General features: G+C 42.2%; 3 protein-coding genes and 1 long non-coding RNA gene across 5 annotated transcripts; 1 reads left to right on the top strand and 3 right to left on the bottom strand.

Annotated features, from left to right (window-relative positions):
• Positions 1–22,392: 22,392 nt before the first annotated feature.
• LOC140119423 (uncharacterized) lies at positions 22,393–53,474 on the bottom strand. Its single transcript, XR_011853371.1, has 6 exons — positions 53,233–53,474; positions 52,937–53,075; positions 51,944–52,027; positions 32,467–32,661; positions 26,557–26,741; positions 22,393–23,026 (listed from the first exon to the last, which is right to left on the bottom strand). It is a non-coding gene; the product is annotated as an uncharacterized lncRNA (long non-coding RNA).
• On the top strand, positions 53,384–183,101 carry LOC140119422 (LHFPL tetraspan subfamily member 7 protein-like). The gene is made up of 3 exons (XM_072138431.1): positions 53,384–53,949; positions 106,834–106,972; positions 179,066–183,101. Exons 1-3 carry the CDS (start codon positions 53,626–53,628, stop codon positions 179,290–179,292), a joined length of 690 nt encoding a protein of 229 aa, XP_071994532.1. The 5' UTR covers positions 53,384–53,625; the 3' UTR covers positions 179,293–183,101.
• A 1,759-nt stretch (positions 183,102–184,860) lies between these two features.
• Positions 184,861–197,960, bottom strand: SPATA22 (spermatogenesis associated 22). Of its 2 annotated transcripts, none has more exons than XM_072138430.1 (7): positions 197,835–197,960; positions 195,266–195,403; positions 193,569–193,629; positions 190,286–190,613; positions 188,292–188,421; positions 187,510–187,607; positions 184,861–185,712 (listed from the first exon to the last, which is right to left on the bottom strand). In XM_072138430.1, the coding sequence occupies exons 1-7, from the start codon at positions 197,851–197,853 to the stop codon at positions 185,518–185,520; spliced, it is 969 nt and encodes a 322-aa protein (XP_071994531.1). In that variant the 5' UTR covers positions 197,854–197,960; the 3' UTR covers positions 184,861–185,517. The 2 variants fall into 2 exon arrangements, with proteins under 2 accessions (XP_071994531.1, XP_071994530.1); XM_072138429.1 differs by lacking the exon at positions 197,835–197,960 and adding an exon at positions 196,141–196,192.
• Positions 197,961–205,723: 7,763 nt separating this feature from the next.
• On the bottom strand, positions 205,724–242,015 carry LOC140117098 (transient receptor potential cation channel subfamily V member 3-like). Its single transcript, XM_072133531.1, has 17 exons — positions 241,670–242,015; positions 231,974–232,048; positions 230,584–230,688; positions 229,598–229,746; positions 225,913–226,089; positions 224,439–224,579; positions 223,314–223,594; positions 222,683–222,859; positions 222,216–222,374; positions 220,950–221,069; positions 220,520–220,593; positions 219,279–219,444; positions 216,820–216,886; positions 214,157–214,428; positions 206,860–206,972; positions 206,693–206,772; positions 205,724–205,987 (listed from the first exon to the last, which is right to left on the bottom strand). Exons 1-17 carry the CDS (start codon positions 241,777–241,779, stop codon positions 205,869–205,871), a joined length of 2,385 nt encoding a protein of 794 aa, XP_071989632.1. The 5' UTR covers positions 241,780–242,015; the 3' UTR covers positions 205,724–205,868.
• Between the last annotated feature and the right edge of the window lie 2,071 nt (positions 242,016–244,086).

Here is a 244,086-nt window from a genome sequence, read left to right as displayed (position 1 = left end):
TGACAGGATCAACTTTTCTTTTAGCTTCTTATGCCCTGGTTTAAAAAAAAAAAAGCTTTTAAAATTATGCAAATGAGCCTGAGAGGCTACAGGCTCCATAGGAGTTAATGGATCCTGGAGCCCCTCGGGCTCATTTGCATAATTTTGAAAGCCCCTTTTTCTTAAAAATAATGGTAAAAGAAGAGCAGATCCTGCGAGAGGGTGGCACACCAGTATGTTGGTGCGCTTGGTTTACAATCCTTGATATGGTGATAGATGTCCTTTAATAACTTACCATGCCTACTTCCCCTAAAAGACAACCCTTCAAACATTGGGGAACCTCCCAACTTTTAGGGTGCGGTCACACGTAGCACTTGGGGGTGTGCCTCGGACCAAGCACATATGCGTGAAATTGGGCCGGGGGTGCTAGCGTTGCTCTAGCGATATGTGTAACCAGACCCTTAGTTTGTTAAAAGAAGAACAAAAATTGCTAATTTTTTTTTTTTATTACTTTTAACGCCATTTGCCTGCCCCTATTGAGCCCAAATAGTGGTCTTTCACTTATAAACCCCCAACCTTTATATTGTCTCCCACAGTGACCCATGCAAAGTATCATAGCTTTCATTTAACCCACTTATCCCCCCTCCCCCCACCTATAATTTTTGAAACCTTCCCCAAGTTTGGGGAATAAAGAACGCTGTTTTTTCACTGATTAGATGGAGTGCTGCACCTTTTCTTCTCTGCAAATAAATGGTTGGTTCCTGGATACATTGATTAACAACTGAGGGTATCCACTAATGTAAGCTGGTACTGTTTGGCTATATTGAGTGATGTCCCACCTCTGCAGGACCAAAATGTGGCATCTATCCATAAATCATCCATAAAAATGAGACTTTACGGCCTCTAAATGAAGGAAATATATTATGGCTTTTCCTCAACAAAATAAGCCCCTTTTTCAGCACTTTTTTGTTTTTTTCACAGAGTGTGCTGTTCTCCTTAGTTACCGCATATACCGTATATAGTATAAGCCGACCCGAGTATAAGCCGAAACCCCTAATTTTAATACAAAAACCTGGAAAAACCTATTGACTCGAGTATAAGGGTGGGAAATGCATTGGTCACAACCACCCCAATTTATAGCCTGCCAACCCCCCGAAGTATATAGCCTGCCTGCCCCCCCCCCAGTATATAGCCTGCCTGCCCCTTGTAGTATGTAGCCTGCCAGCCTCCTGTAGTACATATACAGTTATCTCTGCACTAACCTTGCCCCGCAGACTCAGCTGAAGATGCTCAAGCAGATTCCTCAAAGACAGACCGGAACTCATTAAAGATGTGAATTCAGCTGTAACTTCTACCCCAGAGGGAAGTAGCCCATTCCAGGGCTTTCCCGGAGAGAAGGCTGATCACGAACCCCACAGCCCTTCTGTGGCAAATTGTGAAGGCATCAGCTCGATATGCAGGGAGCACTGAGTAACGAAGCCCCTCCTCCACGACTTGGCCTCACCGTCATATTTGGAGGACATGGATAGACGCAGCCTGGGCTCAGCAGTAGATGATGCAGCCCTATAAACAGGGAGCTTTTTCTAAGGCTGTGAGGCACAAAGATCCGACAGGGGACACAGGATGGGGCTGAAAATTTAAGCAATGTTGCTGGCCGGCCAGCGGCAATTATCGGCGCTCTGGCCCTTTGAATTTCTTGAAGCTGCCGTGCGCGCGCACTAGGTGGCCGAGACGTGAGCGCCGTGCTGCCGGAGTCATCACTGGATCGTGGTGAGGTGAGCAGAATGGCGGGAACCCGGAGCAGCGGAGAGGCTCCATACTATATACTACAGGGGGTTGGCAGGCTATATACTACAGGGGGTTGGCAGGCTATATACTGGGGGGGCTGGCAGGCTATATACTACAGGGGGTTGGCAGGCTATATACTACAGGGGGTTGGCAGGCTATATACTGGGGGGGGCTGGCAGGCTATATACTACAGGGGGCTGGCAGGCTATATACTGGGGGGTAGGCAGGCTATATACTACAGGGGGCTGGCAGGCTATATACTACAGGGGGCTGGCAGGCTATATACTGGGGGGCTGGCTGGCTATATTCTACAGGGATTGAAATTAAAACACCTAGCACCAACTCACACTGTACACCAGATATTAAAAAAAAGGTTTATTGGATCTAAAACTGGAGCATATGAGAAGTATACAATTCTATTTTCAAAATGGGAAAACGAATAGGACCAGCGACATAAAAAGAAATATATACCTAAATCTTTACTTAAATTCTATGATGTGTGCTATGCGAACTAAGTAAACTATGTAAACTAATTAAGTAAGTAAGTGCCCACCTCTACAAAATGTGTGAAACGGATTGAATATGGTGAAAAATATAAAAATAGCATAAATGATAAAATATGGATTGTAAAATCATAAAAACATATATTTTCGTGGCCTTGCTTGCAACTTTTAAGAAGGGACTGTCGGTTCAGATCAAAGACACCCTGTCTGCAAGGGATCTTCCATCTAAACTGAGTGATTTAATCTCTCTGGCCACTCAGATAGATATCCAGTTTACTGAGCGCTCTGAGGAGCAACGTCTGGAACTACCGCAAGTCAGGTCTGCCCTTTCAAAGACCGCTTCAACCACCCGCCATAACAGTTTCAGAGGAACCAATGCAAGTGGACAGAGTGGACAGAACCCCTATGCCTACAAGTAGGGGTCTTGCACAAAGAGAGACTTTCCTTTTACGTTCTAATCCGATGCACCTCTTCAGTTCTTCTGGGCCTTCCATGGTTGCAGCGCCACACACCTGTGCTTGACTGGAAAACAGGTGAAGTTCTCCGCTGGGGACCAGAATGCCAGTCACATTGTCTGGAACTGCCTTGTCCTTGTTCTGCTGTCTCGCTTTCGAAGTCCTCCAATCCTCTGGTGGGTCTCCCCGCTCCGTATGTGGACTTTGCTGATGTCTTTTCAGAGAAGCAAGCTAAGACTCTGCCACCACACTGACCCTATGACTGTCCAATAGACTTGATGCCGAGAGCATCTCCTCCTCGGGGTCAAGTGTATCCCCTATCTGTTCCCGAAACCACGGCCATGACGGCCTATGTGAAGGAGAACCTTCAGAAGGGCTTTATATGCAAGTCCTCATGCCCTGCCAGTGCGGGATTCTTCTTTGTGGCCTAGAAAGATGGTTCTCTCCATTTGTGCATTGATTACCGCGGTCTCAGTAAGGTCACGGTGAAAAAACGCTACCCACTACCCCTGATCACGGAACTGTTTTATCGTCTTCGTGGTGCCATGGTTTTCACCAAGTTGGACCTGGGAGGGGCATATTAACTCATCCTCATAGCAGAAAGTGATGAATGGAAGACCACCTTCAATACTCCAGATGGCCACTTCGAGTACCTTGTTATGTCCTTTGGACTCTGTAATGCACAAGAGGTGTTTCAGAAGTTTGTCAACAACATATTCAAGGACTTGCTTTATACCTGTGTTGTGGTCTATCTAGACAATATCCTGGTGTTCTCCGCAGACATTGGGGCTCATTTACTAAGGGGCCGAATCACGCATTTTTGTCGGGTTTCCCGGTTTCTAATCACCGGTACATTGTCTCGGACCATGGGGTCCAGTCTGTTTCCCCTTTCTGGCAATCCCTGTGCTGTCAGCTACAAGTGAAGCTTCAATGGCAGCTTCAAGAAATTTAAATGGCCAGCACGCTGATAATTGGCACTGGTCAGCCAGCCATATTGCTTAAATTTCCAGCCCCTTCCTGTGTCCCCTGCCGGATCTTTGTGCAATACAGCCTTAGAAAAAGCTCCCTAGCGATTATCCTGCGTTCCTGTGTCTCCTGCGTTCCTGTGTCTCCAGCATTCCTGTGTGTTCCTGAGTATCCTGCATTCATTCCTGCTCCCATGTGTTCCTTCTCCTGAGTTCCCATGTTCCTGTGTTCCCGTTCCCACCTCCCGTTGCTGACCCCAGATTGAACTTGACATTGCATCTCTGCTGCCTGACCTGACCTTGTGCCTAGACCTGACCCTCAGACTGTCTCCTGCTAAGGTACTTTGGCTGCCACCACGGGCTAGTCGCACCTGTGGAACGACCTGGTGGTATCCTGCCACAGCAAGCCCAACCCGCTTTGCGGCGGGCTCTGGTGAAGACCTGGTGCCATTTAGACTCAGGTCCCAGGTGTCGGCTAGTATATAGAGGGAGATTAATCAGCACCTCTAAGGCAGTTTTTTCAGTGCGCAAGAAATTGCAATTATATTTGTGACTACGCCACATGGGTGTGGAGGGGTGCCGCCACCGGCGGAGTGGGCAGGCATTGAGCTAGTACTTTCTGAAAAACTGCCATATTTTTACTGGGTGGCATGCCCTCCCGACAGGCTTACGCCTCTAAATGTATCTGTCGGGACTGGGGTGTGTGTTGCCTCTATCTAAGCACTAAATCTCCCCCATAGTACTTACCCCCCTGCCTCCATAGAGTATTTAATACCATTGCTTGTATACAGTATATGAGGGACTTAGCTGTAGAAAACTAGCATAGAAGCTCTGAAAAAACAGTAATTGTGGTTATTTTCCCATACGTGCCATCTCCACACCAAGTGGGTATAGAGGGAGTGTAAAAAGGGGTGCAGCCAGAGGCAGAACACACCATCCACCCTGAGTATGGTGTCATTGAAATTAATGGCCAGAAGATGGCAACATTTCACTGGAACTGAACATGATTCTGAGTTCACGTTCAGGTTGCTCATGCCTCAGTGCGGAAATATTTACTTCTTGTCTTGTGTCTTCTTGTGTGCCATTACCTTGTACTGTTATTGCAGGCCAAGTATCACTTTAATCATTGACTACCATATGCAGCATTTATCTCTGCCAATTTTTTTCAAATAATTTAATAGCATACTATATGGGATCATGTACCTGTCTCTCTGGTTCTACAGGTGGTCCCCTACTTAAGCACACCCGACTTACAGACGGCCCCTAGTAACAAATGGACCATTGGATGTTAGTAATTTATTGTATTTTAGCCTTAGGGTGAAGACACACATGGCGTTTTTAGGCCGTTTTTGGGCCGTTTTTAGTTAGTGCGTTTTCAGATCGTTAAAAACGCATGCGTTTTTGACCAGTTTGAATTAAGATAATTGCTCAAACCTGTCAAAAACGCATGCGTTTTCAAAAAACGCATGCGTTTTTTAACGCATGCGTTTTTAACGATGTGAAAACGCACGGCCTAAAAACGCCATGTGTGTCTTCACCCTTAGGCTGCAATTAAGAGCTATAACAGTTATCAGTGATGTCTGTAATTAAGCTTTAATGTTAATCCCGGTTCTTACGACAACCGAAAACAATTTTTAAATCCAATTGACACATAGACCAAAAAAATTTTGTCTTAAGCTACAATTATAAAATATACAGTTCCGACTTACATACAAATTCAACTTAAGAACAAACCTACAGAATCTATATTGTACGTAACTCGGAGACTGTCTGTACTTCATTCACATAATTGATTCTATTTATATGTTTTGCTTTGCAGTTCTGGCCATATTTTTATCTCTACATTATCTGATACATGATCACTTCCATTCATCTCTATGTATATAAATGTACATGTGCACTGGTTATACATATGTACTATATACTGTACCCTGCACCAGTTTTCTGTCAGAATTTGCACTTTCTTTTATGTGAAAACTGTTTGTATTTAAGAAGTGTCTGCACCACATTTGTGTCGCATGCGACAACACGCCACACAACTTTCTGCACTAAAATGGGCGTTCCTGGCTCGGTCCAACCAAGCCCGACATTTATCACGAAAAGTCCGACAGAAATGCGTCGCACACCCCATGTTAAAGGTGCACTAAATATTATTGGTGCACTCTGACGGAGCAGTATAGGGGGCACCAGATTCATGAAGATAGGGCGCCACAAATCATGAATCTGGCGCCCCCTGCACACTACACTGGCAAACTGCACATAGTACAGACCGCACTATTTTAGTAAATGTGGACCATTGTGTATCACTACGTTGTATGTACATTATTGTGTGAATCGTGGCAGAGCTGAATCCTCGCACCACGGGATCGCGACAGGACCGGGTAAGTAAATCTGCCCCACATTTCTAGCAATGATCATGGGTATTAATAACAGGTATCTTTTACATTTTGAAGGGGTTTTAACGGTTTCCAATTTATTCATGAAGGCACTGATACATTTGTAGGAGGAATATCAGAGATATGTAACATTGTTATGCTATTTTTTGAAGAATCATATGTCATGTAGTAAGGTTATAAGGCTGCACTGCCTCCAGGGGGTAGACTTGTACTGCTTATGACTTGTATACTGAGACTACATGTAAAAAGGAGAGCAACTACATAATCTTACTTTTTGTGAAAGTTATCGAGCAATCAGACACTTATCTTCTACGCTCATTTATAGAAGATACATGCTTTTTAGTTGAAGAAAGCACTTTTAAATGAAAGCATTACACTATATAAATACAAATATTTTGAGGTTCAAATGTCAACCAATAGTTATATGAATATACACATTGGGGTTTGGGACCAGATAAGTAACTAAACTTTTGAAACAAATTACATAAATCAACATTGAAAATTTTTAAAAAGCAAACTTTGTAATAAACTTTATTAAAGAAAATAGTTTCTCTGTCCTGTTTTTTTGCCTTCTCTTTCTTTCTGCTGTAAGCAGTATATATACAGCTGCTTTCCCTCCCGTATTCACATTGACAACTAAAGCCAGTAGTGGATTATAATATACACTCACCGGCCACTTTATTAGGTACACCATGCTAGTAACGGGTTGGACCCCCTTTTGCCTTCAGAACTGCCTCAATTCTTCGTGGCATAGATACAACAAGGTGCTGGAAGCTCCTCAAAGATTTTGGTCCATATTGACATGATGGCATCACACAGTTGCCGCAGATTTGTCGGCTGCACATCCATGATGCGAATCTCCCGTTCCACCACATCCCAAAGATGCTCTATTGGATTGCGATCTAGTGACTGTGGAGGCCATTTGAGTACAGTGAACTCATTGTCATGTTCAAGAAACCAGTCTGAGATGATTCCAGCTTTATGACATGGTGCATTATCCTGCTGAAAGTAGCCATCAGATGTTGGGTACATTGTGGTCATAAAGTGATGGACATGGTCAGCAACAATACTCAGGTAGGCTGTGGCGTTGCAACGATGCTCAATTGGTACCAAGGGGCCCAAAGAGTGCCAAGAAAATATTCCCCACACCATGACACCACCACCACCAGCCTGAACCGTTGATACAAGGCAGGATGGATCCATGCTTTCATGTTGTTGACGCCAAATTCTGACCCTAGCATCCGAATGTCGCAGCAGAAATCGAGACTCATCAGACCAGGCAACGTTTTTTCCAATCTTCTACTGCCCAATTTCCATGAGCTTGTGCAAATTGTAGCCTCCGTTTCCTGTTCTTAGCTGAAAGGAGTGGCACCCGGTGTGGTCTTCTGCTGCTGTAGCCCATCTGCCTCAAAGTTAGACGTACTGTGCGTTCAGAGATGCTCTTCTGCCTACCTTGGTTGTAACGGGTGGCGATTTGAGTCACTGTTGCCTTTCTATCAGCTCGAACCAGTCTGCCCATTCTCCTCTGACCTCTGGCATCAACAAGGCATTTCCGCCCACAGAACTGGCGCTCACTGGATGTTTTTTTCTTTTTCGGACCATTCTCTGTAAACCCTAGAGATGGTTGTGCGTGAAAATCCCAGTAGATCAGCAGTTTCTGAAATACTCAGACCAGCCCTTCTGGCATCAACAACCATGCCACGTTCAAAGGCACTCAAATCACCTTTCTTACCCATACTGATGCTCGGTTTGAACTGCAGGAGATTGTCTTGACCACGTCTACATGCCTAAATGCACTGAGTTGCCGCCATGTGATTGGCTGATTAGAAATTAAGTGTTCACAAACAGTTGGACAGGTGTACCTAATAAAGTGGGCGGTGAGTGTAGGTGGGTTGGGTGGTAGCCCATTGCCCAAGCTTTCCGATTTGGACTGAGCGCGGGATTTAACTTGTAAATTGTGTCGCAAGCCAAGCACTTACATGCACCACTAAAAAGAAGGTGAACTCCGGCAGACCTGAGCGGGGAGGCGACACATGCAGGAAATCAGGCTCACGATCTTAGTGAATTGCGGCACAATGCATTATCGTCGGACAATGCACTTTCTGTGAACTCCTGCAGGAATGTAAGTAAATGAGCCCCATTATGTCAGTGCAATAATGTATTGGGGGCCTAGAGAAATACAATATAGTGGGGGTCATTTACTAAGGACCCGAATCGCGTTTTTCCGGTTTACCCAAATTTTCTCGCTTTGCACCAATTTTCCCTGAATTGTACCCTGGTTTTGGCGCACGCGATCGGATTGTGGCGCATCGGTGCCGGCGTGCACGCGACGGAAATCGGGGGGTGTGGCCATGCGAAAACCGGACGGATTCGGAAAAACCGCCGCATTTAAAAAAAAAAGTGTCGCTTGACACGCAATTACCTGCACCCGGCCTGGCTTGGTGAACTTCAGTGCATTCCGATGTAATTCAGCGCAGCAGTGACACCTAGTGGACATCGGGGGAACTACCTTAGTGAATCGCCGGAAGGCCCGAATCCTCCACTGAGAGCGCGCCGCTAGATCGCGACAGGACCGGGTAAGTAAATCTGCCCCATTGCATTACTATTGGAAATCTACAGAAATAGTATTGTGAATTGGGCACACTGTGGGGCTGTCAATAGTAATAGGTTACACTATTTGCTTGCTACTAGGGGTACTATGAGACACATTTACTAAGGTGTTCGCGCCAGTTTTTTGTCAGATTTTGCATGTTCTTTTCCATGCAAACTGCTTGGAAATGTATTGCAACACAAATTTCTGCAATGAAATAGGCGTTACTGTGCTCAGTCGGACTGTGCGCCAAATTTAACATGCAAAGACTGACAGAATTGTGTTGCACACCCCATAGTACAGGGGCACCAAAAAAATGGTGCCCTCTGTAAGAGCAGTGCAGGGGGGCGCCAGATTCATGAAGAATGGGCACCACAAATCAGGAATTTGGCGCACTCTGCACACTACACATCTTAGTAAATGTACCCCTATGTGTTAAACAAGGGTGCACTAAATGTGTGGCATTAGTATTTTCAGAGGGCTATCTTTATAGCACTGTTATAGTATTTGGGGACATAGTATACAAAGGACCAGAGGACCAAGACTGAGGGGAGGATGGAAAAGTGGCAATTTTTACAACAAAGACTTCTGTCTGGAAGAAGACAGACTGATCTAGTCATGCAAAAAATGAAACATTCCGGATCTGGTCTTCGTAGATAGATTTTCGAAGTTACAGAATTGAGGTCCTGGGTAGAGGGATGACCTTCCCGCAGTCTTCCTTCCTCCTAAGTGACCTACTCCTCTGTGCCTCTGCATCCTTTTGCCATGAATGTTTATGCCTGATTTTCTTTTTCTTGTCCAGTTTTCCTCCCTTACAAATCCTGGTGTTACTCCCTCAATGTATACTTTACCACACTTGTTGTATTCCCTTGTCTGTCAGTTTTGAGGGGTTTTTTTTCTATCTTCTATCCCCTCTTGTTGGGCTTTAACGTGTTTTGTTCTTACTACATCTTTTTAATCTTTTCTGATGCGAGTCATGCTATATACTATGGCCCAGATTTATTATAGCGTTTGCACCAGTTTTCTGTCTTAAAAGAAAGTGCAAACTGCTTGCACATGTATGGTATTTATAAAGTGTCTGCGCCAGTTATGTGTCGTGGCGGTGCTCTGCATGACAAGACAGAAAAATGTGCACCTAAAGGGGCTGTTACTGCTTAGTTAGACCGTGCACCACAATTCTGTAGCATGAACAAAGTGCACCAAACAAAAATAGGTGTACAATTTCCGAGCCTTGCAGGGGGCTCCCGATTCATGAAGACCGTGCACCACAATTCACGAATCTGGTGCACTCTGCACACCCCACAGGCACTCCACATAATACAGACTGCAGTGTTTTTGATATATGTGGGCTTATGTCTGTACTTCCATTGTACTTTCTGAATGACCTTGATCCAGTTGTCACAATTATGCTGCTATTCAATTTGCTGTTGATATTGATATTTTTTTCTCCAATAAAGCTTATTGAACATAGAAATAGACATCTTATACAGCTCTGTACAAGCATATAAAAGTTGTGGAGAATCCCAAAATGTTGTCCCACAGAAAACAAGCACTCAAAACAAAGTTTTTGTCTTGTACAAATTCTGTTTCTGTTTAGGCCACACCATCAAAAACTCCATGGATATGCAGCAGAATTATTCTTCCTGACAATATCGAGCATTATACAGCCATTCCCAAACAAGTACAGCCAAATCCGCAAAATTGATTTCTAAACTTACATTCACACGACGTGTGACCGCCGTACCATGGCACGACAGGCATATGTCAGCGCCGGGGAGAGGAGGAGGCGCTGCTCACCCCGCCCCTCAACATAGCGATGTATGGCGCACAACGGCGTATTCCGGAGAAACATAGGACATGTATTGGGCCGTGCGCCCATTGCAGTCTATGGGGGGCGTATATACGGGGTATATACATCGGCCATATATACGTCCTCCATATGGTAGTGTGAATATAGCCTAAGCGTTGAAAACAATAGCAGAGTGATGTAGGTGCATAAAACATAACTTTTATTTCAATCACATAAAAGAGCACAAAAATTGTATGTGATGATACGTTTTAAAGTTTGCAGGCATATACTGTTGATGAGTAAAGTGCAATATGGACATAGTACAGTTAAGATTACCAAAGATCCATCATCACAGAAAGACACCATCCACAGAAAGCCTGGAACATTGTCCAAATATATCTCTTACCGTGATTCAGACGTGTGATGGATTTAATAGGAGGACACCAGGGGTTTCCGGGCAATTCTCTATCCCTAATGCACCCCAACAGCTCCCGATCTTACAAGGGCAGTCCCATAATTTATCCTACAAGCAAGAAATTGCCCCCATGCATACACCAATATTTCTGACGCGTTTTCTCTTCAATCTGATTCATCAGAGGGATTTATGTGTTGAGGCTACATAAACAAGTAGAAGGCGGTTCAATGAAATTAGGTAATGAAACGCTAGGTGGAGCTTGCTGAAGGCTTAAGCCCCATTCCCAAACAAAGTTCAAAGATATTCACAAGTTGAAAACATTCAAGACAGTTCCAATCTACAAATTGGAGAACATCACAGGGAATTCCGCCCCAAGCACTAGAAACTGCAAAAAATAGAGCAAGATCTCAGACTGTACAGACTTCAGTTGGCATGTAAAATATTCATGATAGGTGGCATCCTCTATTGTGCATTCACACTACCGTATGGGGGACGAATGTACACCCGCAAGCTTGCGTCAGTGTGAATGCGGCGTTAAACAGAAGGTCCAACAGTAGTAGAGGTAAAGGCTCCACAGTAAAGAATTAAATTTTTGGATACACAAGGACATTCTAACCTGTGCCTCCAGAATCCCCAAATGTTATCCGTTTTCATTGTTTTTTATTGGAGATAATAATTGACCCTTGGTTTTACTGTTTCACTTGTGGGTGGTCTATGACACGTATCATAAAACATTGGCAGTCTACTGATTATATACTTACTTGGGGAATGTAATAGTGTGTGGTATAAAGTGCATATGACCAGAATCACCAGGATCAAGGTCTTACCACGAGGTCAGTGGTCTACCAGCATCAACAATCAGTGCAGACGCCCCCGTGTGTTCTGCTGTGTGGTCCAAAGTTCATGTTTATGGAGGGCTAACAGATTTCTGCTAGAATTTCCCTGAGTACCAGGGAGAACTGCCCAAAGCTAACACTGTAATTACAGGTCTAAAACATAACCCAGACACCATAATACCCGCGTCATGATTACTTTCTTGAACAACATTTACTCTAAATTAAAACAAGGAAAACAGTCTCCAGTAAAGACGATTGCTCTATGGCCAAATTCTCTACATTATATTAGATAAATCTGCTTTCCATGTATATAAACTACAAATTACGTTTCGTAATGCAATTACGGAATATTTCACCTAACATTGATAACATTCACTGCAGTATCATCCCTAATATTATTACTTCATCATTATGACTAATATTAAAGTGACTTTCCAGGATAAAAATAAAGGTAAGCTACAAACATTATCTCCCGCACCATAATAAATTGAAAATTCTTAATTTCAGTCCATTAAATGCAGAATAACAAAGTCAAACTGACGCGTTTCAGGCTACACCACAGTGCCCTTAGTCATCAAGCTATAGTACATGCTACTAAACTGCTCAGAGTGCTTTGTATTTTAGCACATACAGTATAACACTTATGAGTGTATTCTAGTGTTGTTCTACACATGATATAATTTTTTAGGAATACAATAAAAGTTAAGTTTTACTGCACCCTCAACTTCTCTCCATTCTTACTCCTTTTCATTTTTTGGTTTATACTTCACATAAACATGCAGTATATACACACGCATATCTTGGCCTGATCCCACAGAGTGCACAACATGTAAAGAAGAGTCCTTGCATTATACTGGAATGTGATGCAAGGACTTATTGCCCAGCGGCGGATTTAGACTACAGTGGGTCCTGGGCTGTATGAGTATTATAGCTCCTACAAGTCCGGAATTCACTTCCTACATATGATACTAGAATCCAGCTTCTAGGGTAATGGAGGATTTGTCCTTTCTGCGGTTTCAGGACCTTGGGAGGACCTTCAAATGAAATGACTCTCGTGTACATGTGTATTGAGAGCATGAACAGATGTCTGAGGATTTCATAGGTTAAGGTCCTTCTCAGTATAAGATTTGGTGGATCATCGAAATGGCCATGAGCCCCCTATACGGCTTTGGCCCGGGCTACCACCCAAACCACCTATATTATAATCCACTGATGTGAACATGAATTACGTGAATGAGACCTTACTTGACAAGGCACAAAGTGCAATGTGAGGCTAGATAATCCTATAATGCACCAAATTTAAAGGAAATCTATCATCAAAATTTAGCATGATAAACCAGGGACACTTACTCATAGATTCAGGCTTATTTGGGGCGTATTCAGACAGGAGCTGAAGGAGATAGATGAGTGTGGCATGGGGCATGCTCGACTGGCTGCTTCGGTCATCTCAGCTGCAACGGGCGATATAACAGACCCCTGTTATCGCGATCCAGGGGGTTCCCATCACTGAGACCACCACCAATCAGCAAATTAGACCCTATCCAGACAACCCCTTTACAGCTCCATGGATACAAGATCTGTATTAAGTTCTTAAATGACAAAGAATCTGTTGATCACTTTTAGGGGCCAAGTTCATAGTGTGACTCAAAACTTTGCACCCCTATAGTTCCCAACTACAGCTGGAAAGATAGCACAATGTACATGTACAGTATAGTTGAATTTTTGCCATGGTCTTGCTTTTGGCTTATGCAGGAATCAAACAACGTAATTTCTCATTTCAACACATTTATCCTTTTGTAATAGAACTGTTTTCAGTTTTGTTTCTGTATTTTTTTTAATATAACATACAAAAAATGGCACTGAATAGCCCCTCCAACTCATCCAAAGGGAGAGAGAAAAGCTTAAAATCAGAAAAGAAAAGTCACAATAGAAATAGAGAGAAATAGCAGCAATTAGGCGATGTGCGATGGCAGTGACAGCACAGTATACAGTATAATAGTCACACAAAAGCAGAAACAAAGTAGGAACCACTATACTGAAGTAGAGCCTGAAAATGGATACAAAAAAAAAATCAAATGAAAGTTCAGTCTCAATACATATCACATACGATATTTACAACCACAGTATACAATTAGACCCACTGGCCCGTATTATTCATGGCCTCCCTTTAAAGGGAACCTGTCAGTAGTAACCACTACCAGTATGCTGTGAAGCAGCTGAACACCTTCCAGATCATGTTTCTTTCATGACCCAGTGTGGTGGCATTAGTCAGAAAATCAACTTTGAAGTCAGATGTAAATTGGCTGTATAAAGTCAAGGAGGCAGAAATTTCAATACTGAAGTCCAGCTCTCTTTTCCTCAAAAGCCCCTTCTCTGTAATTCATAGTCCAGTATCCAGAGACATCAATAACCAGATCTCCTGAAGTCTGATGCATGATGTCACAGAGGAGGAGGCGTTCAGAGCTCCCCATCTTGACGTCGGTGTTGAACTCTCCTCCTCCTTGACTTTATACAACCAATTTATAACTCACTTCAAAGTATATTTTCTGGATGATGCCACCACACTGAGTCAAAAAAGAAACAAAAACTAGAAGGTGTTACTCTGCTTCACGATATTCGGGTAGTGGTTTATTAGGCCAATTGCTGATGACAGGTTCCCTTTAAGTTTGCTCCATTATGGAGATCTTTCCCTTTGAAAATCATATCTAATCCACAGACAGCATGTTATAGAGCAAGCAAGAGAAGGTGGATTTCAAGCAGCTTTAGACTATCTGAGTTCAGTCTGTGAAACAGGGACTGTACTGGGTCCTGCTTCATGGACCGAACCCATTCCTGTGGACAGGACTCTCAGCACCAAGTTGATATGTAATGTACAGTTCCTGCTTCCCCAATATTCAGCAGAGCGGCACCAAACATTTCAGTATTGGCACCTCTATTTAGCAGGGAAGCAGGACGTCTGTGCATCATATATTAATACCCTCCCCAGTCCATGGTGCATGTACCAAACTCTGCAGGAGTGAAGCTGCCCAAATAGTTTTGCATTGGAAAAGTCATTCTAAGGCTCAGTTCATCCTACCGTTCAAATCTACAGAATGGAGGTTTAACTTATCAGTTAAAAATCCCATTGACATCAATGTAAATTTGATGTAATGCGTTATGGTGAGTTAGGCAGGGATCCACCACAAAAAACGTCTTATATTGACAGTAGTGATGTAATGATGGGTCAGTGCAATTGATATAGAGGTCAGAGTACAGGGAGGGGAGGAGATAAGCTGTGACATCATCTATTGTCAGTAGTGATGTAATGATGGGTCAGTGTTATCTATATAGAGGTCATTGTATAGGAGGAGGAGGAGATAAGCTGTGACATTATCTATTGTCAGTAGTGATGTAATGATGGGTCAGTGTTATCTATATAGAGGTCATTGTACAGGAGGAGGAGGAGATAAGCTGTGACATTATCTATTGTCAGTAGTGATGTAATGATGGGTCAGTGTTATCTATATGGAGGTCATTGTACAGGGAGGAGGAGGAGATAAGCTGTGACATCATCTGTTGTCAGTAGTGATGTAATGATGGGTCAGTGTTATCTATATAGAGGTCATTGTACAGGGAGGGGGAGGAGATAAGCTGTGACATCATCTATAGTCAGTAGTGATGTAATGATGGGTCAGTGTTATCTATATAGAGGTCATTGTACAGGGAGGAGGAGGAGATAAGCTGTGACATCATCTGTTGTCAGTAGTGATGTAATAATCGGTCAGTGTTATCTATACAGAGGTCATTGTACAGAGAGGAGGAGGAGATAAGCTGTGACATCATCTATTGTCAGTAGTGATGTAATAATCGGTCAGTGTTATCTATACAGAGGTCATTGTACAGAGAGGAGGAGGAGATAAGCTGTGACATCATCTATTGTCAGTAGTGATGTAATGATGGGTCATTGTTATCTATATAGAGGGCATTGTACAATGAGGGGAGGAGATAAGCTGTGACATCATCTATTGGCAGTAGTGATGTAATGATAGGTCAGTGTTATCTATACAGAGGTCATTGTACAGAGAGGAGGAGGAGATAAGCTGTGACATCATCTATTGTCAGTAGTGATGTAATGATGGGTCAGGGTTATTTATATAGAGGTTACTGTACAGGGAGGGGGAGGAGATAAGCTGTGACATCATCTATTGTCAGTAGTGATGTAATGATGGGTCAGTGTTATCTATATAGAGGTCATTGTACAGGGAGGGGGAGGAGATAAGCTGTGACATCATCTATTGTCAGTAGTGATGTAATGATGGGTCAGTGTTATCTATATAGAGGTCATTGTACAGGGAGGGGGAGGAGATAAGCTGTGACATCATCTATTGTCAGTAGTGATGTAATGATGGGTCAGTGTTATCTATATAGAGGTCATTGTACAGGGAGGAGGAGATAAGTTGTGACATCATCTATTGTCAGTAGTGATGTAATGATGGATCAGTGTTATCTATATAGAGGTCATTGTACAGGGAGGGGGAGGAGATAAGCTGTGACATCATCTAGGGAGGAGGAGGAGATAAGCTGTGACATCATCTATTGTCAGTGGTGATGTAATGATGGGTCAGTGTTATCTATATAGAGGTCATTGTACAGAGAGGAGGAGGAGATAAGCTGTGACATCATCTATTGTGAATAGTGATGTAATGATGGGTCAGTGTTTTCTATATAGAGGTCATTGTACAGGGAGGAGGAGATAAGCTGTGACATCCTCTATTGTCAGTAGTGATGTAATGATGGGTCAGTGTTATCTATATAGAGGTCATTGTACAGGGAGGAGGAGGAGATAAGCTGTGACATCATCTATTGTCAGTAGTGATGTAATGATGGGTCAGTGTTATCTATATAGAGGTCATTGTACAGGAAGGGGGAGTAGATAAGCTGTGACATAATCTATTGTCAGTAGTGATGTAATGATGGGTCAGTGTTATCTATATAGAGGTCATTGTACAGGGAGGGGGAGGAGATGAGCTGTGACATCATCTATTGTCAGTAGTGATGTAATGATGGGTCATTGTTATCTATATAGAGGTCATTGTACAGGGAGAGGGAGGAGATAAGCTGTGACATAATCTATTGTCAGTAGTGATGTAATGATGGGTCAGTGTTATCTATATAGAGGTCATTGTACAGGGAGAGGGAGGAGATAAGCTGTGACATCATCTATTGTCAGTAGTGATGTAATGATGGGTCAGTATTATCTATATAGAGGTCATTGTACAGGGTGGAGGATGAGATAAGCTGTGACATCATCTGTTGTCAGTAGTGATGTAATGATGGGTCAGTGTTATCTATATAGAGGTCATTGTACAGAGCGGGAGGAGATAAGCTGTGACATCATCTATTGTCAGTAGTGATGTAATAATCGGTCAGTGTTATCTATACAGAGGTCATTGTACAGAGAGGAGGAGGAGATAAGCTGTGACATCATCTATTGTCAGTAGTGATGTAATGATGGGTCAGTGTTATCTATATAGAGGTCATTGTACAGGAGGAGGAGGAGATAAGCTGTGACATTATCTATTGTCAGTAGTGATGTAATGATGGGTCAGTGTTATCTATATGGAGGTCATTGTACAGGGAGGAGGAGGAGATAAGCTGTGACATCATCTATTGTCAGTAGTGATGTAATGATGGGTCAGTGTTATCTATATAGAGGTCATTGTACAGGAGGAGGAGGAGATAAGCTGTGACATTATCTATTGTCAGTAGTGATGTAATGATGGGTCAGTGTTATCTATATAGAGGTCATTATACAGGAGGAGGAGGAGATAAGCTGTGACATTATCTATTGTCAGTAGTGATGTAATGATGGGTCAGTGTTATCTATATAGAGGTCATTGTACAGGGAGGAGGAGATAAGCTGTGACATCATCTGTTGTCAGTAGTGATGTAATGATGGGTCAGTGTTATCTATATAGAGGTCATTGTACAGGGAGGGGGAGGAGATAAGCTGTGACATCATCTATAGTCAGTAGTGATGTAATGATGGGTCAGTGTTATCTGTATAGAGGTCATTGTACAGGGAGGGGGAGGAGATAAGCTGTGACATCATCTATAGTCAGTAGTGATGTAATGATGGGTCAGTGTTATCTATATAGAGGTCATTGTACAGGGAGGGGGAGGAGATAAGCTGTGACATCATCTATAGTCAGTAGTGATGTAATGATGGGTCAGTGTTATCTATATAGAGGTCATTGTACAGAGCGGGAGGAGATACGCTATGACATCATCTATTGTCAGTAGTGATGTAATGAAGGGTCAGTGTTATCTATATAGAGGTCATCGTACAGGGAGGGGGAGGAGATAAGCTGTGACATCATCTATTGTCAGTAGTGATGTAATGATGGGTCAGTGTTATCTATATAGAGGTCATTGTACAGGAGGAGGAGGAGATAAGCTGTGACATTATCTATTGTCAGTAGTGATGTAATGATGGGTCAGTGTTATCTATATGGAGGTCATTGTACAGGGAGGAGGAGGAGATAAGCTGTGACATCATCTATTGTCAGTAGTGATGTAATGATGGGTCAGTGTTATCTATATAGAGGTCATTGTACAGGAGGAGGAGGAGATAAGCTGTGACATTATCTATTGTCAGTAGTGATGTAATGATGGGTCAGTGTTATCTATATAGAGGTCATTATACAGGAGGAGGAGGAGATAAGCTGTGACATTATCTATTGTCAGTAGTGATGTAATGATGGGTCAGTGTTATCTATATGGAGGTCATTGTACAGGGAGGAGGAGATAAGCTGTGACATCATCTGTTGTCAGTAGTGATGTAATGATGGGTCAGTGTTATCTATATAGAGGTCATTGTACAGGGAGGGGGAGGAGATAAGCTGTGACATCATCTATAGTCAGTAGTGATGTAATGATGGGTCAGTGTTATCTATATAGAGGTCATTGTACAGGGAGGGGGAGGAAATAAGCTGTGACATCATCTATAGTCAGTAGTGATGTAATGATGGGTCAGTGTTATCTATATAGAGGTCATTGTACAGAGCGGGAGAAGATACGCTATGACATCATCTATTGTCAGTAGTGATGTAATGAAGGGTCAGTGTTATCTATATAGAGGTCATTGTACATGGAGGGGGAGGAGATAAGCTGTGACATTATCTATTGTCAGTAGTGATGTAATGATGGGTCAGTGTTATCTATATGGAGGTCATTGTACAGGGAGGAGGAGATAAGCTGTGACATCATCTGTTGTCAGTAGTGATGTAATGATGGGTCAGTGTTATCTATATAGAGGTCATTGTACAGGGAGGGGGAGGAGATAAGCTGTGACATCATCTATAGTCAGTAGTGATGTAATGATGGGTCAGTGTTATCTATATAGAGGTCATTGTACAGGGAGGGGGAGGAGATAAGCTGTGACATCATCTATAGTCAGTAGTGATGTAATGATGGGTCAGTGTTATCTATATAGAGGTCATTGTACAGAGCGGGAGGAGATACGCTATGACATCATCTATTGTCAGTAGTGATGTAATGAAGGGTCAGTGTTATCTATATAGAGGTCATTGTACAGGGAGGGGGAGGAGATAAGCTGTGACATCATCTATTGTCAGTAGTGATGTAATGATGGGTCAATGTTATCTATATAGAGGTCTTTATACATAAAACTGCACTATTACCTGCGCCCGTTCAAGCTGGAACAAGCACAGGCCATAGTGAGTACGCAAGCTTGGAGAAATAATTGCAATTCCTGGCAGTTCGCAAAGTAATTGCAATCATTTCAGGGCTTGTGCATCAGAAAACTTGCATATAAGTCCTGATGTCCCCCATTGAGGAAGGAAGTTATGATATGGCCCCCTGATCTCAACATCAATAGGTTTGAGCCTACATGGTTAGGTCTGCAAGGTGCCTGGAATACACCTGCCTAAAACTTTTGCACAGTACCATAGATATAAAGGACTAAAATATAAGACCTGGCAGTTAGAGAGTTAACTCGCTGTTGGCCTCTGGTGTCACCTTAGTGTCTGTATTTGTGCTGCACTTCGCCATTGATTTGTTTGCTATCACTGCCATTGTTTTTAATCTTTGCATCTTTACTTTTTGTTATTAAGGTTAATGGAGAGAATGTTTTATATGAGGCCGAGTGACTGTAGTCCTGGAGACTGGTCACACTGACATTCAACAAAGCCGTGTGGGGTATAAGTGTTGTCAGAGGGTGACCCTATTTAACTTATATGACGTAGAAGAAATAGTCAACAAGTACTGGATAGTAATGAAGGGTTATGAGGGCAAACCATTTATTATGATATATCTTTCACTTACATATTTATACAGTATATAAGGAGTCTTATCTTTTTTTCATATAGTGCCATCATATTCCTCAGATCATACGGGACATATACACACAAAATGAGACATTACAGAGCAATAAAATGGCCAGATAATACAATAGGGATGAGAGGCCTACTCACAAGAGCTTACAATCTAAACTGCAAAGTTTAAGTTTGTAACTAACTTTGCAGCTTCGGCTCGACCAAGAACTTCATTACAAGGTTGGGTCCATGTTCGGCTCAACCTAACTACGTAATTCCCAGGCCGGAATTCAGTTGTGTCCTGCGCCAGTTTTCTGATGCAGGTTAAAGTAAATGGGGCACATTTACTTACCCGGTCCCTGCGCGATCCCCGAGGTGTGTTGTTTGACGAGGATGAAATCTGCCGCGATTCACTAAGATCGTGCACCCGATATCCTGCATGTGTCGCTTCCCCGCTCAGGTCCACCGGAGTTCACCTTCGTCTTCCCGCTGTATGTGAGCGTATTGTCTTGCGACACAATTTGAATTTTAAATCCTGTGCTTAGTCCGAATCAGTGGGGTTGTCCGCCGACCCACCCCCGATTTGTGTTGCATGAAAGTCAGCACGATTGCAGCAAAATTCGATCGCGTGCACCAAAAATCCCTTTAAATGCGGAGCAAAATGTTAATTGTCGGGAAACCTGATGGAAATGCGTTCCGTGGACCCTTAGTAAACGTGCCTCAATGTGTCTGGTAATGGATTTGGAAATTAATTTGCTGCCCGAATTTTGATGTGTTTAGATTAAAAATAGGTGTTCAAGGTTGGGCCTTCAAGCACAAGAAAAAGTTTCCTTGAGGGAAATCAACACAAAAAATCAAAACACAAAAAAACCCTAACCTAGAAATACTCACCTCTGCTCGTTTTTACCTTGATCCCACCGCTAGTCTGGACACCACGGGATAACCTATGTCGGTGCGGGGACAATATGTCAAGCACGCAGGGCTGCTAATTATGCACAAGACCGTATATCACATAATATTCCCCCAGCAATATTTATTAAAGCATTAACTCTGTTCCTTTTTCAGATTTGCTTATGCCCCTGCACCAGTTTTCTGTCAGACTTTGCACATTCTGTGCAAACTGTTGGCAAGTGTATTTAAAGGGAACCTACCACCATGATTCTACCTGTAAAGGTAGAACAGGTGATAGGTGGATGTTTGGGATGTGAGGATAGCCCTTTTTAGAGCTAATCCTCACGTCTCCGCTATCTTTTTGAAATCTTTATTGCCCTAATAAGTAAATTTTGTAAAGTGGCTACTGGGGCGTGGAGTAGCCAGACATGAGGCTACTCATCGCGGATACTACACGCCTCAGTAGCCTCTTTGCTCCTCCTACCCTGACATCTTCGGCACGTAGCTCCTGGTAGCTCGTAGCCGGCTTCTTGGACGAGGGCGCGCAGCTACGAGGAGCTGTGCGCCTTAGATCTCAGGGTAGGAGGTTTAAAGAGGCTACTGGGGCGTGGAGTAGCCGCGACATGTAGCCTCATGTCTGGCTACTCCACGCCTCAGTAGTCGCTGACCACACGTCCCATACAACCACCTATCACCCGTTTTACCTTTATAGGTAGAATCGTGGTGGTAGGTTCCCTTTAAGAAGTGTCCGAGACACATTTGTGTCACACGTAACACAACTGTGGTGAACGGGACACTATACCCAACGCGACACAAAATTCTACACTGAAATGGGCGCTCCGATGCTCAGTCAAACTGTGTGCCACATTTAACATGCAAAGTCCAACAGTAGTGTATCACACGCGCAATATTAAAGGTGCACAAAAAAAATGGTGCACTGTGGTTGGAGCAGTGCAGGAAGCGCCGGATTCATGAAGAACATGTACCACAAGAATCCTGAATCTGGTGGCCCCTGCACACTACACAGGCAAACTGCACCTAGTACATACAGTTTACAGTTTTTAGTAAATGTGGGTCAATAAAACTAATTAAATTTAGTATCTCCATAGATGTACTGACCCAAAAAATAAAGAATATATGTCATTTGGAAAGTGCAAGGAAAGCTGTAAAAATCATTTTAGAAAATGATTGTCAAAAGAGAATGTCAGTTGCACCACCTTTGACATTTTTTTTCCCAGCTTCTCAGTACAATGTACAGAATCCTAAATGGTACCACTTGAAAGTACAATTTGTTCAGCAGAAAGCAAGCCCTCATACATATCCGTAAAAGGAAAAACAAAAAAAGTTATAGCTTTGGGAATGTGGGAAGTCAAAAACAGACATGAAAAATGGAGCACAGTCCTGAACTCTACTGCTTCTTATTTGGGTTTTAATTTTTTTCTTGAAGGTTACGCATCTGGAACAGAATTACTTTTCAATCTGAGGTGTTACATTTTGAGGTTTTACCTACTTTCTCTTATAAATCTTATGTTTTTGTAAACCCATTCTTTTTCAGATAATTTCCCTTAGAGTGAGTCACACATGCGGGCATTGTCTTCAAGGTCATATGGATGGATTATACGGTAGGCACAGTTAGTGTATCTTTTGCGCAGTCGTCTTCCCTTTTATCACTCCTCTGTAGCTTTGTTATGGGGTAGAGGATGGCTATTATTCCCGATGCAGGTAACAAACGGCACGGTTTTATTTCTCTTTTCAAAGATTGAATGTATCTGCGCGTGTATCCGGGGAGCCCTCTGTCACACAATATAAAGACAAAGGTTGTTGTGTACCGCGGATGAATGTTTACTAAAATTGAGGTTTAGGGTGAAAAAAAAAACCAAGATGTCATGAAATGCGGCTCTGCAGTTTCATCTGGTATGATGTGTGCTTTAAGGCGCTGAGTGAGAATGTCTTACTGTGGCGGGATGAATGAATCAAAACTGTAACAAGACGGCTGTGATTACTTTGTTCTCTCTTGTGAGACTGGTGCTATGAAAAGCCCTCCGCTGCCGCTCGCTGCTTCTATTCAGGAGACTACGTGACATCCTTCTCAGTCGATGTTCACCTTCATTCAGATATAAAAGATAAAAAAAGACATATAAAAGTTGAACAAAAAAAAAGCAATATGTTATCTCTTACCAGTCCTGCTTGTCCTTATTGTAGGTGGTCAGGATACAAGGCAGTTTAGTCTCTTAAAGGGAGCCTGTCAGCAGATATTGATCTAATAAACCACTACCAGTATGTTGTGTAGTAGATAAGTACCTTACAGCTCATGTTTCTTGTGGTGGCATTATCTAGAAAATTAACTTCAAAGTGAGATGTAAAATAGTTGTATAATGTCATGGAGGCGGAGAGTTAGGCACAAGTCAAGCTCTCCCCTCCTCAGAATGCCCCCTCTGCTGTGAGTGACATCATGAAATAGTTTCAGGAGAGGTGGAACTATCCGATACAGCAAAGAAAGGGTTATAAGGCAAGGTGAGCTTAACTTTAGCGCTAAATTTTCCACCTCCCTCACTTTATACAACTATTTTACATTTCACTTAAAAGAAGATTTTGTGGATGATGCCGCTACACTGGGTCATGAAAGAAACATGATCTGTAATGTGTTTATCTGCTTGACAACACATTGGCAGTAGTTTATCAGATCATGTTCTGCTGACAAGTTCCCTTTAAATACAGTACTATTTGTAACCTTTAAGGAGATCTATCACCAGATCAAGGATTGTAAACCCAGCACACTGACATAATGGTGTGTGCTCCCTCTGGCATGGACTACTCTTTTTTTAGCCTCTTATGCCCTGGGTTTTGCAAAAAAAGGCTTTAAAAATTCTGCATATTAACCTCAGGGGCTCCAGGCTCCATTGGTGTTAATGGAGCCTTGAGTCCCTCAGACTAATTAGCATAAATGTAAAGTCTTTTTTTCTGAAAAAAAGGGAATATGAAGCTAAAATAATAGTGGATCCTGCAAGAGGGGGCATAAAACTGCATGTCTGTGTGTTTGGTTTACAATCCATGACCTGGTGGTAGTTGTCCTTTAACTAGTTCAGACCCTTCTCACTATATTTCTTTAACATGTATCTATGGGTTAGATTACCCCTGAGCATTTTCCTGTGATGTGCAGACTGAGATACTAACTGTATACAACTATAATACAAAGGGGCAGTCCTTTCTCATATGCCCTATTCAGTCGTTCCCTTGTAGACCTCTGTAAGACCAGGTGAAGTTATCCAGGGTAGAATTCACTGGGTGTTAGAGAGGGATGGAAGAAGGGGACTCCTGGAATTCTGTGCACTAAAACTGAAATTTTTGGCTTCAACTGGTTTCAAAATAGAGTTTCAATACATCTATGTCACAGATGAAGTCATTCTGGCACTACAAATAACCTGTTACTTCTGGCCATGTTATAATACTGCCACCCACCTGATGCCACACACCTGTGGCCATCTGTTACTACCTTCATCTGCCAGACTGCTACCAATTGGTCTTGTTACTGCTGCTGGTGCATCCCATTGCACCATGGCCACTGTGACGGGGCCACTTCTGTCACTCTGCCTGAAGTCACCACCGTCAACACTCCAGTCTGTTATCATCCGCACTAGACCTGCCCTTAAATAGCTCTTTACTGAGCCCTAGATCCAAACCCCTTAAATTCTTTTCCAACACTCACTGCTTTTTTGTTGCTCAATTTGGGGTCAGCTCTTCAAATCTGACACTTTTCCCGCAATTCTATTTTCGCAACACTTTTTTGGCACAAAATTAGACCAACAAAAAGCAAGTCTAACAACTTCTAAACCCCTTTATAATTGTGTTTTAACATTTCTGACGCTTAATTGTCCTTCTTATATTGTGCCAAATATATTAAAGTACAACTGTAGTATAGTATAAAAACATTTGCCTAACTCTGCACTAAGCAAAAATAGGCAATTCTCTAATTTACTCTAATTAGCTATCTACAGGTGTTTAGCAGCTAGCAGAGGTTCAACCTCTACCCCCAGGCTAATCTCTATTTGCCACGCTTTCTGGTTGTGATAGGAAACTGTATAGTAAAGCTAGAGAAGACAGGAGGCTTGTTGAGAAGGGTTGTAGGACCTGTAGTAATGTCACAAGCATGTGACTTATCACATGCTTTAGGGCGTCCAATTACAAACATGATGTTCTGCATGATTTGAAAGTCCTTAGTTTTCTGGCAAAAGACATTCAGTGATGTCACAAGACTCATCACATGCTTCACATTGACCAACTACAAGCATGCTTTCCTGTTCTGGCTTCATTGCCCTGAGCCGATGTCACAACTTGGAAGTGCCAACCCACATCAGGAATAGCTGAATATGAATCTAATGTGAAATACCGTATATACTCAAGTATAAGCTGAGTTTTTCAGCTCCAAATATGTGCTGAAAAACTCACACTCGACTTATACTCGAGTAAAAATAAAATACAAAGTTACAACTCACCTTTCAGGCGCCCCCCGCAGGACTTCTGTTTGATCCGTCTGTGCGGCGGCGGCAGGTCTGTGCGATGTCAAAGGCTCTGATGTCAGCTGCAATAGTATTGTGGGGTCTGCTGGCTGCTATATACTATGTGGGCTTCTATATACTGTGGGGGCTGGCTGCATTTTCCACCCTCGGCTTATACTCGAGTCAATAGGTTTTCCTAGTTTTTAGTGGTAACATTGGGGGCCTCGGCTTATATTCGTGTCGGCTTATATTCGAGTATATACGGATATATACTCGAGTATATATCTGATATATCTCAGGCTAGGAAGAAGTCAACGGATGTGCTAAAACTATTTTTTGTCAGTAACTTTACAGTCACGCTACAATATACAATCAAAGTGCAAATCTCTGCTAAAATCGGACGCCTAAAAAAACAACACCTAGCGCCAAACATAATGAATGCCCCCCCTTTGTTTTCATACCTTTCTGCCAATATAAGTCCTTGGATTCAGAAGATTGAGAGGACTTTGTGACTGTGTGACTTTGAGAGGTCCTTACTGTAGTTTTTTTTTTTACTATTACTGATAATGAGATCTTTAGAGCTCTACTAAAACAACCAAAGCTTTATTTCTTCGTTTTGTTCTGCTATTCTTGCATAGAATAATAAAAGAAAATCTGGATCTGCCATTGGATCTCTTTATTTTTGTATAATACTAGTTATGATATTACATTTATAATAATTTTCTTTATACTTCCCGGATGAATCTGTTAATAAGTCATCGCTCTCCGAGTAGGGCGTTACATTCCAGAGGACACATGACATACCAACTTTATTAAAATTGTTTGAATTAGATAAACAAAGTCCAAAACAAATATTATTTGACGCATTTACCTAATGCATTGTTCCCAAACTTTCATGGATCGATTCTACTACATGTGATAAATCATACAGTAAATTATACAAACAGTACAGGAAGGACAATGCTCATACTGGAAGCCAACACTGGACCAGTCATGTTCTTAATGGACTGACCTGTTCCCAACCTGCCAGGGGCTAAATAATCAGTGCATTAGTCATGTAAATAGCCCAGGCCGTGACTGCAGCTATGCACAAACAAGACAAAACAACTACACACATTCAGACACTCTCATTTTTTACCATAAATTTTATGCACTTGGATTGCTTTGTCCTTGAGCGAACATTCATTTCCCAGCCTTTTTATTCACTGATTAACTTTTTTTCCCTCTTACGCTGACTTCTTCTGGGATAATTCATTACAAGATTACAGGCATCCATCACTGCGCCGGATTTGATAGGTGGAAGGCGACTGATAACGTTACATTCTGCAAAACAAAATATCTGCTGTGTGAGGGCAACATGGCGCTTAGTTTTATACTTTTCATAAAGTATTTATATTATTAAGCTGGAAAATATATAAACACAGTGATGTCACAGTACAGGGATAATACACACAGTGATGTCACAGTACAGAGATAATACACACAGTGATGTCACAGTACAGGGATAATACACACAGTGATGTCACAGTACAGAGATAATACACACAGTGATGTCACAGTACAGGGATAATACACACAGTGATGTCACAGTACAGGGATAATACACACAGTGATGTCACAGTACAGGGATAATACACACTGTGATGTCACAGTACAGGGATAATACACACAGTGATGTCACAGTACAGAGATAATACACACAGTGATGTCACAGTACAGGGATACTACACACAGTGATGTCACAGTACAGAGATAATACACACAGTGATGTCACAGTACAGAGATAATGCACACAGTGATGTCACAGTACAGGGATATTACACACAGTGATGTCACAGTACAGAGATAAAACACACAGTGATGTCACAGTACAGGGACAATTTATGTAATGGTCCCATGCTATATGCAGAAATGCTGTACCAAGTTCCCAGTTTGTCTTTAAACAGTATTTATGTCGGTCAGGGCTGGCTCCAGGTTGCAGTGGACCCTTGGGCGACAGAGCCTCAGTGGGCCCCTTTGCAGTCAACTCGCGTAACGGCATGGATTCATTATATACAGCCCAGCCCCCTCCTCGCCCCTAATACATTATATGCAGCCCCCTCCTCGCCCCCAATACATTATATGCAGCCCCCTCCTCGCCCCCAATACATTATATGCAGCTCCCAATTCTTTATAGGTAGCCCCCTCCTGACCCCCAATACATTATATGCAGCCTTATCCTGACCCCCAATATATTATATGCAGCCCCCTCCTGACCCCCAATACATTATATGCAGCCCCCTCCTGACCCCCAATACATTATGTGCAGCCCCCTCCTGACCCCCAATACATTATATGCAGCCCCCTCCTGACCCCCAATACATTATATGCAGCCCCCTCATCAGATTTCACATTATAATCAAGCCCCCTTCCCCACATGGATTACACACATAACCCTCCTCATGTCCCATTCATTACTAACAGCCCCTATACTAGTAAATATGACCATTCAAAATAAAAGAATAATACTTACCTCAGCTTTCTGCTCAGGTCCGGAGCTTCCCCCTCTCCGTCTTCCATCTCCTTCCGGCAGCCTCACAGCGCTTCAGCCCGCGGTCACAGGTTCTGCTAGTGTCGCGTTCATAACCTGACGCTAGCGCACAGGGGGCGGTCCTCAGCCCGATCGCATATGCGATCGGGCCGAGGGCCGCCCCCCTGTGCGCTAGTGTCGCGTTATGAACGCGACACTAGCAGAGTCTGTGACCGCGGCCATGCAGAGACGCAGCGTCCTGCAGCACTCAGAACGCCGCTTTACGGCGCCAGCACCCGGCACAGCCAGGCTACTTGGGACGGGGCTTTGGCCACGAGTGGGCCCTCCCAGCAGCTGGGGGCCCCGGCACTTGCCCGGGTTTTCCGGGTGCTGGCGCCGGCCCTGATGTCGGTGCCCCAAAAATATTAGAAACATTGGTGCCCCAAAGGCACTGCTTCCCCCATTAATAATATCGGCAGTGAGTGCTCCTCAATAAATAATAGAGGCAGTGCCCGGCCTTCTCCAATTAATATGAGACAGTGCTCCCCAATAGAAAGTATTGTAAATACTTGTCTTAAGACTCAGTACATTCTGGCACTGACCCCGACAGACTCCTCCATCCTTTAGGGAAGGGGGCACATATATAAATATGCATATAAAATATAAAGGAAGATCTTTCCTCATAGGGGCCACATTTTTTATCAAAAAAATGTGTGATTTATGTATGAGAGATAACACTCCCCTCCTCCATATTATCTGAATTGAGTGACTATTTTAACTTGCCACATGAAAAGGTTAACTAATATCACTTGGTAACATTAACCTTAAAAAAAAATGGCCTCACGAGCAGATGATTTCCATCAGCCTCATCTTTGTGACAGATTATAGACTTGACCGAAGGCAGATGAACTTATGCATGACAATCAGATCTGAGCGAATGCTGTAAATTATACGGAGACGTCACCTTCCCGTGACTTGTGATTATCATATTGTATATTAGATTTCAGCCACAATGATATCCCTATCCAAGAGTGTGTTCACACAATGCAGTTAACAATGCTGCATCATAAAGAACTGGATTCAGTTTAGATGCTGCCTTTAGTGCCATATTTTTCGCTCATCAAATTAAATAACTTCACCAAAAGGCACATAAAAATGAATGTAGTTCCTGACAACGGAGCTTATTTACTAAGGGTCCGCGGACGCACTTTCTCCGGACTTCCTGACATTTTTGGTATTTGCGCCACTGTGACAGGTATTTAACTGGGGATTTTGGCGCACATGCTTGGAATTTGGCACAGCTGCGCAGCGTTCATGCAACAGAAATCGGGATGGGGGGGGCATGCCTGCTGCAGGCGAATCGACGGATTCGGACTGAGCGCCGGATTTAACTTTCAAATTGTGTCGCAAGACAATGCACTTACATGCACCAGGAAGAAGAAGGTGATCTCTGTCGGACCTGAGCGGGGAAGCGACACATGCAGGATATCGGGCGCACGATCTTAGTGAATCGCGGCACAGTGCATTAACGTTGGACAATACACTTTTTGTGAACTCCTCCGGACGGGTAAGTTAATGTGCCCCAATGTGTGAATGCACCCAAAGGTTGCTTTCATTCCAGTGATCTCAGACTCTTGTCTAAGGTAAGGATTGTGACCAGTTTCGGACTAGACTAGCACAATAAACAAAGCCACAAAACTGATGTAAGATACCTGGATGGTAATGGTGCCCCACCGTTTCTTTACCAACATGATATTATAGGATTTAGTTTTCCCCTGAAAATAAGACCTAGTAAAAATTTTTTCAAGCTTAGAAATATAAGGCCTCCCCTGAAAATAAGACCTGGTGGCGGCCATTGGTCGAGCTCCCCCCATGCTGTACATTGACATTAGTAGAACATATAGATACTGCAAGGGGTTGTGACATGGGGGGAGAGTTCATGATAAAATCACTGACAGTTACATTGCAAATGCTATGATCAGCTGCCCGGACATGAAGGGCTCATCTAAGGAAACATGAACAATCCATGAAGACCGTATCAGCCGTGTGTTGATGCTATGTGATTAAATGTACAAGGAAAGACATCACAGGACACATAAACATGACATTCATTTCTTTAAATCTTTAAATTAAATCATCTTTTTTTCAATCCTTTACACCACTGTTCTCCAACCACCGACTGACCAACAAAGACCAGTCCGTTGAGCACCTGATCCCAGGCCACGGACGAAGTCTGTGAAAAAAAAATCCAATGCTCACCTTCCCTCTTCCCCTGCAGCTGCTTTCTCTTCTCTCACTTCTCTTCTGCCTTAATACAAAGCTTCATTGCCGGCAAGCATGATGATGTCATCACATCGTGATTCATGACAATAGAGCCGGGCATTAACGTGGAAGAGAAGTCAAACTAGAGAAAGCAGCTGCAGGAGAAGGGGGAAGGTAAGTATTGCAATTTTTTTTTAAATTGGCTGGCAAAGTGCACATTGAGGGAGGGGGCATGCTGCAGGAAAAGGGCATTGAGTGAGGGGGCACGTTGCAGGAAAGGGGACATTGAGTAAGGGAGCATTGAGTGAGGCGGCATGCTGCAGAAAAGGCGACATTGAGTAAGGGGGCATGCTGCAGAAAAGGGGACATTGAGGGAGGGTGCATGCTGTAAGAAAGGGGACATTGGAGGAGGGGGCAGCTATAGGAAAGGGGATATTGAAGGAAGCGGGCTTGCTGCAGGAAAGAAGACACTGGTCACAGAGGGAGGGGACAGCTACGGAAAGGGGATATGAGAGGGGGGCATACTATGGGAAAGGGGACATGGGAGGGGGGCATGTTACGGGAAAGGGGACATGAGAGGGGGCATGCTACGGGAAAGGGGACATGGGAGGGGGGCATGTTACGTGAAAGGGGACAATGGAAGTAAGGGAGGCATCAAAAAGAAAAGGGGACAATATAAACTAGGCGCACAGGGAGTTACGATGGGGTGTGCAAACATACATTTTTGACTACACAGTAGACCCCACCCCCCACCCATCGGCCCCGCAAAAAATTTATTCTCACAACCGGTCCCCGGGGAAAAAAAGGTTGGGGACCCCTTCTTCAATTCAGTATAAAAACATATAAAGAAGAGTTTCCATTTGTGCAATTATGCATAACACATCCCCCAAACAAATATATATACAAAGTCTTTGTAATAATACATAGAACATTTCCATTAAATAGACATACAAAATCAATATATAGGCACATATCTTCTTTTAACCAGAAGCATCAGCTGAGTGGATATCAAATATCTGTATAAAGTTTAGAAATTAAAAAACTAAGGATTGGATTTTTATCCTCATTGTGCACTCCCTCCCCCTCACTCTCCTCCCTAGAGGTCCAAAGAGTGGTGAGAAATGGAAGAAGAATAGCGCTCACAGGGTAGTTTCGTCTTTTGAAGGTGGAAAATTTATAGAATAAATAAATCTTGCTCACTTTTTTGGGTTGTGCAAATTCAGCTTTTTGGGGATAGTTGGGGTGCTTCCTACCTCCTCTTGAATCGGAACGTGGTTGCCTCAATGCTTCGGATCAGGGAATTTATGGGATATGAGTGTGGGAGGAAATGAGGGCGCACACCTCAGATGGTATTTCTTACAAAGGGATAGACTTTATTCAACTGTCCCTGAAAATGGATACAATGCGTTTCAGGACTCCAGGGTCCCTTTCTCAAGTAAAAATAGAGACGTAATTAAGCGCGATCTACCTCAGGACTCTAGAATTAAAGGGGTCGTCCACTTTCAGCAAATATTTAATATGCTTTGTGTAAGTAAAAGTCATACAATTTTCCAATATACTTTCTTTATCAATTCCTCACACTTATCTAGATCTCTGCTTGCTGTCATTCTATAGGAAGCTTTTTTGTTTACTTCCAGTGCATAAAAATCTGTCCATGTGATGTGATGGACAGGCAGGTGCACAAACCGTTATCACCACAGAAAGTAATGGGAGCTGTGTAATAATAATGGCTCATTAACCTGCACCTCCATCACATCACATGGACAGAATTCCATCCACTGGAAGTAAAAATAGAAGGACAGCAAGCAGAGATCTAGAAAACCGTGAGGAATTGATACAGAAAGTATACTTGAAAATTGTAAAACTTTTTCTTGCGCAAATCATATCACATATTTGCTGAAAGTGGACAACCCCTTTAAGTCTCTATTTTTACTTGAAAAAGGGACACTGGAGTCCCGAAACGCGTTGTATCCATTTCCAGGGACAATTGAAGTCTATCCCTTCCATCTGAGGAGTGGGTCCTCATTTCCTCCCACACTCTTATCCTCCCTAGAGAAACATTGGCGACCATAAAACATAGTGGTTAAGAATGGAACCTAATACATAGATCTTTTCTCTTTTTTGTCTCTCTTCATATTTTATATAAACTCATATAATATTTCCGTTCATATATAGAAATAGAACAGAGAAGGGGGGCAGGGAATTGAATGAAAACATACTGATCAATATAAGTTACAAAAAGAAAATTAGACTTTTTTTCAGTTTTTTAGCTTTCACCTGGAACTTCACTTTGTAGAATAATATAATACAATGTAGTTATGAGAATGGAGCCTAATATTTCAATGAGGTCTCAGGTCCCATGAGAAGCCGCCCTTCTTTCCTCGAGCTGACATGTTCAAGTTTCATTATTGTCTTCTATTCCTCATTATCCCTCCTTGTCATCTGCAGATTGATCGCTGCTGCCATGATCCACTGATGAAGAAGTGACATTGGATGAAATGATTATACTGCCAATTACTTCACTGCTCATAACATGTGTTGAATGAGTAAAATCGTAAAAAATGAAAAAAGTATCATATAAATATAGTTGAACATCAGTCCTGTGTACATTATGTAGTGTATTCTTATATTCATAGTTTAAAGCAGATCTACTACCAGGATGAAAGATTGTAAACCAAGCACACTGACATACTGGTGTGTGCCCCCTCTGGCAGGATCTGCTCTTTTTTTAGCTTCTTATGCTTTAAAAATTATGCAAATTAGAATATGCAAAGGGTCTTGTGGCCCATGTTTCCATGTTCTTGTGATGTCACACAGGTGCACAGCTAGTTAGTATTACAAAGAGTAATTGGAGCTGCGTGGTATAACAAGCTGTGCACCTGTGGGACATCACATGCCCACGCTTTCTATAGCAGGACAGCAAGCAGAGATCTAGTAAACTGTGATGAATTGATACAGAAACTATATCTGAAAATTGTATAACATTTCATTCCACAAACCATATCAATTATTTGATGAAAGTGGACAACCCCATTAACTTTACCATGGATACATATATAAGAAGATTACCACAGTGTCTGGATCTATGAGTAAGTGTCCCTGGTTTGTCATGATGGATTTTGATGGTAGATTCTCTAACCCTAACCTTCTGTATTTATTGGGGGATATCATGCAGTGCCCATAGCACCCATTAAAGCAGCAGAAACCTTGCCAATGTGCTGGGTAAATCTGGTTTTGATGAATGGCCATGGTTCTGGAAAGAGATGTCCAATGTAGGTGTCCACATACATATAATATATATACTGTATATACTCGAGTATAAGCCGACCCAAGTATAAGCCGAGGCCCCTAATTTTACCACAAAAACCTGGTAAAACCTATATTTTGTTTACTCGAGTATAAGCCGAGTTTGAGGTTTCAGCACATATTTTTGTGCTGAAAAACTAGGCTTATACTTGAGTATATATATATATATATATATATATATATATATATATATTTAAAGCGTTTGAAAAAATGTCATTAATATGTTATCAGTGGAGGTTAAACATCTTGGACTCGGCGATTGCATGATAGCATACAGCTTGATTTATGAAGTATTGGGCTGTGCCTCAGTTGTTCAGTGACCTGGTGTCTAACCCTACCTTCACACGTGGCGTTTAACACATGCGTTTCAAAACACAGTGGATCAGCTGAAGAGAGATTTGCCTAGATAAATGGCGTTGAACATTTGCATTTACAAAACCCAACCATAAACGTATGTGTTAACAAATGCTACTTAACTTAAAGGGGACCTGTCAGCAGAAATAAACCACTACCAGTATGTTGTCAAGCAGCACCTTTTAGATCAGGTTTCTTTCATGGGCCAGTGTTGTGGCATCATCCAGAAAATCTACTTTGAAGTGAGTATAAATTGGTTGTCTATAGTCAAGGAGGCAGAGATTTTAACACTGAAGTCAAGCTCTCTCTTTCTTAGAACGCCGCCTGCATTGTAATTGATGGTCCCGCACAGGGCCGGCTCCCCTTGGCGATAGAGCCTCAGTGGGCCCCTTCATGGGCCGCGGTCCAGTAGCCACACTGCCCCCACCCCTGTGGACACACTGTATCACCCCCTCCAGCTACACTGCCCCTCACCCCTGTTGACACACTGTATCACCCCCTACAGCTACACTGCCCCACCACCCCTGTAGACACACTGTATCACCCCCTACAGCTACACTGCCCCCATCCCTGTAGACACACTGTATCACCCCCTACAGCTACACTGCCCCCCCACCCCTGTGGACACACTGTATCACCCCCTCCAGCTACACTGCCCCTCACCCCTGTTGACACACTGTATCACCCCCTACAGCTACACTGCCCCACCACCCCTGTAGACACACTGTATCACCCCCTACAGCTACACTGCCCCCATCCCTGTAGACACACTGTATCACCCCCTACAGCTACACTGCCCCCCCCACCCCTGTAGACACACTGTATCACCCCCTACAGCTACACTGCCCCCCCACCCTTGTAGACACACTGTATCCCCCCCTCCAACTACACTGCCCCCACCCCTGTAGACACACTGTATCCCCCCCCCTCCAGCTACACTGCCCCCACCCCTGTAGACACACTGTACCCCCCCCCTCCAGCTACACTGCCCCCACCCCTGTAGACACACTGTATCCCCCCTCCAGCTACACTGCCCCCACCCCTGTAGACACACTGTATCCCCCCTCCAGCTACACTGCCCCCACCCCTGTAGACACACTGTATCCCCCCCTCCAGCTACACTGCCCCCACCCCTGTAGACACACTGTATCCCCCCCCCTCCAGCTACACTTCCCCCTCCCCCTGTAGACACACTTTATACCCTGGACTGCCTCGGACTGCCCCCCCCCCCCTCATGAATACATCGGACCGCTTTGCGAGCGGTCCGATGATTACATTGTACCCCGCCGCAGTGGTTTCCGGTAACGCTATCAATTTAACACTGCGTTGTTTGTTCAAGCACTAGCAGCTCCTAGTGCCGCAAATTTGGGTGACAGGTCCTCTTTAAAGCGACACTGGTACAATTGATCCGGGGGCCCGAGTGGGCCCCTCCAGCTCCCCAGGGCCCCGGCACTTGCCTGGGTAAGCCGGGTGCTGGCGCTGGGCCTGTTCCCGCATCCAGAGAAATCACTATCCAGATCTCCATAAGTCCTGTGCATGATGTCAGACATAGAAGGCGTTCCGAGGCAGGGAGAGCTTGACTTCTGCATTAAACCTGATATTAGCTCAGTAGCTGTGATATATTCAGTATGGTTGTACCTACAGAACCAGTTTTGGATATTTAGGAACCATTAGGATTTTAGTGGCCTGCAGGTTCTTAGAAAGCTGTTAATATATATTTTTTGTGGTTGTAGACTTTTCCAGCGACCTATACAGTCAGTGCATTCAGCACATGTTGTTTTCTCTCTACAAAGCAAGAACAGATTAACCACACAGATGTATGTGCAGTTATTGAGGTTGTAAGATAAAAGCGAGATATGGAATCAATAAAAGCTGCGCTCTGATATCTTCATGCCGTTCTCATTGTGTTAATGTTGAGCAGCTTCATTTTCCTTTACACGTCTCGGGTTAGGGATTGGTTTGATGCTAGAACTTTATAGTACAAAGATGTAACGATCCGGCTCGTGTAAAGACGTCTGTTTATTCCAGGAAGATTTATAGAATCTAATGGAAACCATTTCCGGAGCTGAAAAAAATATATATCAGGTCCATATGATTTCAAAGTGAGCCGGACTTCACAGATGGGGAACACAGTATGCTTCTAAAGGGGAATCTTCTGGGTTAACTTTTTAGCTGACCCAAATCCAGTTGGGCCCATTTCCCACTTATGTTGCAGATCACGTCAGAGTCTGATCAGGGTGCGATCAGGGTTTGGTCAATGAAAAACTGACAATTTTCATCAGGGTTCAATCAGTTTTCAGTCAGAGTTTGTTCAGTGTCTATGCGTTTTCAATGCAATTTCAATGCGTTTTTCACGCCTAGAAAACGCGCGTAAGAAAAGGACTCAGGACTGAGCTCTATCTTTTCTATGGCAACTGATGCATCTCCATAGACTTGTATGGTGCGTTTTTCACGTGCGTGACTTGCAAAAGTAGAGCATGCTGAGATTTAATCTCACGTTAAAAAAAACAGGCGTGTGTGCGAGAAGAAAAATGCAAGTCTGAAAAAAACTATTCATTACAATGGGTAAGAATGCAATACAAGTTATGCTCGTCAAAAAGTATGCGTAGAACATGCGCTTGAAAAACACAAGTGTGAAAGGTGCGTTAGGCCGGTGACACACGTCACGTTTTTGTCGCTTTTCTGCTGTGTTTTCGAACGCATTGAAAACGCATACTTTTGCATTTTTAAAAAACGCAATGCTTGGTGTGGGGTATTTACAGGCAGCTGTGTCTCTTGGAATTTGTAAAAACGCTGTGATCTTGTGCTCCCTGCTGTTTGTGCATGTAATCACATGCGTTTCAAAACGCAGACCCTTTGAAATGCACCTCAAACACAGATTAAAAAAAAGGCAAGTAAAGGTTTGTCTTGCGTGTTCTGTGGGCATCAATGCCTTCATCCAGGTCAGGTAAATGGGATAAAGTTCAGTCCCTGCATTGCAACAGATTCACAACGGCACTGAGTAGGAATACTTTAGAAGATGCATTAGACATTTTAACAATTGCAGAGTTGCAAAGGGGTCTTTTGATAGTTCTTCATTGGTGCTTTATAATGTTCTAGAAACAGAAAGATGTCAATAGTTAGAAATTCAGCATTTGTAATGTCTAGAAAAAGTTCAACATTAAACTTCTTAAAGAGCATCTGTCACCGCGCCTGACATGTCCACTATAGCAGCACAGACAATGTCAGATTAAATAAGGAACCCAGACCTGAACTCATATTCATAATACAGAAATATCTGAGAAACAGCACAGTCATTTAATGAATCTTTGATATAGCAGTCAGTCCAGAAATATCAAGAGTGCCCCTAGTGGTGATACTTCAGATGGAACCACACTTCAGAATAGAGCTGCAGATAGCTGGAGAAAATCAAAAACAGGATTTGTTTTTGTCTTTTTTTAAACAAAAGTCAGGTACTGTATATACTGTATATGCTGGGTGAAATCTGACTACACATATATGAATAGCGGCTCAGTTTAGGGACCTCACAAAAATTCTAATAACAGGTGGCAAAGGTGGTTCTACCCTTGTAGTATCCTCAATCTGTTTACTTTGCTGTACACAGGTGCAACACCCTCGCCGATGCAATGGCGAGGGAGGGTTTGCGAATACGTCCCACCTGCATGTAATCCCATTACACAACATGGTTCTAATAGGACATAGGGATATTGCAGTGGTGAATCCTGCCTGGCAAGGCAGAGGTTAAGTATTTTGTATAATGCAAGATGCTGTTATCCAATCATATGTGTTACATCCTGTCCTTTGTAAGCTGAGATGTGATTGGAGGAGCAGCCACCACCTGACCAAAGGAAGGTAATAAAACTCCCTGGCCAGGAATGTTCTGGGTCTTTCCAGAGATCTTTTCAGAGAGATTCTGTTGTAGGAGAATCAGTGAGTGAGTGAGTAATCTCTGTCTAGCCCATACCAGAGCAGGAAGAGCCTAGCCCCTGCCTCTGAAGAGTGGAGCATTAGACTAGAGTTAGTGTAGTGAGGAAAAGGGGTATCATCTTACCTTTGAAGGTGATACCTGAAGCCCTACAGGACAAGCTGAAGCTTCCTACCAGGACACAGCTGCCTCCCAGCCTGCCCTCTACTTCCAGGCTGGTGAACGATCTCCTGAGGCTCCCTCCAACTCACATCTCGGCACCCTACCTACCTGTTAAAGGCACGTTTGCTGCGGTTCCTGCGGTTCAAATAAAGAACTGTAAGTTGTTTTCTTCAACTTCTGTCTCCGTCTGGTCCCTGCTAATACGGCTGCCTTCATCACCGGCACCCTGCCCATCACCCAGAGACTCACACTCGGGACACTAAGGGGTTGCCCCAGGGAGATCCGCTATAGCAGCCTCTCCCTCATCATTTCTTGCCAACACCACCCTGCTGGAGACCTGCCAGGCTGTAGGACAGCCCTCCGGTTCCCCCGTACCAAGCACCGTGACAATAGCGTGCTTAGGCCGCAACCGCCAGCCACTCCGGTACCGCGGGCCCCGGCTGTCTCCAGGCCTCACCTCAAGGGCTAGGCCCCGGTGGGGGATGTTGCAAGTGGCGTCACGAACAGGATATAGACTTCTGTGCCTTATTACGGCATTAAAGACTTTCCTTTATTAAAAAGACTGTGCTGCCTAACCTTGCTGCCATCCGGGTTTAGGCCCAAGGACTTGTGTGTTTCTGGAATGAACTGTGTTATACTGCTGCCACGTGCTGTTGAGCGCCGCTCCCGCACTCCAGAGGTTAATCCTGGCAAGAACTGTACCAGCTCTGCTACATCCGGCGCTGCCGCGCCTGAAGATTTTTACCTCAGAAACTGTGGCGCAGCAAAAAATTCAAGCCCGCCAAAACCTTCACTGGCGGGAAACCCAGATGACGCATCAAGCTCCACCCACGCGCGAAGGGCGCGAACCCCGCCTCTTGTGGCGCAGGAAAAATTAGAGCCCGCCACAGCTCTTGGCGGGAAGGACTTGGACTCCTCCCACTGGCTAGAGGCGGACTTCCTGCTCTGCCTCAGAGAAGCGCCAGAACTTGAGTGGACTTTGGACAGTGAGGACAACACCATGTGGGGCCTGCTAGCCCCGTGGTGGTGGTTCCTGATCCTCCGGTGGTTCCTGCTCCTGTTCCGGCACCTACCTGTCGCCCAAGGAGATCCGAGCCTGAACCGGAGCCACGAGCCCCAGCACCGAAACCTCCGCAGCCTCAAGGCCGAGGTGAGGCCGCCCGCCGGCGACTCCGAGACGCTGTCTCGGACCAGCGACGCCGAGAGAAGGAGGCCCAGCGGTATATGGCCGGCCGATCTACAGCTGGAGCTTGGGTCGAGAAGAACCGTACCACCGGCATGGTCCGGTTCTTCGACAAGCGGAAGGGCTATGGCTTCGCCACCCAGGACTACACCGGACGGGAAGTATTTATACCCCGCCGGTCCGTCAAGAGGCCTGATCTGCCAGAGAGCCTGCACAACCTGAAGCCGGGAGAGTGTATCGAGTTCTCCCTGCAGGAAGGACCTCGAGGACCCTGGGCGGCTGGCGTGATCCGGATCCCCGACTCCGATGAGGACCGCTACTTCCCGCACGATGACTGGTACGAGGACGACGAGTGGCCGGAATCTCCGAACACCTCTTCTTCCTCGGCTGCGAGTCCCCGGGCGGTGACCCACGTGAATGCCCCATCCACAGTAATTGTGAGTACGGGTCCCATTGCCATCCATGGGCCGGGCATGATACAGGGCGCCACCCCCACCGGCTCCCCTGCCGGGAGCATTGCCAGGTCCCGCGGCTCTTCGGTGGGAGAAGACGTCCCGGCTAGCGAACCTTGTCCGGAGGTTCCATCTAGGCCCCCATCTCCCCTGGCTGGTTACCAATGGGGTGACAACCCGGCCCCGGAAGAACCGGAGCTGGAAGGAGCCGCGGCTCGGCCGCTGGGCTCTGTTTATTTCTTCTTGGACCCCTCCGTGGTCCCTGGCTCAGTTGAGCCCCCGGCTGGAACAGCCGACACCCCGGGCGACAGCGCTCCTCCCCCTGAAGGTCCGGAGGATGTTGCTGCACCTGCAGTACCCACTGCTGCCACCGGGTGTCCCCAGCCGGCACCTATTCCCGCTGAGGATGCACAGGATTCCCTGCAGGAGCTGGACCCTGTCTTTGCTGAACCCAACGATACTGACTAATCCTTGAAGGGCTGTAGCCCTCTCCAGGTACTATGTCCTTTGTACATATTGTGTGTATTTATCCCTATATCCCTATAGAGCCAGATACGTTCCTGAGACTCTTACCCTTATTTATCTCAGTCAAGAGATTATACATTGTCTTGTGCTATGATAGCACCCCTTCCTCTGCCACAGCAGAGATTTCTTCAAAGGACTCTGTCCCTCTACACATAGAGGAGACCCTTTGCATCTCAGTGCACTTTTCCCCCACCTCAAGGGCTGTACCCAGAAGATGGACTTTGTCATTAGAGACCTTCTGAGAGACTTTTGGCCAATTCCAAGGAAAAGTTGCTGTGTCTATTGACTATTATTTTGCACTTAATGCCTTTCCTTTTTAGGTACGGACATTCTGCTTGCACTCTTTATGCCTTTTCTTTGCAGGAAAAGAGACATTTGCTACCGTGCTACCCTGAGTAGCCTATCTACTTCTGTAACGTTATAATGTTATAAGATGTGTACCCATTGGGCTCCTAAGCCAATGTGATCTTAACCTGTTTGCACACTGTCATATATGCCAGTAGTCTGCATTAACCCTTTCATAGGCTTTTCAGGTTGTAGTGTGGCTGTGTCGGACCGTCTTTATGTAAAACACTGACCGCTACCTGATCCCTCAAACTGAGGTTTGCACGTGGGGGTAGTCCGTAAACTGCGGGTCTTTAGGGGACCGGGGGTGTTACACAGTTAGCACCTGGATGCCACCCATACATGGGTAAGGATGCCAGTCAGGAGGTACTCGTGTCGCATATGCTAACGCAATGCATATATACACTATATAATTGCCGCCAGGGAAGAAGTGTTGATAAAACAAATATACAGGCCTTGGTGCAAGGAGTGGATTACAGGACATGACACCACACCTTTCCTACTGTACAGTTCGGTTTAATGGCGTCAGCGACCAACTGTCATACAGCTACATGTTTTTGTCTTAGTCCGACACCAACCCAGGTGCCTGTCTCCAGGACCATGGGCGGTTTGTCCCTACACCTCACATAGCCTGCACTTCCCAGAAGTGCCCTTAGCCCCCTCTGTGCCCCAAACCATCTGTAGTCGAGCCGAGGGCGGCTCTTTCAATTGCCCCCGGGGTATGCAACACCCTCGCCGATGCAATGGCGAGGGAGGGTTTGCGAATACGTCCCACCTGCATGTAATCCCATTACACAACATGGTTCTAATAGGACATAGGGATATTGCAGTGGTGAATCCTGCCTGGCAAGGCAGAGGTTAAGTATTTTGTATAATGCAAGATGCTGTTATCCAATCATATGTGTTACATCCTGTCCTTTGTAAGCTGAGATGTGATTGGAGGAGCAGCCACCACCTGACCAAAGGAAGGTAATAAAACTCCCTGGCCAGGAATGTTCTGGGTCTTTCCAGAGATCTTTTCAGAGAGATTCTGTTGTAGGAGAATCAGTGAGTGAGTGAGTAATCTCTGTCTAGCCCATACCAGAGCAGGAAGAGCCTAGCCCCTGCCTCTGAAGAGTGGAGCATTAGACTAGAGTTAGTGTAGTGAGGAAAAGGGGTATCATCTTACCTTTGAAGGTGATACCTGAAGCCCTACAGGACAAGCTGAAGCTTCCTACCAGGACACAGCTGCCTCCCAGCCTGCCCTCTACTTCCAGGCTGGTGAACGATCTCCTGAGGCTCCCTCCAACTCACATCTCGGCACCCTACCTACCTGTTAAAGGCACGTTTGCTGCGGTTCCTGCGGTTCAAATAAAGAACTGTAAGTTGTTTTCTTCAACTTCTGTCTCCGTCTGGTCCCTGCTAATACGGCTGCCTTCATCACCGGCACCCTGCCCATCACCCAGAGACTCACACTCGGGACACTAAGGGGTTGCCCCAGGGAGATCCGCTATAGCAGCCTCTCCCTCATCATTTCTTGCCAACACCACCCTGCTGGAGACCTGCCAGGCTGTAGGACAGCCCTCCGGTTCCCCCGTACCAAGCACCGTGACAATAGCGTGCTTAGGCCGCAACCGCCAGCCACTCCGGTACCGCGGGCCCCGGCTGTCTCCAGGCCTCACCTCAAGGGCTAGGCCCCGGTGGGGGATGTTGCACAGGCATATATACTACAAAACTTTGGTTGTAGCAAGTCTCTGGTACTGAACACCCTGGTAAGTTACATCTGGCATCCATTGGCAGCAGGGCCGGTTCTAGACAAAGTGGGGCCCTGGGCAAAACTAAAAGTGGGGCCCCAAAATAAAACTATTTTATGACCAGTCACAATCAGCAAGAGGCTTCCTTTAGTATGATAAAACATACTGTAATTTTGGAGAATTTTACAGGAGATAGATCATAGGAAGATTGATGGGCAGCATGGTGGCTCAGTGGTTAGCACTACAGCTTTGCAGCGCTGGTCAACATCTGCAAAGATTTTGTATGTTCTCTCTGTGTCTGCGTGGGTTTACTCCGGGTCCTCCGGTTACTCCAAAAAATGACTGGTAGGTTGATTAAAATGTGAGGCCCGTTGGGGAGAGGGACCGATATTTTCTGAAAGCAGACACTTGCCCCATTTTCAAAATTGCATCAAAGAGTTTATAGACATAGGCGCAATTTTGATTCAAACTGAAACATTTTATAAAAAAATACTTAAAATTTGACTGATGGCAAAAAATTTGATCCAAACATAAAATATTTACCTTCACATCTCCTAAATGTAATAGGTGGACATGTGTAGAGTTCACAAATGTCCCATATTGATCTGTTCACATAAATAAATCCACATAATATCATTAACACTGTAATAACTAAATATCTGCTTTTCAGCTAGAAATTTTTAGACAGTCACAACCTGCAAAATATAGCAATAAAACAGAATAAAAAGTAAAGGCGCCATAAAACCTATAGAATTTTGAAAGCAGACAACCAGGCGATGCATTTGGCAATTAACATTCAAAATTTCCTCTAAAATATGTACAAATCCAGATACTTATAAAAAGAAAATATACTTTCCTAAAACAGTAAGGCTACATTCACACGAACGTATGGGGGACGTATATACGGCCGACGTATATACGGCCGATATACGTCCCCCATACACTCCTATGGGCGCACGGCACCCTACGGGAGCGGTACGGTGCAGCACACGTGCGGCACCGTACCGTTCCGTACCCGGGAAAAAGATAGGACCTGTCCTATCTTTTCCCGTAATACGGGGTCGTGCGCCATAGGTTGCTATGGAGAGGGGCGGGGGGGAGCTGCGCTCACCTCCTCCTCCTCTCCCCGTACACTGCCGTTGCCCGCTACGGTACGGTACGGGCGGGCAACGGCAGTGTGAATATAGCCTAAGATGTGAGGAGATCAGACAGACCCCACATGTGGATATTCACCAAAATATGCAGCAAAGGGAACTGCAGAAAATTCACACAGATGTATTATTGTATGTTCCTTACACAATGGTGACCCAAATAAATAACTATATATCAATAAACCGAGCTAATGAGATAATAAAGTCACATTTAGATGTCGCCATTATATTAGCCGCACAATAACAGAACCCTCCGCGCTTCATAAGAATGAGAGTGAGAACATCATAACATCGGTGTAAATAATGGAGGATGATGGGAAATAAAAACTTTATTCCAGAACATGTGTGTGTGTTTGGTGTTACATATAACTTTATGGACATGTTCTGGGTCGCGGTGTTAATGTGTAGCGACATTAGACAAAGAGGATCAAATGTTCATCGTATCAGTCAATTTTCCCAACAAAAAAAAAACTATCACAAAATAAAAGGGAATAAGAGAGAAAGTGTGTTCTTAGATAGTTCTGCACAGAGAAGGGTTAATAACATGAATATTAGTTAATATTATTCCTTCTCAGAATGAAGTAACATACCGTGTTTCCCCGATTATAAGACACCCCCGAAAGTAGGACGTAGCGGGGGTGTCACGGGGGTCGTCTAATGTAAGACGTACCACGAATGTTAGACGTACCTGCAGGGAAGATTGCCGTCTGCAGTACGATGTCAGCCGGCGGGGGCAGGAGCCATACGAAGGTACCGGGAGCGGAGTGGAGATTGCCGGCTGCAGCAAGCTGTCGGCCAGCGGAGCAGCAGCCATATGAAGGTACCGGGAGGGGAGATTGCCGACTGCAGTAACCTGTCGGCCGGCGGGAGCAGCAGCCATATGAAGGTCCCGGGAGCAGAGGGGAGATTGCCGGCTGCAGTAACCTGTCGGCCGGCTGGGGCAGGATCCCTATACATGCTCAGTGAGCGGAAGGGGGATTGCCGGCTGCTGATGGCAATCATGATGTCGGCCGGCGGGGGCAGGACTACAATACAGGTTATGGGAGCGGAGGGGTGGGAATCCGAGGTACGGTAGGAGGTACAGTATGAGGGGGCGGGTTGGAGCCGGCCAAAGGGTCGGCGGGAACTTGATGCCGGCATGTGCAGCCTCTGATTGGACCAGTGGCTCCATGAGGAAGAAGAAGCCACACCTCTACCCAGCACCGCAGAGGAATTGATCCCATCGCCATTACAGTTGCAGGTACAGTAACCCTATGGGAGATGTGTAGGATACTGTATGGTGCTGTAACCCTGTGGGAAATGTGTGGGATACTGTATGGTGCTGTAACCCTATGGGAAATGTGTGGGATACTGTATGGTGCTGTAACCCTGTGGGAAATGTGTGGGATACTGTATGGTGCTGTAACCCTGTGGGAAATGTGTGGGATACTGTATGGTGCTGTAACCCTGTGGGAAATGTGTGGGATACTGTATGGTGCTGTAACCCTGTGGGAAATGTGTGGGATACTGTATGGTGCTGTAACCCTGTGGGAAATGTGTGGGATACTGTATGGTGCTGTAACCCTGTGGGAAATGTGTAGGATACTGTATGGTGCTGTAACCCTATGGGAGATGTGTGGGATACTGTATGGTGCTGTGATACGGAACCATAAGCAGTATATTTTTGCCCCTAGACATGAGCGCTTCCGGTTCCAGTGGTAAAAGGAAGAGCTACACCGTGGAGTATAAAAAGGCGATTGTCGAAGAATCTTGGGGCAAAAATGTAGTGGAGTTCTGCAAGGAGAAAATGTTGGATCACCGACTGGTCCAAAAATGGCGTGCAGAATACACTAAACTGAGTGAAAAAGTGGACAGCGGAATGGCCAAAAAGCGCAAGATTGGATGTGGTCGGCAACCAATGTTTACAGAGCTGGAAAACCTGGTCTCCGAGTGGGTTGCAGACAGGAGAGCAAAGACATTGGTGGTGACCAGGGCTCAGATTCGTGAATATGCCCTTGCAGTGGCACCACAGTTTGACATTTCCCCTGACCAATTCAAGGCATCACAGCACTGGGTGGATAACTTTCTTGACCGCAACGACCTGTCTTTGAGAAGATCCACAACCCTCTTTAGGCTGGAAGATGCAGAGATTGTGAAACGTGCATTAGCCTACAAGAAGTTTGTGGATGACATTGACTTCTCTAATTACAGTCTATGCAACATGATCGCCATGGATGAAACTGCCGTGTTCATGGGCCAAGCAGCTCAAACCACCATTAATGAACGGGGTGCCTCCTCAGTGTACGTTCCCTCCACCGCTTATGAAAGTGCACGTGTCACCTGCATTTTGGCGATTCGTCTGGATGGCACTAAAGTAACACCGCTCCTCATTGCAAAGGGCAAGAAGGACAAGATTGAGTGGGTTTCTGGCATTTATGTGCTGGAAACTGAAAAAGCCTGGGCCACACAAGCTGTTATAAGGAAGTGGCTTGATTTAATGATGCGCTTGTTTTGCGAGGGAACAAAAGAGGGATGCTGATCTGGGATGCAGCCAGCACACACCGTGCTAAAGACATGAAAAACTTCCTTCGTGAGCGGAGAATCGACCAAATCATGATTCCTGCAGGGATGACGGCTTATCTCCAGACTCTGGATATCGCCATTAACAAGCCTTTCAAGGACCATCTGCGTGCGGAAATCAATGACTACATTGAAAACCGCATGGAGAGAAATGTACGTGGGAACTTTGTGAAGCCCAGACTGCCAGAGATTGTGAACTGGGTGAAGAATACATGGGAGAAGATCACCGACACCTGCATTGCAAGTGCACTGCGAGCTGGCTACCTGGACAAGACCTGCCCATTTCAGGACAGTGCTGTTGCTACCCATGAGAGATATGGGCCAATGATTCAAAAGGAAATGGAGTCCCGGGAGTCCCAAGAAAATCCACAGGAACCTCAGAGTGTGGATGTTTATGATGATGTTCCTGAAGATGATGACATGGTTGTCATGGAATAAATCTGTTCCAGTATAACATTCTTGGCACTTGCTTTTATAAAACTGTTTTGTGGTGAATACCATACTGTTCAGGTTGTTAATAAATGTTAATTTTATGGTTAAAATAAAAATCGACAATTTTTTTTTTCCAATATAAGACATACCCCGAAAGTAAGACATAGTGGGACTTTTGAGGGTAAAAAGAATGTAAGACACTGTCTTACTTTCGGGGAAACACGGTATAAAGTGAATATTTCCATTATCTGTGAGGTGCAGCAGCTCCTGTGTGCAGCAAATTCTCCCTGTAGCCTGATGGCTAAGAATCTGGAGGGGGGGTTCGCTTCAGGGGCTGTATCTCTGGCTCTGTGACACATAGAACCTCACTTCTTTTTTCCTATGAAAGAAGAGAGTCTCCTCTTTTATATAAATCTAAATATGTGTTTCTAAGTTTTAAGAAAACGGAGATATTAACTGTTAAACGGTCGCCGGGAGTGATTTTTATATATAAAATGGCACCTGATATTCTCACTTTAAATCTGAATATCTCTGGATCCATGGCACCTAGAAACAAAATTAAAGATTTATTTGAAAGAAGAGATTCTCCTCTTTCAGGGGGCCCTGGGCAATTGCCACCTTTGCCTACCCATAGCGCCAGCCCTGATTGGCAGCATAAGACTCCTTGTATTATATATTATTATGGTGCTTGGAGTCCTGTCCTCTGTACTGTGGTTGTTCTGTGAAATGAAGGCGCTAGTCCTTGCGCTAACAACACTTCTATCTTTTGACAGGACATCAGGCTAGCTGTTTAAATATCGGGGTAAGAGCTCTACCCAGTGGGACACATTTACTTACCTGTCCCTGCGCGATCCCCGACGAGAATGCACAGCTGCCGTGATTCACTTACATCGTGTGCCCAATATCCTGCATGTGCCGCTTCCCTGCTCAGGTCTGACAGAGTCCACCTTCTTTTTCCTGGGGCATGTAAGTGCTTGGCTTGCGTCACAATTTTAAAGTTAAATCCTGTGGTTTGTCCGAATCCATCGGCTTTTCCGACGGCCCGCCCCATTTGTGTCGCATGAAAGCAATCCCCTTTTAAATCCCTGTCCCGGCAGCGTGATGCCCAAAAAGTTTGAAAACCTGACGGAACTGCGGCCACGGGACCCTTAGTAAATAAGCTCCAGTGTGTACAATTTGCATCCCTTCACTTTTATTTTCCTGCTCAGTTTCTTCTGGAAACTGGATGTATAGATGGGATAATAATATATGATGCAAGGAATCCTGAATGCAAGGAATAATGGACTACTTGTATCATAAATAACTATGAAGCTTGGATTGGTCCATGGATGGTCCATGAATCTGACTATTGCGCGGTCTGTGATTCACAGACCAATCACAGTCACTTATTTACTAAGGGTAACTCACTGTACTTTCATCATATTGTTTTACCGTTTTTGGGATTTGCACAGCTTTGACAGGTATTTAACAGGTGTCTGCTCTGGCATTGTGCCGCACGTGATCGTTTTTGGCGCAGCTGCACTAGCTTTCATGCGACAGAAATTGGTGGGGGGGGGTGCGTTGGATGATCCAACTGATTCGGACTGAGTTTCAAATTGTGTCACAAGATCATGCACTTTCATACACCTGGAAGAAGAAGGTGAACTCTGTCGGACCTGAGCGGGGTAGTGACACATGCAGGATATCGGGCACATGACCTTAGTGAATCGCAGCACAGAGCATTATAGTCATACTCCATGGAACGGGTAAGTAAATGTGCCCCATTGAATACTGGCCTTAAACTAAACTAAAGTGCAAAGTTAGACTAGACAATCTTAAACTATGGCAGATTTATCAAACTCTGATTGATTTGTATAAGACTAAATTCACATTTCACTTTATTCTGCCCATTGAAAGGATAAATCCGTAGGATTTCTGACATAACTTTACAATGTAAGTGTGTATGTGGCACTGTATGCAGTGTGATATGTGTATATATGTGTTTGGGTGTATCCCAAGTGATGTAATTGTCTTAATTTGGATAGTTACATCAACAGGGAAACACTCACAGCATATGCTCAGCAGAGGCAGGGGATGGATGCCATACAGTTGAATCTGTCCGCCTCAGGCTATTATGGTCTCCTCTGAGCGTCTATTGCATTTCCAGAAGGGAGAAGGAAGAAAAAACTGACTGCACTTTTTTCATTCAGTTTTTCCTGTTGGATGCAATGTTTACTGAGCAGAAGAAGGCAAAAAGGATGCCCTCACCTACCATCATAGTCTATAGACACATTTAGTGTGTATGTCGGGAGCTTATCTGGCATATAAGTTGAACGTGAAAAATATGAAACGAAAATTTAACCTAATACTGTTTGCTAAATATGCTAACTGTTCTATGCAAATAATTGCACCCCTGATCTTGTATGGATATGGCCTGGGTTATCCTATATATTAATAATTCTTTTATATAGCTTGCCAAATCAGTCCCCATGGGGCTCACAATCTAATCAACCTACCAGTATGTTTGGAGTGTGAGAGGAAACTGGAGGAAAACCACGCAAACACGGAGAGAACATACAAACTCCTTGCAGATGTTGACCTGGGACTTAAACTCAGGATCCCAGTGCTGCAAGGCTGTAGTGCTAACCACTAAGCCACCATGCTGCCCCTATATAACATAAGGGCGGTTTATCACGGCCTGTATGACTCAAAACAGGCATACAAACTATTACTCGCAATTCCTGGGAAATAGCCGGGAATTGCAACTTCTCCATCCTCTTTGCCAGTTGGCCTGAGAGAGGGCAGTGCCAGGGCATGCAGTAGTTCATTGGCAGGCTATAGAGCAGTTCTATACCAGGCTGATACAGGATTGCGCAAAAGGGGAGGGAGAGCCAACAGAGTGCGCTTGTAACCGGAAACACAATCAAATCTCCAAATATGATGGAATTCACACTATTTATTGACATAACATAAAAGTCCAGTGGTTACGCGTTTCGGGGAGACCCCTTCGTCAGACCAATAGTGTGGACGCTGAGTTCCTGCTGAAACCGGTGAGCGTGTGTCCTTCGTACACAGAGAATCATGGGGCCAGCAACAGTTCCTCCAAAGATAATTCGGCCCTGTCCACTCATTCTCCCTCTTCCTACAGTCCCAAGTAGCGAAATAAGTATCAAAATATGACTGAAAGCAGCATCTTTTAAGTTGCTTGGAACTGCAGGAAGATTCTTTGAGTCCTGTCTGTTGTGCTGGGTTGATGGTACGGGTGCCCACAGAAAGAGCTTGGAGTGCCACCTCTGGCACTCGTGCCATAGGTTCCCCACCACTGCTATAGATAGTTCTGGTGGGTGATGGGGTTGGGGGGGGGTTGTTTCATACTTTCCCCATAATGCAATATTACTTGCATTGGTAGCTGACTCTGTATGTAATAAAATCTTCTTCCCATGTGTCAGATAGTAAACTCATTGCAGAGTATACATCAAGCTTCACTATGAAAGAGACACTTCTGAAATTCACTGAATGAGGAAAGAAGAATAAAATGCTATTTTTATATACTTGCTGCTCCGCCACGCTACAAATCTGCAGAACTGTGTGAATATAAGAAGTGTGATCGCAGGTGAGAATAAAAAAAAAACATGAAAACTAGTTTGTATTACGGTACAAGAAGAAGGTCAAATAAGTCCAACCTTATAATGGCTTCATAATGCTCCACATAGGACGTGGTGTCAGCAGCCCATCACAGCCCCATATACGTATAAGAGTTTCCATCCTCCGTGAGGTGTGGTGAGCGCCAGTGCGTGGTGTACATTCAGCCGCTGCCAGCTCCTACAACCACCACTTTGTTTTACTGTGTAGATGGAAACATTTTCATCCTAATAATTTCTGGGACTGAGGTTTCCATGCATGGTTATTAAACTTCAGCTCCTATACACAAGTTACTTTCTAAACTATAGATATTACACATATTCATGATCATCTCCTGAATTTACTTGTTAAGCAGAGTCAAGGATCAAGGACAGAAATCCTCATTTTGTGTGGGGGTCACAGCATCGTTATGTCTGTTTTACCAAAGAGTAATCTTTTACGGGATATCCCTGGTATAGGTCATATTATCAGATCAGTGAAGGTCCAAAAAAATGACACATTATGATCACCTGAAGTCTGGTGGATGAGGTAACAGCTCCGCACAATGTTTAGTGGCCGTGATAAGTTACTGCAGCTCAGTTCCCATTCATTTAAATGGGTCATTTGCTGCAGTAAATGGGAATGACCAATACACAGTGACTGGTGGTGTTTGCTTCTGGCTCTATACATTGGGGCACATTTACTAAGCTCCGTGCGCCAGTTTTCTTTTGGACTTTGCATGTTTTTTTTATGTACAAACTGCTTGTACAGGCATTTAAGAGGGGTACGCACCACCAAGGTATGGCACACGACCCTTTGTGTTGCGGCTGCACTATTCTTCATGCGACACAAGTTTCTTCAGTGAAGGGGGTGTTCCGGTGCTCTGTCGGACCGTGTGCCAGATTTAACATGCAGAGGCCGATGTGTGTCGCATGCCCCATGTTAAAGGTGCAGAAAAAAAACAGTGCAGAAGGTGCCAGATTCATGAAGAACGGGCGGCACAAACCCTGAATGTGGCACCCCCTACACACTACACTGGCATAGTACAGACTGCACTGTTCTTAGTAAATGTGCCCCATTATGTAGTATCTAGTAACAGTCCTGTAACTCCAGGTCACCCAAAAATCCAAAATTGAAGATTTTGTCTCAAGATCCTCATCTTTATCTTGTGCCTGGAAAACACCTTAAAGAAAATACCAGCAGCATGTGTCTCTGGTTTGGCTTAGAGCAGTGGTTCTCAACCTGCGGGTCGTGACACCTTTGGGGGTCGACAGCCTTGCACAGGGGTCGCCTAAGACCATTGTAAAACGCATATTTCCAATGTTCTTAAGAATTGGGACAACGCTCCAGAGTTGCAGTGAGCCAGGAGCAGCTTTCTCGTGCTGTCTCTTATGGTCCTTTTTCTATCTGTAGCACGGCGCAGTACCTCCCCTTACCCTATATCCGCTCCACCTCTAGTGTAAGGGTGCATTCACATGGGCATACGTCAGGCGCACTGGAGAAAAGGAGGGACGAGGGAATGGAGAATGTTTGGTGGCAGCCAGAGCCACACAGAGAAGGTAGGCAAGCTTGATAAAGAGAAGAATTTAGTAGAGAATAGTCAAGAATAGTAGTGGATTATAATATAGGTGGTTTGGGCTGTAACCTGTGGCCACCCAAACCACCCACCAAGTTATATACTGAAAAGGACCTTCGTCCTGCTCTCTGTAAACACTTACACAAGAGCCATTTCAGGACCTTTGAAGGACCTCCAAAACTGAACTGAAGAATGAAAACAAGTACATCCACTTACGGTATCAGAATCAAACTTTTTGGGGAATGGAGGAAGTTAATTACAAACTTGTGGGGGCTATAACATTCATACATCTCAGAGCCCATGGCAGTCCTTCTCCGCATTCACATGATGCTTTGAAACATAATTCAAATTAAGTGGGAAGGATATTTCCTCACAAATGAGTTTATAATTACGATCAGCAAAATTACAATTATGAAGCAGCAACAAAAATACTTTTATGGTCGGGGCTCACCACAACTTGAAGAACTGTATTAAAGGGTCGCAGTATTTGGAAGGTTGAGAACCGCTCACTTAGAGGATCCTGTTGGTAGATTTCCTAAAAAAAAAAGTCCAATTCTTAACTCTAGATTCCAAGTGTCAGTCATCACCTTTTCATAGATTTGGTTGGTTTGTGCCACTGTCAATTCTGCAGTTTGTCTATTATTCTGTGCACATATTATCCTAATGTGATTGGGTTATCCATACTACACGTTACCTATTACCTGTACACAAACAGCCCAGGACTAGATGGCTGTGCCAATGCTGCCATATTTGTATGGGTGCTAGTAGTGATGACATTGTAGGATTTCACTGACCGTATTCCAGACCTCCCTCTAATGTCTGCTAGATATTTATTGAGCTGCACCTGCTCCTTGAAATGCTAATCCAATGCTAAACCAACCTGTGGTTTAGTGTCCCAAATCTCCCCATAACATATCAGTCCATGGGTAATTTAAAAACCTATAGATACCTAGTGACGGGTCAAACTCATCCCTGGTGCCCCTGGTGCCTGCATAATATTTCAGTGAAGCCAGTATATATCCAGGCTTCATGGCTCCTGCACTGGACCTACACCACGTGTACTGACCTGTGTGTGGTTTAGTGTCCCAAATCGCCCTGATGGGTTTCCTTCAACCCTAAAAAAGCCTTTAGCAAGCCCATTATACACTATTATTAAGAAACTGATGCCTATATGTTTGTATGTTCTCTCCATGTTTGCGTGGTTTTCCTCTGGGTACTCCGGTTTCCTCCCACACTCCAAAAAAAACATACTGTTAGGTTGTTGATTGTGATGTGATTGTGACTGTCATGCTTTGTGCATAATCTGTGTAATCTGTGTGCGCTATGTAGATAAAGATTTATTATTATTATTATTCAACACTGACCCCTACACTGCACTCACTTCATATGCTGTATATATACATCCAAATATACTAGTATATTAAAAATGGATTCCAACTTTTACCTCTCATGTCCGCCCCCTCTCTTCTTCCTATCTCATGGCAGAGTGTAAGCTCTTGGGAGCAGGCTCTTACTTCCGCTGTTTGCATTGCTTGTTTGCCACTCTGTGATGTCTGATCTTGTCTGTACATGTTCTTATTGATCTATAAAGGATTGCAGAATAAGAACAAGGCGGCTCTATGCAAATAAAGATTATTACTAATATTATTATCTGTGGTTGGAGTATACAATGTAGTCCTAATAAAATGACTGTAGAATACAATATGTAGTATGACATATGTGTGATACTGTGTCACATACTAGTGTCATAGGTGATGAGGTGACAGCAGAGGTAGGTGACAGTCTGCAGGTCACATGACCAGGCTGTGGGGACACCTGTGAGGGTGGTAGGTTATGGTGCAGCCCCCTCCCCATTCCTTCATCCTGTATACACAGGGAGGAGACAGAGGACCAGCCCTTCTTCCCCCGCTGTCATGTAGAGCAGCATCCTGCATCCTGCCCCGGACTCCTCTCACTCTCTGCCCGGGGAAGTTGTGTGCGCAGTCATTAGTGCACTGGAGTAACTGTGCTCCCCCCGCACTGGGGTAATAGTAGTGCCCCGGGTGCATCCTGATGTGAGGATAGGAGGACCCCATTGCACTGTAGAGGGGGGGAAGGAGGTGGGAGGATTGGGGATTATTTCTTGCCTCCCAGATGCGTTCGCTGCTGGACAGTAAGAAGAAGAGCGGCGCGGGGCTGGATGTCGCCTTGGGGCTGGCTCCCCAGCAGCAGCAGCACCCCAGGATGATGAGCTGTGTGTCCTGCTTCTGGGTGCTGCTCTCCGCCTGCCTGGTGGCGGTCTGCAGCTTCAGCTTCCTCTCCCCGGCTTGGATCGTCAGCTCCGGGGATCAGGAGGGGCAGGAGCCGGTCAGTTTTGGGCTTTTGTGGCACTGCTCTGACAGCCTGGAGCACATGTCCAGCTGCTACACCTTCGGGGGATTAGGCAGATTCAATTACATCCCTTCCAGCTCCTGGCAGGTGAGTGGCAAAGCAATTATTGTCGGGCGATGTGATTGGTGCGAGTGAAGTCTGTGCTAGATGATAAGAAGCAGCAGTATATTGTATTCTCGTGTCCGTGTATTGGGTTGTAAAATATACTTTAAACTATATAACATTTTAAAATATACTATATACTCATGTACATGTACTATGATCAGCTCTATACTGTATACTCCTGTACATGTACTATGATCAGCTCTATACTATATACTCCTGTACATGTACTATGATCAGTATTATACTATATACTCCTGTACATGTACTATGATCAGCTCTGTACTATATACTCCTGTACATGTACTATGATCAGCTCTATACTATATACTCCTGTACATGTACTATGATAAGTATTATACTGTATACTCCTGTACATGTACTATGATCAGCTCTATACTATATACTCCTGTACATGTACTATGATCAGTATTATACTGTATACTCCTGTACATGTACTATGATCAGTATTATACTGTATACTCCTGTACATGTACTATGATCAGCTCTATACTATATACTCCTGTACATGTACTATGATCAGCTCTATACTATATACTCCTGTACATGTACTATGGTCAGTATTATACTGTATACTCCTGTACATGTACTATGATCAGTGTTATATAATATACTACTGTACATGTACTATGGTCAGTATTATACTGTATACTCCTGTACATGTACTATGATCAGTATTATACTGTATACTCCTGTACATGTACTATGGTCAGTATTATACTGTATACTCCTGTACATGTACTATGATCAGTATTATACTGTATACTCCTGTACATGTACTATGATCAGCTCTATACTATATACTCCTGTACATGTACTATGATCAGTATTATACTGTATACTCCTGTACATGTACTATGATCAGCTCTATACTATATACTCATGTACATGTACTATGATCAGCTCTATATTATATACTCCTGTACATGTACTATGATCAGCTCTATACTATATACTCCTGTACATGTACTATGATCAGCTCTATACTATATACTCCTGTACATGTACTATGATCAGTATTATACTATATACTCCTGTACATGTACTATGATCAGCTCTATACTATATACTCCTGTACATGTACTATGATCAGTATTATACTGTATACTCCTGTACATGTACTATGATCAGTATTATACTATATACTCCTGTACATGTACTATGATCAGCTCTATATTATATACTCCTGTACATGTACTATGATCAGCTCTATACTTTATACTCCTGTACATGTACTATGATCAGCACTATACTATATACTCCTGTACATGCACTATGATCAGCTCTATACTATATACTCCTGTACATGTACTATGATGAACTCTTTACTATATACTCCTGTACATGTACTATGATCAGCACTACACTATATACTCCTGTACATGTACTATGATCAGTATTATACTATATACTCCTATACATGTACTATGATCAGCTCTATATTATATACTCCTGTATATGTACTATGATCAGTATTATACTATATACTCCTGTACATGTACTATGATCAGTATTATACTATATACTCCTGTACATGTACTATGATCAGTATTATACTATATACTCCTGTACATGTACTATGATCAGCACTACACTATATACTCCTGTACATGTACTATGATCAGTATTATACTATATACTCCTGTACATGTACTATGATCAGTATTATACTATATACTCCTGTACATGTACTATGATCAGCACTACACTATATACTCCTGTACATGTACTATGATCAGCACTACACTATATACTCCTGTACATGTACTATGATCAGTATTATACTATATACTCCTGTACATGTACTATGATCAGTTCTATACTATATACTCCTGTACATGTACTATGATCAGCTCTATACTATATACTCCTGTACATGTACTATGATCAGTGTTATACTGTATACTCCTGTACATGTACTATGATCAGTTCTATACTATATACTCCTGTACATGTACTATGCTCAGCTCTATACTATATACTCCTGTACATGTACTATGATCAGTATTATACTATATACTCCTGTACATGTACTATGATCAGTATTATACTATATACTCCTGTACATGTACTATGATCAGCACTACACTATATACTCCTGTACATGTACTATGATCAGTATTATACTATATACTCCTGTACATGTACTATGATCAGTATTATACTATATACTCCTGTACATGTACTATGATCAGCACTACACTATATACTCCTGTACATGTACTATGATCAGCACTACACTATATACTCCTGTACATGTACTATGATCAGTATTATACTATATACTCCTGTACATGTACTATGATCAGTTCTATACTATATACTCCTGTACATGTACTATGATCAGCTCTATACTATATACTCCTGTACATGTACTATGATCAGTGTTATACTGTATACTCCTGTACATGTACTATGATCAGTTCTATACTATATACTCCTGTACATGTACTATGCTCAGCTCTATACTATATACTCCTGTACATGTACTATGATCAGCACTACACTATATACTCCTGTACATGTACTATGATCAGTATAATACTATATACTCCTGTACATGTACTATGATCAGCTCTATACTATATACTCCTGTATATGTCCTATGATCAGCTCTATACTATATACTCCTGTATATGTCCTATGATCAGCACTACACTATATACTCCTGTACATGTACTATGATCAGCACTACACTATATACTCCTGTACATGTACTATGATCAGCTCTATACTATATACTCCTGTATATGTCCTATGATCAGCTCTATACTATATACTCCTGTACATGTACTATGATCAGCACTACACTATATACTCCTGTACATGTACTATGATCAGCTCTATACTATAAACTCCTGTACATGTACTATGATCAGCTCTATACTATATACTCCTGTACATGTACTATGATCAGCACTACACTATATACTCCTGTACATGTACTATGATCAGCACTACACTATATACTCCTGTACATGTACTATGATCAGCTCTATACTATATACTCCTGTACATGTACTATGATCAGCTCTATACTATATACTCCTGTATATGTCCTATGACCAGCTCTATACTATATACTCCTGTACATGTACTATGATCAGCATCATTCCATTTACTGACTAGTCATCTTCTGTAGACCTGTAATTGTAGTAGGCAAAGATTTTCCTCCATGAGTTACTGTACGATATAACATTGGCCTCTATGGGTTGTAACTAATCCTATTACGTCTATTCACACTGGCAATTATGGCCAGACATCATTATCACCGCTCATTGTAAATGATTATTGATATCATTATCAAATACAGAAAAACTTGCATGGCTGAACGCTCCTGGTTACCACGAAGAGATGTCATCAGAGGACGATTCTAACTTAGTTTTTTTTGTCATACATGAAGTTATTATTTTTAAGTTTCGCAAATAATTTGTGACGTACCAAAATCAGTCCGTAGATGTACTATCAATAAGGCTCCAATAACCACATATGTCATTCTGACCTATGCATTGTACATAGATGACCCTTTCATGTTATGTATAAGTGGGCTGGACTATGTTATTTTATGCAAATACGTACTAAGATGAACCCTTAGACCCTATCTTGTATGTAACCCGGGGACTGCCTGTATATTTAATTAAATGTTTCCTTTTTCAACATACCTTGTCTACCTTGCACTATGTACCTGCCCAAGTCTACCTAGGTGTCCACGATCGTCCACGAGGTCTTTGGACTACTGTGGGGATTTTTTTGGAACAAATTGAAAACCCTGAGAGTGCAACTTTGGCAGGAGAATGGACATTCCCCAAAATGTATCATTATGTCTAACTTTATAAAAGGGGGAGGACCATTTGAAATCCAAAATAGATTTTGAGGAATTTAGGAGTTGAACCATCTGATGTTAAACTCCATGAAAATGCTTCTCCTATGGTATACAAGAACCCAGAAATGTAAGGTACAAACCACTAACCCACTGGGCTGTCACCAGCCAAAGGAGTCTTCTTATTTGGACGATTAATAGTGTGATCCCAGGAAATAGATATAGGGGTATCTGGACTGGAAGCTGTGATGATGTTGTTTGGATGACATATCACCCCTGTCAGAATCATAAACTGAGGTAGCCAGGACATTGGCCAGGATTGGTAATTTTTTAGCTAAATGTATTATTCTCCTTTGTAAATGGTCAATAACTTTTCAAACCTTTCATAAATAAATAGTAAAAGTGGTCATAAAAACTTGGCTTTTTTCTCCTCTTACTTTGGCTCTTATCATCCTCCCACCTACTCTCCTAATGTGCAACGCATTCTATGCTGAATTTACAGGAACATTAAAGGGAACCTGTCACCACATTTTTCACAAATACAGCTAGTGGCAGGTTCCCATAGAGCCCTAGTATCTGCCACCCTAAGCAAAATATTGGGGCACATTTACTTACCCGGTCCAGTCGCGATCCAGCGGCGGGTTCTCCGATGCTGATTCGGGTTCTGCCGGGATTCACTAAGGTCCGTGTGCCGATATTCACCAGGTGTCGCTGCTGCGCCGAGGTCCGCCGGAGTTCACCTACTTTTTTCTGGTGTATGTGAGTGCTTGATCTTGCGACACAAATGGCTTTTTAAATTCCGCGGTTTTTCCGAATCCTTCGGGTTGTCCGGTGGCCACGCCCCCCGATTTCTGTCGCGTGAAAGTTCGCGCCAAAAATCGATCGCGTGCGCCACAATCCCGTGAAATACAGCGCAAAGCGGAAATATTTGGAAAAAACCCAACGGATTCGCGGCTGCGGACCCTTAGTAAATGTGCCCCAAAGTCTTTCACATCACCATAAAATCAAAGTTATAAACTTACCTGGTATCTCGAGTGAGTTGGGGGCATGGCCTAATGTCATGTGACCAGGGTGACATAATTTACGGTCCTTTAGCCTCCTAACATTAGTATACTGTACACCATGCACATCTGACCACATAAAATAACAGCATGCCTGCATGGATTTCTACTCTTTTCCATGCAGGCTGCTGTGATTTCATGTGCTCAGATATGTGCATGGTGCATGATGGTAATGTAAGGAAGCTAAAGGACCTGCGATGATGTCACCCTGGTCATATGACATCACTGCTGCATTCTAAGAAAAAATGGGGATGAGCTGCTGGATTCAGCCAGAGATGGCCACGCCCCCCTCTACTCACTATAGATATCCCTGGATACCAGGTAAAAATATAAAGATGATTTATGGGGATATGAGGGAAACAATTTTTAGCTAAAATAAGAGTGTCAGTTAGTTAACAGGGCTCTATGAAACCTGCCACTAATAATAATAATTCCTTTATTTATATAGCGCACACAGATTACACAGCGCTACACTAAATGTATATGTGAAAAATGTGTTTACATTAAACACAAGCTCTATGGAGAGGGGAGGGGGGCAGTGAGTCTCAGCAGCTAGGTCTCCAACCAGAAGAATAGAGAGAACTGCAGAGATGAGGATTTCTGCATACTAAATACTACATACAGTCACATAATGACTAAAAACAATGTTACGCCTCATGTAATGGATATGTAGGTGGATCTTGGGAATAACCTCTGTAGGTTTGTTCTTAAGTTGAATTTGTATGTAAGTCAGAACTGTATATTTTATCATTGTAATCCCAGCCAGAACTTTTTTGGCCTCTGTGACAATTGGATTTTAAAAATGTTGGGTTGTCATAAGAATCAGTATAAACACTAAAGCTTCATTACAGACACCTGTGATAACTGTTATAGCTGATTATTGTAGCCTAGGACTAAAGTACAATAAATTACCAATATCCAGAGGTCCGTTTGTAACTAGGGGTCGTCTGTAAGTCAATCAACGTTAGAATCAAGCACATATCATAAAATTATGGCATTTCTAGGTATTTCTAGGTGTGGCATCTCGGATGGATCCAATTGAGAAAAATCGGGAGCACAGATGTGCCCTAAAATTCATCACTATTCCTAACTTTATCAATGGTGGAGGACCATTGTAAATCCAAAATAGATTTGAATATAGGAGTTGATCTTTTCAATATTAGATTACTGGTTTGTTTGATGTTTTATGTGGAGTTTTTGGGACTTTCTCCTCCCTGACACATGATAGGTGTATAGTCAGACATCATGTTGGTTGTTTTTGCATGGAGATTGTCTGTTCTCCCTTTCATACTCCAAAAATCTAGTCCACTAATAATGTAGGTAATTTTTTATTAGATTTTGATCCTTTATAAAACCTATATTTCTGTGTTCACATCTTCATCAGAGGTCTCTGTTAATGATCTGGTCAAAAATCATGGACAAATGTGCACATATGATGGACTCCATAATGGAAACCCAATGGGACCTCATTATAGGGGATGAGTACACCGGAATCACTTTACGTCTTATGGTGAATCCATCTCTGTCAGGTCTTTTGGGTGTAAATCTCGATAATCTTGGCAATCTGTGTACGTTGCTATGGAATATGTTGGTGCTAATCAGTGGCGTAACTTGACGCTGATGGGCCCCAGTGCAAAGTCTGTGCCAGCCCCCCCCCCCCCCGGACTATAATGTATGGTTCATAGTACTAGTCTTCTCATATGGGAAAGTGACACCTTATGGGCCCCCAAAGCCTCATGGGCCCCGTTGCGACCGCATCCACTGAACCACCTTAAGTTACGCCCCTGGTGCTAATCATCTGTTTGTAGCAATGTCCCTGCACGAGTATTGTCATAACGATACCCTAACCCTTTGTGTATGATATGACCTGTGGCACACCAGTGTTCCTCCCCATCGCTCTGCAGCTCCCTCTCTTACTGATCAGTAGGTGGGTGTGACGTGTCCATGGCCACTGACCGCACTATGAGGGCGCAGCACTCAGGACTCGGTAATTATATCATTGCTGGATAGTAGGTAAACAGCTAACAAGCTACAGGCAGAAAGCTGGCATCTCACTCATTAATATTACCCCTGTGTGCCTACATGTCTACGAGCACAGTCATAATGTGTCGCCAATTAGTCTTCTGTAGGAGGATCGGCATCATGTAGGAGTAGATTAAGAGACTTGTCACCGTGCGATGTCTACAGATGGCACTTTAATATGTCACTCAGAAAACCGCTACAGTAGATTGTATGCGTGTGTATTTTATACATACCCATCACTATAGGATCATGTCTGCTCATTAGTCTAAATAGTATTCCCAAAATCAGAAGCCAGTTAACAAATTTTAGTGACAGAGGAGAAACCTCATTGTACCCCTGTGTGATTCAGTTTTATAGCGCTATGCAAATATCACCTATTTTTACTCTTCTGGGAATAGACATTGGATCCAGAAAAAGTGATGTCACAGTACAGGGATAATACACACAGTGATGTCACAGTACAGGGATAATACACACAGTGATGTCACAGTACAGGGATAATACACACAGTGATGTCACAGTACAGGGATAATACACACTGTGATGTCACAGTACAGGGATAATACACACAGTGATGTCACAGTACAGGAATAATACACACAGTGATGTCACAGTACAGGAATTCGTACACACAGTGATGTCACAATACAGGGATAATACACACAGTGATGTCACAGTACAGGGATAATACACACAGTGATGTCACAGTACAGGGATAATACACACAGTGATGTCACAGTACAGGGATAATACACACAGTGATGTCACAGTACAGGCATAATACACACAGTGATGTCACAGTACAGGGATAATACACACAGTGATGTCACAGTACAGAGATAATACACACAGTGATGTCATAGGACAGGGAAAATATGCACAGTGATGTCACAGTACAGGGATAATACACACAGTGATGTCACAGTACTGGGATAATACACACAGTGATGTGATAGTACAGGGAAAATATACACAGTGATGTCACAATACAGAGATAATACACACAGTGATGTCACAGTATAGGGATAATACACACAGTGATGTCACAGTACAGGGATAATACACACAGTGATGTCACAGTACAGAGATAATATACACAGTGATGTCACAGTACAGAGATAATATACACAGTGATGTCACAGTACAGGGATAATATACACAGTGATGTCACAGTACAGGGATAATACACAGTGTTGTCACAGTACAGGGATATTACACACAGTGATGTCACAATGCAGGGATTATATATGTATAGTATCAATGTATAGTGAAAATACATATAGTGGTGTCATAGTACATGGATAATACACACAGTGATGTCACAGTACAGAGGTAATATGCCGTGATGTCACAGTACAGAGAAAATATGGACAGTGATGTAACAGTAACTAGATAATATACAGATTGATGTCCCAGTAAAGGGGTAATACACACAGTGATGCCACAGTACATCAATAATACACACAGTGATGTCACAGTACAGGAATAATACACACAGTGATGCCACAGTACATCAATAATACACACAGTGATGTCACAGTACAGGGTAAATGCACACAGTCATATGACACTAGTGGCATAACAGACACATTGTTGTAATGCAGAAGGTGTAACTACTGTAGGGGATGGAAAAGTAAGTTTATCTCCTCATTTATCGTCATTACCAATTGCACATTATTTCTCAATGGAAATGTTCCTGCTTTGTTTTTGATGGTCAGACATATCATAACTGGAGTGGGTCCTAGTATAGTTGCACCAATACTAGAATTTGGAACTCAATACTCATGCTTAGTGTAATGTCGTGATATGCAATTCCCAAAATGGATGTTTCAAAAGTATCTTCTCCTTAAAGGAAATCTACTACCAGGATTAAGGATTGTAAACGCAGCACACGTACATGCTGGTGTGAGCTCCTTCTGGCAGGACCTGCTCTTCTTTAAGCTTCCTTTACCCTTGTTTTTAAGAAAAAGAGGATTTAAAAATTATGCAAATGATCCTGAGGGCCTCCAGGCTCCATTAACACCTATGGAGCCTGGAGCACCTTAGGCTCAATTGAATAATTTTAAAAGCCTCATTTTGTAAAAACCCATGTGTAAAAAGCTAAAATAACCACAGATCCTGTCAGAGGGGTCACACACCAGTATGTCAGTGTGCTTGGTTTACAATCCTTCATCCTGGTGGTAGATGTCCTTTAAAAACCTTCTTAAGAAACCCTCAGTCTTGAGTTGCTAATATGCCCCAGTGTGGTCTTCTATGGGTCAATCTCCCACCTGTCCTCTGGATACTTGCGGACCAGTGACAGAATTCTATACTTGAGTCTATGGAGATCCATGTACTAATGATTACATACACCAGAGACTCTGTTATGATGGACAGTACTAAACGTTACTAATAATTTATTATCCCCGACACAATTATAATTCAGGAGCTCACATTTTAGCTTCCCTGACTGTGTCGTAATAAAGAATATAGAGGGAGAGTATAACGACAGACATCACTCACATCCAGCAGAGTCTGTTCATACTATGCTGAGGCATCATGGAAGTGTGAGCAAAGCAGAGAGGAAGAGAATGAGGGGGATTTTTAGAAATCCAGATGTAATGTTTTTAAAGCAGGGGAGAGGCTGCACTGTAAATAGATGTAATATGTCCCCGGGTCACAAGGTTTATTCTTAAGTTGAATTTGTATGTAAGTCGGAACAGGTATATTTTGTAAGTCAAAAAATTGTCCCTGTGACAATTCCATCGGTGAGAGCCCAACTGCAGTAGTAGAACTGAGTGAGGGGTCTCATTCTCACTATGTTTGACACTAACATACAATTGAATGGAGAGCAGGACACATGCTCATCCTGCGGCTCCACTCATCAGTGATAACGGGACCCAATTCTCCGAATTGCAGGGGGGCTTATTGTTGTGATCGGTGAAGGTCCTAGTAGCCAGAACATCATTGTTCCCCTTTCTATCCTCTATCCTGTGGAAAGCGAATAACCTTAATAGTTCAAACTTTTACTCCGTGGTAACCGTGGTTAATCCGGCTCACAGTGAGTATTATTGTCTTCACCTGGTGCGCAGGAAAAAACCCGAGGCTGCTACGGGCTACTGCAACATCTTAAAAAGGAGTGAAAATCCAGCACTCAGGATCTTGTAAAAAAATTCATTTCTTTATAAGTTGACATAGCCATCACATATATAGGTACATGGTAATGGAAACGATCGACGCGTTTCATGACTAAGATTATGACTAAGGCTATGTGCCGAAACGCATCAATCGTTTCCATTTCCATTGGATATTCTGTTTGTGTTATGAATCATCTTTTTTGGTAGACCAACCACCAAAAGTAAAATCTTATTTCTAAACCATTGCCCTATGGACTTTGTATGCTAACTATACTACATGTATCCTGTGACATTTTGTGGGGAAGGAGTTTTGTGGCTGAGGATAGTGTACTCATGCTATATGGGTGCATCCACATGCAGAAGATTTTGAACTATTCTGTTCAATGTTTTTTCAACGGCAATACAGACAGTACCCAGGTTATGTACAGGATACGTTATTTAGGTTTCTACTTAAGTAGAATTTGTATGTAAGTCAGAACTGTATATTTTAGAATTTTCTGACAATTGATTTTTCTAAATTTTGTGCTGTCATGGCAACAAGGATTATCAATAAAACTTCATTACAGACACCTTACATCTGATCATTGCAGCCTGGGACTAAAGTAACGTCCAGAGAGCTTCACCAGAGGTCAAAGTGGTCAGAGAGGTCCATTTGTAACTAGGGGTCGTCTTTAAGTCAGGTGTCCTTAAATAGGGGACCGCCTGTAACTACTTTCTAAGATATAGAACTGATATTCAGCTGCAGAATTTTATGGATTAAATCAAGTTTGGGGAAGTCATCTGCTGGTGCACCGAGGACGGTGCAAACTGTTATATACAGTATATAGGGGAGCACTTCACTATATTACCCCCACCACCAGCACTGTGAATGTGTAGCGTGGTGAGTAAATATAGCATATCCCTGGTGTTCTGTCCATGAATCATAGTGTGATGACTTCACACCGCAGTCCTCAGGGATACAACCTTGAAAAGATTGCTATGGAATCATGTTTGTAAAGAAGAATCAAAATCCTATCTGCTTTGTGTGTATCATAAAATATTGTATCCTCTTACAAATTTCTGTTACATTATTTTACACATATTTCGGTCACATCAGTAGTCAGCAATATGTGATTCCAGCTCATGTTTTACTACAACTCTCAGCATGCATGGGATGCCACAGTTTTTAGGAAGCTACCCCTTATTACAAAAAAGAGACCCCTGTGGCATTCAGCTGACTACATAGTTATTGTATATTCAGAAGGAGTTTTTTTGCTATTTAAAGGGATTGTCCAACAAAATTAGTTAAAATAACCCCTTTAAATTGCCCCAAATTTCAGCCCCAGCATTGATATCTTTCCTATTTTCAGTGGTAGCCTGTTACACTGCAGTCATTCATTGGCCTTAGGCTACACATACATGCCCGAAATCGGATCGTCGTTGTCTATTTTTCGCAGCCAATTTGCATCATTCTCCTAAAGTTACTATAGTCTATGAGTGAACCATGAAAATTGAGCTTACTAGGTCATGATCTACTTTTTAACGGATCGTGGGCGCAGATCCATTAAAAAGTATTGAATTTAGTGCAGCTGTGTACAGGTGTTTAAAAAAACCGTATCGCACATGGTCGGTGTCTGCAAATGGCAAGTGATTGCTGTGACTACTGAATCACCTTTAAGGCCTTGATGGATTGTCGGAGGGATATTTTAATTTTGGGTCACAATTTTTTTCTTTATATGATTTTCTGCCTTGAATCATTTTTCATAGGAGCTGGACATCCCCTTTAAATGGTTGGAGATCATTTTTGGATTGAGAATTTTCCTGCAGAGATATCACTATAAGGAGTGCCAAAGGACTTTCTCAGTTTTGCTACATCTGCCCATCCAGTTTTTCTGTGTAGCGTCCTTTCTGCGACGCTGACAACGTGAGCGACGGAATGTGGAGCAGGTGATTGGCACAACTAATTTCAAGTCATTACAGAAAGAAAGGGCAGATAGAAGTCTGGTTGTGGGAAAATGTGATTCTTTCCTTTTGTATTTGGCGATCCATTTCTGGGTGAATTGTGCCCAAATCTAAAGGTTTTTTTTTTTTCTATTGCGCTGAATGATGGACCAGTGCACCTTTTGTGATGCTGATCAGTTGTTTGAAAACAGGAGCATCATTAGGGAGTCCGTGCACGGGGCGGTTACATCACTATGTGCGCTGAACACTGGGACCTGCCAGCTTTATATCCAAGCATTGTCTCGTGGCCGAGCTGTCGGAATAGCTGGCAATAGCATTGTAAGCATCCCATTCCTCTTCTATGCGGATACTGTGAGGGCATGGACCAGAATGGGAGGAGGTCCTCCATACCCCAGTGACCTCTGATTCATGCAGCAGCCAAATATATCACTTCTTACCTTAATATGTGGGAAGTAAACACACACACACACATATATATGCCCCAATCTGGGTTTTGCTCCTTCGGGAGTGGAAGCCATTGTGGTGGAAAGTCTGCCTACAAATTCTGTATTTAGCTCAAGGAGCTTTTAGGTAAACCTTTTCGCTCAGATTATAATATAAGAATCCATAGCATTACATATATTATATATACATACACACAGAGAATTATCATCAAGTTTCTGAGGTAAGACTGTTCTAGTTGCCCATGCTAAACCAATCAGAGCTCAGCTTTAATTTTATAAAGAGCTGTGGGAAAATGAAAGTTAAGCTCTGATTGGTTGCCATGGCCACCTAGAACAGCTCTGCTCTAAGACATTTTTGATAAATCTCCATATAGTAAATAAGACATAAGACTTAATGTACTATATAATGCTATGGATTCCTTTGCTATGCTATGACTATGATGCTATGGATTTCTATATTATAATCTGAACGAAAAGCTTTACCTAAAAGCTCCTTGAGCTAAATACAATATTTGTAGGCAAACCTTCCATTGACCAGTCACACCACAATGGCTTCCACCCCCAGAAGGGCGAAACCAAGGAGGCAAATAACATGGTGCAGTCTCAAATGTTCATTGATGAGATAATAATAACTAATAATTCCTATAATTTATATAGCGGCAACAAATTCCACAGCGCTACACAGAGCTTGCCAATTCAGTCCCCATGGGGCTCACAATCTAATCACCCTACCAGTATGTTTTGAAGGACGCGGAGGAAACCCACGCAAACACGGAGAGAACATACAAACTCTTTGCAGATTTTGACCTAGATGGGACCTGAACACAGGACCCCAGCGCTGCAAGGCTGTAGTGCTAACCTCTGAGTCACCTGCTGCCCTCATTTACCTTTATTAGGGAAATAATACAGACAACTCTGATGCTATCATGCATCTAATCCCTGAATGTTCATTAGGTGATTCAGCAGTCCTGCTACTTACTTTTGCACTGTGTTCAGACCCTCCATGTTTCTTTCCTTACATCTCTTAGCATTTCTGAATAGGTGGAGCTGCATCTGGTGATTATGACTCATCCTGCTCCCTCCCCCTCTCCTCTTCCTGTCTCTGTCAGTGAGAAAGGACTGTGAGAAGAGAGACACAAAGGGTGATGTCACACAGACATCCTTGAGCAGTGAGAGAGAGGAAGTTGTGTATACATGCAGAGGGCAGCATGCTAAGAACAGGGAAAGGCTGCAGCTTTTATAGGAGGCAAAGACACTGGTACATACTGTATTCATGCAGAGACATGTCTAATACAGGATATGTTATCCGCCTTTAAGGCTGATAAGATAATATAAAGGCATTTTTCTGATATTTTACAAAATTTCCTTTATTGACTTTTGTAAATATATTTTATACTTTTGTATACTTTAATAGTCTAAAAGAAAAAACATTGCATATCTTTATAGGCACCCAAGTCACTTAGGATGTTTTACATCTTGTAAAAAATGTGATAATGGTCTCTCAGCAACATTACACATTAAGAACAATTATTCTCCTAGATTACTAATGATCTCCCAGCAATTCCCCCAGAAGCTGATATTTTCTGTGCATCATGTTTGTTGATTACTGTGTATAGCGATTCAATTAATCTAAGTGCTTAAGTGTGGCGGGGGCAGCCGCCAGTGGTTGCGTTCGTACTCAGCTCCTCTAAGATACAAGACGCCGACGGCTGAGCATTCAGTGGCCTTCGTCCAATTTTAAGGATATTGAAGCCAACAACTTCCATCCCCATTTATTACTTTCCACCATCTGAATGTCTGCCCAACTTCAGGGCAGATAATCCATAACAATCATTTCATCTGTGTAATTTCATTAAATCCATTACCCTGATTAGATGCATTGACTGCTAATTGGTCCTCACTCCTGCAGATACAATGCGGGCGTGACACAATCGTTCTGTGCGTCTTCTTTCCGTTACGTCTCAGTGTGTCCTTGAGAGTGGATAATTCAGACGTATTTGATATTGCTAATGCATTGTATTTAGGTGGAATGTATGTTTGTCTCAATATACAGGGCACCCAGGTTGGAATCAGCGATCTCATCTCATGCTTCATCTGTGACAATAGGATGGATAATGGTTTATCACATTGATTTATGGTGTTAAATCCATTGGTAATAGAAACACCAAAATTTCTGATTTTTATGCAGCGAATACAAGACGGGGCTTTTAGGCTGAGCTCACATATCGGAAAGAGCATTGCCATAATATCAATCCAAATCTTTTTTTTCCACGTTATTTCCCCTGTCCTTTCCTTGCGTAAACTTTGGACCATAGGGCTCAGCAAAGTGTAGCCACTACAAAAAAGCTACTACAGAAAACGTCTACTTTAGGATTAACTCATAAGAACTGGAGACATTGGGTGGAATTAATTAAAACCAGCATTTCGAACACCAGTAAACACTAAGAGGCTCTGACTTTTTAGTAAATACAGAGGCACCTCCGCCAGTTTGGACCTGTAGACAAAGTCTGAACTGGCAGAATTTTTTACTATAATCTCCGCTGGAGACTATTGTAAATCCTAAATCCTTGCAGGGTGGATCTTTACACACCTGCATACTCTCCACCCAGCCTACTGCCCACCCGGTCTCCACTGTGGGTGAAAGATGCCCAAAAACTGGCGGGTGGGCTAAATTCGTGTTTAAGGAATAATGAATCTCCCCCATTGTGTAATGACTGACTTGGGATATTTTATATTCTCATATATGTAGAATTATACCTTGATTGGGGTTCAGGGAAAGGAATATTGGCAGTAATTATATTAGCTATGAAGCTAATTTAGAGCATCAGGGAGCCATGGGTTTCTTTGAGTCCTTATTAAAAGTCCCATTGTCCCATGATAAGACCTATCACTTTTAGAAAGCACTTCAGAAGGGTATAGGATGCTTTGGCCAGGAGCCTCATTAGCCTTAGGCCAACACTATAAGTCGTGATATCTTATAGATAGGTGAACTGGTATGGAATTGCATTGGGGACCGGTATCTTTAAAGGACATCAACCTTCAGATTACCTGATGGTAGATGACTATTACATACCTCCCCATCCCGTCCCCGTGTGTCCCAAGCTTCCTTTGTTCTTTCTTTGCATGGTCGCATTTCTGTAAAAAAGGAGTTTATTAGTTATGCAAATTAGCCTTTGGTGCTCTGCAGAGCACCTTCAGGGTCCATTGCAATATAATTTATGCTCAGCCCTGTTCTGAGAGCCGTTGAGATTTGAAAACATTGCCGATGACATCACCGGCTCTCAGAACGTGGCTGGCATTATATTACTGTGAAGTCTGATGGTGCTCTGTAGAGCACCACAAGCTAATTTGCATATCTTAGAAACTTATTTTTTACAGAAATGCAGCCATGGAAAGATATAAGAAATTTAACTTGAGATTTACGGAGATGGGGCGGCGAGGTATATTATAGTCATCTACCATCAGGTAATCTGATGATAGATGTCCTTTAAGCAAAACCTTCAATGAAATGAATTTTAGAATTATAGCTCTAGACAAAAGATTATAAAAGGTGCAGCTGTCCCTACTCATTAAAGATTTCTTAGGAGTAGAAACCTTTTTCAGGGTCTCTCCCTGGGTGCCTATAGCTCCCATGCCCCAGCAGATGTAAGCATTCCATCTGATTCCTTCCATCAGATTATGGGGATCAGACTACAGAACATATGCTTGTCGTCTGTTACCATGGAAATCTGTCAAAACAAAAAAACTAAAGTCAATTGAAAATTGCCGAGTGTAAAATTTTAAATCAGATCCCATAAAAAAACATAAACAGTTCAAAACCGTGCATAAAAAACATTGAACAGATGAGCAATTTATTTTATTTTACCCCTTACTTAAAGGGAACCTGTCACCAGGGACCTCATTTTCACTAAAGTCAGGTTGCAAAAGCCCATTACAGCTGCATTGAAAATATGCCTTTCTAACAGTTGCATTACATTATAACTGTGTTATAACTTATCTTGCATCCTGACAGAATGCTCTGTGTAGTCCCAGGGCTCTGGTTTGCATTTCAAAAAACAACATGTGACTGTTTGTGCTACAGACTGCTCAGCTCTCAGCCCCCACCTTTGTGCTCCTGCGTAGCTCCTCCCTCTCCCTGTGAGCTCTGTGAAGCAGCTGTACTCGGAGCACAAAGGTGGGGGCTGAGAGTTGATCAGACTGCAGCACAGACAAGTCACATGTTGATTTTTGAAATGCCTCCAAACCAAAGCCCAACCCCTAGGACAGTGATGGCGAACCTTTTAGTGGCCAAGTGCCCAAACTGCCAACCAAAAATTAAAGCAGTAACTTATTGCTCCCTGTTCAACAACTTTCAATCATATTGGCCTCCTGAAGACAGCAACACAGTAGAAAGTTGGAAAATTTTCATCATTTTAGCTTCTTTCCAGTGTCCCTCTGTACACAGTGAAAATCGTGGGGCCAGCAGGAGGTCCACCAAAGATAATTCGCCCCCGTTTACTCATTCTCCCTCTTTCTACAGTCCCAAGTAGCGAAGTAAGTTTTAAAATATGACTGATAGCAGCATCTTTTTAGTTGCTTGGAACTACAGGAAGATTCTTTGAGTCCTGTCTGGTGTGCTGGGGTGATGGCCTGGGTGCCCACAGAAAGGGCTCTGAGTGCCGCCTCTGGCATAGGTTCGCCACCACTTCCCTAGGACTATAGGACTATACTGATTTTGTATTGGATTATATTGTAATGCAAATACCTAGAAGAAGAAAGGCAAATTTGCAATGCAACAGTAAGGGGCTTCTGCAACCTGCATTTGGTGAAAATGAGGTCCCTGTTGACAAGTTCCCTTTAATATGTAACAATGTGCAATGTATTATATGAAATGTATTATTCGCATTATTTGGTCAAAGGATTTCTGGTCTATTTATACTGTAGCTACAAATTTAGTATTTCACCAGACGTACTGTCAGACGACTGAAGAGATAAATAACTTTTTGTCGCACTAATGGAGATCAAAGTGTTGCTGGCTATCCTTACACTACAATGAGCTTTACATCGCTGTCTGAAGACGGAATAATCACTCAACCTTCTTGATGTTGCAATTTTTACATGGCTGGAAGGCATTGCTGCAGATAGAGGAGGGGTAGCTGTAGATTTACTTATTCTAGACCCCAGCCATCGCCTAATTGCTTACAACTGCCCCATGTTGTGCTACAGAACAGTATGAAAACACGACAATATGTTTCTTCCTGATTTGTGGGAACAGATGGAAGATGGAAACTTCGCTTCCAGCTGGGGCCGCAAAAGCAAGGATCTTTTGTGTTTGTGCCAGCGAGACGTAAAAATGGCCAGACCTTTCCAAATCGAATGATCTCTGGACTTAGCGCTCCATTGACTTAGCAAGAACGGTCTTAGTCTGGGTGTAGGGTTTTTTTTTTATAGAATATGTATCGGGGATTATTAATAATATAGAAAATCACTGGTACTTTTACAACTATTTTCATCTTTTCATTGCTTTGTGTTCATTTCTTTACTCATAAAGTGCAATGTAGAGAAAACATGGAATTGCCACAGCAGCAGGACATGAGCGTTTTTAGGAGGCAGCGATTTGATGGATGATAAGATAATGGGGCACATTTACTTACCCGGTCCTGTCGCAATCCCCGAGATGCGTTACCCGACGAAGATGAAGTCCTGCCCGATTCACTAAGATCGTGCACCCGATATCCTGCATGTGTCGCTTCCCCGTTCAGGTCCGCCGGAGTTCACCTTCACCTTCCTCGTGAATGTATCATAGTATCATAGTATATAAGGCTGGAAGGAGACGCAAGTCCATCAAGTCCAACCTTTAAGAATTAAATAAATGTTTTATTCCCATAACCCGTGATATTTTTTCTCTCCAGAAAGTCATCCAGGCCTCTCTTGAACATGTACATAGAGTTGGCCATAACAACCTCCTGCGGCAGAGAGTTCCATAGTCTCACTGCTCTTACAGTAAAGAACCTTTGTCTATGGTGATGGTAAAATCGCCTCTCCTCTAGGCGTAGAGGATGCCCCCTTGTCCTGGTCACAGGCCTAGGTATAAAAAGATCTTTGGAGAGATCCTTGTACTGTCCGTTCTGGTATTTGTACATTGTAATGAGGTCTCCCCTCAGTCGTCTTTTTTCTAAACTGAATAATCCCAATTTTTTTAATCTGTCAGTGTATTCTAGTTCCTCCATTCCCCTAATAATCCTGGTTGCTCTCCTCTGCACCCGTTCCAGCTCTACTATATCCTTTTTATACACTGGTGCCCAAAACTCTACACAATATTCCATGTGTGGTCTGACCAGGGATTTGTATAAGGGCAAAACTATGTCTTTATCATGAGAATCTATTCCTCTCTTGATACACCCCATTATTTTATTTGCTTTAGCAGCAGCCGCCTGGCTCTGGTCACTAAAATTAAGTTTACCATCCACCAATACCCCCAAGTCCTTTTCCGCTTCAGTTTTACTAAGTAATTGACCATTTAGAACATAATTATACTTTTTGTTTTCATGGCCCAAGTGCATAACTTTACATTTATCTACATTAAACCTCATCAACCATTTCTCTGCCCATCCCTCAAGCTTCCACAAATCCCTCTGTAATGCTAAACTATCGACCTCAGTATTTATTACTTTACACAGCTTAGTATCATCTGCAAATATTGAAACTTGACTGTGTAAACCCACTACAAGGTCATTAATAAAAATATTAAAAAGAAGTGGCCCCAATACTGACCCCTGTGGCACTCCACTGGTAACATCAACCCAATCTGAGAATGTGCCATTAATGACCACCCTCTGTTTTCTATCACTAAGCCAATTACTTACCCAAATACACAGATTTTCTCCTATTCCCAGCAGTCTCATTTTATATACCAACCTTTTATGTGGCACGGTGTCAAATGCCTTTGAAAAGTCCAGATATACAACATCCACAGCGTCCCCCAGATCCAGTCTTGAACTTACCTCCTCGTAGAAACCAATCAGATTAGTCTGACAGGACCGATCTCTCATAAACCCATGCTGACGCTGGGTTATAAGGTTGTGCACAGTGAGATACTCCAGGATAGCATCTCTAATAAACCCCTCAAATATTTTCCCCACCACAGCAGTTAGACTCACGGGTCTGTAGTTTCCAGGATCGCTATTTGATCCTTTTTTGTATATTGGTACCACATTTGCTATGCGCCATTCCTGTGGAACATAACCAGTCCTCAGTGAATCTTCAAATGTAAGTGCATTGGATGCGACACAATTTAATTGTTAAATCCCACGCTCAGTCCGAATCCATCGGATCATCCGACGGCCCGCCCCCAGATCTGTGTCACGTGAAAGCCAGCCCCGATGCGCATAAATCCGATTCCGTGCGACACAATCCCCTTTTTTAATGCGGCGCAAATTGGTAATCGTCGGAATATCCGACGTTTGTGCGGTCCGCGCACCATTAATAAATGAGCCCCAATGTGGTAGAAGCAGTGCTGTGATGGGAGCAAGAGGAAAGATGAAAGTGGCAGGTCATAAGTAGAAGGATATTGGAAAGACATTAGGGCAGATTTACTTACCCGGCCCATTCGCGATCCAGCGGCGCGTTCTCTGAACAGGATTCGGGTCCGGACGGGATTTATGAAGGTAGTTCCTCCACCGTCCACCAGGTGGCGCTGCTGCGCTGAAAATCATCTGAACGCACCGGAATTCACCGAGCTGAACCAGGTGAAGGTAAGAGCTTCCCAAGCGACACATTTTCGGTTTTTAAATGCAGCGGTTTTTCCGAATACGTCGGGTTTTCGTTCGGCCACACCCCCTGATTTCCGTCGCGTGCATCCCAGCGCCGATGCGCCAAAATTCGATCACGTGTGTCAAAATCCCGGAGCAATTCAGGCACAATCGGCGCAAATCGGAAATATTTGGGTAACACGTCGGGAAAACGCGAATCGGCCCCTTAGTAAATTGTAGTGGTAGTGTGATGTGGGCTTATTATAATAACAATGGAAAAGAAAGAGATAAGTCTTAGAGCAGAACTGTTCTAGTTGCCCATGTCAACCAATCAGAGCTCAGCTTTCATTTTCCCAACATCGGTTTATAAAATTAAAATTGAACTCTGATTGGTTTCCATGGGCAACAGTTTTACCTAAGAAACTTGATGATAAATCTCCTCAAGTTTTTAGTAACACTATATATACCAGTAAATATAAAAGCCAGTTTAGGGAAGAAACTGCCAGGTTGAAGCTACCTTTGGATCTACTTCAGTAAGTAAATTCCAGACGGTAGATTTCCTTTAACAGTATTCACAGTATTCTAAATTCCGATCCTTTTGCAATTTTTATATCTAGTAGTATTAAGACGGTCCCCTACTCAAGGACACCCGACTTACAGACGACCCCTAGTTAAAGACTGACCTCTCTGCCCACTTTGACCTCTGGTGAAGGACTTTGGATGTTCCAAGGCTATAATGACCAGCTGTAAGGTGTCTGTAATGAAGCTTTATTGATAATCCTTGGTCCCATTACAGCAAAAAATTTTGAAAATCCAATTGTCACTGGGACAAAAAAAATTTGGTCTGGAGTTACAATTATGAAATATACAGTTCTGACTTACATACAATTTCAACTTAAGAACAAACCTAAGGAACCTATCTTGTACCCAAGGAACCTATCTGGGACTGTCTATATTGGGTGCGAAAACAGAAGTGATTATTTGGAAATAGCATGAACTTGGAAAACAACTCCACTTGCCCCAGAATTAGAGGAATGACAACTTTTAGGAAATGCAAAGAGTCAGAGTTGGTGAAGATTCTAAAAGATATATCTTTAAATGTCCAGGTGGTAAATATCTCTTTGTTGCATACATGAATATTCCATAGTAAAAGAATCTATAGTACATTTATATAACGTTTTAGTACATCAGTAATTCGGATATTTTCTAATTTTCTGTGGGGAAATGAATATACCGTACTCTTAATGGACCTTGCACTGACACAACCAGTTGAATTTTCCCGTATTCTGTTTATGTGTATGTTGTGGAGGGTGACAGCCCATGAACAAGTTCATCTGAATCCTTCAAGTGATCCTTCAATGCTATTTGTGTTTACGTCCCCCAGGGTCTATGTTAATCATTCTATAAATGAGACAAACATCTCGGGGCTAATTAAGACGCAGTTAACGTCAGGAAGGATCGTACGGTTGCTTAAAATTGCATCTACCGTTTCAGCCTTATTTATAATTGCCCTCGTAAGTCTTGCGTTCCCCTGATTTCGACTAACGTTGCTCTTTGGGAACCAGGAATAATATCTAGAGAATTAGGATAACTGCTGAGTCAACCCGTCGCAGTCCTCATAAATGATAGATTTCAATTTTTGTTTTGTGGATTTACGCCCATAAATGGGGGAGTTTTTTAGGTGTGTCCGAGAGAACAACTGTTCTAGCCGCTTATGGCAACCAATCATAGTTCCCTCTATGGAAAGCGATGTATGTTGCCCAGAATAGTAAATAACTGCTCTTAGCTATATTACAGCACTTAACAAAATAGAATAGGTCAACAAAAATATCTTGCACATGAAAATCACAGACCAAAGATAGAAATCTGCTCTTTTCCTGTATCTGCCCATGTTCACACTACCTTCTTTTGGTCCTGTCACCTTAATTTTTCTCCAGGTGGCTGCACTCTAGCTATTGGGGACATAAGAAAGCAGCCCTGCAGTGGCGTGATGTGTATTCCATCATGTGTCCACACGTTAGCCCCACCACCAAAGTTTCTGTATACATCCCCTTATAGAGGGGTCCCGTCTCTGTATCTGACACCCAAAGCTACTGATAGCTCCCTGTCTAACTGCTCTGCCCTGTGTCACTCATTGTTGTAGTTCTGGTATTCTATTTATAAATTAGCTTGTTATCTTGCATACAGAAATGCAGTCATCTGAGATGATATAGTGGTAGATAGATGACTGCAGCTCTGTATGTGACTGAAGTATCAGAGACGAGATGATGGTAAGGATAAGACTGCAGCTCTGGATGTGGGCGGATTATTAGAGATGATATATAAATTCAGATTGATATTCTGGTCACATACAGAAATGCAGTCATCTGAGATGATATAGTGGTAGATAGATGACTGCAGCTCTGGATGTGACTGGAGTATCAGAGATGATCTAATGCCTCTGCAACAACGTTGGCTAAGTGTATGACAAGAATAAGACTGAAGTTCTGGATGGGACTGGAGTATCTGAGATGATATAATGGCAAGGATAAGACTGCAGCTCTGAATGTGATTGGAGTATAAGAAATGATTACATCCTCTACAACACAAGTGCATGACCATGATGATACGGTAGCTCTGAATGTGAATGGAGTATCATAGTTGATCTAATGGCTCTACAACAACATACCCTAAGCATGGTAATTGAAATCCTCACACATAAGCTGTCTTATACTAAGAATGTCCTTTGTTGGCTAAAGCAACCAATCAGAGCTCATATTAATGACCTGTAGCAAAATAGATGCTACGTTAAGCAGCTAATGAACCCCATAGTTTGGCGTTGGGTTACTAAGCGTATTTTAGAAACCATGGGTTTAAAATTTCCACTCAAAACATAGTCTATGACAGTGGTGGCGAACCTATGGCACTGGTGCCAGAGGCGGCACTCGGAGCCCTTTCTGTGGGCACCCGGGTCATTGCCCCAGCACACCAGACAGAACTCAAAGAATCTTCCTGCAGTTGCAAGCCACTTAAAAGATGCTGCTTTCAGTCATATTTTGATACTTATTTCGCTACTTGGGACTGTAGGAAGAGGGAGAATGAATAGACAGGGCCAAATTATTTATGGAGGACCTCTTGCTGGCCCTACGATTCTCTGTGTACAGAGGGACACTGGAAAGAAGCTAACATTTTCCATCTTTCTACTGTGTTGCTGTCCTCAGGAGGCCAATATGATTGAAAGTTGTTGAAGAAAAGGGAGCAATAAGTTACTGCTTTAATTTTTGGTTGGCACCTCGCTATAAATAAGGGGGGTTTTGGGTTGCTTTTTGGGCACTCGGCTGCTAAAAGGTTTGCCATCACTGGCCTATGACGTTCTCCAAAATTTCCTCACTCACATTCACTGGTTTACTTATAAAAATTATGCAAATTAGGTGAAAAGTTAAGTATTGAGATGAATAACATTTATAGTCTAAAGGGGGAATGTAATAATCTCATCTTACAAATCACACCAGGCTTGTGGTTTTGTGAGCTACAGAACCAAAGGTATGGGCAGATAACTGATAGTTAGGAATGTGAGATGCAGGTAAAAATCCACTTCCTGGCTTTACTTTAATAGCCTTTTCATCCATTTATTTGCTAGTAGACATTCCTACCTTTTATATGAAACCAAAAAAATGTAAAAAGTGATATAGAGCTCAGTGTGACACATCTCAGGATCTCTTTAGATCATTTGCATATTATTTTGGGGGTGATTTTTTTAACATAAAATGGAACGTTAGAATGTTGGATTGTTATCTGGGGTTGCTGGTAGTTAAGTGGGGTAAAAAGTGGTGACAGAATCCCTTTCAGTCTTGGTGCAGTTGTTTTTGCATTTATTTTTTTTTTAGCCACAACAAGATATGGATACAAAAATGAAATGTGCACTAAATAACCCTCTGCTTTGTATCTTGTGATGCCCAGGGAAAGGTTATAGCAGGTCATTACTACTGTGCATGAGGAGTCTGAGCTTGATACTAAACATCCATGTGTCATAAGATATTAACAATGAGAAGCTTCAGACCCAAACCTTGGCTAATGTGTAATAAAATAGAGAAAAGCTTGGGGGAAATTTATCAATTGTGTCTGAGGTAAAACTGTTCTAGTTGCCCATAAACCAATCAGAGCTCACCTTTAAATTCATAAACAGCTGTGGGAAAATGAAAGCTGGCCGCTGATTGGTTGCTATAGCCAACTAGAACAGTTTTACCTCAGACACTTCTAATTAATCTCCCCTAAGGTCTTTTAGGGTTTGTCCACTTATCTTACTTTTTTATGCTAATGTATCATGGTTTGCGCAATTTTGTTCAAGCATCAGTAAAGTTGCTTGTCTCTTTTTCTCATCATAAGTGAGAAACAACATTACTGGAATGATTATCGTAGAATGTTTTATCAATTTGTGAACAAACTTCTATTACATAAAATTCCAAAAATTATTTTATATAATGATACATATTTTTTTTACTTCATCGTTGTCTTCTAAAAATGTATTTTTTGTGTTCTATATTTGTTCTATATGTGTTGCCACAGCTGTGCGAGGGCTTGTTTTCTATGTAATAGGTTGTTTTTATTGGTACCATTTAATGTGCCACATAATTAATGTAAAAAAATGATATATAATGAGTATACCGGTAGTCCCCGAGTTACTGACAGGATAGGTTTTGTAGGTTTGTTCTTAAGTTGAATTTGTATGTAAGTCGGAACTGTATATTTTATAATTGTAACCCCAGCCAGTCCCTCTTTAATAGGAAATCTAAACCCATTTACCAATGAAAAAAACATCCTTCTTATTCATGTGAAAATGAGCAAAGAAGTGATATATTTTGCCTGAGGTGAGTCAAAGTTAGAGGCTGCAAGGGGAGTTTCAATTCAGAAGCCTTCTAATACTTACACTCAAATGTAATATATGAGGTTATTTTTTAGTAAGCGAGTTCTCATACACATGCTGGCATCAGGGCTAAACAGACACTATTTTTAGGTGTCAGGTTCTTCTTTGTAGCAGGTGATTGCGCCTCTGATGCTGCTCCCGTCACCTTGCTCCAGGTGGTGCTACCTGAGGCAAGAGGCTAAACTTGCCTCATGGATGGTGCACCCCTGCTTAGACTATGCATTTGGTGTCATGTTAAAGATAACATTACATCACATATTTCAGATTATATCAGGCTTGTGATTCTATGAGCTCCAGAACTGGAGATACAGACAGTTAAACAGGAAAAGAAGAGAATTGGATATCTATCTACAGTTCAGATTTCCAATTCTATCTTTAGAGGGAACCTGTCAGCAGAAATTGACCTAATAGACCACTACCAGTATGTTGTTAAGCAGCTGAACACCTTCCAGACTATGCTTCTTTCATGACCCACTATGTTGGCATCATCAAGAAAATCAACTTTGAAGTGAGATGTAACTTGGTTGTATAAAGTCAAGGAGGCGGAGACTTTAACACTGAAGTCAAGCTCTCTCTTCCTCAGAAAGCACCATTCATTGCAACTGATGGTCCTACTTCAGTAACGAGATCTGCTGAAGTTCGATGCAGAGGAAGAGGTGTTCCTCACCTTGACATCAGTGTTAAACTCTCCGCCTCCTTGACTTTATACAACCAAGTTACATCTCACTTCACAGTTGATTTTCTGGATGATGCCGCCACCAAGGTCCATATAAGAAACAAAAGCTAGAAGCTACTCTTCTTTTAGCTGCTTATGCCCATGGTTTTAAGAAAAAAAGGCTTTAAAAACTATGCAGATGAGCCTTAGGGGCTCCAGGAAGCATTAACACATATGGAGCCCGGAGGCCCTTAGGTTCATTTGCATAATTTGAAATACCTTTTTTTTGTAAAAACCAGGGCATAAGAAGCTAAAAGAAGAGCAGATCCTGGCAGTGGGGGCAAACACCTGTATATCAGTGTGCTTGGTTTACAATCCTTCATCTTGGTGGTAGATGTCCTTTAAGGACCCTGGAATGTTGGGAATTGGGTCATGGAATTGCAGTGAACACAGGTACTAGGACCTGGGAGCCACCTCCTGCATAACATGTACAGAAGAAACAGAGTAGATCAGAGTAAAACAGTGACATAAATAGACATTAGGAAACGGATGGCCGTCCTCAGGGGACCTGCCATTTTCATACAAACATAACAATCAAAATTCAGCTACACAAGCAACAAATTCATGTGCTGTCTTGGGTATATATCCTCGCTCTTAGTAGATGTTGTTTTACATAATCTCTTAAGACCTGGGAGAATCTTCCATAGAAACCTCAGAGCCGAGGCTCAATCAGAAATGATTTGAAATCTTGCGAGCCTCATTTTTCATGAGCAAATCGCTTAGAATACCAAGTCACTTTTTACATGAGGATTAGAGCCATTGTCTCGTGTGCTCCCTCTGCCGTGAACTTCTTTATCTATTGAGCAGACAACAATGGGGCTAAAGGAAGGATGGGTTGTCGGCGGTAATTGCTTTGTATCGCTATCACATTGTAGTGGTTTTTAGCTGAGATTTACATCCCATGACAGATCAAGAATGAACATGGGTGTAAGATCCTATGCCGTTCCTGTGGGACTTCACAGCCGAGAGGTCCTCAGAAGTAAGGAGATTATGGTGGGGATGAATTAGGAAGAGGAAACTATGCAGGGATAAAATATATTTTGCTATAGGAACTGAAATTTTTTTTCTTATGCCGTTTTGGCCCCATGTTTTTTTATTATACCCTTCAAATTATACATCTTGACCCTTTTTAATTCTCAAAGACCCTTTGATCAGATTATTGTCCTGTTTCCACCAGAATATTCCTCTAGTCAACATGGAAACCAGATAATAAAGACAAGAGGGTTCACAGATCACCAAGAACTTTCTTTCTCATGTACTAGTTTTGTATACTTGCTCAATCCCTCTATACATTGTGAGTAGATGCACTTTGAAGATGACCTATCACATTGCTTGGAGGCAAAATTTGGATGTCCTCAAAATCAAAGAAAAGTTAGCATTGAGCAACTTTTTCACCAAACAGAAGACTATTCTTTGATCTTCGATGCCTTGCTTGTCTTTGATCTGGTGGTACCCAGCCTTGCGCTCTACTAGAGGGGACATAAAAGATGAAAAATAAACTCTTGTAGTTTTCCTGGACAGCTATGTCTATGTATTGTGTAGGATGCGAAAACTTTGCTTTCCTAGACAGGAAGCACTGGTTTAGTAACAATTGGAAAGTCTTATTGTAAGGGTCACAATGAGGCTTAATATATTATGAGGCCAGGAAATCTATTATAAGATGTAAATAGAGTTTAGGGAATTAAAAAGAGAAATGTTAAAAAGAATAATGGAAATTGAAAATTCTAAAAAACCTAATTGCCATTTGTATCAGTGAACCGCCCCCTTGTATTTTACAAAACTTTTGGCCATCAACAATGTGGCTGCCGATAAAACAAACTTTAATATAGCCTATAGCAGTGGTGGCGAACCAATGGCACGGGTGCCAGTGGCGGCACTCCGAGCTCTTTCTGTGGGCACCCGGCAATTGCCCTAGCACACCAGACAGGACTCGAAGAATCTTCCTGCAGTTCCAAGCAACTTAAAAGAAGCTGCTTTCAGTCATATTTTGATACTTTAATTAACTACTTGGGACTGTAGGAAGAGGGAGAATAAATAGACAAGGCCGAATTATCTTTGGAGGACCTCCTGCTGGCCCCTACAGGTCTACAGAGGGACACTGGAAAGAAGCTAAAATGATGCAAATTTTCCATCTTTCCACTGTGTTGCTGTCCTCAGGAGGCCAATATGATTGTTGAAGAACAGGGAGCAGTAAGTTAATTTTTGGTTGGCACCTCGCGGTAAATAAGGGGGGGTTTGCGTGTCTTTTTGGGCACTCGGCCGCTAAAAGGTTCGCCATCACTGGCCTATAGTTTCTTAAAGTTGTCCGGATCTGGACAATTATTCTGTAATCTCTGGGGCTTCCAGGGATTGTGAAGCAAATCAACAGGTACGACGTAAAATACTATCGTAGATTAGCTCACCACAAAGTCCAGACAATCCTCATTTCTTTGGCTCCAAATAGCTCCAACACGGACAACCTTGACCACAGGTGCACACGAAGCAGCAATGCGAGGAGTCAGTAGATCGGTAAAATCATCAAAATTTATTTAATCGATAAAACGGTAAAAAATACAGCACAGCAGGGATTGTGGTCCCGGTAGCCCAGGGAATGGAGCGCTGGCCATGCAAGCGCTGACCATGAGTGCTGGTGCTTCATTCACGGAGCAGATTTATGGGGACTTTCAGTCCTATGTTCTCCTAATTGCTTGGGGTCATGTAAGAACACTAGCCATCGGACACATATTGTTTATACTGTAGAGAACGGATAGAGATCTGTAATGGAACAACCCCTTTAAAGAAATGTAATGAAGTTCCATAATTTATTACTGCAGTGTGTGAGCCTATAAAAGTAATGGCTTATAGAGTTTGGGTTTGGCGTTTGGGTGTGAGACCCGTGATCCGGACATATTGGCGGTTTTGCAGCTGAACAGTCAATACGGCAAATTAACCACCCTTGCCAACTACCTTTGGCTTTGATTGACCTGGGAGACATCTCTAAAGGCTAACCACGCAGAGACATCTGGAGGCAGGGCAACGTGGAGTGGTGCCAGGGGCGTAACCTTAGGGGGTGCAGAGGTTGCGGTCGCACCAGGGCCCAAGAGGTTTAGGGGGCCCTTATGGTGTCACTTTCCCATATGAGAAGACTAATACTATAAACCATACATCATAGTCGGGGGCCTGACACAGACTTTGCACTGGGGCCCATCAGCTTCTAGTTACGCCACTGCGTGGTGCTCTTCACTAACGGAGTCAAGATAGCCACTCCGCCACGGTGAAGGAGAGTTGCCCGTGTTCTGGATATTGACACTGTCTTTCTGCTCTTGCTTCACCAACTGGCAGAATCAGCATCCGGAGGTGGGGAAATTCTCCTTCTGAGAGCATGGAGCGAATGGCGGCCATCTTACCTGCGTTAGTGAAGGCAGTTAGTGAGGCAGTGAACCCAGAGCTCCCACCGGAGCTATTGCGGACTTGCACCCATACAACTTGAAACACTAGAGATTTGCAGAAGGCCAGGCCTAGGTCCTTTCTAGTGACTACATGAGGATAGAGGAGTCATCTCAGGTGTGTGTGCTCCTCACACATTGGGCTAAATTTATCAAATGTGAGGCTAACTGCACTAAGTGAGATAGTGAGAACACATTTTGAGCTCAAATCTGAGATCAAAAGGTTGGCCTTCACTGGCCTATAACATAGTTTTAAATTCAAAATTAAAACTTTTGTCAATAGGGTGTTAATTTTTAAGTGGGTGAGGCTTAACAGGGAGAAAGTAGAGTTTAAATTGGTAATTTTGGGACAGAATAGCCAGTTTAAAAATTTACACTGACTATATGCAGTCGGTTGGCATCCATCATGTTGCCGGATGCATGCAGCACTTACTTGTCTTTGTTCTGTTGTTGGAATCTGCAATGGCAGCTTGAAAGAGATCTTTCTATCCAGATATAAACTTAGCTTAAGTTTGTCCTAGTTCTTTAACTTTTGACAATTAAGCTCTTATGTTGTTAAATTTGTACCTCACACTAATTATTTCACTCATTCACAATCCTATTTCTGTCATTAGCTCAGCTGGAGAAGTGATTATTACACCCTGAAACTGAAAAACATGTAACAAGATAAAAAACCCCTTTGATCGGGGGAATCACATGAAAGTCAAATGTGAAATAGAGCAGTATTTTATTCTCATCTAGGATTGTTAATAATAACATTGTTTATCTGTTACGAATATTTTAATAATGTATGAGTTGATTTAAAGGGGTATTCTCGTCTCGGCACTCACATTCAGTTTTATTAATCTGCCATATAAACATTTCTTCAATTAGATGTTATTTTTAAAAAAATGTTCCTGTGTGAAGATAATTTTCCATAAATATAGTGATATAGTCCCTTAGAAATAAGACTGTTTCCTTGGATACGACCACCTCTGCTGGAGTGATTTCACAAAAATCACATGACATGTTACATGACATGTTCAGGAGTTATTGCATGTCTCACAGCCGCCCTGTGGTAATGAACGCTGAATCCAGGTGGTCAGACAGGACTCTATAGCGCATGTCTGACCACTGCTGCCTAAATGTGAGGTGGTCGTATCCGAGGAAGCTATCTCGTTTCTAAGGGACAACATGGCTGCATTTATGAGAAATTATCTTCACACAGGAACATTTTATTTTTTAACATCCAATTGAAGAAATGTTTACATATGGCAAATGAATTTAATAAAATGTAAATGTCCAGATGGGAATACCCCTTTAATAATGTTTACTGGATTTATATAGAGATCTGATAATAGAGCAGTTTGCTGCAATAGGTGGATCAACAGATTCAACAACTGTTTTAGTTGAGGTTTCACAGGCAGACTCATATAATATTGGGTAATATACACTACACAAATACTTCTTAGATGTAAGAAGTCCAGAATATGCTGACAGATTGCTGTATTATTGGTGGATCTGCAACAGCCCCCACCGGGGCCTAGCCTTTTCTCGGGGCCTGGAGTCAGCCGGGGCCCGCAGTACCTGAGTGGCTGGCGGTTGCGGCCTAGGCACGCTATTGTCACGGTGCTTGGTATGGGGAACCGGAGGGCTGTCCTACAGCCTGGCAGGTCTCCAGCAGGGTGGTGTTGGCAAGAAATGATGAGGGAGAGGCTGCTATAGCGGATCTCCCTGGGGCAACCCTTTGGTGTCTAGAGTATAAGTCTCTGTGTGATGGACAGGGTGCCTGTGATGATGGTAGTTGTAGTAGCAGGGACCAGACTGAGGCAGAGGTTGAACAAAAACAACTTACAGTTCTTTATTGGAACCGACAGGAACCGCAGCAACGTGCCTTTAACAGGGTAGTGGAGTGCTGAGATGCAGTTGGAGGGAGCCACAGGAGGTAGATCAACCAGCCTTGATGCAGAGGGCAGGCTGGGAGGTAGCTGTGTCCTAATAGGAAGCTTCAGCTTGTCCTGGAGTGCTTCAGGTATCACCCTTGAAGGTAGGCTGACACCCCTTTCCTCACTAACTCTTATCTATTAGCTCCACTCTTCAGGCAGGGGCTAGGCTCTTCCTGCTCTGGTCTGGTATGCTAGCTGTATAGAGTTTAGACTGGGGTTATTCCAGTCTGCTTCTGCAGACTCCTAGGTCTGGCTAGAACTGGTCTCTTCTCCCTCCAGGGAGAGACTGCTCTCTTCTGGAAGTTTCCTGACAGGGTCTTGTAACTCCCCTGGTCAGGTGGTGGCTACTCCTCCAATTACATCTCAGCTTACAGAGAATAGAGTGTAATACATGTGATTGGATGACACATCTTATACCACATAAAACAGTTAACTCCTGCCTTGCCAGGCAGGATCTACCACTGCAATGTTCCCTTGTGTCCTATAAGGACTATGTAGTGTGATGTAGTGACATGCTGTGGGACGTATTCACAACCACCCCTCCGCCTTGCATCGGCGAGGGTGTTGCAGATCCTTACTAAATAAACAGTACTGTGACAGGGGGAGGTCCAGCAAGATGGGTGGGAGTACCGTACAGTATCCTGGAGTCTCACAGATCTGAAATTTATGACCTCTCTTAATAAGAGGTCAGTAAGATCAAATAAAAAACCCTTTAATTACATGTGTTATTAAATAATTCATAGTTATAACTATAGAAGAATATATATGTATATGACAATATCCGTAACACATAGCACATAAGCAAGTTCTTCATTGATGCATGGAGCGTCTGGCATCCGAGTCGGGTTAATCAGACTATTTTAGGGTAAAGCGATTATGCAGAAGTGAAATAGTCTAATTGTATCATAAACATTTAGGATGGGGCATATTGCCGGCTGTTTAGATCTCTAATGAGTCTTTAGTTCTCTGTGATGTTTGTCTGCTGTCAGATTGGCCTGGGAAATAAGTCTAATGAGAAACCTGCTTGCATGCACAGGGTGCCTCAGCAGCCTCAGGAGCTAATGTTGTCTTCCTGACGTGGCAAGATTACTAAATTATGCTGTAGAGAGAGGCATGGCATTTTCATGCTCTATTTACCATCGCTGTGTGCGTGCTTCAGTGCGCCGTATCCGAAGATGCCCAAGTGGCACAAACGGGGTCATACAGAAGGTGGCATGCAGACTTCACCATCACTGCCAGCCTGCGCTCTGATTCCCTGATAACCGTACAGACCAGAACCGTCATACAATCAATCATAGACAGACCCTCTTTTCATCGCAACCACAAAGTCCACACTGTCTGCAAGTAACATTGAATAATATAAATCCTTGTGACTACGAAACTGGAGGAGGTTTTCTCCGGGCGAGATCCTCATCGAGCTGCTCGAGTGTTATCTAGAATAAATAAACTATATCTTCAATCTTCATTGGGATCTGTAAGTGATATAATAATTGGTACATTATCAGGAAATGGTATGAGTATGCAGTTGTTGTGAATGTAGTTTTCTGGTAACACTAATAATGAATGATAGTATTTGGCCTAATAAGCACTGGCACAGAGCCCGTATGACATGACATGAAGTCTAAACCTCCTATAGTATATGACACATAGCTACCCCTATGAAAACTCTATCCCAAAATTGTCATAACAGAAGACCTTTAGTTCACCTTCCATTTCTAGTTTCAGTCAGTCCTCATTCACACAACCGTATTGGGCCCTGATCCGTGATCTGGGCACATAATTTGCTGCCAAATCACCGGCTCCATGGAGGTCTATAGAGCACATGTTGTCTCACTGTACAGGGACCGAACCGGGCAGCTGCGTTGCAAAGTATAGACCCTGTTTTATATTTTGCTGAATTTATATTGTTTCCATTCGTCTTTATAAGTAGAGGGGAGGGGTGAGGAGCACTGGGATCATGTCTGGGCGAGAACATGGTTGTGTTTATGAGACCTGATGATCTCCTAAAATAGAGAGCGCAATGGAGTCCCCCATCGCAGATGGAAGCTAAGCCTAAGGACGCTTTCACACGATGCGTTGCGTTGAGTTTTTGATGCGTTTTTGATACATTCCAAAGCCTTCAGCCTTGATCACATGCTAAGGTTACCTTCCGTTTCCACTGCATCTGCTAAAACGCGATGTAACCTTATCATATAATCAAGGCTGAAGCCAGTGAAATGCATCAAAAAACGCATCAAAAAACATGACGCAATGCATAGCGTGTAAGCGCCCTTAGGCTTAGCTTCCACATGCGATGGGGGACTCCATTGCACTCTTTATTTCATGCGATGAAACGTAAGCCACGCCTGGTCCGGAGCATCCGGCCGACTGGTCAGTGTTGCCCCCGATGATTGTAGCTCGTCCACCATACTGTGCATGGTGCTCTTTATTCTGTTGTTGGATTAAGAATATTCTGATCAGCGAGGTTCCTGGAGGGTCCTTGTGCATATTATTGGGTTGATTAAGAAGCAAGAGGTGTAGCAGGGCGCTGTATGTTGGGGTGTAATGTATTGGTACAGATAGGCTCGTCGCTGTTATTTCTCAGACTTCTCCCTTCTTCCAACAGAGAGTAATAGATGGGATTTTTGATTGGCACATAGGGAGAAGCCTCAGTTCAGGTACAATGTAGTAAAACCTTGCGGGAAATACAGCGGTTCCTAATAATAAGCCAACAAGATGGATACAATTACAGAAACTATTTGATGATTAGCCCGGGTAGGTCCCTGGTTATGTACTAATTACCGCCAGACATAAGGCACCTTGCAGCGCTCCTCTGTCCCGATGCCAGCTCACTGTGCCAGGCTGATGTTTTCGAGCTGCGGAAATGAACGCCAGGTGTGGGGATCTCACATTCAAACACGCGACACCTGCTTATATTGGCACGTAACACGACAAAACTTTAGACTCGTATAACAAATCTGTAACCTGGATCCAGATACTTCTGTAACTTCAACCTGCACTACCTGGGAGTTTGCCCAAAAGGGTTCATGTATTTAAGTGGATTAAAAAAAAACCCTGAGAATCCGTGGAGAACATTGTCTACGAGCCCTTGGTGCTAAATCTACAGCGCGCGGCCGTTCTCGGCTCAGTGGGGAGTTACCAGTAATTTGTTTTTAAAAGAGCTAAGAACTCCCAGTGGTAACACTTTGATGGTGGAGGCTAAATTCAGTGTCTGGATTATCGACAGGCTGCTCAGCGGCTGTGACTATTTTTTTTTCTTTCACTAAGAAAGTTGAAGATCTTGAATTTTAATGCAAATGGTTTAGCAGAGGGAGGAAAAACAGTGCAAGGAACTAGACACAGACTAAATCACACAGCTGTCAGACAAGAGGCAGAGGAGAATAACTACTGAATGATAATAAGTCTCCGGAAGAACACTATGAATAAAGGGCTGGGACGCTCCCATATGGGGAATTTGGATATTTTTTTTAGAATAGTGTCAGATAAATTGGAAATGACTATTTAGATTATGATTTTTGCAATAGGTCTATGCGACTCTTTCTTAAAGTGCTTTTCCAGGTTTCATTACTGCAGAATTCTCCAGTCTTGGCTTTTGCAGGACCGTAACTACAGTGGTAGCAGCCATTGCAGCTGCTATTAGGCCCACAGTGTCAGGGGGCGCCGGCATCCGACCTGGCACACTAAAGAATGGAGGATGTGCACTATTATATACATATTATGTTGCCCATTTTACAGCATAATGCGGCATATTTACTTATCCGTTCCTTGGAGTTCACAGAATTCATTGTTCAGAGTGCATTGTCCGACGATAATGCACTCTGCCACGATTCACTCCGGCGAGGAGACTGGTGAAGTTTTGCGATAGCACGAGACTTCAGCGATAGTACGCGCAGCCACCCTGCGAGCCAGCCGTGAGACTTCAGCTGTCTCCTCACTGAAGTCTTGCGATGGGACGAGACTTCTGTAATAGTACGCACAGCCACTCTGCGAGCCGGCGATGCGCATACCCTTATGCCCCTGAGGGCTCGGTGACGTTACCGGCTCTCGGGAGTGAGGGAGGGAGGAAGGATGGTGGGAGACAAGGACGGCATGCTACATGCCTGCCCTATTATGCTAATGCCCAAGCGCTATGACACAGACGGACGGATTATATGCTTAACCAAAATATGTTCCTGCATCATCTCAGCTCCACTTATGTGCAGGTATGTGTGGGTCAGAACGACCATTTCCAAATGGTAGATTTCCTTTAAGAGTCTAAAGGACCTGGGATGATGTCACTCTGGTCACATGACATGTACTGTGACCAGTAAGGAGGCATAAGGCATGGGGAGGATTAGATGGGAGGGGCCAGACCATCAGGACACGCCCCCTCTTATGCCCCATAATATATAAGATAAAAGGTGATTTCTGTGGATGTAAAGTGAAAAAATTTTTAGCTAAATGAAGGTTGTCAGTCAGTTAATAGAGCTCTATAGGAACCTGTCACTGGCTGTACATGTGCAAATGTGGTGACAGGTTCGCTTCAAGACCCACCCTTCCTGAGCAACAGGGCCATTGTTTTCAGCACCCAATATTCTAATTACTCTGTACTGTCAGATGGGTGGTCCCAGAATGTCTGCTGCTGAAGCCCAGGACGGCCCACCTGACAGTAGAGAGCTTAATTAACATATTGAGTGCAAAGAGGTGAAATGTCCTCTTTAAAACGGTTGCCAAATGTTTTTTTTTTCCAAGATGCTCTGAAGAGTCTAAAAAAGTACCATAAGCAATAGTCCCTACCTGTAATTTACTGCAGATTTTCGGAACTTAATTCCATGGGTAAACGTACGCATATAATGGAGCTCTCCATGGAAACAACCCCATCAAAATGGCTGTAAAGGGTTAAAGTGATAGGACTTTTCTACACTACTTACAGTAACCCAGTTTAGTGTTTAAGGTTAAATACGACGCGGCCTCCTGTATTCTCTCAGCAGCGATGATGAGTTGGAGATAATAGAAGACAGACATTACTAATGAAATCTGTGACCTGTTACCCTCATGGTGTCTACAAAAATGGCTTCATAAATCAATGACAGCAACCTTGTGTCACCTAGAAAAGTTACTGGGATGCTGGTCATTGGGAGGATATAATAGATTATATACACCTGCCAGCTGCAACATCTAGAAGAACAGGAAATTTCAGAAAAAAAATTAGGAAGATGTTTGAGTCCCGATAGATCTCCAGTAGTTTTCTCCTTCCCTATTGACATTAATGGACAAACAATACAACACAAGTCCATTGAGCTTTCTTATACAGGCGGTCCCCTACTTAAGAACACCCAACTTACAGACGACCCCTAGTTACAAACGGACCTCTGGATGTTAGTAAGTTACTGTACTTTAGCCCTAGGCTATAATAATTAGTTGTAACAGTTATCACAGGTGTCTTTAATTAAACTTTAGTGTTAATCCTGGTTCTTATGACAACCCAAAATGTTTAAAATCCAATTGTCACAGAGGCCAAAAAAATTCTGGCTGGAGTTATAATTATAAAATATACAGTTTCGACTTACATACAAATTCAACTTAAGAACAAACCTTCAGAACCTACCTAGTACGTAACCCGGGGACTGTCTGTATAGATAATAATGCTGGAGCCATTTTTAACTTTGCCGGAGAAAAGAAGCTGATGTCTTCATGGAAATTATTGTACGGTAACTTTTTTGGATCTTATAGTCATGTTTTTTGGCTTCTCCTATGGATCCCAGCTGTCAACAGATACTAATCCTACCTGCACAGCAACACATGCACGTCGGGACGCAAACAACGGATCCACGTTTTGTTGTTTGCATTCCGTGTCAGCAATGACTGGAGAAAAGACTACCGAGCTACAGACAGGGGCATGACCAAGACCTGCTACATCATTTATAGCTGTGTATGAGCCCATAGAAAAGCATTTATCCTTGTGATAGCCTTTGAATCAACAGCTAGCACACTGGCAGATTCTATGGGGCAAATTTATCAGCGCTTGTACAGCAGTTTTCAATTCTGCAAATCTTGAAATAATCACATTTCTTTTTTTTTTTAAACTTTGGACTGGAAATAATCACATTTCTGTGCTCACAGCCAATAATAGTACCTTTACCCCATAACACTACCTTTACCCAATGTGGGTGTGGGTGGGTGAAAGGGACTGTGCTGGGCATTGGAGTTGGACATTGTTGCCCCGTTCCTGGACACTAGTTATAGCCTGCGCCAGGCTGGAGCATCTGGATATATCTGGCGCAGCAGTCTTACCGCATACTTTGGCGCACAATGTCCCAGTGCATGATAAATTCTCCTATGTTTGTATGTATGTAGCTTAAGCAAATAGACTTTACTCAATATAACTTTAAAGGAGATCTACCATCAATACCCAGCATGATACACCAGGGACACTTACTCAGATCCAGGCACTGTGACTGTGGTAATCTTCTTATATTTGTTATCCATTGTCTCCTTCCTTCTAAAAATCCATATTAAAAATTATACTAATGAACCTGATACTAGCCCCTCTGTGAGCTGGCTTTAAAGGCTGTTACACTGTTCCACCCTTCCCCTTGCTTACTCAGCATTTATGCAGTGAGCAGTAGGTGAGGAACTGAGAAAATAGGTGGAGGGTGAAACATACTCCTACACTGTGTTACAGCCTATGAATCTACTGCAGGGAGCGGTTCTGGTATCGCCCCCCAGAACCCTTGTGGTTCATTAGCATAATATTAAAAGTTGATTTTATAAGTCATGGGTAACAAATGTAAAAAGATTACCCAGTCACAGTGCCGGGATCAATGGAGGGAACTTATCATTACAATTTGTCATTTTGTGCCACATGCCTAAGCGTAGATTTGCACCAAATCTCAAATTATGAATTTTGTTCAGTATTGTGAAAACTAGTCTAAGCAAATAATGCATTATTTTAAAGTGACTTTGCACTTTCCTATGTGCATTTGGCACAATAGGACAGAATTTGTACCACAACATAGACAAAAAAACCCCTGTAAGTAAACCCCCTGTAAGTAAATGTCCCTAGTTTATCATGCTTGACTTTATGCAATTTCCTTATCTTTAATGTAATAATCACTTATAGTTAAAATAAATTAGCATTTTCCAAATAAAAAAAAAGCTTTAAAATTGTAATTTATCTTTTCTTACTTCCCAGGGGTTTACCGCAAACTCCCTTCACTATGATTTTTTAAAGAGATTCAGGAAATTAATTAATTTTACATCTTTTAATGGTCCAACATTCATACTCATCCACTGCTTATAAAAAAAAAATCCTGCGGAAAATGCACTTTCTTTTTTTTTTGTAATGTGAACCCATTATTAAAGGTTACGTGAAATTTGAATATCAATAGAATTACAAATGGAAATCTGTATAATTGCTAACCTACTGTAGCAGTTAACCTCCGCGCCCTGGAGTCGGCATCATCCTTGCATAATAATTGACTTTGTCAGCTTCCGAGAAGTCGGGGTTAACTGGTGTTTTGTGATGGGGGTTTAGCTTGATGGTGCTAATGCTAGAGAAATGGGGCTGTATGATGAGCGATGTGACCCTCCTGCAGTCTATGGCACTTAGGTAGGATGGAATTGAGCGATGGAACAATCAGATATTGTATCTAAAAACCATCAGCCGCAGCTCTTAGCCGCTAGATCCTATGGCTTTATATTTCTGCCTGGTATCACGCACCAAACAATAATGGCCATTAAATATAATGGCTGTCACTTCTGTCTCCGAGTTTGCCAAGCACAAATGTTTTCCCGGGATCCCACTAGACACTTGATGCTGAGCGCTGGATGAGTCTATTTAGTGCCGGCGCTAAGGAGAGCTGTCACATCACAGCAGCCGCGTTGAGGTGTCGCCGTTGCTGTAGTTAGATCCTTGATCCATAGGTTTTTTTTTAGAGCAGTACGGGTAAAATTAAAATTGTTTCGGAAAAATGATGTCGTTCATGAAATGAAGACAGTCATTGGAGAGATCATGGAAATGTAAACTCATCATTAAAAAAGTTTGGTCAATACACAATGACTGTACCTGGTAAAACTCTAAGGAAATCAATTATCAAAATCGAGTATGATAAATCAGGGACACTAAGGTCCTTTGCACAGAAGAGTTTTTTTTTAAGGCCATGTGCTACTTGTACCGTATTGTTTTACTTCGGGTACCACATGGCCACATTCAAATCAATGGGCAATACTGTCATCCCTTTGATTGATGGTAGCGCACACCACACCGTGTGAAAACTGTTTACTATGGAGAAGGGAGGGGTGAGGAGCGCTTTTCCCCTCCCTCTTGCACCCGACTGTTTGTTACTCCCAGAACTGGCCCGGTAGGCCGCATGAAGGAGCCATACTCATAGATCCAGGTACTGTGACTGCGGTGAGCTTCTTACATGTGTTATGCTTCCTTCTAATGATTGGCGGTGTTACTAGAGTCCCTCCGTGCTGCATATCCACAGGCTGTTTCACTGTGCATCAGCATCCCTCCCGCTGTGAGCTGAAACTTCCTTTGCTGCATTGAGATTATATCAGGCAGAGGTAGGGGATGACTGCTGCAGGATCGGCGGGGACTGAGGGAGATGAAACAGTGTAATAGCCTGTGAATCCAGACCATGGAGAGCCAGTGTAAGAGTCCCTTGATTTTGATGGTTTGATCATTTGGTTGATATGACCAATTCTTTTTTTTTACCTGTCAAAATATCATGAATCTGAAACATGAGAATACACCTTTAATATACAATCTATAATGATAAAAAAAAAACATTTTGGAAAACCTGATTGTGACACTCCCGTGCAGCCTCAAAACTCTGAGCAAAAATAGGGGTGACTGAAGTGACACTCCCCCTGCAGCCACAAAACTTGACTCATCTTATGCAAATATGACTCTTCTGTTCATTCTCACTTGGCTTTGGAGGAGGATTTTTCAAATAAAAGAGGGATTCCTAGAATTTCATGCCCTACTTGAGGGGGTAGTAGTATAACGGTACAAAATCTGGGGACAGGTTTCCTTTAAGTACCTTTAAGTAACCTGGCCGGTTCTTGTAGTCCAACTAAAACAAAACAAATGAAAGGATCCATTTGATTGGTTCTCAGAGGTAAGTTGGGGAATCCTTCTGGGTCTCCCCAGGCTCGCAGGTGTATGATGACTGCAGACATTTATAGTGATTCTCTATCATATGAAGTAGACAAAGATGAACTCCAAATATTTGCTTTCTGTAAACGATCCGATAAATCACATTTTGAGCTTTTGAGTGAAAAGTCAACACATTTTTCCGCGAACGCTTGTCACGACCTTTACCGTCTCATTCTCACACAGTCTGCCATCTGCATTGTCATAGAGGGACAAATTTTGGGCAGAATGATTGTGTGGATTCAGCCTATAAGCCGCCTGGAATATGCAGGTGCATCCTCATGCTGTCTGTGTGATAGAAATATGAGCCCCGAGGAGCAATAACTTTATATGTCGCTAATGAAGACAGACGTAGGGATGAGGGAAATATCAGGAAACGCTGTGACAAAGCAAGGAAGAGGCACGGGGGCCGGGAAAGCTAAATTAGACACAGGAAGACAGTCCCCTGCCTCTTCCCACGCCAGCTGGAGACTGGTACAGAAGCTTCTCCTGTATTACCACCTGCATCACCTTATATCAGGTGCACAGTATTTCGTGTAACATCTCACTCCTGTCTATATCTTATTCTCAGGATTGTTTAAAGAGTAACTCTAACCAGGGGAGGCCCTGTCATAGGATCTTCTCCTACAGCACAAGATCACAGTGTGTGGGTGTGGATTTTTACAAAACATATATTAAGTTGTTCAGCTCCTCTTGCTCTGTATCATGCTACCAGATTTTACATTTTTCACCACAGGTGGGGTAGTAAATGTCCTATTTTTAAAAAATTGAATCCAAAGGCATATGCAATTGAGCTGAGAAGAATCACTTTTTGCCTGAGATAAGTCACTTTTCGAAGCTGGAAAAGGGGTATGACTTCAGAACCTTTATTTTGATATGATATTAAAGATAAAAATCCTATCTTTCAAATCATCAGGTCCTGTGTACAGGAAGTTTAGGCAGCTAAAGACATTTGGGTAACAGCTGTGCCAGTTTTGTGGCTCGGCAGCACAGTGTCCGCCATGCCACAAAATTTTGCACCAAAAGGGGTGTTCTGGTGCAGATTTAGACTGTCCAACTAGACAGAAATCTGGCGCAAGCATGTTAAACTGAGAGAACCGAGAAAATAATCAGTTTAAGCATGTTTGATAATTATGATAATTGGGGAAAAAAACAAACAAACAAACAAAAACAGAAAAAACGAATGCGTTTTCAAAAAAAACAGATGCGTTTTCAAAAATGCATGCATTTTTTAACAGACTGCTTAAAAACAGCCCAAAAACGTGTTCAAAACGCCACCTGTGCCACCGGCCTAAAAATGACTCATCTCAGGCAGCAGTGACTCTTCACATCACATTTGAGTATGAATTTGAAGCCAATTTTTTAAACTTGTGTAAAGGAGGGAATACTGTAAAGTTTATTTCCTACTCAACATGACAGGGCTAGTAGTTGTTGTAAAAGTTGATGACAGAATCTCTTTAATTAGTTATTATATTATTCTGTTTATGTGTTTCTTTACATCCTATATTGCTCTATTGTAAAAAAATAAAAAATAGGGATGTTCCTGAAATCATTGTGATTTGCATCTTACCTTACAATGTAGAATTAACTTACACTGTTAAATTATTCTTATGAACCTAAGGGGCTTCCCTAGCTCCTCTGTGGTCTGGCTTTACAGACTGTTACACTGTCTCACCTCCTGGAGCACAGAACATTAATAAAACCTTACTCACCTGCTTAAACGCCTCCCTTCCCTGTGCCGCCCGATGCAGCCCCTGAGCCCTATGGAAGCATCATCAACTCATAAACACCGTTGAGGCCAGTGAATAGCTGTACATTCATGTAAACATTGGATCTTTATCACTTCGGGTCTGTGAAGGACCATAAGTCATGAGGATCATCCACTAAAGTGCTGGAAAGGTTGGTCCTTTGGTAGGTCAGATTTATTACATTTTAAAAATGCCAGTTATAGCATTATAGATTTGACCAAATCCTGGGGTGAATGGCTCTTTCCACTTACAAATCATGACATGCTCCACTGCAATAGATATTATCTATGTTTTCTGGTTGTAATATCCCATAATAAAGTGTAATTGAGTGTCAGCGGCTCCTCATTACAAATCTACTCTGGGAAAACACTGATTTTAGTATGTCCACATCAGGGTCAAAGTTTCTGTTTTCTAGAAGTATACTCTTCTTTTTCCCATCCCACACTCTTCTTGGCAGATCATTTAGAGTACATTACTCAGCAGGGGGCAGCAAGGAGCCAAGAAAACACACCCTGTGATCAATCATAAGGCATGATGGGAAAATCAGAAATTTACATCACTAGCATTCTGCGCTGTAGAGATGCAACAAGGACCATGCAGTTATATATACTCCATATTGTAACTAAAAGAGAATTGCATCCAAATTTTAGCAAGGGCAGTATATACAAAACAATGCATGCATATACATATACACTCACCGGCCACTTTATTAGGTACACCTGTCCAACTGCTCGTTAACACTTAATTTCAAAACAGCCAATCACATGGCGGCAACTCAGTGCATTTAGGCATGTAGACATGGTCAAGACAATCTCCTGCAGTTCAAACCGAGCATCAGTATGGGGAAGAAAGGTGATTTGAGTGCCTTTGAACGTGGCATGGTTGTTGGTGCCAGAAGGGCTGGTCTGAGTATTTCAGAAACTGCTGATCTACTGGGATTTTCACGCAAAACCATCTCTAGGGTTTACAGAGAATGGTCCGAAAAAAAAAAAACATCCAGTGAGCGGCAGTTCTGTGGGCGGAAATGCCTTGTTGATGCCAGAGGTCAGAGGAGAAGACTGGTTCGAGCTGATAGAAAGGCAACAGTGACTCAAATCGCCACCCGTTACAACCAAGGTAGGCAGAAGAGCATCTCTGAACGACAGTACGTCGAACTTTGAGGCAGATGGGCTACAGCAGCAGAAGACCCCACCGGGTGCCACTCCTTTCAGCTAAGAACAGGAAACTGAGGCTACAATTTGCACAAGCTCATCGAAATTGGACAGTAGAAGATTGGAAAAACGTTGCCTGGTCTGATGAGTCTCGATTTCTACTGCGACATTCGGATGGTAGGGTCAGAATTTGGCGTCAACAACATGAAAGCATGGATCCATCCTGCCTTGTATCAACGGTTCAGGCTGGTGGTGGTGGTGTCATGGTGTGGGGAATATTTTCTTGGCACTCTTTGGGCCCCTTGGTACCAATTGAGCATTGTTGCAACGCCACAGCCTACCTGAGTATTGTTGCTGACCATGTCCATCCCTTTATGACCACAATGTACCCTGTAACATCTGATGGCTACTTTCAGCAGGATAATGCGCCATGTCATAAAGCTGGAATCATCTCAGACTGGTTTCTTGAACATGACAATGAGGTCACTGTACTCAAATGGCCTCCACAGTCACCAGATCTCAATCCAATAGAGTATCTTTGGGATGTGGTGGAATGGGAGATTCACATCATGGATGTGCAGCCGACAAATCTGCGGCAAATGTGTGATGCCATCATGTCAATATGGACCAAAATCTCTGAGGAATGCTTCCAGCACCTTGTTGTATCTATGCCACGAAGAATTGAGGCAGTTCTGAAGGCAAAAGGGGGTCCAACCGTTACTAGCATGGTGTACCTAATAAAGTGGCCTGGGAGTGTATATATATAAATATATATATATATATATACAGTATAATAATTACTAATAATCCTTTAATTATATAGTGCACACAGATTATGCAGCACTGCTTGTCAAATCAGTCCCTGTCCCCAATGGGGCTCACAATCTAATCAACCTACAAGTGTGTTTTGGAGTGTTGGAGGAAACCGGAGGACCCGGAGGAAACCCATGCAAACACGGAGAGAATATACCAACTCTTTGTAGATATATATAGATATATAGGATTACTCATCTAATGTACACATAGTTTCGCACTTACAGTAGACGTCATACTGAAAACAGATTAGTCCACCACTTAGATCCATCAGCGGGGAGAAAGAGGCCATAATGGCCATAAAAACAATTAACTCACGGTGGTGGTAGAAGCATGGAGGCGGGTGTTTCTTGTGTTGAAATATTTATCGAAATGAATATTTTATAGACTGGACCTCGGAGTGTTTATGGAGCAGGTGCTTCTGGAATTCCTTGTAAGAAAAGCAGAGCAGATAGACCTCAGATCTGCCAGTGCTTTACTTATAATAAATCTAATCCGCTTAACGCCAGGCGCCTCAAGTGATTCTCTTAAAGGGGTTCTGCGGGACTAACAACGAGAGTTTATTGCAGTAAGTTTTCACACTTTGCAATACTGTATATTGTTTCTTAGTTTGATACTGGATAAAAAAAAAATCTTATGGAGATTTTATATATTCATGATGGAGGAATTTTTACAGAATTTCATATGTAGACAAGAATATCTATTCCTAAGTGGCTGGCGATGCGTCTGATCTAGGTTGGGTGGCCGATTTTGCAATTCAAATAGACTGGCCACAATGGGCAGCTTGGTGGGGGGTCCATCTGTCTTGGAAAAGCCAAACCCATGGGAACCCAATTTGCCCTTTTGCTATGCTATACGCCAATTATGTACATACTTTCTTGGAACCTCCATGGTTCAACAGTAGAAACAATTTTGGTTTTGTACTCAGCTTCCTTTTTAGAAGAAGAATGTAGGTTTCCATTTCTGGCCTCCACCCATTGCCTTATGTATAGTAATAATTTTAGGGTTTCTCTAAAGGTATAAACAATAATTTGCACATTACTGTAAGTGTTGTTTTAGTTTTTGCATTTTGTATTGTAAACTTTATAAACTTTGTGTTACTATGGGCCCCGTAAGCCTTGAGAGATAGTAGGTCCCATTGCCCAAGTTTTAGGGGGCCCTTAAGTAACAGTGATCCTTGGCATTTGTTCATCTTGTCTACAAGCATAGGATGCATTTAGACCAGTGATTTTCAACCTCAAAATCCTGGGGCACACCACCAACCAAAATAGCACAAAATGACACTAAAACAGTCATAAAAGGCCTCCCTTTACTAATAAAAAACCCCTAGCGGCCTCCCTTTACTAATAAAAACCTCTAGCGGCCTCCCTTTACCAATTAAGAGCCCCAGCGGCCTCCCTTTACTAATTAAGAGCCCCTAGCGGCCTCCCTTTACTAATTAAGAGCCCCTAGCGGCCTCCCTTTACTAATTAAGAGCCCCTAGCGGCCTCCCTTTACTAATTAAGAGCCCCTAGCGGCCTCCCTTTACTAATTAAGAGCCCCTAGCGGCCTCCCTTTACTAATTAAAAGGCCCTAGAGGCCCCCCTTTACTAATTAAAAGGCCCTAGAGGCCTCCCTTTACTAATTAAAAGGCCCTAGAGCCCCCCCCCTTTACTAATTAAAAGGCCCTAGAGGCCCCCCTTAACTAATAAAAAGCCCCAGCCTCCATTTACTAATAAAAAAAAGACCCTAGCTTCCTTCCCTATACAAAAAACAACCTTATATACTTACCCTTGATGTCTTCTTCTGCGTACCTTCACTCCTAATGGCGATCCGCCCACCCCGCGTCGGCGATCGGCCCATCTTCTGTAGCTCCTGCAGGAGCTACAGAAGATGGGCAGATCGCCGACGCGGGGCTTGTAGGTAAGTATGGGGCAGAAACACGGGGGCACGGCGGCAGCACTACACAGGGGCACCATAGTTCGGGGGAATTTTCCCCGCGGCACACTCAACCACACAGGTTGAAAATCACTGATTTAGAGTTCACTGATGAGAGGATATTGGAGAATTCTCCATATTATAAGCGTACATGTGCCCTTCACATACCTGGTGATATACTGGAGGTCATAGGGCAAAAGCCATAAAAGGTAAAATATTCACAAGATGAAAAATGGAAGGATGAACGTTTGTTAAGGTCGAGGGGAAGGGGTTATGGATCAATATGAGGGATAAATACTTATTTCCTTCCTAGAGTACACCGGACTGATTTATCACCAAGTCAATGATAAGGAAGAAGGGGAGATTTTAGGTTATTTAGACGTTATTTTAGGTCAGTTTCTATGGTTACCTTTGGCGACACAGAATTCGGTCATAAAAAAAAGAGCCTGGAAGAGTTGCATTTCTAAGTACATCCAACATCTCAATAGGAATCATCTGTTTCCTGGCAGCTGGTGGTTATATGCCCAGTGTGCCTGCCTCTCCGAACCATCTGTGCTCAGTCATGGGGTAGTCACAATGTGATGATACTGCCACCTGAGAATTGCTGGCAATCCATAATATAGCAATCTGACCCGGGGATTGCTTATGCAGCAGTCCTTGATCTCATTCCTATGACACGTTCAGAAATCTGTGCCATGTTATTCTGGAGATGAAAGTAGAAGTCATCATGTTGCATGGACTGTAAGGAGATGGAATATTGTTACATCTATCTGATTTGGACCCTGTGTTTTACCATAAAAATATTTGGTCACAATACTCCTCTCATACAGTCCCCCCCTGCAGCAGCTCCGCGTATACCTTGCCTCCCCCTCCCCTGCAGCAGCTTACCTCACACTGTGCCCCCCAGCAGCAGTTCCCCTCATACTGTGTCTCCCAGCAGCAAGTACCGTGACCCCACCCCCTCCCCCCCAGAATTTCTGGCTCAGTGAGGCCTTGCAAAATCAGAAGTGTTAGAGGGTCGTGGGTACTGAGGTCCAGGGAAGGGAAAGTCTAGATTCATTTTTTTTCCATGCAAACCCCATTGGGTTTTCCAGATTCCTGGAGGCTCTCTGACCTATATCATTTGTGACCCCACTTTATCGTGTATCACTAGCGTATTTTCAGCAAGTCGATCATTGCATAAAAAAAATAAAATTTAAATAATGGAAAAAAACCCACTCTTGACTGATCTGACATGTTGGGGCACATTTGGTGCACTTTTGTCGGACTGTGCACGTTCTTCATGGCTAAAACGGCTTGTACAGGTATTTAAGAAGTGTCTGCGCTGGGATTGTGGCGCATACGACCCTTTTTGTGGTGCAGCTGCGCTGGCCTCCATGCGACACAAATTAGGGGGCGTGCCTTTGGACGGTCCGAATTATTCGGACTTAGCACGGTATTTAACTTGCAAATTGTGTCGCACACCGTATGTCAAAAGTGCACCACAAAAAAGATGGTGAATTCTGTCGAACCTTAGGGGGGAAGCGACACATTCATGATTTCAGCCAACGATCTTAGTGAATCGCCGCACGCAGCATTATACACGGACAATGCCCTTTCAGTGAACTCCAATGACCTTGTAAATAAATGTGCCTCAATATGTACCATTAAATTGGGGTTTTATTACCATGGAGTTGTGTGGTACAGCCCTAATCGGGCATACAGGAATTGAGGTATAATAGCAGAGGTTCACATGCTTAATCCTTTGTTCTCAGGTAGATAGATATTCCCTTCTACCTAATGAAACACATGAACACTCCGGATAAGGATATTAGTTTCTGAATAGGGGCTAATGTAAACTACAGTCTTTTCTATGGAATATGTTGGCGCAACAAGAAAAACGAAAGCTGTGTTACATTTTATATTTCCGCAAGAAAATCAAGTAAAAATGTAGATTTAGGTAAAATCGAATTGTGACAGAAGGCAGTTCCCCTCCTGTCCGTGTAAATAACCATCCTCTATTTTATGTGGTCTGCAGAGTATTTCCTATCATTTGGTATGTATTGGTTTCTGCGCCATTTACATATTAACAAGACAGTGACCTTCACTTTTACCCCCGCAAAACAATAAATTAAAAGAAAATCAATAGAAGCTGCGGCAGGATTTTACCACTTTCACGACGGTTCATATTAAAGTCATATTTCAATGGAAGTGGATTCTTTTATTGTCCCTGTAAAGTTAAGGAGCTCTTACGAAAATTCCCCACTTCTGTCGCAAATATGTTATTTGTGTGGTAAACCGGTGGCGATCGATATTATTCTCTACTATATATAACATCGCATATCTTATCTGGGATGTAAGACAGGATATTTTAAACTCATTCAGCAATAATCCTCAGGACTAGTATGTGATATCTGCCGCACTATATCATGATGTGATCACTTCACCTTTGCTTCATCAGGGACATTGGGGCACATTTACTTACCCGTTTCGTCGCGATCCTCGAGGTGCGTTGTCCGACGAGGATTCGGATCTTCCGCGATTCACATAGCTCATGCGCCCGAGATCCTGTATGTGTCGCTTCCCCGCTAAGGTCCACCGGAGTTCACCTTCTTCTTCCCGGTGCTTGTAAGTGCATGTCTTGCGAAACAATTTGAATTTAAAATCCCATGCGTTGTCCGAATTTGCGTGCCCCCGATTTGCGTTGCATGAAAGTCGGTGGAATTGCGCCAAAATCCGATCATGTGCGCCAAAAACCCCTATTAAATGAGGCTCAATACGGAAATCATCGGGAAACCTGACGAAAATGCGGTCTGCGACACTTAGTAAATAAGCCCCATTATGATAAATTGGGTTTAATTGTATTGTGTCTCTGTAGCTGAAGCATTCCCAATGCTTTTTAACTAATTCTGGATGTAATGACGAAACCCCATACTTTTGTATTTCCATTAAATAATTATTCTAGAACATATCAGCATCACTGATATCAGCGTACAGGAGAGAATTTTATCATATATAAGATGTAAGAAAGCTCATAAAGAGAAGTGATGGGAAAATCAATCATGAATGATGAATATTGTACCGAAATGCCAAATAAATGTAACATCTGTGTCAGTGTCTGTTGAAGGCGGCTTGAGTTTTACTCTAATGTTCTTAAAGTCAACAACTGTTTATGTTTGGTGGCTGACGGGGGCAAGATGGTGGGAGCCCTAGGGTGCGCGCCCCGGGAGCCCTGCCTATAATCTGGGCCTGGTGGCTGTCCTTACACTATTCACACTAAACCAAGATTATGACATTGCATGCAAGGTCGCAAGGTCTTCTTATGGACCCTAACCTTACACTTTTCATCTTATCTGTCTGTATTCATTACGTTTTACCCCTTGAATACCTTATACAGATAACTGTGTTGTCAGGATTAGCTTCTTCTCAATTTTGCAGGTCAAGTTGTTAAGTCATTTTCCAGGCTTCCTACCGGCTGACTTGTATGAGGAAGACAACTTGCTATTACTCACTTTTTCTCTTCCCTGGTTTTCAGTTCAGATGGAAAGGAAGGAGCAGCAATTAATGTCAGGGGGAACCTACAGAAAATCGGTGTCACTGTACTTTTCATGTGATTTTGGTTCTGTTGTGCTTGTGCCACGAGGGCATCACTGTAGCAAATTACATAGAAAATCAGCCTAAAGAGAACACATCTTCTTTATAGAACATTATATTGCATGAAGTACATAGTGTCACATAGTGTGGTTATTGTTTAGCTATAAATATACACAATCCTATTGTTGTAGACCTTTTAGAGGATTTCTTGAAGTGTCATTCAGTAGACGTCAAGGTCACATTTCCTATGCACATAATGCTTCATCCTCAGCGGTTACCAAGAATTTCTGCGTCTTTTTTCCCCAATAACTTCATTAAAGGAGAAGTAAAAAAATTATTGTGTGTAGAGATACATATAGACGGGATTTTATAGAAAATTAGGCAGTGAGTAAGAAACAATATATATATACAGGCAGTACCTGGGTTACTTACAAGATAGGTTCCATAGGTTTGTTCTTAAGTTGAATTTTATGTTAGTCGAAACTGAATATTTTATAATTGTAGCTTTGGCCCCAGTGACAATTGGAGTTTTAACATTTTTTTCTTAAATGGGACCAAGGATTATCACTAAAGCTTCATTACAGACACATTACAGCTGATCATTCCAGCCTGGGACTAAAGTAAAGCATCCAGAGAGCTTCACCACAGGTCACAGTGGGCAGAGCGGTCCGTCTGTAGCTAGGGGTCGTCTTTTAGTCGGGTGTCCTTAAGTAGGGGAGCGCCTGTGTAATATATGCTTGAGAAAGGCTCTTTGAGCTGAAACGTCGCACATGGAATAAAAGACACCCCGTTTTTTGATCACCTACTTTGGAGTGCTGCCTATTCTTGAAAATATATATTGAAGCCCTCCTGCCAGAGGACATATGGACTTTGTACCCAACAAGATTGCTGTGCTGCTCTGAACTTTCCATCTTATATATATATACACTCACCGGCCACTTTATTAGGTACACCATGCTAGTAATGGGTTGGACCCCCTTTTGCCTTCAGAACTGCCTCACTTTTTCGTGGCATAGATTCAACAAGGTGCTGGAAGCTCCTCAGAGATTTTGGTCCATATTGACATGATGGCATCACACAGTTGCCGCAGATTTGTCGGCTGCACATCCATGATGCGGATATCCCGTTCCACCACATCCCAAAGATGCTCTATTGGATTGAGATCTGGTGACTGTGGAGGCCATTTGTGGCGTTGCAACGATGCTCAATTGGTACCAAGGGGCCCAAAGAGTGCCAAGAAAATATTCCCCACACCATGACACCACCACCACCAGCCTGAACCGTTGATACAAGGCAGGATGGATCCATGCTTTCATGTTGTTGACGCCAAATTCTGACCCTACCATCCGAATGTCGCAGCAGAAATCGAGACTCATCAGACCAGGCAACGTTTTTCCAATCTTCTACTGTCCAATTTCGATGAGCTTGTGCAAATTGTAGTCTCAGTTTCCTGTTCTTAGCTGAAAGGTGTGGCACCCGGTGTGGTCTTCTGCTGCTGTAGCCCATCTGCCTCAAAGTTAGACGTACTGTGCATTCAGAGATGCTCTTCTGCCTACCTTGGTTTTAACGGGTGGCGATTTGAGTCACTGTTGCCTTTCTATCAGCTCGAACCAGTCTGCCCATTCTCCTCTGACCTCTGGCATCAACAAGGCATTTCCGCCCACAGAACTGCCGCTCACTGGATGTCTTTTCTTTTTCAGACCATTCTCTGTAAACCCTAGAGATGGTTGTGCGTGAAAATCCCAGTAGATCAGCAGTTTCTGAAATACTCAGACCAGTCCTTCTGGCACCATCAACCATGCCCCGTTCAAAGGCACTCAAATCACCTTTCTTCCCCATACTGATGCTCGGTTTGAACTGCAGGAGATTGTCTTGACCATGTCTACATGCCTAAATGCACTGAGTTGCCACCATGTGATTGGCTGATTAGAAATTAAGTGTTAACGAGCAGTTGGACAGGTGTACATAATGAAGTGGCCGGTGAGTGTATATGTATATGTGTGTGTTGATACATAATTCTACATGACTGTTTATATAAATAATTCTACCAAGTACTCCCTACATAACACTGATAGATTTGTCAAATAATACCGCCATGTAGTAACATAGTAGTTTTCAAATGAGATACTTTTTATGAGCTATACCTTGGATAGGACATCAATAATAGACAGGTGGGAGGCAGACATTCGGGAGAATGCAATCTCTAGCGGGAATTTATTAAGACTAGTGTTTTAAACCCTTTAATTCCAATTCCCTCTTTGTAGATTCAGGCGCAATCTCTGCCGGGTCACACTTTTTTATATTCAAGAGGCAGGTCGCGGGTTTTGTAGACCAGGTCTGACTATAGGAGACTATAGTAAATGAGGCAGGATGTGGCCATCATTTTTCCTGGTGGTGGCGAGATTTCCATGACTTCTCTGCCTGAAAACTGACAAAGAAGGCAGAATAAACCCGCCCTCCTCTGTGTAGTGCATAACACTGGGGGATCCTATTCAGCGACATAGCATCTCCTCTGCAACTACAGGGATAACAAAACTAGACCTTTGCTGCAAATCTCAGTGTTACGGGGTCAGAAGATTTGTAGTGATCCTGATGCCGGACCGCCACCTATCCGATATAGAAAACCTATCCTATGTATAGATCATCAATGTCACTTCCTGGAATGCCCCTCATAGGCTGCCATACACATGAGATATGTTTATCTGCACACTATTAACATACCTATTGATGCTAATGACAAATCTGTAGGGTTAACGTTGTCCCTATGCAGCCCTAAACCTACTAGGGTACTGTTACAGAGCCACCAATACAAAATCTGTAATTGTGCCCCCAACTTATTAAAGTACCAAGTACCATTTATGATACTAATGTCTTTGTATCGGGCAGGTGGTCCCTTAGGGTTTCTGGACACGGATGCAACTGCTACCTGCAAACTCCCTATAGCTAAAAGGATGGATTTATCCCTCTACATGCACGAACGTTGTGTCCAAAATACTTGTTTAGGAATAAAATGTGCTCATAACCTAGAATAGATTCATGAATTTTGGCTAGTTCACACAGATTTTGTATCACGTTGCAAAATCCCTCTTCCATTGAAATCACTTGGCAGCCGCTGATTACAGTATGTGACTAGCGTGTTCATATTTCCCATCATACAAGGACATAAGGTCCTGTAGGTTCATTCATCACATATTGATAACCTTACCATATGTTAGGCCGTTGCTGTCACCATTGTCATGGAGGTGGAAAATTGAAGCAAATGAGCAGAGGACAATGTGGCTACCTCTCACCCAACACCGTCTTATCAGATGAGACTATTCCTATGTGTACATGGCCATAGACCATTGTATTAACGTGCGAGTTAATAATTACATTTTAAGCTCTGTCTTCTTTGTCATTGCAGACCAGCGCTGTGCTCTGCTGCGGAGGTTGTGCTCTCCTGGTTATGAGCTGCCTGCTCGCCATCGTGACCTTGTTTCTTCCCAGCGGCTTATGTGAAAGACGGCTATGTACACTGGCGGGATACATGCAGACTGCAGCAGGTAACTGTCTGGCTGATGCCTAAAAAAAGAAAAAAATTCTCAGTGCGAATAAATGCATTTGATTCTCATACATAGGTCAAAGATGGCTGACATTTAATATAAAGTCACAGATTTTTTGCTGTGCATAACTTTAGTCTATGCAGTTACATCCAAGGAGCCTGAGGGGGGACTTTCAAAAGTCCTAGTCCTAGGAAAGGAAAGTGACATAACTGTATACCCCAGCAAGTCATGGGCGTGGAGGGGTTAAAGGACACCTGTCAGCTACAGAAATAAGGCTAGCTGTGCATACTAATGAAAAACTGTCCCTAGCCCTCTTCCATATAACCCACTGTCAAAATCATTGATGTAGCAGAATATACTATAATCTTTGCCACAATGTGGCACTTAGCGGACCGATATCGTGCAGCGGATCGGCATATTCATGAGGGGGCCGTCTAGGGGGCGGTAACTGCAGCATCAAGCCTGGTGCACACTGCAGTCACCTCCAGCAACTAGTGTGAGAGGGCCGGAGAGAAAGAAGAGAGGGAAGTGCTTGGACGGCCCCATCATGAATAAGCCGGACCGCTGCACGATATGGCCGGTGATCAGACCGCCAAGTACCACAGTGTTGCAGAGCTTTTCGGTATGTTCTGCTACATCAATAATTTTGACAGTGGGCTAAGAGGAACAGAGCTAGAGGCAGTTTGTCATTAGTATGTGCAGCTAGCCCTGTTTTTTTTAGCTGACAATGTCCCGAACATGGCCGCCATCTTGGAAGCAGCCATACTGGATCAAGTAGAAGTTTTTCCAGGAAATTGGAAGGCGGACATGTAGTATCTCAGAGCAGAATTACCTCAGAAATGTATTTCTGTAATGCACAGCTATTTGATGTTTGGTTCCTGGTGCTGAACACAGAACTGAAGGGGCTGGATCCAATTGTTATGGACCTGTGTCAGAATCTCTAAAAAAAATGTCTTCCCAATGTGATGCAGGAATTAGTGCATGTTGCAGATATTTTTGTGTCTTCTTTTGAGATCAATTTCCTATTGGCGAAACCTGCATTTAATCCAATATGGCGGATTTCAAGATGGGGGGGGCCATGCTCTGTGCCTAGTCTAAAAGACAGGTCCCTACACCTATTGCTTGCTGGGGCTTCAGATATTTTATTTTACCTTTAGTTTCTGATATAAAATGGATTCCTGGGACTTTTGTCTCGTCTTATAGTTGGGGGTTCCTGGTACAGATTTCACATTGAGGCCTAGTTATGCCTCTACTTAGTCCCTTAACTCTTGGAAGACCACCATGGATTGCTGGCTTTATTAATGCATATGTTTTACCCTGTTTCTTATTCTTTGTTCACAATTGGACTATATATCCACATTTACTGTGGTTAAAACCCACGTTCTCAACAAAAACATACGTCTTGGCTTACACTTCTAACAGCCAGCACCTTGATTTCACAACATTCTCCTACCTCTATATTAGACTCCTACAGATCTTGTTTGATAGGAGAGGCTGGACCTGATGCTACATATATTTTTTATTTAGGTGGAAATATTTGGGTAGTCATACAGGTGGCAGATGTGAGGATAAGCGGTAAAGAGATGCATCCATATTAAGATGCATGTACATATGTCCATTGCAAATACATGTAGATTTCCACATACAGTATTTGAATCCAATATCATAAGACATTTGTCGATTTGAATTCCATCAAGCTAGCAAGAAGGACAGACTCTCTGAAATGTCAAATTACTTAAAGGGGGCAAAGGGAAAGAGCTTAGCTTAGTAACGGATAGATATTTGCCAAGCATCTCACATCACACATATTACCTAGAGAGTAAAACTGATAAAGGGTAAGTAGCTGGACATGCAAATTATGCATTAGATGTTATTTTTCACAAAGTTCTAAAATCCTAATACAGGGGGAGATTTATCATTGCTTCCATGCTAGTGAAGCCGCCTCCGGAGTTGGCCGTGTGGGGTGTTCCTGCCCCGTGCTTGTGTACTCGCTAAAACCTGCAGACATTTGGGTCTTGGCACAGTGTTGCCCGGCAGTACAGCTTTTGCCCGACAGAGGTCTTAATACATGAAAATGGAAAGCTGCAGCAGTTTCATTTATCATTCCTGACCCTCTATAAGGGTCCATGTCCTACATCATATGCATATGCAATGGACCAGTACAGGTCAATTTTAACCATGGATACCATATCATGGATATAAAATACAGCACGATCCAAGGGATTGTCAGCTATGGCATTGAATAAAACCTCTCCATACCCCTAGGCCGAGAATGAGAAAGTCTTTTATTTTATTATACCACTCAGTCCCCCACTCTACAATACACTTGTACAACTGACTTGACGAATGATGCATGTGCTCCGAAAAGGGAGAAAGGGCTTATATACCCTAAGACTAATAGTATCAGCCTAATGAACTCCAACTGCTTGGTGCTTATTTACCGCAACAAGTTGGGATATCGCCCAAACACATACGATTGCCTCTTCCTTGCAGATCCCCTCCAGTTCCCTCAGGTTGGATGGTGAATGTTGGTGGAAGCCATTTTCGGCTCTTCGGAGATGCTCAATTTTGTTTTGGTCCGGGCTCTGGCTGGGCCAGTCTGGAATGGTCACAGAAATGTTCTGAACCAAATGGCTGCAATGAAACAAAGAGTGAAAAATGTAAAGGGGTCTGATTACTTTCCGTACCCACTGTATATATGTGTATATATATAATTTTTTAATTTTGCACTTTCCTATCCAGCCATACACTCACGTACCTACCATATCTATGACAAGCTTCTCCAACCAATGTGCACCATTACTCCTGTCCTCTAAATGATCTCTTACCGGACCCAAGTATTTCCCGGATATGAAGGACTTAACAGCCCCTGGCAGGTCTTGCTGATTCTGGCACGGTTTCACTTCACTGAAGAAAATGAGACAAATCTTGGAATCAATGAGTCTAGCACTTTGGGTTTTTCTTTTCCTTAAAAAGTAGCTCATTATATCAAAAAAGAAAGACTGAGCGCTGGAGTATCGACAGCGGAATATTTACTGGTGGTTTTGATCAGGATAATGGGTCAGACTGGAGCGTTGGCTTTTAGAATGAAACATGTACCGGATATTTGTGACCTTAAAAGCTCTAACACTAAGTAGCTCTGTAAATTACCATTTCCATTTGGTTAATGAGAGAGAAGATTATGGATGAATTGAGGTCAGAGCTTGTATATTGAGCCAGGGCTGAGGAATGCATAGCCAATACTCCCTTTACAACGTATCTGATATGGTAGATTCAATAATATCTGAATTAAATATATAAAAATACATATAAATAACAAAGTCTACATAGAACATCACATACATAATGCATAATGTATCTTCAAATAGTTCATATTCGATTCTGTATGAAATTCTCACAGTCCGGTATAGTATCTGGAAACCCTGGAGGAAAGGCTGTGACTACTGATGTCAGCAGAGCTGGGTATTTGTCACATTGTGTTTGATCTAACGCTCTGACAGCCTGACAAAAGCAATCACAAAATGACCATTCCGTATAACACTTCAAATAAAAACCTATACCGCAGAACAATCCAAGTAGACGCAACCTGAAACGCGTTTCCGAATTTGTGGATTTCGTTAATTCAGCCATGAATTGGAAGAAAAAATCCTCATATGGCAATTAGTGTAACAATTAGTGATATATTGCCCCTCCCCCTTCATTTTTAAGAGGTTTGGGAAATGATACATGTGAGGATGAGTGCCGCTTCTTAGAGGTGGAGGATATAAATTTCCCTGCCACCTGCTACAAAACACTGAAACGTTTAGTGAAATGTCAGCGCTCATTAATATTATCGGCATGTAGAGTCTTCAGTTCAAGGATCTGCTATTGTTACGGAAATGTATCTTAGGTTGGAGGCCAAAGAATCACTTTATTACCCAGCGTCTCATTTCCAGGAAATCACCGTCCTGGGGAGGTGACTATAACTTCAGCATTTGACAAATGGACATAGGCTCCCATACAACATGGGGAGTTGGGGTCCCAGTCTTAGTGGGGTGTATTGATTGACCTCCATGGGGCTGTATTTAAGGCCATGACAAACCTATGGTTCATATCATGGCAAGGAAACGGGGAACAGTTATTCCGACACTCCAAGACGCAACTTCAGTGGGGCATAAGAAATTAAAAAGGTTTGCCCTTGAAAGAAAATTCTTACATTTCAATCCCTTAGTGATGTTTACACAATAAGGATAATTTTTATCCCGTAAATTTACAATTTTACTCAGTTTTATTGCTGATGGTCAGTTTAAAATTCCGGAGTGTAGGCGGGGATTCTCTAAGCAGACACTTCATGATACCTCTAGTGCTGTGAGATGCTGTGTGCTGACAATGTGCTAATATTATCAGGGTTCAGGTTTATATACACTTTCATTTAGTTTCTGAACATTCACTAGTATCTGACACATAGAAAGAGAGATGAGACAGATCAGAGATCATGAAAACCATGAAATGCATATAACACACAATTATATTCTCAGCCACAACATACACTGTTAGATCTAATGTGCCTCCCTCCCCCTGCCCTGGATAAAGACCTTACCTGTCTGTAGCTTGTAGCTTTTTTTCTCCTCACATGTGAGTCTCTGTGTGAGCTTGTCTTGGAATGCAAGGGTGGGGGCTGGAGGCAGAGAGAAGCTCAGTACAGCGTCAGACAGGAGAACAATATGTCTTCACGACCCTAAAGTCAGAAGATTAATGGTCGGATCCCGGGGCAACCAAAATTGTTTACACCATGTTGGAATTATATCTGTGAACTGCTGCATTTTTGATAATAACAGTAAATTAGAGAATGTGTTATTTTGTTATCCTGAATATATTTAAGAATCTTGTCTTCGTGGGAATACCCCTTAAATCTTACAGACTCCATTATAACATTCTGGAAATCTTTTGATCATGGGATCTATTTGCCTAGTGTGAACTGGCCCTGGAATGTCAAGTATCACCAAGTGACACCAGGAGGTGCCATAGAGCACTGCAATCTCTTGGTCTTTGTGAAGGACGTATACTCTCATTACAAGACTAGGTCTACCACCATGGAAAAAAATTGTGTCACTTTGACTTAGTAAAACTCCTTTTTTTGTGTTGACCAAGTCATTTGAGATTCCATTCACCCCCAAGGACAAGGATGGGAGAAGTATCTTCAGATTCCTTCATTCTCAGCTATAAACGCCTTTGGGTATCACTGTGTGTATCCTGACATGTCTGATCTACTGTACAAATACTAAACAGGACAGAAGCGGTTCTCAAAGAATAACTGTACTGGTATAATATATGTGTGAGATAGATATGTATATATTCTAGTGCAGTAACAGTATACATGGTATATATATATATATATATATATATATATATATATATATATATACTACATATACTACATATACTTTTTATATTAAAGCCTCCCAATGTTCTATGTGTAACAAAATGGAAAAGTGATGCACAAGAGTAATAATACAAGACGAATGTGGACCATAACACGAAATTATCGACAGGACTCAGCACGACAGCGAGGGTCAGTCATCCTGTAGACTGATAAAAGAGAAGATGCAAGGACAATGTCTCTCTCCAGGGGTAAAGCAATGATATAATCCTACAACAAGTACTTATTAAAAGTCTCCACGCCTCACTAGGCTTACAGAATTATATCCTAATGACTCTAATTTGCGCAGCCATTATACTTCCAGCATTCTGCTACTAGATGTCTTGCCAGCGTCTTATGGGTTGTTACAACAGCTTGGCATAGATGAAAGATGCAGATTCCCTACTGGTTGTATATAGCGACAGAAGCTAGAATAGAGCTAGAGAGGAGATATATATACATATATATAATATATAAGAGATAGCTAGTTAGATAGAAGATAATGGGGCACATTTACATACCCGGCTTGAACTGCTTGAATTCTCCGACCATAATACACTGTGCCGTGATTCACTAAGATCGTGCGCCCTCCTTGATCCTCCGTGATCCTCCGTGTGCCCAAGAATCCCCGATACACTCACTCACCTGTCCCAGTACCCGATTCCCGTCAGGCGACCGCTCACACGTGTCCCCGTCTCCTAGGGCGTGGGCGCCGGCTTCAGAAGAAGCGCACCGCTGATTGGTGCTGGTCCTTTTCAGGAAACAGTTAAAAGTTGGCTTCTCCCAGCATTCCCTTCATGCTCTATGCCATTGAATAAGCTAGTACCTTTGCCTTGTGCCTGTGATTTGATTTCCCGTTGATGACCCCGGACCTGTACTCATTTACACTCCTCTGCTGTCAGCCCTGACCTTCTGCTCTGCCTCTGACCCTGAACCTCTGCTGCCTGTCCCCGACCACGAGCTTGCCTTCCGATTCTGTACCTCACCTTGGCTGCTACCATGGACAAAGTCGCACCTGTGGAACGACCTGGTGTAACCACGCTGCAGCAAATCCAACACACTTTAGACTCCGGTCCCAGGTGTCGGCCTGTGTCATCGTCTGCGGTGGTCCTGTCATTGCTTGACATTGGTGTGGTATTTCACCACAACAACCAGGTATCCATTGTCAGTGAATGGGTATTTTGTATATTCTGCAGCATATTTTCAGAATATACTTATACTATAGTATGCAAATAGTGAAAAATCATTAAAAAAAGAGTTCACTTAGCATTTACAGTTCCAAAGAGAGAATGCTGGTCAGTTCTATCGCCCATAGAAGTTAGATGATGGACCTACCCGAGGATCCTCTGAGGCTTTGGTGGGTCAGTCCAACTGTGGCTTATTGGGACGTCTGTTTTTATTTAGGTCCTTTTTGCAGACAGACACTGGTCTCAATAGTGTTATACATACAAGCAGTTGAGGCCTGTTATTACATGCTCATTAAGTTTTGGCTTCGGGAGTGACCCAAACAGAAATGGAACAAAAGATGTCGAGCACTGAAATGGGAACTTACGGTAACTTTATTTACACTATTTGTACATAACAAAAAAAATTGTAACTTAGTCACCCTGTTTTTAGTGAAAAAAAGTTGTCTTCCAAGAAATGAATAGTAGATTTATAACTGGGTCTTAGCTCTCATACCTTACACAAGCTATAGACAAGGTGCTGGTTCTGAAAATAAAGCAGCCTTGTTTTTTCTACTCTCATTTTCTTTGTAATTTATCCAGATTTTACAATGGAATAATGTTTGTCTTTTTGTTGGATTCTGTATTTCAAAGCTGCTGCATTTCAGTGACGGATATGTTGACAGCCTCAGATCTAAGCTCCATTATGTCTGCCGGGGAGAGGACCACTCTTCTGGCATTGATCTCTGCAGCTGGTAGTGATGAAAAGTCTTACAGCAAACATGTGACAAACATTACTGGAAACTACAAGAACATTTGGAGGAACGCTAGAAAATAGCAGAACCTCCCCCATTTACATCCATTGTAGGATAAATCTCAGATGGGGATTGGAAGATCGTGGAAACTTCAGATCGTGGAAACATAACAAAAGATATGTTGCAATTCAACAAACTTTCAATTTATTTAGATATTGTTTCAATGGCAATGATGTGATGTTACGACTATTGTCTGCTGTGTGGTGGGTGCTATGACTATTGTCTGCTGTGTGGGGGGTACTCTGACTATTGTCTGCTGTGTGGGGGGTACTCTGACTATTGTCTGCTGTGTGGGGGGTACTCTGACTATTGGCTGCTGTGTGGGGGGTACTCTGACTATTGGCTGCTGTGTGGGGGGTACTCTGACTATTGGCTGCTGTGTGGGGGCTACTCTTTCTATTGGCTGCTGTGTGGGGGTACTCTGACTATTGGCTGCTGTGGGCGGGGTACTCTGACTATTGGCTGCTGTGTGGGGGGTACTCTGACTATTGGCTGCTGTGTGGGGGGTACTCTGACTATTGGCTGCTGTGTGGGGGGTACTCTGACTATTGGCTGCTGTGTGGTGGGTACTCTGACAATTGGCTGCTGTGTGGGGGGTACTATGACTATTGCCTGCAGTGTGGGGGGTACTCTGACTATTGGCTGCTGTGTGGGGGCACTCTGACTATTGGCTGCAGTGTGGGGGCACCCTGACTATCGTCTGCTGTGTGGGAACATACTTCCCATGGCCGTGTCTCAGGTCATTTAAAGGAAATCTATAGAACCACACATACCTTGAGAATGTTATAGCTACACTGATGCAGAAACATATCTTGTTTAATATGTTTAATCCCTCATCCAAGTGGTTTTGCTCAAAAAACAATTATAAAATTCAGGGCCTAGGGAAAGCTGGGTTGCATGCTGACTGCTATTCATAAACACTTTACACAGAGATTCCTGAACTGTTCAGACAGGACTAATCAGCCTGAGCTGGATGAGTCAAACACAACAGGTGGGGGATGATGCAGCGTTTGATTACTTCTGCCTGTCAGGCACAAGACAGTGTTTACATCATTCTGTGGAGCACTGTATAATTAGGGTAAGAGGAGACCACTGGAGCAGCCACAGAAGAGCCACAGAGCCTCATTATCATAATGTTATAATAGTTTTTTTCAGCAAAACCACTCAATTCAGGGATTAAACAAGATATGTTTCTGCATCAGTGTCGCTTCAGCATTCTCAAGTTATGTTTGGTTCACAATGCATGTAAACAAATGGTAGGTTTCCTTTAACAATATGTGTTGTTACCCTCAGAGGGCTGATTGTAATGGTTATGCTGTAAAAATGTAACTACTCAACTACTCATACAGTGATGAAATTACATTCAGCCCATTTAAGACAATCACGAGACTGATGTGGCCCCAAACATAAATGAGTTTGACACCCCTGATGTAAAGTATAGTATATATTATTATAAAGATGTGATTAGAATAGGGCTTAGTCCTTTCTGAAAAGTACATTGCTTGGCTGTCTGTCATAGTGCCTAAGAGAGCGGCAGGGGAGCTTTCCCTTCATTCATTCAGTCCATACGTTCCATGTTCATGTAATCTAGTAGGTCCCAACAATAAGACCTAACTCATCAGCATTTGGATATGGGATAAAAATTAAATCTTGGGGTACAGTATTTAAAGGGGTTTTCCCATGAAACATCTCAGGGATGGGACCCGCACAGATCACTAGAATAAGGGGTCCAATGTACCCCAGTAGAGACCCCTCGTTACTCCCTGGGATGGGCGGTCCAGCAGGACACGCATGTCCGGGCGGCCCCAATCAGCTCGTCGATCTCCTTCAGCTCTATAGAGATAGATGCTCATCTCAGGGAGCAACAAGGGGTCCAACTGGGATAGCTCCGACTGCCCATTCTTGTGATCTGTGGGGGTCCCATCACCGAGACCCCTAACCATCACTATCCCGTGGATAGGACCTAACTTGATTCATGGTAAAACCCCTTTAAGACTGGCACATGTTATCCCAAGCCATACTTCATAGGAGTAGATTGCCCCGAATTTTTTAAAAAACGTCATACCCTTGAGCCTGCATGAGTTGTAAGAGGGGAATAAGCCGCTGCCTGATACCTCTCATTCTCATTCTAGAATCAAGATCAGACATGTTGAAATTGCAGATGCCCAATCATTCTTTCCCCCTTCATCTGGGTAGATGGTTAGATTGTACAACATTCATCTATTGTGTATCATTCTGACATCATTGCTATAGTAGGATTCCCCAAGTGCAGAGGTGGCGAATCTATGGCACGGGTACCAGAGGCGGCACTTGGAGCATTCTCTATGGGCACCCAGGCCATCACCCCAGAACAGAGTTCATCAGACAGGACAAGAATCTTCCTGCAATGATAGACGAATTTGCCCTCCTTCCTTCAACTGTGTTGGTGTCCTCAAGAGGCTGATACGATTGTTGTAAAAAAACAGGGAGACATAAATTACTGCTTAAATTGCTGTGCTGGCACTTCGCAATAATTAGGGGCTTTTGGTTGAAGTTTGGGCTCTAAAAGCTTCCCCATCACTGCCCTAGTGTCCTGTTATACTGCAGATGACGGTACATATAGGTGGGGTTGTGGAAAGTCTTTGCAGGGTTTCTGTAGTTATTTCAGTTCATGAATGAAAACATTTACACCGGAATCTTTTTTAGCCAAAACAAATGGATTGCCCTTCTTTTATAGGGAGCTCATCCGTGATGTTTATGTGAAAGTCCAGATATAGACGTAGTCCCCTCCCAAAGGAAGATACTGGACTTCCTTTCTGTAAGTAATGGGTGAGGTCAGAACCGGGTGACAGACTTTTTTTTTAACTCACAGTCACAGAAGACTAAACCACCGACAGTAATTGCAGCAAATTACAGCTAAAATACAGTTTGTTTTTCTATTTTCACTTTGTTATACTTATTTTAGTGCGTTCTGTTAAGATACTTATTTTCAAATGCTATTTTTATTAGTATAGCAATATAGCAAGTATAGTATATTATATAGCAAAAATATCAGTGTCCTCAATAACAAGGGAACCTGTCACTTGTGGTGCAATCAGCAGGCAGCAGGTTATAGAGTAAGAGGAACTAGCTAGATTGCCAATATTGTCCTATCTGTAGCAGCCTGTTATAGAGCGTGATGAGCTGAGAAGATTGTACATAGTGTCTACCATAATGCAGCATGTTATAGAGCAGGGGGAGCTGCGCAGAGTGCACATAATGTCCTATCTGCATGCAGCATCTTATAGAGCAGGAGGAGTTGAGCAGATTTTTCACAGTGGCTTAGTGGTTAGCACTACAGCCTTGCAGCAGTGGGGACCTGGGTTCAAGTCCCAGGGTCAACATCTGCAAAGAGTTTGTATGTTCTCTTTGTGTTTGCGTGGGGTTCCTCCGGTTTCCTCCCACACTCCAAAACATATTGGTAGGTTGATAAGATTGTGAGCCCCATTGGGACTGATCTGGCAAGCACTGTGTAATCTGTGTGCTCTATATAAATAAAGGAATTATTATTCATAGTGTCCTATTTGCAGGCAGCATGTTATAAGTAGGAGGAGCTGAACACATTGTACATCATTTCCTATCCCTATGTGGTATATTATAGAGCAGGGTGAGCTGAACTGATTGTACATTATGTCCTATCTGCAGGCAGAATGTTATAGAGCAGGAGGAGATCAGCAGATTGTACATTATGTCCTTTCTGCAGGCAGAATGTTATAGAGCAGGAGGAGCTGAGCAGATTGTACTTTGTCTCCTATCCGTATGTATTATATTATAGAGCAGCTGATTGTACACTGTGTCCTATTTGCAGGCAGTATGATATACAGCAGAAGGAGCTGAGAAGATTGTACATTTGCTCCATAATATACTACATACGGATAGGAAACAATGTACAATCTGCTCAGCTTTTCCTGCTTATAACATGCTGTCTGCAGTACATAGAGTTCTATCTGCAGGCAGCATGTTATAGAGCAGGAGGAGATGAACAGATTGATATACATATATATTTGTGTTTTAGAAACCTCATCATAACCTGTCATTTATTAATCTAGACCACTGTTTATTCTGCATTTAGGAGTTAAATGTGTAGTCAGTGATTGATAAACTTCTATGCATGGATTTCCATACATCGATAACTGTATAGCTATGCTAGGATTTCTGATACAGAACTATATATAACATTCTGCACATCTACTCCTTCCTATAACATGCTGCTTGCAGACTACACTGCATATTTAGCAAGACAAATTCCCTTTAAAATGGGGGCCCCATCCCAGTCTTCATTGTTTCCATATGAATTAATGTACATCATAGTGATGGTATTTAATATCCCATGACATACAGGGAAGCGGAGAAAATGCGGTGAAAATTACAAAAAAAAAACCACATGCGCCATTTTCTTGTAGGCTCTGCTTTTATGGTTTTCACAGTTTGCTCCAAATGAAACCTCCATTTTATTCTTGGGGTTGGTACTATCACAGGGAAACCAAATCTATATGTCTTTCTTAATGTTTTATTAGCTTTAACCCCTTAAGGACGCAGCCATTTTACAGCTTAAGGCTCAGCCCGATTTTTTGGATTCTGACTTGCTTCGCTTTATATGGTTATAACTTTTGAACACTGTTACTTATCAAAACGATTCTGAGATAGTTTTTTCCCCACATGTTGTACTTCATTTTAGTGGTAAATTTTGGCTGATAAGTTTTGCGTTTATTTACAAAAAAAAGAAAATGTGATGAATTTTTTGAAAAATTTGCCATTTTCGAAATTCTAAATCATCACGTTTTCAGGCAGATAGATTTACCAGCTAAATAAGTTGCTGAATAACATTTCCCATTTGTCTACTTTACATTTTCATAATTTCTGAAATATCTGGATAATTTATTTTGACGTCACGCGGCTTGCAAATAGAATATCGCTTTTCCGGATTTTCAGAATTGACTATTTTGGGGATAAATACAGTTTTGAATGAAATTTTACATATTTAGCATCAAAACCCCCTATATAACCAACCCATTTTCAAATCTGCACCCCTCAAGCTATCAGAAACAGCTTTTACGAAGATTGTTAACCCCTTGAGATCTTCATAGTAATTGAATCAAAATGGAGGTGAAATTTAGAATGGTCATATTGTTCCCTTATACGTTCATTTAGCACCAAAATTTACACATTTCCAAAATATAAAAAGAGAAAACCCACCATACAATTTGTTCTGCAATTTCTCCTGAGTACAAAGACCCCCCACATGTGGCCGTTACTTGTTTTATGGGGGCACAGCGAGGCGCAGAAGGGAAGGAGGGCGCTGCAGCTGCCAGGAATTTAGTTTCCTCATTGGCCCCTTTTGAAGGCTATAAAATTTTCGCTTTTTCGTTATTGGGGCCATGTGACGGCATTTTTTTTGCGGGATGAGATGCTTTTTCCATTGTTACCATTTTGGGGTTGGTATCACCTATTGTTGAAAATTTAGGAACTTTTTTTGAGGGCAGGAGTAGAAAAGCATCAATTCTGTACTGGATTTTTGACTTTTTTTTTTTTGGTGTTCACCGTATAGACTAATAGTCATGTTATCTTTATTCTATGGGTTGATACGATTACGGGGATACCAGACATGAATATATTTTCTTACGTTTTACTAAATTTGTCAAACAAAACCCTAATGTGGGGAAAAATCTATAATTTTTGTATTGCCATCTTCCAAGTGGCATAACTTTGTTACGTTTTTGGCTACAGAGCTGGTTGATGGCTTGTTTTTTGCGGGACATGTTGTACTTTGCACCAGTATCATGTCTGAGTACATATGGTTTTTTGGTCGCATTTTATATCATTTTTTGTGGGATTGAAAAGGTAAAAATCATAATTTTTGGAGGGTTTATAACAGTTTTTTTTTACGGCGTTTATCGTGGGGGTTCAATAATGATTTACTTTTATTCTACGGGTTGTTACGGACGCGGTGATACTATATATGTGGGGTTTGTGTTATGATTTAGACTTTTTTTTTGAGTTATATGTCTCTTTATATGTTTTGGGGGTTTGGGGCATTTTTAGTGATTTATGACTTTATTTTTTTATTGAATAACTTTTTTTTTTACTTTTTCACTTTTATACCATGGGACATGAAGAAGCAATCTTCTGATTGCTTCTTCATGATAATATTCTGCAATACTGATGTATTGCAGAGTATTATCAGTGTCAGCCTATGCACTTGCATAGGCTGGCACTTTGCCAGTAAGATGACGTCACAGACGCCATCTTACTGGCAATTCTTGCTAGTAACTCTGGGGTCCAGATCGGACCCCAGAGTTACTATAGCAACGATCGGCGCCCCCCGAAAACGGTTCGGGGGGGCCGATCGTGGGGGAAAGACCCCCCAGATACTTGTTAGATGCCGCGGTCGCGCTGACCGCGGCATCTAACGGGTTAAGCACCCGCGATCGGAGACAACTCCGATCGCGGGTGTTACACTGGGGTGCCGGCTATTAGTTACAGCCGGCACCCCGTGTTTCCCGATGCCGGTTCGGCTCTGATCCAGAGCCGAGCCGGCATAGGAGCCGTGGCGGATATATCCGCCACTGAGCGCTAAGTCACTGCGCTCCGTGGCGGATATATCCGCCGCGGAGCGCGAAGGGGTTAAAAAAAATGTAAAACCTTTGGTATGAAAAAGAGAATAACTTTGTTTTTCTATATTCTGACCAGGACTTGGTCGCTGGGGTGGTATTTATTGCTGTATTGTGGTATTTATCATTTCTGGGGTGGCTTTTTGTGCTGTACAGTACTGTGGTTGTTGGTGCATCTATTGTGCTGTATAGTGATGCAGCCCCAATAAATGTTGCACACCCCTGGCCTAAATCCTTAGATCGAGAATAGACCAGAAAATTTTACAATTTTTATAATTTATTATATGTTTGTGTAGTCGGTCCATTTTATCACAACTCCGATTCCACCAAAATTGTCACCGACTCTGACCCCACGACTCCAATTCCACAGCCCTACTTACAAGATGGCCAAGAGGCGAAATTTTCTTTGTGTCATTCTAAAAAACGTATTTGCATATTTTCATGAAGATCATTAGACTGACAGTTCTATAACCATAAAGGTGCCAGCAGCTACACAACGTGCAGAACACACAATGGGCACCAGACCTGGCAATCCTCCTAGCGGGCAGTGTGTATTAGCCTCCTCCTAGCGGGCAGCCGCCTGCCATAGGCTAAATGTGTCTTGGCCTCCGTTGTGCATTCATCGTAAACGTAATTGATGTATATGTTCTTGGTGACTTGCAGAGAGCAATTGATATTAGAAGGACACTACGATGTGAGGAGACTTCTGAGTTGGGATGATAGTTTAATTATCCGAGTGCTTAACCCTTTCAGGGCTATTATAGGCCTTCAGTGAAGTAATGATGAGCGAGGATATCCTGTGGAGGAAGCATCATTTGATGCATGGCCTGTTCAACCCGTCCCGGGAGGCAATCTGAGTTTACAGTGATGCTAGCACTTCTTGTAAATGCATCGATGCTACAGGGACCTCTCAGGGAGTGTTAATACCAGAGCAATGTTCTCATGATCTATGCCCCCTCCTCATGGTTCCTCCTTTGTATCCTCTGAGCACGTTAGGTACCTGATTATCCTCTGATGCTAAATGGAGCGTGGCTTATAACAGAATTTCATTTCTCCCGAAACAATTCCCTCCATGTTATTGACTCGTCCTCCTGCAAAAAATTGCAGGGGAGATGGATAGGTTACTCCATGTTTATTGGTAGCTTCACCTCTATAAGGCTATCCTTACAAAAGAGAGTAGTGCGTCCTTACTTGTCTACTTTCAGGAAATAATTGTACATTTAATGAAAAGTTATACAATTCTCCATTATACTTTCTCAAGTGATGAGTTGATTGAGATTATTTCCTCCTTTACGCTACCTCCACACCACATGGGCATGGAAGGCAGAGAAGGATAGCCCAGCGGGCGGTGGAGTGGACCGGCATAGGGCATTCCTACCCCGTGCCTGTGCATTCACTATTGTCTGTGACTGGAAGTTTACATGTTATGGCGCAATTCTACCCTAGGCAAGGCAAGTCTGAGAATAATCTAGAGGCGCAGGCCACCCGCCAGATACCCCAGGAGGCCGAAGCGTTCTGATGTATCCAGCGGTGTCAGAGTGGCGAGGACTTCATCATACGAGTAATGGCACATGACACATGTCCACCATTAAGTCAGTATTTTAGACTATTTGCAGTTTATTTGCACTAAAACATTTTGAGGAATACATGACACAGTACAGTGTCTTACATCATCTTATTTCTACTGTTCGGATTTGCATCCGGTCATATCCCTTCGGCATGCATCGGATGTTAGACATTTATAAAGTGCTTGGTGTCTATGTAATCATATTCCTGACTGTATATCCTTGTGGCTACGCTGTTTATAGGAATGTTCCTGTTTATATCTGCAGTATAAACCTTTCTAATATTCAATCTAATGCAAAGGAGTGATTTCACGTCCCTAGAATTAGTATACTTTATCATCTGACGTGACGTGTCTATCTGAGGATACAAGTAACAAACATCCAACATCATTCTTTCAGCGAGTTTTCTGGTGCCTATTAGTTAGACAGTACAAATTTTGGAACGACAAACCTGCAAGGTGGTATATCACCCAAAACTGGACTCAGTATCAAGAAATGCCCTATATTATGATGCCCATCACTACTATAAACAGGGGAGACTGGGCCCTGTAGCAGATTTCTGCCCCCTTATGTAGATATGTGTGTGTGTGTGTGTGTAAATATATATATATATACATATAATTGTATACTAATGCTGGGGCCCCATGACACTGCTGGCCCCATAGCAGATGCTATGGCTGTAACTCCTGTAGTTACACCCCTGACTATGAAATGTATGCATCAACTAGCAACTGGGTGATAACATTACCCCAGTAAAAGGGGGTCAATCATAAATTAGTCACTACGTTGCTAATACAGCAGTAGGCAGTTGCTAGGCATAGTAACGGAGAAAGGAACCATGTACTTTGCCTCCAAATTCAATGGAGAAGACCTAGAGATGGGACCAGGTGCAAGCCTCAGGCAAATGTAGGATAGGGAAGGAGACTTTTTCAGTGCCAGTGGGTAGCCAAAAATATCCTGTGTGTTCCTGAATAAGAGCCAAGTTGTTCATTTCTACCCGTGGATTTCATAGCCAGTAGTGGAGAAGATATAACACAAGGTTTACAGCGCTATGGTCCACCCTGTGGTTTTGCAGCCCGTTCTCTTGGCCTGTCATGTAGAGGCTTATTCTGCATGGGTTTGACATTTGACATGATGCAGGCCTCTGTGCTTCAGGGGAAGCATTAGTCTGTACTCCTCGAGTTATTGTTAGCTATGCAGCATAAATAGCTATAATGATTGTTTTGAGTCTTCCTCATGTGGTTTTCGTGTGTGTCCTTTTTTTGTACTTTTTTTTTTAGATGAAGAAAATATAAAATCTCATCCCATGCCTACTTGTTCTGCTGATTGTATTACATTACATGCTATTAAAAGGAGTCGTTAGATGAAAGCTATCAGCCTCACAGCCCTCCCCAGTTCTGACAGCCCCTGCAATGGAGGTAAAGTGTTACAGGGCAGATTAGATGATCACCAAAATGAAAGTCCTCTTCCTAAGGCCATATTCACACGATGGGGCAATGGGGGCCGAGATCTCGCAGCACAATTTGCTCCCGCATTGCAGTCCCCCATTGAGGTCCATGGTAAATGTAGATAAAGAAAGACCTTACACATGGGGTCCAGGAGCCTTAAAGGGTTGTTCCAAGTTTGCATGAAAACAATCTGATTGTGATGGTCCAACTGCTGGAACCACCACAGATCACGAAAATGGAACCCAGCAATCAAGAAAACAGGGGTCCTTTTCTAAATAATGGGTGGAGTGGCTGGTCGAGCATGAATCCTACTGTTCCACCCTGGTGTATCTGCCTATGGGTGCATGCTCAACCTGCTGACCCATCCATTACCGAGAGGAGAATGCCTGTATTTGTGATAGGAGTTGGACCGTCACCGATTATCTTGTTATCCTATAGATAGGGGATAACATGCAAACTAGGTACAACCCCTTTAAGGGGCCCAAAAGATATCTCTTCCAAATTTGAGGAAACCAGTATTATAAATGATACATTGTGGGCCTTGTAGAAATTATACATCGGGGCCCAGTAGCTTCCAGTTCGGTCACTGCCTCTATATGATATCCATGTCACGCTCTATAAGAACATATAGATTGTGCTGTGTGAGACAACAGCTTAAAAATCAGTGGTTACATCCTATCCCAATTTACTTGCTATGCACTTGACTGACTTGGAGTTTGTAAGTTTCCTTGTGGTTTCTACATTCCACAATGATATAAAAAGGTAGCTTGGATTTGCTAGATCCCATACTGATCATAAGAATTGGGGTGCACAAATGTCTCATATGCAGTCCCATAGAAGTAAAGTGAATATTGATGGAGCATACAGTATGTTCCAGTGCTATGATAATATGGAAATGTAAATCAGTAGAACTAGTCAACTCTTATATATAGTATATTCTATCACTCTCTTTCCTACTTTCTTTGGCTCTTATCATCATACCTGCTTTCTTTCTAATCTGCTGAATTCCATTTAGCTAACAAGTCTGGCAGATGCTCATAGACAACATAGAAGTTTTATGCAGGGAAGTAGTGAGTCACAGCAGCTAGGTCTTTATGCTCCAGGTACGAGAGAATTGTAACGGCCTGTTCACACAATGCATTTTGCAAATCTGGCAAAAACCATGTACCATTGAAATCAGTGGGGTAGGAGAGTGCTGTTTTTTTGTGTGTGAAGATGGCATGATGTCCATAAACATGTTCATACGCTGCAATACTAATTTCTGCAAAGTCTGGTTAAAGGTGAGGTATGTTTTAAGAGTTCATAACAGGAAAGAGATATAGAGCGATGCATATCTTTGTAGAATATGTTGCACTATAAAAGTAACGGGGAAGTATTTACGTATATTCTGATGTATAAAAGATGAAAGAACAGAAGCGGCCCAGCGAGAAGCAGTCTATTCTGCAGAATGGCGAACATATGTTTCCAGGCCAGAAACCATTGCACAGCTCCCCCCGTTTTATATACCACAGATGTAGATATATATTTTACAGAACACTAAAGCATCTCGTGTTTATCCGGGGAAAGTGGCTTCCTCCTCCGCTCGGCGCACAGCTGCCGCAGATCATTGCACTGGTTAAGGAGAGAATAATACAAACAGAGCCCAGAGCCTGGTGGCACATAAAATGTAATGACTGTGACAATGACTTAGCAGCCAGTCGCTGGGGCAGCCTTCCCTTGTATTTATGACTTACGGAGAGGTGCTCGCTACAGACCTGCAGCAGATGGCTAGCGCTGCTCAGGCGTTTAATGCTCGGAATTACTCTTGGATGCCCGTGCAGAGAACAGCTTTGTAAGAACGCCCCGGCACTCTGTTGGCAGGCATAATAAAGCTGGAGCGAGCGTCGCCTTCTATATACCCTCGAGTGTAACTTCAAAAAATGTTCTTAGGATTTCATCTCACACGACGCACGCGAAGAGCCCGTCTCTGTACGACAGCTTATGATTTGCTGACCCTCGTTTTATTTTACATCTATCTAGAAAGGCCCGGGAAATGCGCCCTTTAATATCTGTAAGCGTGAAAAATTTCCTTCTCGTATGTAGGACATCTCTCATTTACATATAAAATAGAAGATTTCAATTTTATTTTCGGGAGGGGGGGAATTTAGTAAAACTGGGAAAAGGGCAAAAGTCGTGTAGCTGCCAATAGGAATCCGACTTTTAGTCAAAAATCTAAGTGGTCGTTGTGGATAACTACTCCACTTTTGGAATACATATATTATATACCTATATTAACAGAGGATTGCAAAATCAGGTTTTATTTATTCCAGAATGCAGCCTCATTCTTACCTTGATCCTTACCTCCTGTCATTTGTTGGTATAAAAAGGTTCACCGGTCACATCAACAGCTATTTACTGCTTTAGCCTTATGTAGGCCGCAGCCTAAGGCTGTAGTGGGTTGCACTGTCAACATGATGTTCCAGCTGAATCTTTGTATACCAACACCAGAAAGAGAGTATTTCTACCTCACAAAATGATAATAATCATTATATTATGTCACGCAGCCTGTGTTTGTGACACGTGACCCTCCCATGCAGCCTCTCACTCATCTCATGCAAATCTGACTTTTCTCTGCCCATTTTCACTTGACTTGTGAATTGTGAAGAGATTTTTTATAGGTAAAATTTTGTAATGTCACATAGAAGAGGGAATTTGAAAAAGGACACTTCATACCCTACTTGAGAGGGGTAGTAATTTAGTTTCATATAATAGTTTCCACCCATGTGATATTTATATGTAATGGACATTTATATGCAATGGACATTTCATTAAAGTTGGCTCCACAGTGGACATTTCATCATAGGGGGCTCTGCTGTGGACATTTCATTATAGGGGACTCTGCTGTGGACATTTCATCATAGGGGGCTCTGCTGTGGACATTTCATTAAAGGGGGTTCTGCTGTGGACATTTCATTATAGGGGGGCTCTGCTGTGGACATTTCATTATAGGGGGGCTCTGCTGTGGACATTTCATTAAAGGGGGCTCTGCTGTGGACATTTCATTATAGGGGGGTTCTGCCGTGGACATTTCATTATAGGGGGGCTCTGCTGTGGACATTTCATTATAGGGGACTCTGCTGTAGACATTTCATTATAGGGGACTCTGCTGTGGACATTTCATTAAGGGGGACTCTGCTGTGGACATTTCATTAAAGGAGGACTCTGCTGTGGCCATTTCATTAAGGGGGGCTCGGCTGTGGATATTTTATTATAGGGGGCTCTTCTGTGGACATTTCATTATAGGGGGACATTTAATTAAAGGGGGGGGCCGTACGGGCTGCAGTGGTGTCTTTGGAGGCCTCGGGGCATCAGGTAGGTTTTGGCGCTGGGGAGGCCCTAGTCGTGTGAACAGCCCAGGGCCTATAGGAAACTTGATCCACCACTGTCCCCACCAATGTACTACCGATCCTATGGATAAATCATCAGTATTTAATTCCCAATGAAACCTTCCAACTAATTGCTGTATTAAAGGAGCTCAGCTAAGCTGTTCAGCAGATTGTTTTATATCTGCTTCTGAGAAAGTTGGGTAGCAACCAATACATCTCTGTGCCAAAGCTGGGCAGGGTCCGTATATCACATAAATCTGACTGCAGAGCTGCAGTATACTTTTAGATCCAGATAACCATGGATACTAGCAGGACATTTTATCGCCTAATTATAAATTAATAGTAAATTGTGGCATATTTTATGCAGCTGCACAGGGATGTCCTTTAGTGCTATATCATAAGCATCATCTGCGTGTAATGGGACATCATAGATCTTATATATATTTAATGTGATTCCTGTATCATCATTGCTGGAGAAACTCAATCTGTGTCACAGCCAGACGCAAAATCTGGACCATAGCTGTTTTTGACTTATTTTGTAGCATAGGTGCCCTTAAAGGGAATCTGTCACCAGCTTTTATCCCAGTAAACTACCAGCACCCTCCGATAGGTTATAAAATGTACTGTCCTAGCTTTGCTTCTTTTACATTAAATCTCATGGTTTACTTATAAAAACTATCCCCAAATACATATGCAAATTAGCTGAGAACAGTCGCTTTTTGTCGGAGATGAGTCTGGAGGGGAAGTGTTATTTAAGATGCTTGAACTCTATAACTATTGTTCTAGGTAATATAGAGCCCAATATATTGGTATTTGAAATGATGCTTCCCCATTAGAAAATGATGTGTCCGCATCCCCTCTAAAAATGATGCTTCCCCATCCTCTCTAAAAATGACTACTCTCCTATTTGCTCTTTTGCCTACACCCTTGGAGGAGAATCTTCATAGGCAAACGGATGAGATTGCACATCAAAGAGAGAATTATAGAAAGGACATTTCATACCATACCTGCTAGTAAAATTGGGTAAGAGTCCTTTTAAGCCTCCTAAGGCTCCAGGGCCTAGGTAGGACTTACCTCTATGCCATCTGTAGTACAGAACTAGTCACAACTTGTTTGTTTTCATGGAATCCGATGTTGCAGTAAAAATCTCCTGGATAGTGGTTTCCCAGTAGGGATGTATCTTGATTTTGACTTTTTACAGTTTTAGTCTTATTGTTTATTTTTAGATATTTGACTTAATATTAAAAAAATCAAAATTTAACCTTATTCTTTGTTAAATAATAAATGAATTAATATGCCCTATATACGGGACTTTTTATGCTGAACTAGAGGAGCACCACCTAGTGGTGATGTTTCATAGCACAATATTAATATGTGAAAGTGTTTCTTCCCTGTGCTGTACATTTTATAGCTTCTACCACTCAAAAATGAAATATACAGTATATATGTACCTTACCTCAGTGTAGTTTACAGCACTGATGTTTAGCCATGGATACCTGATCACAGGGCCACCAAGAGGGTAATTACACAGTGAGGGGGGGAATAAGTTGAGTATTATACCTTGTGGGAATAAAAGGCGTGATTTAGGGCATAACAATTGTGTCCCTCTTTCTCCATTACAAAAGTTGAGAGGTAGTTTTTCTGTCGATTAAAAGTAAAATTTGCTCCTGAGGGTGCACTTCTGAGTTTTTAGAAGGGAATACCTCAATGTAGGACACTACACTGGCCCTGGTCCTATTTATCATGCACATGCAAGTCCTGCCCCAATTCGGACATTCGTTTGATGTGTTCGGCTACCTTAAGACACAAAAGTAAAGGGTAAACCTCACATTAGGAGGGACCTGACCACTCAAAAAGCATAGTAAAATATAGGACATAAAAAAACTCAAAAAGCGAAGTTAGGAAGACATAAGTGATGAGCTCAGTATCTTCTGGTAATCCAGTTTGTTCCAGATATATTCCTCTGTGTAATCATTGTATATTTCTCACTCATACGATATTATCTCTTAAAGGAATCATATTGACGTTATATCAAATTTCCCCAAGTGCAGAGATTTGTCAGAAATTGTAAAATGCTATTTCTCCACTAAATGTCAGAGAAGTGGTGACTAAAAGCCTTAGTGTTTTATTGCTGAATTTCTGAAAATTGTCTTCCCCCGGCGGAAATTGGATTTTTACAGAGAAGAAGCGATTTGTATGTTGGCGGTAAGCGACGTGGTATGATCATCTAGAATCCATCCCATCACTTACACCTGAGCCTCCTACATTGAGGACACACATGGCATCCAGTATATGCTACTTGTTGTGATATTGAGAGTCAGAACAATCTCTACTCATTATATGTCACATATAGTTTTTGCCTCTTGCTGGACTTTTTTTCATACTTACCATATTTTTTTATTGTCATCAAAAAAAAGAAAAATGTATTTTACAAGCACATCAATGCTGCATACATATACACAGCACTGCTACATCCATTCACTCACTTACACAGCTCTGCTACATCCATTCATTCACATGCAAAGCTTTTCTACATCCTTTCACTCACACAGATATACTACATACATTCACACACACAGTTCCGCTACATCCATTCATTCGCACACAAAGCTTTTCGACATCCTTTCACACACACAGCTCTACTGCATAAATTCACACATACAAACAGCTCAGCTACATCCATTCATTCACACACACTCTTCTACATCCTTTCACTCACACACAAAGCTCTACTACATACATTCACACACACAGTCCTGCTACATCCATCCATTCACTTGCAGACACAAAACACTTTGTCAGCACTTCACCTGATCTTCAGAGAGGGTCTGGCTTTGCTGGATCCTCCTGACTTTGGACTATCATACTTTCTCTTGTGTCTTGTTGTAAGTGTATAGTCCTAGAAATACAGTATATACCTCAATTTTTGCCTAAATATGCATTAAAAAGGAAACTTTCTGTGTGTGTTTAAATTTAGTGAAAAAATATGCTTTAAAATTCCAAGCATAGCTGAGAACTGCCATAGTTTCAAATCCTCTGGGATATTATTTAATATGTGATAGTTTGGGTTCTGACTGGAACTATACAGGGGATGAAGCTAATAAAAAGCTGGTTGTATTGGGGTACTGCAGCTCTTCTTTAATTTTTTTTGACAACCCCTTTAACAGATGGGGCATATATAATTTGTCCTGTGTGGCAACTTTTAAAAAAAATAGCTCTTTTTAAAAAAAAATGTTGATTCTAAAACTCTCATTTTTAACCACTTTTGGACTCAACCAATTTGGAACCTTAGGCCCAAACATTGTTTTTGAATTCTCTCTATTTTGTGACCGTTGGTAATTTATATGGTACAAAAAATAACGAAATAATATAAATTGTCACTCTAAAAAAGGATGTTAATAAAGTATGGTAGATGTATTATTAGTGAAGGACTGAAAGGAAATGGAGTCAGGAATCGTAGGGATTTGTCAGTAGTCTCCAGGGCTGCCCCGATGAATCATTATTATAGAAGCCACCATCTTCAAATGACGTTCATGTGAAGATCTTTGAAGCAATTTTCCAAGCAGATGTGACGGCCATAGCTCAGCACTGAGGCTCGATGAGGATTTCAAACTATTTCTCTTCAGAGGCAGCTTTACAAACCGATGAATTCTCATAGCAACGTCCACGGTTTATAGGATTCCCTCAAGCTGCTTCTGTTTTGGCAGGGACGAGGTTTCATACGTAATGAAATCTCTGGATGGGTTGCCGTTGTGCGTTATCGTTCCTCATGTTCTTTGCAATAAAATCCCTGACTACTTTATCCCAGATTGTGAGAGAATTATGGAGTTTGGAATCAGAGAAAATGCAAGACTTAATGTCATGGGGTGCTTCGTGGGTTATTTGGTCTCCATCTCTCTTTGCCGGTGAGATGCCTTCTTGAGCTTTCTGTACAAATCAGGTCCAGTCCACTAACGCACAACCATGAGAATCAGAACCGGACAATACTTTGTACTGTTGTGCAATCAATACTAGTGAAGGTCCAAATTGTGGACCTGTCATCAGGAGCCCTTTTTCTGTCTCCCCCGTTACCTCCTAGAGAATAGTGTACACAATGCCAAAGAGTTTTTACAGTAAAACTGGCTTTTTCCGAAAAAGATAAGTTAGATCGCAGTTAACCTTTCTGTATGCAGAGCTGTGTTCCTAGTCCCATGGGAGTGGCCACTGAGTAGTGGGGCAGACATGTATGACTTCTCAAGGTGGGTATTGACGGGGGGGGGGGGGGCAGATATGGTGGACATGGGAGGTTTTTAATAAAATTTTAAATCGAGTGCATGGAGGAGCGGTTTACCGAGGTTGAGGCCAGGGGAATGGGGGACCACAAAACCCACTCCCATGTGACTTAGAACACAACTCTGCTAACTTTTTTCTTAAAAAGCCAGTTTTACTATAAAAACTCTTTGACAATGTGTACACCATTCTCTATAGGGACATGGGAGAGCCAGAAAAAGGGCTCCTGATGAGAGGTTCCCTTTAATAAAGAAAAATCAAAAGAGTCAAAGAGTATTTGACTGGATCCTTATTGCCTAGCAGCAGCTTGGTAACTCATACTAGACATTGCGTGAACATATTTACCTGAAGAGCTCATACACTACACACCCACTTCATACAGGTCAATGAGAAAGCTTGGGGTGGTCTGACTGCGGAAGTGAAAGTGCCGACCTCCGGAGAGGAAGTAAAGAGTATTTGGTTCCTTCCTGCTGACAACCAGTTCACCTAAGCTGCTTTTGGTGTAAACAATGAGGAGGTTTAACGTTAGACTAAACTAGAGTTTTTGAGAAAAAAAAATGGTTTAAAAGCAGCTGATGGCCCAATACCATGCATTTTGACCAAAATATCCTACGTCCTGAGCAGTGTCTGTCCAGATTGTTTCCAGAAATATAGGGGAGAGTTATTTTGCCAGAGATTTCCCCTTTTGAAAATCCTAATAATATCTGTTGTGTGAATACGGCTTTATTTTGTAACTTCAGACATTTTAATAAAGCTAGCACAGTTTAAACGGCGCAAAAAAAAAATGGCCATAAAAAAAATATACGTCTTCACGCCCAGTTTGCATCAGTCTGGCGGCTGTTTTCATGGACCCTCATGAACTGTAGTCTGTGCATGATCCATGATCTGATTAGTTCGTGCTCTACTTTTAATGGATCAGTCATGTGGTGCGTTAGAATATAACTTATGCGCATTGATCTATTAAAAGGTATCGTATTTACTGTACCCACGTGCTATACTGAAAAAAGACACCAGACGCCACGCGGCCTATTGTCACCATCGTGTGCTTCTGCCTTAAGAATTTATAACGGGACTTTGCCCCATTCTGCCCCAGTGAGTATCTACTGCATAAGTTGGGTTTTGAACCTACATTAGACTTTAGATGTATATTAAATAATGTATGTTCTACTATAAAACATGACAATCGCGGAGTTCTGTATGTGGCAGAGCGCTGTTTATTACATTAGCGCCTCCATCCGGTATTTGTGTGTGGGATGTATTGAGCTGCCAAAGATTAATTCTTCTCGCTGCACAAATAGGAGAATAAACATCACAGCGACAAAAGAAAATGTAATGAAAACTATGCAAGTGTTTCTAATGCAGGAATCATTGTGCTCCATCATATTTAATTTTACACTAGACTAACTTTACGCCACGAGTGCGATTAATGACGGGTTCGTTTATGGATCAGAACGACGATTTCCACAACACGAGATGAGGACAAGTGAGGACACAAAAGGAAAACTTCTGTAAATTGTATTGAGATGCTGCTGAGAGTTGAAGAAAAGGGGGTTATTGTAATTCAGGGGAATCTATGTTGGAAGAAGCAAGAGGAGCAACGGGGAGCATCAGGAGCGCCGGAAGGTGAGTATGTAAGTTCATTGCAGGGCTGCAGGGAATTTCATTAGGGGGGCTGCAGGGCATTTTATTATTTGGGGCACTGCAGAGCATTTCATTACTTGGGGGGGGGCTATATCAGGCTTTTCATTATTTAGGGGGCTGCTGCACGGCATTACATTACCTGGGGAGGCTGTGGCTAAAGAATTTCCCACCCTAGGCTTATACTCGAGTCAATAAGTTTTCCCAGTTATTTGTGGTAAATTTGGTGTCTCAGCTTATTCTTGGGTCAGCTTATACTCAAGTATGGTATCTATCTAGTTATCTATATATCTTCTATTTATTTACCTAACTATCTTCTATCTATCTATCTATCTATCTATCTATCCATCCATCTATCTATCTATCTATCTATCTATCTATCTATCTATCTATCTATCTATCCATCTATCAATCAATCGGTCTTCTGTATATCTCTCATATCTATCTTCTATCATCTATCTATAATCTACATTATATTTCTGCATCCATAAATCTATATTATCTTGTACATGTATCTTCTATCATCCATCTCCATATCATCTGTCTCTCCTACAAAATTCTCCTACATTCCCATATGCTTACCATACTACAGCTTGTAACTACAAAGTGTTATTATTGTACAGCACTAAAAGAAGCTTCTTGCTGACTGTGACTGTTCCTAAAATAGTTTTATTTGCGGTCCCAGTTTTGGTTTTGCCCGGGGCCCCTCTTTGTCTAAAACGGGCCCTGCACCCCAATGCTGCAATATAGAAACAAAGCATTTTCTTTATAATAACATATGATACAAAACTTACTTTTATTATCTGCACTATTGATTTCTGAAAGAAAAAAAACGGTGTCAAACTTTGATCACATTTTAAGGAATATTTCATTTTTCCTCTCTCAGTTTAGATGAAATATAGACGTATACGGTACATAGACATCTCACAGCTCAGTGTGAATGGCATCTTACCACTTATTTTACTATGTGCCATTTTATGGTTATATAAATCCCTATTAACACAGTTTACAAAGGTGAAAAATATATTAGAAATGCAAAATTACTGAGTGATACAAAGTCTGTGAAAGTCTCCAAATTATTTATGCGCCATAAACAAATTATTCTACCCGGGAAACCATCTGTGATATGGCGCTCTATTTTGGAATGACAAATATAATTCATGTATATTCCCGCACCATGTGCCAGCTAAGCATGGGGAAGCTGATCGCTGCCTTTGCTTTACCCCGTAGCGGAGGAAATAAACAGCATTTTGGCTCTGTCGTTAATCTTAAGATAGAAGATAAGAATTCTGGCTGCTTCTTATTCAGATGGGGGGGAAGGCCGGCAGGGAATGATTGATTGGAAGTGGGAAGAATGTTAACCGCACTACTTACAGCCGCTTAGTATTGTCACAACATCATTACTGCCCTGTACAGGGGTCAGGAATATCACTGGGATCACAGGAAGCAGGTGCCGAGCAGAAATCACCAGGAGATCTCAAACTTAGTATACACTGACCGTCCACTTCTTTTTACAGTATAGCCTATAGGAAATTATTTATGTAACTACTATGTCATGTATTTTACCTTCTATATTATACCAAAAGCTGCATTAAAGTAGTCAGGGGTGTACCTGGGCACTCTGCTCTGCCCGGCATATATACAGGTCATCGGTTCCGGATGCTACTACTCCATTTTCCCCTTTGTTGCAGCGTTCTCTCCGCTTTTCATCTGCTTCGGGGTCCTTTGTCACATCATGTAATTTGTGTTCACCCCTGACAATCGGTGCATACCCTTGACAATAAAAGGCAACCTTGCTGACTGGTGGGTGCCTGGGTATCAAGGTTCCTGAGTGTGGTCTTTGATACTGTTGAACACAATGTTGAGCCCAGGTCCAATACAGAAGATCCAATAAACAGTATCAAAGACCACACTCAGGAACCTTGATCCCTCGCCGTAAACTCCATATAGCAAAAAGCTTGATAAATATCTAGAAGGTTGGGGACACATCCTCTGAGGGATACATCTGTCTACAAAAAAGAAGGCTTCATAGGCTCTGGGCCACCCCTTTTCTTAATGTTAGCTGCTGCACCAAGGTAAAATAAATAGGTGGTCAAACATGACATTTTCCAATTTGTATAGGCTTCAAAGCGGGTTATCCCAAGATCACAACCTGGGGTGTAACTAGGAGAGGCAGGGCCCCATAGCAGACTAATGAATGGGGCCCACTTACCGACCTCTTAAAAATATAAATATTTTTATACTCACACATTTAAATACTCTTACATGTACATTTATGCCATGATATATACATTTATACACTTACACAGATCTGTCTGAGTAGTTGCTGACTACTGGGAGAAAGTACATGGCAGGAAGGAATTCTAAGGTTCTCTCATCTCTGTCTAAGGTTCTCTCATCTCTGAGTTGCTGATTCATATTCTGTACTGTGGAAGATGCGCACTGTTATTTACATATTATGCTGTACAATATAATAGTGCACATCCTCCATTCTTTAGTGTGTCAGGTCAGATTATGGGGCCCCCTGACACTGTGGGCCCCATAGCAGCTGCTATGGCTGCTACCACTGTAGTTACGCCCCCTGATTACAACTTTTTACCAGGATAGTGGGTGGGTGTTCCCCTCTTTGATTAATACTGCTTTATTCTACTCTATATCCGAAGTTACTCATAGAGGAGTCATATTTTTAAGCCAGGACCTCCATTAGACTTGGTCGGCTTCGCTTCAGCCTCTCATCCTAATGTAGGATCGTACGCCTACAGTATTGTCAGGCAGCAGCCCAAGCATATGTAACCATGACTGACAGGTTATTTATTAGACTGCCTGTAGTATTCCCCATCCCCAATGTAAAATCAGAACGGCCAACCATGTCAGCAAGGTAACGACATGATAGACGCTCCCTGTAATATTTATATTCCATATACAGATGAAGGCACGGCCGTGCTGAACATGTTCCTAGGAGATTATCTCATAAGGGTTAAATTCTTATTGCCATCAGACACCTGAACTTGTGGGACGCCACGTGACGGGGCTGAGAGATTCATTACTGTCGGTGTGAATGTAGGAGCCGGGCACCGCCTGCTGTTTTGTGATATTTCTATAAACACATTGACAAATGCATGCGCCGCTGTGGAAATTACATGCCCAGGGTGGCAGGAAAATGGAATGGCATATTGATTGATGTGTTGTCACTGCAAAGGAAACTAATTATTTTACCCTTTTATCATGTAATGCAAAACACCAAAAAAAAACCACATAAATACATTATTGACCAGCGCCTTTAGAATATCACCGGATCAATAATCTACATGGAGAGAAGATAATTAGACACAAGCATCTGCGACACCTCCTCCTGCCCGTTCTCTCACCATCATGAGCCCATGTGTTCTTCATGTGAGATGGCACGGAGGGCACGCTCAGTGATTGGGCATATTGCCGGGGCGACCCATCAAACTCCTAATGGCAGTAACCAAACACTAGGCAGCAGGGTCACTGCTTACTTCAATGTATCTATATGGAGAATTAGTGCTGAAAGGGATCCTTAAAGGGGTTTTCCCACCAAACAAGTTAGGCCATATTCACAGGATAGGGCCTAACTTGCTGATCAGTGGGAGTCTCATTTATTAGTCCCCCACAGATCACGAGAATGGTGGGTCCGATGGGGTCCGAGGTACCTCCGTAGGACCCCTCGTCGCTCCCCGAGATAATTGGAGCAGACAACCGCATATGTCCATTCATCTCTATGGAGCTGACAGAGATTGCCGAAGACCTTACTTGTTTGACGGGGAAACCCCTTTAACGGGAGCTACCAGCAGTTTTCACTATGCAGAGCAGCAGGCAGTGTTAGTAAGCAGTCCTCCAGATCGGTGTACCGTTGTGTGTGTTGCTAGTAGCAGCAGGAATGTAAAAAACTGATTTATGTTCCTGGATTGTAGCTAGACTTGGAGCTCTGGCGGAGTGTTCTCACAATGTTCTTAAATCTCTGCCTTCAATCTGCTTCCCGCACTACCTTGGTGCTCTCTTATATTTAACCAGAAGCCTACATGTACTCAGAGCAAAGAGGAGGGGCTGTGTTCTATTTGAATGCAGAGTTTAAATTTCAGAGCAATGTAAGACTCCTCCAGTGCTCCAAGTCCAGCCAAAATCCTGGAATATGAACCCTTTATTACAGTCCTGCTGCAATTAACAACACACACGGTTGCCCAGATCTCCAATACATAACACAGTCTGTAGCTGTCAAAATTACTGGTAGATAGCCCTGCGTGCATTTCCATTCTAATTGTTTGGTGCTTACCCGTCGGTGCGTTCCCCGACGATAATGCACACTGCCGCGATTCACTTATATCATGTGCCTGATATCCTGCATGTGTCGCTTCCCCGCTCAGTTCACCTTCTTCTTCCTGGTGCATGTTAAATCCAGAGCTTAGTCCGGATCAGTCTTAACACCGCCAGTGTTACTCCTTTTTACTACTTTCAAGCTAATTAAACTAATTAAAGAGAACAGGTGCCTGATGTCACATGAAGGGAAACAGATTTGTCTTCCTTTTTTTTTTCTCTCTCTCTCTAAGTTGCAGTATTTTTTACTACTTTCCCTATTCCATTAGTGTTCTGTGGTTGTAGAACTACAAGCCCCAGCATACTTTATATCATCATCACCAGCAGCTGAAGTAATCTTCCCAGACAATGGCGCTCTCTTATTGTGTGGTTTCGCATACAGACGCACTTCTTATTATTCTCCATACTAGACTGGATAGTGAGCCGGAAGATTGTTTATGAAAATGGCTTCTTCGCCTTGGGTGATTTATACGATATCTAACCAAAACCCAAGCAGCGAGCGTAAAATGGCAGATCACCAGACGCTCTTTAGTATTCTCTTATGATGCTTTTCTCAGACTGCGGAAACATCAGTTCCAACTGTGTGAACTCACAGCGGGGAAAAATAGAGACAATTCTCTTTTATCATTTACCTTCCGCCTTAATTCTTTATGAAATAGTTTTATTTAATGCATCATTGCGTTTCCCAGATGCATCCGCTATAGTGTGTGGCTGCTGAATACTCATGGCCGTCTACTCCACATCTCCCCATAGGACCTCACCTTGCTCCTTATTCACCTAAAAGCAAATACATCTCAAATGGACCTTAAAATCATCACCCCGGATACCTAAAAAGGAGGCTTAGTGCAGTCTGTCTGTATAAAAGACAGAACATAACTTGTGCAGCCATGGTAGAATTATTACATCTCATATTGCCTACAGGGCTACTATGATAAAAGCTGAAGGAGTCCGTGATATTGGATCTGTCTTCATTCTTAGATCAGATATAAGAGATTTTTCAAAATCATTTTTATTGATTAACTTAGATTTGTATGTAAAAAGCTGTATAATTACTTCCAGAACTTATTGAGAAGTCTCCGCCCACAGACAATGATTGACAACTCCACACGAGTAAACACCTCCAATAAACAGAATGTGGGAGGGGGTTAGTGGGACTCACAAGCCGTATTAATACATCTTTTTACAATACTGAGCTAATTCTAGAAAACTGTATACATACATATGTGTGTTTATATACATTTATGGTTTGCTTTATACCATTCTGCACTCGAAAAGGATGCACTCAAAGAATGAAGCTGCCCACAGCACTATATGTAACGGTGCCAGGTAATCGGCATCCCCGTGATGTCATCGAAGGGCACCAATCAGTTGCCATGACACCTAGGAGCAGTAAAGAGAGCTGTCATCTGGCAGACTCTATTACAGTCTGCTGGGGACAGACTGTAATAGAGAAGAAGTATATTCACAATATACTGCAAAACAATTGTATTGCTGTATGTTATATGAGTGATCAGACCTCCTAGGCTTAAAATAATTGTTTTAGAAAAATTTTAAAACAATGAAATACAAATTCAATTCACCTCCTTTGCCTAGAACACATACAGTATATAAATAAACACATGTGAGGAATGTTAGGCTCAAAATGTCCGATCTATCAAAATGTAAAAACGATTATACCGTGTATGTGTAACAGAAAAAAACTCTTAATGTCCAAACTTATTGTTTTTTTGCAATTTTGTCTTTTTGTTAAAAGCTAAGTCACTGAGGAAGAGCCCTGCACGGGCTTAAAACATGTTTTTATAGCTGTGTTTTATGTACTCTTTTTTATTTTTTATTCTTAAATAAATAAAAAGACCAAAATCTTTTAAATACCACCAATTATCCATTGAGGATCCTTATGCAGCGCGCACATCAGCTACTTGGAACCAACATCCAAGCAAAAGAACTAAAAATCATAAGGGCGATTTGGGACACTAAACCACCGGTCAGTAAGGACCTGTGGATGGTTTTGTGTCCCAAATCGCCCCGATTTTCTTTAAAAAAAAAAACATTTGGTAGCTCTGCAATCGTACTGATCTAAAGAAGAAAGGATAGGTGTTATCTGAACCACACATTCAGCGCCATAAAAACTAAATCCATGAGCTCAACTATGATTTTTTCCCCCGAATTTGGATTTTTTTTTCCTGCTTCCCAGTACCTGGGGCAGAATATTAAATACTGACACCAGGAAGTACAATGGGGCACATTTACTAAGAACGTAGGAAACTGTACTAAAAGTTCTCTGCCTGTGTACAATACTCGGTGCGCCAGATTCATGAGAATTCCCTGCACTGGGACGACAGAGTTCTCCAATTTTTATATGGTGCACTTTTAACATAGGGCTTGCGACAGACCTTGCATGTTAAATCTGGCGCATGGTCCGACAGAGCACCGAAACTCCCATTAATTTGTGTCGCATGGAGGGTAGCGCAGCTGCACCACAAAACGGTCCCGTGTGACACATATGTGGGGCGGACACTTCTTAATTACCTGTGCAAGCAGTTTTCACTAGAAAGAACGTGCAAAGTTCGACAGAAAAGTGGCGCAAAGCCCTTAGTAAATGTGCCCCTTTGTGCCCCAACAAGCCCTCATATAGCTTTGTAAATGGGAAAATAAAAAAGATATGGCTTGTGGGAGGATGGAAATAAAACAAAAATGCAGCCCCCCCTCCTCCCCCCAACAAAAAATGTTCTGGAATGGGTTAAGTAATTAAAGGTCTCACCTCTTTACTAGTTGGATTATCTGAGACGGTCAGTTTTTTTTCCGCTAGACTATCTCACGTGTATCTTGCGTCCAGACTCCTCTCACTTCTTCTATGATGGCAGATACGGGGGCTAAACAAAGATTGAATAAGTTTGATGTTAAATATGTGATTTTCCTTTCCTAGGAGATAAAATATTGCAGGAGACTCTTTGGGATCAATCCATATTCAGCTGAGATGATCATGTGTATAGGAGGGGAGTCGGGAGAGATGACAGCTCTCTAATGTATATGGGCTCCCTAACCCTAACATCCATTATTCATGTCTGGCCTTCACGTCCTGTGCTATAGATGTCATATACGTATGGTCAGGAGGGGCATGGACCATGGATACGGTGTAGTCTGCAATGGATCAGTCAGTTTCCAAGGATCAGGGTATGGTAAGAGTTGTAGTTTTACACCAGCCTAGAGTTTCCGACGTAACAACAGAATTCAGAATTTCTCTGGCGATATCTTAATTATACATGGGGTACAGATCTGTAGCTTTCATGCCAGCGATTGCTCGGCTCTCACTATGGAAACAGCTTGTCAGGGTGAGAGGGAAACATGTAAAATGGATCATACAAAACCGCAGGGACCTGGGAGTAGTTCACCGATTGCTTCCAGCCAGTCTCCAGTTACCGTGGAGGAGAACCATTTGCAGAGGGAAGTTGTCGTCCTGATTTTCGGATCCTCGGCATTGGACCGTGATGACTTGCTGATAACACATCTCTCTAGCAGTACACAATAGTCTTTCCATCTGCAATGAATGGCCCCATCACACAGGCAATGCGGGAAATTTCATGGGATTTAGGAGCCAAGACGAATTTGCAGTTTATTTGTATACTGAACCCAAAAATCCGGTTTTACGGTTCCTCATAGATGACATGTTTAAGTGCCTGGAAACAGGAGCGGTGGGCAGCTGGCACGAAATACTGCATATTTATCCCTTCATGATGAATGTATGGAAATGGTTCAGGCACTTCAGGAAGGATTTTGTCATTGTGTTTGCTAATCCATTTAATGGTGTATTTTCATGGTGTCCATCACTCTGATGGTTGGTATGCCTCATAGGCTGCACAATCCTATTCTATCCTCCATATTGGATCTCTTCCATCGCAATTTACGGGACATTTACATTTTCTGCTTTTATATGTTTTAAAAGTGCAGTAAATCCTTATTTAGTGGTTTCTTAAATGGGTTTTGGCAATAAAGACCATAGGATAGGTTATACATGTCTTATCATTGTGTTTACATCCATTTGGACCCCCACAACCAGCAGAGCAATGGACTACAAGTCCCCCTTAAAGGGGTTGTCCCAGCTATTGCGGTTCGACAGCTGAGAACCCCACCGATCATGACCCCCAGCAATAAGTAGAAGACGGATCATGTTCTTGCTAATGGCCCCAGTATGCACCCTACTGCTCCATTCAATTCTATGAGATCGGGCAAAGTTTGCACATTGCTCACCTATCTCTAGACAATCAATAGAATTAAATGGGATCCCCGTTGTCTTAATTACGGTACAGTGGGTCTCGTTTTTATGATCATAGGATTCCCAGAAGTCGGACTCTCACCGATCAGGAAGTCACTATCCTGTGTATTGGGGATAACTAAAGTTGGGACAACCCGTTTTACAACTTAATAGTGAAAAGGCCCTTCAGAAAAGGATATCCAGTAAGCCATATTGGGTGTCCGGTAGAAGTCAATAGAGCATAGGACTTCTTTAGAACCTGTTGAATGGCTTAAGAGTTCTTAAAATCTTTTTTTACTAGCAGCCCCCCGATATGGCGATCAAGTAACCCAATTTATCCTGTATTCCACAATTATAGGTCAGAGCATTGAGGGAGTCTCCTCACACTGCTGTGTACTTTGATCTCTGCATTCAAGCAATTCCCTAACCTCTTGCCTCTCAGAGCAGAGGCGGAGTAGGAATAATATATTTCACACTCCTGCTCAGGGGCATAACTAGGAGAGGCAGGGCCCTATAGCAGATTTCTGAATGGGGCTCACTTCCCACTTAAAAATAAAAATATTACACTCATATATATGCACACATCTGTATACCTGTATACATAAACATACAGTTCTTCACTCATACACACACACATTTATATACTCTTACACACATTTATACACTCCCACACACAAATATAGAGCATATACACATAATTTATACACACACACATACAGTGCCATTTACAGATGTATAGCATATATACACACCATATACACATATAGCATATACACATAATAGATACACAGACATATACAGCATATATACATATATGTTAAATACATAATATGCTGTACAATATGTAGCATAAAATGTCTATAATGGTGCATATCCTCCATTATTTAGTGGCAGGTCAGATGACAGGGCCCCCTGACACTGCGGGCCCGGTAGCAGCTGCTACCACTGTAGTTACGCCTCTGCTCTTCCTGCTACTATAAAGCTAATCAAAGATATGGTTACACAGCTCTATATAGCCAACGCTTAACACTGTATGTAGAATTTTAAGGTAAAAACTGCTAGGAGACGCCCTTTTACAATATATTTTGCATGTATAATATATCATTTTAAATCTAATTTTCATTCTTTATTTTATAGCAGTTTATCCAAAAATATTAGGTATATAAAAAAGTTGCTGATAAAATGTCATATATTTAATTTATGGTAAACTCTTTTGTTTACTAAGTGAGATGGTTATCATGGGAGCCACGTGCGGAGATGGATTATTCACTGGGTGTAAGAGGCTCTCTCCCTCTGTAAACATCATCCTGCAATTTAATACCTTTCAGAAGAAGAGCTCCGGCGGCTCGGCTGTACGTTACCGCTCTTAAGTATTTCTGATATTTCCTTCCACAGAAATCTCAGGCAATGTGGGCTTCCTAATGATGAGGCCGCCGACTGCTTTATTCAGCCATTATAGCGACGATGTACATTCAGTAAGGAACATTATATGACTGTGCTAAAGTCCGGCCTCGACGAAAAAAGTAATGACAGTAAAAGTAGAGCGTATAATGCAATGGTACAAGAAAGAGCGGCTGCTGGACGCCAAATGTGAAAACACGGCTAGGGTTCATGAATTTACAAGAATACAGCACGGATTTGCTTAAAATACAATTGCCTAGGTGATATGATCAGGGTCATATATTACCTATAAGTAGTCCTGGGCAATAGAAGCCCCTTGAAGGGAACCTGTCATCAAGAACAGGCACAATAAACCTTACTCACCCCCATCGTCCATGTTGAAAAGTACAGCGCAAGCGTCCCAGCTTAAATCTGCCTCCTCCAACCAGTAAAGTTGTTCCCCAAACTTTTTCTGCCTTTGTCTATGTTGGCTCTGCAAACTAGTGTGTAGCTCCGCCCTTCACCACTTGGTCCTGCCCATTGCAGGGTGCGTGACTCAGTTTCCAAAACAGTGCTCACTGCTAAATTCACCATGCCGTGAGAGGGACAGCATTCTGGTAAGGACAGGAAGTGGACAGGAAGAGGACTTCCTATCTGCTCTGGCCGGGATTTAAAGAGATTCTAAACTGTCAAAAGAAGATGGTGTGGTTCAATGGCAGCCTAGAGAAAACATGACTCTTCCATTCAGAAGTTGACTGATGTCTACTCATTTCCATATCAGAAATATGGCTGTAATTAAGATACATGCCTCAGTGCCAGATAATTTTAAATGATATGGGGAGAACTTTTTACCAGCAGGTATTACTGGTGTGAGGGGTAAAATTCTGCTGGTCTTCTTTAAGAGAAAATTTTCATATACAGGCGGTCCCCTACTTAAGAACACTCGACTTACATACGACCCCTAGTTACAAACGGACCTCTGGATATTGGTAATTTTATTGTACTTTAGTCCTAGGCTACAATGATCAGCTGTAACAGTTATCACAGGTGTCTATAATGAAGCTTTATTGTTAGTCTTGATTCTTATGACAACCCAACATTTTTAAAATCCAATAGTCACAGAGACCAAAAAAGTTCTGGCTGGGATTACAATGATAAAATATACAGTTCCGACTTACATACAAATTCAACTTAAGAACAAACCTACAGACCCTATCTTGTACGTAACCCAGGGACCGCCTGTAAATACCAGATTAGGGTATACAACATGTAGATAGATTTTAGGGGCGATCAATCATTAGGGAGGTTTATGAGATTTTCATTTCAATTTATTTTCTGATTTATGTTGCATTAAATGGACACAGTCACCTACTTTTACTCTACTAGACCACCAGCCCCCTCAGATAGTGTATGAAATCTCCTTTATAGAATTCCCTCATTTACCTATAAAAAAAATCTCCTCCAAAATCAAATGAAAATAAGCCGAGACAAGTCATGTATTGCCTGAAATGAGTCACTGTTAGAGGCTGCAGGGAGGGAAATACTTCAGACGACCCATTTTTTTTCCATCTTCTATAGAACTGAAGATAGGGGCGTCTGGATTTATAACCTCATTCCAGCTTCTTGCAGGCAATACATGATTTCTCTGCTCATTATCACATGACCTTGTAGGAGATTTTTTTTTATAGGGAAAGAGGTGAGATTTCACATAAAAGAGGGAATTCTAGAAAGGACATTTCATACCCGACCTGACAGAGATAGTAATTTATTGGGTAAAATGTGACAGTGTCTCTATAAGCTAAAATTCAGCAGGCTCTTGGTATAAGTAATATGATGTCATCAGTGACATCATTCAATAAAATTATCCATATTACCTGACTGTTTCTCTGTTACTCTCAATTTCCATATTCTTGATTTTGTAAATTCACTTGAAAAGTAAACTCCTACAACTCTCTTGGCCATTAAAAGAGTTTGGATGCAGGAGGATGGGTTATTAGCATTTTGTATAGGCAGTGACAGGAGGTGGTGGATACTATGTAATCTGCAGGCACCACTACAACTAGATTAGGTAAATGAGAATTTTGATATGCTGAGAAAACAATCTATTCAGGAGAAACCGATACTGAGCCTGAACGTGCGGCAGAAAGTGATTCCACACTTATTTTCTAGGCAATACAGTAATGGAAAAGCTTCCAGTACACAGGGAGACAGAATGCAAATAAAGACGGATACAAAGTCTACTCCTCAGTTTTCTGGATGATAATGAGACTTTATAAAGGATATGTTAATTTCTGAGGGTAAAACCAGATATTTGCATGAACTAATGAGCGGAGGAAAAACTTTGGTATTTTCATGGGTATTTGCAGCATTCATCTGCTTTGCTGCCCTGAAATATATACAGTGGGTCTGGAAGCATTTAAGACCCTTTAATTTTTTCAATCTTTATTTCATTGCACTCAATTCGTAAGATCAAAAAAGTTCTTTTTATTTTTGCTCATTAATGTACACTCTGCCCCCCATCTGATTTTTGCTGATTTAATAAACATTTAATAAACAACAAACACTGAAATATCATATGCTCATATTTATACAGACCCTTTGTTGTATTTAACTCACAATCTGTCCATTTTCTTCTGATCCTCCTTGAGATGGTTCTACTCCTTCACTAGAGTCCAGCTATGTTTATTTCAACTTTATTAGGAAAGGCACACACCTGTTTATATAAGACCTGACAGCTCACAGTGCATGTCAGAGCCCATAAGAATAATGAGGTCTAAGGAACTGCCCAAGGAGCTCAGATACAGATCTGGTCAAGGTTACAAAATAATTTCTGCAGCATTCAAGGTTCCTTAGAGCACAGTGGCCTCCATAATCTTTAAACTTTTCCTCAACATGGCTGTCCAGCCAAACTAAGCAATTGTGGGAGAAAAGACTTGGTGAGAGAGGTAAAGAAGAACCCCTATACCACTGCAGCTAAGCTTCAGAGATGCAGTAGGGAGATGGGAAAAAGATCCACAAAGTCAACTATCTCTGCAGTCTCTACCAATCAGGGCTTTATGACAGAGTGTGTTGACGGAGGCCTCTCCTCAATGTAAGACATATAAAAGCTGTATACAGTGTGCAAAAAACACATGAAGGACTCCCAGACTATGAGAAATTAGATTCTCCTGTCTGATGAGATGAAGATTAAGCTTTTTGGTGTTAATTATAAATGGTGTGTGTGAAGAAAACCAGGCACTGCTCATGACCTGCCAAATACAACCCCAGCAGTGACACATGGTGGTGGCAGCATCATGCTATGGGGGCAGCGACAGGATGAATGGTTGCAATTGAAGGAAAGATGAATGCGGCCACGTACAGAGATATCCTGGATGAAAACTTCTTCCAGAGTGCTCTGGACCTCAGACTGGGCGGAAAGTTCACCTTCCAACATGAAAATGACCCTAAGCACACAGCTAACATAACGAATAAGTGGTTTAGAACAACTCTGTGACCATTCCTGACTGGCCCAGCCAGAGCCCGGACCTAAACCCAATGGAGCATCTCTGGAGAGACTTGAGAATGGCTTCCACCAATGTTCACCATCCAACCTGAGGGAACTGGAGAGGATCTGCAAGGAAGAGGCAGAAGATCCAAAATCCAGGTGTGAAAAACTTGTTGCGTCTTCCCAAGAAAACTCCTGGATGTACTAGCTCCAAAGCTGCTTCTACTCAATACTGAGCAATACTCAATACTGAATTCAACTCAAACTCAAGACCCCCGCTCACTTTGGCTGTCTCACCTCAGTGTATTATGTGCTATATATGAGTTGAGTTATTGATGATAGGAGGAAATGAGACGATTATACATAGTGTCCTACCTGTACATCATGTTATGGGCAGTCTGTACATAGTGTCCTATCCGCATGTAGCGTCTTATAGAGCAGGGGGATCTTAGTAAATGGTACAGTGTCCTATATGCAGGCAGCATCTTATAGAGCAGGAAAACCGGAGTAAATGGTACAGTGTCCTATATACAGGCAACATATTATAGAACAGGAGCAAAGTCATAGATTGAAAGGAGAGATTCAAAATTTGATTTTAATTTACATTTTCCAGACTATTAATAATATGTGGAATACAGCAGTTGTGGACTCAATACTGGGGGGTGCTACTAATGGACCCCTAGTTTTCATCCTCATTCTCAAGAGAGAGAGAGAGAGCAAGCCAAGGTCAGGGAAAGTAATACTTAGTTGGTGTCTAGAATTTGATGTGAACAAAAGGCTGGGACGTTCAGAGCTGAAATCTCCGATCAGAGCTTTCATCATTTTTTATTCTAGATATTGTTATTTTTAAATTAGGTCCTGAAGAATAATCTACAGCTTCTAAGGAAAGATTCATTATGTGGGCTTCAAACAGTGTAACCTACAGGACCGTGACTGCAGAACTATAGGATAAGCTGTAAACTATAAGTAATGAAAATATAGGAGGAAAAAGATTTCAGAAATGACACATAAATCAACAACATCCTCCTTGTTATAGAATAGTGGATTATAATATTGGCTTTTTGGACGGTAGCCCAGGGCCCAAGCCTTCTAGGGGGCCTATGACCACCCAAAACACCCACCAAATTTTATACTGAGAAGGACTTTCATACATGACATCTTTGTACATCTGTTCCTGCTCTCAATACACATGTAAACAAGAGCCATTTAAGGACTTTTGAAGGTCCTCCAAAGGTCCTGCAACCCCAGATTAAAAGCAGGGAGTAGGGATGCATCCTTCATTCCCCAAGAAGCTGATTCTAGCACCATATGTAGGAAGTGATTCCAGACTTGTAGGATCTATAATAATCATACAGCCCAGCGCCCATGGCAGTCATAATCCGCCCATGGTTAGGATTGCAGGATGTGAAGAGCCCTGCCCAGGTATAATGGGATCTCATCTCATGGCGTTTGTACAGTCTCCCGGAAGCCGAGCAGAGCAGCTTTGGCGCAGTCCGTCATGTAACAGGTATTTTCTGCAATGCTAACAGATAATTCTAAGTGACAGGACTTCACAGCTAAGAACATCTGCCAGTGAAATGAAGGATGAAATTGGGAAACTGCATAGTGTCCTTGTGGGGACACAGATGATGAATTCCCACTAATCTCAGAAATTATCTGTTTTACGTGTCAGGATTTGGCAAGTTTTCAATACCATTTGGTCAATAGGAACATACATTTTAACGTTTTCCCCTTCAGAACAGTTGTGTGCAGTAATATGGGGGGCAGATGCAACAGGTGCTCCCAAAACATTGTGCCTGAGGAGGCCAGAAGCACCCACTGTAGTCTGTATATGAATACATAGTACTGGAGATGGGGACATTATTCCAGGCAGTAGTGAATTATAATATGTGCGGTTTAGGCGGCAACCGAGGGCACAAATCTTTTAGATATATATATATATATATATATATATATATATATATATATATATATATTATAAAAACACAGGGACCTCTGGCACTTAAATCCTTGTAGATGTGTGCTGTCTATTTAGACACATTTATATTTGAGCTTTTTGTAGGACCTTTGAAGATCCTCCAGGAACTTTGTTTTGGTACCATATATAGACAACAAATGTCATACCATTGGGGACCACAATAACAGCCCACGGCCCATGGCAGCCTAGCTCTGGGTTTTATACTGGGACCTACCAATTTTGGTTTTAGAACAAAGAAGAACAATCCCTGAGCTCAGTTTGTTCAATTCTTGGTAAATTTGTAATAGTATGAACTGGTGATAAGTGAATCTCCCATGTTAATATTGCACACATAGGACCAGTGTCGGACTGGGGTTCCTTGGTCCCTTCAGATTATATTACTCTGGGGGACCACTCGTCGAAATAGACCACAAATACCTCCAAATGAGGTGGTCATCGACTGTATCTATGGGTATACGGTTAGAGCATTCGGTAAGGTGGTGTCAGGATCAGTGGATCCTCTGGACCACCGCGGGAGATGTAACTAGCCAACACCCGGAACCGGAGCCTAGCGGCACCTGGTATTCACCAGAGCCCGCCGCAAAGCGGGTTGGACTTGCTGCGGCAGGATACCACTAGGTCGTTCCCAGGTGTGACTAGCCCACGGTGGCAGCCGAGGTCGAGGTACCTTAGCGGATGACAATCTCGTAGACAGGTCCAGGCACAGGGTCAGGGCAGGCGGCAGAGATGCAACGTCAGGTCCAAGTCCGGGGTCAGCAACAGGAGGTCCAGGCAGAAGGGGACGGGAACACAGGCACAGGAACACAGCAACACGGAGGAACACGGGAAACACAGGACTTGGGAGCGGAGACACACAGGAACGCAGGAATACACAGGAACGCAGGAAAACGCAGGAAAACACAGGAACGCAGGAATACTCGCTTGGAAGCTTTCTCTAAGGCTATGAGGCACAAAGATCCGGCAAGGGTCACAGGAAGGGAAAGAAACTTATAGCAGGCCAGCGCCAATTATTGGCGCGCTGGCCCTTTAAATCTAAGAGTGACGGCGCACGTGCGCCCTAGGAGATGGGGACGCGCGCGCCGAGCTGTGGGAGCCAGGGAGGACATCGCGGGAGCCAGGGAAGGTGAGCGGGACCCGGGACCAGGGGCAGCAGCAGGAACACGGGTGCGCCCGCGATCCGAGACAGCGATCGCGGGAGCACCCGTGACAGGTGGGTATACGGTTAGAGTATTCGGTAAGGTAGGTATACGGTTAGAGTATTCGGTAAGGTAGGTATACGGTTAGAGTATTCGGTAAGATGGGCCAGTACAACACTGCACTGGACATATTCCAGGATATCCCCGTGGTTGTGTGTGAGAAGCCTTTACACAGCAGGGGTGATGTCCTGGTCCTTTCCATGGGGTTTTTAGCTCGGAGTTTTTCTCGGAATGACATCCATGTGTCGGATGATTTAATGCAGCGTAATGCAAGTTGTAAATATGTTTCTATGGAGATAAAATACAACCCGCACCAGACAGTTACATTAACGTGTAATTTCTCTAGACGGAATATACGGGAAGGAGGTCAAATATTTTCTAAGGCGCTAATAAAACAAAATGCATTCTGTATTCTAAAATGAAAACACAAAAACGTTTGGGGGCTCAGAACCTACTAATATAAGAGGAAACACCTCCAGAAAAATTAGTCATATCGATGGATATAAACCGTATTACTAATGTCAGTAGAGCAAAGTTTATCATTTGACCATTGGTGATAGAATAGTTTTTCTAGTGCAGGTCAACCTGATCCTACATCATCCTCTACGGACAAGTTCAGATTTTTGATATCTCATCTGTTCCACGGAGTTGTATGCCACGGCCTCCGCTCTATACGACTCCGTATTTTACATTGTGACCATCCTCATGGAAAGAGATGACTGAGATCCATTGTTCTTGTGTGAATCCCATCCATCAGGCCTTCACCAATCCAATGCCACGGATGAGTTATCAATCTTAAAGGAAACCTACCATCCGAAATCTACTTTCTGGAGTAGTTCCCGAGGTAGATTCCCCCTCCCTAAACCCTTTTTTTAATTTAGATATCGCCTACCTGCTTTTTGTCTACTGTTCTTCAGGTACTGCCCCTGCTGCCGGGGACGCATCCAAAGAACAGAAGACAACAAGCGAGTGGGCAGATCTGCAGGGGCTACTGGGGGCGGGGAGTATCCCTCGCCCTGTATCTCACAGGGGCTTCTTACCGCCTCCAGTAGCCCCTGCAGTTAATATTTATATCAATATAATTTACTTTATTTTAGGGAAAGCTAGTAAAAGAATGCCATAAAATAGTTTAGGGATAGTGCAAAAGGGGGTATCTACCTTGGGAACTATTTCAGAAAGTAGATTCCCTACGGTAGGTTTCCCTTAATGGTTGTTATACCATCTACTATTTAAAATTAGCTTGTAAAATTATGCTAATGAGTCTGGGAGAAGTTACCATAGCCCCTTAGTACTGCAGATCAAAGGCTGTTACACTGAGCAGAATACATTGCAACCCCCTTGCTCTCTCCCTCCTCTCTGCTCCTCTGCCTGTGTAATCTAGCAGCAGCAGCAGGAAGTGGAGGGGTAGGGGGAGACCCACTCTGCTCATGTTAACAGTCTGTGAAGCTACAGCACAAAGGGGCTCATTAGCCTAATTTTAAAAGCAGGAGGCCAAGGATAACAAATAAAGAAGATTACCACTGTCACAGTATCTGTATCTATGAGTGAAGGCCCCTGGTTTATTGTGCTTGATTTTGATGGTAGATTTCCTTTTCTATTAAGAAGTACAATGTGTCTCTCAGATAGAAAGCTGTCGTATGGCTTGGATTTTAGAAGGATTAATATACATAAATGTAACAAACAGAAAAAAATGTTCGGGTTTAAGAAAAGGTCTGACTATATCTGTATCCACCTGGGACTCTATGCACGGCCGGCTCCAGGTTCCAGTAGGCCCCTGGGCGACAGCGCCTCAGTAGGACCCTTTACAGTGAACTCACATGGCGGCATTCAAAATTCAGAAACTAAAACTCTCCTGTCTCCTGTTCCCTAAAATATTCAGCATTTTATCATACCAAACAGTCCCCTCATGGTTATTTTTTTATAAAGCCCTTCTTGCACTTCTGGATTCTTTATGTACAACCTCATATGGGCCCCCCCCAGCAGTTCTGGAACCCGACACTTGCCCGGGCACGCCAAGTGCTGGCGCAAGCCCTGACTCTATGCATATTGGCAAATTTTCCTGAATACTTATACATTTTCAGTAACAATCCGGGCAACTTTGTATGTGCAAACTCTGCCAGAATTTAAAACTAATGAAAAATCAGTTTCTATAATGCGGGAACCAAAGCAAATAAAGTGTATTCAGATTGAGCCTAGGAAGTGACTGCACCTCCAATCTGGCCAGACTGTGTTATTAGGCTAATTACTGTAAGTAGATTTATCATTTCATATATTAAATAAAATATTCCCACATGCAGATAGATACAATAGTAAAAGTGCACAGCCTGGAATAGGTCAGCTACATCCCATTCATCACCGGCACTAAGAACAAGGAAGAGAGAGGACAGTGCTTACCATTGGGAAAATATATGCAAATTCTGTACATTTTCCAATAGTTCAGCATGTGTTAGCGACAATTAATGCCGTCCCGCTGGACAATAAGAGTAGATTCTCTTTAAGGTAGTGATTTCCAATTCACTACCTTTTTCTACTGAAGAAGGATAAAGTTTAACTGTTTCGTTACAAAGCCAGAAGTAAAGTGGAACTTTTTTTTTTAGTTTGTATTAAATTATCTTCTTAATTCATATTCAGTTATATATATATATATATATATATATATATATATATATATATATATATAGCAGCAGTTTTGACCATGCAAATCAAGTGTTAGGTATTGTCCCTGGTGGTCTGTATAAGCATACTAGTGTGTGTGTTGTTAGTAGCAGCATCACTTATACCAAACTTCAACAGGATAAGTTTAAGACCCTAATAGGGTATCCCACGTTATACTCACACTGTTAAAATATGTCACATCTTCTTATGCCCTTGTTTTTAATTAAAAAAAATAAATAACAATTATGCAAAGGAGCCTGTTTAAGCTCACACCACTAGCATGTATGTGTGCTGTCACACACCAGCATGACAGAGGGGGCACATACCAACATATATGTGTGTTGCAGTGGCGCACCTGCCAAGAGGCGAGTTGAGAAACTCGCCTCAGGCAGCGCGCCTCCTGCTGGAAGAGGGGGTGGCACCGTGCTCCCAACTCCTGTCGGCCAGCATGGTGCTCACGTCCTCGCCACCAATCTCCCCCCTCCGGCCGGGATCAAGCTCCTGCCGCTCAGCATCAAGCTCCTGCCCACCCCCCGTCAGCTGGCATCAAGCTATCGCCCCGATTTCTGTCCTCATCAAGTTCCTACCCCACGCCGGCTGGCGTCAAGCTCCCACAAGCCCTCTGCATTGAGATCGAGCTCTAGCTCCCACTGGCATACCTCCGCTCACCCTGCTCCAATTCCCCCTCCACACCCGGCATCGAGATCGAGCTCCCACCGGCAGGTACCAGTCTCCGCCCAGAGGGCTCAAACCCCACTCCGCTCCCGGCTTCACCCCTCAGGTCTTCCCCCTCCCTCTTGGGTCTCCTCCCTCCTGGGGTCTCCCCTCATCCTCTGCTGGCTCTCCTCCTCCCCACTGCTCTTCCCCCACCCCTAGTCCTGGCTCTCCCCCCCCTGCTCCTGGCTCTATTTTTCAGACTATAAGGCCCACCAGATTATAAGGCGCACCATCAATAAATGCCTGCTAAAATGTCTAGGTTCATATATAAGACGCACCAGATTATAAGGCACACCTGATTATAAGGATGAATGACCAGCAGGTGGCAAACCTGTGCACAGTCCAAGGCAGCTGTTGTCTGTAAGTGCGGTTCATATATAAGGCGCACTGGACTATACGGCGCAACTTTGATTTCTGAGAAAATCAATGGATTTTTTGTGCACCTTGTAGTCCGCAAAATACAGCACTTTAAAAGCTTGATGTAAACAGGAGTCATGGCTTTCGGGGTGCACTTCCCTGCCACAGCACCATGTGGATTTGCAGAGGCTTTTTATAGCCGTGTATTATACAATGTACAAGGACACTATCCGAATGGCGGTATAAAATAAATATAAAGGCTATGTCACGGCACTGACAGTGTGGTCTCCTTCTGCCTAACCCTGAGTGACAGCGGAAAGAAACCTTGTCATTGATCTTTCTACCAGCACTCAGTAAATAATGCTCAGGCTGATTTACAAGACTCCATGTAAAATGAGAACTGCCAGTGACACCAATTTATCAGCGGCCATGAAATCAAGGCGGTGTCATCCGTGTCATAGCTGTGATTAGGACTCCGAGGGGAATGACAGGCTTCCGGGAAGAATGGTTAAAAAGCCATCACCCGCTGTAAAGTATTCCTGCATGGAGGGCTGTAATGTAACAGGAACTTTATTATGGAGATGAATCTAGACTACAGGATTCAATATGGCAGATACATTGTTAGAAGATTTGCGTTTTTCTGCTGGTTTTATTTTTCTGGACTGTGGTAATAAGTTTGGGTCATGCAGATTGCCTGACTTTTTTTTCAAGGCATATATATAACTCCCAATATGTCAATGCGATTGAAAGGATCTTGAGACCAGTAATGGGCACATTTGGGCTTATTTTGGGGCTTAAGGGTCGTGGATCGCACTTTCTTCCGACTTTCCGACGTTTCCATGATTTGCGCAGCTTTGACAGATATTTAACAGGTGTCTGCGCTGGGATTGTGTCAAATGCGTTCAGTTTTCTGCGCTGGCTTTCATGTGACACAAATTAGGGGGTGTGCCATTGGATGATTCAACTGATTCGGACTGAGCGCGGGATTGAACTTTCAAATTGTGTCCCAAGACAATGCACTTACATGCACCGGGAAGAAGAAGGTGAACTCCGGCGGACCTGAGCGGGGAAGCGACACATGCAGGATATCGGGCGCACAATCTTAGTGAATGGCGGACAATGCACTTTCGGTGAACTCGGTGGACCAGGTAAGTAAATGTGCCCCATTATGTTGTGGCAGTGCCTGGTATTACAATTTGGTCCTATTCACATAAATGAGACTGATCTGTAACCAGTGAGCTTAACAAAAAGAAAAAGCTGAAGCACCACAACCCCACAAATCAGCTTGTTAAGGTGTTGTTGGTCTAATCTACACAAGTCTCAAATTAGTGACATATTATTAGTTCTTAAAACAGTTCAATCCCATAAAATGGCTGATTTCCCATTCCAGACAGTTGCTGTTTTTGCAGTCTAGGGATGTCCCATTGACTGTCACTATTACACCTCTAGCCCTGTTTCAGTGTCTTGTCACTGCCTGTTTTTGACCTCTGAACCTGACCTTAGTCTTAATTTTGGATTATATTTCTTGTCTTGTCCTCTTGATCTGTGGTTCTATTGCAGGTATCTACACCAGGCCTTCCTCCACCCTCCAGATGGCCAAAATAATTATAATTCTTTATTTATATAGCGCACACAGATTACGCAGCGCTGCACAAAGCATGACAAATTGGTCCCTGTCCCCACGGGGCTCACAATCTAATTACCCTACCAGTATGTTATTCTTATATACAAGGATAACCAATAATTACTCTATTTAACCCGGATTCAAGATCTTTTATTTTGGGGTAACAGTTTTTGTTTTAAGTATACTGTTGGTGCACTGGTGATTCACTGTGAATTACCCTAAGGTTATTATGCCCTGTTTGACCTTACCCTAATTTCACACAAAGTTCTAGGAAACTTTATCCCATCTAAAGCCAGGAGCCTGACTTTCCTCTTTCCTTTTACAAGCCAAATATTTTTTCCATTAAAAGGAACCTGTCACAAGGTTTTACCCAACTAAACTACTAGTCCTTCAGGTTGGGTATTACATTTCCTTTATAGAATTCCTTCCTCGCCTGTATACCACTAAAACAAAGTCCTTCTAGTTCTTTATTATAATTTTCTCACATTTTCACAAGTTTAGTGGCTGCAGTGGGAGTTTCACTTCAGAAGTGGTTCTATAGGACCTAGAAACATGCTACTGGTGTCATATTAAAGATGAGGTTCTTTCAGATCTCAAGCTTATGGTTCTGTGAGCTACAAAACTGGACTTACAGACATTTAAAAATAAGTGGGAACTGGATCTTTATTTGCAGCTTGTATTTTAAAGATGTCTTTTGCCGCCTATGTTCCCAGTTCTGTAGCCCACAAAACAGATTGGGGCACATGTATCATACTTTTTTGGCTGCCACTTTTTCCAGTTTCCTAATCATTGCCATGAATCTTACGTTTTTCCCCTTTGTGATACATGTAATGAGTGTCCTGTTTAGTGTCACTTTTGCAACTTTTTGTGGTGTGCGACTTTTTAGTCCCAAATAGTAGAGTCCAAAAGTAAGTCTGAGGGGGACATGTATCACTCCTATTGCTTCCTTTTTATTTTTTCTGTGCAACTTTTTGCAGTTTGCAACTTTTTAGGTGCAGAATCAAACAGCGTACCCAAGTTAGGTGCCTGAAGGATTTAATGCAGTGTGCCCTATCTTTGTGGCCAGATGTTTGTTCAACTTACGCGACTTTTGGGCTCTGAAATTGTCTCATTCTAGCACCTTGTAAGTCGCAAAACAGAGCATTCGGGTTCACTAAGGCAGTTCCTCTGACGTCCACCAGGTGTCGCTGCTGCGCTGAAGACCATCGGAACGCACTGAAGTTCACCGAGCCATCGTGGGTGAAGGTAAGCGCGTGTCGAGCAACACTTTTTTTTTTTAAATGCGGCGTTTTTTCCAAATCTGTCGGGTTTTTTACGGCCACGTCCCCCGATTTCCGTTGCGTGCATGCCAGCGCCGATGCGCCACAATCCGATCGCGTGCGCCGAAATCCCGGGGCAATACAGGGAAAATCGGCGCAAAACTGAAATATTCGGTTAAACCGTCACAAAAAACGCGAATCGGGCCCTTAGTAAATGACCCCCATTGGCTTCTGAATTGACACTGCCCCTACAACCACTAACCCCGACAAAGAAGAATCATATTTGCCTTGACTTTGGTAAACGGGTGAGATATTCACATAAAAGTGGGAATTCTATACCCTAGCTGATGGGGGTAGTAGTGTAGTGGGGTAAAACCTGGTGACAGGTCGCTGTAAGCTATTCCTCTTTGTCATATGACATAATGGACAGTATGTAAGACACAAAATAAACCAGAATTTAACTAAGTTTTCTTTATTGTATATAGGACCATTTGATTACAGGAAAACACAGTATAAAAGGTGTTAATATTGAACAAGAATAAAGCAACCTGACGCAGCCCATACGTACAGTAGCCCCAGATTAATCCTTTACTCTACGATTCTCCAGTCTATTACAATAGACGTTCCTCTGACATTTCATTAACCCCCGTTCATTGTAGATTGGGAAGGGAAGCAACTAATTAAACTCTGACACATCTCGGCAGGACTCGTACACTGGAAGGGTCAGCGGCTCGCAGGGTTTATGTCACTTCTTTACGCCATTCCTTTATGTGTCTAAGTTGACTGCAACCGCGCCGAGCGGCTAATTCTGCATGTAAATTATCCCACGTCTGGATGTTTACACCTAAATTGTTCTGGGAGATTCTCTAATGACCAGTGATCCGCAATGAATTTTAATTCTTTAATGAATACAGCAGATTACATTTATAATATAATAAATAATAAAAGTTATAATAATATATCTTTATATAACAGCATCTTATTCAGCAGCCCTTTACATGGGCTACATATACAAATAAAATAAGACGTTTCAGAATAATAACATAGAAAACAATAGGCAGGAGGGCCCTGCTCCCAAGAGCTTACAATCGGTGATATATAACAAAAATTATAATAAATAATAATGTTATTAAAGGAAACCACTCCCCCCCTCCCACTGTGTTACAGAAGGCAGATGGGTGGGGGAAGTGCTGAGGGAGCAGGGGGGGAAATGAGGCGTGAAACTGCACAACGAAGAGCCTGTAAAACTGCAGCTCCTGAGAAAGCGACAACAACACGAAACGCGTGTTGGGGAGATATTGACCACAGCCCAGGACCCAGGAGTCTTTCTTGAATGGGTAACTAATCTCTATGAGGCAGATTTACTTACCCGGTCAATTTGCGATCCAGCGGCGCGTTCTCTGCGGTGGATTCGGGTCCGGCCGGGATTCACTAAGGTAGTTCCTCCGACGTCCACCAGGTGGCGCTGCTGTGCTGAAGTTCCCCGGAATGCACCAATCTTCACCAAGCCGGACCAAGTGAAGTTAAGTGCGAGTCCCGCAACACTTTTTTTTTTTTTAAAATGTGGCGTTTTTTCCGAATCCGTCGGGTTTTCGTTCGGCCACGCCCCCCCCGATTTCCGACGCGTGCATGCCAGCGCCGATGCGCCACAATCCGATCGCATGCGCCAAATCCCGGGGCAATTCATGGAAAATCGGCGCAAATCGGAAATAATCGGGTAACATGTCGGGAAAACGCGAATCGGGCCCTTAGTAAATGACCCCCTCTATGTTGATTTCAACATGGCCATGGTGTCAAAATGATTTTTATGTTTCATAGTTTATATGGTTGAAAAAAAGACACTTGTCCATCAAGTTCAACCAAGAAAGTTGAAAGAGTAATGTTTACCCATTAGGATTTATATATTTTGCACTTTTTTCTGCAATATAGTTTTAATCGGGCTAGATGGCAATATCGTCTATTTTGGAGTACCACCACTGATGTCTTTTAATATGTGTGTTATTCATATCTATTTTTATGTCTTTTTTTTTCTTAATAAAGTATTGATTTAATTGGACCTGAATACTCTCGATTCTTTTTTGGTTTTATATTTCTATGTAAAGAGTTGGTCATTCAGATTTATAGAAGGGACACACGTGTGTCAGCCTGTCTATACATAATATATGCCTGTAATAATTGGTTGAGTAAAAATGCAATGGCGTTGACCGCTATCAGACTGCAGCTTGGGCCCCATCTAGTGGCGGGGCTCGGGACTGCAGTCCGACAATTCCCAGCATGATAAAGGTGTCACAAGTGTAAATGAAGAAATTATTTATTAGGTTTTTTTCTGCGTGTGTAGACAGATGACAGTGGCTAATGGCTTCTTGTATGAACAGGTTTTATGTATGAAAAACGACATCTATATAACCGGTTCATTACTGAGATTGCTGTGAGCTCTCTATTAGCACTTTGTCACGGGTCACTTTAAATGTTTCAGTGATAAGACCGATGTGTAGAAAGGTGTTATATACTTGAACATACTTAAGGGCATCAGATGATCATGTAACGTCCAATTCATCTTAGTTTAATTCCCTATTAAGCATTCGGGGCTATGTTCGCACTATAAGTCTGGGCTCTTTGGGGGGGGAATTGTAGTAAAGTGGTGGGAATATCTATAAATCTAAGGGGCTCATCCATTTTCCGTGATAATGGCATCAGGCTTCATTAGGCGGGAGACCAGATGCCGTTTCTAGCTGGAAATTTAGCAAAAAAAGAGCCCAAAAATGTGTAAATACTTTCACTAACCTTCTAACAATTTTGCTTGGAGATCTTCAGCTTTACCAATTAAAAACTAGCGGCTTGTTTATTCTCTAATGTTATAGATAAGACATAAAAACTAAAAGGTTTTCTTGTCTACAAAGTAGGATTAACATTTCAAAGACTTAAAGGGTTTTTCCATTTATTATTTATGATATTGTTTGTATGATGAACAATTATACAGTTTTCCTATACACTTTCTGTAGCAATTCCTTAAAGGAAATCTATAATGTGGGAGTCTACTTTTGGAAAGATTCCCCAGGTAGATTCCCCTACCCTGCAGCTGCTGCATCCCGTTTTCACAAATTTTTGGATACGGCTACTGCAGAAATTGGCACTTATCCTTAAAGGGGTGTTCCCATTTCAGGAAATAAATGTTAATGTTTGTATAATGTTATACAGTTTTCCAATACACTTTCTGTATTAATTCCTTACAGTTTTCTATATCTCTGCTTGCTGTCATTCTATAGAAAGTTTCTATGTTTACTTCCAGTGAACAGAAATCTGACCATGGTCACACAGTCGCACGGATCAGTATAACCCACAGCTTTGATTACTCTGTGACACTAACCGAAACTACTGCGCATGTGCAGTGCTCAATTGCTGCCAGAGATGCTCCAAGAAAAACATGCCGGAGCACGTAGAGGCAGGTCTGTAGTGGCTACTGGGGGCGTGGAGTAACCTTTGCCCCCAGAGCTGTCTGAGGCTACTCCACGCCCCAGTAGCCTTTAAAATTAATTTGCATATTCAAGGATTAAACTTTATTTCTGCAGCAGCTGCATCACAGAATTAATGAAAGGGGTACAACTGCTGCAGTTAGGGGAGAATCTACCGTGGGGGAATCTTTACAAAAGTAGATTCCCCATGGTAAATTTCCTTTAAGGCTTTCTAGATCTCTGCTTGCTGTCATAGAAAGATTCTGTCTTGTTACATCACACAGCTCTGATCACTCTCTGTGGTACAAGGAATTGTGCACCTGTGTGACGTCACATGACCAGTGACCGGTTTATATCCACAGGAATTAAATATTGAAGGGCAGTCAAGCTCAAAAAGACTATGGATATTTCATTTATTTAGAGGATTTTTTCCACCTCTAAAACCCCCAACTTTTTGCATTATTTAACAGATGCAACACAATTGATTCTGTAGCTCCATCATTCCCAAACTATCAGTTCTGTTTCCCACCCAATAAATGAAATCTACCACCAAGATAAAGTATTGTAAATCAAGAACACTTTCATGCCCTCTCTGGTGGGTCCGCTCTTGTATTATCTTGTTATGACCTTGTTTTTACAAAAATAGGGACTTTAAAGATTATGCAAATTAACCTGAGGGGCTCTGGGCTCAATTAACATCTGTAAATCAGGCTAATTTGTATAATTTTTAAAGCCTTTTTTGTAAAAACAAGGACATAATGAGCTAAAATAAGGGCGCACACACGAGTATGTCAGTGTGCTTGGTTTACAATCCTTGATCCTGGTGGTAGATTTCCTTGAATTAATCTCTCTGCTGTCATATGGGCGGTTCCAAGCTTTCTGATCCTGCCCAGAATCACCTATCTGACAGCAGAGAGGCTCATCAGCGTATTGTATATGGAAATTGCCTATGCACTAATTGCTCAGGATTGGTAAAGACGAGAAAAAAAATCTGACACAAATAGTGCAGGTGACATTTTAGTACGTAGTGTGTATGTATAAGACATTTGTATCCCTTCGGAGGTGCCACTCCCCTGCTTCCGATGCAGTTGAAAGTTTTTCTCAAATTCCAACTAAACAATCATTGCCAATACTTTGGGTACCTGATATGCAAATTAGGGTTTCTAATGTCATTTGGGCTAAAAGAGAAAACCTGGGACAACCCATCAGACAGTAAAGTGCATAATTAGCTGAATCGTTTTGAAAGTTATTGGTACTGGTGGGGGCTACAGAAAAAAACCCAACAAAAATCAGGGAAGGGACAGCTATAAAAATACTTCTAATAAAGTTAGAATTGGTGGAGGTGCTGAAAGGTACTCTATGATGAATACAGAAGCCTTGTGGTCCTAGATGTATCAAGTGACAGCGCCATCTCCTCTTTGGTTCCGATATTGGATTCTAAATAGATCCCTACAAGAGACACTTTGGCTTGGCAGTCACTGGAGTAATAAGCCCCTATTTCCACAATGATGAATATTTCTTCAGGATGTTCGGTCTTGGAGCAAATATATATGTGCACTATATACACTAAATAAGCATACATGGACTTACACTAACTAATGATCATTTCCTCTATGCTGTACATACATGTATCATTTTATAGGTGTAACCTGCACAATTTTGCACCAGTAACCCCCCATTATGTGCATACAGCACAGATCCATGGGTGCCGTGATGTAAGGAAGGAAAAGATGCAGCGGGATTAATGTATGAAGCAGCGCAGGGTTGCTGGGAATGTGAACACGTCTCCCTCTGTATACCTGCAGGTCTGTGATCAGACAGTCGTTCACTGCAGTCCTGCCCTGAATATTAATGTCTCCTGTTCAGCCTCGGCTGCAGAACCTTTCAGAATTCTTCTGCTTTATCGTCTTGTCTTAAACTGTGTTCCAGATCGATACAGCGTGTCGAATTGTATAATTATGTCTTTATGTTTGTGACCCATTATTTAGATTATCCCCAAGTAATGGCAGACGTTACCTCTGCAGTGTTAAAGGGAACCTATCACCAGGAATGTCATATTTAGCTATTGACAGGTTCCGATAGCATCTGCAATGAGGAGTTTAACTCCTCCCAGACCGCCCACCGACAGAAGACACGTGACCGGAGGAGGCTGCACCAATGTCTTTAGACGGCAATTGCTGCGGGAGCAGGACTGGATCTTTGGCTGTCAGAGACACACAAAAAAAGAAAAATTGTGTAAATATTTTCAAAGGGGCTTTTATGACTTCATGGGGGACATTTAAAGTTGCAAAACACACAAACACATAACATATAAATAAATATTTAAAAATGCACATATAATATTCCCCAATTAAAAAAAAAATCACCTGCCATACTATATAAAACATTGCCATAGTCACACACTAGGGAATTTATTTATAATGGTTATTTTCAGCTAATTTGTAAAAATCTATACATTACAAAAATATATATATTTTTCTCCAGTTTTTGTAACCCCCCCCCCCCCCCCAAAACTAAAAATGAAACAACTTGAGCATTGATATGTGATATTTGCTCCAGGGACATCGTCATGTTATATTGATGATCTATTCTTATCTATTCTTACATAATGCAGACGCACGTTATTCATGTGCAGTCCATATTGTATCCACATCCGTTTTTTTCCCATCCGTATCGGATCTGTTTTTTCCCATCCACAGCAAAATAAAAAAAAACAATGGGTTTCTAATCTATTTTATGCCCCAGTTGGTTGCCTAGAGACATTTGAGAAAAAATGGACCACATACGGATGTTATCAGTGCGCCGTCTTTTTCTTTTTGCGGAATTTATTGACTTCTATGGAAGTCCATGGTCTACATGTCAGAAAAAAATACAGACAGTCTGAGCATCTGTGAAAAGAAACAGACGTGTGAACAGAAACATATGAATCGGTGGTTCAGTATGCGATGCGCAAAAATGTAGACAGAAAATATCCGCATAAAATCAGATCTTTGGAAACGTAATAAGCATAGTATCTTAGTACACAAATAGATGTGGTAGAAACTTGTACACATGGAATGATATTTGCTGTATTTTTATTGGCTTTTCAAGGCAAATACTTCTTTTGTTTTGTCTGCAAAACTCGAATGGACCTTTCTTCCTTCCATTCGTAGCCTTCCCTCCGAGCATTAAAAGCCCCTCACCGATAATTTCCAGATAGCGAAAGCAACAATGTGCAGAAAATCAATGCCTGACTAGGAGATCCCATCTGTAACAACAATCTCTTGAAGTGTAAGTCGCCGATTTGACTGTCACTTATCTCTCCCACCGTGGAGAATGACTCCCGTCAGATCAGCCTCGCAGCAGGCGGGATGGCGTCTACATGAGAGGCAATGGTCACTTCTTACATCCTCCACATCACACTCCTCCAAGTCACTGGGAAAATGACATCAATGTCCCGCTTCCCATCACTGGCCGTGCTTCTTGTAGATTTATCAAAGGGACGAGCTGTAAGGGCCTGCAGATACGTTATCACTGGCGTCCAGCTGTTTCCGCAGCTTTTAGCTGCCAGCAGATGAGTTATTGTTCTGTAGAGAACATATTTGATTCAGCTGTAAAATGTCCCGTCTTATATCTGTTATCAGCACATATAGGATGTTATTGGTTATATAGAGGAACTGAGGGGGTTGGACCTGTCCAAAATGTTTACCAATTTCTAAAAATGATGGTATTTTACTACCCAATAGGTAAAATGCAAAGGTCTAATCTCTAAATTTAAGACCTAGGTTGTAGGAATGTTGCATCTTCTCTCCAATCAATCCTAAATCGGAGAACCCAAGCTGCATGTGGGGTCCACATAGGATCCCGGTCTTCATTATGTGAAATGTATAAAAAGACTTTATGCCTTCGAGGTTCCCGATTCCACATTCTTATGTCCCTTTAATGGTTTAACATATTAAATAGATGAATGATGCAATATAAATGTAAATTGGGGATTCACAGGTCCGCACCAGACAGAGGAGCACATGTTTTATAGGCCGCTTTCATGTCCGTTTGGGTGATTTTATGTTGAGCGAGTCACTGCGACTGTTATTACTTCTGTCGTATATTTTTGGTCTCTTCCCAGAAATTGCAGAGAAATGTATTTATGGCTTTATATATGTATATTTGTTATTCCCGTTGACACATTTGCGCAAAATACATGAGTGATTTGTTTATACCGGCGGGATCTTAATTTACATTATGCGTCATCACCCTCTATAGATCTCCCTATTTTTTTTTGCTGCTGCTCGAACAGGAGATGAGTCATGTGCAAGTGAAAAGAAGTCTGCAGATAAAGAGGCGGGACTCAATCTTCATTTACAATTTTGTTTCCTATTTCATTTTTACGTTATCTATGTTATTCTAGCACCCTAAGGTCAGGGTGGGCAGCAGACAAGTGGACAAGGTAAGGAGCACATGCTGCTATCCATATAAAGCAGCAATATACATATTGAATCAAGCACAGGAGCCGTATAGATGTCATTACTACAGGTGATATTGGAAGCCCCTCTATGAAGTCCGCAGCATTGGCACTAGTCTGTGCTGGCCAGAGTGTTCTTAAACCTGACTCATTTTACAGTGGGAATAAATGGGTGATGCGTGCCACATTGTGCCTACACAGTGGTGAACATTGAAGTCTCCTGTTAAATTTATTGGAAGTACAAAATAATGTTAAATGAAATTAACCAGTGGAAAAAAAACCCTACCAATACTCACCTTCGCTCCCCTTCATCTTGATCCGGGTGCTGTCTGTCGCTAGTCTTGACACGCCGGGATCACCTCAAAAAGAAAGTTATAATTAGCAGCACGGAGTGTGAGGACAGGATGTCCAGTACTCCGGGCTGCTAAATATGCACACCCTGCACCTCACTTTCCCAAGCTGAAGGAGGTGATGTCACCTCCTTCTCCAGAATGGGAAAGGTGGGGGTTGTGCATAATTAGCAGCCCGGGGTGCCGGACATCTTGTCCCCATGCTCCGTTCTGCTAATTATTACTTTATTTTCTAGGTGTCAAGACTAGCGATGGACAGCGCCTGGATCAAGATGAAGAGGAGGGGTGGTGAGTATTTGTGGTTTTATTTTGCTTTTTTCTGATTGAATTTCTTTAAGGAAATCTACCATCTCAAATCCATTTTTCTTAGTAGTTAAGAGGTAATTTCCCAATGCTTTCCTCAATCCTATACCAATTTCCCTATTTATTGGAATTCTGGGTGTATGTATTCATTCTTTATTTTATTGATATGCAAATTACTTGCAGAAGACACTGGGTCGTGGAGTAGCCTCTGTGAGCTCTAGGGGCTAAGGCTACTCCACCCCCCTCTGCAGACCTGCCCATTGCACATCCATGCCATGAATGGAGTGGCACGGTCCGTCTACAAGGGAGTTTTGCACATGCAGAGAAGCTCCTGGTCCCCTGCCGGCTTCACTGAGTCACGACAAGCCGGGACCCGTACTCACAAGTGGCATGAACAGACAGGGAGGTGGATTTGCAGGGCTATTCGGGCGTGGCGTAGCCTTTGCCTCGGAAGCTCAAAGAGGCTACTCCAGGCCCTGAGGTAATTTATGTATAAATTAAATAAAGAATTAAAACATATTGGCAGAATTAAAAAAAAAAAGTAAAATCAGTATATGGACGAGGAAAGCAAAAGGAGTCTACCTCTGGAACTACTAAGAAAAGTAGATTCCAGACAGACTTCCTTTAAAGAACTTTAGTTAGAAGTAGAACCTTCATTTCCTTCCAGCAGCCTGTAGTTTCATTTTCCCTGTCTGCTGGTATCTGTAAATGTTCAGAAATCTCTTTAGTCAGAGAAAATTTGTATAAATTGAAATAGGGAAGAAGATGGCGAGAGGGAAGCTGTAATAGGAACCCTCTCTTTGTGTCCATGAGAGAGGAGAAAGTTCATGTTACAGACTCACTTCCTCAGCCCGAGTGTAACCCTATAAGACGTCTATCAATGGATCTCTAAAAGTTACTCTAATCTTGAAAGGGTTAGTAATAGGGAAGATGGATGGGAAGAGGGAAGCTGTAATAAGAACTCTCTATCTGTGTCATGATACACTGTATGTGTGGTACAGCCTGTGTATGAGCCTATAAGAAGTCAGAGATATCAAATGGACTCACTGGACAACAAAAATATTTCTCCAGTAGAATATGTGGATCTTTTGATAGATAGATGTTATGAAACTGGAGACATGTGTGCCCTAAAGGCTCCTTGATGATACTGCCATTTTCTATTCTGACATAGCAATAAGGGGAAATAAATGACCCATCAAACAGGGGCATAAATTGTTTTTAAATGTAGAAATAATACCGCCTAGTAATAAAAATCTTAGCTGTTCATGTCACTGCCGTCATCTATGCAGAAATCCAGATATCATCTAATTCTATCATGGAATATTCTCTGTGACCTCCCCTGCTTCATTACATTTGGATATTCAGCTCTGCTATATCACTACAAGTTATTCTGCCTTTGTTCTAAGCCTTCATTTCTTATGGCCCTTAATTCAGAGGTTACTGCCATATGGTGCTGTCTTATTGATGCCAAAGAAACAATATGGCTTTAGATACTTACATAGAGATCTACAATTCCCAGCCTGGAGGACCTGGCACACCTTCTTGTATCCCCTTATACCAAGATATAATGAGCAGGATTTATAGGGTGCAGAGGTTTTACTTGGAACAGGTCTTCATACTGTATGTCCTCCGATACCCAGAATATGCCAACTGGAAGAATTTTTTGCCAGGTCCTATCCAGACCTTATTTATCAGACTCAATCCCGATACCTTCCTCCCATCAGAATGTTACTACCTAAAGCCTAATTCACTATTTTCATGGATACATCTTCATCTCCTGCAACCTGACACGTGTCTTCCAAAATTATCTTTTTTTTATCTCATATTCACATGTTTCAGGCTGGCACGCTCTTCTGATTCTGATCGGCATAGCGAGGGTGCAGATGGCCATTACCTGGCTAAGTGGTGCTAAACAACTGATGAATTCCTTCATTTTATCCTCTTTAGGTTTTATGTGGTCTTTCTACATTCATGTTTCCATTTTGTGTAAACCTTGATTAAAATAGCTGTATAATAACTATTTTTACTCGTCTTCCTTCATTTGCTCTCAATCCCATGATACCTCAGCACGGCATCACATGACCATTTAGAGACAGAACTATCTGTGCTAGCTCACAATCCCTCATCTTCATTTATATTTTCCATATACAATAAGTACATGGTCAGGGAGGCTGAGCTCTGAGATCCATACTAAAAACTGTGTGACAGGAACCTGTCCAATTATTGTAAGGAACCGTGATAAGAAACTAGGATGCCTGTGATGTGTAACGCATAGATCTCTAGAGTCTTAAAGGGGTTTTCTTGTGGATAGGGGCTAACTTGCTGATTGATGTAGGTCTCAGTGTTGGGTCCCAAACAGATTATGAGAACAATAATGGTCAAAACTATTTGTTGATGGGTGGTCCAATATTTGACCCAGCAGCCTTGAGTACGGGGGTCCATTCAGGCGCAGCCCTAGCACTTGGCATACTTGGCCAAGTGAAAGGGGCGAGAGCTGCTAGGGGCTGTGCATAAGGAATCCGTGGTGGTCAGGGGGGGTGTATCTAATAAATCCATAAGGGGTGAGGTTATTTATAAAAATAACCATGAGGAGGCTGTTTGGTATGTTAAACGAGGGAATATTTTAGGGAACGGGAGACTGTTTTAGTTTCTGCATTTTTAATGCCGCAACGTGAGTTCACTGCAAAGGGGCCCACTGAGGCTCTGTCGCCCAGGGGACTACTGAAACCTGGAGCTGCCCCTGCTGCCATTGCACCCAAATAGAATGGAGAAGCCGGTCATACATGCAAGCTGTCGCTCCACTCTCTGCCCATGAAATTGACAGGGATTGATGATCAAAATACACCATAGAGCAGCAGGGCGCATGCGTGACTGGTTGTTCTACATCCGGGGTCCCATTACTAAGGACCGCCCCAATCATAAAGTTAGTCCTTTCCTGTGGATAGGGGTTCACTTGTTATCAAGGGACAACCCCTTTAAGTAAAGCAAGAGAGAGGCTAGAAGTAGATTCGCACATACACATTCAATGTAACGTACAGACCAGAAACAGATGTGAGATTGGCACAGACAATACAATATGGTACAGGGCAAACTTTAGTTTTAGCTTAAGCCTCCTTTTAACTTGGCAGGATTTGGATTAATGGGGGATTCTTATGTATAGTATTTATCACACATCCTCAGGGTGTACCATAAATACATGATAAATATATAAGGTCCACCGACCCACTTCTAAGGAGAGTTGGTTTTGCATACAAGTCAATGGAGGTCATGTATCTTTATTTCTGCTGTTTTTTTTCTTTGATTTTAGAGACTTTTCTTATTTTTGCGACATTTCACTAAGACTTTTGCTGTTGTTTCTCAAGTACGATTTTGTCTGCACCTTTTTCTGGGCCTTATGTATCTTTATTTTCCAGATGTTCCATGTGACATTTGCCTTATGTATCATTTTTTACCTATTTTTGCTACATTTTAGGTGCAAATCATCCCAAGGTCCAGGACAGGTGCAGAGGAAGGATTGTGTGCACCACTGAAGTACAGCTACATAGCTACTAGCCATGCAAGGGCATTATACAGCGTATGGCCGGATATGACTTTTTTTTTTTCAACATGTAAATTGTAATTACGGTAGTTCACTTCCTTTTAATGTTTAAAAATTTGCACATAAACCTGCTGGGCATTAAAAGTTTAGGCTACTGCTTTTTTCTTATTTCTTTTTCTAAAGTTGCGGTTACACATGGCATTTGCAATACATTTTTAAATGCAATGCAGAAACGCACACATTTTACATGTTACCATGCATTTGACTGGTTAGAAAGGGTTTTTTCTTCATTGCTGGAAGTGTAAGCAGCTGTGAAAATGTTAACGTAGCTGCTTACACTTTCAACAATGAAGAGAAACGCTTTCTAAGCAGCCAAAAGCATGGTAACATGTAAAACTTGTGCGTTTCTACAAGGCATTTAAAAAGCATTCCCAAACGGCAGGTGTGACTGTATCCTAATATAACGTCATCTACCTGGGGTGTGGATAGAGTCCACTCCTGCATATAACCCCCTTACATGGCTTGTGTCCATGTGAATTTGAGACTTTTTGCAACGAAACATCTCAAACAGAAAAAAAAGACATGATCGTACATAACATGCAAAATAGACCTGCCATGTCTGAATTATGCCAGACATAAACGAAGTAAAAGTTACAATTACTGGGCGACTTTTGATGCATTGTTGGCCAGAACAACAATAGGCATACATGGTGTGATAAATCTTCCCCAATGTTCGGGCCTGATTGTCTCTCCTTATATAATACCACCATCCAGTGACTGGCAGCGCTCGTTACGAGCGTCTGGTATGGCAGTGCCAGGGCAATCAGCAGACATCATTACAGTCTATTACTTATTTTGCTGCTTGGTCCTGATGCATTAAAACTGACATGGCCTCCTAATGAAAGTACACAGACAATAGAAGCGCCCGGCGCTGAGCTCAGGAGACGGATGACAAGTCCGGAGGCTTTCTATGCGGCCACAGTAAATGATTCAGGTCTCATTGTTGTTTGGCCGGCGGCTTCATAACAAGCTGAGCCGCACATTGTTTTATTTTTTGGGGATTTTTCTTCCCCCCTCAATGGCCAATGAAGATCCTGGCGCAGAGACAAGCACCTGATCTGTAATAAATAGATAGAAAAGTCAAGGGTAGGAGGAGATGGACAGCGAAAATAAATTCCTGCCAGCGGTCTCCGGATACTGATAAATGACATGTCAGCAGCCACAGCGTGAAATGAGGATGAGGTGCTGATCACTTTTACATGATCTACTGGCAGGGGCCGCACTACCCGCGGCCATAATGAGATTCCCCCGGCCCCATACACATGATGAATGGGAATCCTTCCCTTTGATCCTGATGCTGTATTTTGTATATTATTTGCCGGCTTTCAGTCTCATTAGGAGAGACAGGTTGTCAGGAGCACACGGCGGCTCAACCCCGGGCTGGGTGACATGGGGTGGGCATGGCGCATAATGGCGCAGGTGGATTGGAACTTGTTGTTTTTAGGGTCCGCATGATGAATGGAGCTGATGCTTCATCATTAGGAGAGTGGAGACATTTATGTTAAATACCAGCGTTGTCAGCAGCCAGAAATAAGGGAGTCAATCGTTTTCTGTAACGTTATGGATAGCTCCAAAAGTTTAAAGGGGTTGGCCACTTTTCCTCATGTTCTTTATAAGGTGTGTGTAAGTGTGTGGGGGGGGGGGGCAGGATATTAGGTAATTTACCAATATACATCTATTAAAAATTCTGCACAGCTTTCTTGATATGTAAAGTGAAGCCTCCTGTCTTTACGTCATCAGCCAGACATTCCTGTCCATAAAATAGCAGCAGATGGAGGGTCATGTGACTTCTATCTGGCCATGAGCAATCGCCCTGCCTTGATTTTATGAAAGTATTCATGAATATAAGATTACAATGTGCACATGTAAAAGCTGTATTAAAGTGTATGGTAGGAACGATCAGACCTCATAGGGTTAAAGTACCGTAGAGGGTCTAAAAAATTCAAAAATAAAAAAACTGATATAAAAAAATGACAGTAAAAATCACAAACATGTTAGGTCCCAAAATGCCGATCTATCAAAATATATACATGGTTATTGATGGCGGTGAACCACATAATGGAAAATAGCGGCCAAATGTCCGAAAAGCAACTTTTACAGCATTTTACATAACTTAAAAGATTTTATAAAAAGTGATCAATAGGGCACATAGTCCTGAAAATGGAATTGCTATACTATATACAGCAGATAGGGGCTAACTTGGTACAAACCATTTAAAGGGCATCTACCAAGATGAAACTGTATGCAAATATGCCTCAGGGGTTCCATGCTCCATTCATACCAATGAAGCTTGGAGCCCCTCAGGCTCATTTGCCTACAGTCCTGGTGGTAGATGCCCTTTAAAAATAACCTTTTACATATTATGACAATCATTTTAATGAGAACTCTGCCCCAAGAATGCAGATGCATTGTGATACCTTGTTGTTGCTACATTGTATCAGATCACTAAGGCGCAGGATTTCTTAAAAGGTGAATGGGGACGTTCATGCGGCCGCAAATGACGGCCCCAAAGACGGCAGTGGTGGCCCGGTGGCATGGTGCTACACATGTATGTGGCACCATTCCACGCTGTACACCGAAAAAAGATAGGACATGCTCTATCTTTTTGGCCCCGCTGTGCTGTTTTCTATGGAGGGAGGAGGGGCCACCTCCTTCTCCTCTCCAGCACACGGCGGTGTGTGAATAAACCCTTAAAAGCAGCTTCTGTTTAGTTGCCCCAGACTCATTTTTGTCATAAATTCTGTGGGTTTTGCACCATTTTCGGAGACCTTTGTGAGTATATATGGTAGGGCTGTGACTATATACAGTACGTGTAGGCAGCTTATATATGGGGTACAATATAGAAATCACTGGCAGACTCTGTGTACTAGAAACTCTTTGGTAAAATGGTATACGAGGGCATTATCTGGCGGCATATGGTATATGATGACACTTTATATATATATATATGATAGTCCTCTAAGATTGTTTAACGCGGAGCTGCAGATATCTGGTGAAACTCTCTAAAAAATTGCATCCTTAGAGCGCTATATCTTTGTGCTTTCTTCTATTGTTGCCAGTAATACATTGCAGAAGGCACCAAGGTCAGTTGTGTTTTATCTACTCACTCAAGGAAATGCTTTATTATATTCCTAATTATGCAAATCCACTAAGAAACTGCATATGCCATTAGTTATATTATTTGCATAATGTCTGGTTATAAGAAGCGCTCGCCTGCATGCAGAGCATCACAGGAGGGGATCACAGGAGGGGATCACAGGAGGGGATCACAGGATTAGATCACAGGAAGGGGATCACAGGGGGGATCTGTGAAGGGGATCACAGGAGGGGATCACAGGAGGGGATCACAGGATTGGATCACAGGAAGGGGATCACAGGGGGGATCTGTGAAGGGGATCACAGGAGGGGGATCACAGGATTGGATCACAGGAAGGGGATCACAGGAGAGGATCACAGGAGGGGATCACAGGAGGGGGATAACCGGAGGGGATCACAGGAGGGGATCTGTATCACAGGAGGGGTTAACAGGAGGGGATCACAGGAGGGGGATCTGTAGAGGGGATCACAGGAGGGGATCTGTATCACAGGAGGGGATCACAGGAGAGGATCTGTAGAAGGGATCACAGGAGGGGATCTGTATAGGGGATCACAGGAGGGGGATCTGTAGAGGGGATCACAGGAGGGGGATCTGTAGAGGGGATCACAGGAGGGGGATCTGTAGAGGGGATCACAGGAGGGGGATCTGTAGAGGGGATCACAGGAGGAGATCTGTAGAGGAGATCACAGGAGGGATCTGTAGAAGAGATCACAGGAGGGATCTGTAGAAGAGATCACAGGAGGGATCTGTAGAGGAGATCACAGGAGGGGGATCTGTAGAGGAGATCACAGGAGGGGGATCTGTAGCGGAGATCACAGGAGGGATCTGTAGAAGAGATCACAGGAGGGATCTGTAGAAGAGATCACAGGAGGGATCTGTAGAGGAGATCACAGGAGGGGGAGCTGTAGAGGAGATCACAGGAGGGGGATCTGTAGAGGGGATCACAGGAGGGGGATCTGTAGAGGGGATCACAGGAGGGGGATCTGTAGAGGGGATCACAGGAGGGGGATCACAGGAGGGGGATCTGTAGAGGGGATCACAGGAGGAGATCTGTAGAGGGGATCTTTGGAGGAGATCACAGGAGGGGGATCTGTAGCGGAGATCACAGGAGGGATCTGTAGAAGAGATCACAGGAGGGGATCTGTAGAGGAGATCACAGGAGGGGGATCTGTAGAGGAGATCACAGGAGGGATCTGTAGAAGAGATCACAGGAGGGGATCTGTAGAGGAGATCACAGGAGGGGGATCTGTAGCGGAGATCACAGGAGGGGGATCTGTAGCGGAGATCACAGGAGGGGGATCTGTAGCGGAGATCACAGGAAGGATCTGTAGAAGAGATCACAGGAGGGGATCTGTAGAGGAGATCACAGGAGGGGGATCTGTAGAAGAGATCACAGGAGGGGATCTGTAGAGGAGATCACAGGAGGGGGATCTGTAGCGGAGATCACAGGAGGGATCTGTAGAAGAGATCACAGGAGGGGATCTGTAGCGGAGATCACAGGAGGGGATCTGTAGAGGAGATCACAGGAGGGGGATCTGTAGCGGAGATCACAGGAGGGATCTGTAGAAGAGATCACAGGAGGGGATCTGTAGAGGAGATCACAGGAGGGGGATCTGTAGAGGAGATCACAGGAGGGGGATCTGTAGAGGAGATCACAGGAGGGATCTGTAGAAGAGATCACAGGAGGGGATCTGTAGAGGTGTATACCTCTGATTACACTACATGATCACAATATTGGACACCTGATTTACTGGACTGCAGTGTTGGCACCTGATGCCAGTCCCATCAATATTGCGGCAAACTATTTGCCTGCTTTGTATTACAATTCAGCAGTAATTGTAGCATTTCCCATCCCGGCTCCATCTCCTGACAAGACAGTTGTGGCGGTGTATGAGGCTGTGTCTCGCTGTGATTTATTGGGTATTTGTGATTGTGTAGTTACTAGTTACATCTTCCTCCCATTCCGATGAATTGCTGCCACCCTGTGTAACCTTGCCAGTGATGAAATGCATTCACCTTAGGAACATTGCAGAATATTAAATCATATTGATTCTGTGTAAAGCTACATAGAATACTATTGAAGAGACTGAGGACATGCGGAAATGTTCCTCCTTTGATAATGGAGTCAAGTAAAGGCCAGGTTTGTGTTATTTATTGTCTTTTTACTCTCCATATTAGGCTTTGCGCTACTGTTCATTTGTATTATTTCGATGGCCTCTATGGCCGTTATTGTTATGAGTCCTGTCATCCTTTCATATGGTAAAGGGACTGTCACTACAACCTTGTGTTCTACAAGGAATGGAAAGAAAGTAGTAAGATTCTGACCACGTTGTGTCTTTCTAAGAGCAGGAGCCTGAAGTATCATCGGAAGAAAACTATAGAGACCCTCAAATATGTGTACGGTATATCGTGTGGTGTAGGGAGAGTACTTAAAATAGAGATGGGATTGGTGGTGAAGGTTTGGCTCTCATCACAGCTGTCATAGAGAGGAGAGTCCATCCACTGTGGTCCCTCAGTTTCTACATATATACAAGAAGAAATCTGAGTTCTTTTGAAACATTTTGGAGGAATCGTGTAGAGCTTGACTATTTGTACTCAAGTGACAATATGATTCCTCTGTACCTCTGTATAAGGGGAGTATAGGCCACCAGCCGGGGCTGCTCCATGTAAGCTGAGGGAATTGACTACCTATATGGGAACTCAGAACAATAGTCCAACAGTGTAATGGACGACATTCACAATGAGATACCCCCAAAACATGATAATCTGCTGGCAGCATGCTGTAGAGCACCCATATTAATTCCCATTTTAATCCATATGCTAATGAGGATATTAGTGCACCAAGGTCATATCCTAAACAGCTAGAGCACAGCTATTTCTGCCTGGACCACTACCCTCTTAGTCAGATAAGCAGTAGATTCATCTTGTGAGAAGCATGAGGCTACATAGGAAGAGTAGGGCAATCATTAATGCTGGAATAGCAGTGCTCTGGGGTGCGGAGGACATGCCCCAGATACACCAAGTGCCGCATTAGCATATGGATTAAACTGGGAATATCTTACTTGGTGGTGGTGGCAGGACTCCCTTTTAATTGTTTATTCTCTTTAGTGTTTTGAATGGCATCAACCACCAGCAGCAGCTGATTTTTCTTTATTCCTTACCTTAATTTACACCTCTGTACTTTTAATATTGGCTATGTATTTTTTTTTAGTTTTAGCTCTTTGCCTCTGTGGCAGACATTGCAAACTTACACTTTTCTCAATAATACTATGGGACAACAAGCATGATTCTCCTTATCAGCACAGAGGATTCATTTTCTTCCCGAACCATTTAAGAGCCTTAAAGGAACACTGCAGTCACAGCTGATACATTGGGGGTCATTTACTAAGGGCCCGATTCGCGTTTTCCCGACGTGTTACCCGAATATTTCCAATTTGCGCCGATTGTACCTGAATTGCCCCGGGATTTTGGTGCACGTGATCGGATTGTGGCGCATCGGCGCCGGCATGCACGCGACAGAAATCGGGGGGCGTGCCCGAACGAAAACCCGACGTATTCGGAAAAACCACAGCATTTAAGAACGGAAAATGTGTCGCTCGGGACGCGCTTACCTTCACTCAGACGGCCTCGGTGAATTCCGGCGCGTTAAAATGCTTTTCAGCGCAGCAGCGCCACCTACTGGACGGCGGAGGAACTACCTTATTAAATCCCGGCCGGACCCGAATCCAGCGCAGAGAACGCGCCGCTGGATCGCGAATGGACCGGGTAAGTAAATCTGCCCCATTGAATTACACCTTGTGCAGGACCTGAAGGGAGGAGCAGGACTCCAGGTTCTAGGAATATAATGGAAATGAGTCCTGCTCCTCCCTTCAGGCTCTGTATTATTCAATGAACCAGCTGTGACTGGAGTTTAATAGTATGGTACTGTGACTATGACTACTGACACATCAGACATCTAATAGTTGGAGTCCATTTCACCTCTGACTTTTATAACTTCACAATGGCCTATTCCAATGCACTAATATCTGGTTACCCAGATTTTATGCTTATTAGTAAAGGCATAAAGTACAAAATCCACATGATAAAACCACAAGCATTGAGGTCAGCGTGATACAGTGTGTATGTCTTGTTACATAACATAGATGTAATAGAGTAAGTATTGTAGAGAGAGTGTAAGGTGCTGACTGTGTGTGGTCAGATGTACGATCCCCCCTGAAGTATCACAATCTGACCACATTAAAGCGTCTGTGGCCTCTTCCAATATTTGCTTTGCTTTGAACTCGTGGCATGGTACAAGTGCAAACACCGATGACAGCCGAAAATGAGAGATCTAATAATTAATAAGGGATGATGTGATTGTGATGACAGGTGAAATATGCTGCAGTACAAGTGCCTCTGCCTTGTAGTAACTTGTTCCAGATGAAGGCAGAGACTATTGGCAAACCCTTCTATGTGCTGGGGAATGGCCAAGAATGTGGCGGATACCTTGTTGCTTGTCTGGGATGTGCTGAACAGAAGCCATGGGGGAGAATAGACGTATTGTACAGACCCTTCTGATTCTCATCTTATATAATAATCTTGTCTCGTCTGGACAGAAAATGTATGCTATGGAGTGGTATTACACTATGACATATCACAAGGTATAGTTCTGAATACAGCAGATTTCCTTAATTAAAGGGAACCTGTCACCACATTTTTTATAAATACAGCCAGGTACAGGTTCCCATAGAGCCCTATTAATTAACCGACACCTTCTTATAGCTAAAATTTGTTTCCCTCAGATCCCCAAATAATCAACTTCATAATTTTACATGGTATGCAGGGATATCTATAGCTGAATCCAGAAGCTCATCCTCATGCTTTCTCAGCATGCAGCAGTAATGTCATGTGACCAGGTGACATCATCGCGGGTCCTTTAGCCTCCTAACATAAGCAAACTGTACACCATACATATATCTGAGCACATGAAATCACAGCATGCCTACATGGAGTCTACTAACAAGGCTCCTTAAAGGGAACCAACCACCACAAATCTACCTATAAAGGTAGATCGGGTGGTAGGTGGATCAATGGGACGTGAGGATAGCCCTTTTAAGGGCTAATCCTCACGTCCCCACACTTTTTTGTTAACTTTTATTTCGGGCACTGCTCTGAAACAGGCGCGGGCCTGCTATTCTGCGCATACGGCAGGATTGCCGGACGAGGGCGCGTAGCTGCGCGCCGAAGATGGTGAGTAGGAGGGGAAAAGAGGCTACCGGCGCGTGGAGTAGCCGCCTCGTGTAACCTCAGATGCGGCTACTCCACGCCCCAGCAGCCGCATAAGTAAATTTGCATAGAAGTTTAATAAAAGTTAACAAAAAAGTGTGGGGACGTGAGGATTAGCCCTTAAAAGGGCTATCCTAACGTCCCATTGATCCACCTACCACCCAATCTACCTTTATAGGTAGATTTGTGGTGGTAGGTTCCCTTTAATAATAATAATAATTCTCTATTTATATAGCGCCCACAGATTCCACAGCGCTGCACAGAGCTTGCCAATTCAGTCCTTACTTGTTGGCTACCATTGGTTGTGAGTAAATAGCCCTATGAATGGATATGTATGGCAGTACTAGTATCATCTTCATCTGCTCATCTGGATCTGTGCTGCGTTGTGCAACCTGGTGTTTTTGGGAGTTCTTCAAATCACTAAAAAAATGTTATATTTAGTTCCTCTTTTATTACATCCACCTACAAAGCTCAAAGATGAATAATGTTTATTGCAGGAATAACTCATATGGGGGGGAACATTCTCCACATTATATTAGGACATTGCATGTGGCTGGAAATGTGGAGGGATAAGATGCAGATGAGCTCCATAATTTGAGAAATTGTGCATTTCCTGTTCCTGGCGATTATTAGAGGAGAGTACAAATATAATTTTTATTATTTACTGCAAACAAAGTTAACCAAACTTGAACTCCTTATTTCTGCTGCACCTTACTGCCCCCGTGTGGATATATATGGTAGTGTAGTGAGGTCCAGTTACACACCACTGTTGTTTATGCTTTGTGCTTTCCATTCATTGGATTTTCTCCTATGACTTTAGCCGAGAGGTGAATACAGAAAAGGCTGATGGAAAATTGTTGGAGTAATATAGTATAATATACAATTTTAGTTAATATTTGGTCCCAGATGGATTGTGTGGATTATTGTTGTGAGATTTGGTGGTCAAAGGTTTAGCACTAGGGAAGGCTCTGACTCTGAGCAGCATTAGGACCTCTGGAGAATAAAATGGGCTGTAACATGTCATAATTAAAAGCTGACACCTAAGACTGAAACCTCAGTGATTTCCTTGGATGCATCTAGAAGTGTCTCCATTCCATTAACTTACCTTTGGTGTTCCATGCTAGTAGGAAAGTTTAGCCTATTTGTCTTGGAATTTCCTACAGTAATAATTCTTTATTTATATAGCGCACACAGATTACGCAGCGCTGTACAGTGCTTTCCAAATCGGTCCGTGTCCCCAATGGGGCTCACAATCTCATCACCTACCAGTATGTTTTGGAGTGTGGGAGGAAACCTTAGGACCTGGAGGAAAGCCATGTAAACATACAAACTCTTTGCAGATGTAAACGTGGATTGGACTTGAACCCAGGTCCCCAGTGCTGCACGGCTGTAGTGCTAACCACTGAGCCACTGTGCTACTCCTAAGGAGTACATCATAATACATAGGAAACATGGGAAGGAATAGACAATCACATATAATAAGATCAAAGATTTTTACGATTCATTGTCTGGAATAATTTAAAAAGAAAACCCATACATTATAATACAACTCATATATCATAGGCTAGAATAATAAAAAAGATTATGTAATGTGAAACATGTACTGAGCTGTGCTCACCAAGTCAGAACTTGAAGTTACTGACCCGAATGCAAAATCTGTACCAGGCCCCCGACTATAATATATTGTTATAATACTGGTCTCTTTGTATGGGGAGGAGGAGCCCCATAGGTTCTCTAGAGCTAAGGCAGAACAGGAAGTGATCCACTGCATTTTCCTGCAGGCGCCACTAGGGGGAATCAAAAGTTACCAATTGAATTGTATTAATTTGTATCCACTGAGCTCCCTCTAGTGGTCTATTCAGGCAGCTGGATTTAGAGCATGGATATATACGGCATCAATATAACCTAGTGAAAATGATGGCATAAGACAGAGTTTTATATCTGTATAGATCCTTGCTAATAAATAAGGACATAATAATGGTATATTGATGTCTATGTAATGGAAGCAGCTGTAATATGTGGATACATGACAAGTATTTTTTTCTCTTTTGTTTCTGCAGTGTTTATCATGGCATCGGGACTCTTGGTCTATCCCTTTGGCCTCAACTCAGCGACTGTGAAGAAGTACTGTGAGAGCTCAAGTATATACTATGCAGGAGACTGTCAGATGGGATGGGGCTACATGCTTGCCATTGTTGGGGTCATGTTATCTGTGTTTTTGCCATTCTTTGCTAAATATGCACCAAAAGAACACATATCCCCAACCCCGATCCCTACTATTTTATAGTATATATATATTTTTTGCGAACAAGAAAGTTCCTGTCTACAGATGACGGATAGACAAAGGTATTAGAGCACTTCCCAGCAGCATATAGATCTGATTGATATTGCATTGAGCGTCTTCCTGAAGCATGACAAGGAAAATTACTTCTGACTGATTTTCTTAGGTTTCCTAATGCTTCCTCTTTATTTTAGTATGGCTACCCCCCAATCATCTCATGCCCACTTATTAAAAATTCTGTGATGGAAGCCAGACGTCAAAGACCATGAGATCACAAGTTACATCGTCACATATACATGTAGGGTCTTATCCGGTGTCCATAGTTAACAACCTATGTCCTTCTATATCCTTAGCTACACTGCAGATATGGAAAGGTCTCTATGTTGGATCTCATCCAGTGTCCATAGTATACAACCAATATCCTTAAATTTCCTTAGCTACACTGCAAATATGGCCAATTAGGAGCCTCTATGAAGCAATCCCACTTAGAGTAGACATCTCCTAGGACCTAGAGTATCACATTATAATTGTGTTCCGAAAAGCCATATGACACATATAATAGAATTCAGTGAGCCAAGAAAAAATAGTAAGACAGAACTTTTTCTCCTGGGTTCTGTGTATATTTAACATGACATTATTTGGTGATATAGTGTATCAGTAATGCAGCGTTGGTTGTGATAACTTATCAGGGATATGGTTGTTGGATAAACTTTTAATCTTTCCATATACAGTTATACCAAACTGAGTTTAAAATATAGGGTTGGCAGAAATCCTTTGTTGTTGAAAGGGTTTTTCTGAAGATCATTAGATCACACGAGTTTCCACTACTGGGAACCACAGCACAAAACTTACCTGTGAGGCAACACTACATTTTTAATTTCCCTGTACCACAGGTAAAACATAGCAGCACTTAGTTCTAATTGAAATCAGTGGACTGAGCATGTGCTACGTATAGGCAAGACATGCACTGCGCACAGCCTATACTATTCCTCCACTTAGCAGGTTTTCCTTCTTCTTATAACATCCATCTCACAACAAGCTGCTCCTATCTCTATGGAGCTGACGGAAATTACGTGCTGGCACGTGCCTCCTGATACAGGTTCCATTCTTCATTTTGGTTCTAACAGTTTAGTTGTTAAGAAAAATATCTTTTAAAATTATGCAAGTGAGCATCAGGGGCTTCTGGGACATAGCCATAGGACATTCTAGCTCCATTATCTGAAGCGTGAATAATCAGCAGGCAATTGAGCCAGGAGGGGCTTCTGTGATGTAGCAAGGAGCCCCTCAAGCTCATTTACATAAATTTAAGAGATGTTTTTCTCCAAAACGAAGCTATAGGAAACAAAACAAAAAACAGATTCTGTTCCAGGAGGTACATGTCAGCATGTAAGCATGCTTGGTTTAGATACACTGTATCCCCGTGATAGATTTACTTTAAGTGGGTTTTTGCCTGTGCTTTGGGCACTCAGTAATAAGTTCCAGGACAGTGATGGTGAATTGTCATATAGGGCAAGAATTTTCTAGAATTTTGCTACCAGGAGCATAGTTTGGGGCAATTTCTCTGAGAGGAGGTACCTTTATATGTACCACTAGGGACACAATGGCTGACTTTGCCAGAACATTGACCCAGGTCTGTCTTCTAGGCATTATGACTTGTTATGAAGTGAGGTCAGGGGTTATGACGACCCTCGTGTACAGGCCAGTCACAGGCTGCAGTAAATGGCGCTGTGTGCTGTGTTATTAATCCATCTCTCTTTGCTACAATTACTAATATTATACAGAGCTCTAACATAAATCTGTATTCTGTGCTCAGGTTTAAGACTCCAGCAACACATTACAGGCTTAAATACAAGCGGACACCCGGAAATACACAAAATCCAATCTTTCTCCGTTTGATTAACGCTGGTTATACTGTCAGCAAATGGGAAATCTATTTTTATTGACAAATGTGATTTTATTTACCTGCCACGACCAAAGAAAAAAATCCAGAAGGCCCTTATATTATATTACAGTGTAGACAATACTCATAAACTGTCCTGCAAGGATAGAGGTGGGGGAAGGAGCTGAGCAGGTTTATGTCTAGTTCATGGTCTGCTATACACATAAGACAGCAGTCACCTCACCAGCCGACCCATAAACAGGAATTTATTGAGTTGTTCTTATAACGAGTTAGTAAGTTATCTCTTTCCACACTATAAGGGATAACAAGCTGATCTGTGGGGGCCTGAGTACTGGGATCCCCAACTATTCGGAAAACAGGGGTCCTGGGTGGAGCAGCAGGATGAGCATGTGTGCTGCCACTTCATTCAGGGAGTGCGCTCTGCATCTTTTGCACTCACATTCTCTCTCTATGTAAGTGCTGGAAATGCGTGAGCGCTGTGCTTAGCAATTTCTGACCCTACCATACTAGTAAATGGAGCAGCAGGACTGATGCTTGACCTACCACTCCACATATTAGTGAAAATGGACCCCTGTTCTCCAGGTTGCAGGGGGTTTCGTACTCATGATCAGTGGGGGTCCCAGCTGTCAGACCCTCACCAGTCAACTTGTTATAACCTATCCTTCGGATTGGGCATAGTTTACAATCCTGGTACAATCATTTAAGCTCATGGGAGAGATTTATCAGAAGTGTCTGAGGTAAAACTGTTCTTGTTACTCATGGAAACCAATCAGAGCTCAGCTTTAATTTTATAAACAGCCGTGGGAAAATGAAAGCTGAGCCCTGATTGGTTGCCATGTGCAACTAGGACAGTTCTATTTTCAGACACTTCAGATAAATTTCCCCCTATTATAGTTTATATGCCTGCAAAACATTTGTCAATTCCGTTGTGGCTAAATGGATACTTTACTGGACACTTTAACATTCACAAACTCAATAAAGTCTAAATATACTGTAAGAACTTTTACATGGACCTACCTGGTTAAAGGAACCCTCCTGTCACAGCTGATTCATTGAATTATACCTTGAGCAGGGCCCGAAGGGAGAAGCAGGACTCCAGAATGTAGGAATACAATGAGAATGTGTCCTGCTCCTCCCTTCACCCTGCGTTAGGTATTATTCAATGAATTAGTTATGACTGGAGTGTCCCTTTAATAGTTCATCTTACTTCTGCTGGCTTCCCTTCACAGAACTTGATTCAGTATTAAACAACAAATCATGCCCTGCCCCTTTAATGTATATATGTTATATGGTTTATTAATATTGAATTGGAATAATACACTTGAACACATCATTTTGATTACTTACTGTATATAATTTTTGGAAAGGAGCTATGGAAAGTCAAAGAAAATCGGTTCTCCCTGGTGGGCTGCTTCTGTGTGCCACAGCAGATCTCAGTAATGCGACCACTGATAGTTGTCATGTAATCTGATCATTGTAATGTGATCTGCTATGGGATGTAAGAAGATGTCACTTGTAACAACTGATGGTAAACAGACTGAGAGATTTACATCTATGAAGGAAAAGTTGCCACCTAACCATCCTGTGCCTTTATTAAAAAAAAAGATCAATTGAACAAATTGTTATGTTCCAGGGATGTTTATTAACCGCAAGATCTTGTACATTCTGTAAGATACTATTTCGATTCTGTATTTGTCTGTTTGCAGCAGTTCGGTGGATATTTGTAAAAATAAAAAAAACATAAAATATTCAAGTCATGTTCCTTTTTAGTGTCTTCTAATAATAATAAAGAAAAAAATGTCTCTTATTTTACTTTTTATTTATACTCAGATGTTTGGATTATGATGTAATAAACTGGTAACTAAAATATATTTTTCATTGATTTTGTCACACTAATAAAGTACTTTTTATTCAAGAGGCTTATTAATTTATTTTTATTAGGAGAATGAGAATCTACGTATGCACCATACATATCATTTCTAATGACAAACATGAAACTCCTCTGGGGGTCATGTATACGCACTGGTATCACCTATGAGCTGAGTTCTGGTGTGGCCTGAGGTTGTGTCACAGCAAGTGGTGGAAATAGCACAGAGTTACATAAAGTGGCTGCGTCATGAAAACCCCACCTACTGCTCTGCGTTAAGGAGATGCCTGCACCCTGCTTTCTCGTTTCAAATCTCGTACATGCGCAGTGCGCTCATTATCTCCTCTCTGGCCTGTGCGTATCCGGAGGGAGAAACGCCAAACGCAAAAAAATGTCACATTTTTGCTCAGCTACAGCAAATTGTTGTAACTCAATGTGGCATATGTATTATCGTATATGCGCCAAAAAAAGTGTCGGGAACTCACGTTTTCTTTTGGCGCAAAAGTGTTGCGGATCATTTTAATGTATACCCAATAAGAAAAGCGAACTCGAAAATAGTTAATTAAAATCTTATACCTTTTATTTCTTAATACATAAAACCAAAGACAAACATTAACTTCATCAGATTAAAAGAAAATGATCCCAAGTTGATGGAGTAGACTTTCAGCAATTCATTCCTATGTTATATTTTCGATGTGCCCTTACACATTTATACAGGACAATAAGGTGCAACGAGTGCTAGGTAATAAAGTGCATTCTTTACATTTACAATCTATAGTATAGGGATTATTACCTTTTTGCGGCTGTTAGTCTGCCCCGCGCCCCGACGCGCGTTTCGCTTGCTGCTTCCTCAGGAGGCGTCCTGAGGAAGCAGCAAGCGAAACGCGCGTCGGGGCGCGGGGCAGACTAACAGCCGCAAAAAGGTAATAATCCCTATACTATAGATTGTAAATGTAAAGAATGCACTTTATTACCTAGCACTCGTTGCACCTTATTGTCCTGTATAAATGTGTAAGGGCACATCGAAAATATAACATAGGAATGAATTGCTGAAAGTCTACTCCATCAACTTGGGATCATTTTCTTTTAATCTGATGAAGTTAATGTTTGTCTTTGGTTTTATGTATTAAGAAATAAAAGGTATAAGATTTTAATTAACTATTTTCGAGTTCGCTTTTCTTATTGGGTATCTATTGAAATATGAAGGTGAATTCCCCTGAATAATATTATAGGACATATTGTTGTTTGGGTACATTTTAATGTGTTTGCGCCAAAAAGAACAGATGTTTCCGACTATCTCGACTCGTACATCTTTTTCTTTTTTTTTTGCAAGTGGGCGTGGCCTATATTTCCCACACCATCCACCACTTTATGTTGAGTTTGTTGGCTTTTTTAGGCGCAATTTTTGGCGCAGAACAGACCAGGGAAAAAAATAGTCTGAAATCATAAGAAAAACAGGCGCACCCCATGTAAGATTTTGGCACACAACTCATTTGTGCCAACATTTTTATGGCACCCGACTGATTAGTTCCGTCTGAGCATTAATTACTTACAGCCGTGGACTACTTAAATACATCGGGCTGTGCTTTCCGTAGTCTGATTTCAGATGCCGACTGTCGAGGTTGCGATGGGATTAATAAATCCCCCCCCAATGGGTTCTCTGCTTTGGACCAACCCAACCTTGACAGAAGCATCACTTATTAGTAAGGAAATCACACATTTTTTAACCACTGGAGAAGCTTCTTCATCACTTTACTTGTCACAACTTCTCTGTAGGTAACACATAAATAACCAACATGCAAGCAAATAAACTGTAACAAACAAAATATATTTATTACTCTTGTGAATACCTTATTTCAGAGAGACTCTACTTCACATAACCTTTATTATGTGTGAATTATGACAATCTCAATTCACATGTATACTGTAAAAGCAAAATAACATTGCTTAGCCTAACACTCTCTGACATGTCTTATTAAGTCATAACTTGTATTACCCATAATGCAGCAATTCTGTAGTATCTTTTCTCGGGACTCAGTATCTTGTACCTTCCTCTGTTGTTTCTCATCACTTAGACCCCCTTACAGATCAGATCAGATCAGACCTGTGTATAGGGGATAACTTGTATAAGGCTGGAGAACCCCTTTGAGGGCGTGTCGTTTACATATGGACACTGCCTAATCCATGTGGACACTGCCAGACTATATAGAGACACGTTAAAAAAAGGATATGGCAACCACCAGGTGTGAATTCATTTTTTACATTTCTAGAAGGAATAAGTCCTGGGAATCACTGCACGGCTCTCTGCAGCAAGTGTCCCCAACCAAACAAAGAAATCTTATAACACAAAGCAAAAAAGATGCTCCAGTATTGTTATTTCATGTGGAATACAAGTATTCACTAAACCCCTCGTGTCAGAAGGATCGATGGGTAATAACAATATATTGTCAGACATGTCTACATCTCATTTGGTGTCTTCTAGGCTTGTCACACACATCTCCAACTCTTTGTTAGCGGTGATGATATACTCCATAAAGGTCTGTTGCTCTGCCACTGATGCCGGTCTTACAGAAACACATTTAAACGTGTTTCTTTTTTGGTCGAAATTCCCCATTACTCTATGAATTCGCCCTCTGATTAGTCTTGGCAAGTCCCGGTCCTAAGTAGAAACATAGTAATACAATAAACCCCAAAAAGAAACAGGTGACCACTGCTTGTAAAGCCTATATGTCAGCACACACATTTGACAATATACAAGGAGAGATCTGTGGGTCTCAATTCCAAAAGAAAAACAAAATATTCTCAATTCACTCAATATCACAAGATCAAAATGGCCCTCACTAAATGATTGCGTCTTCTTAATTCATCTTTATTTCATCCTGTACATGCTAAACAGGGAAAGGAGGAATGAAAAGAATAGAAGTGTAAAAGCCGGATGAAGCGCTGATCCCGCACATGATGACATTCCTGCCATTCCATGTTTAGCATGCAAAGGATAAAACAAATATTATATTGTTATATATTATGGAATCGTGATACAATATAATGCATGTACATTGACTGCTAAAAATATGTATCCAATGATCTCAGGATTGGTTTAGGAATAGCAATTTTTCAATAAATTAACTCCACGCAATATCATAGCAAGCTATCAAAAGCTTTGGCGAACTGTAATTCACATCACCACCACCGCATCCGTATTGTGTGGCCACATTTTCACATTCTCTGCATTTGATCAACATTTGGTATCTAGATTGGAGTCTAAAGAGAAAATGTATAGTGATAACATCTGCACATTTTTTGTGTTAAGGATCCTTTTTTGATTTTGCCTTGCAATTACTGAAATTTTTTTTTTTTTATAAAATACTGGCTTGAAATTTTGTATACACATAGAAACATATTAAGGGCTCATGTATTCATATCATCAAGTAACGATCCTGTGGCTGTAGCCCAGGTGAGCACACATCAGTGCGCTGGAGAGGAGGAGAAATGAGCGCTGCTCACCCCTCCACTCTCCATAGCAATGCACTATGCATGGCCACATGTACAGGGAAAGATAGGGCATGCTTTATCCTTTCCTTGTGCACGGTACAGTGCCACACATGTGTGGTCACGTACCGCAACTGGGCAGATGTATCTCCAGCCGCAAATTTGCAGTTGGATATACGTCCCCACAACGGCAATGAGTGTCTTAAAAGAAATCTACCATCAGCATAACGAATTGTAAACCAAGCACATTTACATGCTAGAGTGTGCTCACTCTGGCAGAATCTGCTCTTCTTTTAGCTTCTTATTTCCTTGTACAGGCGGTCCCCTACTTAAGAACACTCGACTTACATACGACCCCTAGTTACAAACGGACCACTGGATATTGGTAATTTATTGTACTTTAGTCCTAGGCTACAATAAACAGCTATAACAGTTATCACAGGTGTCTGTAATGAAGCTTTATTGTTAATCCTGGTTCTTATGACAACCCAACATTTTTAAAATCCAATTGTCACAGAAACGAAAAAAGTTCTGGCTGGGATTACAATGATAAAATATACAGTTCCGACTTACATACAAATTCAACTTAAGAACAAACCTACAGACCCTATCTTCTATGTAACCCAGGGACTGCCTGTATTTACAAAAAAAGGTTTAAAAAATTATGCTATGGCTCTGAGCTCCGTAACTTTCATTTGATACCAGAGCCCCGCAGGCTCATTTGCATAATTTTAAAACCTTTTTTTGTAAAAAAAAATAAAAAGGGGGCATACAAAGCTAAAAGAAAGCAGATCTTGTCAGAAGGGGGGGGGGGCACACACCAGTATATTAATGTGCTTGGTTTTTAATCCTTGATCCTGTTGTACTTTAACTTGGTTTGTGTCCAGCCAAGAGAACAGGTTAGGAAGGTATAAATTTGTTAGACAAATCATGCAATAGGACAAATGAAAGTACTGAAATAACTTACAGTTTCATAAAATATGCATTGTACATGGTTTTTGACGTCCCTTAGAAGGAATATTTTTGATCCATGGTCACCAGATGTGACGGCCGAGTCAAGAGTCGCTAAAGAGAAGAGAAACAAAATGTCAAGGATTTACCTTACATTGTTGCATTAGTTCAAGTGAACATAATGCACAAGGTTTTTACAGCACAATTCTCCACAAAGCCATCCAATAGCGGTCCTCAAGAGCAAGAGAAATGTTTATAGGGCTAGTTTTTAAGAAAACAAATATTTTATGTTCTTATGGTTTGAAAAAACATTCGTTTATTTTACATCTGAGCAGTTTTCCTTCCAAACTTGATAGTTGAAATCAATGGTGAACAAATCAAAATGGAAAAATAAAATATTTCAGCAAATCACTTCTAGCATCTCCTATAAAAAATATCCATAATGTGTGCATCAGGACCTAACCTAGATATTATTTAATCAATGACAGAAAAAGCAGATAATGTGGCATGGCAGGAAAGAAACATGACATGGAATGTTGCAAAATTTGGAGTAAAATTATTGCACAAAAACACAAATGGAGATCACGACTATGAATATGCTTCCAATTTAGGATTTGGTTGGTGTAAAATCTGCAGTTTCGCTCCACATTTCTTTCTCTGATTAGGATCTGGTTTTCTTTATTATTATAAAAATAATTTATATGTGTACTGACTATGCAAAGGTGGAATGAAAAAAAATAATTTTCAAATATTGCATTCTATTTAGTTCCTTCCCTGACATTACCAGATGACACATACCTAGTACTTCAAACAGAAGTGGGATCCTGTCACTGTACTGACTCCAATATTTCATGGTCTCTATGGAGGCGGATATGATTCTTAGTGAATTACTCTTTTCTTTAAAAGTCATCTGGTATAGAGGTATGGCCTAAAAGGAAATGAGGAATAATTTCATTAAACGTACCAGGAAAATAGTGTTAAATATTTATAGGTTTAAATCTACCATTAAAGTCAAGCATGATAAACCAGCGACACACTCATGGATCAAAGCGCTGTAACTGTGGTAATCTTCCCATATATGTTATCCATGGCCTTATTCCTTTTATGATCAACTGTTAAAATTATGCTAATGAGTCCAAAGGGCTGCCCTAGCCCCTCTGTGATCTGGCTTTAAAGGCTGTTACACTGCCTCATCCTTCCCTTGCTCCCTCAGGACTTGTTAAGTGAGCACTTTCTGCTATAATCTCAGTGCTGAAGGAAAAGGGGGGAATAGCGTCTCATTAGCCTCATTCTAAAAGTTGATTATAGAAGGAAAGAAATAAGATTACCACAGTCACTGTGTCTGGCTCTATTAGAAAGTGTCCCTGGTTTATTGTGATGGATTTTGATGTTAGATTTCCTTTAAGTTATAATTTATACCCATTTTGGCAAACAGGCAATCCAAGATAATTCCAGGATAAATCTTTCAGGTTATACAACAATGTGTTATAATTTCCTATCTTTCAGAGGCCCTATTATTTAGAACCGGTCCTGTAACTCACACCTACATGCATTAGTCCAGCCAGTGGATTATTAAATGGACATCCCATTAACCCCTTCACAACATTTAACATACTAGAATGGAGAGGGCTCGAGGGCAGCGCCATCTTGGTTCAGATTGTTGCTCCCTGTGACGTCATCGGAGAGTAACACTACATTCCTATGACAGCAGGTAGTCTGTATGAGACTTCAGGCTGTGTCATTCAGCATGATCTATAATCGTGCGCCAGAGGCATCATTTTATTGATCCAAAAGCAAAATTCACATACACAGTACAGTACCCTAGGGGGCCTAAAAAAATTTAAAAAAGAAATAAAAGTTCAAATCACCCAAATGACCATTTTTTGCCATTTCACAACTCATATTTTTTTTTTTCAAAAGGTGATAAAAAGGTGGTTCAGTCCCCCAAATAGTAGCAATGAAAACATCTGCTCGTCCCGCAAAAATTTACACCTTACACAGCTCTGAACACCATAGTAAAAAAAAAATTAATTGGTGTAAAAACTAAGACTTTTTTGTACAAAAGATTTTCATTTTTTAAAATCTATTAACTATATAAATTGGATATCACAGTGATTGTACTGACCATAAGAATAAAAGACTGGTGTCATTTGGTGTGCAGAGTGAAAACTGCAAAAACAGATCCCACAAGAAAATGGCAATTTTTTTCCCGCCTTCCAGTATACGACATGAAATATTAAATACAGGCAGTTCCCTACTTAAGTAGACCACGACTTACAGATTACCCCTAGTTGCAAACTTTAGTCCTAGGGTACAATGATCAGAACAATTATCAAAGTAGCGCTATTAAGCTTTATTGTTAATCCTGGTTCTTATGACAACCCAACATTTTAAAAATCCAATTGTCACAGAGACCAAAAAATATTTCTCTGGGGTTACAATAATAAAATATACAGTTCCCGACTTACATACAAATTCAACATAAGAACAAACCTACAGAACATATCTTGTACGTAACCCGAGGACTGCCTGTACTGCCACTAGGAAGTACAGTTTGTTGTAACACAGAAAACAAGCACCCATACAAATATTCATTAAAAAGAAAAAAGTTATGAATTTTTGGACAGTAGGGAGTAAAAAAATGAAAAAAACCAAAAGGACCATGCCGTTAAGGGGTTATTATATCTGTGGGGGGAAGGCCTTTATTGGTGACTTAGGGTTATTTTTTTGTGTTATAGAAGATGCTCTTCTGTGCTATATGGTGTAATTTATAGTAAATGATATGTTTTTACCTGTATCATTTCTTCTTCTGGCATATCAGCAAATGCATTGTCTTTGCTCCATTTAGTATTACTCTTAAAGAAATACGAGGGCTGCTGAGATTTTGTTCCTGACAAAGTATCAGAAGAATAATGTGACTTCTTGTAAGATGACACCGATGTCTGCGTGGAGAGCTGTGCTGGAAAATGAGCTTGTGGAGTGAACTTTTCATTTACAATTTGTCCTTGTAAACTCTCCATTTGTCCATAAGGCCTTTTAGGACAAGAAGGTAAATCTTTACTGAAGTTGCTGAACATATTTTCATCTCCAGGACAGATATTTGGTCTTTTATCTGTTGATCTGTAACATGAAAGTAGATTGAATTGTTGCACAAGGTGCATAACCATTTATCTTATCTTACACAAAGGCAACCTTGTCTGCTATGTGTTTACAAAGTCATGTTTACTTCTTCACTGCTTTCATTTTCGTGCACAAAAAACTTCTTTCCACAGTGAACATGTATTTTGATCTTATGACATCTTATGGCACTAGTACACAATGCAGTGACATTCAGCCAAAACAAAGTCTAAAGGGTGCACACTGGGGGCACAGTCTAGGCCAGTGGTGGCGAACCTATGGCACAGGTGCCAGGTGCAACTTTCAGTGATAGTTACTTGGCTACTTGGGACTGTAGGAAGAGGGAGAATTTGTAGACGGGGCCAAATTATCTTTGGAGGAACTGTTGCTGGCCCCATGATTCTCTGTGTACAGAATGACACAATTATGCAAATTTTTCCTCCTTCTTTCTACGGTGTTGGTGTCCTCAGGAGGCCAGTATAATTGAACGTTGTTGAAGAACAGGGATCAATAAGTTACTACTTTAATTTTTGGTTGGCACCTCGCTATAAATGAGGGGTGTTTGGGGTTGCAGTTTGGACACTCCGTCGCTAAAAGGTTTGCCATCACTGGTCTAGGCCAAGACCTACTGAAGACTTACTACTTCTTCTGGAGGATATGGCCAGCAATCAGACTGCTAAGTGCAACAGTCTGGCAGAGCCTATGGTTATGCTGCGCTGCAGCTATGATATTAACTGTGCAAAAAATTTGCATGTGCAGCTACTCCTTTTTTTTGAGCCAACAAGTGTCTTTTAAGTACAAACCTAAAGAACCTACCCTGTTCGTAACCGGGGGAATGCCTGCATTACAGAAATGATGCATTACAGTGCAAGGAAGTTGGATGAGATTTTATAGTTTTTCACAAACAACATGCTATGAGGTGAATCCACAATTTGTATGTGCCATGATTCAGGGTGGATATATCCCCCTTAGGCCTTGTGCACATGAATTTATATTTTGGTCTCATGAATTTCTATTTACATGTGGGGGAATTAATCATCAGATGATCTATGGCAGTTTTGGCGAACCTTTTAGAGGCCGAGTGCCCAAACTGCAATCCAAAACCCCCCTTACTTATCGTGAGGTGCCAACCAAAAATTAAAGTGGTAACTTATTGCTACCTGTTCTTCAACAACTTTCAATCATATTGGCCTCCAGAGGACAGCAACACAGAAAAAAGATGGAAAATGTCCAATGTCCCTCTGTACAGAGATTTGTGGGGCCAGCAGGAGGTCCTCTAAAGATTATTCGGCCCTGTCTACTCATTCTCCCTCCCTACAGTCCCAAGTAGCTAAGTCAGTATCTCTTTAATATATGACTGAAAGCAGCATCTTTTAAGTTGCTTGGAACTGCAGACAGATTCTTTGAGTCATGTCGGGTGCACTGGGGCGATGGCCCAGGTGCCAACAGAAAGGGCTTGGAGTACAGCTGGTCTATGGTTTCCATGGCCACATGCATGAGCAGGCTGCCTGAGCAGCATATTATAGAGCAGGTCCAGTTTGTGGCTGGGGCCGTCTTTTTTTCTACAATGAATGAACCTCACACACGATGACCCATAGAGGGAAATTTATCAAAGTGTTGAGGAAGAGACCAGTAAAAAGTTAGACTATACAGTCTAAGGACTCTTTCACATTGTCGTTGGTTCTCAGCTTCAGTTGTGCGTCCCCTGCGTTTTGTCTGCAGGTTTAACATTACTATAAAAACATCACACCTGGTTTTTCCATGAACAAAGGATCAGTGAAAATACAAGCCTAAGTGAAAACTATGCCTTTGATCTGTGGAAATCACTGATCCATGGATGTGAAAAACAAAGCCAATGTGAAAGAGCCCTCATTTAGCACCAGATTTATATTGCTGGATGATAAATGTAGAGTCCACCTTAGACTATTAATTGGTCTAGTTTACGAGGTTTTTTTGACACACGCCATGCTCCTTCTCCTGAGGCAACGCCACTTTTCAGACAAGTTGGAAAATTGCCTAAAAATGTCTAAATCTAAATAAATGTGGCACAAGACATTTCATGTGCAAAGTACACCAGAGTTCTGGCGCAGACAGATAAAAGGGGTTGCCCGAGACACATATTTAGTGGTGGCTGGCCAAAAAATTTTTTCTTTACTTATCTTTTCTGGCCCTCCCAGTGTCCTGCTGCGCTGTCCCATGGTGCAGTGCTCCTGTGTGTTTACAGGGGCACGGCCGGCTGCCTAACACGCCCACCCGTCTACAGCGTTGGTATAGGGGAAGGGTGTGCTTCCCAGGCAGCCGAAAGATGTCGGTGCTGAGCCCATGTAAACAAACAGGCGCACGGCAGAGAGACGCGGGAAACTGGAAGTGCTGTAGAAGGTTAGTAAAGGTGTATTTTTTTCCCAGCCACCACTAAATATTTGTCTAATCTTGGACAACCCCTTTAAGAAATCTCCACTATAGGCTACAAACAATGGACCACACTAAAGTAAAAAGTAGTGTGCAGGTAAGGTTATACTTTGGTAAAATATCCCTATAATATGTTATCACACCGACTACCCTGTTTAGTCACTTTCTTTAAACAGAACCTGTCATCAGAAAGTAGCCTAATAAATCACTACCAGCATGATGTCTAGCAGTTGAACAGCTTCTACATCATGTTTCTTTCATGACCCAGCTTGCTGGCATCACCCAGAAAACCAAATTTAAAGCAAGATGTATAAAGTCAGGGAGGTGGAGAGTTTAACATTGAAGTCATGCTCTCCCTGTCTCTGAACATGTCCTCCCATGTGATTGACAACATCGACCAGACTTCAGGAGATCTGATCAGTGATGTCCCTGGACGCAGTACCATCGATTACAGTCAAGGGCGATTTTAAGGCAGGGAAATTTCTGATGACAGGTTCCCCTAAATGTTGTTGGCCTAGATAAAAATATCAAATTTTTTACTTTTCTTACCTAAACTCAAATTTTTTGCCGGCAATTTGAAGCTGAGAAATCCGGTTTTCCCAAAAGGAGTCTGAATAAGGATAAAATCCAAAAAGTTATGTAATCAACAGTTGCAGTGTATCATTCATTTCATTATGGTGACAACACATCTAAGATATGTCGGAAAATATGCATTGGACTTTTGAGTGTGATCCTTCAGCCTCATCTAAATAATTTAGCATAAACATAAAAGTTGATTTTAGAGGGAAGGAGGCCATGAATAACAAATAAAAGAAGTCACAGCCACGGTGCTCAGATCTATGATTAAGTCTCCCAGATTTACCATGCTTCATTTTGATGCTGGATTTACTTTAATAGGGCACTGTAGTTTAAAAGCAAATGCATAATAATTTCCAGGTAGTTGGCTAGAAGGAACATTGCCATTTGACCAATGAGTAATACCTCTAACATTCAGTTCAGTGAGGTACTACGTCCTTTCACCAGGTAATGGTTACTGTATTATATTGTATGAGACTCATTGATAACCAGAAACAACACCACCCTTGCCCATGGGCTCAGTCTATAACTGCAATTTAAAGGGCATCTACCATTAGCTTACTGATGGTAGATGTGTCCTAGTAAGGAGTTCCTCAGGACTTCTTTAATTATAACTCTATATCTCGCAAACGTGGAAATATATAATAAAATGTATGCAAAGTTATGCAAATTAGCCTAGTAGATGTTCTTTAACATTATTTAATGATGAATATGGCTCCAACATAATACTAGTCATAGCAAAATGGGGTGACATTAATCATAGTTTTTTAGACTGTTTCTAGCATTTTTTGGCGCAATAATCTGGCGCAGTTTGTTACTTTGATGAATTTTTGCAACATTTTCCAGCAGACGACAAAGTCCGACAGTTAGAGGTTTTGAGTCCCTGTGCTTTCTCTGACATAGTGAGAGGCTGTTATACAGATGTTTGCATGGGATCTATTACAAATTTGTGCCTAAAAAGACACAAAAAAGGCACAAAAATGCACCTACTCTGAGCAGGTGGACTTCAAAAGAACTTCACTTTTCACTGCTAAAAACATAGGTTTTCGCTTCCCAAATGAAAAATTACCTCTATGCAACATAAAAAATCCTTCAGCTCAGTTTTAAAATGAAAATTTCTCAAGTAACGATTTCATCATTTTCTATAGGATCATCTCTGTGAGTGATTATTGTCTTATTGTACAGATCTGAAAATATTATCTGACTCCATTTCCTGTACATTATAATAAGCTCAAAACTCATTTGAGCAAGAATTTTTTTTTTTTTGTAACTTTTAGTCCCTGCATTTGCATCATGATACTTTTTTGTGCAAAAATGAAGCCCTGAACCTTGTGTCACCTTTTCTCAGTCTCCTTTCGTTATTGGTCACAAATGAGATCTAATAATTTGAGACAAATTTGGCGCAAATTTAGGCACAAGTGAATCGGACATGCGACAATTCCAAAACGCATTTACTAAGGCAAAACTAGATCGATCATAGATCACAAGCCAAAAAAAAAGAACAAACCAGGCGCAAAAATAGGCGAACCTGAGACCCACTATGATTAATGTCCCCCATGGTGTGATGAAATGGGTTCTATTTGCCACTTAATACAGCCCTAGATCATGGATCCAGTGTCTGCAGCAGGTTTACAACAATTTGCAGTAAAGTACATTGAAGTGTTATTCACCTGTAGACAGGGAAGGTAAGTGGAAACTTTCCTGGACATGAGGCGTCCCATCAGTAGGCAGTTCTTTTATCTGAGGCACTGAGGTGAGCGGCTGTCTGTTCCTTTTCTTCTGGCTGAAGAGGGGGACCGGGAGACAGGCTGCAGAAGACAGAAACTATTTCAATTAGGTAGAAACAAAACATTCAAAAGATTCCGTGAAACTGCATTTCAGCGCTATAAAAATGTGCCAAATAACACTGAATATTACAGTAATTCTGCTGTCACTATGAAAAACAAAATCACTATTTGAATGCATTGTGTAGCTATTAGCTGTTACAGGGTGTACAAGTCTGTTCTGTTCCTTATGTAAGGATTTAGGCCAGGGGTGAACAACAGAGCAAAGAAGGACTAGTACTGGAGACCCCCAGAGCAGACAAAAAAAATCAATTTCTGGCTCCTCTGCAGCTTCCTGCACCACACTGCAGCTTCTTCTACCCTGTTGCTCTACCGTGTCCCAAGCTGGTTGTACACGCTGCCATCAGGACCCTTAGCAGTACAGTACAGCTCCTGCACCAATAGACACCGCTATCAGTTATGGAGGTGCTCATTGGACGCATTAGATTTTTAGGAACACAACTCAAGGCTTGACAGGTGACTTGTCGGTGTGGGTTGTACACCCTCTCTAGGCTTTTAGATGAGATGAATGTGGCTGCACATTATGTACATGCCGAGTAGTGAAGCTTCTCTACTACAGATGAGTGGAATAAGGCAGGAAAGGAATCCGTGCATTGTATCTCAGCACTGATAGAGGGAAAACAGGACTGTGGTGTCAAAGAACATTTTGGTGGTGATGGAGTGGTTGGAATTGAGAAGTATGAGTCAGAACTTTGACTTACCGACTCCACAGCCCTGCTGGTGGTTGGAGGAGGCCATGGAGTGGCCAAAGCAGGTCCTGTAACGCCCCAGCACTTACTGGTGTCAAAGTATGGAAATACCAGGATTGGAGCCTCGTCAGGGTAAGGTGGTCACACGTTCTGCTAGGTGTCCGTTCATAACGCGACGCTAGCACACAGGGGGCGGTCCTCGGGCCGAACGCACATGCGTTTCCAGGGAAACGCATGCGATTGATAAGCCAATCGCATGGCTTCCAGGGAAACGCATGTGTGTTCGCGGCCTAAGAGAGGATTCATACGAATGTGTGAAAACTGCCGTATGCAACCCGTACCGTAGTGTTGCGTTACAGGCTGTATACGTTCCCATGCCTTCCAATGGGCACACGTCCATCTGTTTTGAGGTACGTACTGCCCACCGTTCCGTAACGTACCAAGCGGGACAGAGAGCAGCCTCTATCTACCTTGTTTTCCCTTGAAATTGGAGAACGTGTTCTGCATGTAAACAATTCACAATGTGTGATGCTTATTCCTCGTTGCACCAGTTAAATTGTTAACGCATCTATGATCGGGCCAAGTTCCTCCCAGCAGCCTTCGAATTGTGCTTCTAAACGTAATTGAAGCGCTAAGGCCGGTGGCGCGTGTTTTGAACCCATTTTTTGAAAACGCAGCTGTTTTTGACCAGTTTTACCAATTATCTTAATTAAAACGGGTTAAAAACGCATGCATTTTTTAAGGGACTGCTCAAAAACCGCCCAAAAACGGGTTTTAAAACGCCACGTGTGTCACCAGCCTAAAGGTGAAGACACACGTGGCATTTTTAGGCCGTTTTTAGTTAGTGCGTTTTCAGATTGTTAAAAACGCATCCGTTTTTTTAAAAGCATGTGTTTTTGTCAGTTTTTAATTGCGCAAATACGAAAAACCAGACAAAAAAGCATGCGTTTTTAAAAACCGGATGCATTTTTTAACGCGTGCGTTTTTAACTATCTGAAAAACGGCCCAAAAACGCCACGTGTGTCTTCACCCTAAGTGTGAACCAGTGCATGAGGGTGCAGTCGTGTGTATCGCTGGCAATGTATTTTGAAACACAAAAGGAAACGGAATGGGGAGGGGCTTGTGCTGATTCCTCGGTGCGTTTCCTACTAAACGTAGGCGATCGATTAAAAGAACTTGTCACTGATCGCCTGTTTTACAGAAAAGTGGGACCACACCCTAAGGCTGCGCTCTCACGTTGCATTTTGTTTGCGATAACGCATGCATTTTGTAAACGCCATGTTGACAGCAATGCGTTTGAACACGCACGTGTTACTGCCATGTGTGAATGCAGCCTGAGCAGAATATTTTGGGTTTTCTTTTTTGAGGTTTTTATTTTACACAAACCCTCCCGGCTACTGATATTTTATAATTACTGTGATAAATAAATGTAAATAGTAATGTGTGCAGGATACAGGACATGGCAGTGTTACTAAATATCTGGTGATGTCATTACACAGTCCTAATTCACACCATATATATATGTATACACGTCATGTCTATGCATGTATATGACGTGTATACACAGATACATGACACATATGCCCGCGCCTCTTCCTGTGCTTCAGTCACACCCCGGAGGAGGACGCAGTCGCCGCCTCGGCCCGCGCGCACACACACACAGTGCGGTACCGCAGCCTCCTCTCCCTGCGGTCAGTGTGCGGCACCTGGGAGACTTCTCTTCATCTTCTCCTCGCGGCGCCGCTTTCTTTCTTCCCGCCCGGGTCGCGCGCTCACGCCTGAGGTAAAGGGGGCGGGGCTTGTGTGAGGAGACTGCGCGCCGCGGTGTGACGTATCATCCCTCTGGTGTCATGGCTGGGGGGGCGGGACTGGCAATGTATAAGGGGGGGGGGCATCATTGCGCATGATGGCGCCTGTTTACATTCACTTAAATGGGTTATCCACCTCACTGTTTCCAGGGACCCATTCACTTCACCAGCAAAAATACAGCTATTAGCAATGTAATTGTATTACACAGTGATATGTGTCTCTCTGCTGCCCCCCAGTGGCTTAGGAGTGACCTGTAGCTTGCCAAGAGTTTGTTATTTTTGTAGCAAAATTGTATTGAACCTTTTTTTATAAAAAAAAAATTAAAGTCCTTAAGAAAAAACAAGAGAATGTGTAGAAGAGCTCCACCACCTGAGGATTAGTGGTAAAAAAAACTGCATCTGGTAACAAAAACTGCATCTGAGAAACTGAACGTGTGAACGCACCCCTAAAGGACCAGGCCATTTTCAGTTTTTGCTCTTCCTTTTTTCACCTCCCTCCTTTCACAACCCATAACTTTTTTCATTTTTCCATTAACAGATATGTGTGAGGGCTTGTTATCTGCAGGACAGAGTGTTCCTACTAATGGCAATATTCTGTGCAACCTACTGGGAAGCTGGAAAAAAAAATGTCAAAAGTAGGGGAATTGACCAAAAAAGCAGTTGTGTCATTTACTATGAAATTTTTCTTTCCAATACAGGGTTCATTGCATGGGATAGTTATGTAATATATTAAATATAATAGTTAATATTCTGATAGCTCGGGCATTTTGGGACATGTGGATACCCAACAAATTGTAATTGTTTATATGCATTTTAGGGGTAAAGGGTGATTTGAATTTTTACTTTTGACATTTTTTCAAATAATTTTTAAAAGTTATTTTCATTTTTTACTTACTACTTTTTTAGGTCCTCTAGGGAAGTGTTCCTCAACCACCGAACTGTGTAAAAAAAAAAAAACAATGGAAGCAGGGGAGGCATTGAACAGGAAAGGGTACGATATAAGTGTGGCGAAGGGGGGGCTTCTTCAGACATTATAAGCCATACATTTTTGACTAGACACCAGACAACCATGCCCACTGATCCCTGGAAAAAATGTATACTCACTGCCGGTCCCTGGGCAAAAAAAGGTTGGGGACCACTGCCGGGGGTCTGATCACTCATGCAATATGCTGTAATGCTACTGTATTGCAGAATATGGTAAATATGCACCCAGGGCCGCATCTGCCATGAGGCAAGATGAAAAATCCGCCTCAGGCGGCAGAATGGGGATCCCTTGAAATTCGCCGCTCTAAAGTGGGCGATTCGGGCGCCCGTTAATGCCCGAATCGCCCACCAGCTATATGCGGAGCGACGCAGCGCCTTTCCGGCTGCTGCGTCTCTCCGTTCTAAGTAGTGACACAGGCGTCATGACGTCACGCCGTGAAAACCGGAGCCGTGCGCCGAGGGAGTATGATTTTATTATTTTTCATGTAATTTCATTAATTATATGAGGCTAAAAAGGGGGAGTAAGGAGGCGTTGTGTTATACTGGGGGGAGGGGAGGTACTGTATATACTATATGTGCCCATGATTGTGTTATACTGGGGGGGGTACCGTATATACTATATGTGGCCATGATTGTGTTATACTGGGGGGGTACTGTATATACTATATGTGGCCATGATTGTGTTATACTGGGGGGGGTACTGTATATACTATATGTGGCCATGATTGTGTTATACTGGGGGAAGGGGAGGTACTGTATATACTATATGCTATGATTGTGTTATACTGGGGAGGGTACTGTATATACTATATGTGGCCATAATTGTTTTATACTGGGGGGGGGGTGCTGTATATACTATATGTGGCCATGATTGTGTTATACTGGGGGGGGGGGTACTGTATATACTATATGTGGCCATAATTGTTGTATACTGGGGGGGTATGCTGTATATATTATATGGGGCTGTAATTGTTGTATACTGGGGGGGTGCTGTATATATTATATGGGGCTGTAATTGTTTTATACTGGGGGGGGTGTATATATCATGGGGCTATAATTGTTTTATACTGGGGGGGGGTGTATATATTATATGGGGCCAGATTTCAGCTGGGACTGTGTATGGGATACAGTATATGACTAAGCTGGGGGTGCTGTATATGTTGGGCAAGATTTTATTTAAGCTGTAGGGGATTTGTATATGGGAGCTGTATATAATTTAATTGGGGGGGGGCTGAATAAAGAGGCAGGGCTATATAAAAATAAATTATATATATACACTCACCGGCCACTTTATTAGGTACACCATGCTAGTGACGGGTTGGACCCCCTTTTGCCTTCTGAACTGCCTCAATTCTTTGTGGCATAGATTCAACAAGGTGCTGGAAGCTCCTCAGAGATGTTGCTCCATATTGACATGATGGCATTACACAGTTGCCGCAGATTTGTCGGCTGCACATCCATGATGCGAATCTCCCGTTCCACCACATCCCAAAGATGCTCTATTGGATTGAGATCTGGTGACTGTGGAGGCCATTTGAGTACAGTGACCTCATTGTCATGTTCAAGAAACCAGTCTGAGATGATTCCAGCTTTATGACATGGCGCATTATCCTGCTGAAAGTAGCCATCAGATGTTACAGGGTACATTGTGGTCATAAAGGGATGGACATGGTCAGCAACAATACTCAGGTAGGCTGTGGCGTTGCAACGATGCTCAATTGGTACCAAGGGGCCCAAAGAGTGCCAAGAAAATCTTCCCCACACCATGACACCACCACCACCAGCCTGAACCGTTGATACAAGGCAGGATGGATCCATGCTTTCATGTTGTTGACGCCAAATTCTGACCCTACCATCCGAATGTCGCAGCAGAAACTCATCAGACCAGGCAACGTTTTTCCAATCTTCTACTGTCCAATTTCGATGAGCTTGTGCAAATTGTAGCCTCAGTTTCCTGTTCTTAGCTGAAAGGAGTGGCACCCAGTGTGGTCTTCTGCTGCTGTAGCCCATCTGCCTCAAAGTTCGACGTACTGTGCGTTCAGAGATGCTCTTCTGCCTACCTTGGTTGTAACGGGTGGCGATTTGAGTCACTGTTGCCTTTCTATCAGCTCGAACCAGTCTGCTCATTCTCCTCTGACCTCTGGCATCAACAAGGCATTTCCGCCCACAGAACTGCCGCTCACTGGATGTTTTTTCTTTTTCGGACCATTCTCTGTAAACCCTAGAGATGGTTGTGCGTGAAAATCCCAGTAGATCAGCAGTTTCTGAAATACTCAGACCAGTCCTTCTGGCACCAACAACCATGCCACGTTCAAACGCACTCAAATCACCTTTCTTCCCCATACTGATGCTCGGTTTGAACGTCAGGAGATTGTCTTGACCATGTCTACATGCCTAAATGCACTGAGTTGCCGCCATGTGATTGGCTGATTAGAAATTAAGTGTTAACGAGCAGTTGGACAGGTGTACCTAATGAAGTGGCCGGTGAGTGTATATATATATGTATATAGTATATATTCATTTGGGGGCGCTATATATTCACATTGGTCAGGGGAGCACTCTATGTAAAATCATGTAACATAATAACAGGGTGGGATATATTAGTTATAGGATACCATAGATTACTTTGCATCATGTAAACCAAATGTTGGGGGGGTCTGTATTAATAAATTGGGGGTGTTGTATATTGATGTGCTGTACCTGCTATAATTCCAGTAGAATATATATATATATATATAATGAAGGGATGTTTTATATGTGGGGAGAGTGCGATCAGTTGTGCTGTGAGGGGTATATATTATTTAGGAGCACAGTGTTGTTATCCCGGAGACTCTATATTGTAAGTGACTGTGGTATTTTTAGGGACGCCGGGTGGAGATGCTGCACAGAGCTGAAGATTTCTGGCCATGAATTCAGCAGTGATACGTCATGGATTGGAGAACCCGGAATAAAGTCCTCCTGATGGAAGAGATTGTCATCCATAAGGTACTAGATGCCACCAATGACTCTCAGAACCTGTAGTCAGTCACACAGTGTCAGTGATCCTGTCTGTGGGGATGTTAATTGTTAGTAAAGTTTTCAGCATTTAATTAACGGGGGGGGGGGGGGCAGCATTTTAATATTCGGCTCAGGCAGCAAATATACTAGAATCGGCCCTGTATGCACACCTTGTATTACAGCTCACGTCCGACATGCTGTGATGGTGAGTGTTAAAGGAAACCTACCACTTGAAGTGGCAGGTTTCAGAAGAAAACACCGAGCACCAGCTCAGGCTGAGCTGGTGCCGGAGCTTATTTTTGTTAAACTGTATAGCCGGCGCAGGGAGGTACGCGCTCGGCGCTTACCATGCGCGCGGCTCTCCTTCACTTCCTATGTAGCCGCGCGCACGGTCGCGTGCATGGTAAGCGCCGAGCACGTACCTCCCTGCACCAGCTATAAAGTTTAAAAAGTGTTTTAAACCGCGATACCGCGGTTTAAAACACTAACAAAAATAAGCACCGGCACCAGCTCAGCCTGAGATGGTGCTCGGTGTTTTCTTCTAAAACTTGCCACTTCAAGTGGTAGGTTTCCTTTAAGTGGCAGCCTCCAAGAAGCTCCGAGCTGCAGGGCTACCAATCAATGACCCGTGAAAATGTCACAGGGGGTGACATTTGGCAGCATATGAAGATGCTGTTTCTTTGACCACAGTTATCTTTTGGCATTGTCACCAGCACCGATCGCTGCAGGTATATGCTGTATATTACAACAGATACCTGCCCTGTGTGGAGAGCCTTCTCCATACAATCATAAACTCTTGAGGACATGCATGTACTATGGGCAGTCATTAGGTTGAAATCTATAAAATTACATCTAATGTCTTTTTTTTTTCAAATGCACTTTGAGACCTTCAGAACGTAGGAATGTGGTTGAAACAATAATATGAATTATTATGGACTGAGACATAAAAGGATACAGATTTATATAATCATAAATGACATTTATTTGAATTTTCATCTGCACTTTCACAACTTTCCTCAAATACAAATGAATGTAACACTCCACTGACATCTAGTGGTCATAACGTGTAATATTTATTGGTCTGCAAGACAAGGAGCAGTGGAGCCCTCTAGTGGGGGAAGCATAGGATGTAGAAGTGCGTTTTTTTATATGATATAAGGATATGCCATAATAATAATTCCCTTATTTATGTAGCGCGCACAGATTACGCAGCGCTGTACAGAGTTTTGCCAAATCATTTCCCTTCCCCAATGGGGCTCACAATCTAATCAACCAACCAGTATGTTTTGGAGTGTGGAAAGAAACCAGAAGACCCAGAGGAAACCCACGCAAACACAGAGAGAACAGATGTTGACCTGGATGGGACATGAACCCAGGACCCCAGCACTGCAAGGCTGTAGTGCTAACCACTGAGCCACCGTACTGCTCAGGTTATGATATTTTTTTTAACATGGTTTTATGTAGCATGATTCTACTGTGATCAAGCATTAAGGATTTATTTATTACTCTTGTTTACATCCAGAGGCCGCCAACCTGAACACATCTCAGTCTCACAGCTCAAGGTTTGCTACAGTTGTATCAGGTGTAAACGTGGCCCTAAAACTCCTGACACACTGACACATAGTAGCGAAGGCTCAGCACAGTAGATACTTCTGTGCTGCTGATGTTTGGCTTACAGCAATCATCTAACCTGGTTGCAATTGTAGCAATTATGAGAAGCAGGAGGCTTTTGAGCAAAGATTTTCCAGTTTCTGAAAGCGAGCAGAGATCTAAAAACGGAAAGCTGCAAAACTTCTAGATCAAATGCAACTGTTTTAAATTTTGTATGGATTTTGTATCATGTATCGTCATGAAGCAAATCTAACACCCTTCTAAAATCTCAAAACCTGTTAAATACGCAGCATTGGATGAAATCTGTTCCAAATATTGCGCAAAACCAGCAATGTTGCAGAACCAGTATGCATCTGTATATTAATAGTAGCAACAGGATATTGAAAAATGAATTTATATTCCAGTATTGAAATTTCACTATTGTTATGTTATTGTTATGTTATAATATACTGCCATTTAGATTACTTATTGTAAAACCTGCATCATATCTATACAGACAATGGGGGGAGGGTGTATCATTGTAGTTGTATCAGTTTTGGGTCTTTAGAAGGTCTCAAATTGTCCAAATCTCCCAATTTGCACCAAATGTGGGGATTTTTTTTTTTGTTTTTGAGCCGACTTCACTTTACATATTAGACATCCTATTCAAGATTTATAATGTGACCAGAGATGAAGTAGACAGAAGCGTGAACTGCAACTCGATTTGCCACAATGAAACCAGAGTTATCAAGCAGACGCCAAAAGAACTTGAAAAACCTGGTCCATTGGGTTTAGTCACAGACTCCTGCTTTATGTACAGTGAATTATTCTTGCATTTTGCTAATTCTGATTGCAGATAAGTAACAATGAATATATCCTGGAAATAATTAACATTCTTATCTTTGTTTAGCCGACAGCTACAGGAGAACAAAAGACCAAACCAACGCAGAACAGCGTCCGAGCCCTCAGGGGTCTGGGCTTATCACCGGACTTGGTAAGTCCTGTAAATCCTTTATAGATGTCCAGTGACTAACTTGAAAGTTAGAAAAAATATTTTTAAAGGAAATCTACTATTTGCTTTTATGCATTGTGAACCAAAGATACCTTGAGAATGCATTAGCTACACTGATGCAGGCACATATCTTATTTAATCCCTGAACTGAGTGGTTTTGCTGAAAAAATAATGATAAAATTATAATAAATGCATTGCGAGCGTGTCCTCACACTGCTGTGCTCTCTACTCTCTCTACAGCCAGTGTTATGTATTGTACCTGGAGAGATGTGTAATCATACCTTTGTGTACAGTATGTTGTCAGTAGCAGCAGGACTGTGAAATATGGATTTATATTCCAGGAGTGTTGATAAATTAAGTGTGCTGGAAATGTGTCCTAACACTGCTGTGCTTGTGGTTCTGAGCATAGATTTAAAGGGAACCTGTCACCAAATTTTACTCCACTAAATTCCTAACCCTCTCAGGTAATGGATTAAATGTCCTTTCTAGAATTTCCTCTTTTATGTGAAGCCAAATGTAAATGTGACTCTTCTCTGCTCATTTTCATATGAGATGCTGTTGGGAGAGAGCCACCTTGGTTCCATAGCACCTAAAAGCATGCTTTTAGTGTCCTATTAAAGTTAAGGATTTTATCTTTCAGATTCCATACAGATTGTGGTTCTGTGATCTGAAAGATGAGATTATTGTCTTAAAAGGACGACTACCATCAGGTGTTTTCTTATTCTTCAGAAAGTTATTTTTCTGAGAAAATACCAAACCAGCCAAATCTGGAGAAAATCCAGGTCACAGACCCATGATAATGAACTACAACCTTCACAAATCCAGCTATAACATTACACTTGTCTATCACAGTGTTGGCATATATAGCTGCTGCCCCCAAGTGTACATTGGGTTTTTTGTAGTGCAAGCACAAGTAGGATCCATTCCTGCAAGAAACAGCAATGGACTAACACTGAGATGATGATAGAAGTGTCCATTTTCTTCTGTCTGCTCCTAAGAAGCCTACATGATACTCACTGAAGCTCTCCATGTAGTTCTTAGAGGGTACGGCAATAACACTGTCTCTATAAGACCCAATAATCTCTAGATCACTGAGTGCCCCTTTGCATTGCAGAGCTGCTGGGTCATAGAGCTACCAATGACTAAGGTGACATCAGAGACTTTTTTAAACTTTAAAACTGGAGTTCTTATGGAAAATGAAATGTGAATAGAAAAAATATTTTATTTTTAAAAATGTTAAAAACAAATTACCATAAATAAAACAATATACAATATATTTATTGTTGTAAACAACTCTAAAAAGGTGCAAAATTCACTTTACTATGTCATGAAGGTGTCTGGCTATAAGGTTACAATGCGGTTTCCAGGACTGAATCCTCTTCATTTTCCTGCAGGATAGTAGGATGTTCTCCTTGGTCAGATACATCCACTTCATCCACAGAGGTTATGCTGGAGCAGCCATCAGCTTCTTTCATTAAAAGAAGGAAGAGAAAAATCTTTATATTTACGTAAGGCACAATTTTTTCCATGTGATTTTGCTTTTCAGCGAGCTGAACTTTCTGGGACAGGGCATACTCTGAATTATACTGTATGCCAGGGGCTCAGTAGGAAAACAGCACCATATACACCTTTAGGGGGCCATATTACTGATATTTTTTTTATATATATTAAGATTCAGAAAGGGGAGAACAAAGAACCTCTACAAGAAGCACTTGGAGATCTAAAGCGTTGGATCAAAAAAGTATTTATTGTCCACTAGATACACAAAGTTATTATTACATAGATCTCCAGGGACAACACTTAATACTCAGGGGCGCAACTTGAGGGGGTGCAGAGAGTGCAGTCGCAACTGGGCCCGAGAGGCTTAGGTGGCCCATAATACGTCACTTTCCTATATGAGAAGACTAGTACTAGAAACCATACATTATAATCGGGGCCTGGCACAGACTTTACACTGGGTCCCAGCAGCTCCATGTTATGCCCCTGCTAATACTGTCTGCAGTCCTGCATGGTAAAGACTGCAAGACATTGAGGTTGCATAACTGCAAAAAGCATTTGTTTACCTCCAGTCTTACATATCTCAATGCGGTTCAGATTCTGTGATATTTTATCATTTTTTAACCAGCCACACTGATCAGAACTTCACCAGCGAAATTTATAACGGTTGACAAACCTTTAGGCTGTGTTACTCCATCCTCCTCCTGTACACAGGTGACCTGGCTGTGCCATTCACTCCATTTCACTTTATTAATCCTATAAATGGTGAAAATGTGTATTTTTGTTTATTCTTATCATCTTTTAGGTTCTTGGGTTTTCAACTTTTTTTAAAATTATTTTTACCTTAAACATAATCTGATGTCGTTTCCCGAGAACTTGCACTTCTCTCCAAGTTTAAATTTGTCTTTGAAAAAATAGATAATTCCTTTATCGAATTCCAGGATAGTTCTTGCTCTCTGAGAAAATGAAAATGAATAAATCATCTTACGACTTGCTGATACCTAGGACTCTGCCAGCTTCCTTTAAAGGGAATTCATCACAGTGATTTACCTTCCCAAAGTAACTGCTATGTTACACAGGGCTATGCCACAAAGGTCTGTCACCCATACCACAATTTCTCTAGGATGAAGGTCACCAAACTCACCCTCCTCCGGGCTTCCACGTGATTGTGGTGATCGCTGCATCCGATCAGCAAGTGCAAGATGATTCCAAGTCCGCTGGCTGCGGGCACATCCAACTCTCCAATAAACAGTAAAGAAATCCAGCACTTCTTTAAAAATTTTTATCTTTATTGTTCCATTAAATTAGTTACAAGGTGCAGACATATGAAAGCAGCAATGTGTTTCGGGTGCAATGCAGTCAAAATTAAGAGCGTTGCACTCGAAACGCGTTGCTTCTATCCATATATATGCACCTTGTAAGTAATTTAATGGAACACTAAAGACAACAAGATGTCATCCATACGTTTGTTTTTATATTCCAGCTGCTGCTTCCATGCCAAAACTTTACTTTAGAAATATGCAAATGAGGCTGAAGTGCTTTGAGGTCGTTAGCAGATCACCCCAGGGCTTCAGCTCCACAGCAACTACAACGCCTCCTGATACATGTCCACTGCCCAGCACCTCCTTTCATCCTTCCCCCTGTCACTCATGGGTCCAGCAAGATATGGAGCCAGACCCCTAAGGTGCTCTGCGTAAGCACTTCAAACTCATTTGCATATTCCCAAAAGTAAAGTTTGGGAGTAAAGGACCACCTGGACGATAAAAAGAAAGATATGGATGACACTTGTGAGCATAGCCCTACATAACAAAGCAGTTAGTTGTAGTAGGTAACTGATGGTGACAGATTCCCTTTAACGCTTTCCTTGCAGGTTGTTTCTGGAAATTTTGTTGCATTATTTTCCAGAGCAATTTTTACAATTTTGACATGCAGTTGTAAAACTAATATTATAACATAAAGAAAGGTGTTTAAGGTGTTTATAGTTATAGGGGGGGGATTCATCATTGTGTTTTTCGTCTAGGTTTGGTGTTGTTTTTGCCCCGCTGTGGTACAAATCCTGTTTTGCGACTTTCAATTGCGCCAAATGAACATAGGACAGTGCAAAGTCACTTAAATGCACCGAATTCATGCTTAGACTAGTTTTCCCAATATTGAACTGAATTCATGATTTACTATTTGGCGCAAATTTTTGTTTTGGGCGCATGTTTTGTCACAAAATGACTCCAGTCACCACCTGGCATAGAAATGGAACAAAAACCACTACCAAATTTATCAAAACCGATTGCACTTTAGAGGGACATGTGCGCCAAAAAAAGAAAATTTTGCAAGCACCGATCGCGGGTGTTTTCACAGCGATGGCTGCCGGCAAAGCTGCCGGCAGCCTCAAAAAGATAGCGGCGCATGGGCGCATACTCACCCTCCGGTGGCCCCGATGTCTGCGCGGCTCGTCTTCAGTCTTCCGCGCCGTCTTCTGCTGGGCGCCACCATGTTTTTCCCCGGGGCGGCGCCTAGTATGACGTCAGCAGCGGCGCGTCATACTAGGCGCCTGCCGGGGAAGATCAATGGCGGTGCCCATCAGAAGAAAGAAGACGGCGCGGAACACTGAAGACAAGCCGCGCGGACATCGGGGGAGCAGCGCAGCACATCGGGGCCACCGGAGGGTGAGTATATAAGTTTTTTTTTTTTTTAATGCTGGGCTGGGCTGTCCTGTATACTACTGGGGGCTGTGCTGTATACTACTGGGGGCTGTGCTGTATACTACTGGGGGCAGTGCTGTATACTACTGGGGGCAGGCTGGGCTGTATACTACTGGGGGCAGTGCTGTATACTACTGGGGGCTGTGCTGTATACTACTGGGGGCTGTGCTGTATACTACTGGGGGCAGTGCTGTATACTACTGGGGGCTGTGCTGTATACTACTGGGGGCTGTGCTGTATACTACTGGGGGCAGTGCTGTATACTACTGGGGGCTGTACTGTATACTACTGGGGGCAGTGCTGTATAATACTGGGGGCAGTGCTGTATACTACTGGGGGCAGTGCTGTATACTACTGGGGGCTGTGCTGTATACTACTGGGGGCTGTGCTGTAATGGTAATGTTGTTGTTGTATGCCTTATGTTTATGAGCGACAGTTTTCCTGCTATATACGTGCATCTCATAAGAATTCCATAGTTTCATAGTTTATACGGTTGAAAAAAGACACTTGTCCATCAAGTTCAACCAAGGAAGGGAATGGATTAGATGAGGAAGGGATTTAGGGGAAACAATTCTATATAGCATAACAATCAATGTTATTTAGGTGTAAAAAGGCATCTAGACCCTTCTTGAAGCTCTCTGCTGTCCCTGCTGTGACCAGCGCCTGAGGCAGGCTATTCCACAGATTGACCGTTCTCATAGTAAAAAAGCCCTGTCGCCTCCGGTGATTAAACCTTGGTTTCTCCAAACGGAGACAGTGCCCCCTCGTCTTTTGATTTGATTTAATCTGAAACAACTTACCACCATATTTTTTGTATGGACCATTCATATATTTATATAAATTAATCATGTCCCCTCGTAGTCGTCTCTTTTCCAGACTAAATAAATCTAGTTGTTTTAATCTTTCCTCATAACTGAGACCCTCCATACCCCTTATCATTTTTGTGGCTCTACGTTGAACCCTCTCCAGCTCCAGGGCATCCTTTTTATGGACCGGTGCCCAGAACTGGACAGCATATTCCAGGTGAGGCCGAACCAATGCTTGTATAGTGGTAATATTACATCCCTATCACGAGTCCATACCACTTTTGATACATGAATTTAAATTAAAAAAAGGACCATGTTAAATGCAAATCTGTTTTTTTTTTTAATTTTTACCGGTGTTTTGTATGCGTTGGAAAAGGGGTAGTCTTATACAGCGAATATATCTTAAACTCTATATTTTAAACAGGAAAGTAGGGGGGTCGTCTTATACACCAGGTCGTCTTATACGCCGGAATATACGGTATATATATAAATATATATATATATTTATTATGCGACAAACCAAATTCAACAACATGCATGGACTCACTTGATGAATTAAGATAAAACAAAAATGGAATTGTACAAAGACAACCAAGTCAAAGGTGAGGCCTTGTCTGTATCACGACATAGGGGCCCACTGAAACCTGGAGCCGATCCTACGCCCTACAAGTCTGGAATTCACTTCCAACATCTGGTACTAGTATCACGCTTCGTGGGGAATGGAGGATGCGTCCCTTCTGCCTGTGGTTTCAGGATTTCATGGGTGAAGATCTGTCTCAGTATAAAATTTGGTGGGTGGTTTGAGTGGACACGGGCCCTCTAGAAGGCTTGGGCCCCAGGCTGCCGCCCAGATCGCCTATATTATAATCCACTACTCTTCACATCTCCTAAATGTAATAGATGAACTTGTGTAGAGTTTAAAGATATCTCATATGGTCAAATGTTCACATGAATAAACCATTATAAAATTACTAAAACTGAAATAACCAAAAATCTGCCTGTTTGAGATGAGATTCGTCCTTGGCCATATAAGAATTATGGATACAATCCTTCTCATGCTCAGATACTATATTCACAGGGCCGGATCATGGGGGGGGCTCCGGGGGCGCAAGCCCCGGGGCCCCCACCACTTTGCCTTTAAAGGGGCCCCCACCAAGTGCAGGTGATTCGGGCCGACGCATGGCCGCATCACCCACTATATGTTTTGGTCAGAGGCGTGCGTACCTACCATACCGCAAGTTCCCCAAGCCAACCACTTCGGACTTTTTGAAACAGTGCTGAAGCAGCCAGCACGCAACAGTATGATCGCGGAACTTCCTGGCTGCAGGAGGAGAGCTCCGCAGGGCAGCGCTTCTTGGAGCTGCTGCCAGGTAACTGCTTACTTTCTGGCAGCAGCTGAAAATGAGAGGAGCCGGGATGCTGCAGACTGCAGGGTGGAACTGGAAGGCCTGGCTCTGAAATGACTGTCTCTTCTTCAGTCAAAGTTAACCCCCCTGTCCGGGAGCTGTCGGAGGAGGGGGAGGGGTACATCACGGAGCTAGAAGAGCACATGGTAAGGAGAGCTGTGAGCTCCTGCCTGTGCTTTTATTCCCTACTACCCCCCTGTAGTGGATGCACATGGCTGCCCTGGGTGCTGGGGGTGAAGACTTCTCTTCCAGCACATAGGTGAGTTTATGTATATATTGTACTGTGTGTTTATGTGGATGTATACAGTGCATATATAGAGTGTGCATGGTTTCAGTGTGTATATAGCATATATGTAGTGTGTGCATGGTGTCAGTGTGTGTATACAGTATATATGTAGTGTGTGCATACAGTATATATGTAGTGTGTGCATGGTGTCAGTGTGTGTATACAGTATATATGTAGTGTGTGCATGGTGTCAGTGTGTATACAGTATATATGTAGTGTGTGCATGGTGTCAGTGTGTATACAGTATATATGTAGTGTGTGCATGGTGTCAGATTGTGTACAGTATATATGTAGTGTGTGCATGGTGTCAGATTATGTACAGTATATATGTAGTGTGTGCATGGTGTCAGTGTGTATACAGTATATATGTAGTGTGTGCATGGTGTCAGTGTGTGTATACAGTATATATGTAGTGTGTGCATGGTGTCAGTGTGTGTATACAGTATATATGCAGTGTGTGCATGGTGTCAGTGTGTGTATACAGTATATATGTAGTGTGTGCATGGTGTCAGTGTGTGTATACAGTATATATGTAGTGTGTGCATGGTGTCAGTGTGTATACAGTATATATGTAGTGTGTGCATGGTGTCAGATTGTGTACAGTATATATGTAGTGTGTGCATGGTGTCAGATTGTGTACAGTATATATGTAGTGTGTGCATGGTGTCAGTGTGTGTATACAGTATATATGTAGTGTGTGCATGGTGTCAGTGTGTATACAGTATATATGTAGGAGTGCATGGTGTCAGATTGTGTACAGTATATATGTAGTGTGTGCATGGTGTCAGTGTGTATACAGTATATATGTAGTGTGTGCATGGTGTCAGTGTGTGTATACAGTATATATGTAGGAGTGCATGGTGTCAGTGTGTGTATACAGTATATATGTAGGAGTGCATGGTGTCAGTGTGTGTATACAGTATATATGTAGGAGTGCATGGTGTCAGATTGTGTACAGTATATATGTAGGAGTGCATGGTGTCAGATTGTATACAGTATATATGTAGGAGTGCATGGTGTCAGATTGTGTACAGTATATATGTAGTAATTGTTCTTCCTCTCGGCAAAGTGGAAGAGAAAACCAACACTATAGCACCTTTAGAGACAAACAGTAATAGTAATGATAAGAAATATTTTATTTAAGTCAAAACACAAATAACAAAATGACAAACACTGGTTTAAAAAATGATTCTACCCCAAGGGGGACACAAGAAAAAGTTGCACTCCAAATGACAGGATCATCAGAAAAATTATGTGTAGGTTGAAGGCACCAGTGGCCCTCATCTAGTGTGAATGGGAGATAAGGCACAATTGTCAATTAGATCAAACCTAATAGTGGGCAAAATGTATGAACATATATGGTCCGTAGGTGCAACATATCTTACCCATGTTTAAAGATGATCGATGTCCGGAGTGACAACGCCCCGCCGAAACGCGCGTCGGGGCGTTGTCACTCCGGACATCGATCATCTTTAAACATGGGTAAGATATGTTGCACCTACGGACCATATATGTTCATACATTTTGCCCACTATTAGGTTTGATCTAATTGACAATTGTGCCTTATCTCCCATTCACACTAGATGAGGGCCACTGGTGCCTTCAACCTACACATAATTTTTCTGATGATCCTGTCATTTGGAGTGCAACTTTTTCTTGTGTCCCCCTTGGGGTAGAATCATTTTTTAAACCAGTGTTTGTCATTTTGTTATTTGTGTTTTGACTTAAATAAAATATTTCTTATCATTACTATTACTGTTTGTCTCTAAAGGTGCTATAGTGTTGGTTTTCTCTTCCACTTTGCCGAGAGGAAGAACAATTGGTTTTGTATCAGTGCTTCCAACAAGCTACATGGTATCACACCGAGTGGGGAGAGGGACAGGCTTTATTGCATCACTACATTTTATGCTTTCCTCCCTATTTTCGGCTTGTTTCAATTTTTGTGTAGTATATATGTAGTGTGTGCATGGTGTCAGAGTGTGTATACAGTATATATGTAGTGTGTGCATGGTGTCAGAGTGTGTATACAGTATATATGTAGTGTGTGCATGGTGTCAGTGTGTGTATACAGTATATATGTAGTGTGTGCATGGTGTCAGATTGTGTACAGTATATATGTAGTGTGTGCATGGTGTCAGTGTGTGTATACAGTATATATGTAGTGTGTGCATGGTGTCAGAGTGTGTATACAGTATATATGTAGTGTGTGCATGGTGTCAGTGTGTGTATACAGTATATATGTAGTGTGTGCATGGTGTCAGATTGTGTACAGTATATATGTAGTGTGTGCATGGTGTCAGTGTGTGTATACAGTATATATGTAGTGTGTGCATGGTGTCAGTGTGTGTATACAGTATATATGTAGTGTGTGCATGGTGTCAGATTGTGTACAGTATATATGTAGGAGTGCATGGTGTCAGTGTGTATACAGTATATATGTAGTGTGTGCATGGTGTCAGTGTGTGTACAGTATATATGTAGTGTGTGCATGGTGTCAGTGTGTGTATACAGTATATATGTAGGAGTGCATGGTGTCAGATTGTGTACAGTATATATGTAGTGTGTGCATGGTGTTAGTGTGTATACAGTATATATGTAGGAGTGCATGGTGTCAGTGTGTATACAGTATATATGTAGTGTGTGCATGGTGTCAGGGTGTGTATACAGTATATATGTAGGAGTGCATGGTGTCAGAGTGTGTATACAGTATATATGTAGTGTGTGCATGGTGTCAGTGTGTGTATACAGTATATATGTAGGAGTGCATGGTGTCAGTGTGTGCTGTGTAGTGGAAAGCTGTATATATTCATTACGGTGGTCCATATATTACTGGCAACGTATACAAAAATTGTGGGGCGGGCCCCCACCAGTTTGCGCCCAGGGGCCCCCACCACCCTTAATCCAGCCCTGTATATTCATAATATACACATCGCACTTTATACCCACCTGAAGCCTCCAGATGTTTTCACTTTCCTTAGAAATGTTATCCACAGTTTCGCTCATTAATGCAATTAACATATTAAGAAGAAGCACAAATGTTAATATGACATAAATTATTAGAAGAATCAGGAACAGGGTGGGATATTTTGCTTCTTGTTGTATCTCCAGGTCTCCTAGTCCCAGGGTAAGCTTAAATAGTTCCACAATAGCTGTTCTAAAGCTGCCATAAGAGCTGCAGTCTTCACCTTCAGCACAATGTTCAATTAGTGAAGCCAGAGCTGTTGAGAGGGAAATACATTTTACATTGCATGGTCTGGTAGGTTTGTGTGTTGCTTTAAAAACCATTGTATATATAGAAAAAGAAAAGAAAATTTAAAAAGCCACAACTGAGAAAAATAGTCTTAGTGCTTACTTTACAGGATTTTCCAGACATTAGTTGGTGATGACTTATCTTTAATATAGTACTAGAAAAGTTAAAGGGAACCTGTCATCAGATTGGCCTAATAAACTGCAACACCCCTGCCAATGTATAGGCAAGGGGGTAGTTGCAAATAGGGCCCTCTACCTGCCAGGATCCATCAGGTGAGCCTGTGCAACTCACCCAAGGGATAATGCAGGGAGATCTTAGGTTATCAGCAGCTGTAGATCCTGCCTGAACAGGCAATGGTTAAGTGGGTGTAAGTGATTGACCAATTGTTGGCTGTATTGTAAACGAGTGTGATTGGAGAGGTGCTACCACCTGACCAGGAGAACAAAACCCCTGGGCAGGGAGGAGCAAGGCCTCTTTACCACCTGGTCTCTCAGCACATGGACTGAGTGAAGAGAGAGACAGTGTCAGTACACCATTAGTGCTGCCACTTAGCTTAATCCCAGGACCAGAGTCAGGAGACTCAAATCCAGAGCTGCAGCTTCCACAGTTTGGACACAGCTCCACCTCAACTATCCCAGCCTGCATCTACTACCAGGCTGGTGCTTTATTCCTGAGGACCCTCTCCATGACCACTCCAGTAATCCGAATCTGCTGTGAGACCGTTTAGGCCCGTTGCCTGCTACCTATTCAATAAAGAACCATGAGTTATTTGGCACAACATTGCCTCCGGCTGATTCCTGGATATGGCTGTTATCACCACGGGCTCCCCATCCATTACCCAGGGACTCATCCTACAGACACTTAGGGGTTGCCCCAGGGAGAACCAGTAAATCAGCCTCTCCCTCCATATTTCACACACACCACCTGCTGGAGACCTACCAGGCTGTAGGACAGCCCTCTGGTCCTCATATCATACACCGTGACATCAGCGTGCCCTAGGCCGCAACCGCCAGTCACTGAAGTCAAGCTCTCCCTGCCTTAGGAACATCATTGATCAGATCTACTGAAGTCCGGTGAATGATGTCAACTACATGGGAAGAGGTGTTGAGAGGCAGGGAGCATGATTTCAGTGTTTAACTTTCCCCCTCCCTGACTTTATACATCTGACTTACATCTCTCTTCAAAGTTGATTTTCTGGATGATGACACCACACCAGGCCATGAAAGAAGCGCGACCTAGAAGGTGTTCAGCTACTTGACAACATACCGGTAGAGGTTTATTAGGTCAATTTCTGATGACAGGTTTTCTTTAACACTTTTTATTAGCACAATTTTAGGTTTCATATATCCTACTTATGAACTTTTATTAACCCTCTCTGTGCAGTATATTTAAAAAGAACTCAAATCTGACGTTGTTTTTTTCTAATAAAAAATTTCTGTCTTTATAGTGAAACCTTTTGAAGAACTTTTGTCTGTGGGTCAAAGTTTTTTTTTAATTACCTTCCTTTGCATAATGAAATCACCACCATAACTTTTGAAATTTTTTGTAATCAATGTGGCTGTGTGAGGGTTTATTTCTTGGATTTTATTTCCAGTGAGAAAGGTCTCAAGGTAATGAGAAACCTATCTTCTTATCAGTAAGTTGCCTTTGGTGACACAACTACACAGTGGGTGCTGAAACACAGTATGGGTAGTTAAAGGAAACCTACCACTTCTGAAGGTAGGTATGAGATACAAACACCGGGCACCAGCTCAGGGTGAGCTGGTGCCGGTGCTTAGTCTCGTTAGTGTTAAAACCGCGGTATCGCGGTTTTAACACTTTTGAAACTTTCTAGCAGAAACTGCTTTGGCGCTGCGTGCGCACGATACCGCGGTTTTAACACTAACGAGACTAAGCACCGGCACCAGCTCACCCTGAGCTGGTGCCCGGTGTTTGTATCTCATACCTACCTTCGGAAGTGGTAGGTTTCCTTTAAGTAGCTGCAAACATCTGGTGAATATATTCAGTTTTGGACCCCCACTTATCTGATATTTGATTACTTTTGTTTTTCACCTGGAATACCCCTTTATAATATTATAATTATAATAATTCTTATATTTATATAGCACACACAGATTATGCAGCGCTGCACAGAGCTTGCCAAATTAGTCGCTGCCCCAATGGGGCGCACAATCTAATCAACCTAACAGTATGTTTTGAAGTGTGGGAGGAAACCGGAGGACCCGGAGGAAACTCAAACTCTTTGGAGATGTTGACCCTGGGACTTGAACCCTGGTCCCCAGTGGTGCAAGGCTGTAATGGTAACCACTAAGCCAACATGCTGCCCCTATATGTGTAGAACAGAAAAGGAGCTCCTTACCTACGCCAAATCCAAAAAGGAAGAGAATGTACACTAATAAAAACTTCAAAACATCATTGATAATGACCTAGAAAATAAAATAAAAATTGGTTTGATAAGTACATTTCTAATTTGACATAAGATCTGCTATTAGAACCGTTCATTGAGCTTAATATCTGGTGTTAATTGACAGCCAAACCTTTTACAGTGCCTGTAGCAGATTTTCCTTGCCAGGGGCCTTAGAAATTGAGGCTCCTATCTACTATAGCATGCATTATGGACTCCTAGTATGTCCCTCCTAGCATGATGGTTTTTTTTTGCTGTTGTTTTTTACTATGGAGACTTGTGATTAGTCACCTAAAGGACATGTCCAAGCCTAAGGCCCCTTCTCCACTGGCGTTTTTCACGCGCGAGTTCTGCGCGTGCATTTGACGCTCAGAACTCGCATTGCACTCTGTCCCATTGTATTCAATGGGTCTTTCTCCATTAGCGTGGTTTTTAACGCGCGTGCTTGCGTTCGTTTGCACGCGCGTCAAAATCGCAGCATGCTCTATTTTTGCGGGTCACGCGCGTTTTTCACGCCCCATTCAAGTCTATGGAGATGCATCAAGAACGCATTGCACTCGCAATCATTGCAAGTGCAATGCGAGTGCAATGCGTTTTAAACGTAAGGGTTGCTAGGTGACCAGAATAACATTATTTCCCCTGCTCGCGATCGAGCATTTAATTAAAAAAACACAATGAAGAACAGTGAAGAATAGAATAAAATCATTGTACACAGTGAACACAGTGACCACAGGATCATTTAAGATAAAAACAGAGTGCAGAACACAGTGCAGAATAGATTACAGATGTTCGGCACATCTGCTTACTTGTCGGGAGATACGCGCGGAGCGGTGCGAACAAAATAGCATGTGAAGAACAATATATATGTGTGTAGAACACATTGCAGATGTATTTAAACATCTGCAATTTGTTCTTCACACACATATATATTGTTCTTCACATGCTATTTTGTTCGCGCCGTTCCGCGCGTATCTCCCGACAAGTAAGCAGATGTGCCGAACATCTGTAATCTATTCTGCACTGTGTTCTGCACTCTGTTTTTATCTTAAATGATCCTGTGGTCACTGTGTTCACTGTGTACAATGTTTTTATTCTATTCTTCACTGTTCTTCACATCTGCTAAATTGTCGGGAGATAATATACGTGCGGAACAGTGAAGAATAGATCGCCGATGTTTGCAAATTATCAGAAGACATTATTTTTCAATTAAATAACACATTTTAATCCCAAACCATGGTCCCTTTGAAATATGCTCGAGTCTCCCATTGAATCGCGCGTCAAAAATGCGCCGAAAACGCAAAAAAAACGCAAATTACTCCAAGGAAAAATGCAACAAAAACGCAGCAAAAACGTCAGTTTTTCACGCATTGCACACGCACGTGAAACGCAACGCTAGTGTGCAAGAGGCCTTAGGCTACATGCACACTGCCATTGCCCGCCGTACCATAGCACAACGGGCACACGGCAGTGCGCGAGGAGAGGAGGAGGTGAGCGCAGCTCACCCCCGCTCCTCTCCATAGAAACATATGGGGCACGGCACCGTAACACGGGAAAAGATAGGACATGTAGTACAATGCCACACGTGTGCTGCACCGTACCGCTCCCGTACAGTGCCGTGAGCCCATAGAAGTGTATGGGGGACGTATATCGGGCGCATATACGTCGGCCGTATATACGTCCCCCATACATGTGTGTGAATGCAACCTTAGATATATGACTCGGGTTATGTGTCGCACTACACTATTTCTAAGATTTAGTACACGGTATCAAAGTATCATAGTTTATACTGTTTAAAAAGACACCTGTCCATCAAGTTCAACCAAAAAAGGGAAGGGATTGTATAAGGAAGGGATTTAAGGCAAATAATTCTATATAACATAACCGTGAATGTTCTTTAGATGTGACCAGCGCCTGAGGCAGGCTATTCCACAGATTGACAGTTCTCATAGTAAAAAAAGCCCTGTCTCCTCTGGTGATTAAATCATGTTTTCTCCAGACAGAGACAGTGCACCCTCGTCTTTTAATTTGATTTAACGGTAGGCGTTTGAATTGACGGTAGGCAAGAGGAGAATTGGTACAGTGCAAAGCAGAGTACAGATTCTCGTGTCATTTACCATATGCTGTATTGTAGAAGATGGATCCCAAATTGACACTTGTCTTTCTAGAAGATTAAGAACTTGTGCTCTTATATATTGTACTCATTTTTTGTAAGTAAATTGGGCATTTGACTTCCTACAGTTTATTTTAAGCTGTTTGCATGGTACACAGACCTTTTTTGTAACAAAACAGAATGTTAGCTGATATTTTCCACCGCAGTATATAACAATTGTTTCACATTGTACATAACGATATGTGTAAATTGCAATGGGTATAGAAAACATACACTTTTCGTAACATTGAATATTCAATATTACCCGCTGGACCATAACGCTGTAGATTCCCAGGGACTGGAACCCTCTGGTGTAGTACAACACGTTTGTCCATCCAAGTGTTATGGCGATGACAGAGAAGATCAGATATTCTTCTATTCCACATAAATAGGTTATTGTTGACACGATGACCAGGACGGCTTGTGTGAAGCTGATAGATAAATGGGTATGCATTAAACGGGATGCTTTTTGTTAAACAGATATACATTTATACAGTAAAATGTACAAATCTTATCTTTACTGTACTAGTGACCGTTACCATAAATAGAAATCAAGTCTTGATATCAACCAGAGGTTCACATTTAGCAGTGGTACAGCGACATTAATGACATGAAACTCACTTTCCCCAATGCTTTTAACACTAGGTACATAGGCAGGAGATTGTGTTTAAGAGATGAAAGTTTTGGAATAAATTGAGGTCCGTATGAGATCTGTACTGTTATATCTATAAAGAACCAGCAAGGACAGAGAAACATTGTCATGTCTAGTGCCAAGCAGATTTGTTCTGATATATGCAAAACTATTGCCTATGATGGTAATTCTTAAGCAAATAGAGTTTGTTTTCTGTTTTAACCAACAAAGAATTGCTGTTTCCTATACTGGGTCCAAAAGACACATGTAACATACTTGGTTTGTTTTGTACTTTGTCTATTATGGTATCTTATCTGCCTGAGTAGGCATAGTTGCCTATTCTCTCCATGCTAGTTTCCCATGATTGGCATAGTGCTCAACAGTAAGCCAGACAGGCTGGATTATAAGGAGGGCTCCCAGGGCGCGCGCCCCATGGCCCCCATCATTTTCCTTATACGGGGGCCCAACAACATCCAACAATTAACACACCCCTCATAGATGAGGAAAGAGAAGCAGTGGTGCGTAGGACTGGCGTAGCAACTGGGCTAGGCTAACACTGGTGCCACTGTGCCAACTAAGCCAGCAGCTAGGCTTACACCATTGCCACTGTGCCAGCTCGGCCAGCAGATCAGCTAACATGTAAATAGATGAAAGTATAGAATATGATTTATAATTTAGAATAGCAATGTGTACCACTGTCTGGGCTACCATCAGTGACCCCCCCCCCCCCCCCCAAGATTTTTTTGCCCAAGTGCCTTCCTCTACCTTAATCCTGTCCTGAAGCTAGGTCTAATATGTGGCTATATGTAAAAACCTAAAAATGTTTCAACATTTCTGATGAATAGATGTTATTTACATGGTGCATTAGGACTTACAAAAGCACATGAAACCAGGCATCAGATACCACAGAATATAGATCGGAAAGCTTCAGCCATAAGATTGCTATGCCCTAAAAGAAAAATCTGCTTAGTATATGAAAACTATACCATCATTGTTCAGATGATTGTTCTTTGTAAACTAAGCTCTGTTCACACAGCTGCCATGGATTCCTTCATTTAGCAGAATTTAACAAGTATTTTCAACCAAAAAATGTGCATCAAACTCTGTGTCAGGTTTCCCTACAGGGTATAGTACACATCCCAGTAAAGTCAAAGGAAGAGAAACTCAATGCTGAAGACCTCTGTGTGAACAGACTCCCACAACTTGTCTTAGTATATAAAAGTAATGTTATGCGCAGTTTAAATTGCTGATATCCACTATATAATTTATAAATGCCATAAAATTATCATTGCCAACACACTGTACCTCCTGAATAATGAGGAATATGGAGCAAATCATAATATACACGTGGCCTAGAACTTGAAAACATCCGCTGGCACTGTTTAAGTCCAATGTGCTCAGATCCTGCAGTGATGTGTTTAGACCCTGCAGGCAGAAAAACGGTGTAGTTATTGATAAGTGGTAAACTACTGTATACTACTCTTCTAGCAAGAAAATATAACACATATGTAATAATAAATAAAGTTACAGCAAACAAAGTGCCACCATAAGGTACAATCGGGACGTTGTATTATTCCCTAAATGCCAGGGTTTTTTTGTTCGTGAAGAAGTATTTGCATCAGTGTATGGGTGCAGTGGTTTTGGCCAAACTCAGACCTATATCAGAACACCGGGGTGGGTCTGCTAACCCACTGTTTTCCACCGATCGCAGGTGTTATCCTTACATGGTGCAGTTCGGGTCTGCTCATCACTACATAGATGGAATTGTGGGTACGCTCATCACTACATAGAAAAGATGAAAAATTTGCCATTTCTGGTGCACGCTAGAATTTCCAGCCTTATTGTACCAAGCTTTAAAAAGTCATCTGGAGGGGACAAACTGGAGCAATGACATATTGGCCACCCAAGTGTACCATAACTTGTGCCAAAAAACTGATGCCGGTTATAGCTGAAATCTACACAAGCCAGAGACTTAAGCTGCTCTGCACAAAGCACAATTCTTAGGCTACATTCACACTACCGTTTAGAGGACGTAGGTACGGCTGCAAGTTTTCAGCCGTACTTACATCCCACATAGATGGCTATGGCCGCACGGAGCAATGTGGTGTCGTACGCGGGGAAAAGATAGGACATGTTATATGTTTCCCCGTAGTATGGGCCGTACACAATGCATTTCAATGGAGATGGGAGGATTCACACCTCCTCCTCTCCTTCATGACAGATGTATGCCCATCCAGCCGTAGCTGGGCGGGTGCACATTTGTGTAAATGCACCCTTAATACAAGGGCTCCAATGTTCTTTACTTAATCCCAATTACCAATTTTAGGCTTTAGGCAGTTCTGGTTTATTTTTCATAAAATGATATTAGGGTAGTAGTATTAAGAAGTATTATAGACATTTTCGGTTTATATGTTTACTTTTTTTGTTTATTTTTTTAATTTTTCCATGTAGAGCAGCCACATTGAAAGACGTATCGCTGGTAGATACTTAACTTACAATGTCCCCCTACTACATGTTCTTCTTTTATGTATGAGTTATTAATTACAGACTTTGATTGAATGCGCAATGTACCTTTTCTTCTTTGCGTGGTCGATAGTACAAAAATGTAAAAGTAATATTAAAAGCAAAGAAAAAAAGAAAAGACAATAAAAACATGCATCTTGCAAATTTGTTCCATTTCAGCTGAAGAAGACTATGGAGAGGCTCCAAGCTCAACATCTCATGGCGATTCTAAGATTAAAAAAAATATATATTATTATCCACGTTCTCCTTCCTTATAAAATCAATGTAAAATTACGCTAATGAGTCAGAAGTGCTCTGGCGGCCGGGGGGGGGGGGGGGGTTACCAGAGCCCCTCTGTGCTTTAGCTACTCCCTCCCTCCTACCCCCTTAATAATTTGTCCATGTGTAGCACATTTATGCCTAATTTTAATGCAGAATTTACTCTACGTTTATGTTACCAGTAACTGAATTGACTTAAAAATTACATAGTGGGTAAAAATGTCTCTGCTCCAACCACGGTCCCTTTCCACACTTACTTTAATGCGTGTATTGTAGATCAACATTTCAAGTATTGAGTTTTGTGAGTTAGTATCCACATCATCCAAGTCATAGAGAGAGGAGGATACCGGTCCATAAGCCCAATCTGTGAGCTTCCGGGATAAGATTCTGTTCTCGTCGTCCTTTATTTCTCTGTTCAGAATATATTTTAGAACCTGAATAAACAGGATATAGGATATATCAGTCCACAATATATAGAGCATGTTCTGGTTTTATCCATTATTGGCGGACTGAGACAGCAATATCCCGGATGATTGTTGGTGGTGTAAGGAATCAGGAGGAGACTGGTGGTCCTGTTCTAGAATAGTGCCCTATTGGAACTCAGTGATATCAAATGTCAATAGTAGGTGTGCAACAAAAATAGTCTTGCAGCCTGAGCCCATTTTAACTCCAAATAAAACTAAAAATAAAAAAAATCTTTTTAACTAGGTCTGTGTCTCCCGAAAAAAAAGGCAAACAAATTTTATGTTAGCACGCCAAAAAAAAAGTTATGGCCCTTAAACAAAAGTGGTGGAGAGGATTGACTGTAGAAAACCAAGACACTTGGGCGTGATGTTGTACATTACTTTATAGTCTGTTTTGTACATGAGATCTGAGTGTAATTCTTACCTCCAATTTACCTTTCTTGGCTGCTAGTTGCATTGGTGTGAGGCCTTCCATGTTTGTGATACTTTCTAGAAACTTGTTTCTACAGCTGCGGATGATCTTGTCATACATCTCTATTATGAATGCGTTGTGAGGTTTTTCATTCTCTGTCACAGTAACAAGGGCATGGAGGACTGTATTTCCGAAAGAGTCCTGGATGTCAATGTTGGTCTCGCTTTTATCCATGAGCAATGTCACTATGTCTGGCTGGTTGGTACACGCAGCAAGAGCTAAGGGAGTTTCACCTAAAATGTCAAAAGTGTGGATATATTATACAGACTAAGGCTACATTCACACTACAGTATGGGGGACGTATATACGGCCGACGTATATACGGCCGATATACGTCCCCCATACACTTCTATGGGCTCACGGCCCTGTACGGGAGTGGTACGGTGCAGCACACGTGCGGCACCGTACCGCTCCGTAGCCCGGGGAAAGATAGGACATGTCTTATCTTTCCCCGTATTACGGCGCCGTGCGCCATTAATTCCTATGGAGAGGGGCGGGGGTGAGCTGCGCTCACCTCCTCCTCCTCTCCCCGCGCTGCCGTGTGCCCGCCGTGCTACGGTGCGGCGGGCTCACGGCAGTGTGAATTTAGCCTAAGGCTACATTCACACGGACGTATGAAAACGGCCGTATACGTACCGTTTTTTTAAGGGTTACATACGGCCACATTCATTTCAATGGACAATACGTCCAACCATTTATATTGCCGTTTTTGACACTGGAGTGTACGTACCGTATACTGGCCGTATAAAAATATAGAGCATGTCCTATTTTCTCCCGTATTTCAGTTCCGTATGCCCTAGAAGTCTATGGGCATGTACAAAATACGGGTTAAATACGTGCTGCATACGGATGAAAAAAGTCACGTATATACGGGCTCATACGGCCCGTAAATACAGGACTGGAGAAATCATACAGTCGTGTGAATGTAGCCTAAATGTTTGCTACACCTATTCCTAGAAGGGGCGATTTAGGAGAAAAGTATAAAAAATAGAAAGAGGTTTAGACTGATGGATACAACTCTTGGTCTAACAGGGTCAATAGTGATTATTAGGATGGCCACATACGTTCTCTACTCACCAAAATAAAATCCATAATTTCTGCCCTTTGGGCTAAAAAATAAGCCCTGTGCACGCACATTCACTTTTGCACCTTTATCGAGAAGATACTTAACAATTTTACTTTGTCGTCTTTCGATGGCTATGTGCAGAGCAGTCTGACCTACATGACAAAGAAACAGTTTCTCTAAATTATATACATATTGGCAAATGCAAAAAGAACCAAATACTGGTATTGTGCTCACAATCAAATATACTAGATGTTCAGATCTATGTTCCTTTACAGAGGTGCCTGGATCCCCATTGAGGCCAAGGTAGGTACAACTTTTAGAACCCCAGATTCCAGCACAACTTTCTGACAAAAAACACACCACACCTCACGGAGGATTTCATGCTTCACGGAGGGTATTCTGGGAATATGAACGTCTGATACAATAACCCATAAACTTATAAATAAATTTATATAACAAAACTCAATGCCATTAGTTACAAAATGGAGCTTAGATAGTATGATTTTAAAATTCACGAAATGTTATGGGCTTTCTAAAGTAGGTGGAGTTATCACCAAGATGGCCGCCACTGATGATGGCCGCCGCTGATGAAACTACAAGATGATTTTTGATCCTTTAGTTCTCAATAATTCCTCCTTCCTCTTATGTTCTGCTCCCATAGTGGTCATCACATGACCTGCCCAGGCAGGTGCAGGACATGTGATGTGGACATGTGACCAGAAGCCATCTATTCTGTGCCAAGAAAATCAACTGACTGATTAAAGGGCCAGTAGCATTTTAATTCTCCATTACATTGTGTGTCCATAACATTTTTTTGCTAAAGGAAGCAAAACTTTAAATAACAACTAATTACATATTAGCTTATATTTTAAGGACCCATTTTGTAAATGAATTATGCCGATTCCTGGAATACCCCGTTAATGGAGTTTGGAGAGCATAAGCTTACCTAGCTTGGGGGTAAATCTTTAGTAGAGATGTTTTTATTTTCTCTGCAAGTTGCCCCGGACATCTACATAGCCAGTACATTTACTAAGCTATTATACAGACTATAGACTAAGCTATTATATAGATTATAAGCTACTATATTGACAGTATTGGTGAAGTGGTGGGAAGAGGACAACTTTGATTTGCTTTAATCTATTTCTCATAGTTGGGGGTCAGAAGTTATCATCTTTTTTTACAATTAATGGGAAGTGAGTAGGCATGTTGCTCATACATGGCTTAGAAATGTGTCCTCTGTTTTATTGACCAGTTTTCTTACAATTTGACAGGGGTTAAAAATAAACAAAAAACATATTAGGTATGGCCCCACCCGAAAATGTCTATCTTATTAAAATATGAAAATATTCTTCACGCATTCATACTATGAATGCTGGAATGGGGAAAAAAATCAAATTGACCAATTCAAAGCTATTTGCAACCAGTTTACAATTGGGCAATGACCAACATAAAAATATATAAAAAATCTGAATTTATATGAACTACCTTTGTAATTCTCTTCTGTATACGCAGCATTGATAAATCTGTCCAGAAATCTATGTTTCTCAGTGAATGATAGAAGAATGTGCACTATCTCCTCCGTCTTTCTATTGATGTTCAGTAGGGCTTTCATCAAACAGGTTTTGCCAGTGTCCTTCGATGTCAGTCTGTCCATGAGAAAATCTGAAACCATGAAACCATGTTATTTTAGATAGGTTTACTTTTTACAGAATATAAAAATGGCATTTCCTAGACTTCAGTGAAGTCATTAGAAATGTGTTCAATGCAGTAACGGTGATGTCCCAAGTTTACAAGTTATTGTCTATCCACTGGATAAGTGATAACAAGTGATGGTTAGGCCATAACTGCTGGGATTCCCAATGTACATGCGAGCAGACGCCCAGTGACCCGGAGAACAGTGTCCTGTTATTACTAATGAATGTAGAGTTAGGCCAAGCATGCGCCCTGGCGCTTCACCCACTGTCATTGCCAAACCCCTAAGCTACACTCCCATAGAGTATAATCGGGCAGGAGGAGGCATGCTCGGTCTACTGATCCACCCATTAGTGAGAAGTTGTAGGTCTGTAGATAGGGGTAAATTAAAAACTTGGAACAACCCCTTTAGAACAGTGATTCTCAACCTTTCTAATGCTGTGACCCCGCAATACAGTTCCTCGTGTTGTGGTGCCCCCAAACCATGTAAAAGAATATTGTATTCGTGCCAAAATCTCAAAAAAATTCATGGCTCTGATGGCTTTAGGCCACCCCTATGTTTTGGTCGTTCGACCCCCACCTTGAGAAACGCTGCTTTAGAAGATGATACATTTCACACTTTATGATTGCGTTGCTATATGTACAGCCACCTTATGAGTGTTTCTCTTGTATGGTGCAGATTTTTCTAGAGGATTGTTTCTTCTGTTTAGTGCATGAGTTCTTGCGGTGGACCTCACTTTGAGCATGCTGTGGTTTTCTATTCAGCTATACTCTCTTTAAGGGCAATGGATGGCTGCGCATGGTGTACCCAAATGTCATGAGTTGTGTCCAACTTCAACACAAAACTTCTGCTCGGACACAACTCATATTTATAAATGCAGCTGCATTTATTCGGAAAAGCTAAATTGTCAACTCAAAGAAAAAAAATTTGTAGTTAAAAAAAAACTTTAAAAAAAGGAAAAGAAAAAAACCCCCAAATGACTCGTAAAATGTATTAGCAGGACGAAAATAAGGCTTACAAAAAAAAGAGATAACTTAACGCCGTAACAACCAGGCCCTTTTTTGTTTATGCGTTTTCATTTTTCACTCCCCACTTTCAAAAATCCTTAACTTTTTTATTTTTCCATAAAAAGAGCTGTGTGAGGGCTTGTTTTTTGCGTAACAAATTGCACTTCATAGTGAGAGTATTTAATATTCCTTGCTGTGTATGCGAAAGAGGGAAGAAAATTCCAAATGTAGTGAAATTGGTGAAAAACACATTTCTGCCATATTTTTGTTGGCCTGATTTTTACGGCTTTCACTGTTCGTCCCAAATGACACATCTCCTTTATTCTTTAGGTCAGTACTATCATGGGGATACCAAATTTATATAGGTTTATAATGTTTTCATGCATTAAAAAAAAAAAGTAATAAAAATAGTAACTTTTTCATACTTCAGTGTAAGGAGCTGTGTGTGGTGTAATTTTTTGCAGCTTTTGGTGTTGTTTTCATTGGTACCATTTGGGGCTGTAAAAGTGGCTTTTTTTACTTTAGGCGCAATTTTCCAGTACGGGGCTAAATACCAGCAAAAACTTTATTATATTTTGATAGAACTGACATTTTGGGATGCGGGGATGCCTAACATGTTTATGATTTTTACTGTTTATTTATATTTATATCAGTTCTAGGGAAAGGGGGTGATTTAAATATTTATGTTTTTTATTTACTTTTTTAACTTTTTTAAAACAATTTTGACTTCTTTAATTTAATCCTAGCTTGTCTGATTGATCCTACCATATCCTGCCATTCTACAGTATGGCAGTATATGGGGATTCTCCACATCATCAAATTGCACTTGTAATAAATGTGTTAAAACGAGTCAGCCTTGGGTCTTTGTATGACCTGAGGCTGTCATAGTAACAAATCACTGATCCCCGATGACGTTATGGGGAGCGACAATCTAAGCCAACATTGCAGCCATCCTCTTTTTAATGCTGCTGGCAGCGTTGCCGGCAGCAATCGATGGGTAAGCATTGGTAGGTGTTTGCTGCAATATGCAGCAAATACTCCCTAGCTATGGAGAGGTGTCAGGATTCGGGATGCGTGAATCCACTGGACCACCATGGTAGGTGGCACTAGCCGACACATAAGTGGCACCTGGTCTCCACCAGAGCCCGCCGCAAAGCTGGATGGACTTGCTGCGGCAGGGTACCACCAGGTCGTTCCACAGGTGCGACTAGCCCGCTGTGACAGCCGAGGTCGAGAAAGACAGTCTCATGGTCAGGTCCAGGCACAAGGTCAGGGCAGGCAGCAGAGATGCAATGTCAAGTCCAATCCGGGGTCAGCAACGGGAGGTCCAAGCAGATGGGAACTGGAACACCAGCACATGGGACACAGGAACACAGCGGCGCAGGAACACAGCAACATGGTGGAACTTTGGTAACACAGGAACACTGAGGGACTCTGGTAACACGGGAACACGGCAACACAGGAACACGCCAACACAGGAGCAGGAACACACCGGAGCAGGAATGCAGGATACACAGGAACACACAGGAACGCTGGAGGCACAGGAATGCAGGAGACACAGGAACGCAGGATAATCGGTAGGGAGCTTTTTCAAAGGCTGGATGCAGGAGCATCCGTGACAAGAGGGCTCGGCCCGTGAGCCCTCTCCAAACACCCTCAGCTGACACGTGACGTAGTAATATGTCACACGTTGTTAAGGGGTTGTACCACAGGATTCCCGCTCCATTTGCTATTTATGTTGTGAAGGAAGTTGCCCAAGAGAACACTCAGCTATCTCCAGCACTCTTACAGTAATGGGAGTGTAAGAGTGGCAATTTCTGACACCATAGTATTGAATGAAGAGACAGGATGCATATTATTCCTGATTCTCCATATATAAGTTATCGGGGGGCTCTAGTGGTCACACCCAGAGAGATCAGATTTTTATCGATATCCTGTGTATAGAGAATATCAATACAACATGTTAAAATCCCTTTAAGGTTACCTGCAGGTGATGCATATTGCCATGCGATCAATCTGCACAAAATCCTGCATCAAAATCTGCATGCTTATTACTGATTTACTGTGCAATATCCTAACCATTTTTCATTCAAATTTTTGCAATCAGTTACAGATTTGCAGCAAAAAATTGCTGCTGCAAAAATCTGTCCAATTAATTGATAACTGTTACAGCTGATTATTGCAGCCTGGGACTAAAGTACAATAAATTACCAATATCCAGAGGTCCGTTTGTAACTAGGGGTCGTATGTAAGTCGAGTGTTCTTAAGTAGGGGACCGCCTGTATTATGTAGTGAATTTCCCATGTGTTAAATGTGGAAAAATCCACATAGGACATGTATTGGTTGATGTTACCCTAAAAGTGCAGCTCAGCTGAATTGACTACATAAAACTAAGTTTCAATTTCAGACAATGAGCAACATAGAGAAAAATAAATGTATGAAATAATCATATAAATAATAATCATATTACCTTCCGCACACTTCTCTGTAAAGAGAGATGACAATTGCTCAATTTCTCCCAGTAATCTGACGAGTGACGATGGGTCTCCTTCTGAAACAGCCTTCAATATGAGATCTTTCTGTTTTTTTGTTTTTTTAATTAAGTCGGATGCATAGTCACTGCAACATTAAAAAAAATACTTTCAGAACAGTGAGACAGATTTACTATGCTATAAATATCTTCTGGATTTACCCGTGGGTGATGCCAGGTGATAAAAGTGGCACATTCTGACAACAGCACCTATGTAATGGCTTAGCTAAAGACCAAAAAAATTGGATGAATCTACCATTAGAAGTAGATTCATCCTTCCCAACTCTAGTTTAATATTTAATAATGCTGGAACCTAACCTAACTAGTTAAAACTTTATTTTGGTAAATTAACTGTAAATGTAAGATAACTGCAGGGGCTACTGGGGCATGTACTTGCCTCAGCTCCCACTACCAGCCAGGCTAGTACACGCCCCAGTAGCCTCTGAAGTTAATTTACATATTCATAAAATAATGTTTTTAAGAAGTTAGGTTCAATTCCATGGTAGATTCATCATGGTAGGTTTCCCTTAAGCAGTCGCTATATTAGCCCAGGTTTGCTACTCCTAGATTCCTTGTCTATTGTTATTAGGGTGGACCTCACACGCAATTTATACATAAGCAGGGATGGACCTAATCTCTCTGCTGCCTGAGGCAAAGTAGAGAATGGCGCTCCTGTTGCCCTATCCATGAGTAATATATCATGATATTTTTTTTAGTAAGTGGGTTCTCAATGCAGTGCACGCTTGGTGTGCCAAAGCTCCTTCAGCTACAAATGTTTAAAAAGTGTTTAAACCGTGATACAGCGGTTTAGGACACTAACGAAAATAAGCTCTGGCACCAGCTCACCCTGAGCTGGTGCTCGCTATATGCATCTTACACCTACCACTTCAAGTGGTAGGTTTCCTTTAAAAAAAAGTGCTTCTCACTCATATCCAGCAGTGACGAGTGACGATGGGTCTCCTTCTGAAACAGCCTTCAATATGAGATCTTTCTGTTTTTTTGTTTTTTTAATTAAGTCGGATGCATAGTCACTGCAACATTAAAAAAAATACTTTCAGAACAGTGAGACAGATTTACTATGCTATAAATATCTTCTGGATTTACGCGTGGGTGATGCCAGGTGATAAAAGTGGCACATTCTGACAACAGCACCTATGTAATGGCTTAGCTAAAGACCAAAAAAATTGGATGAATCTACCATTAGAAGTAGATTCATCCTTCCCAACTCTAGTTTAATATTTAATAATGCTGGAACCTAACCTAACTAGTTAAAACTTTATTTTGGTAAATTAACTGTAAATGTAAGATAACTGCAGAGGCTACTGTGCCATGTACTTGCCTCAGCTCCCACTACCAGCCAGGCTAGTACACGCCCCAGTAGCCTCTGAAGTTAATTTACATATTCATAAAATAATGTTTTTAAGAAGTTAGGTTCAATTCCATGGTAGATTCATCATGGTAGGTTTCCCTTAAGCAGTCGCTATATTAGCCCAGGTTTGCTACTCCTAGATTCCTTGTCTATTGTTATTAGGGTGGACCTCACACGCAAGTGATACATAAGCAGGGATGGACCTAATCTCTCTGCTGCCTGAGGCAAAGTAGAGAATGGCGCTCCTGTTGCCCTATCCATAAGTAATATATCATGATATTTTTTTTAGTAAGTGGGTTCTCAATGCAGTGCGTCACACCTATGCTGGCAGGGATTGTCAATAGACATTATTTTTATGTGTCAAGTCCTGCTTTTTAGCAAGTGGCTGCACCCATGATGCTGCCCACCTTCTTGCTGCCTGAGGCAGCACCCCTAAACATAACAGTCCCAAACAAAGGACCCACAGTCCATTGTTGTTTGTGGCCTGATTTTGCACATGTCTAATGTAGATAGCCTTAAACTGAATTTCTGCAAAATTTGGATGGTTTAAATCCCTGAACCTGGACTTCAGACAGAAGTTTGGGTTCGGCATTCAACCTCAACACCCACCAGTAACTCCTGCAAATAGTGCTGCTATTTTCTCTAGGATCACCTCTCCCCAATGACGGCAACATTTAAATGGTTAATATCCGCAATCAGTGTCAGCATGTTGGATTTCAGTACAATGCTGACACGTTTTGCTTGATCTGTAGAAGTGTGCTAATGGTACTCTGCTACAGATCAGTAGGCAGTTCACCATATAATTCAATAAAACAGTATATTAAAGGAGTGAACAGACCTATTTTGTTCATTATTCGGTCAAACATGGCAAACCAGAAATTAAATGTGTCTGCTTATCACTACATAAAACTAACATAGAATGTCACCAATACTTAAACTGCTGTTACCTGTTAGTCAGGTTCACCAAGCAGGTGGTCACATCCTCTGAGGGGGAATCAACTTCACCACATTTACTGTTGTCACTATGAAAATAGAAGAAAAAAAAATAAATATTCACCTTAAAAGCTACAAATGTAATTATTTCATTGAATTATTGTCATATTATGAAATTACTTTATTAAAGGAAACCTACTACTTGAAATAGTAGGTGTAAAATGCAGGGTGAGCTGGTGCCGGAGCTTATTTTCGTTAGTGTCCTAAACCGCTGTATCGCGGTTTAAACACTTTTTAATCTTTATAGCTGAAGCAGCTTCGGCGCACCAAGCGCGCGACCGTGCGCGCGTGATGTCACCGACTCTCCTTCACTTCCTATGTAGGTGCGCACATGGTCGCACGCTTGGTGTGCCGAAGCTCCTTCAGCTACAAATGTTTAAAAAGTGTTTAAACCGTGATACAGCGGTTTAGGACACTAACGAAAATAAGCTCTGGCACCAGCTCACCCTGAGCTGGTGCTCGCTATATGCATCTTACACCTACCACTTCAAGTGGTAGGTTTCCTTTAAAAAAAAAGTACTTCTCACTCATATCCAGCAGTGCCACCCTTGCACAGGTCTCTGCTTTTAAACATCTGCTCTATTTTCCTTGGGGGAGAGGCTAAGCAAAGTTATAAAAATAGGCCAAAAATTCCCTTTCTAAAGATTACATATAAATATAATGTAGTATGTGCAATATACCCCACCGGGGCCTAGCCTTTTCTTGGTGGCCTGGAGGCTGACAGGGCCCAGAATACTGGAGTGGCTGGCTAGTGCGGCCAATGGAACGCTGTGGTCACGGTGCTTGGTATGGGGACCGGAGGGCTGTCCTACAGCCTGGCAGGTCTCCAGCAGGTGGTGTGTGCAAGAAATAAGGAGGGAGAGGCTGATGTACTGGTTCTCCCTGGGGCAATCCCTGAGTGTCTGCAAGATAAGTCCCTAGGTAATGGATGGGAAAGCCTGTGGTGGTAGACAGGCGTAACCATGGATCAGACGGAGGCAACGTTGTGCAAATCAACTTACAGTTTTTTAAAATTATTTTGTAACAGCAGGCAATGGCCCAAAATGATCAAACAGCAGATTCTGGTTGCTGGAGTGGTCATGGAGAGTGGTCCACAGGAATGGTGCACCCCGCCTCATAGTAGATGCAGGCTGGGATGGTTCAGGGAGAACTGTGTCCAAGTAGTGGAATCTGCAGTTTCAGGCTTGAGTCTCCAAACTTGCCCTGTGTGTCAGGCAGTAGGCCTGAGGTACTATCAGTTCCTGGGATTAGTATATGTAGCAGCAGCACTGAAGGTGTGCTGCACACACTGGCTCCTTACTGAACTGAGACAGATACACTAAGACCATGTGGTCTGGCTTTCTTCTCTGACCATGTGCTTTCACCCAACAGGGGTTTTTTATACTCCCCCTGATCAGGTGGTAGCGCCTCTACAATCACACTCCAGGTTTCATAGCAAACAGATCATTGGCTAATTACATGCACCAGTTAACTGTTGCCAGGCAGTATCTACAGTAGCAATTACAGTTAGTTCTCCCTGCATTATCCTCTGGATGAGTTGTGCAGGCTCACCAAATAGATCCTGACAAGGAAAGGGCACTATTCGCAACTACCCACCTGCCTATGCATTGGCAGGGATGTTGCATATGTATATTACATTTAAAATATATTTGTATTAAACCATATACATTGGCTCAGATTTATCTGACTGCACATTCTTTTCAGTGCAAACTGCTTGCACGTGTATTAAAGAAGTGTCGCAGCTGCACTATTCTGCAATGAAGGGGGCATTCCTGTGCACTGTTGGACCCTGCAACACATTTATCAAGCAGTGGCCGACAGAATTGTGTAGCACAATGTTAAAGCTGCACTAAAAGAAACTTGGTGCACTCTGTTGGAGCAGTGCAGGGGGCGCCAGATTCACGAAGAACGTGCAACACATTTCATGAATCTGTTGCACACTGCTCCCTCTACAGGCAAACTGCACATAGTACAGTTTGCACTATTTTCGATAAATGTGGTCTATTATCTGCAAAATCCATCATGATAAACCAGGAAAACTTATTAATAGATCCAGGCACCATCACTGTGGTAATCTTCTTATATTTCTTATCCATGGCCTCCTTCCTTCTAAAATCAACAAAAATTATGCTAATAACCAGAGCTACTCTGTGCAGTAGCTCCCCAGGTTATTAAACTGTCTTACCCACCCCTTTGCCGCCTCATCACTTCCCCTTCCCTCTGCCTTGTGTAATCTTACTGTTAAAGCACACAGCTTTGAGGGCGTGGTGCTCCTTGCACAATGTAACAGCCTGTAAATCTGCAGCACGGAGAAGCTCTGGTAAACCCAAATAAAGCCTTCTGCAGTAGCATAATTTTAAAAGTTTTCTTTTGAAAGGAAGGTTCTGTGGGAAGAAAAGTCAAAATCTCGCAATAGCCAATTTTTCTAATTTGTTAATCAAATAATGTTAAAATTGAACTAAATATGGCACATTTCCAAAACGGGAACAGATTAAAACTACCAAAAACTACCCCCATCCCTTTGTAATACTCTGCTCCTGTCTACTAACAAGACATTGACATTTATGATTTGTATTGTATATTCCACAAAAGTAAGAATTAAAAAATATAGTTTGGGGGGATTATTGCCTAATTCTCCTACACATAGAATGACAAGATCGGATACCACGGGTTCTAGAAACCTTTCTGGCTTTCTGTTATGGAAATGAGACATTCATCTCTATAACATGTAATAAAGTTTTGGAGATTATGTTGCTATGTTTGTTGACACAAAAGGCTTTTATAGTGACTATACGGTGAAGAAGAACATGACATCCTGGTTAATGATTCATCAAATTAATAAAGAGAAATTGCTTAGTTTTGCTGAACAATGTTTTTAGGAGCAGGAGAGGAGGAGAGTGAATCCAGATATTGAGAAAGACAAACATCAACTCGTTTCCGAGACTGATTAAGGTCATGTTTCTTCTTGATAATAGAACAGTTTGGTGTTTATTGATTTTTCTACTCATTTTCTGCTCAAAAAAGGGATATTTAGGCCTTGAGCCTTGTGTAGAATGATCTGACATAGACTATATAGTGACCTATACTGGAGATCTGGGGGTTTCTCACACTGTAGTTGATGATGCCGAATCTCTTAGACACTTTATAATTAAATAATACTTGACTCACACACTTAAAGGGTTTGTTCACTTTAAGCACATTCTAGCAAATAATTGATATTGTTTTGTGTAACGAAAAGTTCTAAAATTTTCCAATACAATTTCTGTATCAATACTTCAACGGCTTTCTAGACCTTCACTTGCTGTCGTGCAACAGGGAGCTTCATTGTTTACTTCCTGTAGATGGTCATGTGATGTCACACAGGTGCACGGCCAGTTAGAAAAAAAAGAGGCAACTTTGATAAGATATATTACAAAATCTATTATATCATCTAGTGATGCTATAATGCAAATTTCCCAAAGAAACATATATCTTTGGGGTGGATAGCCAAATAACAAAAACAGTTACAACAAAAATTGTATAAAAGTACGCAATCTTTATTAATAATGTAAAGTTACATACAGGTTAAAAAATGAATGCTGTCCACAGTTAATGCAGTGCAATATTGTTATCTCGAGCTACTGCAGAGGACACCCCAATGGCCACTAGATGGCACCATACCGTGATAAGACATATATACACTCACCGGCCACTTTATTAGGTACACCTGTCCAACTGCTCGTTAACACTTAATTTCTAATCAGCCAATCACATGGCGGCATTTAGGCATGTAGACATGGTCAAGACAGACAATCTCCTGCAGTTCAAACCGAGCATCAGTATGGGGAAGAAAGGTGATTTGAGTGCCATGGTTGTTGGTGCCAGAAGGGCTGGTCTGAGTATTTCAGAAACTGCTGATCTACTGGGATTTTCACGCACAACCATCTCTAGGGTTTACAGAGAATGGTCCGAAAAAGAAAAAACATCCAGTGAGCGGCAGTTCTGTGGGCGGAAATGCCTTGTTGATGCCAGAGGTCAGAGGAGAATGGGCAGACTGGTTCGAGCTGATAGAAAGGCAACAGTGACTCAAATCGCCACCCGTTACAACCAAGGTAGGCAGAAGAGCATTTGAGGCAGATGGGCTACAGCAGCAGAAGACCACACCGGGTGCCACTCCTTTCAGCTAAGAACAGGAAACTGAGGCTACAATTTGCACAAGCTCATCGAAATTGGACAGTAGAAGATTGGAAAAACGTTGCCTGGTCTGATGAGTCTCGATTTCTGCTGCGACATTCGGATGGTAGGGTCAGAATTTGGCATCAACAACGTGAAAGCATGGATCCATCCTGCCTTGTATCAACGGTTCAGGCTGGTGGTGGTGGTGTCATGGTGTGGGGAATATTTTCTTGCCACTCTTTGGGCCCCTTGGTACCAATTGAGCATCGTTGCAATGCCACAGCCTACCTGAGTATTGTTGCTGACCATGTCCATCCCTTTATGACCACAATGTACCCAACATCTGATGGCTACTTTCAGCAGGATAATGCGCCATGTCATAAAGCTGGAATCATCTCAGACTGGTTTCTTGAACATGACAATGAGGTCACTGTACTCAAATGGCCTCCACAGTCACCAGATCTCAATCCAATAGAGCATCTTTGGGATGTGGTGGAACGGGAGATTCGCATCATGGATGTGCAGCCGACAAATCTGCGGCAACTGTGTGATGCCATCATGTCAATATGGACCAAAATCTCTGAGGAATGCTTCCAGCACCTTGTTGAATCTATGCCACGAAGAATTGAGGCTGTTCTGAAGGCAAAAGGGGGTCCAACCCGTTACTAGCATGGTGTACCTAATAAAGTGGCCGGTGATGTCTTATATATGTCTGTAATATCATACCCAAGTAATGGTAAACTACCAAACAACTGTTGTACTAGTGACGATCATATAAAACAAAAAAAATAATTTTCTATAATTCTGTAGAGCACTGTCAAAGCCAAGTAGAACTAAATAGAAATAAAGCGGCACATAGTTCTGCCAATCATATCTGCCATTTTGCATTAGGGATTTGCTAAGACCATCATCGATGTGGTATGTTAAAATGTGAGTTGCCCTTCCCTTAAACCTTTTCATGACAAAGGATCATTGGTACCTGAATGTCTATGTCATAATTTGTAGTTCTGTTCTTATAACTGATGATATATTTGACAGGTCTACTGTACATATCATAACAAGTTTTTCTTAGTTTTGTTTTTCATGAGATTTTCATTTGAGACTTTAACTTGAAAGGAAGCAGTAAAATTGAACAAACCTATACAAAAATATGTAAAAAATATGTATGGTATCAGTCAGTCATCCTTCCCCAGGTTCAGCTACAGAGGGTGCATGTACTTGTGCAAACTTCTTCTCCATTCCACCTTTAGCTGTCAGGCTGGAAAGAGGGCACATTGCATATGCCTATATCTTCTGAACTGTAGCACCTTTAATATCACACCAAGACTGTGTAATTATGAGCCACAGATTGAGAGATACCACTATTAAAGTTCAGTCCGGAGTGGGAGCTGTATATAAAAATTGTATCTATGATTGCATATTTAACAGTGAATGAATCTGGTTCTGTGGAACCGAAAGCCATAGATCTTTTTAATATGAAAACACAACTGTTTTTCTTGCTGCCAACATTAAAAATACAAGTGTTCAAGGAGTACCCCTGCCTTGACGTCTATACATTGCTCTCAGCCCCCCGGTATGTGCATTTAGAACATACAGTGGGTATGGAAAGTATTCAGACTCAAAACAAAAAAAGATGTTGGTTTTTGCTCATTATTGTACACTCTGCACCCCACCTTGAAAAAAACCCCCAGAAATGTAGATCGTTTTGTTAATTTATTAAAATATCAGTAGTGGATTCTCCACTAGGGGCATTCTGGGAAAATATGCAAAGTTTTGCAGGATGGGATAAGGAAAGGGAGCTGGCTTACAAGGTAGCTAAAAGGGGTTTCTTTATCCCATCCTGGAAAACTTTGCATATTTTCCCATAATCCCCCTAGTATCCATAGCATTCATGGCTATAAGACTCCACACGCCTACATGGTGGCCTTAACTGCCAGTCTCCGTAAGAAGCACTCCTACTTCTTGACCCTAGTCACAAGCCTCTCACCCAGCCAAACCAGTTCCCTGAACTGTACTGAGGAGACCCAACCAGGTTGAAACAGTTCTGTCTACAGTTGGGAGTCTGTTCCTTGTGGAAGAGATATACTGGTTTGGTTTGATATTATGTCATAAGGCCTCTTGTATTTCATGCTTGATGTCAAGGGAGCTGCCTGAAAGAGGCAAGGTTTTCCTTATCCCATCCTGAAAAACTTTGCATATTTTCCCAGAATTCCCCTAGTGGAGCATCCATGGCTATAAGACTCCACACCCCTACATGGTGGCCTTAACTGCCAGTCTCAGTAAGGAGAACTCTTACTTACCGATCCAAGGAACTCAGAGATGACAAAAGGTACAAAAGAATTTCTGCAGAACTCAAAGGTCCTAAGAGCACAGTAACCTCCATAATCCTTAAATGGAAGAAGTTTGCGAGGACCAAAACTCCTCCTCGATCTGGCCGTCCAGTCAAACTAAGCAATTGTGGGAGAAGAGCCTTGGTGAGAGAGGTAAAGAATAACCCCAAGATCCCTGTGGTTGAGCTCCAGAGATACAGTAGGGAGATGTTAGAAAGTTCCACAAAGTCACCTATCACTGCAGTCTCTACCAGTCAGGGGTCTATGGCAGTGTGCTGACAGAAGCCTCTCCTCATTGCAAGACATATGAAAGACACATACAGTGTGCAAACATGTAAAAGACTCCCCGACTATGAGAAGTAAGGTTCTTTGGTCTGATGGGATGACCTGCCAAATACAATCCCAACAGCGACACATGGTGGTGGTACCATCATGCTATGAGGTCAGGGAAAGGACGACTGGTTGCAATTGAAAGAAAGATGCATGTGGTCAAGTTTAGAGATATCCTGGATGGAAACCTATTCCAGAGTGTTCTGGACCTCAGATTGGGCTGAAGGTTCACCTTCCAACAAGACAATGACCCTAAGCTCACAACTATAATAACAAAGCAGAGGCTTCAGAACAACTCTGTGACCATTCCTGACTGGCCCAGCCAGAGCCCGGACCTAAACACGATTGAACATCTCTGGAGAGACTTAAAAATGGCTTCCACCAACGTTCACCATCCAACCTGAGGGAACCGGAGAGGATCTGCAAGGAAGAGGCAGAGGATCCCCAAATCCAGGTGTGAAAAACTGGTTGCCTCTTCCCAAGAAGACTCCTGGCTGTACTAGCTCCAAAGCTGCTTCTGTGCAATACTAAGCTAAGAGTCTGAATACTTTTCACGATGTGATATTTCAGTTTTTCTTGTAAATATTTTTGCTAATTTATTAAAGATTTTGGAAAAAAGTGAAAAATGTAAAGGGGTCTCATACTTTCTGTACCCACTGTGTATATAAACACATAGCTGTTGTGAAGAAGTTAAACTCACAAAATATGTGTAAGTTGCCATAGACCCAGAACTTCAGAACGTGAATCCTCATTTGAACCCCCTTACTGGTTAACATTAACGTAACCATTTTTATTTCTATTTATAGAAATTCATTCCCAAAACATATGTACATAAGCTATAAGGATTCATAGTAAAAGAAGAGGTTATCTCGGGACACATACTTGCCAAATAGCACATATTTCTAATTCCCACAGGGTTGAAAAGGTTCATAAATAACATAACTGAGTAGTGACTTGATTTAAGGTGAAGGCAAAGATTTAGAAATGCTAAATTGATCACTTGCAGGTCTTGGCAAACTACTAATAAACATAACATCATTGCTTCATGTTAACTCTTTGTGGGGCAATTATCATGATGTAAAAGTGATTGATGTTCCCCTCGCCCCACAGATTGTGACGATATACCAAGAAGTTCTGGCCTTGTAGTATATTTGGCTCCTGACTATGTGGATGGAGTTTAAAGGGGTTTTCCCATGAAGCAAAGTTAGGCCCAATCCATGGGATAGGGCTTAACTTGCTGATAAGTGGGGGTCTCAGTGCGCTGTGCTTGGTGATATCCGTCAGCTCCATAGAGATTAATGGAGCAGAGCGGTCATGCGCGGCCGTCCATTAGTCTGAGGAGCTGCCAGGGGTTGTTGGACCCCTTGTTCTCACGATCTGCGTGGGTCTCAGCACTAATCAGCTAGTTAGGCCCTATCCTGTGGATAGGCCGGAACCTCTTGGTATATCAGTGCAATCTGTGGCGTGAGGGGAACATAAATCACTTTTATATCATAATAATTGCCCCACAAAGAGTTAACATGTACCAATGAACCCAATTCATACAGATACTGCATAATTCAGCTAACACATATGGCTGACACCTGAAATCGTTGCTGGCACTAATTGCGGATGTGAAACCCTTAAAATTCACCATCATTTATCCTAGGGGGTCTCGAAAAACTGTAAAAAAATCAATTTAAACATAAATAAATAAAGGATTTTTAGTTTTTTTTTGGGGGGGGGGGGTTAAAGCTACAAAAGTGTGAAAGAGGCCTTTTTGTAATGTTTAGTTCATTTTCCTATAATTATAAATAAATTCCCTACTCTTCTTCAGTCTTTCAGAGCTGGCGATCACATGACTGCTAGGTCTATAACCACGGCGGCAGCACAAACTCTTATATTCACTGCATAGCGCAACTTCAAAAAAGTAGTGAAGAAAGGAGAAGCGTAAATTAGCTGCTTCTGCTTTGTCCCTAGGGTGTCTGTCTCTGACAACCGGAAACCCGGTCCTGCTACTGCAATCAGCATGGGAGCAACTGCATCGACCCAAAAAGATGTTGTTGCCAACTAGGGACTTTCACTACCTGCCGTTAAATGACAAATACTTTCCGCCTTCATAGAGTTGTTCTAAACTCGGCACCACAATGTTGCGCAAAGTTTTATTATAATATTTGGCACACCTGACCACGCCCCTTTTCAATTGTTCACGCCCCTTAGTTGGACAAAAAAGTGTTGAAAACCTTGATAAATGTGACAGAAAGCATTTTCTGGGGCAAATTACACCACAAGTCTGGAAAATGATGCTTAATACATCTCCCCCAAAGGGCTTTCGGGATCAAGTTAAAGTGAATTTTACTGAAAGCTGAATGGGTTTTAAGATTTATTACATTTTTTATAACTTTGACTCATTTCTTAATTTATATAGCGCACACAGATTCCGCAGCGCTGCACAGAACTCGCCAAATTGGTCCCTGTCCCTATGGGGCTCACAATCTAATCAAGCTACCAGTATGTTATGGAGTGTGGGAGGAATCTGGAGGACCCGGAGGAAACCCATGCAACTTATAGTCTCTTATAAGATGTCATTCAACTTTTCATGCCTCCCATTTACTAGAGACAAATTATAGCAATTGTTTTTCCGATTTTTTTTAATAAATGAGAAATCAACAAGAAATGTGGTTTGAGAAACTGAACACCTTACAGCTTACAAACCCACCGGAGTACAAAGTGTGTAAAAGCCCCCAAATGTTTTAATAAAATATTACAGATAATAAAAGCTAAAAATTAACAGCTTACATATTGTATCACACAGCACATTGAAGACGTTCTTGGAAGAGGCATAGGGAGACTTACCATATTGTAACATTTGTATCCATAGGCTTAGAAAGCACAAGATGTTTCTTTTCAATGGGAGAAGCTTCATCATCTGTGCTGTCATCCAGCGTGGAGCTTTCAGTAGCCATAATGTCACCTAGTCCAACTCCAGAGAACGCTGCACATAATATCCCAGCACAGAGGCACCTGACTTATTATAATAGAAAATCTGTGACCGTGTGAAGAAATCTCCAGATTGTATGTCATAAAACTAGTTAAAAGTACACAAAGGTGGAGTAAATAGGACGGAGGATGGCTCATCCACATACCCACCTAACCTGTTCTCTGGTTGTGGTAGTGTTTCATGGCACACCCTGACACAAGACAATATCTCTATCAATGTTCCTGTCCTCTGATGCTGCTGTGTAACCGGCGCATCAGCTGCTTCCACTGGAATGTATCATGAATCATGAAGTTATATCATAACATGTTAAAAAGGACTTATCACCACCTCAACTCTTTACATCCTTTAATAGACATTGTAGCACTGATAATGGCACAACTGTAATTGTTTGGAATGTTTCTATTCCAATTCTATTGACAGTGATTATTCTGTTACAATTCTAGATTTGGGAGGGCTTCTAAACATGTTGTTGACTGTTGATGTGGCTATTGCTTTTACAAATTTAATCTCATGTATATGCAAATGCAACATCCCCCACCGGGGCTTAGCCTTTTCTTGGGGCCTGGAGGCAGTTGGGGCCCAGAATACCGGAGTGGCTAGCAATTGCGGTCTAGGGCATGATGTGGTCACGGTGCTTGGTATGGGGACCGGAGGGCTGTCCTACAGCCTGGCAGGTCTCCAATAGGTGGTGTGTGCAGGAAATATGGAGGGAGAGGCTGATTTCTCCCAGGGGCAACCCCTGAGTGTCTGTAAGATAAGTCCCTGGGTAATGGATGGGGAAGCCCTGTGGTGTTAACAGCCGTATCAAAGGATCAAACAGAAGCAACATTGTGCAAATCAACGACGATTCTTTGTTGAACAGCAGATAGCAGGCAACGGGCCAAAATAGTCAAACAGCAGATTCGGATTCTGGTACTAGAGTGATCGTGGAGAGTGGTCTGCAGGATAAGGCACCAGCCTGATAGTAGATGCAGGCTGGGAGAATTTAGATGGAGCTGTGTCCAAACAGTGGAAGCTGCAGCTCTGGATTAGAGTCTCCTGACTGAGTAGGTTTCCTTTGATTAATAAAGGCAAAAAAGTAATCCACATTTTGATGCTGCATCTACCGCTACTCTCCTGATGCTGTAATTGACTTGGCCATGGGCTGGCCATCTAACTTATCCTGATTTTCTCTACCACCCTCCAGGCTAAATTCACACTACCATTCCTTACCTCAGTTAAAAAGTGGAGAATTGAGGTTTAATGGAGGTTTAATGTATCAGTTAAAAATCCCATTGACATCAATATAAATTTTATGTCACCTGTTATGGTCAGTTTGGCAGGGATATGTTATCCAGGCGGGTTTTTTAAACGGAGGAAAAGTAGTATAGCCTCTCTCATTTTTTTGTCCCAAAAAAGGCATAGATAATGAATACCTGCCGAGATGGAACATAACGGATGACATAAAATTTACATTGCTGTCAATTGGGTTGAGACTTTAAAACTCTTTACTTTTTAGCGGACATAAGGAACAGAGGTAAGGAATGGTAGTGTGAAATGAGCCTTACTTGCTTATGCAATTGTCTTATCATTCCCTATTAATCTCAATATTTAATGATCTTGATTGTCATATAAGAAGAGCCTGCTCTCTGTTCAGCCGAGGACCACTCATTTGAGATAGGGGGTCTTATATACTTAATTTGGAATACTGCTGTCATATAGGTGGTCCTGTTTTGCCGCAGACCGCCAAAGGCTTCCGGTATACAAAAATTGAGAAAAAAGCCCATAAAAACTCATTGTTAACATATGTTTTTTTTCCACGGCTGATTTCCATAAAAATAAGGAGATGGCGTGTGACTAATTTCCACAGTCGTGTGCATCTGCTGTAACTCCACCCGTCTGAGAAGAGATCCAGTAATGATGACATTGATTGCCTGAGAAGGTTAGGGTGCTAGAGAGAAAATTCAGTGGAACAACCCCTGTTAAATATTAAGGATTTACAATAGTCTAATTTGGGCCTGAATATTGACTCAAGAGTTGATCAAGCAACAAGAGTGCTGCGTGAGTGTATGTGTTATACTAATCAGGACCACATATGGCCAGCACTTGTGTTGTATGTACATTTTATATGGATGTGATCAAGTTGAGAGGATGAATTTGGCTTATGTACAGCTAGGCATAGCCCAGGATTTGTGGCGTGGTACCACCAGGTCGTTCCACAGATGGCTTTGTCCGCTGTACAGAGGCAAGGTACAGAGAAGTTGAGCAGAATCATAGTCGGGGACAGGCAGGA

This window comes from Engystomops pustulosus, chromosome 2, assembly GCF_040894005.1.
Source record: "Engystomops pustulosus chromosome 2, aEngPut4.maternal, whole genome shotgun sequence".
Lineage (NCBI taxonomy): Eukaryota > Metazoa > Chordata > Amphibia > Anura > Leptodactylidae > Engystomops > Engystomops pustulosus.
Note: the sequence above shows the minus strand (reverse complement) of the source record. Positions and strands in the feature narration are given on the sequence as shown.

Bases quoted from the DNA above. Each gene is read 5' to 3' on its own strand.
- SPATA22 (XM_072138429.1), bottom strand. From the start codon at position 196,177: ATGGCCTCCTCCAACCACCAGCAGGGCTGTGGAGTCG. The intron at 190,614-193,568 runs GTAAGAAAAGTA...TTCATGTTACAG, and splicing joins GGCAAAAAATTTGAGTTTAG to ATCAACAGATAAAAGACCAA. The intron at 185,713-187,509 runs GTAAGTTATTTC...GTTTCTACTTAG, and splicing joins AATGCATATTTTATGAAACT to GACCGGGACTTGCCAAGACT.
- LOC140117098 (XM_072133531.1), bottom strand. From the start codon at position 241,779: ATGGCTACTGAAAGCTCCACGCTGGATGACAGCACAGATGATGAAGCT. The intron at 222,860-223,313 runs GTAAGAATTACA...CTGTTTATTCAG, and splicing joins CCAAGAAAGGTAAATTGGAG to GTTCTAAAATATATTCTGAA. The intron at 214,429-216,819 runs GTAAGGAGCTCC...CCCTCTCAACAG, and splicing joins CCTTTTTGGATTTGGCGTAG to CTCTGGCTTCACTAATTGAA.
- LOC140119422 (XM_072138431.1), top strand. From the start codon at position 53,626: ATGCGTTCGCTGCTGGACAGTAAGAAGAAGAGCGGCGCGGGGCTGGAT. The intron at 53,950-106,833 runs GTGAGTGGCAAA...TTGTCATTGCAG, and splicing joins TCCCTTCCAGCTCCTGGCAG to ACCAGCGCTGTGCTCTGCTG. The intron at 106,973-179,065 runs GTAACTGTCTGG...TTGTTTCTGCAG, and splicing joins ATACATGCAGACTGCAGCAG to TGTTTATCATGGCATCGGGA.